General features: G+C 51.7%; 4 protein-coding genes and 1 non-coding gene across 6 annotated transcripts; 2 read left to right on the top strand and 3 right to left on the bottom strand.

Annotated features, from left to right (window-relative positions):
• Positions 1-357: 357 nt before the first annotated feature.
• Positions 358-44,442, bottom strand: KCNC1 (potassium voltage-gated channel subfamily C member 1). Of its 2 annotated transcripts, none has more exons than XM_058544696.1 (4): positions 43,873-44,442; positions 9,706-10,639; positions 2,447-2,656; positions 358-422 (listed from the first exon to the last, which is right to left on the bottom strand). In XM_058544696.1, exons 1-4 carry the CDS (start codon positions 44,440-44,442, stop codon positions 358-360), a joined length of 1,779 nt encoding a protein of 592 aa, XP_058400679.1. The 2 variants fall into 2 exon arrangements, with proteins under 2 accessions (XP_058400679.1, XP_058400680.1); XM_058544697.1 differs by having other exon boundaries at positions 2,447-2,635.
• A 13,469-nt stretch (positions 44,443-57,911) lies between these two features.
• Positions 57,912-59,622, bottom strand: MYOD1 (myogenic differentiation 1). Its single transcript, XM_058544695.1, has 3 exons — positions 58,993-59,622; positions 58,430-58,508; positions 57,912-58,162 (listed from the first exon to the last, which is right to left on the bottom strand). The coding sequence occupies exons 1-3, from the start codon at positions 59,620-59,622 to the stop codon at positions 57,912-57,914; spliced, it is 960 nt and encodes a 319-aa protein (XP_058400678.1).
• A 67,238-nt stretch (positions 59,623-126,860) lies between these two features.
• On the bottom strand, positions 126,861-220,035 carry OTOG (otogelin). The gene is made up of 56 exons (XM_058546078.1): positions 219,887-220,035; positions 219,383-219,443; positions 219,159-219,219; positions 215,598-215,673; positions 214,087-214,179; positions 213,749-213,903; positions 211,353-211,471; positions 210,016-210,221; positions 209,059-209,189; positions 208,707-208,813; positions 208,182-208,291; positions 207,649-207,777; positions 206,680-206,788; positions 206,350-206,396; positions 205,690-205,835; positions 200,119-200,251; positions 198,968-199,145; positions 197,155-197,279; positions 196,082-196,294; positions 194,574-194,766; positions 193,625-193,699; positions 193,303-193,346; positions 191,407-191,560; positions 183,617-183,724; positions 177,321-177,459; positions 175,509-175,643; positions 175,063-175,209; positions 174,638-174,757; positions 172,615-172,731; positions 171,778-171,934; positions 168,984-169,010; positions 166,278-166,445; positions 161,850-162,128; positions 159,504-159,621; positions 158,695-158,774; positions 156,420-158,215; positions 155,284-155,452; positions 154,811-154,956; positions 154,141-154,230; positions 144,438-144,621; positions 141,992-142,212; positions 141,633-141,771; positions 140,039-140,233; positions 139,615-139,827; positions 138,900-139,004; positions 138,590-138,697; positions 138,067-138,168; positions 136,397-136,495; positions 135,278-135,318; positions 133,646-133,721; positions 133,343-133,521; positions 132,462-132,566; positions 132,147-132,266; positions 130,871-130,916; positions 128,538-128,617; positions 126,861-128,397 (listed from the first exon to the last, which is right to left on the bottom strand). The coding sequence occupies exons 1-56, from the start codon at positions 219,996-219,998 to the stop codon at positions 128,197-128,199; spliced, it is 8,787 nt and encodes a 2,928-aa protein (XP_058402061.1). The 5' UTR covers positions 219,999-220,035; the 3' UTR covers positions 126,861-128,196.
• On the top strand, positions 150,424-150,539 carry LOC131409201 (small nucleolar RNA SNORD89). Its single transcript, XR_009220880.1, has one exon. It is a non-coding gene; the product is annotated as a small nucleolar RNA SNORD89 (small nucleolar RNA).
• A 2,751-nt stretch (positions 220,036-222,786) lies between the features above and the next one.
• USH1C (USH1 protein network component harmonin) lies at positions 222,787-270,767 on the top strand. The gene is made up of 26 exons (XM_058546077.1): positions 222,787-222,862; positions 232,405-232,472; positions 233,827-233,970; positions 234,106-234,244; positions 237,979-238,087; positions 238,211-238,235; positions 238,428-238,485; positions 238,796-238,890; positions 240,267-240,351; positions 241,313-241,372; positions 241,532-241,588; positions 241,906-242,048; positions 243,112-243,177; positions 243,554-243,678; positions 246,880-246,953; positions 251,900-252,052; positions 253,391-253,507; positions 254,048-254,530; positions 258,584-258,703; positions 259,805-259,855; positions 262,506-262,547; positions 263,114-263,167; positions 263,502-263,601; positions 266,414-266,520; positions 267,860-267,915; positions 270,306-270,767. Exons 1-26 carry the CDS (start codon positions 222,827-222,829, stop codon positions 270,316-270,318), a joined length of 2,580 nt encoding a protein of 859 aa, XP_058402060.1. The 5' UTR covers positions 222,787-222,826; the 3' UTR covers positions 270,319-270,767.
• The last annotated feature ends 14,425 nt before the right edge of the window (positions 270,768-285,192 follow it).

The raw sequence follows: 285,192 nt of genomic DNA, 5'->3' as shown, positions 1-285,192 counted from the left end.
ACTTTTTCCTTTTCGTTGTTGTTGTTTAGGGTAATCATACAGTTGCAGGGGGTTGGTGGGTTCGGTTGGCTGGGTTTTCTGTTTAACTTCATGCAAGTCATGCTAAGGAACCCCTCCACCCCCCCTCCCCGAATAAAATAAAATTTTAAAAAATGAAAAGAAGGAAAAGAAATCCTCTATGGTCGGTTACCATTTGGCCGTAGGAAAAGCTACGTCCGTCCTAGCACAATGCCTGGGCCACTCGGACTCGTCCGGCAAACCTGCATGGCGTGAATTTACTCTGTCCGAGGGTGAGGAGGGGCTGCAGGTCCACCCAGATGCTTAATAGCCACCAGTGTCCTGGGCCAAGCCGCCTGGTCAAGTCACTCTCACAGCCTCTGTCGGCATATACTTAGCAATGACAGGGCTTTCTTTGCAAAGATCTGTATGTAAAGAATACAATTAACACTTGAGCTTCTCTTCTCGGCTTTCCCATCCCGCTGGTACTTAGTTTTTAAGGAAGGAGGAGGAAAGACAGAACAGCCGCATGCAGAGGCAGGCAGATTCTTCTCCAGCTGGCTTGGTTTCCCATGCAGTGAGCCAGCCCAGCACGCCTCTTTCTCCCTCCTGGGGGGACGGTGGAGTCCCTAACTCTTGTCCTACTCTGCACATGGCTTATGGCCTGGAATTCTCCCGAGAAACGCAAGTCCTCAGCGGCTGTCATGACTCCATGAGAGCAGGGCTGGGTGGATGTGGGTGGGGGCACTTCACCCTTGGCGCCTCCCAAAGACAATGGCACCCACGGCTCTGTGGGATTGGGGCGTGGGTACCACCTGTGGACAGGGGTCGCTGCTGGACTCCCTGGCCGCTACGGGCTTCTTCTGTCCCACACTCCCTGGGCTTCTGGGAGCACGGTAAAGAGACTCCCCTGTCTGCTCTTTTAGGCCACACAGCTGGATCCAACATTCAAGATGGAGACAGGCGGCCCATGAGACCTTACTAGGCAGAGCACAGCCGTTGGGAACCGTCTACCTGCTTTCTCCCTCACTCCCCTGGGCTGCCCCTGCTCCTGGCATTCTAGAACCTCCACCTGGGAAAAAGCCAGTTGCAAAGAGGAGCATCAGTCCTATCCATGGAAGGTGCCAAGGATGGGGCCTGCCAACAGGCCAGCAGCCCTCCACCACGCAGCACCATGCGGGTATGCCATGCTGGGGTCCAAGGGACCTCCAGGCAGGGCACGAAGCAGGGACGAGCCTGGACCAGCTGGGCACACCAAGCACCAGTGACCAGAAGGACTTCCGCCATCCCAGTGTAGGCTGCCTCTCCTCTTCTGGGTTTGCCCTTTATTTTGAATTCTGTGTTTTCTCCTTGTGTATTGTCAAACCACTTCAAATACTGGAGCAGCTGTGAATGGCCACAGGCTACACCACTGTTGCTCTAAAAAACCAACTACCGCTCTGGCCCAACCTGCTCGCCCTGGCCAGCATGCATCCCGTGTGAGCCTGTGCAGTGCTCCAGACATGCACAAGCTGTCCAGCCAGTCCGCTGTGCTGAGGATAGCTTTCTCTACCTTCGGGGCCCGGGCCCATGCCTGGAGCCTTGAGCTCAGGCGCTCTGGCCCCACCCCAAGCCTCTCTGCAGCCCATGCTCAAGCTCTAGTAGAAGCCTTTTCCCCAGGAGTCAGCCTAAGATAAGGGTCTGATACAAGGAGACCTGGAACAGAGGCCACCATGGGCCTCAGGCTTCACCCACCACAAGGGGGCGCTGACCACACCCGGGGCTGTGGCTAATGGGTGCTAGGGAGGGAAGGGGCTGCAGAGCCCTGCGTAACCACCTTCTCTTGGCAAGTTCTTTATCTGCCGCTAGCAATATTCTGACTGGCACACACCTTACCTCTGCAAGGACACTGGCCTCACCCCCAAGCCCTGAAGCCACCTCTCTCTTCACGCCTCCCCTCCCACTGGTCTGTGGATTCTCTTTAAAGGATGCTTTTTCCACAACATGGATCTTGGGTGGCTAAGCCCAGAGGGTCCTGGCCAGGCAAGGCCCACCCTGTTGCCCTCCTCAACCAAGGGTCAGGGGAGATCACTTTGCCTTCTGGGTCTGACCTGCCATGTGCCAGAGCAGCCTGGAGGAGTCGAGGCTCCTCCCGCATCCCTGGATACCCCTCTGCCTTAGGGTTGCAGCCTGTAGTCAGCCAGCCTGTCCCCAAGCCCCTTCCTACCCTTAGCTCGATACCCACCCACAGCTGCCTGGACCTCAGGTCCTCTCTGCCAGCCCAACATCCCACTTGGGAGAAAGGGACTCAGACCTCCAGGGGTCGACCCTGGGGGTTCCTTCTGCTCCTTGCCCCCTCCTCAGTGTGCCTGCCTGCCCCTCAGCGCCCCTCGCCCGCCGCCCCACCCACCCATCTGCAGGAGCGCGAGGCAGCCCAGCTGATGCAGGGTGCCCAGCCTCCTCTACATACCCTTTCTCATTCCTCCACCAGGTGGGCACGCGTACTCCCCGGTTGATAAGAGGAAGCAGGGTCCGTATCTCTCGCGGGTGCCCGAGCGCGTAAAGGGCAGGCCCTCATCGGGAGTGAGGGCCTGGTCTATGTGGGGGCAGTCTTCGTTCGCCAGCGCGGCCTTCGCCACCTCCCCATTCAGTTTGGAATCTTCAAACATATAAGCAGAAGCTATTGAGACACTCAAAACTGTTTAGTCGGGGGGACGGGCCAGAGGTGGGGCATTGACAAAGGGCAGCCCGCCGCTGAGGACGGAAAGGCGAGCGGGCCATGGAGGGAGGCAGGAGGCTGGGGGTCTCCGGCTCATTCAGGCAGCCTGCGGGCTGCCCGCAGCACTGGGAAGGAGGGGCTCCTGGGTTTGCTCAAAGTTTGCAAAAAGATGAGTTGGTGATGGACCCAGCAAGCATGGTGCTGGGGGCCAGGCCCAGGGCCCAAGGCGGGGCCGATGAGACAGGATGGTGTGGATGTGGTCATGGGTAGAGGGCCAGACACAGAGCTCAGGGAGAAGACAGACAGACACTCAGAAACACTCCCGTCCAGAGAGGCGGCCTTTCCAGACCCCTCTGCTGCTGACCTGAGCCTGGCTGCCTCCCATCCACATCCAGCTGGTTGCCGAGGCTTCCCTAGCCCCATCCAGATCCCGTCAATCAATGCTTCTCCATCCCCCATTTGGATCCCATCTGGTCACTGGCTTTATGCTGTTCCCCCCCTACACTCTATCTGATCACTCATCTCCCCACCATGGACGCAATCTGGTCACTCTATATGTTCCATCCTCTGTGCAGACTAGGCCTGGTCACACAGTCGCCTCTGTCCCCATATAGACTCAACCTGGTCATTCTGTATGCCCTGCCCCCCATGCAGACTAGGCCTGGTTACGCAGTCGCCTCTGTCCCCATATAGACTCAACCTGATCATTCTGTATGCCCTGCCCCCCATGCAGACTAGGCCTGGTCACACAGTCGCCTCTGTCCCCATATAGACTCAGTCTGGTTGCTCTGTATGCCCTGCCCCCCATGCAGACTAGGCCTGGTCACACAGTCTCCTCTGTCCCCTAGCCCCAATTTGACCACGCAGTCTGCTCCATCCCCCACGCAGACGTAAGCTAGTCAGTCCACTCTGATCCCCACACAGACCAAGCCAGTGTCTTCCACCCCTCTCTGCCCCAAGCAGGCCTGGTCAGCGGGCACAGGTACAACAGGGATGTATGCATGAGGCAGTGACAGTGGGCCATGATTGGGGAGGGGGCTCCCATTCCTCTGTCTCCTCTCAGCAGTGTCCCCGGCAAAGCAGAGCAAATGGATGTGTAAAGACAATAGCAGCTGATGGACTCAGGTGGGAAGACGAGTCTTGGCCTCTGTGGTAGCCTGAGAGGGAAGCTGGGAGGAGATGTGGGGCACATTTCGGGGGGGGAGGCAAAGTATGGCCAGAGCAGGGAGCTCTCCCCCTCCCAAGTCCAGCAGCAGTGCCATGGAAGCCTCTGGAGCTGGCAGAGGTAGCTCTGTCTGGCCTCTGCCCTCCCCCCATCACTCTTGGAGACTGAGCCTGCCCCACGCTCTCTGCCCTCAAAGCAGAATCTTCCTGGCCAGGGTGGAGCCAACTTAGTCCCCACAGCGGGCAGCATGGCTTCCTCGAAGACTTCGTCTAGAGCGAGAGCCTCCAGGGAAGACGGACACCAACATGGGCAGGAGCACAGGAGGGGGGGGAGTGGTTCTGTGAAGGACTACAGAGGGGAGAAAAGCTGGAGACCATCCCCGCCCGATGCGACCCTCTTCGGTGACCCTATTCACATCATATAGCTACACGCACAGGTGATCCTTCTCTGCGTGCACACTCAGCGTGCCCGCGGGCGGGATCACGGCCCGTGTACACATCGTGTCACTACAAAGAGGCAGTCAGTCAAAAGAGAAATGGACCAATCAGGTTTATTCGTAAAGCAAATCCAAAAAAAAATCCCATCATAATTTTGGAACTTAAAAAAAATCTGTCGTACAAGATGGCAAAGCATTTCACGTACAGTGCGTTTCTTGACAAATCCCAGGGGCTTCACTCCCTGATTTACTCTGAACCAGAAAAGCCAGTTACCAAGGTAACTCGGACACCACAGGACTGGGGCTGGGGCCTCTCTGGGGCCTGGGGGGCTGCCTAGCACTTGGGGCGTGTCTGTGGGCACACACATGTGCGCACAGACAAGCCTGGTCCTGCCTCCTGCTCTGGCTGGCCCTGTCTTCCCTCCCAAGGGTCTCTGGGCTGCGGGAGGAGGGCGGCTGGGGGTAGGGGAGGGAAGTATAAGAGAAGAGGACGGGGATGAGGGTGTGGAAGTCGGGACCCATGCTACCCTGCACAAACGTTCCTCAAGGGGAAGACAGCCAGTCCTACCAGGCAGCGTCTCCATTTGGGACGGGGACCAGGACTTGCTGTCTCTCTGTTGGCCATCGTCTGTTAGTGGAGGTGTCTACAGCCTGCAGTTCTTGCCCAGGGGAGGGTCAAAGGTAGCTGGTGGAGCCCTCCTCTGGCTCTGCCCCCCAGTGCCCTGCCCCTGTAGCAGCCAGCTCCCACAACCTTTAAAGGGCCCAAAGTTGGGGCTGGTTTTCCCTGCAGGGGCCAGGGGCAGGGGGCAGCCACCAGGGATCTCTGAGTGGATGTGAGCCGGGCACCACCCCTGCTGCCTGTGGCTTCTCTCAACCATGACCTTTGAGGAGGGGCTGTGACTGGGTGGGAGTGGCTAGGTCTCGCTCTGTGAAGGAGCCAGACTCCCTGGGCTGTTGGTTTATCTGCGGTTTGGGGTGCTCTCAGAAACTGGGAGCATTCTCTCTCTCCAGCTCCGAGGGGTGCCTAGAAGAGAGAGAAAACCTGGGGAACCCGTGAAAAAGGCCAGAGGTGCCAGCTCACCTAAGACTCCCCACCCCCTCCTGCCCCCCATCTTTGGCATGAGATGGCCGCCAGGAGCCTCAGCTCCTGCCTGCTCGCCAGAAGGCTGGGAGCCCACCCTCCCCTGGTCCAGGGCCCCTCGGACCAACTAGACCCGCGGGCCTGTGATGATGAAATGGCAGCATGGGCAGCGTCTCACAGAGATGGTTTCCAGGCTTTGAAATGGGCTGAGATAGATGAGCGTCCGCGAGAGGGTCATTTTTTTTTAAACTTTAGAGCAAGGAGAACCCGGTGTCTGGGCCCGCAGCCAGCACGGCCGGCTTTTCTGCCCGGTCTCCAGGCCCCGCCGATGTACTTACTGTTCACACCGGCAGTGGGCGCCAGGGCGCACGCAGGGCTGGGGCGGGGAGGGGGTGCTGGGCATTTAGCCCTGAGGGGTCTGCCCCACTGGGGGCTCAGGGAAAAAGTCCCAGGCTAACTGGGGACAGTCTGTGAGAGACACAGCAGAGGACAGTGACGAGAACCGGCACGAGTCATGCGACAAAACGAGGAGAGAGAGAGACATGATTAGTGGAGAGAGAGAGAGAGAAGGTGAACAACACAGACTGAACACCAGCCTGGCCCTCAGAGTCCCATCACTTCTCTGGTGCTTCCCCCTTAGCCCACCGGGGCCACACGGACCCCACTCAGGGCCCCAGCTGCCCACCCTGGCCCTGCCCACACCCTGCCTGGTCACCTCAGCCCCAATCCCGTCACCCTCCCTGCCCCACGGGCCAGCAGCACTCCTGGCCCCGCCTGCGGCCCAGCAGGGGAAAGGCGGAAGAGTGCCAGGACAGGGGCACTTTGGACTCAGCTGTTTGGGGGAGAACCCACCTCACAAATATGTCCCCGACGCTGCAGTGGCAGCTCCCCGAGGGCCCAGGCAGGGTCTTCTCTGGGACCTCACTGCCACCCTACATGCCCACAGGCAGGAAGGGGGTCTGGCCACCACCCCTCCCCCATGCCAGCCCCCTGCTCACCTATGGTGGGACCCCAGCAGCCCTGGACACGGCACCACAGAGGACCGACCCACATCACAGGAGCAGAGATGGACAAGACACACGTGAATGGACATGGCAGGATAGAGGGAGCACTCTGAGCTGTCCAGAGCAGGTGGCCTGGGCCCCCGACTGCGGATGGAGGAGGGAGCCCCTTTCTGGGACAGGAGCAGCTTCTCCTGGGCCATGAGCCCCAGGCAGTACCTGACCAAGCGAGGTGCCCTCCTGGCATCCTCCCTATGATGCCCTACAACCCCCCACCCAGGACAAATCCGCCACACACTGAGGCCATGCCAGCCATGATACAGAGGAGGAGACCAGATCATCCCTCACAGACACACAGACCTGAGGCTTCAGGAGAGACCAGGGGATGGAGGAAGGGGACGGTGGCTGCTGGCATGACTCGGAGGCCTTGCTGGAGTCCCAGGGTATGGCCCTGGGTGTGGGGGGGTGCCCTCAGAGCCCAGCATGCTGCACTTGGCCCCAACCCAGGTTCTACAAGTAGAACTGGAGAACCCCAGGTTTCCTTGAGGCCACTTGACTGCCCTTGGGGGTGGAGTGAGGCTGGAAATGCCGCAGGGGCTGCATCTCACCTCTCTCAGTTCCTGTAGGGTCTGGTCTCCACTCACATTTGCCTTCCTCACCTGTGGCCTTCCCCCCAGCTCACTCACAAACTCACCCTCAACACCATGCCCATCTAGGAACATAGCTGCAAACAGAAAAAGAGGCGAATGGAAAGGGACTCAGGGATGCAGAGATGGAGGGACACCTCCTAAGGACCACAGCCCCTCTTGGATAGATAATCTAGGTCTCATACACCAGCTTTCAGAGGGAGGAATGTTCTAGTGAGGGCTGAGGCTCAGAGGGGGTCTCGGAGCCAAGGTAGGCAGGTCTGGACATCAGGACAGCACCACTAGGGGAAGTGAGTACTTGGGAAAGGGAGTCAGGATTGAGCATGGGGATCAGGGAGACAGGTAGGAGGGTCCTGGCGTCAGGTTCCAGAAGGCAATCCTGGAAGGGCCTCAAATATCTCCTCAGCCATAGACACTGCTCAAGCCAGAGCTCTCTGGGTCCCTGAGACCTGGGGCCAGCACAAGGAGGCTCCAGGAGCAGGGCTGCCATGGCTGTGGGGCCCACGGGATCCAGCAGAGTGCATGGGCTTACAGGTGCTGCAGCATGGGGAAAGGGCTGTGTCCCTGGGACGAGCTGGTATGCATGTCAGAACACACATGTCTGCACTCTGTGTGTGTGTGCGTATGTGTGCATGTGTGTGCGTGTGCACCCTCAGCACATGGAGGATACTGGCATTGTCTAGAAGTAGAGGGGAATCTGCCCGACTGGAGTGAACTGGGGATCCTTGACAGGCTGGCCTAGGACACCCACACTTGGGCACCAGCCCTGAAAGACCCAGTGTGGGGAAGATGTGACAGAAGGGTCAAGTAGAGCCATGATGACGCCATTCAGCAGAGCTCTTCCTGCGGAGCCCAGAGTGGAGCTGGGGGCTAGGCCAGCCCAGACCCTCTCCCAGAGCCTCAGGAACTTGCCGTGCCATGGTGTGGCTCTTGAGGTCAAACAGCTAGCTAATCCAAAGCAGAGAGGTGGGGCAGAGCTTTCCAGTGGCCCAGGCCTGACTCACTGAGTGGGAGCCATGCCCTAGCCGGGGAGCCTGGCCTCACCTCAGGCCCCCTGTTCTAGCCTCTGAGACCCCTGCCCATCCCCTGGCCCAGCCCAGAACACTAACCATGTTCCTCTCAGGTGCCTACAGAAATCCCAGGAAGCGAGGAAGGGGAGGGGGCCTGGTGAGGGGCTGGAAAGCCCCTATGGGCAGAGAAGTGGGCCTTGGGGGTACTGCCCTGGGCAGCAGAGCTGTGGGATAAAGCCAGATCAGGAGCAGGATGGGGGTGGTGGGCCAGAGAGCACGTCGGCAGGGAAGAAAGAATCAATATTCCACTGGGGGAGGCCACCCAAACCAGGAGGAAACTTGCTCATCTAGGGCTGCGCTAGCCTACAGCCCCCCGGCCAGACATGGGCACGGGGATGTCCTTCGTAGACTAAGTGCTACCTATCACTCACTCAGCCTCCCTCACCCCGGCACTCAGCTCAGCGTTGTCATTCTCCTCTGGGTCATTCATTCTCTTGAAATCCCTGTGTCCACAGAATAAGTCGATGGTATTCCATGGGTAGAGGTAGACGATGGGCTTTATATCTTCGGACCAGAGCCCCGTGATCAACTTTATGTGCTATATGCAGGTTCTCATAAAACTGAGATAGTCCCATAATGAACCACTAGCCATGGAATATTAGAATATATCCCACGGTGACTAGTATTGTTTCATGGCCCCCTCCCCGCTCCCCGACGCCCACCGAATTCACGGGAAAGTGGTTGCACACTGGTTGGGATGTCACGTATTGCTGCCGCAGTCCCTACCGCCGGAAATGGGGAGAACCTTTGGTGGGAGGTGGCTGCTGGTCTGTAGCGCTTTCGTCTACGCTGCCCGGGGTGGTGGCCCCCTCCAGTCCTTGGCTCACCAGCCGCTTCCATCAGAAGACCACCAGAAACTCCCACTCGACCATCAACCCAAACAGACAACGTGAAAGCTAGAGTCACTCCAACAGGTTCCTAAAGATAAACGCTAAACTCTAGAGTGGTGGTAGAAGATGAGTTGGTTCGGCATGCTATGGGGTAAGTAAGCTTGTTACGGAGGGCTAGGGGCGTCTCCTAGGAAGCCCCAGAGCTAGGCAGCCGGAATCAGAGCAGGAGTTCTACTCAGCTATGAGACAGGCTCTGTTGGGGGTGAGAATCCTTGCTACTGCCTTTGCAGGGACCCTCCTGCCAGATCCCATGCACCATTTGTGCGGTCTGCACAGCCTGAAGGGAGCCGTGTAAAAACCAAATCAGAAGCTCTCTGGCATTTCCAGACCACACCCACCCCCACCCTGCCCCGACACTGGGTCAGTGGCCTGAGTCGGAGACTCAAGCTTGACTCCTGCCCACCGAGCAGCAGCCCCCAGGCTCCTGCTAAGAGAGTCCTTAGCAACCTCGCGGACCGAGTCATCTCTTCAGAACCTCACAAGACCAGCACGTCAACCTCCTTACCCAGGGCCGCCAATGAGGTTCCTCTAGCAGGCTCTCGCCTTGTGAATTTGGCTGCCCAGCATCTCCCTGGGCCCTCAGGCTCCACACCTCGCGACTGAGTGCGGGGTCCAGGGTCGCCCATGGAACTAAGGAAGCAGTCTGACTGAATCTGGAATCATCACTACAGGGGGTGGAGGTGAATGGTCAGATCGACATGCCTCTAAGAGGTTTCCTACCTGCTCTGTTAATTTCTAAAATTTCTTCCTGGGCCAGCGGGCATGTGTCACTCTGAGTACTGTGATGTGGAGAGTTTACGACAGATTTACAATAATTGGGAGATCCCAGCTGCGGTGGCCGTGGAATATGCTTCTTTTTTTTCTTTGGTAGTTTCTGCTTAGCCATGGCTAAGGAGTAATACATCCCGAAATTGTTCACGATGACGGGCACGGGCATGGCGATGGTCAGCACGCCTGCCAGCGCACACAGTGCTCCCACCAACATGCCGGACCACGTCTGCGGGTACATGTCTCCGTAGCCTAGTGTTGTCATGGTGACCACGGCCCACCAGAAGCCAATGGGGATGTTCTTAAAGTGGGTGTGCTCACTGGCACTGGGGTCATTGGGCTGTGCCCCTATCCTCTCGGCATAGTAGATCATAGTGGCAAAGATCAGGACACCCAGAGCCAGGAAGATGATAAGCAGTAAGAACTCATTGGTGCTGGCGCGGAGAGTGTGGCCCAGGACCCGCAGGCCCACAAAATGGCGGGTCAGCTTGAAGATGCGCAGGATACGCACAAAGCGGACGACGCGCAGGAAGCCCAGGACGTCCTTGGCAGCCTTGGAGGACAGGCCACTTAAACCCACCTCCAGGTAGAAGGGAAGGATGGCCACAAAGTCAATGATGTTGAGCGAGTTCTTGATGAACTCTACCTTGTTGGGGCAGAAGACGACGCGCATGAGGAACTCGAAGGTGAACCAGACCACACAGACGCCCTCAATGTAGGTGAGGAAGGCCTCCGTCTCCGCTTCCCGGTAGTAACGCACTTGCGTGCCATTCCGAACGTTCTCGATCTCCGTCTTGTTCACGATGGGGTTGAAGCGCTCGTGGGTCTCCAGGCAGAAGGTGGTGATGGAGACCAGGATGAAGAAGAGGGAGGCAAAGGCCACATACTGTGGGGGAGAAACACACAGTGTCAGAGGGGAGGCCCTCCCACCCAGAGCAGAGAAATCTGGGGTGCCTTTGTGCTGGGTCCAGGCAGAGGCCAGGCCAGGGGAAGACACCTGCACAATGTGCCCTCCAACATGGGCCAAGCCGACATGCCACTTTTCCCTCCACAGGGCACGGAGTGAGGAGGCTTGGGAATGAAGGGGTTGTGGCAGAGATTGCTTTGTTTTCACAGATGCCTTTTCTTTCCTCCTGGACGTGCAGCTAGACTACATTTCCCAGACTTCCTTGGGCTGGGGTGGAGTCATGGGACTGAGTTCAGGCCAGTGGATGTGCACAGAAGGAGTGTGCACTAATGCCAGGTCTGGCTCATAGGACCTTCCCACTCAATCTCCCTGCTCTCTTTCTTCCTTTGACTGCCAGTCAAATGCTGAAGCCCTCGGGACCCTCCTGCCAGATCCCATGCGGCAGAGCTACAGAAGGAAGGAGGCTGGGTCCCTGAAAAGAAAGACGTCTATCAAATGCCCTCATTGAACTATCACCTGAGCGAAAACAAACTTCTGTTGTGTTAAGCCACTGTGACTTGGGGGTGATTTATTAAAGCATGTAGCCTACTCTAAGAAAAGTGACCTGGCCTGCTGGGGCTGAAGTTGGCAAAGAAATGGGAATGGGCAGCTGTAGTGGAATCAGGCCCCTCAAAGGCCTCGTCTTCCATCCTTCTTCCTTCCTACTCCAGTCTATTTGCTCTCTTTCTCACGGATCTGTGCCTCACTCATGGGGTCTCTTTCGAGCCTATCTAGGATGGAGTATCTGCTCCAGGTACATGATATTTTTTACCCCCTCTCCCTATCCTCCTAGGAACTCACACCACCAACCTGAAGTGAGTTCCCCATCCTTGGAGGTATTCAAATAGAGGCCAAATGGTTATTTGTCAGAGATACTGTGTTGAGGGTTCAAGCATTAGGAGGAGAATTTGACCAGGGGCTCCTCAAAGTCACCATAAACCATAGGGTCTGCTTCTCTCATGCTCCTGCCTGCTAGCCCCAGGGGAGGGGTGTGAGTGGGAAGGAGGAAGAAACTGCTGAGGGGCTGGAGCTTTCCAAACACAAGCGGGTACCTGCTCCTCTCAGACCCCACCAGTGAGAAGGAAATGGCCAGGATAACCCAGCCTGTCCAGACTATATGCTCTGGCCCCGAGCCACTGCAGAAAGGTTCAGGAGACCCTTTGGCTTGGTTTAGTGGCCCCATCTGAGGACCTCCTGGGCTTCTCTAGCCCCCAGCAGACACTGGTACCCGAGGAAAAAGAATTGAGCAGCTGTCTGAGTTTCAAACCCTCCTGCTCAGACTAAATTCCAGGCAAGGGCTCTTCTTCCAGCCTCCAGTTGGGTCTCCCTGGAACTCTGACATACCGTAGCCTCCCCTGGCACTGCCCTGGGCAGATGGAATCCTGGTCAGTCAGCTGTCCTCCAGGGGCCTAGCTGGTTATTCCTGCCTGCATGTTCTCACTGCTCCCCTCCCCTCTGGGCCCCTCTTCTCCCAGCCTGGCCACGACAGACCATGGCCAGAGCAGGGCCACCTCCCTGGAGGTAGCCCTGGGCAACAGTCTGGAATGGGTGGCACCTTTGGTCTACAGAGCTGCCCCCATAGATAGCTTCAAGGAGAGCCATGGTCTCACCCTGTATTTGCAGTGGGAGGCAGCCATGCTGCTTCTAGCAATTTCTTTAGTTTGCATCCCCTGGTGAGGGGATGGGCAGCATTGGAAGTCCCAGAACAGCCCTGTCTGGGTTGATCATGGCCATGGGAACTGGTACCCATTCTGGCAGAGTTCTAGAAACCAAGAACTATGTGGACCTTTCAAGCCACGTTCTGGGTTGGGGGAAGGGAAGAGGAGAGGGGGAAGGGACAAAGTCAGCACTTCAGAATTACAGCGTAAGAGCAGCCTTTAGGGATTATCTGGTGTAAGACACTACATGCTACAGATGGGAAGCCTGAGGCCCAGAAACAGGAAGAGATGGCCCAAGCCAATCATGATGGTAGCTAATTGTCCTGTAGGTTTTAGAGCATGGTGCAATTTTCAAAAATTTTATCCTAGACTACTATCAAGTGTGATCCCTATGCATCCTTCCTTCCATCCACCTGTGCCTCCTTTCTTTTACCCATCCATCATCCATCATCCATCCTTCCTTCCTCTCTTTCTCCCTCCCATCCATCCACTCATCCTTCCTTCCTTCTTTTTTTTTTTTATAATTTTATTTATTTATTCATTTTCCCCCCAAAGCCCCAGTAGATAGTTGTATGTCATAGCTGCACATCCTTCTAGTTGCTGCACGTGGGACACGGCCTCAGCATGGCAGGACAAGCAGTGCGTCGGTGCGCGCCAGGGATCCAAACCCGGGCCGCCAGCAGCAGAGCGCGCGCACTTAACCGCTAAGCCACGGGGCCGGCCCCATCCTTCCTTCCTTCTATCCTCTCTCCCTCCCTCCCTCTCATCCACACACGCATTAATCCTTCTTCCCTCCCTCTCTCCCTTCCTTCCTTTCTTTGTTCCTTCCTCCTTTCCCTCCCTCTCTCTCTTCCATACATCATGCATTCATTCATTCTTCCCTTCCCTCCTCTCTTCTTTTTTCCTTCCCTCGTTCTTTCCTCCCTTCCCCCCCCCTTCCACCCACCCATCCATCCACCCATTCATGCATCCGACCGTTCATCCATTTGTCCTTTCTTCCTTCCGTTCCTCACCAGGCGCCAGGTTATGCCCAGCACAGAGTAGAATAAGGCCTCAGCCCAGCCCTCAGGGAGACAAGAACAGAGACGAGTACAATGCAGTAGACTGAAAAGGTAAGTAAGCCCCGTCAGCCCTATGAAGTGGGTGAGGTTTGGACACGGTGGGGACAGGGTAAGGACTTCAGCCAGGTCTTCCAACTCTAGAAACAGTTCTTTAAGGGTCCAGATAGTGCTGACCTGGGTCACTAAGAGGTAGACCCGGAAAGCAAAGTGGCGGCAACTAAGAGAGGCTACCCCTTCTGACCCACGTTTCTGTAGCTCTTTCCATCACCAGAGCTGCCAAAGCTCTTGGAGCTAAAACACATCCTTGTCCACTGGGCATTTGGCCCTGGATTCCCCCTGGAGGGCCCTCTCTTGGAGCTTGGCATTCACAGCCCAGACTCCCGAAGGGCAGGTCATGCCCCCAGCCACCCCCCTGCCCTGGCCTTTGTGAGATAGGAAGACCAAGAGGCAGGGCCCTCAGCACCCCTGGGCTCCCGAACCTGGCCAGGGGTGGAAGGCAAGAAGCACCTCCTCTCCTCGCCGCCCCATCAGCCACAGCGTCCCCTCCTAAACGGTCCCACATCTGTCCTCCTCTGTCGCCTCTGCTCACGTGTGACTCTCTCTCAACAGGGTCACTGCCATCAAAGCCAGGTTTTAGGCTTCAGTCCAGCCTCCAACAGCTACCAAAGGGAGCAACCCACTGGAAACCCGGCTCTGCCCAGGCCCCCGGACCACGCTGCCCACTGAGAAAAGCCCTAACTCCTCAGCCTGGCACACGAGGCTCTCTGTGCCCCGGCCTCACTGGCTTCCCTAGAAGCACCCAACGTTCTTGCCACATGCAACTGTCTGCCATTTCTGACCCCCACTTCCATGTCTCCCCCATCTCCATGTCTTTACACCTGCTGTTCCTTCCACCAGAAAGTGTTCCTGCTGATCTCTGTCTGGAAAAACCCACCCATCCTGCAACAGCCACTAAGCAGCCCTTCTCCTGAGACACCTTTTCCAGGTGAGGCTCTTGGCAGCTGAGGCCCCTAGGAAGCAGCAGATGAAGGGACCCCCACACACAAGGAGTCTGTAAATTCACACCCAGGGAGGCAGCAAGCTTCTAGCTGTCTCCTACTCTGGCTCATTAGTGCTCAGGGGAGGCTCATGGGAACAGGCCCGACAGGGCACTGATGTCCCAGGAGACTTCTGACTCCCAAGTGCCCCCACGGGCCCTCAGAGCTCTCATCCCATTTGCTCTTTTCACAGGACAGGTCCTGTTGGGAAAACTGAGGCCCCAAAAGAGGTCAGGTCTTATAAAATTAGGGTAGAAAAAAATCCTTGGTTCTCAGTGATCAATGGACATCCTGTCTAGATTCTTTCCTCTCTGGGCCCCTGTGCCCAAGGAGTGGGGGTGGAGTGCAGGCAGCAGCAGTCAGGCCTAGAGCCAGACACCAGGATTCTCCTCCAGGAGAGCCAGAAGAGGACAAAGCCAGGCCTTCTGCCCTGCCTAGGCTCCCTGGGTGCCTTCCTTCCTGGCCTTTGCTGCTGGCAGGCCTGGTCCTTTGTCACAGGCAGAGTCCCAGCAACATCTGGGTCCAAGTGGGCCATCAGGAGGGCAGTGGAGGAAGGTGCCCCTGGCTTGCTTGGACAGCCACATTCTCCTGAGCCTGGAGACAAGCAGGTCAGCCATGGCGCCCAGCCAAAGCGAGAGCTCAGACCCAGCTGAGTCCCCAGCTCCCTTCTGTGCATCCTTGGGGTAGCCGAGCACAGAAAGGAGAGAGGAGGAAGCTTCCAAAGTTGAGGACCTACTCTGCACCTTTAATCCTCATACTGACCCGGTAAGACGGGTGGTGGTGCCCCATTGTGCCAAAAAGGAAACCCAGGTACAGAGAGGTTCAGGGACGAAACCAAGGGTTTAAGGCTAGTGATGAAGCTGAAACTTGGACTTGGACCCAAACATAGCTAGCTCCAGAACCCAAGCTCTCTCTACCATCAGACCTGCCTAAGCTCTCGGGGCTAAAAACCCCACCCTGCGCATGGGGTAGCTGGCCCTGATCGTGTCTGTGGCTCCATCTTGTAGTTGGCACCCACAGCCCAGACTCTCTGAGGGCAGGCTATGCCATCTCCAGAGAGGGAGAGCGCAGGGTGCCCGGGTCCACAGGCTGGAGCACAGCCACGCCTGGATCATACTTGGGCCTCGTTGCTGGGACTTACCAGCAGCTGGGGCAACAGCAGCCCCAGGAGCAGGGGTGCTGCCCCCTCCTTGCTCGGGGAATCAAAGGACTGCAGCCTTGGGTGGCCTAGCCAGCATCCCCACCGGCCACCTCCACCCCCACCTGGCCCACCTTCTCACAAATCCAGAAAGGGCACGCTGAGAGGTGACCTCACCTTGCTCAAGGAGCTCAGCCAGAGGCAGGGGGTAAGTGCACGGGGAAGGGAAGTTCCTGGGATCTGCTGTCCCTGGCAGGAAGGGAACCTCAGCCTGGCAGGCCCAGGGCAGCAAGCCTTGGGGGCCGCCTCTACAGCAACCCTGGGCTGTCACCCCCAGGGCTGTAGGGGCTGCAGACAAGAGCAGGGGGCTGTGCCTCAGATGAGCTGTCTGCCTCCCAATCCCCAGTCACCCAGAGGACACAGAACAGTCACCCACAGACCACAGACACACACAACTACCCAGGGATACACCTCACCCATTACCTAAGCACATACACTGTGCACGTGGCCACACAAACCACCACAGCATGGTGTCCCCAACACACACACACAGAGAATACAGGGCCCCATGGAGCATCTTGCAACATGTCACCACACACCAGACATAAACACCAGGGTGCTGCGCAGCCAGCGCACATCCCCACACGGCACTGGCACATACACACTCAGAGCACACGGATGGTGCAGCAGTGGTCACCACACAGCGTCCCCACTACACAGCACAGACCCCAGCACTGCTGCCCAGCTGGCCCCTCCTCTGCCCGCCTCGCCCCCGCCGGGTGTGACAGACTCAGTGTCTGTCTCTCCTACAGGACAGCAGCTCCAGCCCGCCTCGCCCCCGCCTCCTCAGCCCGCCTCCCTGCTCAGACAGTGCCAGTGTCTGGATTCCTCATCCCTAGGGCCTGCCTGCCATCCATGGGTTTCCTGATTTCCTGCCACCCGCCAGACCGTGCCTCCCTTCCGCAGCACCCCCTGTAGCAGCTGTCCCCCAAACCCAGGATCCAGGCCAGCTGTGAGACCAGTCCCTCCTGGGCTGCTAGGCTGAGGAAGGGCACCAAGGGAGCTTGGCCCAGCAGCCCAGGAGCAGTTATCACCCAGCCTGGCCACCTCAGTGGCCACCTCACTGTCTGTGAAATTTCAAGACAACACAGGCAAGATCGCCTGATAATGCAGCATAAACCCAAGCTGGTAGTTTCTGGCTTTTTTTCCCCCAGAACCAAATCACAAACTGTGAGAGACCCACCAATTGTGCTCTAGAAAATGGTAGCCATGGCAACAGAGCAAGGCATCCCATTTCTATGGTAACCAGGGTGGTGAGGCTGTTGGCTGTAAAGTCAGACAAACCTACTAACGATCTGTTGACTTAGGAAGATATTTTATAAATCACCAAGTTATTTTTATCATAACCCCACCCCTGAAACCATAAATCAGGAAGGCAATTTACTATCTATTAAAATGACCAATATGTGCTATGACTTTCATTTATAAATTATTTATGACACAGTCATCTGTAGAAAATTGTGCTTGCCTTTCGGAACCGTTCAGCAGTTGGCCGTGCAGATCTGTGTTCTTGCAGTTTGGCGTTCCAGGAACAAGGTGATGGTTGTGGCGTAGTGCGGGGACTGACATTCTGGTCTGGCTGCTTACTCGCTGTGTGACCTTGGCAAACCACCTCCCCTCTCTGGGCCTCACTGTCATCATCAGTACAGTGAGGGTTGGACTTGGTCCCTTCTGAGGATTGTGAGACCAAGCGAGGTTGCAGGTAGTGGGGCTACTTAGGGGAGCCCTGGCTGGTGTCCAGGCCCTGGGCCCCCTGAGGCTTCAGGTCAGTTTTTCTGCCTAATTAAATTTGCCCAGCGGGGGTGTGCAGCGTTTGAGTTCATCCATGTGGAGTCAGTGATGCAAAGCAGGCAGGATGGCCAATTGGCCTAAATAAATTGTCAGTCAAGTTGAGTTTGGAAACTGAATTAGACTCGTCTGGACTCCCTTGGACTGGGCATGCCCATAGCGCTGGGCCGGCTGCGGGCTTCAAGGGTGGAGATGGGGGCTGGGGCCTCTTTGGGGTCCAGTCCCTTTTTTGATCCATCAGTAAATGCCTCCACCATCAACCCCGAGAGGCCTGGCTGGGTCCCGAGCACTCTGTCGGGGCTCCTGGGTCCCGGCCCCCATTCCTTCTCGTTGATTCTCCCCTCCTGGCGCCAGCCCACGGAGCGGCAGGCGGGAGGAGCTCCCCATGGTGCTGCATGGAGGGGTGAGCAAAAGTGTGTGCAAGTGTGCTGAGAACAGGGCCGTATGGGCGCCTGTCTGGGAAAGTCTGTGTGCTGGGGAGAGTGTGGGGGGAGGGGAGATGGTGTGTAAATGTGGAGGAGGTGTGTACACAGCGAAGGTGTGTCACCTATTTATGGGACCTGACTCCAGGCATGTGTACAATGCTTCTGTAAGTGGTCACTGTGTGGGGGTTATGCAGTTCATGCAGAGGGCAGAAGTGTGTGTGTGTGCGTGTGTGTGTGTGTGTGATATGTATGAGGGTGTGTGGTGTCTGTGTGATATGTATGGGGTGTGATGTGTGTGTGTATAAGGACATGCATGGGGTGTGATTGTGTGTGTATAAGGACATGCATGGGGTGTGATTGTGTGTGTGTATAAGGACACGTGTGGGGTGTTATGTGTGTGTATAAGGACACACATGGGGTGTGATTGTGTGTGTGTATGGACACGCGTGGGGTGTGATATGTGTGTGCATAAGGACATGCATGGGGTGTGTTGTGTGTGTGTATAAGAACACGTGTGGGGTGTGATATGTGTGTGTATAAGGACACACGTGGGGTGTGATTGTGTGTGTGTATAAGGACACACGTGGGGTGTGATTGTGTGTGTGTATATGGACACGCGCGGGGTGTGATCATGTGTGTGTATAAGGACACGCGTGGGGTGTGATCGTGTGCGTGTATAAGGACACGCGTGGGGTGTGATGTGTGTGTGTATAAGGAAACACGTGGGGTGTGATGTGTGTGTGTATATGGAAACGCGTGGGGTGTGACTGTGTGTGTATAAGGAGACGCGGGGGGTGTGACTGTGTGTATAAGGACACGCGTGGGGTGTGATTGTGTGTGTGTATAAGGACACGCGTGGGGTGTGATTGTGTGTGTGTATAAGGACACATGTGGGGTGTGATATGTGTGTGTAAAAGGACATGTGTGGGGTGTGATTGTGTGTGTATATAAGGACATGTGTGGGGTGTGATGTGCATGTATAAGGACACACATGGAGTGTTATTGTGTGTGTGTATAAGGACACACATGGGGTGTGATTGTGTGTGTATAAGGACACACATGGGATGTGATTGTGTGTGTGTGTATATATAAGGACATGCATGGGTTGTGATGTGTGTGTATAAGGACACACATGGGGTGTGATGTGTGTGTATAAGGACACACATGGGGTGTGATGTGTGTGTGTATAAGGACACACATGGATGTCATTGTGTGTGTGTACAAGGACATGTGTGGGGTGTGATTGTGTGAATTGTGTGTCTGCATGTATGAGCCATCTCCTGGGGGAATCAGGGTCTGGCTGGGCACTCTTGACACGTGTTCTCTGAGCTGAGACCCAGCCCAGGGCCTGACCCTTTTCCATGCCAGAGGTGGTCACTCACACGCTAGCCGGGGATGGGGGGTTGCCCCTTTCCCTGGGACTGTCCATGACTGAGAGAAAGGGGATAGACAGGATGGGGCGGGGAAGAGGCCACTGAGCCAGCCTGGGGGAAGGCAGGGCTGTGCCCAGCTCAGAAGCCCCTCGTCCCACTGCACTGACCCTCTCAGTCCCAGGATCCAGCCTGGGCAGTGGGGAACGAGGGCCAGAAAAGGCAGTGCCCAGGCCTCAGGGACCCCAGCCTCCCAGAGAGACAACACCCACTGCGCGCAGTTCATTCACGACCCTAGACTCAGGTCATAGCCTTTCAGGGCCGCCCCACAGCCGGGCTGGCAAATTTTGAGGTGGTACAGGTTCCCATGTTGCTTTCACTCCAAGATGCACACTTTTTCACATTTTGGAAATGAAAATATGTCATAAAACGTACACACCTTTAAAATAGCATTTCTTCCCATATCCCCAACACGCTGTTACTTAACTCACGGCCTGTTTCAAATCGATAGTACCTTGGACTTGTGAAAACATGGTCATTAGAAACCCAGAACACCAGGACAGAGGAGGGCCTCTGAGGTTTTTGGTCCAAAAGTCACCTTTGTGGCAGGAAAGGAGAAATGGAGGCACAAGAGGGAAGGGACCACAGTACTCTAGCATGGGGGGCTCCAGCACGGGGCTTCCATCATTGCAGCGTCTAAGATTTTGCCTAAAACACCCTCCCAGACCTCTCTGCTGTCCTTCTAGATCCCCGGTCAAAAGCAGCCGAGTCCCTCTTGTCAAAGGAGGCAGCAGCTGCAGCAGAAATGGCAGGACCTTGAAGTCAGACCAACCTGAGTTTGGGGCGTGGCTCGGGTGGTGACCTTGGACAAGTTCAAGGCCCTTTCGGAGGCTTAATTCCTGGATAGGGAGGGGGCAGGACCACAGTCCTGTCTCCCGGGGGCTGTGATGATGAAATGAAATAACACACAGGAAGTAAGAAGCAGGGGTTCAAACATATCACTCCACACAACCCCCCCACCTCTGACCCTCGGTGGGCCCTCCCACCCTGCTCCTCTCCCATCACAATGGAGCACCTAGGACTAGAGCATCTCAGACGTAGAAAAGCCTAGAATCTTAGTCATGGGACAGGAACCACTGGGCTGGGAGGCACCCGGGAGACTGAGACGGACCTGCCCCCACATCACACAGCAGCCCCATTGCCCCCTGGCCCCACTCAGCCATGTGGTGTGCATGAGGCTGAGTCCACGCTCCCACGCACACCTGGCTGAGCAGCACAGTGACCAGCCTGCCCAGCGAGGGCCAGCGCTGGTCCTGGAGGACAAGGGGAGGGCTGTTCCCTGAGGGACGGCCCCTGAGGGATCCAGCGGGACAGGGTCAGAGGAGAAGTGTCTGGATTTAGCAACAAGGAGAACTTGGGGGGGCAAACGCAGACCCCCTTGAAGGTGGAAGGGAAAGTGGGGAGTAAGAAGGCCTCCCTGGAGGGGTCTGATAGGGAACAGAGTAGGCAGAGGCTTGCGTCATGGGGAGGATGGCAGTGGAGCGTGCTGCAGGACAGCGACTGAGTGGAGATAGAAATGCAGGGTCCTCAGCCCTGCACCCAGAGACTGGGGTTCAGCAGTTGTGGGCGGGACCAGAAATTTACCTTTAATTTGTGCCCTCTGATGCCACCAGCCCCGTCCTGGCATTTGGGATTCATGAGGCCTGACGAGACCCCAGTGCCAGGCATAATAAACCTCATCAGCCTGAGACCACGTTAGGGGCTGGGAAGCAGGCAGCATGGCCCAAGGAGAAAAGTCCTGGGCTTGGCTTCAGAGACCCAAGTTCAAATCTGAGCTCTGCCACTGGCTATATGACTGCAGGCAAGTAACCTCCTGTAGACTCAGTCCCATCATTCTTAAAGTGGTGACAATAATAATAATGAGAAAGTCCAGGAAGGAAGATGCTGTTGAGGGGCCTGGAGGAAAAGGCCAGGCGTCTCGGGCTGCCCCAGATCTAGGAGGGAGTTCTGGGGCAGGGAGAAACCCCAAGACTGCCAGTTCCTGTGCACACTGGGATTCCAGGAACTGGGCCAAGGCTTCTTTCCACAAAAATCCAAACACAGCATTTAAAATTTTTTTTTCCCCGAATTATAAGGGTGGGGGGAGGTGCAAGGAGCAGTAGCAACAGCTAAAGGGAGAGATGTGTTCAATTTTAGGGTTTTCCCCCTAATTTTTCTGCTCCTGCTACCACTCACCTGCTAACAACAGACCAGGAGCGAATGATGGCCTCGTGACAGCCAGTGGCCTGGCCCTCAGAGCCTGTCCCCGTGCCACGGCCCAAGACCCAGTACCGCGGCCCCCAGCCAGTGAGGGCCACACTCCTCAGGGGGACGGTGACTTCACACGCCCACTTCCACAGGGTTTTCCACGTGAGCCCCTGCCTGGGGCTGGGAGGAGAGGAGGCTCAGTGGCAAAGGACACCCAAGGTCACACGATGAGCGGGGTTTGAGCCAGGGCTCCCGGCATCCCGGCCTAACACTGGTGATGAGGCGGAGGACTCACACTGGCGGCTTCCTGGTATTGAGCAGACTGTGCTTCCTGTTGTCCCTGTGTCGTCTGCCCAAGCCTCACGCCAGCCCAGGGAGGTCGGTTCTGTTGTCGCCACTGCTCCTCAGAGCTTCCCAGGGGCAGGGGCAGGGGCAGTCCTACCCTGCTCCGACACCCTGCACTCCAGGCCTCCCAGAGGTCCCTCTAAGCAGCCAGGCAGGACGTGCACAGCGCCAGTCGGCCAGGCTGCGCCCCATGAGCCTGACCTAGCTGCTGCAGCTTGGTTTCAACCTTAGTCAGCCACAGGGAGGTCCAGCTGTGCTGTCCCAGAGTGCCCCTACAGTCCCACAGGCCAGGAAGGCTGGGTGTCAGGGCCCAGAGGGTCCCATCAGGAGCCAACATCCCACCCACTCCTGTGACCTGAGAGTCCCACCTGGAGACCGGAAAGTAAACACCCTCTCCCATTAGCATCTTAAACTCGGAGAAATACCAGTATTCCACAAGGGAAATTCCTCTTCTAGTTCAGGTCTTAGAACTGTGTCTGATTGTGTGTCTCCTGGGCACTTGTCTACTTTTCTGTTAGTAAATGATGAGTCATGGAACCCTTCAGACTTCCTCTTTTGCTCTGCCTGCCAGGGAGCTCAGCTAAATTTGGTGCTTAAGTCTGGGCTAATGTTTTTCCTGGGTTTGAGGTATCACTATTTTTTCCCTTCATTATACTGCCCTCATTTTTTTCTTTTCTTCTTTATTTCTAAGGATTCTGTTGTAGGTGTGTCTCAAGTGCCTCAGACCTTTTTGTGCCACAAACTAGAATAAGAAGTTCATGACTGAGACTCCCACATCAGGAAGGGAGTAGGAAGGCACCACATATAGGATACACAGCCCTCCCCCAGGGGCAGCTCAGTGATCCCCTCTGCAGGAACCCTGAGGCAGAGGTCTCTGTTGGTGATGGGCAGCAATGGGGAGCTCCTGAAGCCACTCATTTTGTCTTTGGACAGCTCTACAGACAGGCATTTATGTCTCGTCTAAGTCAACCTCCCTGCCCCTTTCTCTCAGCGATCCCAGGTCTGCCCTCTGGGGTGACCGGAACACACCCACTCCTCTTCTTCCCTGTGCCAGCCCCGCCCACACCTGCGGATGGGCTTCAGGACCCACCTGAGCGGCCCTCCCGCAGGCCAGGCTTCCCCTGGCTTCCGTCCACGCTTCCGTTCTCCAGCCAGCCCCGTGGCCTGTGTCAGAGCCTGATGTTGTGAAGCACTCAGTGTGCGTGGCTACACGGATCGCACACTTGACCCTTTTCAGTCCTCACCACCACCTCTGTGGCGGGAGTATTCATCTTTGCTGAGCCTCACTGTCCTCTGCTATAAAGTAATAACGACTGCCGTTACAAACAGGATCCCATTTATCTTTAAAAACCTCTGAGCGAGGCATCATCACGTCCATTTTGCAGATAAGAAAATTGAGGTTCAGAGTGGTTAAGACATGCACAAAACCCCAAAACCCACATAGCTGAGAAGTGATAGGCAGAATTTGAAACCAGGTCTCTCTGACTCTAAACCCACTATGCGCCAGGGCTTCCCTTTATAAATCTCTTTCACATCCATCCAGGTAGCCCTGGGAGGAAGACATTCGTCTTCCCCTTATGATGACATTGGGCACAGCTGTCTACAGTTTACAACACATCTTCACATTTTGAATCCCATATGAACAACACACACACACACACACACTCACACTCACACATACATACACATCAACAGTTGGGCCATTAGCAGGACAGTCTTGACTGCCCCCATTTGGCAGATGAGAAAATTGAGGCTCCAAGCTCCATGGTGTGTCCACTAGGAAACCACTGGGAAAATTCCCCCCACGTGCCCACTTGTGTTTTTGCATCGAGTCAGGGTCCTGACTCCCAATAGGGTATGCACGTGTACGTACACACACAGTTGTCCCTCAGTATCCACGGGGGATTTGTTCCAGGATGCCCCACAGATACCAAAATCTGCAGATGCTCAAGTCCTTTATATAAAAAGGCATAATATTTGCATATAACACACATCCTCCAGTATACTTTAAATCATCTCTAGATCACTTATAATACCTAATACAATGTAAATGCTGTATAAATAGTTGTTACACTATATCGTTTAGGGAAAAATAATAAGGGAAAAAAGTCTGTACATGGTCAGTACAGGCGCAACCATCATAAGCTTTTCCACCTGCAGTTGGTTGAATCCGCGGACACAGAACCTGCAGATATGCAGGGCCGACTGTATGCAGTATGGACGTGTGCATCGGAGGGAGGGGAATAAAAAGATGGGACAGCTCAGGGAGGGCGGTGGACACAGCCCAGGCGGGACCACAGTGGACTGCCCACCTGCTCTCCCTCAAACAAATGTTTACCCTTTCTCCCAGGCCTGTGCAGGGCACCAAGGACAGAGTGAGCAAATCAGCCACAGCTCCTGGCAGGCGAGACTGACATTTATCAAATAACCATACAAGTAAACATGTACCTGTATGAGGTGACGAGGGGAACGCACAGGCATTTGAGGGGCCTTTAACAACAAGTCTTGGGGTCAGAGTGGCTCCCAGGAGGAAGTGACAAGTGTGCAGAGGTTGGAAGGATGGTAAGAATCAACTAGAGAAACAGAGGGTGCAAGGAAGAGCATTCTAGGCAGAAAGAACAGGAACAGTGCCCAGTGCACATGTTCCTTGACCAGCAGCAGCTGAGACAGCTGATCACTCCCTCCTTTTGGTCACCCTTCCCAGGGCCCCACAGTCTTGATTTTCCTCCTGCCTCCCTGGCTGCTCCTTCTCAATGTCCTTTACTAACATCTTCTCCCCAGCCTCTAACTATCAAGGAGCCCTGGGGCACAGTCCTTGGTCCTCTTCTCCATCTACACTCATTCCCGCAGTGATTCACCCAGTTTCAAGGCTTATGTACATCACCCATTCAAATACCATTAATAGCACATTCCCAAATGTTTATCTGCTGTCCAGCCCTTTGAACTCAGGTCTTCAGCATCCAGCTCCTTAGCATCTCTAGGTGGAGGTCTAATAGCTCTCTCCAACTCAACACATCACTGAACTCCTGGACCGCCCCCACCGCCTGCAGCCTTCTCCATCTCATTGGATAGCAGCTCCATCCTTCCAGGACATTCTTGCCAAAAACCTCGGAGTCATCCTTGACACCTCTCTTTCAGTCACGCCTCACATTTAATCTGTAAGGAAATCCTGTTGGCTCAGCTTGAAATAAATCTAGACTCTGACCACTTCCCACCACCACTGCTACCACCGCTGTTCCACCATCATCATTTCCCCCGGGATTATGGTAAGAGCCTCTTAGCTGCTCTCCTAGATGCAACATTCCTGCGCTCGAGGACTATTTTCAACACAGCAGCCAGATGATCCTTTTAAAATGTAAATCTGATTGTGTCATTTCTCTGCTCAAAACCCTGTACTGGCTCCCCACTTCTCCCAGAGGAAAAGCCACGGGCCTCACCATGCCCTGCAGGCCCCCACGTGATCTGGGCCTCCATTACCCCTCCGAGCTCCCGCTACCACTATCCCCTTCGCTTGTTCCAGCCACACCCGCCTCCTCAAACATGTTCCTTAAACATGCCAGACACGCCTGCCTTAGGGCCCTCGCACTGGCTGCTCCCTCTGTTCAGAATGGCCTTCTCCAAGGATCCTCATGATACCATCTCATGAGGCCTACGCCCACCACCCTGCTTAAAATCTCAACCAGCATCCCCTACTCATCTGAATTTCCTTCTCTACTCCCCTCACGTCCCAGGATGTACCATCTTCAAACACACAAACTTTTCCCAGCTTAACTGAGGTATAATTGACATACAATAATATTCACCCAATCTAAGTGCCCTGTTGGATGAGTGTTGGCACTTCACACTCTCTAATTCACTTAGTTCCCATATTTGTTGTTTCTCTCTCTTCCCTCTTAGAATGTAAGGTCCATGAGGCAGCTGGATCTGGGGACCAGGGCTGGCCTTGCCATCAGGCCCCGCCACACACCCCACACTAGCAGGTGAAGAGGGGCCCTGCCTCGGGAACCAGGAGCACAGCTAAGCAAGAGCACAGCTTCCCGACTGTGGGAAGGTCGTGAATACACGTCCTGTGTCTACTAGCCTCAATCCTTCCATCTCCACAGTGGGCAGAACAAAGTCGGCTCCCTTCAGCCTCCTTAGGAAGTGAACCGCCCCTCGGGTGCCCGCCTCCCCTCGTCTCCACAGGCAGTGTACACAATCACTGATTTCAGACTTGTGTTTACACTGGCACTGGCCACACTTACAGCGGATCTACACCTACACGGGTAAAAGAATCATCGCTGTCCACGAATCTGTGACTGAAGCGGCCACGGATGCAGTCACTAGTCATTCAGCTACGTTCTCAGCTGCTTAACCTCTACAGAGACTGGTTGTTATACTGGCAATGCGCACAGTGATTGAGAGCACATCCATGTCTACACTGGCAATGGGGACCCTCCTTGACAGCAGACTCACATGTACACCCACAGCAGGCACAAACACGTTCACCTCCTGACAATGGGCACAGTCAGTAAATAAAGACCTGAACCCCCACCAGCCACGAACATGAATGACTGAGCCGAGCGGGCACAAGGGCACGGAGGTTCCTTCTCAGAGGGGCTGACCTCCTCCCCTCCCAGCAGGTGGCCAGCAGAAGGCGCTGCTCCTTGTGGAGTTCGACAGCCCAAGTCCTGCCTCAGGGGCAGACCTGGCTCCGGAATGTGGAATTCAAAACCTTCATGCAGGCCCTGGCATGCGGAATCTCAAATCTGGGCGTCAGAACTGGAATCTGGGACACATGGCGAGGAGCTGAGACCATGTCTATTCCCAGCGTCTTGAGATCACTCAAGGTGAGGAGAGACTCGGGCTGTGACTCCCAGTGCCACCCGCCCCCTCGCCACCCCACGCCAGGCCTGGCCCAGCCAGCCTGGGCTCAAAAAAGCACCAGGAAATGTCACTTTCTTTTTGAGGAGGTGTGATGGGAGGAGACGGCCCAGGCTATTCAGCTGCCGGCCTCCTCAAAGGTCGGAACGGTGGCAATGCCTTCAAATCCTGAGCCTTATTTCCTACCCAGGCTGGACAGAATTCCAGTCCCTTCCCCGGCAGATGGAGCCCTGCCTAGTGCCAGCCCAGAGGCCCCCACCTGCCGACAGCCCAGCCCAGGCTCTGGTGCTGCATGACTCCTGTGTCTGCCCAAGCCAGGACCAGGGCTGTGGCCTCAGTGGGCTCAGGGGCTCGGGGGCTGTGGCTGGACCAGGCACCACCCACTGTGCCAGGCTGGCTCAAGGTGACAACTCTGGGCCTCGGCCACTGACTGCTGACCATTTGGCTTGGGAAGATGCTCCCTGCTTGCGCTGTGCGGCCATTTCCCCACCTGCAAAATGAGGGGTGGCCCAGATACACTCGAGCTCCCACCCTCTCTCCAGGATCCCTGTGTTACCCACAAGAACATCCAGATCCTACCAGAGACACAGCCTGGACGAGAGACAAGTGAGGATGGATTCCTCCCAAGAGAAGAAAGCCCCAAGGACACCGGCCGTCCACTGACGCAGCGTCCATTCCTTTGTTCGTTCATTCAATCATCAGTATTTACTGAGTGCCTGTTACACACCAGGCACCACTTCTCGCAACCACCTCTGAAACAACAGCTTTAAATAAAGCTCCCAGCACAGAGCTAGGCACACAGTAGGTCTTCAGTAGTGAGGATAGACACCGACTGTGTACTGACACTTGTCCTGAGCCGGACCTGTCCCAAGCACTCTTACATGCCCCATCTCATCCACCCCTGCACCAACTCTGAGGTCCTCACTGCAGTTACCATCCCCATTCTACAAAGAAGGGAACTGAAGCTCGAGAGTTATGTTGCCCATGATCATACACCTGGGAGGTGATGGCGTTAGAATTCGAAACCCAGCTCTGCCTGACTCCAGAGCACATGCTCTCAACCACTCTCCTAGCCCCTCAACAAACATTTATTGAATGAATGCCTGAATGAATGAATGAATGAAACTTTGTGTTGGTGCAGGTATGGGTCCATGAGTGCATCGCTATGCACGAGTGTGGGAGCGTGTGTGTGTAGATGTGGTGTGTTTGCACGTGGAGCTTTCTTATGGAAGACTTTCCCTGTTGTCTTGGTCCTGTGTGTGCTGGAGCTATACTTAGCTGCAGCCGCGACTGTAATGAGCGGTTAGCAGTGCACCAGGCACTCCCACTGGGACCTGGTTTCCCATGGAGATTGCCGGGGCCAGTGAGTGTGTGGGGGGTGCAGCCTGGTGCTGGGGAACGCTAGAGCAGGGCTTCGGGAGGGAGCCTGGAGCTCACAGCATTGTGCCTTGTGCAAATGGAGACCCTTAGCTCCAGCAGGAAGAATTGCTCCAGCCTAGCAGCATCTAAGTCTCCAGGCCTGCCAAGCTCAACTACTGGCCACCTATGTCCTTGGTCCCTTCACTGGCCCTTGTTAGGCAATTAGAACGAAAGCCTTGGAGCTCATGTCTAGAGCCTGGGAATTGATGGCAAAAAGCAATGGGAAGATGGTGGATCTCAGTATACCTGAGCCAGGATCATCCAGGGCCTCAGGAGGGCCCACTCCTCGGCAGCAGTGTGCTGCCTCCTTGAGCACGCCCTCCAGGGCTAGGTGACGGGCTCGCTCACCAAAGCTGGGGACCTGAGAAGGAAGAGTGGCCTCCTCACCCCAGAACAGACTCAAACCACTGGTATGCTCATTGCGGCCTCGAGTTCAGAGGCCCATCCCCTACTCACTGTCTGCCCTCCAGTGGCCTCAGGGAGTCTGGAAAACCCCAGGCTCTGAGGCCCCCCTGTCACGTGGCTCTGTCTGCAACTTCTTTCCAGCCTGTCCTGGGTCTGCTCCATCAGAGCCTCTCACTTCTGAGAGTGGGCCAGGCCCCCAGGCCAGTCTCTGCCCCAGCTGCCAGCTCCCTCACTCCACAAACCATCAATACCTGGCATCTGGCAAACCTGCTTTCTCCACACGTGGGCTGGATGGCTCCCCCCTGCCTTCCACCCAGAAGCCCTCAGCCTCCACGTCCCATCCTCTAGATGTTTTCATTTAATGAGAGGTGGGACTTCCTCTCCTGCCTTGAAGCCAAGCAACTAGAAATTTATCCAGAGATCCTCATATCCATTCATTCATTCACCCATCCACCGAGCTACCCACCCAGCTGGGTATCCATCATACATCCTTCCTTCCATCCGTTCATCCATATGCATCCACGTACCCATCTTTCTATCCATTCTTTCATCTACTGTCCATCACCCATCTGTCCATCCAACCACTTCATTCTTTACCAGAGAACCACAGCATAATAGTGCAGGAGGTACACTGGCACTACTCTAGTGTCTTCTTAATTCCCCCAAGAAGACCCGGCAGCTGAGCCTTCTTCCACCACTTGCTAACTGGATGGTCTTCCACAAGTAAACCCATCTCTCTGGGCCATTTTTTCCTTCATCAATAAAATGGGGACAATATCTAATCCTTCTACCTCACAGGGCTGTTGTGAGGTACGTTGCTTTAGCAAAGATTTATGGATGCGATATTATGTAACAGGCACGATCATTCCTTAAGCCGGTCCTTGTCCTCTGAGAGGCTGCCGCTGAGTCAGGGAGACGTGTAACCTCAATAAGGCAGCTGGACCAGGGCAGGAAGAGTTCTCTGGGAGAATAGCTCTTCAGGAGGGGGATTAGGAAAGGCTCCAGACAGGAGGGGCCATCAAAGCGGGCCTTGAAGGATGGATCGTTCCAGATTGCAGAGGTGGAAGAAAGGGCATTCTTGGCAGAGGGAACAGAATAAGCAAAGGCAGGAGGCAGGGGAGCTAGAGGATGTTAGGCACAGTTGATGTGCCTGGAGGCCAAGGCTGAGCGATCTGGAGAGATGGGACAGGGGATTCCCAAGGGAAGCACATCGGGTTTGGGAAGGGCCATGGGCATGGAGAGACTCAACAAGCGGCTACAAACCACAGCGGTTCCTCACTCTGAGGCTTTTATTCAGATCCTGAGACTGCCAGACAGGAAAAAATATCCTCTTGGTGACAGCCAAGCTTCGGGAGACACGACTCCTGTCGCCTAGAAGGGAAGCCAGCCCTGGCATTTCTGACCTTTGTGTGGCTAAATATATTATTGGTGACAGCGGTTCATGCCCCTGAGGCTGTGGGGCCACCAGAAGAGGCTTCCACAGCCTGCCTTCCTGTCTCTGTGGCTCAGCAAGGGCCTCATTATACCAGCTCCCCTGGGAATCTGAACCCAGGACCAGGTTTGATGGTGCCTCAGGCAGCCAGATCCCACCCTTGGTAAGCAACCCGCTGTGTGCCAGGCACCATGCTGGGGATTTCCCCTCCGAGACTCATCCCCTTTCACACAGGAGGAAGTGGGCTCAGCCAGACACCAGCTGCCCGAGCCCACACAGAGACAGGGGAGGCCAAACCCAGGCCCGGCCAGGTCCAAGCCCTGTGCTCTTGCCTCCACCCTGTCCCCTCCTCGCACTCCCTTGAGATTGTGGTCTCTTGCACATGGGCCTGCTCTGAACCCCATTTTCTCCCTCACAAATTATCTTCCTGCCTCTGGGGGATTCTCCAGCATCCCTGAGAGGTAGACGACGCCATCATGCACACTTTATAGATGAGGAAACTGAGGGCCATGCTCCAGGGGTGCGGGCTGGTCAGGGCCAAGTGAGGAGCAACCACAGCAACACGAGGAGGAGCAGGTGACAGCCACGTGGGCTTCCGAGAGCCCAGCCCTCAGCCCAGGGCTCTGGCTGGCTCCAGGTGGCCCAGCGGGTGACCGTGTTCCTCACGGCTGCTCAGAGAGCCCCTGAGGTTGAGCATAAAACATTCATCTCTAAGCGATGAGACGCTGGCCCTGGAGGGAGGTTGTGGTCTGAAGTATGTACACAGTCCTGCCCCGGGGACAAGGCCCAAAGGAGTCCCAGCTGCCCGCTCAACCACCTGCATGGGCAGAGAAGGTCACCAGGGAGCCACCGAGCCTCTCCAGTTACAGCAACTCCCTTTGTAGACATTAGGTTCATATTCCCAGAGCCCCTGGGTGGGTGAGGCCAGTGTCTGCAGAGCATCCTAGAAAGATGCCTCATGTGCCAAATGGGGAGAGCGATACTAATGCATAACTGGAACACCTGTGCTGCGCCCTGCACCGTGCTGAAGGGCTTTCCACAGCTTATCTCCTTGTGTTCTCACAGCAGCCCCCTGAAGTGGGGACTCTTGTTATCCCTCTACAGCTGAGCTGGGTGGGCTCCAGAGGCCACACAGCTGGTCATCAGCAGAGCCAGGTTTGGACCTAGGCAGTCTGACTCTGTCTGGCCCATAACCAGTGCACTAACCATTGTCTCTCAGCACACCTGGAGTAAGGGCCAGCTGAGCGACCAGTGAGGGCTATATGGATGGAGGACCTTCGTCTGGAAGGGCCCCTCGCCTCTGGCTCCCTCACCAGCTTCTCTCCAGCCCCATATCCCCTCAGAGAATAGCTCACCCCCCGGCCTGGTGGCAGCCCGGTGTGGCCCCACTGTTCCCCCTTCAGGGAAGGGACAGAGGTCCCCCATTATGGTGAGGCAGGAGCCCCTCCCTGAGGCCCAGTCTCCTGGAGGTCCAGACTGTGCAGCCCCTGGGGCCATGGGCAGGGAGTGACGGCAGTGCAGACGTGAGCACAGCGGGCACTGGGCTGGCACACCATGGAGCCCATGGGGCATGACCTCACTGCCAGGAGCCTGTTGGGGCTGAGGGGAGCTCTGCTCTGCTCCTTCTGACCTAACACTGTGCCCTACTCTCTGAGCCCAGCCTGGACACTGGCCTCTCGCTGTGCCTTGAACCCCAAGCACAGGCCTGCTCAGGGCTTTTGCATGTCCCAGTCCCTCTGTCCTTCAGATGTCACATGTCCCCTTCCTTCACCTCCTTCAAGTCTTTGCTGAAACATCCCTTGCTCAGGAAGGCCCTCCCTGCCACACTAGCTAAAATCGCCCCCTTGAGCACTTCTGGGCCCTTCCTTGCATTATACATCTCCACGGCACTGCTCACCGTCGGGCACACTAGATAGTCCGTGTATCCATTTGTTTCTTTTTATTCGCCCTGCACTAGAATGTAAGCTTCTTGAGGGCAGGGATTTTGACCATTCTGTCCTTTGCTCTGTTCCCAGCATCTAGAGCAGTGCCTGCCACCTAGTAAGTACATGCTCAATAAATATTTGCTGCATGAACAAGTGAGTGAGTGCTGCCAGCAGCCCCGGCAGGGGGACCACACAGACTGTCCTTCCTTCGGTGTAGAGTATGGTGCAGGAGAGAAGTCCCCTCCTGCCCTGGGGATGGGAGGGAAAGAGGTGAGGTGGGCACATCCTGGCCAGTGGGCCAGGGCCCGCGGGCAGGAGCCAGAGGCAGGGTGAAGCAGGAGCAGGGCTGCCAGGCCAGCAGGGGAAGGGTCTGGGTCAGGCCGGGATGGAAGGCGCATCTGAGGCCCTGCAGAGGCTCGAGCAAGCTTCCTTTGGCTGCCACAGCCCAGGCCAAAGCTGCATCTGAGCCTGGGCCCAGTGAGGCTGGCTCCTGGGGCCCCCTGAGCTCAGCTGTCTGGGGCTGTCCCAGCTAATATTAGCTCGTCCCCACCCAGCCTGGCGTCAGCCTCGTGGGGCAGCCCAGCCCCAGAGTGGGCACCGCCCACTAGCACCCACAGGAACCCCAGGCCCTAGTCCCCGGACTCCAGCGGCTCCTGGGGTCAGCTTGGCCCCTGCTGCCACTGCTCCCTGTGCCCGAGCACCCCCTGTAGAGAGGAGACGTTTCAGCGCCCTGAGCTGTGATGCACGGTCCCCACCCACAGGCCCCAGCACACTGGCACACTTGTCAGCATCTCAGGTCTCCGTTCTTGGCCCCCGACAAGAGCCTGATGTCAACGGCCCTCCCTCCCTTTCCACCTGCAGGCGGAAGTTCCACTATCCATCTCGCTCAGGCCCCACTACACCTGGGGGGTGAGGCAGAGCAAGGACGAGCAGACCGTCACAAGAGATGAGGAGACTGAGGCCCAGAGGGGCTGTGACCTGCCCACGACACACCCCAGGTTTGTGGCAAAACCAAGACAGAATCCAGGCCTGCCTCCTAAAGTCTGGCTCCTGGGAGACAAACTCTGGAAGGAGGGGCCCCCAGGGCTGAGGTAGGCGAGGTGACCCCCAGAGAGGTTCTTGAGGGCAGAGTCAGTTGCTGAAAGAAGGCAGCAGACGGGGAACAGGTGAGGGTTTGGATCTTCCAGAGCTGAGTGCTGGTAAGAGGACAATAATGGAGTCCACGATAATTGAGCACTTACTACGTTCTGGGCTCTGGGCTAAGTGCTGAACACATTCAATCTTCCCGACTTCCCTGTGAGTCAGGTGCTATTAATACCCCTCTTAAGGCTTAGACAGGTTAGGGAACTCATCCAAGATCACACAGCAGGGAAGTGGTGGGGCTGGGATTCGAACACAGGCCTCCTGGCTCAAGAGGCCATGCTCTTTGGAGAGAACGAGGCTCCAGGTCATATTGCCAAGGTTGGGTAGCTACGAAGTGGGGGCTGGCCTCGAAGCAGGCCAGCCCCTATTTCTACTGAATACATGATGAGGCTCGAAGCAGGGGGATTTGGGACAAAAAGCATCCTAGGCCGTCAAGGGGAAGAGTCCATGTTGAAAGCCAGTAACTAATGCCTAGAACTTCCCACAAACACAGCTGAGAGAGGAGAGGGGACAATGGGAGGCAAGAGGGAAGGGAAGGAGGGGGACAGGAAGGAGATGGGAGGGGACAAAGAACTGGCTGGCCTTCAGGAGAAATAGTTCCAAGAGAAGTCAGACTTGGGTGTTAGGCTGGACCAAGTGGACCTGGGAACTCAGGGTCCCTACGTCACTATCCTAAGAACTTGTGCATCCTGGTTTTGGAAAATAGTTTCCTAGCCTCTGAGCTCTGGCTGTGGGGAGTGGCTGGGGTGATGCAGAGTGAAGAAGGAGTATGGAGAGGTGGAGGGGCCAGGATGTAAAGAGCCTCATCTGGCCCTGGGCGGGGACAGCGGCAGGTGGAACTCTGCCCTGACCGGGATTTGCCCTCTGTCCCCTGACCAGGGCACTCCAGCCCTCCCAGCACTGCCTCAGCCTCTGCCTCTCCATCACCACTCCAGGCTTGAGGGACGGAGGGACTGTGTTCCCAGGTGAGGCAAGGAAGGAGGGCGTCAGCCAGTAACAGCCTCAAAGGTGTGGTGCCAACGTCTGACCTGGATCTTGAACTCTGGCCTCCTTCTCCATTCTCTCAGTAAATATTTACTTAGCACCCACTGTGTGCCAGGCCCTGTCGTAGGTTCCAAGAGTAGAACAATGGGTAAAGGACAACAGATTGGTGGTTACCAGAGGGGAAGGGGGTGGAGGGAGGCAGAAGGGGTAAAGGGGCACATACGTAGGGTGACAGACAAAAAACTAGACTATTGGGGGTGAACAAGATGCAGTCTACTCAGAAACTGGAATTTAATAACGCGCATCTGAAATATATGTTATAGACCAATATGACCTCAATAAAATAATTTTTAAAAAAAGGCAAAAATCCCTGCCCTGGTGGAGCTTATATTCTAGTGGGGGAAGCAGACAACAAACCGGGTAAGTAAGTAAAATATAATTAGAGGGAGTTACATGCCAAGGAGAAAACAAGAAAGCACAGACGGGGAAGGGAATGCAAGGGTGCATCTGAGCGACTGGCTTCTGAGTCCAGACCTGAGGAGTGAGGGGGTGAGGACGTGAGGGCAGGCGCTCCAGGCGGAACGGATGGGGAGCACAGGGCCCGAGGCAGGAGCACTAGAGTGTGCTGGTGCTGGCGGGAAACCAGAGGCCAGAACGGGTGAGGAGGAGAGCGCAGGGAGCAGTGGGAGAGGGTGGGTGTGGGGAGCTCCTGAGGGGCCTCATGACCCTTGGAAGGACTGGGCTTCTGCCCTGAGTGGGACCAGAAGTCAGAGTGAGCAGAGCATGGTGGTGGCGCCATCTGACTAGCATTTGACTGTGTGGAGGGCGCCGGCGAGGGCAGAAGCAGGGAGGACGGTTGGCAGTGATCCAGGGGAGAGAAGATGGTGGCTTCAACCAGGGAGGGGGCAGTGGCGGTGAGGTGACGCTGTCGGGTGCTGGGTATGTTTCCAACATGGAGACAAGAGGATTTGCTGATGCGTGAGAGAAGGCGAGGAATCAAGGAAGATGCCAAGGTTTTGGGTCTGAGCAACTGGACGGATTGCCATTTACCGAGCTGGGGTCTCACCCCCAGGCCCGTCACCCTGATGCCAACACCTTGGGCACAAAGGAAGATCAGAATCACCGGTGAAGCCCTGCCAACCTGCACCGACTCCCCCAGGCCTCTCTGCGTCCTGAGGCTTCCGCTCCACTGGGAACCGTCGCCTGCCTCAGCCCGTCTCAGCATCAAATGTGCATATGATTCACCTGGGGATCTGGTTAAACGGCAGATCCTGAATCAGTAGGTCGAGGTGGGGCCTGAAACTCTTCATTTCTAACAATGCTCAGGTGATGTTGATGCTGGTGGTCAGAGGGCCACCCTGAGCAGTAGGAGCCCCCATGTCGCAGACTCCATTGCAGATCCTCCCTTGCTGAGCATTAGCGTCACCCGAGAACGGAGTAAACGTCACAGCTGCCCCCCAGATCCAGGAATCGAATTCTCGAGGGACAGAGCCCAGGAGGCTGACCTTTTTGAAGCGTCCCAGGTAGGGGATGATGAGAGTCACCATGAATGGGTGTCCTCCAGCAACCACCCCTGCAACCCCCACAGCAACCACTGCATATACCCCAACCCCGGCCCTAGCCCCATCCGGCACAGCAGCAGCTCATGCATGCCTCTCCACAGCACCCCTCCACCATCCAAGTTAGCCCCCCACCCTGCTCCAGCCCCTGCAGCCTGGCAGAGCATCTCCTCTCTGAGTGTACCTTCCTGCAACTCCTGAGGACAGATAGCCAAAAGAAGGGCCTGGAGAAGAGGGCAACCCACTGGGTCTGAGCAAGCACACCCTAAAGGGGTGGCACCCACAGGTCTGTGCCTGCGAAAGGGCTGGGTGAGTCTACCAGGCCACTGACAGCTCACAGGGGCCCAGCACCAGCGGCGATCCCAGGCAGGGCATGATCACTATGTCCTGAATGAAGGAATGAGAGTGGTTGAGGGAGCCTGACTGAATGCAGAAGGAAGCTCTTCAGACCCCCTCCCTAGGCTCCTGCCTGCTTGGTGCCAGGACTCTTGTCAGGAGGACCCACACATGTCCTGGAGAGGAACTGGGCCGAGGGTGCACAAGGAGAGAGAGGGAGGGCTTGACTCCACTCCTGTGGCACCTCTGGGAGGCTGAAGCCCAGAATTCCTAGCCTCCTGGAAAGTTAGAGCTGGGAAGGGCCTGGTGGTCATGTAGAACAACCTCTGTATTTTACAGCTGGAGAAACTGCAGCCTGACGTGGCCATGGAAGCTGCCCAAGGGAGCCAGGCTGGTTTATTGGCCTGGCTGCAGATCTTGCTCTGGCACAGTCGCCTGATGCCCACAACTGGGGTCTTGTCTGTGGCCTCATCTCTCCACGCACCTGAAGTGGTCTCTAATACCGAGGCCTGCCTGTCCCCAGCCACAGGCCTCCAGAGCTGACCCACTGACCTCCAGCTCGAATCATGCAAGCCTGGTGACTCCGTGCCCATCTCAGACCCCTCACTCCCAAAGGAGGAGGTCAGCAAGGGCAGGAGCGGCCAGGCTAAGCGTTAGGGATCTTGAGGGATGCGTTTTCACGTTCAGCAAAAACCAGAAAGGACACCGAGAGAGGGGAATAGAGAAGTGAAAACCTGGAGGCTGGAATGAGGGCTGAAGACGAGGAGGTCGGGAAGAGCCTGGCAGAAGGGAGCAGCAGGAGAGTGGCCCAGTTCCAGAGCAGAAGGCCTCGAAGGCCGAGCAGAGGAGGAGCCAGCATTCCCACCATGCATCGCCTCATGCAAGATAACTGCTGATCCTCCCCAAGCCCTCTGCCATCTCCCTGCAGGCCATATGGAGCCCCAGGGCCCGCGTGGATAGGGGAGGCAGTTGAGGCATCTGAAAATCCTCTTCCTGGGGGCTGCCAGAGCACTCCTAACCCCGCCAGGCTGGACCCTCAGCCGCCACTGTCCCGGGGCCAGAATTCGCTGAGCAGGATTCCCAGACAGGATGTTGGAAAGAGTGTTTGGTGGTGGAGGGAGGGAAGCAGATGGAAACCCAAGCCTGGGCCATGGCAAGCCACTGACCCCACCGTCCCTGGGACAGCAACAGGAGGCAGCAGGGGTGATGGACTCAGCTCCAGAGTCAGGCAGGCCCAGGTCTGGACGCTGGCTCCACCACGCGTGAGCTGGGTGACCTGGGATAAGTTACGTAACCTCTTTGCGGCTCAGCAGCCTCACTGGTGACATTGGCCTGATGACAACAACACAGTTCCACGGGGTTTTTGTGAGAATTCAATGAGAATATGTAAATCAAGCTCTTAAGACCGTCTGACACATAGTGAGTGCTTTAGTAACCAGTAGCCATTAGTGTTGTGATTCAGAAAGGAAGGGCGTTCCGGAAAATCCTGCTTAGGGGCTGAAAGAACAGGACTTGGGCCAAGTCTGGGTTGACTGCCCCGCTGTGCTGGGCCCTGGGCGGGAGCAGGGAAGGGAGGTGAGGTAGCAGGTAACTGCTTATTCTCCCCGCCCAGGGGAGGAAATATCGAGATAAGAGAAGACCCTGCCCCGGTGGGATCTGGTGTCCTTTTAAAACTGAGAGCCAAAAGCAATGCAAATGGCTAGGCCAGCTGGCCGGGAGGCTTGGGGTGTGAGTTTGGGTCTCGCTGATTCCCTGTGTGGTCTCGGGCAAGTGTCTTCCCCTCTCTGAGCCTGTTTCTCCTCCACCAGATGAAGGTAGTGGCTGGAGGTGGCCTGGGAGCGCCCATCTGCTCCAGCAGTCCCGTATGTAGAAGGTGGTCCCTCCCACCCAAGTGGTTCCCCCAAATAAGGACTGGGCAGCCAACAGTCCCTGGAGCCTCTCAGGCCCCCCTTTCCCTCTGAGCCTGTGCCCAGGGAAGGGAAGCTCAGGCCAGCGGGGTGGCCATGCTGGCCTGGGGGCTGACAGGAGGCAGCTGCTTAAGGCCCTGATCTTTCGGTCCAGAGCGAATCCACTGGTCATGGGACCGCTCAGAATAGCTGGAGCACTATATTCAGCTGTCGTGGGAGGCCCCGAGATCCCCGGCCCAGGCAGCAGGCCTGGAACGAGCCCCCCCCTCCCCACCTCTGAGACAACCGCCTCCCTCTGGAAGGCTCAAGTCAACCTCCTCCAAAGCTCCTGGCAGATGCCAGACCGCCTGCCCAGTCAGGGAGCACACACTGCTGTCCCCAGAGCGCCAGACTCCAAACATGCCCAAGGCGTCGTAAGGTGGATGGGGGCTCCAGGCCACTAAGCTGGGAGTTAGAGAGACCCAGGTTTCTGAACCAGCCCCACAAGAAACCTGCTCACACGTGACCTTGGGTAGAGCACTCCACTCTGGGCCTCCACTTCCTCATCCATCATAATAATAGCTCCAGTTAGACTGAGTATGTAAGAAGCTGAGAGTCTGGAGGAGGAAACGAACCTGAATCAAGCCGGGCTGCTAATGAACACTTCATTACAAACCAGATGGCTTCTCTGAAGGGAAGGACCCTGGTTCTGAACCCTGACCCCACTTATGGGGGCTAGGAAGGCATCACCAAGGAGCCAACGGTTTGAGGCGGGGTATGAAGGATGAAGAGGGAGGAACCAGGAGGAAAGAATACTCCAGAGGGGACAGCATATGCAAAGGCCCTGAGGCAGGGGGACCTGGCTCATGCAAGAAACTGAAATGAGGCCGGGATGGCTAGAGCTCAGTGAATGAGGCGGAGAGCCAAGCTGGGGGAGACTGGAGAGGCAGGCAGGCCTAAGGGGCCGTGTACGGGCTGGGGAGGCACTGAAGTGTTTTTAAGCAGGCAGGGAGGTGAGCTGACAGACTTGTGAGTTGAAAAGACCTCTGTGGTTGCCAGGTGGAGAGTGAACTGGAGGGGCCAGGGGCTGGAGGTGGGAGAGGAGTCAGGAAGCTGTTGGAAAGGTGGGCCTGAGGGAAACAATGGCGGCTTGAACCAGGATGGTGGACCTGGAGATGGAAGGCAAAGGATGGAGTCTAGAGAGAGTCACGAAGTAAAATGATAATACAACCAGTAGGTGTAACAGCAGCAGCCAACATTTATTGAGCACTTACTGCATGCCAGGCCCTGTGACTCGGGGCCCTCCACATATTACCCCAGTTATCTCTCCATCAACCCCCGGGGGCAGGGTCTATCATTATGCCCATTTTAAAGGTGAAGAGGCTGAGAGACTGACTAGGAGACGCTTGGTTTGTGATGTTCACTACTGGGAGGAGAGCTGCGGCGGGAGGGGGTGGAGGTGCCCTTCAAAGACACGAGGACCCCTGTAAAAGCACCTGGGGAAGGAGAAGAGCATCGAATGGGGGGACACTGTGGTGGGGAGCACTCGGGGTGGCTGGAGGGGAGCACAGCCAGCCCCTTCTCCACTGCTCATGGATCTCCTCACCCTACCACGACTCAACGTGGGGCCCTGACCTGGGGGAGTGGCCTCTGAGGGGAGGGGTGAGCTGCTGGGAAGTCCCGGACAGCAGCTGTGTCCCCAGCCCCTCCGCAGGCCAGGTCAAGACGCCAAAAGCCCTGTGTCGGCTGGGACCCAAGGGAGGACAGAAGTTTCTGCTGGGCTCTTCGTCCCTGCCTCCAGGTGAATCTGCTTCCCGGGCAGCTGAGGAGGAGTCGGACTGGGTCAGGTCCCAAAGAGGAAGGGACAGGCAGAGGAACAGAGACCTGGCGTCAGAGCAGAGGTGGGCAGCGGGTGGATGGAGGAGGTGCTTCCAAAGCTGGGGGGCCATTGGCACTTCCTCATCATTTGGAAGGTCAAGTGACTCTAGGGGACAGATGTCATCACACACACAGACACACACACAGGGGACACTCTCTGGCCTACAGCCCAGGGACCACCACTGGCCCTGATCTGACACGGAACAATGTTCCTGATGACAACATGCTAATCAGACCTGCGCTGGCCCCCAAGGAAGAGACGAGGGCCTCTTTCAAGCCGGGACTGCCCCGGCTGCCCCAACCCTCCCTGCTGCTTCCACACCTCCACGGCTTTGCAGGCTAGCACGGCCGTCCCCTCCATCTGCCCGGCTAATTCCTACTTGCCCTTCCAAGCTTGCCCCAGCATTGCCTCCCTGGGGGCAGTTCTCACTCTCATGGCCCCAGGAAGCCCCTCCACAGCTCTCACCACAGAGTGTCATTGTCATCCTTTGCCTGTGTGCGTCTGGGGAACCAGCCCTCACTCCCAGAATACAAGCCAGGCTCAGCATGTCCCAGCTTACCTCCCCACCCCTCACCCCCTCAGACTGGGTGCCCAGGAAAGCCTAGGAGAGAGGGGCCATGGAACCAGCTGCTGCAGCCAGCATCGTCACCCCTGAAGAGCTCAGCTGGGACCTCCCGCCACAGCCAAGTAGCCTTTATCTTCCAGAGCCAACACTGAGGCCCAGGGTGGGGTGGCCTCACTACCTGGCCCATGTACCAACAACTGGACTGGGCTAGAGCAGTGTTTCTATCGAGGATGGGAAATGAGGAGCAAAGCCACCCGCTAAGGCAGCTCAGGAGTCCCAGGAGATGGAGGCAGCAGGCAGGAAGCTGGTCTGGAGCTTCACCTTCCTCAAGGTGCACTCACACCCAGGCAACCCAGGGTCTCTCTCACACGCAAGCACACACAGCAACACAGACACACACAGGCTCTCACGCAGTCTCTGTCTTACCCACAGCCTCACATACACACAGTCCATGTCACACATAGGGCCCCCACCCCACCTACAGCCTCACACACAGATGGTCTCACGCACACAGCCTTACACACACACACACACACACAGCCTCACATGCAGAGCTTCACATATACAGTTTCACACTTGCCACACACAGCAATACACCCACAGCAACACACTCACCTCAAGTCTCTCACACATCCCAAGAATCTCTCTCTCACACACAGCATCTCTCTTACACATACAGTCTCTCTCTCTTTCTTATATACGCACTTTCGCCCACGCAGTCTCATTCTCACACACAAAGTCCATCTCTCAAAACACACAATCTGTCTCTCTCACGTTCACACAGAATTTCTCTGATACAGAGACTCACAGAATCTCTCTTACACAGTCTTACCACACACACACACACCCCCCATACCCAGAGTCTCACTCACACATATTTTTATTCTCATACAGTCTTTTTCACACACATGAAGAGTCTCTTACACCCACAGAGAATCTCTCTTACACAGATTCTCTCTCTCATACACACAGCTTTTCCTTCACACATATATACAATGTCACACGCATACAGGATTCTGGGCTAGAATCGAGAATAAAAACTTAAATCCCAACCCACCAATGTGAGGAGGCTTGGGGCCTGTGTGGGGGAGGGGTAAACAAAGGTGACAGCAGCAGCGGCAGAGCAAAGATGGAGGGGGGCGGGCGGGCGGCCGGCTGGTCTCTGCGCAGATGAGCCGCAGAGAGGCAACGCAATGCAGCTAGGCCAGCCGGCCGTGCAGCAGGAAGCCCGGGTTCTAATCCAGGCTCTGCCCTCAGTTCATGTGTGCCCTTGGGCAGGCCCTTCCCCTGTGGGCCTCAGGGTCCTCACTGTCACCCCAGGGAGTTGGAACGACTCTGTGGGGCTACTGGGAAAAGAAGGTGGCATGGATAGGCTGGGGGGGCACCTTCTAACCCACCTTCATCTCTCCCCCACTGCCCAGCTTTTCCCTCAGTTTGCTCTTCAGTGGACACTGGAGAGAATCAGGACTTCTCCGTAAGGTTTTGTACACCAACGAGACCCCAAATCACGCTAGCCAGCCCATTTGTCTGCATTAGGTGAAGGCCACCCTGAGGCCTAGGAACGTCCAGTGGGAGGAGATGGACGGGGAGGAGCTGGAACATGCCCCAAGCGGCCTCTGCCTATCCTGAGACTCAGGGACGGGGGTCAGAGCCCTAAAGCTGAGCCCAAGGGGTGGGGTGGAGGGACACAGCCTCTTGGTAGGGAGCCAGAAGGCTGAGAGAACAATGAGGAAGTTGGACCTATTCCTTGTTTCCGGGGCCAAGGGAGGGTGATGGTGGTGGTAAGATGCTGTCCAAGGTCAAATGCAGACCGAATGGGCAGCTGCTCTAACACAGGCCTTTGCCCAGCACGCCCCGCCATGTGCTGGTTCCACCTCCCAGTCCCCCTCCTCCAGCCCCTCCCCACAGCTCAGCCACAGCCTCCAGTTACATAATCCCCTGGCTATGCTGGTCTCTGTCAGGAGAGGGGAGGGGAGGAGAGACCTCTGAGGGTCCCAGTCCACTCCTGGGAATGGCAGGGAGCTGGTGGCCAGTTCAGGGGAGGACGGGGTCCCAGGAGACCTGGCTTCTAGTCCTGCTTGGCTTCTAGCTCCCTGGGTGACCTTGGGCAGGGTCCTCAGTGGCAAAACAAGGGGCTTGGCTCTCTCCCTATTAGCTCCCCCTGCCCCATACATACATTCTCTGTCCTAGAATTTAAAGTATAAGGCTCTGGCCTGCTACCCTCTCCCTCAAATGCTCAGACATGTTGTGCTTTATCTCAGTAACAAATCTACCAGGCCTGTGCCTAACACAGTCTTTCTCTGCCCGTGGGCACCTCAGTGCTCCCCATGTGCCCTTCTCCCACTGATCCTCGGCAGCTGGGCGGACACTCCTGTCTGTCCCCTGCCCCATCCCCACCCTGGGCTCCAGTGGGCAGGAGGGATGGGATGTGGAGCAGTAAATGGAGGCCAGGAGAGGCAACGGTTTGCCTGGGAGGGGGTTGGGGAGGATGGCTTACGGCGGGTGAGGGGCTCTGCTTTAATTCCCAACTCTGACCCTTCTCCTCATGCCTTAGGCTCCATTCAGGCCTCTGAGGACAGAGCCAGAGAAGGCAAGGTGGAGTCTCTTCCAGGATAAGTGGTTGCTACCAGTGTCTCCCTTCTGGGCTCAGTTGAGCAGCAAAGACCCTTAGAATTCACAGACCTTCTCTCTCATTTTACAGAGCAGGATGCTGACCTAGAGAGTCCATCTGAGGGGCCAAGGTCAGCAGCAGGGTGCCCTTTCTCCCCTGCAACCAGCTGCTGTCACTAAAGGGGAGTGGCCAAGGAGGACACGCCCACCTCACACACACCTCCTTGCAGTCTGCCCCATTAGGGCACCCTCTGTCCCTGACAGGTCCCACAGGAAGCACAGCCATAAGCCCAGTGGGCCCCTCCAACAGCCTCCTCTTCTAACGAGGAAGAAGGACAGGCTCTGTTCTCAGAAGCAGGTCTCAGAGGATCACATCCCCTCCCCACAGCTCACCGCCACACCACCTGTCAAACTATTAATTAGCCATAAACATGCCCCCTTGACCATCTCCTCAGAATGGCCTAGGGCTGCTCCCTGAGGAGGGGAGGGCTGTCTCAAGCAGCAGACCAGGCCTCAGGCCCTCTTCTGTGGGCCCTGGCTGGCTCCAGAGGCCCCTTACCTGGGAGGGAGGAGGGGTTCCCAGCTCCTTTCTCCACACCAAAATTTACAGGGCAGCTCACACCTTCACAGCGTACATCTACAAAGACACAGATATGCATGCACAGGCACTTCTGCACACTCAAACATACACTCATACTCATTCATTCCAGCTACATACTTTACCCACCCAAATACACACCACCACATTTACATATGCACACACAATCTACTCATACACACAAACATACCCATTCATGCTCACTCATACACATTAAATTCGGAAATACAGACACAGACCTACATACGTACATGAGTAGTCACCCTTGAAAAGAGTCACCCTGTTTCTTGCACACGTACACGTATGTACACACATGCGCACACACACCCCTTTCAGTTCTGACTCCCTAGGCGCCAGTTCTCGGATCCACCCCTGCCCGAGGGAGGCAGAGGACGGCTGCCGCCCCGCCCCGCTCTCCTGATGGGTCAGCTGTCACTTACCCGCGCGTAGCGGGATGAGTAGGGGTCCTCGAAGAGCGCCCAGATGCGCGGCTGCCAGCGGCGCCAGAAGCCGCCGGGCCGGCCGTCCGGGGAGTCGCTGAGCGCCAGGCGCTTGGTCATCTCCAGCTCGTCCTCGCCGTCGCCTGAGTCGCCGGGGCCGTCGGCGTCCGCGTCGTCGGCGCTGTTGTCCAGGGGCGCGCCTCCGAAGCTGTCGAGCGCCTCCTCGGCGTCGCGGTGCTGGCGGTACGTCATCCAGCAGCAGGGCTCCACGTCGGTCTCGTCGATGCCCCAGAAGGCCAGCTCCTCCTCGTAGAGTGGCCCGCACACGTCGGCCGGGCAGTGCAGCTTGCCCGTACGGTAGTAGTTCAGGATGTGCGCGAAGACCCCCGGGTGGCGGTCGAAAAAGAACTCGTCAGCGCGAGGGTCATAGTCGAAGTGGCTGTGGGCGTCGGGCTCCGCCAGCCAGGCGAGCCGCGTGCCGGGCAGCGTGCGCAGCGTCGAGCGGTACGTCTGGTGGCGCGTGCCGCCCACGTTGATCACGATGCGCTCGCTCTCGTCCCCTTGGCCCATCGCGGCGCCCCCTTAGGCATGGCGCGGCCCAGCGACACCCATGGGAGCAGCCGCCAGGGGGAGTCGGCGCCGGGGAGGGGGGGCGCGCGGCCTCCTCCCCCCTCCCCCCAGCCGTCGGGGGTACAGAGGACCGCGGCTCTGGCCACTCCAAGAGCGACCCAAGCCCCTCTGGGCGCTTTCTGTCGGGTGCTGGTCCAGGGGAGTGTGCGCAGGATCCCAAGGGTCTCTAGGCACCAGATGTGGGAGGGAGCTGGTCCGGCTGCGGAGGAGGCAGAGGAGGAAAGGAGGGAGGGAGACAGGGAGGGAAGAAAGGAGGGAGGGGGGCGGCGCTCAGCGGCGAGCCCCGGGAGGAGGGAAAAGAGGGTGGGGGGGCCGGGCTCCCGTCCCCATCTCAGCGGGAAAATGGAGAAATCGACACAAAGCTTTTGGGGGGAAGGTCAGCTGCTCCCGGGGCCGGACAGATAGACCAGCCCCCGGAAGGAGGAGGGGAGGACAGGGGGCCGGGAAATGCGCGCTCTGCTGTGCGGTGGTCGCCGCAGCGCGCTCTCGGCGCGGGGGAGATGGATGCCCGCTGCTTTCCTCCCTGCGTGGCCGGGCTGCAGCTCGGGGCGCAGGGCGGGCTCTGGCCCCCTCCCTCTCTCCTTGCCTGGCTGCCTGCTCCCCCCGGCGGCGGGCGCGCCTGCCCGCCCGCCCGCCCTCCTCGCTCCTTCTCCCCGCCTCTCGGAGGAGATGGCGGGCCCCCTGGGCAGGGGCACCCGGGGCGCTGCTCGGTGCGGCGGCCGCAGAGTGCCGCGCTCGGTGCGCTCCGGCTCGAGCTGGGGCTCCGCTGGGCTGCGCTCCGACTCGGGCTCCGGCTCCGGCGGCGGTGCTGAAGGGACAGCTCCCGGACTGTGGCTGAGCCGCGCGGGGCCGCGCAGGGGTTCTCTGGGCTGGGTTTGGTCTGCGGCGCTGGCGGGCACTGGCTCCGATGCCTCTGCGCCGCGCGCTCCGCGCCTCGCTTCGGGCAGGCAGTTGGCGCTGCCGGCCGAGGCGAGGGGGCTACGGTGGTGGGGCCCGGGAGGCGGGGGGTGGCGGGTCCGGGCGCGGCGAGGCGAGGCCGGCGAGGCCGGGAAGGCGAGGCCGGGAAGGCGAGGCGCGGAGCAGCCGCCGCCGCCGCGACGCTGCTGCCGCCCAGGCTGCTGCTCGGCTCGCTTGCTCGCTGGCTAGCTCGCGCGGTCCGCGTCCAGCCCGCCGCTCTCCGGACACGGGCACACGGCGCGCGCAGCCGCACTCGCCCCCGGAGGGAGGCGCCGCGCTGGGTCCTAAAAAGCCCTGATTCCGCGCCCCCCTCCCAGCCCCGCGCGGAGCCGGCCTCCCTCCACCCCGGCGCTGGGGGCGCCTGTCCGGCAGGGCGCCTGCTGCTCCCGGGGGACCAGCCGACGCTCCGCGCTCGGGGATTGCTGTTTGATTGGCGGGGGCTCCAGGAGACGTCTAGGCCCGCGCCCCCGGGTCAGACTAAGGTGAAGGCATCGGCATCTGCCCCTGTGCTTCCAAACTAGAGACTGTTTGATCCCCTAATGAAACGAGATGTCCCCGATCGCTATCAGCGGTATCTCAAACCGAGCCAGAATTGGCCGCTCCAAGCAACTCGTTAATAGCGACCGTCTTCACGGAACCTGGAGCCCTCATGATCCTTTCATAGATCCCTCTTGCATGGACTCTAAAATAATAGCCCCCTCCGCCCCCCAACACACACACGCCAAACACGCCACACACACGCTGTCCTCTAAGCCCTCTACTAACAACCCAGTAATTCTGGACCCCTCTGAGCCTTTGCTGACCCTGGGCCCTTCATAACTCCAGGCTGACCCTAGTCCCCCATGAGTGCCACGTTCTCTGCGTATTGAGCCCAGGTCACTGCTCCTCCCACACTAGCCCTGGATCCCTAGGTGGGGATTCCTTATGAAAAGGGCATTCTGCCTTTAGAGGTCAGAAGGAGCAGCTGCTCCCAGCAGTCCTGAGCGTTGACAATCCCCCTCTCCCTGCAGGGCTTCAGGGGCCCTGGGTGGGAAGCTGGTGCTGTGTCTGGGAGCTGGATGGCAGCAGGGCCTGCTGTGATTCCTACAGCTTCACAGTTGATCCTGGGGGTGGGAGTTGCAGTTTGGGCCTCCAAGCCTTCCTGGCCCATGTTTGCTGCCAGGGCCTCAGTCTACTCAATTGAGCAATCACTCCTTTACTCCTTACTTGTTCTGTGCTCTGTCCCAGGCACAGGGGCACAAGAGACCCTGCCCTTGGGGGGCTCTCAGGCTGTTGGGGAAGTGGGCAGGTAGGCCTGGGCAGGGCTGAGGAGGTCAGGCCCAGCTCCAGGGGTGGCTGCGCTGGGAAAGAGGCTTATTGATTGCAGCCCAGCCCAATCGAAACAAGGCTGCCTGGGCAAAGGGCGATTTAATTAAGAAGACATGAGTCTCTCATTTACCTGTCGGCACTTGCTAACTGTGCTGACAGCTGTCCCTCAACACTGACCCACAGACACCGTTATGGGCCTGGGGACAAAGCTGTGCCGCAGACATCTGTCTCCTCACCTGGCCTGGGGAATCCTTGCCCAGCCCCAGGGAAATCTGTGGGTCGTGGGGGAAAGGTTTGAAGGAGTGGAGAGCTTTGGAGAGGAGCAAGGGCAGAGAGAGAGATGAGGGATGGGAAAAGGACAAGGCGAGTGACAGAGAGAGCAGAGCTCTGGCAAAACCAGGTGCAGAGAGGGGCAGAGGCAAAGACAGGGCTGGAGTCGGGGGCCTGGACGGCACCTCCATCCTCCAGAGATCTAAGTAGAAGCTATTTCCCATTCAACCTCAGAGTAATGCAGAGATGACAGTGCTTTTGCGTCCCTCTCACCCTGACGAGTGTGAGCCCCAGGCCCTAACCATGAGGAGGCCTGACCTGGGACAGCTCAGCTCAGCCCAGATTCAGATTCCCCAGGACACAGGCTCTCAGAAAGCTCTGCCCCAATCCAAGGAGGTGATAAAACAGAGAAATGGAGACCCCAGAAGGAAGAGAAAAAGATGGACACAGAGAGATGAAGACACACACACCCAGCTGGGAGAAATCAAGATGGGGAGAGACAAGAAAGAGGTCTCTCTAAACTTTCTCTTCCTTCCAGCCAGACGTCCATCCCCTCTCCCCCAGGAAGCCTTCTGTGATTCCACCAGCCACAGGGGCCCAGGGCTCCACCCCTTCCCTCTCCTGCAGGACCACATGGGATCAGAGTACAGCTCCCCAACCCTCACTATAGCTCATCTCGTTCCCAAAAATGGACAATCACCTCCTATAGGGCTGCTTCTTGTTTGCTTCCCTCCACAGTGCCCGGAACCCAGGAGCTCCTCATGAAGGGCTAGAGGAGTTGAGAAAGGCAGGAGGGGGCCTGGGATCCTAGATCCCAGTGTCAGAGGCCATGGGAATCTGGAGGCCTTAACAGAGGCTGAGTCAGGGGGAGGGAGTTACCTAGGGTCTCTCAGGGAGTCAGTGCAGAGCCCACTCAGGCCACTACCCCATGGTGAGTCATGTGGGGAGCTGAAGTGTGCCTCAGGTGGTGGGGAGAGGCGGGGGTAGGTGGAGAGACTGAGAGACAAACGGCTTCTAGTAGAGGGAAGGTTGAGTGACTAGGAGCTCCTGTCAGGCCGGGCCCTGGAGGGTGTGCTAGAAAGAGAGGCGGGCCAGCGCTGGAGGGAGGGGGAATGTGAAAGCGTGTCCATTGCACCCTAAAATCCCCTATGAGGTGAGCAGAGAAGGCTCAGAGAAAGGAGCTCCCAGGAGCCTCCCAGGTGGGAGGGGGCAGCTGCCCTGAGGGGCCCTGCACTGTCCCACTTCGGGATTCTCACCTTGATCCTGATGGCACTCCCAGCTCAGGCCCCAAAGAATGCCCCCCTTCTCTATCCTAAGCTCAGACACAAAATTTCCTTCTCTCACTTCCTTTTCACACTGTAAGAAGGCTGGCATTTGCAGAAAGCCCAGAAAAACCAAGAGGGCAACACAGAAAGAAAGAAAAAAAGCCCCAGAGAAATGGGTGTGGGGGCAGGGATTGCTGCCAGAGCCTCAGCTTCCCACACACAGCCACTACGCAAGACCCTCAGCCCAGCCCAGACCCTCGCCCCTTTCCACTGAGCAGTCCCCCTTATTCACAGCCATTTGTCCCCTCCCTTGCAGAGGAAGGCTTGTGGTCCCGTGCCAGGGGGTGATTGGGCTCAGTGGCTAGTGGGAGGGGTGGGCAATGAACTACTGGTGGGGTGTTGATCAGCGGCCAAGAGCATAGACTCTAGGACCGGGCTGTCTGGGTTCTAATCCCGGATCCACCATTGACCAGCTATGACCTGGGGCAAGTTACTCGACTTCTCTATGCCTCAGCTTCTTTATTGCTGGATATGAATAATAACAAGCCCTATAACCTTAACTCCTCAGCTCTGGGATTTCTTTTGTTCAGGCTAGAGGGGAGCAGGTGGTGGGCTTCAGTAAGCTCCGTGGTGGGAATGGCTGGAGGATGAGCTGGGACTGGGAGTGGACTCGAAAAAGGGGAAGGGAGTCCTGAGCCAAGCTGGGCCTATGTTCTCACACCTGGCCCTTGCAGGCCTTAGATCTGGTCCTGCTAGGTTCTGGAACTGGCCCAAGTCCAGCCCCCAGGCCTTTGTCCGGCTTGGCACTGTCCTGTATGCTGCTCTCCCAGGTCCAGAGCCTTAGCATTCCTGGTGGCTTGGGATGCCATCTTGTGGCCACATCAGGAAACTAACCTGAGCTGGACACAGAGTAGGCTTCAGGGTAATGGTAAGCAGTGGGACCTACAGGTGTCTCCTCCCCAGACCAGAACTCCTCCCTCCAGTGGACAGAGGAAAGTGAAACCAAAGGTGTCATAGTGGGAAATTGGTGACCGTGGCCGTCGGGTCTGTAGCTTGAGCACTGACCCTGGTGCCTAACCTGGGAATGGGGTGGTTAGGTACCTTCCTGCAACGCCTGGGTGAGTGGGTCCCAGAGCTCTTAGGCCAGGGCAAATCTAGAAAGGGGCCAAGGTAAAGAATACTCTGGCGAAGTGCTAGACCGGGGTTTCTCATTCTCTGCACCCTTGACATTTTGGATCAGATGATCTTTTGTTGAGGGGGCTGTGCTGTGTATTGTAGGATGTTTAGCAGCATCCCTGGCCTCCACCCTCTAGATGTCAGTAGAACCCCTTCCCCAGTCGTGACAATCAAAAAGATCTACAGACTGCCAAATGTCCCTTGGGGGGTAACATTTCCTCCAGTTGAGAGAACCACTGATCTAGACAGATTTGGTTACCAATCTCATTTTGTGGCTTTTTAGCTGTGTAAACTAGTCACTTTCCCTCTCTAGGCTTCTGTTTCCTCATCTGCTTAAAGGGAATAACATTTTGTCAGGATTAAATGAGATAGAGCCTCTTTCCTTGCCCCCTCCCCTTGGACTGCCCACCTCCTCCAAACCCTCAGTGACCAGCCTTCACCCCACGTCTCCCTCATGGGCTCCTGCCACTGCTCAGCAACGCCTGTCCCTCAGGGTGTCAGTGTGGCCCAGGGGGCAGAGCGTCAGCCCTTCCTAGGCTTGGCTTCGGGGAAGATGAGGCCTCAATGGCTGTGGGAGTGAGAGGGGAGGGTGGGAACTGATGATGGCTGTGGTGAAGGGTGCATGTGGATGGTCAGGGGTGCCTGTGTGTAGGGAGGACAGGTGGGCATGGGCGCTTCTGCAAGAGTGCTCCCACCAGGACTGGGCAGGGGCCGCTGCGTTGTCCTCCCAGAAGCAGCTGGAGACGTGAGGCTATCCCAAGGGTCTTCCTCCCTCTGCGACTCCTTTGATAGGAGCCTTGGGGGTTCTCTTGTGTGTGCTCCTCGGGGGGGGGACCTGTGTGTGAGGCAGTCTGCAGGGGATCCTGGGTGGCAGTGCACAGGGGCAGGTCCAGGTTTTGCAAGGCCTGAAGTTTAGGGGGTCACTCTTTAAAAAAATTAAAAGTTGGGTACAAAAGTGAATATTTGTTTAGACTTAGAGAAGAAATCAGGGATAGATATAAATTTTTAAAGGTTGACAAATACTACAAAATAAATCCAGAAAAAGGTAGCTTAATATTTTTATTAACTGCCTGACACACCTACATAATACTTTTAAATAAGTTATATTTACTTGGAAGCATTCATAATGCCAGCAAAGACCAGTTGCAACTTTTTTTTGCAATTACAGGATGATGTTCAGTTAACAAAACCACATTTATTTTATTAAAGCTGCATCAAAGTTGACTAAAAATGAAAAAATCATCTTCCTCCCATATAACTATTTTTTTCTGTGTACCAACAAGACTCTGATTTAAATTTCCATGCCAATTGGCAGCTCCTATATCGTATGAGGCAAGGTTTGTGCTCCTGAAAATACCATAGGATAGGGCTACTTAAAGATACATTCATGAAATGCACAGGATCCAGAACAGCCAAAACAATCTTGAGGAAGAACGAGGTTGGGGGATTCACACTTCCTTATCTCAAAACTTACTACAAAGCTACAGTAATCAAGACTGTGTGGTACTTCCATAGGGATAGACACACGGATCAATAGAATAGAACTGAGAGTCCAGAAATAAGCCCATACATTTATAGTCAACTGATTTTTGACAATGGTGCCAAGACAATTCTATGGGGAGGGGGGAAGAATAGTTCTTTCAACAAATAGTGCTGGGACAACTGGATATCCACAGGCTAAAGAATGAAGTTGGACCCCTTCTTCCCACCATATAGAAAAAGCAACTAAAAGTGGATCAAATATCTAAATGTAGGAACTAACAGTATAGAACTCTCACTTGGATTAGGTCATGATTTCTTAGATATGATGCCCAAAACACAAACAACAAAAGAACAATAGATAAATTGGACTCCATAAAAATAAAGAAAAAGCTTTTGTGCTGTGAAGGACACTGTCAAGAAAGTGAAAAGATAACCCATAGAATGAGAGAAAATATTTGCAAATCATATATCTGATAAGGGTCTAGTATCTAGAATATATAAAGAACTCTCATAACTCAACAATAAAAAGACAACCTAATTTTAAAATGGAAAAGGATTTGAATAGACATTTCTCCAAAGAAAATATACAAATGGCCAACTAGCACACGAAAAGATGCTCAACATCACTAGTGATTAGGGAAATGCAAATCAAAACCACAATGAGATACCACTTCACACCCACTAGGATGTCTAGAATAAAAAGACAAACAATAACAGTGTTGTCGCAGATGTGGAGAAATTGGAGCCCTCACACGTTGCTGATGGGGATGTAAAATGGTGCGGCTGCTTTGGTAAACACTTTGGCAGTTCTTCAAAAATTTAAACATAGAGTTATGATATACCCAGCAATTTCACTTTTAGGTATATACCTAAGAGAATTAAAAGCATATGTTTACACAAAAACTCGTACATAAATAATAGTAACATTATTCATAATAGCTAAAAAATGGAAGCAACCCAAATATCTATCAACTGATGAATGGATAAACAAAATGTGATGTATCCATACAGTGGAATATTATTCAGCTATAAAAAGGAATGAAGTACTGATACAGGCTACAACATGGATGAACCTTAAAAACATTATGCTAAGTGAAAGAAGCCACAAAAGGCCACAAAATGTGTGATTCTATTCATACGAAGTGTCCAGAATAAGCAAATCCACAGAGATAGAAAATAGATTAGTGGTTGCCAGGGGCTGGGGGGAGGAGGAGAGTGGGGAGCGACTGTCAATGGGTATGGGTTTCTTTGGGGAGGAATGAAAATGTTCTGGAATTAGATAGTGGTGATTGTTGCTGAATATAGTGTTGTTGAATACGGTACAAACCACTGAACTGGACACTTTAAAAGGGTGAATTTTATGGTATATGAATTATATCTCAATAAAAATTTGGGAAAAGTGGAAGGATCAGTAAACCAGGAGGTTATAGTTAATTTGCTTATGCTGAGAAAAATCTTAGTTTATCGTGGGTCTGGTTCCCTTATCTGTAAAAGATCTATTTCATTATTTTTTTGTTTCTCTGAAATGCTTTAAGTGAATTACTAAAGAATTCAGAACGGAGACATACCTTGTAAATTCACTAATTCATTACCCAGAGAGAAAGCCCGAGTCAGATGGGGTAAGGCACATGCCCGAGGTCTCGGAGCTGGTCAGTGGCACCACAGGCCTAGGTCCCGGGGATGAGGTAGCCATGGACATCATCCGGGGCTCACTTCCCCCTGCCACCGGGCGAGTTCTACGTGAGTTAAAACCTGCTGATAAATGTTGTCTGAAAAAAAATAGTACACTATGCAAAAATGACCCTGTACGGTATAAAAACGAATATTACACAGCCTCACATTTTAATTTTTTCCCTTTAATTGTAGTGAGCTGTGTGCAGAGGATTTAAGTGTTTTATAGATGAGAAAAAACTGAGCTAGAACCGACTAGTTCTTCATCATTAGCACCAGCATCATTTTTGCCTTTATCTTCCTCCTCATCTCCTCATCCTTTCCTCCTTCCTCCTCTTAGCCTTTTTTCTTGCCTTTTCCCACCTTGCCCACTCCTTTCCACCTGCATCAGGGGGCATATTCTTTAATTGTCCCTTCATGTGACAATGGTTTTATATCATTTTCTATACAGACAATTGAGAGAGAATTCAGATAATTCAGTCTTTCCTTGAACATGGTTGACCAAAACTTGTTCTGTGTCATTGATAATTTAGGAAGCTTCTTTCAGGCTTGCCACTCTAGTGGAAATGTCATGTGCAATTTCAGGATTGGTGTCAAATTTGGGGAAAACTCCACCAAGTTTCTTTCATCTGTGGACTGTACGAGTTCAAGGTATTTTGAGTTTTCTTGTGTGGTGATTAATTTTAAATGTTTTTAAATTGACAATGTTCATTAAAAAGTTTGTTGATGTTGAGAACTTGTTATAGTGACATATAAATTTTATTCTATAATTCATAATTAGTTGATGTCAGTATTTTGTGTTAGATCAACAAACGCTTAATCTTTTCCCAATGTTTTCATATAAATCACCCTTCTTCATTGATTGGATTACAAACAATGCAAGAGTCTTCAATAACTCCATTCAAAAGTTATCTCTTGCTTTTAATAAATTCCTTTTTGGTATCATCTAAATATATTTTGGGGGTACTATTGTCTTCTCAATGTCATAATCATTTAAATTTATTTCATCGTTCATCATTATTGCTTCTGTTTTATATTCCATTTATTTAAAATATGTTCTCCGAAAGCCAGACAAAATGTATGTCTTTAGGTAGGACCCCAACATGCCCATAAATGCCACTCAACACAATGGGGACGTCAGAATAGAAAGAGACAATCACCACAACCAATTAGTTAAAATAATTTACTGTGGCAAATTAAAAAAGAGACGAGATGATGTGAACATATTTCCAGGGCTTCTTCCAGGGCCTTAGAAGGGACTCACGCAACGGAGAGGACCTGAGGTTTAAACGTCATTGGTTTCACGGTGCATCTGCTGGTATGCTCTGGGTACACGTGTGCTGTTGTACGGACACACAAGTGTGGAGACACACACATATGTCTCTATGGAGAGCATGGCTTGGTGTTTCCTCAGATCCAGCCTGGGCGAAAATGGTCCCAAGAGCAAGGGACATTTCATCTACACTGCAAATGGAGTTGGGCTCAGCCAGATGTCCCCCCGCCACCACCACCTCTCCACCAGGGGACTGAGGCGAGGAACAGGCCAGGAGGCAGCCTCAAATCCCATCATCCATGAGGTGATCCAGTGTCCAGCTGCTCCCCTCCCTCCTGACTTTCCTTACCTCCTCTCTCCTTACTCCCTCTGTAGAGGCTACAGGGCAAGACAGCTGAGAGTGTGGTCTCTGGAGCCTCTCTGCCTGGGTTCAAATCCTGGCTCATGACCTGAGTGGGTCCAATGAGAATTCTTCCCTGGGAATTTTCTAACTGGAGTTTAATGGTGAGGTCTAAGGTGATCCCTGAGTTGCTGGAGAAAACCAATATGGAGTAGGAGAGAGTGAGGCCAAGTAGAGGCAAGAAGGGGAGCGCGTGGGAGAGTAATACGGGCTCCAGTCCCAGCTCTCGAGGCCCCTGGACGCTGTGGTGCTTGTAGCGCTACTTCCATCTGGGAACTGCCCCGTGTCCTTCCAACACACCCTGGGGGGGTTTAAGCTAGTTTGAATTGAGTTTCTGTCACTTGTAACCGGAAGTGTCCTGGACTAAATCTGTCCCCATACCTACTTCTTTCCCTGAGTCTCCATCTCTGCAATGGCACCACCCATCTGAAGCAAACCAGAGCCTGAAGTCATCCTTGGCTCTTCCTTTTCTCTCACTTCCTTAGGGCTTCCATACACAGGCTCTGTGAACAGCTACGCAGGTTGTTCACTGAACAAGTGCAGCTGGCTAAGGAGGTGAGTGAGGGCTGAAGTGCAGCCTTCTCTCTGCTTGCCTAGCCATGAACCCTGTTGCAGAGCAGTGTCCTTGGGAAAGAAGGGACACCTTTTTCTAATTGCATCTTAGCTCCCTATAGGCTCCTGGGGCCTTCTGCATATATGGGGCTGGTTCCCTCTGTGCAGAAACTGCCTCCTCCTCTCTTCACCGGTTACCTTCTCAAACCCCAACCTCGTTTCTCATTGCAGCCTTTACTTTTCCTACAGCATTTCTCCCCATTTGTCACACTGCATTTAGTCCCTTGGTTCTTTGTCTAATGGCTGTCTGCCCAGCGGATTTTAAGCTGTGTGAGGGTAGGCACTGTGCCTCCAGGTTCTCCGCTGTCCTGTCGACACCTACACTTTATCTGGCACAACTGTCTCCACTCTTGTGCTTTCTCTCCCTTCCCCAGTCACAGTCCCCGTTCAGGCCGTGTCCTCTGAGCAACCCCAGTGGCCTCCTGACAAGTCTTCCTGTCTCAGGTCTTGTTCCTTGCTATCCATTCTGCCAGCCCAAACTGGCCTTTCTAAAATACAGGTTTATGTGGATCCTTCCCCTGGTTCGATTCCTCGATGGCTCCCTACTGCCCTCAGGTTAAAGACCAGGTCCACTGTGGCCTTGCCGCTGCCTCTCCCCATCTCACCTCCGGCCCCTCCCTGTGAGCATTTTTGGTTCCATGAAGCCGCAGTTTGCTTTCTGTCACCTCTGGTCTTTGCACTTGCTGATTCCCCAGCTTGGAGCACCCGTCTTTCCTGACCAACTCCTTCAAGGTTCTAATTAGGGGTTACCGGCTTGTCTATACCTTCTGTTCCTACTGTGCTCCTCTGCCACACACACCCCTATTATAGCACGTAAGTCATTGTGATGTAATCAGCTGCTGAAAGATCCAATCCCCCCCTAAGTCTGAGTGCCTGCCAGGGTCAGGAACTGTGTCCACCGGTCTCTCTTGTCACCCAGCATAGGACATGGCATCTGCTGAATGAATGAACTCATGAATGAGCCCCAAGGGGTCTCAAAGGAGTGTAAAGAACCCCAAGGCGCATCTGGGGAAGCCGCCAGAGAAAAAGCTGAGGATCATTAGTACCAAAGCAGCCCTGGGCAGCTCCTCAGGGGCCCTGTGTTGGGGAGAGCAGAGGCTCTCCTCAGAGCAGACAGCAGATCCTCAGCTACGTAATGGGGCCCTCCCTTCTGGCATCGTGTCTTACCTATATTCCCCAGGGCCCCTCCACTTGGTGAGCAGAACCCTTGAAAGTGGGCCTGTAAGGTTTTCAGGAAAAACGTATCTGTAAGGGTGGGATGTAGGACGTACGTGTATGTGTGTTGGGGGGCGGGGGTTGGGGCAGTACGTGAGTGGGGAGAAACTTTTATCTGGCCATCTTTCCAGGGGTGCCCTCCCAGAGGTGTCTCTGTGTGTGTGTCTCTCCCTTGTGGGTGTGCGTGGGTCTGTGGGCATTGCGGGTGTGTTGTCTTCTCTTCTCAAGACACAGTTCAAATGGCACCTCTTCCAGGAAGCCCTCCCCAGCACCCGGCTAAATCAGTGGCCCCTCCTCTGCTCTCAGAGTGTTCATAGCTTGATGACAGCACTTATGCCACCTGTGAGGATGGAGGTTTGCACGTGCCCCCTCCTTGAAGGCTCTGGGCTCCTGTCCTCTGAGATCCGACAGTGCCAGGATGCTCCATGTGCCGGGTTACTGGCTGAGTAGAGGTGTCTGTGCCTCTCTGGTCTTCTATGCTGTCCCCTTGTGATTCCACCTATCACTAGGAGCCTGTAAGTACCATACAGCTTACCATGCCCCCTCCAGTCATTTCCTTCCCTCATAACGCTGTGAGCACCTTATCACATCCTCTGTCCCCATGAGGATTCTGAGTGGCACCCGGGGCCACGACTTTCCAGTGATCCTTCTGGACACCACACCTAGGTTCACTCTGTGTGCACGGAACGCGTGATTCTCAACCTTGCACCACTTCAGAATCACCTGGGGAGCTTCTGAAAACTACCAATACCTGGCCCAGGGGATCTGGGGCAGATACGTTAAATCGGAATCTCGGGGCGGGGTGGGGGGTGGGCAAGCATGGATCTTTTTTAAACTACTCAGATCATTCTAAGACGCATCCTCACCTGAGAACCACCGACCCGTGCGTGATATATACGTCACGGTCAGAGGAAGCTCCCCACTTGTTGGAGACATGTGCACCCTCCCTTCCGGTGGCCCCAGGCTTCCTGCTTGCAATCCCTCTGCCGCCTACAGGGGTCGCTGCGGTACAGCTGGCCCAGTTAGCCCATTTTCCTCCGGGTCAAAAATCCTGCCCCCATCCCCAGGGAGAGCCGGAGCCGCCGCGGTATAAATTAGCGTCTTTATTTCCAACACCTGACAGCGTCCGCGGCTCGCCCGCCTGCCGTATAAACATACAAAGTCCCTGTTGCACCGCACACCATGCCTCAGAGATAAATACAGCCCTAGGGGCTCCTGCTCTGGCAAAGCAACTCTTATTTACAGAAATAGATTACAAAAGTATTACAAAAAGTGGTCCTGAACCGGGGAGGGGGTGGGAGCGGTAACCGTTACACTAGTTACACTGGGGACGGGAACGCACCCCGCAGACGTGGGGAAGAGCGCACAGCTCCTGGGCTCCGGACCGGAGAGGCCACGCCCCCGCAAGCGACCTGGGCGTCCGGGGGCGGGGCTTAGGTCCGCGGGCGTCCCACTCCCCGTCGGGGAGGAGGCCAGGAAGAGGAAGGGCCTAGCCCCTCGAGGATCAGCTCTGGCCCACGAAGGAACACCGACTGGCCATCGCAGCGGGTCTCAGGGAAAGGTGCTGCGTGGGAAAAGAGGACTGTGTCCTTGCTCTGGGGTGCGGGAGGCGGAAAGACGCATCAGTTCTCCTGCCTCTCCTACCTCGGGAGGGGTCGCTTTTAAAGCGCGGTTGGGGAGGGGTGGCATTTAAGCTCAATCTTCTGGGCATGAGGGACCCTAGGGGCACCATCCCTCGGGCGGGTGGGCAGCAGCGCCCTCCGACGCGGCTGCCCACCCCTCAGAGCACCTGGTAGATCGGGTTGGGGTTCGCGCCCGCGGGGCACAGCGGGGCGGCGTCGGGGGAAGGGGTGGGGGCGCCGCGCTCGCCCTCGCTCGGGGCGGCCGCCTCTTGCGGGCCGGGAGACGACTCCGGCGGCGCATCGGCCAGCAGAAGCGCGGGCGCGGCGGGGCTCTCGGTGGAGATGCGCTCCACGATGCTGGACAGGCAGTCGAGGCTGGACACCGCAGCACTCTTCCCGGGCCTGGGTTCTGCACGGGGAGGGTAGGTTAGTATGCAGAGGTTGAGCCGCCAAGTCTCCCACCACTGGGCTCAGTGCTTTGGGGCAGACGGGAAACTGAGGGCCTGCCAGAGTCCAGGACGATCCAGCAAGAGTGCTGGGCAAAAAGAGAGGGAGCCCCACGCTTAGTTTTTCATTCAGTATACCATCGCCCAGGGTTGGGGGGCGGGGGGGTCCTAGACAGAGGGAAGCCAGGACAGCTCAAATGGGAACGTGGGAAGGAAGAGCGAATACGCACCGCTGTGCGCCTCGCTGTAGTAGGTGCCGTCGTAGCAGTTCCGCCGCCGCGCACCGCTCGGGGGGCCGCTGTAGTCCATCTGCAAAAGGCAAGGGCGACCAGTCAGGCCCGCGAGACCGCGTGGGGCGGAGCATCACTCCCTGAGGCCGCCCCCTCCCCAGCTCCCCAAATCTCAGCCACGAGTTCCGGCCCAGATCTGTCCTGGTTGGGTGGTAGGGATGGGCAGGAGCTGTCTGCAGCATGCCAGGCCAGAGGGCGGACAGTTACCTAGGAGCACAAATCTGTATTTTGGAAATAAGGGATAAAGGGAGAAAAAGCAGATCTTCATGTCGGCGCAGCAGTGTTCTAATAGCGCCCCCAACCGAGTGGATCGCACCTGTCCCATGCGCCCCCAAAGCACTAGGCCATTCCAGCGACAGTAGCCCAGGATATGGGGGTCCACTCCTGGGAAGTTTCCCCGCCCAACCCTCCCCCGGAGGGCCAGCTCCCTGCCCTCGGAAACGCGTCCCAGATATCCCGAGAGCTGCCCTCACTTCTCCTCTAGCCCGGGGTCCTGCCCTTACCATGCCGTCGGAGCAGTTGGAGCGCGGGCTGGACGCGTCCGAGTCGCCGCTGTAGTGCTCGCCGCCGCGGCCTGGGGGCAGTGGGCCAGGCGCGTAGAAGGCGGCGGCGGCGCCAGGGGGCGCGGCGTCCTGGTCGCGCAGCAGCGCCTGCAGGCCCTCGATATAGCGGATAGCGTTGCGCAGGATCTCCACCTTGGGCAGCCGCTGGTTCGGGTTGCTAGACGTGCAGCGCTTGAGCGTCTCGAAGGCTTCGTTGACTTTGCTCAGGCGGCGCCGCTCGCGCATGGTGGCCGCCTTGCGGCGGTCGGCGTTAGTGGTCTTGCGCTTGCACGCCTTGCAAGCCCACAATAGACAGCGGCCCGCTTGGTGGTGCCCGCTGGGCGCGCGCACATGTTCATCCTCCCGCCCGCCCGGGGCCGGGTGCACGGTCGCAGGAAAGTGCGAGTGTTCCTCGGGCTTCAGGAGCGCGCCCACGTGCACGAGGCGCGGGTCCAGGTCCTCGAAGAAACGCAGGTCCGGGGAGTCGAAACATGGGTCATCGTAGAAGTCGTCCGCTGTGGCAAAGTTGCAGAGAGAGCCATCGGGGCCAGTCAGGTCTACGTCGCGGAGCGGCGGCGACAGCAGCTCCATATCCCGGCGGGGGGCGGCGCAACAACCTGGCTTTGCCCAACCGCAGCGGCAGGGGTTGCCCGAAACTTTCTGGCTCTCTGGAGTCCCGGCCGTGCGATGGCAAAGTACTGGGGGTCTGAATGTAGACCCAGCTGTCCTCCACCCTGCCCTGTCCCGTCTGGCCTGACGGGAGGTGAGGAAAGCGGTGGCAGCGCCCCGGGGCTTCCCCACCCCTATCTTCTCACCAGGCGCCCGGGGCTATTTATCCCGTAGTAGCCTAAGGGCCCCCAGAGCCAGAGCGGGCGGCTGGGGGCGGGGGCGCCCGAGGCCAATAGGAACAGAGCGGGGAGGGGCTTGGGATCCCCAGGGTGGCCGCAGGGGCAAGAGACTAGCCAGCCCCCTACCCCTCGACACCCGAGCGTGCGCGCTCCAGCCCCTCCCTAGGCAGGGAGGGAGGCAGAAGCTGGCAGCCCAACGCGGCTGCACTTGGCTCCCGGGCACACTCTTTCCAAACCTCTCCAGCACCAAACTCTTCCTGTGTCCTCGGGAAACGCTGGCCGCGCGCGCTCACTTCCAAGCCGACTTTGGGCTCCCCTCTGTCCTCTGATTTGTGAGGGACCCAAGAACAGGGTAGGAGTAGAAATCAGATGGGAAGAGATTTGGAGAGAGACACATGGCAGTGGGGCGGAGACACACTCAGAGCTGAGATAGTGAGATGGTGAGAGATATACCCAAGAGACTGAGAGACATTCAGAGGGCAGAAAGCTCTCTGAGAGGCAGAAAAAGAGAAACGCGCAACGAGAGACTCCAAGAGTGCTAGTGGGTGAACCGGAGACAAACTGGACGTGGTGACCGTGTCACTGGGCCAATTCTTGCCTCAGGGGTCGCTCAGAGGGCCGCGGGCCCAGCCCATCTGGACACTTAGAAACCCGGCCGCGTCTATACAGAAGGCAAGGATCTCTGCTAGGAGCTTCGCGCCAGTCTCTCCAAACTCAGGTCCTGCCCCGGCCTGGAGGGAGGCAAGCGGACTCTCAACCTGCGCCTTTCCGCAGCCAGGCGTCCAGTGCGGGTCCAGGCCAAGATGTCGCTTCAGCTGGGAAGAAAACTCCGTCTACTCGGGCTTGCCTCCGCCTGTAGCACAATGCTGCACCAAGGCAGTTCACTGCTCAAAGGCAGCGAACGCCCAGGCTGGGCTTGAGAACTCCACTTCAGAGCCGAGTCTTTGAGAGTGGAGTTTGCAGACTAATGACCCAAGTTCGCGTCCAGACCCCACAGTTTCCTGTATGATTTTGTGTAAGTCACACCGCCTTCCCGAGCCTCAGTTTCCCCACTTTCTAAATTTGAGGATAATAATAGCGATCTCTTGGAGTGATTGTGGTGGTCGTAAAGAGACCAAAGATGTGGAAGCTCTCAGTTTGAGGTGCAAGGCTATACTAGCAAGAGGGCTTGCTCCTGTCTGTGAGGCCGGCTGGATGGTGTGCTCCCTTTGGGCCTCCCAGCTGTTGGCTGGGGCACTGGGCCCCGACAGGGGCCCTTGTAAGTCTCAGGGCTCAGCTCCTGTGGAGGCCTCAGCTGCATTTCTCCCCAGCAGGCCCACTGGGGAGACTGGGAATCGAAGGAGGAGGCAACCACCTCATGGGATCTCTGGCTGTTTCACAAGCCCTGGGGTACCCCCACCCCCATAGGGCCTCTCAGCCTCTTCTGGAATCTGCAGTCCACACCTTCCTCTCCGAACTCTGGCTAGAAATCTCCCTTGGACCATACACCCCTACCTGGGTCTCTCCTCCTGGAGCCCAGAGACATAAACAAGAATGACCTTTGTGCCTTTCCCACTAACTTCTGGAAGCTGTCCTGGCTGGCCATCTGGGCTCTGGGAAGCCCTCCCTTCCCACTGGACCTGGTGGGCTCTTTTGGAGCCCTGCCGTCTTCTCTGCCACTTGTAGTAGTGCTGAAGGTCCCCCTTCATGAAGTAACTTCACACCATAACACCACCTTCATTTATTCATTCAACAGATATCATGGAGCATCCAGTATGTGTCAGGTACTGGTCTAGGTGTTGGGGACACAGCAATGAATGAAATCAAGCCCCTGCTCTCATGGTGCTTACATTGTAGGTCAGGGTGACAGACAATAAATGAGTAAGCAAGGAAGTATATGATGTTATAGGAGGTTATAAGTTTTATGAAGAAAAAGTAAAGCATGGGAACAAAAGTGATGAAGATTTTTTCATTGTATGGAGTGATCAGAAAAGGACTCTCTGGGCTGACTACATCTGAACAGAGACCTGAGTGAAGGGAGGGCAGAGGCAGATATCTGGGGCCAGATAGAGGGAAGAGCATGTGCCAAGGTCCTGGGGCAGGATTGTGTGGCAGATTTAAAGTACAGCAAGGGGTTTGGTATGTCTGGAGCAGGGTGAGCAAGCAGGAGAGTGGTGGAGATGGGGTCAGAAAGGGAGCAAAGGAATTCTATTCTGAGATGGAAAGCCACTGGAGGGCTTGAGCAGAAGAGAAGAATGTCACCATCTGACTTACATTTTAACAGGAGCATGCTGGTTACTGGAGAGCAAGGGCAGAAGCAGGGAGACCAATTAGGCGGCTACTGCAATAATGCAAGTGAGTGGTGATAGTGGCTTAGATCTGGTGGCGGTGGAGATGGTGAAAAGTGGTTGAATTCCAGATATATTTTGAAAATGGAGCCAGCAAGACTTATTCATGATTGGATGTGGGCAGGGAGACAAGAGGGGAGTTAAGGATGACTCCTGGAAGGGTGGAGCTGGGGAAGAGCAGGTTTGCGGGTGGCAGATCGAGAGTCCAGGTTGGGGCAAAATTTGAGATGCATATTCAACATCGCAGTGGAGAGGTCAAGTAGGCAGAGGATTTGTTACGCTGGAATTCCAGAGGGGAGGTCTGGGCCTGAGGAAGACCAGTCCACTCGACCTCTAAGACGTCTCTCAAGTCTCTCCATCCCCAGTGTCACCATCCTGGACTGCACCGCCACACTGCTGGCCCGAAGACCACAGTAGCCTCCTGGCTGCTCCCCTCACATCCGCTCTTGCCCCAGGAGAATCCACTCACTACACAGCAACCTGAGTAATCCCTTAAAAACATCAATGGGATTATACCCTCTTCTGCTTCAGACTCCCTAACGGTTTCTCATCACGTTTAGAATAAAATCTCATCTTTTTACCCTGGCCTGTAAGGCCCTACATGAGCTGGCCTCAGCCCACCTCTGCAATGTAATCTGGAACCACTGTCCCCTTTCATCTCTCCATTCCAGCCTGACCTCCTCTCCTGACTTCCAGCGCTCTGAGGACCGTCCTGCTTCGGAGCCTTGCACTAGCACTCTCCGCCGGGCTCTCCCCACCATTGGCTGCTTTTCACGTATCAGGTCTCAGCTCAAATGTTGTCTCCTCGGGACGCCTCTGCCATCCTCTCTAAGGTAGCTGGGTCGCATCACCCTGCTCATTTCCTTCTTCGCACAGCTGCTCTTTAATTATCTTCTTTATTAGTTCATTCATTGATTGACATGGCCCCGTGAAGGCAGGGAGGTTTTTTTCACCACGGCATTTCCAGAAACCATCACAGCGGCTGTTACATAGTAGGGACTTGATAAATGTTGAGTGATCGAATGAGTGGCCTCATGCTCTTTGAATCTCTATGCATATATTTGAACTTCTTGAAATATGTCATTAATGAGGATGGTTGTATTTCTTCTACACTGGACAGTTGCATACGTGATTAGACACACATGCTGGGTCACACTTGCTCTTCTCAGGCAAGACTCAGGCCTATCTGCCTGGGGCATGCACCTTCACGTTGAGCAATTACACCTGGCCTGCTGTAATGTCGTAATAGTATACTGCAGAGCGATTTGGTGCTTATTAGAAGCTATGAGTCTTTTCACTTGACTTATACTCACAATGAGGAATGCGAGTAACTGATGTGTTAGTGATTTAGATTGAAACAAATACGTCTTCCTATTGTTCAAGCCTCAGCAGAATGCCTGGCACCTAGTAGACACTCAATAAATATTTGTTGGATGAATGAATGAATGAATCAAACTCTTTAATTAAAGAGTACCCTGAGATTTCCAGGTCAGCTCTGTAAGCCACTTTTCCTTGCAAATCCAGGTTCTTCTCCAACCTGAGCAAGCAAAGGGGACACAGAAATAAATTGGATGCCAAGACTTAAATGATTACAACTTTGCTTTTTGTGTTTGCGTTCATAAAAACCACCTCAGGGCTGTCGTCATGGTGCCTTTACAACAAGTAAATGTTGTATGTTCGATCTTACCAAACACATTTAATATTTTATCACTGTGGCTTAGAAATCTAAATGGCTTTGACAGTTTTAAACTCGACTGGTAGCTTCATCTTCTGTGGTAATTGAGAAGCACTGTTTTGAAATGCACACACGTTCTAGTGATACAAAGCCGCTTCCACATGAGACTTCCAAGTGGGGTTTTGTTTGCTACAAGCCTCCTGCTGCTTGAAGAGTTTGGCAATCACTGGACCTGGAGACCTTTAGAGACCTCTCTGGGCCTGGGACCCTGCCTGCCGGGGCCACCCTCCTGGTGGTGCCACCACATCTTTGGGAGAGGTTTGCCGACACCACCTTCCCATCCCTGCAGCAGAACGAGCAGGGGGAAGTGTGTCTGCCCTGGGACCCGGTGCCTTTCAGTCCTAGTGCTGGGTTGGGGGCGAGGAGGGAAAAGGACGTCAGGTCTGGAAGCTGAAAAGAGTCCAGACTCTTACATTGCAGAGTCCAGTCAAAGGTGCCCCTCGGGGACACGGGTGCTCACTTGTTCTGGGAGAGGCCGAGGGCAATGGGCTGAGGGGCAATGCAGGGGGTGCCCCAGCACCTCTCCCCGCAACTGAAGGCTGAGGAGACTGCAGGGCTCTGTGGTCTGGGCCAGGTGCACACCTCACCGGTCCTTGGTCTCCAGTCTTCACAGTGAGGACCTCCTTTGGCAGCAGGTGGGGAGGGGGCTCCCTTCCCCCTCCACCCTTTCCAGCCCTCCCTCCTCAGCCCCTGGCCTGCCTGCCTGGGGCTATAAATGGAGAGCTGGCCTCTGGGCAGGAATGCAGGCCTGGCTGGGCCCCACAGTGTTGCACCCTCAGGGAGCGGTGGCCCCAGGGCTCCTGCAGCCTTTATATACATATATAGCCTCTGGAAACCCAATCCAGCCTGCACCTGCCCCAGTCCTCAAGCACCCTGCCCCTGCCTGGGCTGGACCTGTGGCTTCTCCCCCGGCTGGCACAGGCTGCATATCTGGTGGGGGGTGGGGAGTGCCACAGGGCCAGAGGGTGAAAACATGAGCAAGCCAGGTGGGGCTGGGCCAGCCCCAGGTCCCCTCTCCATCCCAGTCTTTCTCTTCCTATCTCTGGGTCCACCCTGAGCACTTCTCCCCTGTCCCCTGCCAAGCTTGCTCCCTGGGAAAGCCTGAAACTGCCGGCCACCTGGGTATGGATCCTGCCCTGGGTCCAGGCTGTGTTGGTCGAGAGGGTATAGATGTGGTCCCAGATTCAGGGTCAGGGTCCCAGAGATTCTCCACAGACACCACCTCCTACACTGGGGTACTCCCTGGCCTCACATGCAAGCAGGGCTTGGGAGGCCAGCGGATGAACTGGGAGTTGGAGAAAGGGGTCCACACGGAGGGGAAGCGAACAAGGAAACGACAAATGGCACATATACCCCCCGACAACTGTGTGCAGGGTGTGGCTGTGTGGGGTGGCGTGTGCACTGTGGGGGCGTATGCCCACTGTCACTCGTCCACCCTATGACTCGTTCACTCATTCAGCAAATATTTATGCGGCTCCTGTTCTGTGTCTGGTGCTGGGAATGCAGCAGGGAAGAAAGCAGACAGAGTTCCCTGCCCTCGTGGGGCTGATGTTCTCGGAGGCAAGGCCCACGATGAGCAGTAAACACACTAATAAGTGAATTATGGAGCACGTTAGAAGGGGAGGCATGCTGCAGAAAAATATCAAAAGCAGAGCAGGGTGAGCGGGACTGGGGCGCAGCGCAGGCCTGGTCGCAGAATTAAACAGAGCGGTCAGGTTGACACGGTGACATTTGAGCAAAGAGGTCAGAGAGGTTTGGGAGTGAGCCACGTACCCGTTGGGGGAGGAACGTTCCAGGCAGAGAGAGAAGATTATTACTGAGCACTTTCTGTGGGACAGTTGCCAGGAGCAGAGGATTTTGTGGGGGACAAGACAGGCATGGCTGCTGCTGTTCTAGGACCCTGTGGCCTGAATGTCTGGTGCCAGGTGGGCTGGGTGAGGCGAGGAGTGGCATGAGTTTGAGGATGGTTGGATGGGTGACTTGTGACCACTGGTGAGGTGAGGATGAGATGCTTCACACACACAGAAACACGTGTACAGTGTGTTGTGTGCTCAGGAGGGGGTGGAGGGCAGGGGATGTGCCTGATGTGAGCCTGGCATTGTGGGAGGGGAAGCCCCCGCGGCCTGCGCAGCTTTTCACCCTGCCCGGCCCCACGGGCCATGTGCACCTCCGTCCCTGCCCCCCTCACTCTCCATGTACACCTCTCACCTCCAGGTTCTTCCCCAGGGGCTGAGGGGGCTGGCGAGGGAAATTCGCAGGAGCCCAGACTGTTTGACAGAGGCACGGAAAGCTGAGGCCCAGTTTAAGAATCACCTGATGCCTGGCTTCTGGAAAGACCTGAGGAGTTCATTCATCCGGTCTCTCTCCTTCAAGCTTATTCTTTACATAATTATAAACTTTCTCTGCCTCAGAGGTGAGTGCAGGGGTCTCTCAGGGCACAGATTCCTGGGGTCTGACATACAAACTCACTGTGGTTAACTAAACAGCACAAATAAGGTGACAATAGTTAATGACTAGAAGTGTTGGGCCGGCCCCGTGGCTTAGCGGTTAAGCGCATGCGCTCCGCTACTGGCGGCCCGGGTTTGGATCCCGGGCGCGCACCGAGGCACCGCTTCTCCGGCCATGCTGAGGCCGCGTCCCACATACAGCAACTAGAAGGATGTGCAACTATGACATACAACTATCTACTGGAGCTTTGGGGGGGAGAATAAAAGGAGGAGGATTGGCAATAGATGTTAGCTCAGAGCCGGTCTTCCTCAGCAAAAAGGAGAGGATTAGCATGGATGTTAGCTCAGGGCTGATCTTCCTCAAAAAAAAAAAAAAAAGAAAGAAAAGAAGTGTTAAGGCTGGCAGGGTTCATGAAGGCGCTAATTATTCTTGTAGCCTAAGGGCATTAGGCTCTTGGCATGAGGAGAGCTGTTCAAGGAGAGTTCACCACCTCCACTGAACACACACTACAAGAATTTTTTTTAAATGTGAATTTAACTTGCAGTGTGAGGAATTTAAGTCAGATATAAGAAATAATATTGCCAAAGTACGGTATCTCCTCAAAGAGCGCTTTGTCCTTAAGCTAAGATGGCATGGATGCAGGAGGAAGGAGAAGGAGAAGGCCTCACCAAGTCACTTTCTACTTTATGCACATAGGATTTGTAAAAAGCCAGAGGATGTCCCTGTCTCCTCTGCTATGACACTCCACAGGAGGTTGTGCCAAGGGTCCAGCGTCTGGGCCTCGGATAGAGCTGACAGCATTTCCTGGGAAAGACTGTTTGCCCTTCTCCCCGTACCTCCATGTCTCTTTGTGACATGTCATAGGCATGTGTACCTCATAAACTGTGGACACCTCTCACACCGTGTACACCTCAGACTCCATGTATACCTCATATCCCATGTACACATCACACTCCATGTACACCTCACACAATGTACACCTCACACAATATACACCTCACACTCTATGAACACCTCACGTTCCATGTACACCTCATACTCCATGTATACCTCACACTTCGTGTATACCTCACATCCCATGTACACCTCATACTCCATGTACACCTCACACAATGTACACCTCACACAGTGTACACCTCTCACTCTGTGAATACCTCACACTCCATGTGTACCTCATATTCCATGAACACCTCACACTTCATGTATACCTCATATTCCATGTACACCTCACACTCTGTGTACACCTCACACTCTGTGTACACCTCACATTCTGTTTATACCTCCCACACCATGCACACCTCACACCATGTACACCTCACACTCCGTGTATACCTCATATCCCATGTACACATCACACTCCATGTACACTTCACACAATGTACACCTCACACTCTGTGAATACCTCACACTCCTGTACATACATGGAGTATGTACACCTCACACTTCATGTATACCTCATATTCCATGTACACCTCACACTCTGTGTACACCTCACACTCTGTGTACACTTCACATTCTGTTTACACCTCCCATACCATGCACACCTCACACGTGAGTATACCTCACATACAGGACACATCTTCCATACTGTGTACCTCTGTCACACCATGTCCACCTCACACACACTACTCATCATATACAGTGTACTCCTCATATTCCATGTATACGTCACACGTGTATATACCTCACAAGCTGTGTACACCTCCCCTACAGAACACAACTCATACCCCAAGTCCACACCCACCTGTGTCCCACACTGCTCACATTCTCTGTCAGGTATATCCACATTTGCTCCCAGTGTGAACGCTTGCCTGGCCCTATGGGCCTGGATGTCCTCCATTCCATCTGGAAGGAAGACACTAAAGGGGCATATTGGCCCTGGCATCCATGTCTTCTTTGCAGTCTTGGATTTGAACTTTTTAAGCGGAATCTTCCTGCCTAGAGAGGGTCAGGCCTCCCTGTAAGGGCTGAGGGTAGAGCTGGGGATGGGGGCCTGGCGCTGGGGATGACGCATGTGGCAGGATCCAGTGGGCAGCTGTGGGGGCCTGGGGAGGGGCCTCGGCTCCCCACTCCTCTCCTGTTGCCTCCTTTCTGCCTAATCGGCCCACCTGCCAGCCTGGGGGGCTCCAAGGAGCTGGGATTAAGGCACACACAGCCGTTGGGCTCCAGGGACAGACACCAGTTGCTGCCCCCAGCAGCTGCCCCAGCCACACGCCTCTGAGGGGAGGTGGGGTGCCTTGAGGAGGCCTGATTCTCTCCCCCAAACCTGCCCATCCTTGACCACTGGCACCCAGGACAGGAGTTTCCTGGCAGAGAAACGTGGGGCAAGGGCCTCATTACTGGTACCCAGGTTGTCCAGGGTAACTGTCATCTGCCTCTGCCCTATATCCTGTCCTGCCACTACCATAAAGCCCTCCTGGATGGCGGCTTCCCCCCTGGTTTGGGGAAGTGATTCATGGTCCACGTGCCCCAACAGGCCTACCTTCCCTCAGTTCCTCAAATGTTTCTTAAGCACTCACTCTGTTCCCAGGCTTCAAGCTAGGCACTGTGGCAGGATCTAACCATGATTCAGGCAGGGCCCCTGGCCTCCAGGAGCTCCACCTAGTGGGGAGAGGCAGACCCATGAATGAATCATCAAAACACCCTATGGGAGCACCCAGAGTGGGCAGCGAGCTCTCCTGTGGATACTCGAGGAGACTTCCCCAAGGAGGACGTATGGTATCCTTCTTTTTGGGTATTGAAGGATAGGTAGGAGTGCCCACTGGGAGAACTGGAGGGAAAGGCATTCCAGGCTTAGGGAACAGCATAAGTGAAGGCCAGAAGGCATGTCAACATGCCGTAGGATGTTCCCGTGCAGCTGACTCTGTATCCGGCCTTCCTTTGGTCATTTGGGACCTGCTTCCAGAGGGGTAAATGGCTCTGTCTGAGGTGAAGCCCACCAGTTTTCCAGACAAGGTAACAGGTTAAGTCAAGGGTCGAGGGTGGTGTGAGGAGGGATTGCGGGAGGAGGATGGCACCCTTGTACAGTGGAGAGAACCTGGACCGAGCCCCAGGACTGGAGTTTTCTCTGAGCTGGCTGTGTGCTGCTGTGGGGTCCTCTCCGAGCCCCTCCACACTCCTTTTGGGGTCTCACTTTCCCCACATGTAAGATGGAGGCCTTGGACTCCTGGCCTCACTCACACTCAAGAAGGGTCTGGCCAGGGTCCCTGCGTCTCCCTGGCCTCCCAGCTCCCTCTTGGGTCTCCCTTCTCAGCATGCAGGGCAGAGGCCTGTCCTTTGACCCGTCCCCCTGGCCCAGCACAGGGCCAGGGGTGGGTGAAGCATCAGCCTGCGTGAGGCTGGGGCTCAGCATGAGAAGCAGAAGCCTGTTCCTCAGGCTGGAGAGGCAGTTAACGTGAAGGTCCCCACCCCAAGCAGCCCTGGGGGGCCATGAATGTCATAGTCTTTGGCTTCTCCTGAAGATGCAGCATGACCTCTCTCAGAACTTGGCCTTGGAGAACGTGGTGCTGATCTTGCCTGACACAGAGACTGGGTCACTGGAGCCTGGGGCTGTGTTCCCACTGGCCTTAGGGGTCAGATAGACCTGGACTCAAATGCCGGCTCTGCCCTTTACTCACCTTGGGTAAGTCACTTCTCCTCTCTGAGTCTCACTTGTCCCAGCTGTAAAAGGTGACTAGTCCTAGCACCTATCTCGAAGGACGGTGAGGGTTCATACGCCGAGGCACGTGGCGTGCTTGTGTGGAGCCTGTCTCGTGGTGCACGGTAGAAGCCTGGGGTCCTGCCTTGCTTGCTCTCCCTTTGGATAGATGCTAGGAGCAAGCAGTGGACGGGATGGGGCTGAGGCAGTGGGGGAGCCCAGCCTGTCTATTCTGGGCTCTGGACTTCTTGGAACTGGGGCCATGGTGGGGTGTGGGGGGGTGGAAGTGTGGGTAACCATGCAGCCTGTGAAGTATTGTCTGCAGCAGCGGGCGGCACCGCCTCCACTGTGCGCACGGGCAGCCTGCCAGTCGCCCCCAAACAAAGCTTGGCCCAGGGGGAGCAGAGCGGGCTGATGACAGATGCAGAGAGGCTGGTGCAGGCAGGGCCTGGGGGTGGGGGCTGGGAGAGGCTGGAGGAGGCAGCTCTGTGGAAGGCACCCACAGAGAGGGCTGAGGCCCAGCAGAGTCCACATCTCAGTGGCCAGTATCCCCTCCCCGCCCCAAGCCCAGTGGCAACATTTATCTCTGTTGTACAGTGTAGGAATCTGAGGCCCAGAGTTCTAAGCAACTTGCCCAGGACTCACATACGCTTAGCTATGGAGGCTCTGGGATGGGAATGCTGGTCTCTGCGCTCTACCTACCCGTCCAACTCTAGGAAGCCCAGATCTCGGAAACAGGGGAATGGACTTGATGGCTTCTTGAGGCCCCTTTATGCCCAGGATTCTCTGAATGAGTAAGGATGAACTTGCCCCACCTCATGCCCTTGAAGCAAGGACAACCCACCTGTGGTAGACCAAGGCAAACGCAGGGTCCCTGGGGGCTGGCACTGATTTGGTTTGTTTGTGGTCAAGAAGTGGCCACCTCTGCCCTGACATATATGACATCTGACACCTCGGTCTCAGGGGTCTTGAGTCTCACTGTCCTTCCTTAGCTACTTTGGGATGGGGGCTCAGAGTGGGCTTGTCCAGGAACTAGGCGGGGGCAGGGGAGTGGGGAGAACATGGGGAGAAAGACATCTGGCCTGGGGCCTTGCTGGGTGCATCAAATCTGCCCCTGTCCATTTAGCCCCTCCCCTGCCTCCTCTTCCTTTCCCAGGCAAGCCTCCTTTTCCACTCTGAATTATGAAGAATTTCAAACACAGAAATAGACACAATAGCATACTGAGCCCCGTTACCAGCTCCGACAACCATTAACCCGTGTCCAAACCTGACCTGACCTTTTAATGCCCCACCCACTTCCTCTCCTCCTGTTATTTTGAAACAGGTTTCAGACATTATATCATTTCACTTGTATGTATTTGATTATGTATCTCTATGCGATAAGAACCTTTTTTGACATAAGTACAATCCCATTAGAGTATTTAAGAAATTAACAGTAATTCTTTATACCAGCAAATATGCAATCAGTAATCGAACTTCCAATTATCTCATAAATAGTTTGGTTTGTTTGAATCAGGATCCGAATAGGACCTACACATTGTGATTGGTTAATCTGTCTTTTAAGTCTCTTTAAAGTTCTTCCTCTATATCTTGTTTCCTTTGCAATTTATTTTTTGAAAAAAACTAGGTTGTTTGTCCTACAGAGTTTCTTATGGTCTGGAGATTTCCAGTTGCATCTCTATGATGTGGGGGTTTTTTCACTTTTTTTTTTTACGTACTGATATAATTTTTAGCTGGAAATATGGCCACTTGGCAGAAGACTATATTTTCCAGATTCCCTTGCAGCGAGCTGTAGCCATGTGAGTGAGTTCTAGCCAATGGGGTGTGAGTGGAAGTGACCTGCATGCAGCTTCTTGGTTATGGCTTCTCTTCTTCTTCCCTCCTCCCCATTGGTTGGAATATGAGTGAATGGCAGGAGCTGGAGTAGCCATCTGTGGTAGACAGAATAAGGCTGCCAACATGCCCGGTCCTAATCCCTGGAACCTGTGGATATGTTACCTTACCTGGCATAGAGGACCTTGCAGATGGGATTCATTTAAGGATCTTGATGGGGAGATTATCCTGGATTATTTAGGTGAGCCCAATACGATCATAAGAGTCCTTAAAGGAAAAGAGGGAGGTAGGAGAGTCAGAGAAGAAAATGTGATTACAGAAGCAGAGGTCAGAGTGATTTGGCCATGAGCCAAGGAATGCAGGTAGCTTCTAGAAGATGAAAAAGGCAAGGAAGGAATTCCCTTCTAGAGCCTTCAGAAGGAACGCTGGTCTGCCAACACCTTGATCTTAGCCCTGTAAGACCCATTTCAGACTTCTGACCACCACGATTGTAAGATGATAAACATGTGTTATTTTAAACCACTAAGTTTATGGTAATTTGTTTCAGTAGCGATAAGAAACTAATATACCATCTTAGATCATGTGATGGAAGTTGCTTGTTGAAGACTGTAGAGCAACAAGATGGAAAGAACCTGGGTCCCCAGGATTGTTAAGCTGCCATACAAGTCTTTGACCACCTCCCTGGAATTTTATGTATAACAGAATAAACTGCATTTTTAGTTGTCTCTGTTGTTACAGCAGCCTAACCTGTATCCTAATCAATATGCATACCTACTATGTATCTGGCAATGACAGGGGCAATAATGCACGTGGTAAGGTGATGGCTGAGATGTGCCCAGGGGATTATGTGACCATAAACAAAGGAGGGAAGACATACTTGTTGGTCAGAGCTGACTGCTGCTAGATGAGCGGGGATTGTTCTCTTCATTTTGCAGACAGAGCTAAGAGATTGGTGATTCTCCCTCAGGCAAACAGATGGCTTGCCCCTCAGACGGAAGTGGAGGTTCTGGGGTAACCGTTAGGGAAGATGAGAAGTAAGAGTCACACGAAGGGAAGCAGTGTAAGTGATGTGGTTAAGCCGTGGGCTCTGAGTGTCACGCTGCCTAGCTTGTCCTCCCTCTGCCACTCACTTGAGACCTTGGCAAGTTCCTTAATCTCTCTGATCCTCAGTTTCCACATCTGAAAAGTGGAGATGTTAATTTACATTTGTCAAAGTGCTGCATATGAAGTAAGAGAACGCCTGAAAATTAGATCCAAAGCACCGAATTGGGAACACAGTAGGTAGTCAATAAACAGTAGGTACTGCCCAAAACTCAATGGGTAGGCCCACCTATTGAGTGTCAGAGAGGTCCAGAACCCCTCAATCTTCTGTTCATTGCCAATATTTAAGCCTGGTCTCTCACACACAGACTTTCAGAATAGTTATAGCTGCCATTTAATAGGCCCTGCCCAAGTCAGGGAGGAAGAAGTGAAAGGGGCTGCCCTGCCCTCCCCCTCCCTCCAGCTCCCTCTCTTTTGTCCTACATGAGGATGGAGACTTAACTTGACCGAATGGGGAGCAACCATCAGCAAATGTGTGGGATCCAGGTACGATTCTGTTAAAACTATTTCCCAAGGGCAGCTCTCTGATTGCTCTCACCTCCAGGGGCTCTCGAGAGGGGTCAGAGTGGAGCTGCAGTTTCATCACCTGCTGCGAACAGTTTCCATTTGCTTAGCTCACTCATGCATTCTTTCAACAGACTGTGAGGTTTTGCTCTGTGCCCAGCTCTGGAAGGTGGAAAATTGAACAAGCCTTGGTCTTTTCCTTTAAGTCTCTAAAGTTCGATGGAGGAGGGCAGATGGGAAAACATTTTCTGATCCCAGAAGGCAGACGAGATTAGTGCTAACGAGGGGGGGCAATGACAATCATTGCACTAAACAAGAAAGACTAGTGGGAGGTCATCAGGAAACAACTTTTCTGTGGGGAGGGGTCTCCCACAATCCCTTTAAACCTGCTCTTTAGCATGATAGCTATTTTCCTGATCCTGGATGAAAACTTGGGCAAACTCATGACTTCTCTGGTCTCTTTAAGGCAATAAAAAGTCCTACTGCTATTTTAGATTACAATACTATGAAAGAATCTAAGATGTTCCCCAAGATTCCATCCTCCCGCTGCCGTACACACATTCTTAATAATCCCCAGGACTGTGAATTTGATGATTTTACTCTGATGAATAGGTCATGTTGTCACAGTTGACTTTAGGACTGGGAGATTATTTGGGTGGTCCTGACCTAATCACATGAGCCCTTTAAAAGTAGAGTGTTTTCCCCAGCTTGTCGCAAAGGAGGAAGTCAAGGATTCAAAGCACAAGAAGGATTTGACATGCTGTTGTTGGCTTGAAGATGGGGTTGGCCGTGTAGAAAGGACCTGAGAGAGACTTCTAGGAGCTGAAAGTGACATCCAGCCAACAGCCAGCAAGGAAATTTGGCCCTAAGTCATAAAATAAAATCATAAAGAACTGGGTTCTGCCAACAACTTGAGGAAGCTTGGATGTGGATTTTCCCCCAGAGCCTCCAGATGAGAACTCAGACTGCTGACGCCTTAACTTCAGCCTCCTGAGACCCTGAGCAGAGAACCCAGCCAGGCCGTGCCAGACTTCTGACCTGTAGAACTAATGTAGAGCTAATGAATCGGTGTTGCTTTAAGCTGGCAAGTTTGTGGTAATTATGTTACGTGGCAATAGAAAACTAATACAAATACAATCTCAATTGAGAGATTACAATGTCCAGTCTCATGTAGTGATCAAAACTCGGGGAAGTGACTTAAGTGGAAGCTTTTCTCCTCTGCCCTCCAGCATGATTCTGCTGAGGGTAGGAAATCTGCAGTCAATGAGACTTGCTACTCAGGAGGGAGAGGAGACGAGAGGGCCAGGAATGTTCTTATTTGACTGGTATTGTGTCGGTATTCTAGTAGCAGCGCTCTCCAGGCTTGAAAGGCATCTTAAAGCTTACTCCTTCCAGCCTGCGTGCTTTCACAAGTTCTTCGGAGACCCTTCCTGCCCTCATTGCTGGGGACCTCTCACCTGCAACTCTCTTCCACTGATCTCTTGCAGCTCTCAGTCTACCCCCGGGTTTCTTCTGCTGAGGCCCCACTGCTCTCCAGATGGCCTCTAGGGCAAGATCTAAGGCACCCCATACTGGCTCTTTCTTACGTGGCCCACATATAGTCCACAGAAAGTACTCACGAATCCTTGCCCAGACGTTTCTGGGACTGCAGCCTTCTACTCTGCAGCTCCAGGCCATTTGAGCCATCTTCTCCTTCTTTAGGCTTTGTATTCATGACTCAGATGTCAGCCTACTATGTCACCCAAACTGCAGGGGAGACATGTTAACATCCCCATGTGGTCTCTATAAAGCCCCTCTCTCTTGTCTGGAAGTAAAGGGGGAAGCAGACCCCACTCCACCCCCGTGGGGGAATCTTCACGGCCCAAATAGCTCTCCCCAAAGAAAATCCTCCCTCAAACCGTCAATGCCCTAAGATAATTGGTTCTCAGCCATCTAGTTAGAAATGCTTACATCTTAGTTGGGGACCTCACTTTGGAATGTGCCTCAGCAAGAACTTCCACAGTATCTTCAAAGCAAGCAACTCATAGTAGAGACACAGGGAAAGGACTAACAAATACCTTGGCTGGAGTGGGGAGGAGGAAAGTGGGGAAGGTCTCACAGAGATAGACTTTGAGTTAAACATAGATGAACAGAGAGGGAAGGAAGAGCATGCTAAGCTGAGGGACCAGAATAAGAAAAAGCAGAGAGCTCTAAAAGGGCATTGTTTTGTAGGGACACTCCCTACAAAACACTCCCTACATTCTTCCTACAGAAGAATGGAAAGTCCATGTTTTCTAGCAGAAGACCTAAGTTTGAATCCCAGACCTGCCACTTACGGCCATGTGTTTTTGGACAGACTACTTAACCACTTCACACTTCAGTTTCCTCATCTAAAAACTAGTGTACCAAAACTTGGAAGCTACCAAGATGTCCACCAGTAGGTGAATGGATAAACTGAGATATATCCAGACAACGGAACATTATTCAGCACTAAAAAAGAAATGAGCTATGCAGCCATGAAAAGACATGGAGGAAACTTAGGTGCATATTACTAAGTGAAAGAAGCCAATCTGGAAAGGCCACATACTATATGATTCCAATTATATGACATTCTGGAAAAGGCAAAACTATGGAGACAGTAAAAAGATTCGTGGTTACCAGGGTTTATGGAGGGGTGGGAGGGACGAATAGGCAGAGCACAGAGGACTTTTTAGGGAAGTGAAATCATTCTATATGATACTATAATGGTGGATACATGTCATTATATATCTGTCCAAACCTGTAGAACACTTAACACCACAAGTGAACCCTAAGTTAAACTATGGGCTTTGAGTGATTATGATTGTTAATGTAGGTTCATTGACTGTAACGAATGTACCATCCAGTGCGGAGTGTTGACAGTGAGGAAGGTTGTATGTGTATTGGGACAGGGGGTATATGGGAAATTTCCGTACTTTCTGCTCAATTTTGCTGTGAACCTAAAACTGCTCTAAAAAATAAAGTCTATTTTTTTTTTAAAAAAAGGTGTGTATCTGTTATCTATTACCATGATAATGCTATGTAACCATCCACCCCAAAACTCAGAGGCTTCAAACAATCAGCATTTATTTAGTTCATGGGTCTGCAGGTTGCCTATTGAGATTGGGCTGTTCTCCTGGGCTCCGCTGGGCTCCCCCACATGTTGTGGCCGACTGGCTCTGGGTTGCTCCAGGCTGGTCTTGCTCGGGTGATGGGGGCAGCTCAGCTCTTCTCCCATGGTCCAGCAGGCTAGCCTGGCCGTGTCTTCACGGTGACGGCCATGGTGCAATGGGCAAGCAGAAGCACACGGTGCTTTTTCACACCTCTGCTTGAGTTAGGTGTGTTGTCCCTCAGGCCACAACAAGGTCAAGACTGAACTCAGCGCTGAGGGAGGGAGAAACACGCCTCTTGACGTGAGGAGCTGCAAAGTTACGTGGCAAAGGTCGTGACTACAAGGAGGAGTAAAGAATTAGGTCCGTTCTTGTAATCAGTCTGCCACGTGGGATAATAGTATACCTACCCCACGGGGCTGTTGCAAAGATTAGATGTGGTCGAATATATAGCTGTTTAATATAGGCCTGGCCTATGACAGGAACTTATAAAGTGGTTAGTTCCTTGTCACCACAGGGCTCTTAGGCTGTTTCTGGAACTTTGGGGATAGAGTAGATGATATTGAGAATTGCTGGGTACCACATTAGCAAAGGTTAACACGTGATTTATGCTTCGCTCAGTGGAGCTACCAGGAGGACTCTCCACCACGTCTCGGCTGTGGCTGAATCTCAGGTTTGGTCCTCAGCCATAACAAGCAGAAGGCCACTGGCTGGCAGACACTCACCCATCATGTGCAGAGTTACATTCATCTGAATAGATTCCTATCAAATGAGAGGGGTCCCTGAAAGCCTTCAAACCCTTAGCTCCCCTCCTACTACACAGACACAATTCCCTGACAAGGAAAAATGGGTTCTCCTGCCTTTCGAGCAATAATGATGTGGATGATAACAATAATATTAACAGCTCCCACCTACTAAGTAAGCAAAACAGAATCTCATCTGATTCTCACGTTAACTCACCACGGTTAGTACTATTGTTCTTCCCACTTTACTATGAAGGAACTGAGGCTCAGAGAAGCCATTCAGCTAGCAAGTGGCAGAGTTAGGACTTGAACCCAGGTCTCTCCAGCTCCAAAGCCAAGACTCCTAACTACTTCACTTTTTCTCCCTTAAAGGTCTTGTGTTTATTCTGCTCATCTCAAGTCGGAGGCCACTTGAATTTGTGTTACTTTTTGCTAGCCCACTTCAGCCATTCTCCATGTGCTTCACTCTGACAAGGAATGGCAGACCCGCAGTGAGGGGTCGTGGTTGAAGGGAATTTCTCCAGGTCTGTACAGGCGAGGGACCCCCAATTGCAGGGCTGTCCTCTCCCCTATTCCAGAGTTACACTTGAAACCTCACCCTTCCGTTGAAGGCCAATGCCTGCTGGTCATTCCTGGGGACAGCCTGAAGTCTTGGCCAAAGCCAAGGCCCTGGAACTGGCCTTCCTCCCAGGGCCCTGACCTCTTATGGCTTGTATCTAGGGGTCAGTGAGGAGGAGGACTCTAGGAGGGAAGACAAGGCCCCAAACCTCAGGCCTGTGTTGGAGAAACCTGAGAAGGCCCCGGAACAGCTGACTCTGGGCGCCACGTTTTGGAGGCGGCTGCCCCCTCCCCCACACTGGCGGTGCTGTGAGTCACGGGTTTTAAGCTGAGCACTCTGGGAGATTAACCAGCTTTGTGACCAGCTGCTGGAGGAGGATACTTGGCCGAAAGAAGCAGGATAAAGTTACCCTCTCAGAAGTTTATAGGAAGGCCCATAAATGCCCCCAACTGCTGTGGGGCCCATGATCCGGGGCGCTCCTGGATGTTCCCCCTGCCAGGGGCCATCAATGGCTGTACTCCACCCTCTGCTCCTCACTCAGCCAGCAGGTTCTGCTGATCTGGCGTCCGGGGGAATGCCCACCACTTGGGGGCCAGTGGTTCCAAGAGGGGTCTTGAGCAATAGGCCTTCCTTCCCCCGATGACACGCATTAGGAGTAGAGCCTGGCCTGCAGTCAGTGGGAAGGGCCTGGCTCCCGCCTGGCTCAGGCCCAGGGCAGAGGATGATGGGAACTGCCTGGAGCAGGATGGTGGGCCGCTGCCGCACAGGCTGTCCCAGGCAGGGTGAAATGGACAGGAAGGCCTCTGCCCCAGGACTCCAGAGTGCATCGTGTTGAGGGGCTGAGAGGGAAGTGGGGAGTCAGGAGGCCTGGGTTCTAGGCCGGCTCTGCCACTGACACTGTGGTCTTAGTGTCCTCATCCACCGAAAGGAGCTCTTGTGTAGGCCAGTCACTTTCAAACGGTGTTCTGTGGAGCCCTGGGCCATTCAGAAGCGCTACAGGGACTCCATGACTGGTGGATTGGAGTTTCAGCCTAGTGGGATTCTCCAACTATCACACATAACCCCCTCCCCCATTTCACATATTTGTATTCATCAAAATAACCTCATTTTTTTTCACTAATTGACTTCCATTCAGTCAACAAGTATTCATTGAGAGACTACTACACGCCAGACCCTGTTGTAGCTGGTGGATAACAGTGGTGTTCTTTATAAGAAATAAGAGTTACACATTTGAACTAATTAAATTAATTTTATAACAACAAAATGGCACCTCTTTCTGCTTTCTATATCAATTTCACATAAAAACTTAACTGAAGACAGGATTCTGCTCCTAGAGAAGTTTGGCTTGGGATGGTCTCCCCAATGCCTTTCTGTCCACCTGACTCCATTCCCAAAGTCCAAAGCTGCCAGTTCCTCGGGGGAAGCCCCAGGAAGGGGCAAAGTGGAGGTGCCTTGTCCCCAGGGTAGCCGTTGGCGTGGGGGTCCCTCCATGTGATGGAGGGGACGCAGTCTGAGTGAGGCTCTGTGTGTCTTCTCTACGTGGGCAGGAGGAGGTGGTGGGTGCAGCCTCTGCCTCTGGATCCAAAGACGGGCTGTCCAGGAGAGCCCAAGCTAGCCCTGGCCCCCCTTCAACCTACCCACAGCCCCACTGGTGCCACTACTGACGCCAGCATCTGCCCTGTGCAGGTGCTTCATACAGCTCCTTAATCTTGGAAGTTTGGTATTTTTAGCCACATTTTACAGATGAGGAGATGGAAGGACCAACTATAGGCCAGGCCCATGCTAAGTGATGGGCATACAGCAGAGAGTGGGACAGGGCCCATTCCAGGCTAGTGGGAGATAATAATAGATAACAAGAGTAATATCTAACACCTTATGTACTACCTACTACATGACAGGAATTTTCCTAAATTAACTTAGTCTCCTCACACCACCATATTATTATCCTTCCCATTTTATAGATGAGGAGAGGGAGACAAAAAGATTAGTGTTCCAAGGTCATAGGGCAAGTAAGATTGAGCTAGGACCGGAAGCCCCGCACTTGCCATGCTGTCTAACAGCCAAGGTACCATCACTCCACCAGCTTCCTCAACGCCTTCACTGGGGCAATCCCGAGGACGGGACAGTCCTTGCTGGTCCACAGCTCCCACTCAATGTGGGAGGCAGATGTACAACAGAGTCACCCCCCAGGGGGAGGAAAGTAGCTCCTGGGATCAGCAGTGGGGGACAGGAGCAGGGAGAGGTCGGGGTGTGAATCCAGGCTCTGCCTCTGACCCACAAGGTGACCTTGAACAAAGCACACAGCCTCTCTGAATCTCAACTGCCTCATCAGAAGGAGGGGGACAACCACACCAGCCTTTCAGGATTGATGTAGGATGAAGCAGATAATGCACGCACAGTGTCAAACACTGTGTAAGGCCCACAATAAGCGTGCAGGGAATGGGAGCTGTTATTATTAACAGTAGTCAGGAGAAGGAGGAAGAGGAGGATTTTAGAACGTGTCTCTCTGAGTCCTGTTCTGGGCCAGAGGCTGGCCCGCTGCACCCAGCCCTTCCCTCCAGCCCCAAGTCTGTCCAGGCACCTGCTGTGGGTCCTGGCATCCCCAGACAGGGAGAGAGAAGGGCCAGGGTCAGGCCAAGAGGGCGGGTGAGGACAGCTCAGCCCAGCTCCTCACTGCTGGGGAGCCTGGTGGGGGGCAGGGCTGCTGCTAGCAGCTTGGCACCTCCCTGGAAGCAGAGAGGACACGTGTGTATGTGGAGGAGGGAGCCAGACCCTCCACCTCTCAGAAATGAAGCCCCAGCAGGCTTTCTCTAGGCGTCGGTGGCAGGAGCAGAGTCCATGGCTCTGCCTGCCCAGTGCCTCAGCTCAGTGAGCATTCTGTGCCATTTACCATCTGTCTGGACCTGCCTCTGTTTTCGGGGAGCTCCTGTCTCCAGGAGATGCAGACAACATTGGAGTAGCCCAAGCCAGGTGTGACCCAAGGTTCTGCAAGGAGAGGGAAGAGCGAGGTGGGGGTGCCACAGGGAAGGCTTCTCGGTGGAGATGGTTCCTGTCCTCTAGGAAAGGGAGAGGCCTCCTTCCATGCAGAAGGAACAGCAGGTGCAAAGGCCCAGAGGCTTATTTATGGCATTAGATAAGAAGAACTCCCAATCCTAACACAAGCTTTGTCCAGATCCAATTATATTGGTAGAAAATGGGCATGTTAAAGTATGTCTGGGGGGACCTGAGTTAGGCCCAGGTTGGGGATGGGCTTGAGGGGGCAGGCCTGAGTTTAGGGGGGAAGGAACACAAAGATCAGAACTGAGAACTCCCCTCTGACGGTCTCCATTCAGCACCAGAGATTTGGCGCCCTGCAGGGTATTTGCTGAGACACTGCTGCTGGAAAGCAGACAGCTTGGGGGGGGGCTTGTACCTCAAGGGCTATATCTGCAGAGGGAACTTGGGCAGCAGGCCCCAAGGAAGGTGGGAGTTCTTCCTGATACCCCCAAAACACACACTCAGAGCAGGGAGGTGTCCCACAGTGTCTTGTCCAGAGACGCTCAGTCTCACAGCATGGGCCAGGGTCCTGGACAGTGAGCGTCAACACTGTACGATAATAGGCACTGTCGCATGAGAGAGGCAGCCCCAGTCAGACCCCCAGGGACTCAGACCCAGAGCAGCACCATCACAAGGTGACAACTGGGCACAGTGGCACACAATCAAGTGCCCCCAGTTGGTCCTCAACGCCCCGCCACAGGGCTGGACACTTCCGGCCGCTGCCCTCCCCAGCCTCACTCCAGGGCCCCTCTCAGTCCGCGCAGCCGGTGGCCGTCAGCCGCCGCAGCCGCCGGGCCCCCGGTGGCACACGTGCGCACGCCGCCCATGGCTGCGCACACACCCGCGCACACGCCGGCCGGCGGGCTAACGAGCCCACAGCCCTTCTCGGCGGGAGGGAGCCAGTTGTCGGGCGGGGCCGCGCGGTCACACAGCATTAGCCCTGCGGCCGCCCCGCCAGGTGCGGCCACTGCCCCTAATCCCTGGCCCTGGCCCGCTAAGCCGGGCCTGAGCGACGCCACAGCTGGGGGCGGCCGGCCACGCGCCGCCCATCCCTGCAGCCCCAGCCCACCGCCCTCCCGGCCACGCGCCCCCCGCGGGCCCCTCCCCACACTCCACCCCGCTCCCACCTCCCAGCCCCTCCACCACCCGCTGACCCTGTGCGCCCACCCCCACCTATTCCTGAGCTGCCACTGCCCCGCCCCCAGGTCCTCCCGCTATTGGCCCATCAGGCTGGCTGGAGCCGCACCCCCATCGCCGTCTCTCCACCGCAGGACCTGCAGTGCCCGGCCCTGCCCAGAGCCACCCACCTGCCAGCTCCATGCCCACCCCCTCCTGGCTCAGGACCTGGGCTCCCACCTCCTCACTCTCCACCCTCTCATTTACCTGCTCTGCCCCTGTCAGCTGGCCAGACGGCAGCCCCCTAGCTGCCGGGATTTGCGATGTTCTTGGTGGTCCCCTCTTCCCCCACCACGTATATTTACAGCTTCCACCTGCTCCTGTTATTCCCCGGGCAGAACTCACCTCCGCACAGGGCAGCCAAACTTCAGTTCTAATCCTCTGACTCCTGCTAGACACCCCGGACGGATCCCAGGATCTTTGGGGGGATCCCGGGCCTCTTTGAACTTCAGTTTTACTTGTCTGAAAAATAAGGAGGTGTGATTTAGATGACCTCTGAGGACTCTTTTGCCCTGTCCTATCCCACAACATTAGCAAGGTCATGTACTTCCAGTCTTCTGAATGCTGAGGACGATGAGCGTGGGAAGGCACCCACTGGCCCCATGTCCCCACCCCATCTCATCCCGTCACTTAGTTCTCAGGGTTTGAGCTGGCCAAGACAGCTTTCAGCCTCTGGTGCGGGGTGGGTAAGAGACACAGGGAGGACAGGGTGCTTAGGTCTGAGCCAGGGCTTGGGGCTGGCTATGGGGGTCTCTGCCACCCTCGGATGCCCCCTGGAAGGGTGTGCCTCTGGGACCGGCCTCCTGGGGGTCCTGGCCTCAGGCACTGCCAGCATTGGTGCTGATGGACAGCTCTGGCAGGTGGGAGCTGGCTGGTCACCCCCGACAACCCTGCCCACCTGTCACCCTCCTGCTCGGGTGACCGGCTGCCTGACCCACTGACCAACTTCCTGCTGCTTCCCAGCACCCTGGGCACTGGGTGATGGGGCTGCAGTGCCCTCCCCCTTTCCAGCTTTTCCCAGCAACTTACTGGCTCAGAGCACACGCACATAAATAGCATGCATATGCAGATTCACGCTGCACACACAGACATGGGCACTAACACAGGGCTGCAGGCATGCACGCCCCACATGGGAGCCTGCGTCATACTCAGGCAAGCTGAGCCAGGTTCTTCTCAGGTGGGAGAATATGGGCATTGCCTTCTCTGTGGCAATGGGGCCACGTGGTAAAGGTGAAGGCCCTAAGTCTGGGCCACCTGATGCCAGTCCTGACTCTGTGAGATGCTAACTGTGTGACCTTATCAACCTCCCTGCACCTCAGGTTCCTCATCTGTTAAATGGAGCTGATTGTAATAAGCATCTCTTCACAGGAAGGTTTTGAGAACCAAATGAAACAAGCCATGGAAGGTACTTGGAATGGTTGCTAATACAATGTAAGTCCACAGTACATGTTAACTATTAATATTATTATCCAGTGGGGGCTGAGGGGTTCCTGGGCACATTCTAGTTGATAATGTTCCTCTAATCAGTAATTTCTGGCCATAACTGTTCAAATGGTTATAAATCATCCTAATAGTATTTTTACTCCACTTTCCACATTACTAGAGGCTGTCAATTGCCAGATGAAATCAGGATGTGCCGTTTTCACAGAGTCACTTGGATCCTGGCTGTGACTGCTCATTCTTCGCTATTTAAACACCGAGAAAGCACTCGAGGCTAGGCCTGAGTTGTTTAGTGAAGCCTGGGCTGGGGCTTGGAGCTCACACATCGTCTCTTCGGATTCTGTTCTAAACCTTCTCCCCAGATCAGGATCCCTAGTCTATGTGTCTCAGGATCTACTTCCTTTTTTCTGGAAATGAGGGCAGTGTCTACCCCTCCAACAACATGACCCCTGCCACGCCCCGGATCTCCCAAAAGCACTTCCACAATCTCACTTCACATGCTCTTGGGTCCTCAGAGTGGGATTTCTTGGGGCCTAAAGAGAAGGCGCTTAGCAGAGCTTTGAGCTCTAGAATAATCTTCTTCAGCATCTCCTCCTCCGGTTTGCTCCAACCTGACCTAATTCTGCCCTTGGAAACATTTGAGAAATGAACGAATGAGGCTCATTCCCCCTGTGGAGGCAATAGATGCGAAAGCGGGGAGTTCTCTTGCTTCTCTGCCCACCTCAGCCCCAACAGGAAGCTTTTGTTCTGCTTCTTGCCCTAAACAAAACTGGAGAAATCCTGTTTTCTGCCCTGAGCATTTTCTCAGGTCTCACTCTCCCCAGGTCCTCTCCCTTCCTGCCTCCCTTCTCTTAAGTTGTCTCTTTGGCTCATCCTCAGGTGGGTGACCTGCCTCTGTTTTTTGGGTATGTTCTTTATTATAACTATTAAAAGTATTATCACCTCTCTTATAAACCTTCCTGCATTAGTCATCTATTGTTGCATATCATCTTACCCCAAAACGTAGCAATTTAAAACAACAAACTTTTATTTTCTGGCTATTTCTGTGGGTTGGGAACCCAGGAGCAGCTTAGCTGTGACTCTTGCTCAGGGTCTCTCATAGGCTGACATCAAGGTACTGGCTGGGGCTGCAGTAATCTCGCTGCATGACTAGGGGAGGATCCATGTCCAGGTCACTCATGTGGCTGTTGGCAGGCCTTGGGTCCTTGCTGGCTGTTGGCTGGAGACAACGATTCCTTGCCATGTGGGCTTTTCCATGGGGCAGCCCACAACATGGCAGCTGGCTTCTCTCAGAGCAAGTGACCCGACAGAGAGCAAGAGAGAGAATGGCACCCAAAACAGAGCCACATCTTTTTATAACCTAACCTGGAAGTGACACCCCATTACTTGTGCTGATAGTCACACTCAGAGGGAGAGCATTGCATTATACCAGGAGGTGGGGATCATTGGGAGCCATTTTAGAGGCCACCTACCAGATTTCCCATCTGGCTTCTCCCTGTATTGTCCCACCCAGCACAGTGCCCTCAGGAGCTATTTGTTGAAAGAACGAGTAAGATCATCAGAAGACACTGGACAGAGGTCCTATTATTCTATATTGTTCTCCTTGGATACTACCCTTCCCCTCCATCACCTCCCACACTTTTCCTCTTCATGAGGATCATTTGCAATGAAATTTTTTTTTAAATGTTACCTTTGAATAACACATCTGTTCATGGGAGCCTGTCATCTTCTCTCCCCCTTTTTGAAATTTGCCTTCCAAAAATGGGGACATGCTTGGCATTTATCTCATGCAGATAACCTCTGTAGTTATCACAAGTGCTGAGATGACTTGGTTACTTTCTTTCAAGGTTCCTATCACCTCTTCATCTAACAGATCAGGACTAGTTTCAAAGACACCATTCCCTATGTCACAACCTCCTGTGTCCTCCTACCAGTTGTACCTACCTCTCACGGTGATTAGCTCCCAAAACTTGCCTGTGTGTGTCTGGTTCTGTCTTCTGACCTGAACAGACACCTATCACAGAGCAAACCCTCAGTGAGTATTCATTGAGCACACATTATGTGCTGGGGCTGGGCTAGCGACCAGGGAGACAAGAGGGTAACTCACAGAACTCCCAGCATCTGAATGCAACAGGTGCTCAGGAAATGCTTGCTCCTTCTGGGAGACCAAATTGTCTTTATGTCCACCCAAAATAATATCAGGTGCTGTAGTGGTAGAATTTCTAGAAATGGCTCCCAAGACGCCACGCCTTAATCCCTGGACCCTGTGACTGTGATGAGACACCACTCCCCTGCTTGGCTTATGTTATAGGTACAGTTGACCTTAGAAAAGGGCTATAACTGAGGGGGTCTAATCTAATCGCATGAGTCATTAACAGCAGAGAACTCTCTCACGCTGGTGGCAGAAGGGGAAGTCAGAGAGATTTGAAGCATAAGAAGGACTCAGTGCACTGATTTGATTTGATTTGCTAGTTTGAAGATAGAGAGGGCTGTATGAGAAGGAATGTAGGTGGCCTTAAGGCGCCGAGAGACCACCAGCAAGAAACGGGGACCTCCACCCTAAAATCACAAGTACTGGACTCTGCCAACGAATTGAAGGAGTTTGGAAGCAGATTCTTGGAATATGTTTCATGCCACCTTCCTACTGACACCTTGATTTCAGTCTTGTGAGCCCTTGAGATTAGAACCCACACAAGCCCATCCAGACTTCTGACCTCCAGGACTGTGAACTAATTAATGTTTTTTTTTTTAAGTGTACTATTCAATGGTTTTTAGTACATTCACAAAGTTGTGCAACCATCATCACTATCTAATTCCAGAGTATTTTAATCACTTCCCCCAAACAAAGCCCATACTCACTAAGTAGGCATTCCCCATTCCTCACTTCCTCCAGCCCCTGGCAAACACTAACCCATTTTCTGTATATGTGGATTTGCCTATTCTGGACATTTCATATAAATGGGGTCGTACAATATGTAGCCTTTTGTGTTTGGTTCTTTTCACTTAGCATGATATTTCTAAGGTTCATCCAAATTGTAGCATATATCAGTACTTCAACCCTTTTTATGGCCGATTAATATTCTGTTCTATAGGTATAGCACTTTATATTTATCCGTTCATCAGTTGATGGACATTTGGGTTGTTTCTTTTTGGCTATTGAATAAAGCTGCTATGAACATTCATGAACAGGTTTTTGCATGGACTTACGTTTTCAATTCTCTTGGGTATATACCTAGGAGTAGATATATAATGGGTCATATAAGATATATGGGTCATATAATAATTCTATGTTTAACTTTTTGAGGAACTACCGAACTATTTCCTAAAGTCACTGCACCTGTTTACACTCCCACCAGCAATGCATGAGGGTTCCAATTTCACCACATGCCTGCAAACAATTGTTATATTTGTCTATTTTTATTAAAACCATCCTAGTGGGTATGAAGTGGTACCTCATTGTGGTTTCAATTTGCATTTCCCTAATGACAATTGATGTTGAATTGGTATAGTTTTAAGCTACTAAGTGTGGGGTAATTTGTTACACAGCAATAGAAATGCTTTCTCACACCCAGGTGGCAAAAATGGAAATGGTGCAAAAGTTGATAACAAAATACACCCTTTGAGTTGAGTGGCAAAGGCAATAAATGGCATTCTCATAAGGTGGGCCTGGACTGTCATGGGTGGGAGGACAGACGTCTTGTTAAGGGATGGTACTAAATCAAGAACCAGGATAGTTACCCGCATATGAAGGCATGAAATGGCAGCAGACATGGAATGAACCCAAAGAATATTGGAGGTAAGCTGCTTCCAGTTTTTGCCTCTTTCTATTGGATCAGTCATAAGTATGGCTGTATTAAATGCACCTCAAAGTTTGCAACATATCTGACTTTTAGCCACAAGTCCCTTGTAATAGGACATCCAGATGGATGGAGACCTCATCACTGCTTAAATGGCTCTCTAGGGAAGCCCTGGGACATGTTTCAATATGCCAACCTCCATTTCTGTCATTTAGCCAGAGAGCTTTGGGGGACATTCCTCTCCCCTTTCCCACCTTGATTCATTCATTCATTCATTCATTCATGGGCCAAGTACTGTTCTAGGCACTTGGGATACAGCAGTGAAAAAAATACAGATCTTGTGGGGCTTACCTTTTAGCTGCGAGAGATGGTCAACAAGCATAAAGATAATGAATAAGTGAATTATATACTGTAAGTGTTTTAGTGTAACATAAAAAAAGGAAAAAGTAGATTGGGGTAAGGGAGATCAGGATGGTGAAAGAGAGAGACTTCAATTGCAGTTAAAAGACGATCCGGGAAGACCTTGTTGAAAAGGTGAGATTTGAGCAACGACTTGAAGGTGGGTGAGGCGTGAGGAAGAATATTCCAAGCACAGGGAAAAGTCACAACAAAGGTTCTAAGGCAGAAGCATGTCTGTCAGGGTTGAGAAACAGCAAGGAGGTCGGTGCACCTGGAGCAGAGAAGGAGGAAGAGGAGCATGAGCTGAGGGCCAAGTGTTGATGGAACTAGATCACATAGAGCCTTGTAGGTGTTGCCAGGACTTCGGCTTTTAGTTTGAGTGAAATGGAGGATCCTTGATGAGTTTTGAGCAGAAGAGTTATGAGCCCCAACTTGCATTTTTAAAAGGATGTCTCTAGCAGCTGTGCCGAGAATGGATGGGGTGGGGAGATAGGGCAGGGGAGGGTAGAAGCAAGAGGACTTGGACAAAGGCTTCTGCAGTAATCTAGGCAAAAAAACCATCATAGCCTGGCTCACAGTGGTAACGGTGGAGGAGTAAGAAGTAGTCAGCTTTTGGATATAGTATTTGAAAGTAGAGCCAATAGGATTTCATGACAGATTGGATGTGAGAGTGGAGAAGGGAGACAAGGAGAAGATTCAAATAGTGTGGAGGTGTTTGCCTGAGCAACGTGAATGCTGGAGTTGCCATAAGCTGAGATGGGAAATGTCATTTGGAGAGAGAGTTTGTGGGAGGAGATCAGGGGTTCAGTTTTGGATAGGTTAGGTTTGAGAGGTCTATTGGACATCCAAGTGATGACATCAAGCAGGCTGACAGATACAAGAAACCCGGGCTGAAGATAGAAATTTGATAGTCGTCAGCATATAAATGGTATACAAATCAACACTGAAGCACAAACACTGATGTGTTTGACATGTAGGATTGTTTGCCCTTCCCACTGAGCAGAGCCGTCTTCTCTGTGAAACATTTCCATCCTGTTTCTGAGGGATGAGTCTCATTCCACTAGGTCTCTGGGAAGCCTAAAAGGTGGCATTGACTTTGCTGACTTAAAATCTCAAGCTTATGGGGTTTATCACCCTACTCTGGTCTCTGCATTGGAAGCCACTGCATTATTCACCAGCCCCTTCTCCCAGGTGGCATCTCTGAAAAGCTGGGCAGGATCCCTACATTGCTCTTCTTTCTGGGTCATTCCAGCAGATGCCATACCAGTTCTATCTGGCCATCTTGTTCCCTCTTCCTCCATTTTTAGTTTGTTGGTAGATTGGTGTCAGATCAAGAAGCTCTTGGTGTGGTCTTCAATACATTATATGCATAGGGAGTCTTAGATGGTGTTAAGTCAGAGAGCAACAGAGTTTTAAGATCAGTCCTGTAGATTATGGTCTCAGAGGCAGTAGGCAAGAACTGCTGCCAAAGATGCTGCTTCCACCAGAGCCCCTCAACACAGGGATTTGGGATGGGTCCTGTAGTGAGGTGTCCCTACTCTTGTCAGCTATTCCCTGTCCACTCTATGGATGGATACACAACGGTCAGGAGTGGGTGTGGCATGTGAAGGAAATGGGATGAGGGAGTCAGGGCATGACTAGGGAGCTGAGGTCTAGGATCCATGCCCTGCATCACTCTGGTGTATGGTTTTGGGGTCTCACACAGTGTGACAGGGAAGGTGATTGAGCTAGAACACCCCTAGGAGCCCCGCCTGGTTCCTCTCTATAAGCCCCCTGCCCTTTCCCTCCTCTGGGTTCTCGCTTCCCTCTTCCCTCAGGCCTGGTTCTCCCTGCCTCCTCCTCCCTCACCCCAGGCAGAAAGGGGGCCAATTCAGGGCCCTATGACTCAGGCACAGGGTGGGGGAGGATGTTTTGGATGCCGCTCTGCTGACGCTGGTGCCCTCTGTTCTTACATCCTCCTTAATTTACTGCCTGAGGAGGGGGCCAGGGCTCTGGAGAGGGGATTAGATGGTCCACATTGATCTGAGGCAACAGCTGCTGGGCCGGCGGCCGAGGAGTGAGGAGTGAGCAGGAGGCGGGGGAGGCTCATGCCTCCACCAGGGCCGGAAGGGAACTAGGCGGGCATCCGGATGGAGCCCCTAGGTGAGTTGACTCTGGAGGAAGCTGCCCTTGGTCTGAGGGGTAGGGCTGCAAGGTTTTTCTGACCAATAAGTCAAATCCAGGAGTCATACAAGAAGGTCAAAGGGGTCATTTGGTCAACCATCTTGCCAGCTTTCTGGAGAAAATTAGGAAGTATTTTCTTTCGCTTCATGCGATGCAAGGAAGGTAAGATTGTAAGATTGGCTCTGGAGCCTGGGGCCTAAAGGGCCATCTTATCAAGCCCTAAAGTGCCATACAATTGTGAGAGAGGCTCTCTCAAGTCAAGGCTGCCCGGCTTGGTTTCGAGCAATCCCTTCCGTCATTACAGCACTCTCTTACTTCATTACAGCACTCTCTTCTCTCACTCACCCTCCAGGTACTTGGTCTGCACAAGGCAGAAGGCAGCGTTCCCATTTGACAGATGGGGAAACTGAGACGCATAGAAGTTCAGTGCCTTGTCTCAGGTCACACTTGGGGTCAGTGGTGTGGCTGTGATTAGAGCCCAGTGTTCCTAAGTAAATTACTCTGCCTCTTGAATACCAGGGCACACACGCTGACATTTAGCTCTGGAGACTGGCCTCTCTCCTTCCTTCTAGTCCATCATTCCAGATGACAGCCTTGTCTAATGGAAAGTGGCCCAGGCATGGGAGCCATAAACCTGGACTTTTTGAATCAGTTAATGTCTCCTTTTGGGAACTTGGTTTTCCCGTCTTTGTAAGGGACAATATCTTGAATAGCACTATGACTATCCTTAAAAGCCTAACAGAGTATTGCCTTAGTCAGTCAAAGGACAGGAAAGGCTTTTGGAATGATTAAAAAAGTTGGAGTGAAGATTTGGAGTCAAAATGTCTGGAATCAAATATAACCTCTGCCAGTTACTGTTATTTCTAGTAAGTTTTTTCCCCTCTTTGACTTCAATTCCGTCATCTTCTGTAGATAAGGGATAATAACACCTATCACAAATAGCTGTGATGAGGATTAAAAGAGACAATGCATTCTAAAAGCCAAGAATTGTTCTTGGTGCATAGTAAATGCTAAATAAATTATAGGACGAGCAGTAGCAGTAGCAGGTGGCAGGTGTTGCTTCTTGCTTGCTGACACATGTGGCCAAGAGATCCTGGGCTAGTGGACAGCGTAGGGCATGGTCCTCACCCCTGGCTGACCAATCAGGATCACTACATTAGAGACTGATGTTTAACAAGGTTCCTAGGTGACCTTGAGGATCACCCGAGGTTGGTAATCACCATCTTAGGGGACCTGCTTTGATGGTCAGATAATTGACATATCAGTTGTTTGTAGGTAAACAGGTGCTCAGCCGTGTAATAGTTTAAACACTTTCCCTGATAGGCAGTTTCACTACTAATTAACTCCTAATGAGCCCTTCCTTCGCTGGGTCATGAGCAGGAATTCCCCTTCGAGGGTTCCCAATTAACGAGGTTTACCCAGCTTGGGGGCCCCGGGGAAGCAGGCAGGACTAATTATGCTCTAGGCCCCCAACCCCCTGGCCAAATCCTCTCCCTGTGCTTCATCAATCTTCTCCTGGCCTCCAGCTGGCTTGCATTAGCTCTGGTTTTCCAGCCCCCATGGCTACGGCTGTAGCTGAGAGGTTGAGCCAGTCCAGGCTGGATGGATCTGTCACCCGATCCTGGGTCTGTGCTGCAGCCAGTCCTGGAATCTGGGGCAATGTGATCCTGCCCTGCGGGAACTCCTAGCCAGGCCAGGCACGCCATGGCGGGGCTCAGAAAATCTCAGCTATCCAGGGTTCTCTGCCTAAGCCCCCAAGGATCACATCTACTGATTCTCAGAGCACTTCCTGTCTAAGCCCCTCATCTTAAAGAACAGGAACTAGGGCCCAGAGAGGTGAGGTACCTGCCCAAAGCCACACAGCCTGTTCACGGCAGAGCCTGCACCAGAACTCTGATCCCTCTACTCCTAGCCCTGGTGCTTTCCCTGGCTCCTCCTGGAGAAGTTCTCCTGCAGACCTGTCATCTAGGTGATGGGGTTTGATATGGGGGCTGCTGTCCAACCCCAGATCCCAAGGCAGAGGAGATCATGGGAAAGAAGTTTCTGAGCTAAAGCACATGGTCTTTTTAACCCAGATTAAAGAAGTCAAATTTCAGCTCATTTGAAGTTGGAAATTTGAGGAACACCAGGAATGAAAATATGAGAATAATTGAAATAAAGGCAATAAGTAAGTTTTTAAATGTCTTTTATAAACATAGCACCACTTTTTAGCACAATTGAGGAGCACAGATGGCTGGACTTAACACATAAGGACACTCACCTCTGGAATCTGAGTTTGTTTATTACGATGTGCAACCAAAGGTATGGAAGACCAGATTATGAAACAGAAAAAGTCAGAGAGGAAAGTTTACATTTTTTCTTCAGTTGTTGAGAGAAAGGTCAGGATAGTTCTCCAAAGATGTATTTTTCCACATCATTCCGTTTTTTTAACGCCTGGATTTTACATGTCTCATTCAGACCTGCTCTCTTTGTGCCTCCTAAATGGTTTGAGCCAGATCTCCAGGACAAGAAGTGGTTCTGTTAAGGTGCTGAGGATGAGGACAGCAGAGGCCGTATGGCTGTCTGGTCCTGGCCTTCTACACATCAAGATGATGGGCAGGGGCCGGCCCCGTGGCTTAGCGGTTAAGTGCACGCGCTCCGCTACTGGCGGCCCGGGTTCGGATCCCGGGCGCGCACCGATGCACCGCTTCTCCGGCCACGCTGAGGCCGGGTCCCACATACGACAACTAGAAGGCTGTGCAACTATGACATACAACTATCTGCTGGGGCTTTGGGGAAAAAAATGGAGGAAGATTGGCAACAGATGTTAGCTCAGAGCCAGTCTTCCTCAGCAAAAAAAGAGGAGGATTGGCATGGATGTTAGCTCAGGGCTGATCTTCCTCACAAAAAAAAAAAAAAGATGATGGGCAGCTCTTGTCTAGAGAAAGGGAAATAGCCACCTTCCCTCAGAGACAGCCTGGAGCTCAGACATGGCTCCTGGCATGAGAGTTTGCGGGTGTGCAAAATGGGCCAGCCCTTTAGTAAGAGCTGCCGTATGTTGAGACAGGGCTGATTGTGTCCCAAGGGCTTTGCATACAACTTTCTTATAAGCTAAGTATTTTTATCCCTATTATACATTGGAGGAAACTGAGGCTTAGAGCAGTCAAGTGGCCTGCTTAAGGTTATTAACTTTCTAAGTGGCAGAGCCAGGATTTGAACCCAAATTTGTAGGATTCAGAAGTCAGTACGTTTTTCTCCAATGCCTTTTGGGTAGAAGTCTGGAATACTACAACTTCAGTTTGGGTGAGGTAAACTGGTTCTCATTTCTTGCTCCTTTTGAGATTATTTCCCTGTTGCTCTCTATCAGACTTCATGAAATTGTTCAGGAAGGTTGCGGTCAGTGTGTATAGCCTGTGGTGTTGGCACCACAAGCCCCTGGCTCACCTCTGGTTTCAGACACAGCTGTGGTGGACAGTTCTAGGCAAGTTCAGACTCTCTCAATGTCCTACCTTAAGCAGGAGCCACAGTCTTCCTGAATTCTGATTTGAGGTTTCTTCAGATCCGTAGGCTGAATCAAATGCTGCCTGGAGGCATGGGGAGTTACCTACTGCAGGAACAATTTTCAGTCAGTGAGGTGATACTTCTGGGAGGCATTCTGTAGACTTCTCAGAGGTTCCAGCAGAGTCGAGCCCCCTATGCCTACAGGTGCGCCCTCAAGGAAACGCCCTCACCTTGGCTTTTCCCATTTCCCCGGTTTCCTCTTCCTGCTCCACACTTCTGCTTCCTGGGGTCGTCTTCTGAGCAGACCACTCCACCAAATCCTTGCCTCTGGCTCTGCTTTCAGGGTGACCCAAACCAAGACTGTGTGCCTGCGCCTGAAAGGCTGTGTGAATTGGGGGCAGCACCGCTGGTGTGTGAGGGGGGACACTTGGTGGCAGAGTAGGAAAGAACTTCAAATAGAAAGGTAAACTCTGAGGGACGCAGCCTCCAGGACCTCCTTCCCTGGAGACTCTCCACATATGAAATTCCCAGAGCTCTTGGAGTTTCTGACTGAAAGGAAGGCATCACATGGTTTACAGGGGCCGGCAGAGACATGTGGTCTCTTGACATTTGTGGCAATGGGTGGGGTCATCACTCAAGGGAGTGTTTCAGGATGGGCTGTCCCTGTTTCTAGTTAGGCATGTCCCTCAGCCCTTGGCGGTGGCTTTCCCAGGCTGTCATCAGGGGGGATGTCTCAGGCAGTGACTCTTGGCCACAGTTTCACGAGCCAGTTGCACTGGTCAGGGTCTGGATCTTGCATGGGTTGGGTGGGGGGTTGCCTTACCTGCTGATATCTTTGGAGCTGATATCCAGCCACATCCCAAGCCTCTGTATAAAAGCAAAGGAGGAATTTAACCAGCTGGAAAAATCAAGTTAAATGCTTACAGAGAAACAGTAAGGCCTGACACTGCCGCCTCATTTTCAGGAGATGAGTCACTAATTGACCTCATGGCTAATCTATGAGCAAAGGCATGCTGGCAGCTACTGCTGGCCCAAGCACGGCCTCAGACCTGTTTCCTGGAACCCTGGCGCCAGGCAGAGCCCAAAGCAGCCTTTCACCATTAAGAAGTCAGATTACCTTCCCAATGCGCAAATTCCTGACTCAGAGACGCAGGCCTAGCTGTGACTCCTTGATTGGTCAGTTTCACTGAATAATCCCCTTTTTGCAGTTACTGATTGGTCAGTCCCATCACCCACTTTTCATGATATGCAGCTGTCATTGGTCTAGTTCACAACATGCTCTCCAAAGATCTTGTTCTCTGATTGGTAAGTCCCACCATCCAGTTAGCTGAAACCAATCTCTGCTTGGTCGGCTCTCACACACCTTCCATCCAGTTTCTATTTAATGTCTAATTCCTACCATGACCATCTGAACTTACGCTACTTTCATAGGCCTACCTTCTGCTTCACGCATGTTCCCTGTCCCCTAGGCTGAGGAACAAATGTTTGGAGTTGGAGGAGATCTGGATTTGAATCCCAGCCCAGCCACTTATTACCTTTATAACTGTAGACAAATTACTTAACTTTTGTCTGCCCCAATTTTAATTTAAGTGAAGAGCACTAGAGTTAGATGCGTTCATTTCACAGCTTTTATTGTTTGCTGGCTGTGATTTCAAATGCGTTTGAACTTCTCTGAGCCTCACTTTCCTTAGCTATAAAGTAGGGCTATTAGTAGTGAGAATTAAATGAGATAATGAATGTAAAGTATTTGTACATAATCAGCTCTCAATAAATGTTAGCCTTTTCTATTGTGTGTTTAGAGGGAAGGGAACTTGCAGAACAATGAAGACCCAGCCCTGCCCTTGAGCAGCTAAAGATTCAGTCTGAAGATCAGCCGGTGTGCAGACCCGGGTGATGGTCAGTGATCTTATGGAGGCTGTTCTTATCTTCCTGGGTGACGACGACCCCAGTATCTAATCTGGAGGTGCAGGCAGAGGCTTCAGCTGTGAGCCAGAGGCCCAGGAGGGACAGGAGGACGTAGAAGAACATTGTATTAAGACCAGTGGCTCAGAGAGACCCATGTTAGTCAGAGGTGGCAAGAGTATTTGCTGTGGCTGATAAATATGCTAAAGCATTTAAAAATGAACATAAAAGCATTAGCAAAGAAAGAAAATCACACTTACATAGGATTCAGATATGGGATCTAGGATCTGGATTCAAACACATGACTATAGGATGATGATGTACAGCAATTATGACAAGAGAGGAGATAAGAGCGAAGGCATATTATGGTGCATCTTTGCACTAGTCCATTAATAGAATTTTCTGCCAGTTGCCCAATAACACTTAATAACCACCCTCCTAGTCTTTAATTGGTTAAGTAGTTACAAGAGCAAAATACATTGTACTGATAAAAATAAAAACATCAGTGGATTAAATAAAAGGGCACAAAAATTGCTGTATTGGTCCAATTCAGCTTTTGGAATTCAGACTTCATTTTGTTAAAGAACGTTTCACCTAAATTTATTACTCTAAAATTTTAGGATTAGGCTATACTATGCCTGGATTATTTTCCTATGCAAAAATAATATACATATATCTGGTCAGTATATTGGGAGGCCCTATGAAAACTGGTCATTGCCTGCCCTTTGCCAGAAGAATCTGGAAGTTTGTGTGAGCATCGGCAAGGATAAACTGCTGTCAGTAGTTGCTGGCCCTTTAAGACTTGGCTTCTTTTTACCTGAAAGTATATAGAAATCTTTGTCAGAATCATAGTCAGGGATCATATATATATTTTAATACCTCCTGATGTATTTTTCTATTCTAAGTGGTTTGGGTTTGTGCCCTACAGCATTTCCACCATCAGCCTTTGGGCTGTGGGGCTGGAGTGGGAAAGGAGGAGGAGATGATGTAAGAGAAGTCCCCCATCAGATAGGAAGGGGAAGCAGAGAGCTCTTCAGTTGCTAGGAAAAGATTAGGGTGCTACCTTAGCTCAGGGATACAGGGGAGAGGGAAGATGATAGACACCCCAGTAGAAACAAAACCCCCCAAAAGGTTCGGGAAAATGCTGCAAGTCTTCATGGCATTGTTGCATTTTCTCCCAGCCACAACCCCCCACACCTGCCCTGCCCCATGCTTCAAGATGTGTCTAGACTGGTACCTGAAGTAGTTTTCATGTTCTATGGAAGAGATCCAGAAGCATCTGCATGACTATGGCAGACAGAGAAGATGGCTGAGAACTGAGAATTGGCAGGCCTGCCCAAAAGTTGCCACGGCATGGAGGTACAAGGACCCTCTCATCATGTGGAGACACGGGGACTCTTATAACAGGAGGCTGCAGGTAGGCAGCCCAAAGCTTGGCGTCCAGGTGGGAGTTGAACCTGAGTCTCAGAGCGTCAGCAGCTTCAGCAGGAGCCCGATAGCAGGATGAGAGAGCTGTCTCCCAGAAAGCAATCGCCAAGCGATTTGCATTTGCTGAGAGCACAGATTGCAAGATATCCAGCCAGAGATTCTTCAACGACAGATGAAGGAGGACAGAGGCTCATGTCCAGAGACCAGGTGGGTTGAGCTCTCCCTTCCCCAGGTGAGCAGAAGCCATATGGCTCAGACCAGGGTCCCTCTTTCTCCTGGTGATCCGGTAGCACTCGGGGAGCAGTGGGTGGGGAGCACCTTGAAGGACTGAGTAGCTACCACGGAGAGAATTTATGCAGCAGCTATTTTAACTAGAAGAATTGAAGTACAATTTCCCCCCCCCATTTGCATTTTGTCTGGAGACTGAAACAAGATAAAAAATATTTAGAGAACAATAAGGAAAAGTATATTTTCTTGCATATCTTAATTGTCATGCATAGATTGTGATCCACTGAGCAACGTATACAGTGACCAGTGGCATTGTCTTGAAGGCTATGCAAAAACCAACTGTTTTAAATCACATTTCCCATGTTGTAAAACTCTCTTGGTTGAAAGGCCAATATTTTAAACATTTTGTGTCATCTGCTCCAGAGCATATGACGGTTCTCTGATCTGCAGATTCTTTAGGGCGAGGGATTATAATTCATCATTTTTCATCCTGTAATTGATACACTAACTGCCTATTGAGACCCAATATTTCAGAGGCGAAGTACAGCTATTGGCTTTCTTTGCATGTCTTACTCCAAACCCATTAAAAATGGGTGAGGGGCCGGCCCCATGGCTTAGCGGTTAAGTGCGCGCGCTCCGCTGCTGGCGGCCCGGGTTCGGATCCCGGGCGCGCACCGACGCACCGCTTCTCCCGCCATGCTGAGGCCGTGTCCCACGTACAGCAACTAGAAGGATATGCAGCTATGACATACATCTATCTACTGGGGCTTTGGAGGGAAAAAATAAATAAATAAAAAAAATCTTAAAAAAAAAAAATGGGTGAAAAATTCAGTGTGGCAGACACACCAAAGGTGTAAAAGGACTTCTCAAGTGACCCTTCAGATTATTATCAATGCCACTTTATATAAAATCATTAAATGCTAAACTGGCAAAAAATTAAGACTGAATTTACTGGTGTGGTTACTATGAAATATTACAATTTAAGTGCCTGCTTTTCTGTAGCATCTTCTGCAGTTTGAACAATTCCTATTACTTTTGTCTTTGGCAGAATGTTCTTTCTCCAAATTAAAAATAATTCAAGACCCTTTAAGGAACTGTGGGAGGCAGCACCGTCTGTGAGTGGAGCACAGCTTATCAAAAAGGCTCAAATAGCTGGACCCCCTCCCTCCGAGGCATTGCAAGATCAGAGTACACCCTTTGTAATTTGTGTCAATTCTTCATAGCAACAGAATATTCTTGTTACATTGTCAACTTTTGTTTTACATTTTCAGGGCTTTTTTTTCATGAAGTGTATTTTTGTTTTAACTAATAAATCAAGAAAATTATTGGTTATTAGTAAAGTTATGTGCCTAATAATTACAATAAGCCTTTTTTTATGGTGCTTGGTGCTAGGTGGAGGCATATTAGGCTTCACACTGGGGTAATTTTTCCTGTTAGAAGGTCTTGTAATTCCCCCCAAATCTGCCTAGAACTCCCACTCTGCAGTCCGATGGGCTAAGTCACCTCCTTTGTGAAATGTGCGCACCTGGGCGGTGGGGACAACACAAGATAGAACCCGACAGGAGAGTAAGACAGGAGACAGGCAGGGACTTAGAGAAACGCTCATACGGAGCCCTCAGAGTGTGCTGGGCAGAGGGCCAAGCTCTTATGAGCATATCATTGCTTTAAAAAAAAAAAAAAACAACTTTCTATTGAAGTATAATATACATAGAGAAAAATGCACATAAGTGTACAACTTGATGAATTTTCATAAAATGAACACACCTGTGTAGTTAGCCCCCAGACTGAGAAACAGACCACCCCAGAAGCCTCCTGGTGTCCTCTCCCAGTCACTTCTGACTCTCCCAAGGATAACTACTTTCCTGACCTCCAGGGCCGTAGATTAATTTTGTCTGTTTTTTTTAACTTTTTATTTTTAAATAATCTTAGACTCATTAGAAGTTACAAAAGTAGTACAGAGAGTTCCTGCGTACCCTTTACCCAGCTTCTCCCAATGATATATTACAGAACCACAGTGCATTATCAAAACCAGGAAATTGACGTTGGCACAATAATAGTAACTTAGCTACAGGTCTTATTCAGTTCGCACCAGTTTTTTTTGTTTTGTTTTGTTTTATTTTGTGAGGAAGATCAGCCCTGAGCTAACATCCAATGCCAATCCTCCTCTTTTTGCTGAGGAAGACTGGCCCTGGGCTAACATCGTGCCCATCTTCTTCTACTTTATATGGGACTCTGCCACAGCATGGCTTGATGAGCGGTGTGTCGGTGTGCGCCCGGGATCTGAACCCACGAACCCCAGGCCGCCGAAGCGAAGCACGCGCACTTAACCGCCGCACCACCAGGCCAGCCCCTCACCAGTTTTTACACGCACTTATTTTTTGTTGTTGTCATATAATTCTATGAAATTTTATCACATACATAGATTCATGTAATCACCACCTCAATCAGGATACAGAAATGTTTCATCACCACAAAGAGTTTTGCCTGGTTTTAAACTTTAAATGGTACCATACAGTATACTTTTATTTCTGGCTTCTTTAATTCAATGTTATATTTGCAAGATGTATGCTTGTTGCTGTGTGTAGGTGTAATTTGTTTATTCCATTGTTGTATTCTGCATATCCCACAACTTATTTTTCTGCTCTAGTGCTGGTGGACTTTTGGTAGTTTCTATTTTTGCCTGTTATGAATGGGGCTGTTATGAACAGCATATCTTTGGGTGAATATATGTAAGCATTTCTGTTGAGTGTACACTGAGCAGTGGGAATGCTGGGTCTTGGGGTGTACATATGTTTTTCTTTGATACATACTGCCAATCAATTTCCCAAAGTGATTCTACCACTTTACATTCCTGTTAGCAGTTCACAGAGTCCTGGTTTCCACATTCTTACCAAATCTTGGGATTTCCTTTTTCCTTTTAGGAAAAATGGTATTCATGTGGTATTGTGTGTTGTGTTTAATTTGCATTTCCCTGATGACTAGTGAAGTTGAGCACCATTTCATACGTTTCTTGGCCACTTGGATGTCATTTTTTTGAGAAGTGCCTGTTCAAGTCCAAGTTTTTTTGCCCTTTATTTTATTGCGTTTTTTTTTTCCCCTTCTTGATTTGTAAGCATTTGGATATGAGTGCTTTGTTGGGTATATGCCTTGCAATACCTCCTCTCACTCCGTGTTGCCTTTGTTTCTTAAGACTAGATTTTTTTAGGGCAGTTTTAGGTTCACAGCAAAACTGAGTGGAAAGTACAGAGAGTTTATATATACCCCTGCCCCTACACACTCACAGCATCCTCACTATCAACATCCTGTATCAGAGTGGTACATTTGTTACAACTGATGAACCCACATTGACACATCCAAAGTCCATAGTTTGCTTTAGGGTTCACTCTTGGTGTTGTACATTCTACGGGTTTGGACAAATGTATAATGACATGTATCCACCATTATTGTTTCGTACAGAATACATTCATTGCCCTAAAAATCCTCTGTGCTCTACCTATTCATTCCTTCCTTCCCCATAACCCTAGGCAACCACTAATCTTTTTTATCTCCCTAATTTTGCCTTTTCCAGAATGTCGTACAGTATGTGACATTTTCAGATTGGCTTCTTTCACTTAGTGATGCACATTTAAGTCCCTTCCATGTCTTTTCATGGCTTGATAGCTCATCTCTTTTTAGCACTGAATAATATTCCATTGTCTGGATGTACCACAGTGTGTTTATTCATTCACCTATTGAAGGACATCTTGGTTCCTTCCAAGTTTTGGCAAATGAACAAAGCTGCTAAAACATCCATGTGCAGTTTTTTGGTGTGGACATAAGTTTTCAACTCATTTGGATAAATACCAAGAAGTGTGATTCTGGATTGTATGGTAAGAATATGATTAGTTTCATAAGAAACTGCCAAACTGTCTTCCAAAGTGGCGGTACCATTTTGCATTTCCACCAGCAACGAGTGAGAGTTCCTGTCACTCCACATCCGCACCATCATTTGGTGTTGTCAGTATTTTGGATTTTGGGCACTCTAATAAGCGTGTAGAGATATCTCTTTGTTGTTTTAATTTGCAACTCCCTAATAACACATGATGTTGAGCATCTTTTTATATGCTTATTTGCCATCTATTTATCTTCTTTGGTGAGGTGTCTGTTCAGATCCTTTGCCTATTTTTATATTGAATTGTTCATTTTCTTATTGTTGAGTTTTAAGAGTTCTTTGTATATTTTGGGAACAGTTCTTTATCAGATATGTCTTTTGCTAATATTTTCTCCCAGTCTATGACTTGTCTTCTCATTCTCTTATTGTGCTGGTTTTTCACTCTAAATGGCATCTTTTGATGAACAGCCATTCTTAATCTTAATATGGTCTAATTTATCATAAAAATTTCCCTTTTTGGTTAGTGCTTTTTATGTTCTATTTAAGAAACTTTTGCCTATCCCAAGTCACAAAAATATTCTATGTTTTACTCTAACAGTTTTAAGGTTTTACCTCTCACATTTAGATTTGTGATCCAAATGGAACTGATTTTTGCGTATGGTGTGAGGTGGGGGTCAACATTGTTTTTTTTTTTCTCTGTGGATATCCAGTTGACTCAACACCATTTATTGAAAATATCATCATTTCCCCATTGCACTGCAGAGGCAGCTTTGTTATAAATCGAGTGTCCGTATATATGTGGGTTTGTTCACATATATCTATTTTATTCTTCACAACAACTATTGGTAAGAGGTGGGAGCTCTGGATTCAGGACTGCTGCCTTCCAGAGCTGCCCTACAGATACCTGGCCTGAGACTGGATGGAAGTTGGGAAACTTCTGTCGTTGGAGTTAATTCTGTGGGCTTTGTAGTCTGGCAGATCTGCATTTGAGGCTTTGTTATATGACTTTGAACAAGTTGGTTGAGCCTGTTTCCATATGTGTAAAATGAGGATAAGAACACCATTGTGACATGGTACTTGAGAGGCTTAGACAATTAAATGTATATTATTATGGTGGTTGTTATTACAATCTATTATCTTAAGAATGATGAGGAGGAGGACAGGGTGATTCCACTGATCCTTTAAGTGCCCTAGTCCCCCTCTCCCTTCCCCACTATTTCTATCTCCCTCAGAAAGCCCCTAAGCTAATGTCCTTGTGAGGACAGGGGAATGGAGAAGGTTTTGAAGGTCTGGCTCTTTGCGGGAGTCAGTTGCTTCCTCTCCTCAAAGCTTCTGCTTTCCCCAGAGCCTTGGCTCTTTCCTGAGACCACCTGTAGCCTCCCCTCTGGGGAACCTGTTAAGTGCATGCATTTCCCAAGCAGGCACGGGATGCAAGGGCAAGAGCGAGGCTGGCAGTCAGGAAACCCTGGTTCCTAGGCTTGGCTCCACAGTTCTTCCACTTGGACAGTCTTAGACAAGCTGCTCCCCTCCCTGAGCCTTAGATTCTCACCTGTGGTGGGGTGGGATCATTCCATCCTGTCCCCAAGTCTCCTTGGCGCTCATATTCTGTAACTCTTAATGAGCTGTGACCTCAGTGACCTCTGGTGTGTAGATTCCCAGAGGAGCTGCAGAGGAAGCTTACCTCACCCTCAGCACCTGTCATTTCCTAGAAGAACCAGGTAGTCTGATCACTGTTCTTTCTTATTTGTCCCAAGGAAAGAATTGAAAATACAGAAGTAGCTTTATTCCCAAAGATGGTCACCACAGTGTTGCTTATACCAGTGAAAACACCCAGTTTGGAAATAATTGTTTTGCCTTGTGTTCCATCTGGGGGCAGCCAGACTGGTCCTCAGGATCCTAGATTTGGCACAGAGAAATCTAATGTTGACTTGGTTTCAAGAAAGCAGCCACAATACTTGATATAGAATCATTTAGTCATTCATAAAATATTTTTTGATCACCCATTATGCCCTGGGCTAAGGAATGGCTATATGAAGATGACTCAGACACTATTTCAGCCCTCAAAGAGTTCGCAGTTTAGCCAGCAAAGCAGAAATCCAAGAAGAGAAGTAAAAGCCAATGTAAGTGCTACATTATGGGGCTTGTGAAAGGTGCCATGGGAGCCCAGAGAAGAAAGAGAGTCATTTTTCTTGGGGGAATAAGGGGAGGCTTCCTGGAGAAGGTGACATCTGGGTTACCCACATAAGAACCTGGGAAGTAACTCCAGGCAGTGAAAGCAAAGGCATAAAGGGGGCAGTACACCTGTGTGACTGGATTGTAGGGTGCATGGGAGTGGCATAAGGGGCAACATGCAGGAGAGGTAGGACACTAGTCAGGACAGTAGACTGGGATCAAATCTGAAGGGCCTTGAATGCCCAAGTAAGCAGTGTCAGCTGCATCCCATGAGTGGAGCAGGTGGGGAGGGGGTGGGGGAAGCAATAGGGTAGGAATGATGAGCAGGTGATGCTTTTGAAAGATAGATTGGAGAAGGGCAAGAATGGAGGCAGGATGATCAGATGGGAGCTGCTAACAATTTTCCAGGAGATAGAGGAAGAGAGAGACATGGAGGCCTGAGGTCATTGAGGACGGAGAGAAACAGAGTCCCAGTGCTATTAGGTGGTAGACTCAACAGGCCCTGAGGGCTGAGAGGATGTGGGAGGTATGATGAGTCTCAGGGTTTCTGACTCTGGCAACTACATAGATGGTGGTATCCTTTCCTGAGACGGGAAACCCAAGAGGAGAAGTTGAGGGGAAGATAAGAACTGTGGTCTGGGCTGTTTTGAGTTTTGGGCGTCTAGGAGGAGCTGTCAGGAGGCAGAGGGGTGGATAAATCAGGGGCTCAGAGAGAGACTGAGGCTGGTGAAGTTGCTTTGGGCCTCATCAGCCTAGAGTTGGTGTTTTAAAGACTTTGGAGTGGAAGATGTGTCAAGGAGAGGGTATTGAGCAAAGGAAACTAAGGACAGCACTGAGAGGAGCCCCCACTAAGGAAGGGAAAGAAAGGTGATGGGAAAGCAAAAGAAGAAAAGCCAGTGAAGGAGGCAGACAAGGGACAGTCAGAGGAGACCAGGAGAGCTCCTCTGGAAGAAGAGAGAGGTTTGAGAAGGGAGGAGCTGCCAGTTGGCCTTAAGATGCTGAGAGGTCTTGGGGTCGGCCCCGTGGCTTAGCGGTTAAGTGCGCGCACTCCGCTGCTGGCGGCCGGGGTTCGGATCCCAGGCGCGCACCGACGCACCGCTTCTCCGGCCATGCTGAGGCCGCGTCCCACATACAGCAACTAGAAGGATGTGCAGCTATGACACACAACTATCTACTGGGGCTTTGGGGGGAAAAAAAGATGCTGAGAGGTCTAGACAGTTGAGGACTGAGATGTGACGTGTCCGTTAAATTTAGCAATGTAGTGGTCAGAACAGGATAGTTTCCACGGGTGGAGAGAGTGGAATCCAGACCACAAGGAGTTGAGGAGTGAGAAGGCAGTGAGGAAGCAGAGGACAGCGAATGGAGGCAGCTTCTTTGAGGAGCTGGGCTGGAAAGAGGAGGAAAGAGATGGGGCAGTGACTGGGCATGCGGGGAGGTTGAGGGACGGTTTGAAGCTGTGATGGGGGTCACAACCCTCTTTCCACCACCTTCCAGCTAGTGAACAAGGTCAGAGTCTGCTTTGGGACCTTTCTCCTCCAGGCCAATCTTCCCATGGAAGAAAGGGCCTGAGTCAAATGTCTGTCCTCTCCCCCTTTCTGTGTGTGTGTGTGTGTGTGTGTGTGTGGGCATGCACGTGCCCGTGTTTACAAGCAGCTGCAGTTAGGAGCCATTAGGTTAGAGCTCTGGTTCCCCACCTGATCTGGAGACAGCCCTAGAGCAGCCCCAATTTCCTTGAGGGTGCAGGCCTGCATCTTTTTCTCCAAGATGAGGATGAGAAGTGGGAGGCAGGCTGTGGACCCTCAGGATCTGTCAGCGGCCTCTGCAAGTCTGCCCACCATCTGGGCCCTCTCAGACGAGCGGGGCTTTTCCTACATTAATCTCTGATGAGCTTGGCCCAGCTTTCATTTCAAAAGGCTCCACTTCTTTCCTCTCTTCCACCCGGCCCCTTCCTTACACCCCCACCCCAAAACAGGACTAAAAATTATGCCTTCTCTCTCCTTAGTTTCCCAACCCAGCTGGGGCTGAGGAAACTTTGAAATTGGAGCAAGGCTCAGGATGGGGAGGGAGGGGCTGCCGACGTAGCTGGTAGGGAGGGACCGGAGGAGGAAGTGGCTAGCAGAGCTCCCAAGTGGGCAGGAGAGAACAGGGATCTCTTGGGTGACCAGCTCTGGCCCCTCGGGATCTCCAATCCTTTTCTACCTATCTTCCGCCAAGTGTCTATCCATTACCCCAGTCTTTCCTCTCCTGTCCCACATCCCTGGAAACCATTTCCTGGTGTTTCTATTCCTCCCCTGGGTGTCTCTATAGCCCGGAGACAACTCTCCTGGCCTGTCAGGGAATGAGTCCTGGCAAAGGCCGCTCTATTGTCAGCTGAAATCAGGGGCTTCCAGGGACTTTGGGAACTGTGTTTTCTGTCTTTCTCCCTCCACATTTGTTGTACAGTGCAGGAGACCAGCACTGAATGGTTGTGTGCCAAATGCAAAATCGGGTATCAGGCTAAGCAGGAGAGATAGAGTTTAATGTATCTCAGAGTCCAGGGATCCTGGAATGTCAGAGCTAGGAGAAACCTTGAGATATATAGTCCAGCCCAATTGTGGTACGTAGAGGAATGCTGGGGCCCAGACAGAGGAGAGTCCACACAGGGCCAGGATGAGAACCTGGCAGTGAGGCTCTCACTTATGGGTCTGCCACATGTGGGGTCCAGAAACAGGCATAAAAGATGCTTTACTGGTCATAAGTCAATGGCTGAGTTGCATTCATAGTCAGGGTGGGGGCCAGGGTTGTCCCAAAGGCATTTCGTGACAGATCTGGGCTCCACAGATTGGAGATGAGAGATGGGTGGTGGGAGAGAAAGTCAAGGACCAGTTTGTAAAAGGGGTATGAGGGGAGGATATGTGGCTAAGGATGAAAGGCAAGGTTACTGGGAGCCCATTCTTTTTTTTTTTTTGTCTTGTTTTCTTAGTTTATTAATGTTGATATAAGTTGTGTTAAGCATGTAAATATTTTTAAAAATTCTAAACAGCTTAGCAGCATCAGATGCTTAATTTTTGTGGGATACATTTAAATATCTAAGTTCTTGATTTTTGAAACATTACTTACTTTAATATTTTTAGAGCAAAATGACAAAATGCCTAAAACCAACTACCTAAATTAACAATGAAAATTAGTATTAATTCACATATACTTTTCCACTTCGAAACATAATTCATCTATTGATCACCCTAGTATTAATTTACAATAGTTCATTTGGTATTTCTCAGATTTTTTTATCCTTGTATTGTTTCTATGTTTCCTCCATTATGAATAAATTTCTTTGCACGGTTAACTATTTGTCCTCTATTGAATTATTTCCCTTGAACATATTCCTGAAAGGAAGACTGCCAGAATAAGAGGTCTGAATGGTTATATGAGTTTTCTGGGGACTGCTTTGATGCCCAATTCCAGGAGGCACCATTCCCAAGGATGAAATAAGGATGGTCGGGAGCCCATTCTTATTAGATTCTTGCCTGTGTGAGTCTATCTCTTTCTGTTTGCATGAAGTAGGGATTCATTCATTAATGAAAGACTGATTACCTGGGTACAGGATGGATTTGGCTACATGTAACAGAAAACCCAGCTCAAACTGGATCAAACATAAGAGCATTTATTAACTTACCTAACAAGAAGTTTAGAGATAAAGTGGGCTTCAGGACTGGTTGATTCAGCAGCTCAATCATGTCGTCAAGAATTCAGGTTCTTTCTGTTTCTTAGCTTTGCCTTACTCCATGTCATAAGCTGGTTGCCTCCTAGTTGTAAGATAGCTGCAAGCAGAAAAGGGAGATTTTTCTCCTTTATTCAGTTTAATGGGAAAGAGGAAAATAATCTCTCCCCAACCAAGAAATGTAAGTCTTTTCCTTGAGTTTAATTGGGCAACTTTGGGTCACATGTCCATCCCCGGACCAATAGCAGTGACCAAGAACATGCATAAATATAGCATAAATAATCCTATATAATACATTAAAATAGATTTTTTTAAAAAACCTCTCAAGTTTTCTTGGAAATAAAAACCTGATTGGTGGGGGAAAAATAATAGAAGCCCTGATGGATATACTGAAGACAGAGTCAGTGACCTAAAAAATAGTGCCAAGGAATTCTCTGAAAATACAGTGCAATAAGACAAAGAGGTGAAAAGTGTAAGATATAAGTTTAAATACAGGAAGACTCAAGACTTCTGCTTATGTGCAGGATGTAGAGAGCTGGAAAGAGCATTGCTCATTGTTCCCACAATAACAAAAAGAAAAAGCTGGGTAAGCTAAAAATCACAACATTTGTTGAACTCATCTGTAGTGCCGGCTTCCAAGATGACCTCAGTGATCCCTACTTCCTGGTATTTACACCCTTGTGTAATTCTCTCCCGTCTTGTACCAGGGTCAGTCTGCATAAGCCATGGAATACAGCAGAAGTGACGATATGCCACTACCAAGTTTAGGTTATAAAACAATGTGATTTTCTGTCTTGGGTTTGGCTCCCTCCCTCTCTCTCTCTCTCTCTCTCTCTCATCACTTGCTCTGGGGGAAGCAAGCTGCCATGTTGGAAAGGTCCATATAGCAAGGAACTGGAGGCTCTCACCAACAGCCAGCAACAAACTGAGGCCTGCTGACAACTGTAGGCATGAGCTTGGAAAAGTTCTTCAGCCCTATTCAAGTCTTGAGATGTCTATAGTCCTGGCTGACAGCTTGCCTGAAGCCTCATAGAGACCCGGAACCAGAACCACCCCATTGAGCCACTCCTATATTCCTGATATGTGGAAACTGTGAGATAATAACCGTGTATTGCTTTAAACCGCTACGTTTGGGGGATAATTTGTTACATAGCAGTAGATAACTAATAACCCATCAGAGAGTGGAGGTTTCAGGGTAACCAAGTGGTCTGAAATCTAAGGAAAGACAGGGTCCTCCAAGCAGAGACAGGATGTAGGCATTCCCTTCCCTATGGCAGAGTATGAGAAGAAGAGATCTAGGTGCCCTAGAAAGAGATAAAAAGAAAGAGATAAATTTTTATTTATTATTTTTGATACATAAAATGATTTTATTTTATTTTTTATTGAGGTATAATTGACATATAATGTTACATCAGTTTCAGGCGTACAACATAATGATTCAATGTTTCTATATATTGAGAAATGATCACCACAGTAAGTCTAGTTAACATCTGTCACCGTACATAGTTACAATTTTTTTTGTGATGAGAACTTTTAGGAGCTACTCTCCTGGCCACTTTCTAATATGCAGTATGGTATTATTAACTATAGTCACCATGCTGTACATTTCATCCCCATGACTTATTTTATAACTGGAAGTTTGTACCTTTTGACCCCCTTCACTCATTTCCCCCACACCCTACCCCTGGCAACCACCAATCTGTTCTCTGTATCTATGAGCTTGTTTTTTGTTTGTTTGGTTGGTTTTTAGATTCCACATATAAGTGATATCATGCGGTATTTGTCCTTCTCTGTCTGACTTATTTCACAAGATAAATTTTTTTTCTTTTTTTTTTTAAAACAAACTGCTAAAGGCTAAATGTGGGTTAGTATGAGAGTATACAAATTCTGGGAGCTGCTAAAAAGGATGGTTTGGGCCGACCCCGTGGCTTAGCGGTTAAGTGCGCATGCTCTGCTACTGGCGGCCCAGGTTCAAATCGCGGGCGTTCACCGACGCACCACTTCTCCAGCCATGCTGAGGCCAAGTCCCACATACACCAACTAGAAGGATGTGCAACTATGACACACAACTATCTACTAGGGCTTTGGGGGAAAACAAGGAGGAGGATTGGCAATAGATGTTAGCTCAGAGCCAGTCTTCCTCAGCAAAAAAAGAGGAGGATTAGCATGGATGTTAGCTCAGGGCTGAACTTCCTCACAAAAAAAAAAAAAAAGGGTGGTTCATAGTCACTTGCAGGCTCTTCTCCATCAACCTTCACTGGTTGCTCAGGACAAAGACTAGTGACAATGCAGGAGAATGGAGAAGCAGATCAGCCTGCACCCTGATCTTGGACATCCCAACCTCCAGGGCTAAAAGAAAATAAATTTCTGTTATTTAAGCCATGCAGTCTATTGTATTTTCATTATGGTAGCCCTAGCTGACACGGTACTTGTTTTAAATTGTAGTTTCAAATCCTTTGTTGGTGAGATGTTGACCTTGTATCCTACAACCTTGCTAAACTCACTTGTTAGTTCTATCACTTCTTTGTTGATTCTTTGGGATTTTCTACAGAGACAATTACGTCATCTGTGAGTAGAGACAGTTTTGTTTTTTCCTTTCCAATCCACGCATCTTTTATTTCCTTTTCCTATCTATTACTGAGAGGGGAGTTTTGATGTCTCCAATTATAATGTTGGATTTGTCTATTTTTTTTAGTTCTATTTTTCCATTTCATCTAAGTTGTTAAATTTATGAACATTAAGTTGTTCACAATAATATTTTATTATCCTTTAGTATCCATAGGCTCTGTATTGATGTCCCTTTATTAATTTCTTTTTTTTTTTTTTTTGTGAGGAGATCAGCCCTGTGCTAACATCTGCCAATCCTCCTCTTTTTTTGTTTTTTGCTGAGGAAGACTGGCCCTGGGCTAACATCCGTGCCCATCTTCCTCCGCTTTACATGGGACACCGCCACAGCATGGTTTGCCAAGCAGTGTGTCGGTGCGTGCCTGGGATCCGAACCGGCGAACCCCAGGGCACCGCAGCAGAGCAAGCGCACTTAACCACTTGTGCCACCGGGCCGGCCCCCCCTTTTTCAATTTCTGATATTGATAATTTATTCCTCTCTCTTTTGTTCTGGATTAATTAGGCTAGAGGTATATCAATTTTATCAAGCTTCTCAAAAAATAAGATTTTGGTTTTATTGATTTTTCTGTATTACTTTTTCTCCTTCGTTTTTCATTTTATTGGTTCCAACTTTAATTATTATTTTTCCATTCTCATGTTTACTTTGGATTTAATTTTCTTTCTTTTTCTAGTTTCTTAGAATGGGAGATGAGATTGTTGATTTGAGACATTTCTTCTTTTTTTTTTTTTTTTGGTGAGGAACATTGGCCGTCAGCTAACATCTGTTGCCAATCTTCCTCTTTTTGCTTGAGGAAGATGGTCCCTGAGCTAACATCCATGCCAATCTTCCCCTACTCTGCATATGGGATGCTGCCACAGCATGGCTTGATGAGTGGTGCACTGGTCCACACGTGGGATCAGAACCCACAAACCCCTGGCCGCCGAAGCAGAGCATGTGAACTTAACCACTACGCCACCAGGCCAGCCCCAAGACATTTCTTCTTTTCTCATACAGGCAATTAGTATTACAATTTTCCCTCTAAATAGCGCTTTAGGTGTACCCCACAAATTTTGATATGTTGTGTCTTAACTTCCAATCACTTCTAATTTTAAAAATTTTTTCTTTGACCCATGGATCATTTAGAGGTGTTGTTTTATTTCTGAATATTTGGAGATTTTCCAAAAAATCTTTTTGTTAATGATTTCTAACTCAATTCCATTGTGGTAAGAGAAAATACTTTTCATGATAATATTCTTTTAAATTTATTGAGACTTAGTTTATGGCTCAGAATATGATCTATCTTTGCAAATATTCTATGTCCACTTGAAAGGGATGAGTATTCTGCTCTTGTGGGGTCAAGTGTTCTATGAATGCAAGTTAGATCCAGTTAGTTGATAGTGCTATTCAAGTCTATAGCCTTGCTGATTTTCTGTCTACTTATTCTGTGAATTATTGGTAGAAGGGTGTCGAAATCTTCAATGATAATTATATATATATATGTTTTGCTTCACGTATTTTGAAGCTCTGTTATTAGGTACATGCAAATTATTGATTGTTATTTTTTTTGATGAATTGACTCTCTCATCATTAGACGTTCTTTGTTTTTTCGTGTGTGTGTGTGAGGAAGATCAGCCCTGAGCTAACATCTGCCAATCCTCCTCTTTTTGCTGAGGAAGACTGGCCCTGGGCTAACATCCGTGCCCATCTTCCTCTACTTTATATGGGACGTCACCACAGCATGGCTTGACAAGCAGTGCATTGGTGCGCGCCCGGGATCCAAACCTGTGAACTCTGGGCTGCTGCGGCGGAGGGCGTGCACTTAACCGATGCGCCACCGGGCTGGCCCCATTAGATGTTCTTTTTAAAAATTACTGATAATATTCCTTGCCCTGAAATCTCCTCTGTCTGATATTAATATATCCATTCTAGCTCTCTTATGATTAATGTTTGCATGAAGTTTCTTTTTCTATTCTTTCATTTTTAACTTAAATGTGTCTTTATATTTAAAATGTGTTTCTTGTAGGTGGAATAATAATTGGGCCGTTTTTTTAAAAAGTCTCTTCAATCTCTTTTTATTGGATTGTTTAGACCATTTATTTTTAATATAATATAATAATTTAATATAATAATATAATAACTGGGTTTTATTCTATCATCTGGTTATTTATTTTGTATTTGTTACATTACCCTGCCTTTTTTCCTTTATTTTTTTGTTTCCTGCCCTTTTTTGGATTAGTCATTTTTTTATTCCATTTTATCTCCACCATTGGTATATTAGCTATAACTTTTGTTTTGGTGATTGAAAAATGGTTTAAAATAAGCATCTTTAATTTATCTTTATCACATCACATTCTACCTTCAAATAATGTTACACCATTGTATGTGTAATGGACAACAACAGTATATCATGCAACCTTACAACAGTTTACCTACATTCTATCCTCTGTGTTGTTGTTATCATACATTTTACTTCTATCTATGTAGTTTACCATATAAAATATTGTCAGTTTTTGTTTTAGACAGTAAGTTTTTAAAAAAAATCTTCATTCACTGGGTTATAATTTACGTAATATAAAACTTGCCCATTGTAAGTTTCAATGAATTTTAGTATTTTTATACAGTTCTGTAACCATCACTACAGTCAATTTTAGAATAATTTCATTACTTTAAAAGTTCCCTCCTGTCCATTTATAATCAACCCCACTCCCATCCCAATCACTCATCTGATTTCTGTCTCTATATTTTTGCTTTTGTAGAAATTTCATATAAATTGAATCATACAACATGTAGTCTTTTTTATTCGGCATTTCACATTTTGCACAATGTTTTTGAGGTTCATCCATGTTGTTGTACATATTAATAGTTTGTTTCTTTTTTTGTTCTTGAGTAGCTGTCCATTGTATGCACATACCATATTTAGTTTATTAATTCACCTGTTGATGGACATTTGTGTTGTTTCCAGTTTGGGGCTATTATGCATAAAGCTGCTGTGAACTTTTGCATACACATCTTTAGGGGACACAGATTTTCATTTTTTTGTGTGTATCTACCTAGAGGTAAAATTTCTGGATCCTATGGAAATGTGTGTTTGACTTCTTGAATAACTCACGCACTGACTTCTAAAGTGACTGTACTATTTTACATTCTTTTCAGCAATGTATGAGGGTTCCATTTATCCACATTCTCACTAAAACTTAATGGATCAGTCTCTTAGTATGTAGACATTCTAGAGGGTGTGTAGTATTATTTCATTGTGGTTTTAATTTGGATTTTCCTAATAACCAATGATATTGGGGATCTTTTCATATGCTTATTTGCCATCATATGTGTTATTTGGTGAAATGTCAGGTCAAATTTTGCTCATGTTCTTATTGGTTTTTTGGACTTCTTGTGATTGTGTGGGTGTATTTCTGGACTCTCTTTTGTAGTCCATTGATCTATATGTATATCCTTAGGCCCATACCACATCATCTTAATTACTGTAGCTTTACAGTAAATTTTGAATAAAGGTAGTATAAGTTCTCCAGCTTTGTTCTTTTCCAGATCGTCTTGGCTATTCTAGGTCCTTTACATTTCCATATACATTTTAGGATCAGCTTGTCACTTTCTACAAAACAAGCTTGCTGGGGTTTTGATGAGGATTTCATTGAATCTATAGATCAATGTGGGGAAAATTGCCATATTAGCAATGTTGAGTCTTCCAATCCATGAAGAAGGCATAGCTCTCTATCGATTCACATCTTCCTTAAATTCTCTCATCAATGTTTTGTAATTTTCAGCATATAGGCCTTGCATGTTTGTTAAATGTATTCCAGACTATTTTATTCTTTTTTTTACTAGTGTGATTAGCATTGTTTTATCATTGCATTTTTTGTTTGTTGCTATTATCTAGAAATATAATTGATTTTTGCATATTAAGTTTGTATTGCATTACCTTGCTTAGTAGTACTGGTAACTTTTTTGTAGTTTCTTTAGGGTTTTTTACATAGATGATCATGTAATTTGTGAATAAAGGTAGTTTTACTTTTGCCTTTCCACTCTGTATGCCTTTAATTTCTTTTTCTTTCCTCATTGCATGGTGAGAACCTCCAATATACTGTTTAATAAAAGCCGTGAGGCCAGAAATCCTACTAAGTTTACAATCTTAGTGGAAAAACATTCTCTCTTTGGTCATTGTATGATATTAGTTGTAAATTTTTTGTGGATGCCTTTATCTGGTTGAGGGAAGTTTTCTTCTATTCCTACTTTTTTGAGAGTTTTTTTTTTTTATCATGAAATGGTGTTGGATTTTGTCAAATGCTTTTTCTGTGCCTATTGAGATGATCATGTGGAACTTGTTGTTCCTTTTATTAATATGGTGTATTACATTACTTGGTTTTTGAATGTTAAACCAACCTTGCATCCCTGGGATAAATCCCACTTGGTCATAGTGTACAATCCTTTCATGTTGCTGGATTTTGTTTGCTAATATTTTGTTAATGAGGGATGTTCCTGAAGGATATTAGAATGTTGTTCTGTTTCTTGTCGTGTCTTTGTCTGGCTTTGGTATCAGGGTGATAACAGCTTTGTAAAATAAGTTGGGAATTGTATCCTCCTTCTCTCTTTTCTGAAAGAGTTTATGTAGGATTTGTGTTGTTTATTCCTTGAATGTTGGATGGAACTCACCAGTGAAGGCATCTGGATTTAGGGTTTTCTTTGTGGGATGAATTTTAATTATCAACCCAGTTTCTTTACTTGATATATATCTTTACATATTTTTTATTCCTTCTTAAGTCAGTTTTGCAATTTATGTCTTTCTCAGAATTTGTTCACTTCACTTAACTTGTCTAATTTTTTGTCATGCATTTATTCATAATACTCTCTTATAATTTTGTAGGATCTGTTGTGATGTTCCCTCCTCCATTCATTCCTGATTTTGGTAATTTATGTCTTCTCTTTTCTATTCTTGGTCAGTCTGATGAAAAGTTTATCAATTTTGTTGATCTCTTCAAAGAATTAATTTCTAGTTTCATCTATTTTTGCTATTGTTTTTCTTTTTTCTATTTCATTGGCTTCTTCTCTGATTTTTATTATTAATGTCCTTTTGCTTACTTAGAGTTTGATTCAGTCATTTTATGGCCCCCTGAGGTGAAAACTTAGACTATTGATTCTAAATCTTTCTTCCTCTGAAATATGTATTTAAAACTGTACGTTTCCCTCTAAGGACTACTTTAGCTGCATCTCATAATTTTTGATATGTTTTGTTTTCATTTTCATTCATTTCAAGATATTTTAACTTTCACTTGAGCTTTTTCCTTATTTTACTTAGAAGTATGTTGTTTAATTTCCACATATTTGCAGATTTCCCAGATTTCTTTCTTTGGTTGATTTCTGACTTGATTCCATGGTGATTGGGGATCATATTTTGTATGATTACATTCCTTTTAAATTTACTGAGACTCGTTTAATAATATAACATATAGTCTATCCTGGGGAATGGCCTATTTGCACTTGAAAAGTGTTTATTTTGTTGTTGTTGGGTAGAGTGATCTATACATGTCATTTAGGCCAAGTTGGTTGACAGTGTTGTTCAAGTGCTCTGTATCATTGCTGATTTTCTGTCTAGTTTTTCTATCAATTTCTGAGAGAAAAATATTAATATTTTCAACTATAATTGTTGAATTGTCTATTTCTCCTTTCAATTATGTCAAGTTTTGCCTCATTTACTTTGGAGATCTGTTGTAAAATGCTTTTACTTATATAATTATTTTACCTTCTTGATGTATTCAGTATTTTGTCATTATTAAACATTCTTCTTTGTCTTGAAGAATATTTATTTTCTTAAAGTCTATTTTGTTTGATGTTAATATAGCGTTTCCAACTCTCTCGTGGTTACTGCTGAGTTGAATATACAAATTTCCGTTCTTTTCTTTCAAATTATTTGCTTCTTTGAATCTAGAATCTGTGTCTTGCAGTTAACATGTAGTTAGCTCTTGCTTTTCTTATCTAGTCTGACAATCATCGCCTATACATGTATACATATCAGCTTTATTGAGATATAATTCACATATCACACAATTCACTCCTTTAAAGTATACTAATCAATGTTTTTTTATTATTTTCACAGAGTTGTGCAACCATCACCACTATCAGTTGTAGAGCAGTTTCAGCACCCCAAAAGAACCTACACATTAGCAGTTACTCTTCATTCCCCTCCACACACCCCCAACCCTAAGCAACCGCAAATCTGCTTTCTCTTCTTATAGACTTGCGTATTATGGACAACTCAATATAAATGGAATCATACAATACATGGTCTCTTGTGACTGACTTCTTTCACTTGAAGTAATATTTTCAAAGTGTCTCCATGTTGCAGCATTTCTCAGTACTGCATTCCTTTTTATGGCTGAATAATATTCCATTGTGTGGAATTATATTTATCCATTCATCAGATGATGGACATTTAAGTTATTTCCACTTTTTCACTACTATGAATAATGCTGCTACGAGCACTGGTGTATGTTTTTTGTGTAACATATGTTTTCAGTTCTCTTAGTTTTTTTTTGTGAGGAGATCAGCCCTGTGCTAACATCTGCCAATCCTCCTCTTTTTTGCTGAGGAAGACTGGCCCTGGGCTAACATCCGTGCCCATCTTCCTCCACTTTATATGGGATGCCGCCACAGCATGGCTTGCCAAGCAGTGCGTCGGTGTGCACCTGGGACGCGAACCGTCGAACCCCGGGCTGCCGCAGCGGAGCGTGCACACTTAATCACTTGCACCACCGGGCCGGCCCCTCAGTTCTCTTAGTTTTATACCTAGGAGTGGAATTGCTGGGTCATATGGAAACTCTATCATTAACATTTTGAGAAATTATTAGGCTGTTTTCCAAAGTAGCCACATCATTTTACATTCCCACCAGCAATGTGTCAGGGTTTTAATTTGTCCACATCCTCTCCAACACTTATTATCTGACTTTTTGATTATAGCCATTCTAGTGGATGGAAAGTGGTATCTCATTGTGCATTTTATTTGCATTTCCCTGATGGCTAATGATGTTGATCATGTTTCCATATGATTATTGGACATTTGTACATCTTCTTTGGAGAAATGTCTATTCAAATCTTTTGCCCATTTGAAAAACTGGGTTATTTGGGTTTTGTTGTTGTTGTTTATGGTTGATTTGTAAAATTCCTTTATATATTATGGTTACAAGTCCCTTATCAGACATAATATTTGCAAGTATTTTCTCCCATCTGTGAGGGTTTTTTTAAATTTTTTTTTTCCTTTTTGGTGTTGTCCTTTGAAACATAAAAGTTTTAATTTTGATGAAGTTCAAAGTATCTTTTTTTCTTTTGTCAATTGAGCTTTAGGTGTCACATCTAAGAAGCCTTTAGTTAACCCAAGGTCATGGAAATTTATTCCGATAGTTTCTTCTAAGAGTTTTATTTTTTTACCTCTTACATTTAGGTCTATAATCCATTTGGAGTTAATTTTTCTGTATGGTGTAAGGATCGGGTCCAACTTCATTCTTTTGCACATGGATATCCACTTGTTCTAGCACCGTTTATTGAAAAGACTATTCTTTCTCCATTGAATTGTCTTGGAACCCTTGTCAAAAATTAATTGACCATAAATGTATGGGTTTATTTCTGGGCTTTCAATTCTCTTCTGTTGGTCTATATGTTATCCTTATGTCAGTACCATGATTGCAAATTTGAGTGTACTTATCAGCCCACATACAGGTTGATAGGTAGAGTATGGAGCCTTGTGGATTTTGAGATGTTTAAGTCCTATTTATTGACTGGCCATGAAGCTAAGCTACTCTAAGTACGTCATATAAGTGGAATCATACTGTATTTGTCCTTTTGTGACTGGCTTATTTTACTTAGCATAACATCCTCAATGTTTACCCATGTGGTAGCATGTATTAGAATTTTCTTCATTTTTAAGGCTGAATGATATTCCATTGTATATATATACATTGAATATTTATCCATTCATCCATCAATGGACACTTGGGTTGCTTCTGCATTTTGGTTATTGTGAATAATGCTGCTATAAACATGGGTGTACAAACATCTGTTTGTGTCCCTGCTTTCAAGTTGTTTGAGTATATATGCAGAAGTGGAATTTTTTGGATCATATGGTAATTCTATGTTTAATGTTTTGAGAAACCATGATACTGTTTTCCATAGTGGCTGTACCATTTTACATGCCTACCAGCAGTGCACAACGGTTCAGGTTTCTCTACATCCTAGACAACACTTGTTACTTTGTTTTTAGTAGTAGCCATCCTAAAGGGTGTGAAGTGGTGTCTTGTGCTTTTCATTTGCGTTTCCTTGATGAGTGGTGATGCTGAGCATCTTGTCATGTGCTTGTTGGCCATTTGTGTATCTTCTTTGGAGAAATGTCTGTTCAAGTCCTTTGCCCTTCTAAAAATCATTTTGTTTGTTTCTTTGTTGTTGAGTTGTAGAAGTTTTCTATATATTTTGGATTCAGCCATTCTTTCTTAAGATACTTTTTTCTTTCCCTTCTTCTCTCCTTCTGGGCCTTATGTTACATGGCTTTTAGATCTCTTCATATTATTTTACAGGTCACTGAAGCTCTATTTCTTTTTTCAGCCTTTTTTTCCACTCTGTAATTTATTTTAGATAGTTTCTCTTATTATGTCTTCAAGTTCACTGATCTTTTCTTCTGAAGTCTCTATTCTGTTGTTAATCCCATTTTCATTTAAAATTTTGTGTTTTCATCTCTAGAAGTTCCATTTTCTTTTTTTTATATCCTCCATTTCTTTATTCATTATGTTCATATTTTTCTCTACACATTCTTGAGCACTCATTTTTAATAGCTATTTTAAAGTCCTTGTCTGCAGATATCATCTTTGTCATTTCTATGTCTATTTCTATTGACTGATTTTTCTACTTGTTATGAGTCACATTTTCCAGCTTCTTTGCATGTCTAGTAAGTTTTTATTGAATTCTGGACATTATTATTATGTTGTTGTTGAGAGCCTGGATTTTTTTTCTTTTAAAAAATGTTTAAACTTTGTTATGTTTTATAGTAGTTAGTTGTGTATCAGCATGGTCCATTTGAGACTTGTTTCAAAGCTTAATTAGGGCAGATTTAGGATAGGATTTATCTAGGGCTGGTTTAGTCCTATTGCTAAGGGGTTGCCCTTTCTGGAGGCTCAATTAAGTTCAATGGATGTTCAATGAGGTCTCTCCACTCTGACTGGTAAGAACTTGAATGTCTCCTAGCCCTGTGTAAGTTCCAGGAATTGCTTAATTTACAATTACCCAATAGTTCTTCATTCAGCCATATGGCTTTCTACCCTATACATATGCACCTTAGTATTCAGCAACAGACTTATCTATGCAGATTTCTAGAGCGCTTTCTCTACATAGCTCCCTCTACTCTGGTACTCTGCCACACAAATTCCAGTTGCCTCAGACTCCTGAATTTGATTTCTTTCTCTTCATCTCAGTGAGACCACCATGCTCTGCTGGCCCTTCCCCTCTCTGTGCCTTGTTCGAGAAAATGCCTCCAGGCAGAAAGTTGAAGCTTTCTAGTGAGACTCATTTCATGTCTTTCCCTTTTCTTGTGGATCCCAGTCCTGAACTGCCTGTTGTCCAATGTCTGAAAACACATATTTCATGTATTTGTCCAATTTTCTGGTTGTTTATAACTGCAGGGTAGGTCTGCAGTTGCAGGGTACTCTGTTGAGAGTACATGTATGTTTTTAATTTCTAAAAACTCTTTTTTGTTTTCCTTATTGTGCTTTTACACATAGCCTCTTATTTTATAAATACTTCAATATCCTAATGAATCACCCTGGGAATGTTAATTAAAATATTATTCACGTCCTTCCTGTTTCTTGAATTGATGGTATTTCATTGAGGGAAATTTCCCTTGCCTTCTCAACTTGGACACCATTTTACGGTTGTCTATCATTTTCAAATAGCCAATGAGTTTTAATTGACTGATAATATTTATAATAAACGTCTAGATTAGTCAGAATTGATACTGTGTGAGGTTCCTCAGCAGCTAGGTGGTGTCTGGAGGAGACATACCATAACCCTTCACTCATTGGGTGATGCTGCTTCCTCTGGTAGTGGGATCACAAGGATGTTTCCCACATATGATCTCCCCTAATTTTCACAGAATTCTCTCAACCACTGTAATAGTCTTTCTAATTTTATAGCTGAGGAAATTGAAGTTCAGAGAGGTTCAGTAACTTGCCAAGTTCACAGAACTAATGAGTGAAGCAACCAGCATTCAAACCCCAGTAGTCTGTCCAACCCATACACTGTGCTGCCTCTCATTTGCTTTATAGCTTCCAGGAATTTCATATATCCAGCCTATTAATGGAATGGTTTCATGTTTTTCATTACAAGTACAGATATTTTCTAGTTTTAACATTTTCTTTGTCATTTCCTATGACTTTTTTGAGTATTTTGAGAGCATTCATGACATTAGTTTCTTTATCTTGAAACTATGGCCTACAATATTTTTTCCATGTTATAAATTATTAAGTTAAATTCTTCTTTAAGTTAAAGTCCTCAGTAGAACTACAGAGACAAAGGAATGGATATTTTTGAAGGACTTCATATATACTTTGTAAAATAAATTTTTCATAAATTTTACCAAGGGGTTCCTATCAAGCAGTGCATAGGAATGCCAGCTACTCCATGGAGGTAGATTTTAATTGGTGTCTTTGGAAGACCCAAAGTTTCTAAGATGTCTAATGGTGGAATTTGAAGCATAGTGACATATGGACAGAGGAGATATTTTTGGGAGCAGTCCCTTCCCTGTACCTCCCAAATCCCTTACAGACCCCCTTTCTCCTCAGGCGGCCCCTCCTGCACATGCTAGGGGCAGGGCCTGTGGTGGGGGCACCTCTGCCAGGATCCCGCTGATCTATGTTCTTGCCTGACACTCAGCAGCTGTCGTGGAGGCGTGGGCTGCAGGCGCTGTTCCCCATGGGCCGTGTGCAGGCTGCAGGCCGGGGATCCTTTCCCGCCTAATCCAAGGGGCACTGGCGGTGGGGAGGGAGACAGCTGGGTGTAACTGATCTGCAAAGGAATGGAATGGTGCAGGCCTCCCAGTGCTGGGCTGGGCCGTCTGCAGTCTGCCCTCCCCAGCTGCTGAGCCTTAACCCTTCCCTCTCTTACTTCTCTCCTCCATCCTGGGAGTTGATGTCCCCCAGCTCAGCCAAAGTCCCAAGAACATCCTCAGCTGGGTTTCACCTTGCAGAGGATCCGGCCTTGTGATAGTTATTGTTGGGGAGGCTAGGACAGGAGCAAGAGGCTCAGGTCATATCTGGTGAGCTTCCAGTCTTAGAAGGAGACAGAGCTCTTGGAAGGCCCAGTGGGTGACTCAGACAGTAGATGCTGGGAGGTCAGAGCAGGGAGCCCGGGACTGGGTTGGAGCTCAGGGAAGACTCTCTGGAGGAGGCAATGGGAGGAGCAAGGGTTTGGAGTCTAGTGCTGCCTCTGCAGTTGCTCACTTTGCAGAGAGACCTTGGGTTAGTCACCCTCTCTCTCGAGGATCAGTTTCCTGCTCCTGAAAATGTGGAGTTTGAAGAAGATGACCTTTAAGGTTCTGCCCATAGTTGTAACATAGCTCCATTCATTAGATGCCTACCACAGGCTGGGGGCTTTATCTATAAACATTCTCACTATCACTTTGCCAGATTCTCATTCCCATTTTAGCGACAAAGAAACTGAGATTTAGAGAGGATAAATCACACAGCTGTTCAGAGACAGAGCCTGACCCCATAATCCAGGCTCTTCCACTGCACCCTGCTCCCTCTTCAGCTCCAACAATCTATAGACAGTGATTTAGTTCAGGTAGAACACAGGCAGGATGCACAGCTGGCTGGGGCACAGCAGAAGCAAAGACTTAGTGGTGAGCCCCAGAGCTTCTGGACGAAGGGTGGGCTAGGGCTGGGTCAGGCTCTTTGCTCCTGCTTTTCTCCTGCCCTGGGCACAGCTGGGCTGGGAGCTCCAGGCTCAGCCAGGCAGCCTCACACTTGGCCACAGCCTCTGCAGTTGTCCAGCCCGTTCCCGTCCATGATCTCACTTGACCCTCATGCCAACCCTAGGATGCAGAACTGTCGCCCCTCCTCACAATAGGGGACTGAGGCTTGAAATTTGCCAAATTCCTATAACTGGCAACTGGCCAAAGAGAGACTAGATCCCTCTTTCCACTGTCCCCTCTGGCTTCCTGGAGGAAGGGGCCTGGAATACTCACTACCAGGCACCCAGCAATCCTCTTTGTGCTCTTTCTGGTTGAGAAGGAAAGCATGAGTGTGGGCTCTGGAGTTATACAAGCATGGACTTGAGTCCTGACCCCTCCACTGTCCAGCTATTCACTTAACCTCAGTCACTTAACCTCTCTGAGCCTTAGCATCCTCATCTGTTATGAATGAAATGTGGGTGAATAACGAATGAATGCTGGAGCCAGGCCTGCATCCCCCTTCCCCGCGCAGAGCATAGACACAGGCTGGCATGTGATGCCCCAGAGGAGCAGAACCTAGGGCCGTGGGGGGTTAGTGGCCAAAGAGAAGGATCCCGTGGGCTGGGGTTTTACAGTGAGGTAGGACTCAAGTCTAGGAATCTGCAGGCTAGGCAGGAGAGGGAGAGGGAGGAAAAGGGCATTCCAGGAGAGGCTAAGGTGCAGAGGCAGGGATGGACACGGTGTGGGAGGAGCAGGGACAGGTTTGGGTTCAGCTGGCTGGGAAGACCCTGGCGCAGAGAGAGGTGGGGGCTGAGTAGGAAGCCTAGAGAATGGCTCAGATGGAGAAGGAGCTCCCCAAGGGGCGCAGGGGGTGGACCAGTTACCCACCATGATGCCCACGTATCTCCCCCGAGTCCCAGGGCTGCCAGGACTGCTGGGCAAAGGGCTGGGAGTGGGGCGCAGCTCCAGCTCGGGAGAGACAGCTGTGCAGGCCTCCTGCCTGCTGCAGAGGATTAACTGGCACCACCACAGTATGTTGGGGGGCACCTGGCTCCCCGGCTCTGCCCACCCCATACCCTTTAAGCTCTTGCTGCCCAGGCTCCTCACTTTCATGTTTAAAGTCATGTTCATATTCATTTTTCTGTGCCCTGTGTTACACACTGGGGACACAGAGATGAATAAAGATTCAGGGTAAGGTCTACCCAGCCAGAGGTGCCTTTATCATGACTGTCCCTTCTCCTGCCAGTCACGGGTTCTCTGAGACCCTTGATCTCTCTCCCAGCAAAACACTTCTTCTCTCTCCACTGGCTTCCTCCAGGACGTACAGTCAAGTCACCGCTTTCCACAAATAAACTTTCCTTGACCTCATGCCCTCTCTCTCTTCTATCCTTCTCAGCCAAACTCCTCAGAGTTGTCCATACTACCTCCACTCCCTCATTGAGAAGACACTGTCCACCAGACCCATCTCCTCTTCTTCCTGGGCACATGGCTGGACTACATTTCCCAGATCACCTTGCAGTTAGGTGTGGCCATGTACAGGAGTTTGGGCCAGTGGGGTACGACTGGGAGAGAGCAAGCCACTTTCAATCCTGCTCCCCCAAACCTCCAGTGCACGCTCCTTGCACTCCTTCCCAGGTTGGCTTGAAGCAGATGAGCAGGGTGCCTTTGGAAGGCTTGTGCTGAAGATGGTAGACCCCCAATACAGAGGAGCCAGGGTCTCTGAATTATTTTGGATGCAAGGTTCCGCCTACTCAGGAACATCTGTTTTGGTTTCTTCTTTTTCTTTTTATAGGAGGGAGAAATAAACTTCTATCATGTTTGAGCCACAGAAAAGATCTGACTTGCTGTGCATGAAAAAAAAAAATGAGGAATTTGGTCCCCCTTCTCCTCCATTTCTCCATGTGGGACACCCAGAAAGCTGGGAAGAGGGGGCCTGGAACCCTGAAAAGAGGGTAGGAAGGGGGAAGCGCTCTGCTTCTGCTTGGGGAGAGAGATTTCCTGGGGCAGAATGTGGCCAACGAACTTACACAAGTAGTGTTTGACCTTCAACTTGAAGTTGTTTGGTTTGGTGCCGTGATTGCCATCTGCCTTCCCCAAACCACCATGACAAGTATGTGAGGCTGCAAGGCCTATGTGGTCAGAGCCTTGGGGAGATGTCAAAGGCAGGGCCACACGTGGGTGAACAGGCACTGGGGACCTCGGCTGGTGCAGAAGAAGGCAGGGGCTGACACAGCTGATGAGAGTGGCGAGGAAAGGGTTAAGCGTCTGTGTGTAGGATTGGCTCTCCGCTCAGTGAGGGCAGTAAAATCAGCATGTCGCCTCCAATTTGCTCCGGCCTGACCTTGAGCGTGAATCATTCTATCACAATGTCCTTATTGATTTCCACAGGAAGAGGATTAAGCCTAGAAAATCGGGGTGGGAACCTGAGCCTGAAGCACGGAAAATGGGATGGTTCTGGGGCTCAAAACCCCTCGTGTTTGCAAATACGTCACAGGAGGCTGCAGGCTGGGCAGGCGCCCAGCTCCACTACCAGCTCTAGGAGTGGCTGGGTCCTGGACTTCTGCTTGCTTACCTGCCTGGGGTGCGGCCCCTGGGGTTCTCGCAAGCGTTTTCAGGTGCAGAGAGTGGGGAGGAAACAGGGACAGGGAGATGCTCCAGATACCCCTTGAGCCTGAGTCTGTTCTGGGGCCATCACTTCATCCTCCCGTACACAGCAACAGCCCTTGGGACCCTAAGAACCAAACAGGATGTTCCAGGACTAGCGCTGCCATTGAACCAGCTGGCCCAAGCAGCCAGGAAGCGCCCTCCTCAGTCCAAAAACCCTTCAAGGGAATGAGAAGGATATAGGGGTGTGTGTGCATGTGTGTCCCTGCATAGGTGCCTAAAGGAGGTGGCTCACTCTGTGGGAGATGACCTACAGTTTCCTTTCTTCATTGGACATATCCTGGAGAGCCTGCCACGTCAGCGTACAAAAGGGCTGTGTAATGCTGTGTGGTGGGGCTGTGCCAGGCTATCTAATCATTCCCTATTGAGAGGCATTGAAAGTTGTTCCCAATTTTTTTTAAACTGAAGACAGTGCTGCAGCAAACATCCTGGCACACGCCTCTTTGTAGGAATTCTTTCTTTAGATGCCGTATTAGTTTCCTCCTGCTGCTGTAACAAATTAACACAAACTTAGTGGCTTAAAACAACACAAATTTATTCCCTTACAGTTCTGGAGGTCAGAATTCTTAAATCAGTTTCACTGGGTTAAAATCAAGGTGTTAGCAGGCCTGTGTTCCTTCTGGAGGCTCTAGGGGAGCATCCAATCCTTGCCTTTTCCGGCTTCTAGAGGCTGCCTGTATTCCTTGGCCAGTGGCCTCTTCCTCCAACTTCAAAGTACATCACTCTAACCTCAGCTTCTGTCACCACATCTCTCGCTGACTCTGATCCTCCTGCCTTCCTCTAAAAGGACCCTTGTGATTACATTGGGCCCACCTGGATGATCCAGGCTCATTTCCCCACCTCAAGATCCTTAATCACATCTGCAAAGTCCCTTTTACCATGTAAGGTAATGTATTCAGAGGTTCCTGATACTAATATGTGGGCATATTTGCAGGGCCATTGTTCAGCCTCCCACAGCTGCCTAGAAATAGGACGGCTCAGTCAAAGGGTATAAGTATTTTTAATGTAAATCAACATTTCCAAATTGTATCAATGAACACTCACATCAGCACTCCTAGTACCGGCTTTTTGAGGGCAATTGGGCAACGTTGACTAAGGTTTCTGTGTCTTCCCCGCAGTGCAGAGCAGGGTATCATGCACCAACCATGATGCTGGTTGCTGATGCGCTTCTTGTTAATCTTTCACTAAAGCATCTAAGCCAAAAAGAGTTGGTTTCCTAGGAGGCAGCTGGAGGAACAGGACTGCAAGTTTTGGCCAAAAGGTTGGGGTGGGAGGTTGGCTTCCAGGAGGAACAGGCAGGAGCGGGTGCCTGGGTGGGAGTGAAGGTGAGGTGGGAAATGAAAAGCCAGGAACACTGCAACTCCAGTGATGGAGTGTGATCATCAGAAGCTATGGCCACCTGTGAGTACATGGTAGGGGTGGGGCAGGTGGCCTGGGCACTGCTGCCAACTGGAGCCAAGGAGGGCCAAGTCAGCAAAGCTGGGCCACCAGTGACAGATAGGATATGAAGAAGGGGCATCCGAAAGCCTGAGGCCACCCTTCCAAACTGAAGCTGCAGAAAGACATCTAGGCAAGGCTGGCTGGCTTGACCTGGTGCTCTCTGCCTGTTTACACAACAGCTAACTAGGATGGCCCTGTTCAAAAGCTGCCAGCGTGTACATGAATGTAAAAGATGGGCACAGTCGTGAGGTGAGGGATGAACAGCCAGGAACACTGGGATTCCAGCAATGACTAAAGAACCACCTGTGTCTTAATCTAAACATATTGTTGTATAATAGAATCAATATTTTAAATCAGTTCTCTTAAAAGGTGTGTTTAAAGTCATGTTCTGTTGAGCTCAGAGTTTGAAACTCTCTCTGAAAGCTACTGATATGTGACTTAGGGAGTGTGTTGTGCTGAGAAAATGACTGATTACAAGACTTTGATCATTATCAGTGATGGAGAGGTGTGGAAGCCCTGTCCCACTATATCTCTGGCTAAAATGATGGCAAATTAAGAAGTATGAATTTAAGGCTATAAATGTCCCTCTAAGTATTGCTTTAGCTGCATCTCACAAGTTTAATGTGTCATAATTTTATAATTATGCAAATCAAAATATTGTCTAATTTCCACTCTGATTTCTTCTTTGATCCATTGCTTATTTAGAAGTGTGCTTCTTAAGAGGCTATAAAGCTCTCTTTTCATTAGGAAAAGTCTCAGGATTCATGTTAGCATTCAGATATACGATGAGAGGAGACACTTACTTGTGAAGCAAAAACCAAGCATTCCAAGTGTTAGCTTCAAAGGGGATGCTCCACCCTTCCAGGCAGGGTGGAGCTCTTGCACCCTAAGCACGGACTCAGGCCCTAGGACTTTCCCCCTCTTATTGGTGGGTGCTTCCTCAGACCTCTCCTCTCCTACTCCTTCCCACATGGGACAACCCAGGAAAGCATTCTCCCACTTGTCCCTTAGATGGGCTGATGGTCCTTTAAAGCTAAAAGGTCACTAAGAACCCAATCCCTGGACTCTCCCTAAACCTAGAACAGTCAACAGTGGCTGCAAAAACTTACTGAGCTCTATGAGAGAACCACAGAGAAATAAACACAGAAACATTGAGAGGCCAACGTGAAACCTACACCCAAGACCTGTCCCATCCACATCCTGTGTGAGAGGCATCTATCTGACCCTGGCCCCACAGAGCTGGGACCACTCCTCAGGACCCTCACCTGGGTGCCAGCCCCCCACGTCCCAATGTCCTCTTCCTTCTTCCCACCCCTTCCCCTAGAAGCTGGTCTCCTATAAGTTCAGTTCCAACCAGCAGACACCCACTGAGGGCCTGCTCTGAGTGGGACACAGTGCTGGGCACAGGTGGGGCAGGAGAAGGTGGGGTGACCCCCAGGGCCATAAAACAGGGTCTTCCCTTCACAGCTGAAATTACTTCAGATTCAAAGCAAAGCTGATACCCTCAGAGATGCTCAGAGGCCTGATGTCTTCCCGTGGTTTATTGGATATATAAACAGAATACAGATATAGGAACAAAGAGGCTGCAGGAACAGCTGGGGACCATCCTGGCACGGGCCCCGAATCCCAACCCTAGGGGCACTAGGGCAGCCACACATCTCCAGACATGTAGGGTGTAGGGCAGTGCTGGGGCCTGAACAACCTCATGTTCATGCCCTTTGGACCCAACAGCACAAAGTGGCATGGTGGTGGGAGGAGGAGGTGTGCTGCAGAGTAGGGTGTGGAGGGAGCCCTAGCCTTGGCTTCAGGAAGGACACTCTGGTTCAGAGACAGACTCTGACAAGTTTGCAGAGATACAATGCACACGCACAGGGCCTGCATTTTCCAGTGACAGATGCTCTCCTGCTAAACAGTCCCATGAAGCAGAGAGCCAGGGATTGGCTGAGCCACGAAACTTACACTCAGGCCCCTCCAGAGACCAACGCTGCTGTCTCCTTGGAGAAAAGGCACATCACAAAGCCAGGAACTGCCCCTGCAGGCTGAAGGTACCATTAAACAACCTAGGGGTGGGCTGTCCACCAACACTGAGATGAATTGTGCTAGACCCTCGCTGAGAAAGTCATTCCTTCCCACCACCGCCTCACAAGAGCCAGCCTACCCAGCAGGAAGGGGAGTGGGGGTGGGGGTGGGTATGGAGCAGCCATGAGCCTGCTCTTCTAAATCCCTTCCTGAATGACAACGTCAGTAACAGAATACCAGGGCATCCCTCTTGTGGCTACAGGGGACTTGAGGGTCACCAAGCCCATTCCCCAGTCTCTGGGCCTGACCTCACAGACATCGGTGAGAGGATCTGGGCCTGGAAACCTACCATCTTTGCTTCTGGGAAGTTCTCCTGGGTGGCTATACGCAGGCCTGCGTGTTGCAATTAAAGCCCGCTTTCCTTTTACTGTGTCTGTGGCTCTCCCGTGGTCAAAGGAGGCAAAAAAGAGAATGGGCCACCACATCCTGGCCCTGCACTTGGGCCCAGCTCTGGTCCCGGCTTCTCAGGAAAGCTCTCACCCCTCCCCCAAAGCACGGCAGCAAGAGTCACAGACGCGCAGGGGCCGCTGCCCCTCATCTAGGGGCCATTCCGGACCTTGAGCCAGGGACGGAGTTGAGCTCCCCCAGCCCTCAGCTGTGGTACTTTCCCAGGTGTGGAGGAGGGGGAGCCCAGAGAGGGAGCCAGGACGGGCAGGTGCGGCCTGTTCTGGTCACTCTCTGTGCCTCTGCCTGCCGTTCCCTGCTCAGCACGGACAGCTCTCCACACCTTTAGTGCCTCCCCCGCCCCCTACTGAGTCTGCTGGACACAGAAAGAGGTGGTCCAGCCAGCCCCAGCCGCCAGGCCTCAGGACCACTGGCAGGCACAGTCGGTGGGCTCCTGCACCGTGTAGGGCACCCAGGTGGCATTGGTGGCACAGAAGAGCTGCACGGAGCGCCGCTGCAGGCCCACCTCGCGGCAGCACTTGCAGAAGCGAGCGTACGCGTTGATGTTGTAGTTGCAGATGCTGGCGGACGGGCACCTCCCATCGCAGGACACCAGGTTCACCTGGAGACGGGCAGGCCCGTGAGGCAGCTGTATAGCTCCCACCCCCAAAGTCCCCTCTTTGCTCATCCTTGGCTGCCCCCTCGACCCCACTGTGTGGGTGCTGCCCCCCCGCCCCCCCCCGCAACGTGGGTGCCACGCACGGGGGTGTTGCTCCTGCATTCATTCTTGCGGATGGTCATGCGGATGGTCACCTTCTTGCAGGAGCGCCCATCCTCTTTACCTGGGGGGACAGAGCGGGTGAGGCAGCTGCAGCTGAGAGGCACTCCGGGAGCAGGACAGGCCTGACTGGGGCAGTGAGTGCCTGCTGGAGAAGCCTCTACCGGCGTTGGCGCCCCTGCGCTAGAGCCCCTCCCCATCAGGGGGAAAGCCTGCGACTCAGCACCCTGAAGGAGGAGGAAGAGGAGGCTGGGAAGGCAGGGGAGACAGAGGAGAAGGCCTGGTTGGCCTGGGGGGCTCTGGGCCAGGGAAGAGGAGGATTTGGACAAGGCAGGCTGCCTCCTACCCCAGCCCCAGAACCTGGACGTGTCCTCCCCTCTCTGAGCTTTAGCTTTCCTACTCTGAGAGGGGTTCTAGCGTTCAGATTCTGCAATTTCGGGAATGAATGGAAACCCCAGTCCCTGGCACGATGCTTGCACACAGCAAGTTCCTTCCGTTTCCTTATCTATCAAACAGGGCTGGGAGGTGCCCACCTCGCACAACTGTTACAGGGATGGAAACTGACGAGCCTGCAGTTTCCTCAGCCTGGACCACGCCTCCCACAGACAACAATCCTGTGCTCGTCCACGCCCGCACCTGCTCAAATATCTCTTCACCGATGCCTTTCCTGATCTCCTTCTTGAAATCACAACATCCTCCCTCCACCCAGTCCTCCCTCCCTGACCCCTCCTTTGCCTTGTTTCTCTCCAGGGCATGGTCACCAGTCAGAGGCACACTTATGATCATGCTGGTGAAACATAAGCTTGAGGGCTTTCTTTTGCATGGGCTCTTTCCACAATTTCTCGTGAGTTCTGTTCTCATTCTAAATAAATCATCACTTTCACACCTCAATATGGATTTGTAAGTTTGTCTTCTTTTTCTTAATGAGGCCCCCCCAAGTTTCAGTCTCCATAGATGCATCCATCCTAGTACATGTTTTACTGTGTCTCCCACTGCAATGTCAGCTCCACGTGGCCTCGTTTATGTGTCCACTGTGCCTAGAACAGGGCCTGGCATGTCGGTGCTCCATAAATATCTGATGCATGCACTCGCTCTGTGAGCCCAGGGTGCCCGCCGGAAATGGGGTGGAATCCTTTCTTTTGGCCTCTGGGCCTCACCACAGTGGATTTCCTGCCACATGGGCTGGAGGACTCCTGGCCAGAACTAAGTTCACTTTGTCCTCCCTCTCCGCTCCCAGGAGGCAGGAGAACCGAGGGTTGTCCTGGCCATGGCCCTCCAGGTCCTGGACTGAGACTGGCGGAGTGACCAGCGGGAGCAAAGCAGTGGCGGCACTGGGCGTTGGTGGGCGCCAGGTGAGCGGGCACGGCTGAAGCATTCCCATGCAAGCCCCGGGGGACGCGGCTCACCACCCACATGCACTGTCGGCCGGATGGCCTTCGCCAGAGGCAGTGGGGGTAGCACCCTCCCCTCCCCTGCCCCCAGAGCGCAGGGCCACCAAGCAGAAGGGACATTGTTGGAAATAGCCATGCGCTGCCTGCCTCGGCCCCGTGGCCTTCGAGAGGAGTACCTGGGCGACAGTGGACACTAACCCGAGGAGGAGAGGCGGGGCTAATGGGGACCACAGGAAACAGGGTCCCTGGGGAACCTGGGGAGAGGGACATGGGTCGCAGGTCATAGGGGAGTACACAGGACATTCAGGGGACACGAGCTGTGGGTCAGAGATCAGCCAAAGAGGCACTGAGCCCAGCTTCCTTGGAGCATGTGATGGGACATAAAAGGGTCCCAAATCCTACCGCCCTCCCAGGAAGGGTCTGAGGGCCCTGGGGGAGGGGAGGCGTGTGGGCAAACGTCCTAAGGCTGTTGGGATGTGCGTGCATATGTGGTTGGGGGCTGCAGGTTCCAGGGGCCTCGTGTGAGGACAGATGCACAGAGCTCTCCCTCAGGCTCGGTCAGGGACCCCATGGGCCTGAATCCCACCCAGGAGGCACCTCCAAGACAGGGTTCCTGACCACAGGGAGAATTCACGTGAGGGGCATCTGGGCTGGGGGTCTCGGCAGGGGCGGGAGGAGGCAGAGTGGCTGCTGAGTCACTGACCTCCTGGACCCAGGGTCCCCTGCCTCCAACAAGAAGCAGAGGCCTCGTGTTGGGACAGGGACATAAGCACTGGGGGCGGGGGGTGTTATTCCTTCATCTACTCACCCCTGAAAGGCCACTACCAGAGGTGCCAGTCCAGGAACCTGGCCCTCTCAGCCCGACCACAACACCCTGTCCTCCCACCAGAGCCCCTCACCCCTGTGCCCACACCATGCTCACTCACATGTCCTGCAGCATCCTTCCAAGGAAGGTACCACCGAGCCCCCGACCTAGAGGGAGAACAGGGGAGGTGGGTGGAGACCCCGCCCCAGCCAAGAGCCACAATCCCAGCAAGAGGCAAAGAGTCCAAGAGTCTTGACTCTTCCTCCTGTGATGCCCCAGGGCGGGAGCTCCAGGCCCTGCTGGCCATCAGGCCCCGGCCAGAGGGAGAAGGGGCCCCCGGGCTGGCCATGGGAGAGACCCAGGAGCTAACCTCACTGGTTGGGACACTGGCACTAAGGCTGCCCGCGGCCCCCAGTGTGGCTGGAGCCTGGGTTACCATGGTGTGGGGCCCCATCTTTCCAGTGGCAACTCCCCTCATGCCCCACCCCCACCGCCCCTGTTAGTGCTCCCCACACAGAGAGTCAGGGAGGGCAGGGGTACAGGGGCTGACCCACTTGGTCAGCGGCCTGGGCTCTATCTCAGCCTAGATAAGCTGCTCCTTTCCTCTGGGCTTAGTTTTCCCATCTCTAAAATGGGGGCTATGATCCCTGCTAGCCCTCCTCCTCTATTGTGACATGGATAAAACAACGCATGTGACAGTTCATTGTAAATCTGTGTGTGTGTGTGTGTGTATGTGTGTGTGTGTGTGTGTCTCAGTATATATGTATGGTTGATTGAGCATATACACGTGTGTGTACATGTGTGATTTTGCATGTAGGTGTGTGTATGGGTGTCTGTGTGCATGTTTTCTAGGTACGATAAGAAATCTTTAAATGTCTAATATTAATCTCAGGAGCTTTAACAATTCAACAACAACTCCAAATCCTCCAGGAAATCCTTTCCATTGAGGTGTGCCCACAGTGACAGCTGTCCCTGCCAGTGCTGTTCCCGCCACAGGACTGAACTGTGCGTCTGTGTGGTGCATGTGTGCAAGAGTGCCTTGGTATGTGGTGGTGCGTGGTGTGCGCACTGGCGTGCGGAGGTGTTAAGGGCCCTGTGGGATATGTGGTGTGCGCGAGTAGCCGACTGCCTGTGTTGGTGTGTGAGTGAGTGTGCCTAGAACACGCGACAGTGGATGTGTGCGTGCACCTGCGTGTGGCTGTGTGATGTGTGAGGATGTGGGTGTGATGTGGTCAGAGCAAAATGCATGAAGAGAGGTGGAGCTGGGGTGGCAGAGCAGGTGTGGGCTCCAGGGAACCCCCCCACACACACCCCTGCACATAGGACCTCCCCCCCTCACCGTACCCCGCCATGGGTAAGACCTCAGGTCATGCCGAGGGAAGGGGGCTGGCACTGACCTTGGCACACTCAGTCTCGTTGAGCGGTGGGCAGCTGATGGGTGAGCGGACCAGCACAGCCCCTAGGGGAGTGCTGCTGCAGTGGTGGCGGGTGCAGTGCGAGACCCACGACACTCCAGGCTGGAGGGCACAGAGGTGGGCAGTGGGGACTTGTGGCCAGATGGATGGCCTGAGTGAACTGACAGGGCACAGCTCTGAAGAGAGGTGCGGACCAGGACCTGGCACTGCCCAGGACTCTGTCTGTGACCCTGGGCTCTGGTCCTAGGTGTCCCCTACTGGGACCCTTCCCGGGTAGGCAGTTAAGGGGCTACATACCAAGAACAGGGAGGTGGTGCCGTTGGGGAAAGTGAAGAGGCAGGACACGTTCCTGCAGGAGCCGCAGCAGGCCGCCAGGTCCCGCGGGTGCTCGTACTCTTGGTTCTGCAGGGCGAGGCAGGGCGAGAGGGGCCTCAGCAGTGCTCACCTTCCTGCCCCTGCCTCTCCCGCTGTCTGCTTGTCTCCGAGCCCAGAGCGCCAAGAGGGGCCCCTGCAGATGTGCGGGAAGGGGACTCCCAGCCTCCTGTCTCAGGCAGAAAGGTCGTCCTTACATCTGCCCTGAGCCTCCTCTACTACAGTTCCCAGGCCCAGCCCCAGCGGACAAAGCATTTCCACCCTTTTCAGAGACAGCACTGCTCGTAATTAAGGGTACCAGTTCTCGTTCCAGGTAAACCTCAATTTGAGTCCCAGTTCCTGTGGGACTTTTGACAAATGACTGGACCTCCCTAAACCTCAGTTCTCTCATGTGAAAAATGGGAATAATTATAACCACTTTTATTCAACTAACATGTATTTAGCCCTTACTAGGAACCAGCCCTTACTAGGAACTGTCCTGGGTACCAGGCATGTATAAGTGCTCGACAAAGGGTAGTAACACAAACACACAAACCAAAAGCACAGGGAAGATGCCAGGCACAAGTGAACGTGTGTCTCTCTGTCAGTCCCCACTCTCGCCAGGCCTCTACTCTGCTATTCCCTCTCCCAACCCAGCCCCATTCTCAGCACTTTCCACAGAGTTCTCTGTGGTCCGCCCTGATGCCCATGCTTCACACTTGTCTAGAGAGCTTGGGGCAAGCTCCAAGGGCCCTCTGACTCCTGGAGCACCTGGGTCTCCCAGGCCAGCCCTCCTGACCAGCCCGCCCCCACTTCACTGTCCCTACCGCCTCGCAGTGGACGTCACACAGCATGGAGGTGGCGTTGATCTGGTAGAAGCCGGTAAGAGGGTCGAGCATGTCGGTGCAGCGGGAGGTGTGGCACACGCCATCTGCTGAGAGCTCCACCACCGTCTGGCCTGGCTGCATCACCCCCAGCTCTCGGCTCAGACACACGGGGGCCTTCACTGGAGGGGCGTGCAGGGCAGCAACAGTCACCGAGAGCCCGGCCCCCACACCGCCCCAGCCTGGCTGGCCCCCCGTGGCTCACCACCCCCCACGCTACCCCACGGCCTTCCCTTCCCCACTCACCGCACTCGTATTTGGCGCAGCCACACACGTTCTCCATGCTGTGCATGAACTCCTCGTCCAGCTGGGACTTCTCCCACTGGGTGGGGCAGAGGTGGTCAGCACCCCGGGGTGCAGACGCCCAACCCACCCCGGGAGCAGTCTGCTACCTGGGCCCCTCTGTCAGTCGCCTTCTTGTAGCGTGCAGGGAGGGGCTGGCAGGCCTGAGGGCCCCTGGGACCCTGTTAGCTCAGTCAACCTCCTGCTGAGGGAGCAATGTTGTGTGGCTCCCGAGCCTCCCTCTGAGGAGCACTCCCAGTGTCCTCTCCCGGGGCCTCAGGCCTCTCCTGTCATCCTGAGCACCCACTGGCCACATCAACAAGGGACCGTTGCACAGCTTGTACTATTTCCCTTCCTCCTTCACCAGTTGAAGGGAGAAGAGGATGGGATGGGGGACAAAATGAGAGGAAATGTGTGCTGGGGTGGGGGGAATACGTATAATCCAGAAAATTATGTAAAAAATGTAACTTTAAACGTAACTTTACATTTCTTAAAGTATTTCACTTCCCCCAGTGGCTGTGCAGCCTGGTGATTAAGGGCATGGTCTCTGGGTCAGATTTCCTGGGCTCCAATCCTGGCTCTGTGATTTACTAGCTACATGACTTTAACTTTAGTTTCCTTGTTTGTGTAATTGAGATGGTTACAGAATTAACCTCATTGAGTTGTCATGAGAATTAATAGGATAATATACATAAAGGCATAGGAAAGTTCCTGGCATGTAGTTAGCTCTCAATAAACATTAGCTACTGTCATGAGTATCATCATCACCATCATCATCATCTTCACCATCTCCATCATCATTACAGAATCACCATCATCATCATCCTCACCATCCCCACCATCACCACCATCATCATTACAAGATCACCACCATCATCATCCTCACCATCCCCACCGTCACCACCATCATCATTACAGGATCACCATCATCATCATCCTCACCATCACCACCATCATCATTACAGGATCACCATCATCATCATCCTCACCATCACCACCATCACTACCATCATCATTACAGGATCACCACCATCATCATCCTCACCATCCCAACCATCATCATTACATGATCACCACCATCATCATCCTCACCATCCCCACCATCACTACCATCATCATTACAGGATCACCACCATCATCATCCTCACCATCACCACCATCATCACCATCGTCATTACAGGATCACCATCAACATCATCCTCACCATCCCCACCATCACCACTATCATCATTACATGATCACCATCATCATCATCCCCACCATCTCCACCATCATCATCATCATCATTACATGATCATCATCATCATCACAGGATCACCATCATCATCATCTTCACCATCCCCACCATCACCACCACCATCATCGTCATCACCAGCATCTTCATCATCATCGTAGACTTAATCCTCACCACAACTATGAGGCATGATCATGCCCACTGTGCCCAGAGAGCAGACCTTGGGACAAGAACGCTGACTTGCAATCGAAGGCTCTTTGCATAGATTAAAAGGATAGGGTCTCCAGGGGAAGAGGTGGATAGAGAGGAGAGGAAAGTGGGAGGCAAACCAGGGACGGTGGGAAGGGGCATGGTCTCCATACCAGGTGGCACCGAGGCACCAGGATTGTGTCGCAGTCACACTCTGAAAAACAGGGAGGCCAAGACACACTTCACCAGAGCTGTCCAGGCGGAAGTCCCCCTGGGCCTCCCAGACCCCTCACTGCAGGAACAGCCCCTCCTCCAGCCTCCCTCCATTTTGCATAGGGGTTGCAGCTCCCCTGGTTGGTCAGGTGGGGCGGTGATGGGTCCTAACACCAAGCTCCACTCTGGGTGTGGGGTGAGGATAAACTGGCAGATGGACCAATCACATGTTCCCTTTAATCATCTGGACTTCCTCCCTCTCTGGGCTCTGGAGCCCATACTAGAACAGATGTGGCGCCTCTCCAGGAAGGAACATGGCAAAGGAGTGAGGGAATTCTGACCATCTGCATTTCTCAAATATATGTTCTAGCAAGCTCAGCTTTACTACTCTGAGCCTTTGCCTGTAAGCAGGTCCAGCTCTAAGCTGTGAGGCACCACGAGCAAACAGGACACACCAGCTCTAGCTCCAGGGTGAGGAGACCTCAAGGTCAGAGTGGCTGAGAAACACCCTTCTGGGTCACTCACTCCTGCAGCAAACAGTTTCAAGTGCCTACTCTCTGCTCTGTGCTCTGGGGACAAGGCAATGGGTGAGACAGACCAGAATCTCTGTCCTTGGGAGGTGTACATTCTAGGCCTGGAAAAGGACAAGCAAAAGATCCAGATGCAAAATAGAGTTTCTCAACTCTTTTTTAAGTAGCGTTTTTACATGAAGTTCACTGGTGGTGGTTATTGATCACTGGCACTCCCACCTGCTTCCTAAGGGGATTTGAGGTGGATTTTAACAAGAATTATGTTTACTATCAGGCAGTTGCAATAAAGACTTTTTAAGATGAAAAACCTTTCTGGAACAAAGAACTGGCTTTTTTTCCTTTTTTCATCCTGGGGAGAAAAAAATGTAGGGATGCTTGCCACTCAGAGATGGGGGCAGAGGGAGGAAGGTGATTCAGGTGGCTTCCCTCTGATGACTCTGCAGGGACAGAATCTGAGCCAAGTTGACAGTGGTGGGGCTGGGTTCCCCCCTCCTCATGGTGACCTGGGTCTCCGCCTTTGGGGAGGGGCGTCCCTGCCCAGGGACTTACCACAGGACTTGTAGGGGCAGCAGCGGTCTGGGCTCCACACCTCCACCAGGGCAGTGCCCAGGCCACACTGCACTTGGGGGCAGCGGAAGCTCTCACACTCTGCGTGGGAGGGGAGGAGGGGACACCTTAGTCACAGACGCCTTGGAGCATGAATCCTCAGAAATGCAACATTGACTAAGGAGGGGGCACCTCCAGCTCCTCCTTAGGTCCCTGCAATGTCCTCAGACACTCTCCTGAGGAGAAGTCTGTGCTCCTGAAGTCTCCCATAGAACTAGGCTGACAGGGAAGGTTTCCCTCTAGAGGAGAGCACAAGCCTTCCCACCCTGTGGGAACCACCCCTTTGTAGCCCACCCCGAGCCTGGGGCCTCAGCCAATGCTACACTCTCGGGCCCACACTTCCCTTCCTACTAGTCTCCAGGCAGTCCCCTCTCGCTTTAGGATTCTCTAGCCTTCACAACAGCCCCTCATGGCGCATACTATTATCACCATTTTACAAATGAGGGCCCTTGGCTCAGAGGGTTAGTAACTTGCCCCAGGCCACACGGCTGGAAATGGTAGAACTGGGACTCAAACGATGACTGACTGACTATGCCTGTCCTCGGTCCATGTCACCAGACGACCTCCCGAGAAATACAGAGAGGCACGTGAACAAGAGAGGGAGTCTGAGGAGGAGCGTGAAGACAGAAGCAGAAAGAGGAGAGAGAGGAGGCAGGACGTTGACCCTCTGCTCAGATCAGCTTTGTAAACCCTGTGACAAGTGGCCTCTGAGACCCCAGGTGGAGCTGATTTGTCAGTTGGCCTCATCTTTTGGGGAACTCTCCATGGGAGCCTACATTGTTTCAAAGTGGGTTCTTGACATTGACCCAGTCAGGGTGGCCCTTGGGGTGTCCTGGCAGGGGCCCCTCACCTACACTGCTCTGTGCAACTCAGGTCCACCTCACGTTTTTCCTATAGTCAGTGTGCAAAGCAATTTTTGTAAATTAAGTTAAATTTAACCTTTTTGTTAACTTTGACCCATTAAGTTTGCTTCGAGTCCATAATGCTGGCTGTATTATGCTTAATAGGTACTACTACGGTTCTGTGTACACAGTACACACTACGTTAAGGTACTATGTACACCGTACATAGTATGTACATCGTATATACAGGTACTACGTCCTGTAAAAATATCAGGAAGGGCCCAGTCTTATTGATCATCACAAAGTAAAGAGCCTCAGAGGCTTCAGCATGAGGGTCTCCTGGGATGCAGCCTCCAGGAGCATGTTCTGTGGGAACAGTGGTGAAACGGACTCTGAAGCGGGGGCCTTGGGTCAGACAGAGAAGGAGGACTGAGGATCAGTGCTGGGAGGATTGGAGTGGCCTAACCATGTGTCCCTCCCCCTAGCCCCTGGAGACCTCCATGGAGGGGACCTCTTCATGAAGCCTCAGAGCCATGCATGTCACAGCCTGGAACCCCACCATCCAGCTCGCACGGCCTGTCCAGCTTCCCTGGGTGGGGCCTCCTCCTCACGGCCGCTCCACGCTTGGAGCTCGCCTTCTGGGGGCTCCCTGTTGCTTCCTGTTCCACTCTCATCCGTCCTGGGCCAGGACTTTGTGAAGAGGCCCCGTGACACAGAAAATGGCCCCTGGAGCCCCTTCCAGACGTGGCCGCGCGTCCAGCCAGGACTCACCACACTGGTAGAGGGGGCAGCAGAGCTCGGTGGTGTTCCTGTCCACGGTGAGCACCTCCCCTTCCTGGCATTCGGGGATCGGGTCAGGACAGTCGCCACAGGCTGAGGGGGAGAGGGCCATGGCTGTCATAGGCAGTCCCCCTCAAGGGGGGCTTGCTACAGAGCAGATTGCTGGGAGGGGGCACCCAGCTGTGACATCAGCTAGACTAACAGCAGTGCGTCCTGGTCTCCTGTGACCTGTCCTGGAGTCAGAATCTGGAAGTTCTCCCACATGTCCACCTAAAGTCTTACACTGAACAAGCACCAGCTTCCTCATGCTCCGTAATCTACGGGGGGAAAGTGGAGATCAGTTTCCTCTTCCTCCTACCCTTCTTTCTGGACAGGGATCTCACCCCTCTTCCTGTGACCACCCTTCCCGAAGACCCCCCCCCTTTCCTCCCAGCCACCCAAGGAAGCAGTGGTGAGGAAGAGGGTGGCTGTGACCCAGCTGTGCATGTTAACATCTGATGGCATGTCCACCCACCGCAGAAGTGGGAGGTGCAACACGAATCCCCCAGGCGGCCCGCAATCAGGGTCTGGTCCTGGCGGCAGCTGGGGACCTGCTCCGCCTCGCACAGGGCTGGGTCACACTCTGGGGAAAAGACAGAACTTAGGCTGGGAGCAGACCCTGCCTGGTCATGCCTGGGCCCCCATCCCGGCTCAGCCCTAATCTCCAGCCAGAACCCAGTCCCCAGAGCTGTCCCCGCTCCCTCACCCCAGCTGCCTCACCCCAGCTGCAGGGCTCCCTGCCCCCGGGCGGTAGGTGTACCCCTCTCCCACCCCGGACCTCTTACCACAGCTGTAGCTGGGGCAGCAGGAGTCCTCCTGGAAGTGGGTGAGGAGCCGGTGGCCTGGGTGGCAGGTGGGGGCAAGGCCCTCACACAGAGTCTGGTTACACACTGGCCCAGGACAACAGTGCCTGTCACCTGGAGGCCAGGACTACCCCCAGCCTCCAGCACTGCCCAGCCCCTGGACACCCGTCCCCGTTGCTTCCCCCAGTCCCCAGGACCCATGTTTCTGGAAGGGGTCTCTGATGGTCACACAGAGGGTCCAGGACTGGGACAGAAGAACAAAAAGAGTTAACATTCATTGAGATGGGCCATGTGCCAGTTGCTGTTCTAGATCAGTATTAACTTCTATAATTCTCACAACAACCCAGAAGGTGGGTAGTATTATCAGCCTCGTGTTACAGGAGAATCGACTAAGGCACAGAGGATGTGAAAAGATCTGCCGAGGTCATGAGGCTGCTGGGTGGTGGAGGAGGAGTCCACAAGGCCACCTGGCTCCAGAGCCTGTGACTTTAAGCCCCACCCCTCACTGACTCAGAAGGCTCAGCTCCTGCCTCCCAGGAGGGGTTTGCCACACCCCCCAAAGCACCCTCCAAAGCACCCCCCACAAGACACTTTGGTTTGCCAAGGCCTTGTCTTAGCCATCAAGGTCAGTAGGTAGAGCTGGAGCCTTCTAACTGTCTTGCAGGTGAGGTCCAGGGAAGCGAAGGGTGGGACTCACCGCAAACAGTCCCCAGGCAGCAGGGATCCTCGGTGGGCAGGAGCAAGGCCACCTCCCCGAAGCGTGGGCAGCTCTCAGGGCGGGGCCCCGGGCACTCCAGGTCCACCGGGACGATGGTATCCGGAGCTTGGCACAGGTGCTGGCAGCATCCACTGAGGGAGCTGTTCCAGGCCTCCCCCAGGGCCCGCGGTACCCCCGTGCTGTCGGTGCAGGCTGCAGCAGGGGGCATGGCAAGGTGCAGGGGACTGAGAAGCGTGGGTGGACCCAGACTGTCCCAGGTGAGACCCTCACTGGGACACTGACCACCCCCAAAGCAGACTGGAGGGATGCCGATGGGCCTCAGCCATGGGCAGCAGGAAGGTGAAGGAGACCCTAGGGTAAAGCCAGCTTTGGAGGGCCCCACCTGGGGAGGGGAGGAACCTACCGCATTTCTCCTCAGGGATGCAGAGCGCTGAGTGGCGCCGGTGCAAGATGGTGCCCTCAGAGCAGACACAGCCCTCGCCCAGCACCTGGCACTGCTCCGGGTCCAGTGGGCCCAGCAGCCCATCCTGGCAAGTCTCGGGGGCCTCACAGGCGGCCACACATGCCTGGTACATGGAGTCACTGGAGCACAGGAAGGCTGCAGGGGCACAGCGGCACCAGGCCTATCTCAGACCCCAGGCAGGGTGAGGAGGGGGCTCAGAGCATCAGCCGTGCCTCAGCGGACAGTGCAAAGGGGTTTGCTGTCATTGCCTCCTTCCTCTAGGTCAGGAGTCAGGAAAGCACAGCCCACAGCCCAAATATGACCTGCTGCCTGTTTTCGTAAATAAAGATTTATTAAAACACATCCACACCCATTCATTTACCTATTGTATCTGGCTGCTTTTGCACTACAAGGGCAGAGCTGAGTAGTGGTGACAGACACCATAGGGCCGGAAAAGCCTCAGATATTTACTCTCTGGCCCTTTATAGAAAATGTTTGCCAACCTCTTGCTCTAGATCAGTGTTTTCAAACTTGACTGTAAAAACTAGACTTTACGTTGTGGTTCAATACACATATGCATGTAGAACGGTGGTCCTCAAACCTGATTGCAAAGGAGTCACTTGGGAGGTTTTGAAAAACCATTGCCGGGACCCCACCGCAGACCAAGGGAATCAGAATCTCTGACTGTGGGGCCGGAGATTTAACACATCCTGAGGTGCCCTGGGTGATTTCAAAGGGTCACTGGGATTGAGAATCACTGATACATTGAAACAAAAAACTTTTTCACGAAATAATACTTAATCTTCCTAGGTGCAGTACACACTAGTATTTTCTTTTCTATTCTATTGCATTTTTTAATGCTAGTGCTGACCCCCAAAACTGATTTCATACCCACTGAACTGGGATCCACAGTTTGAAAAACACTAGTCTAGATGGTTTTCTCTTTTCATCCTTTATCAGTCATAATATAGGTGTGGTCTTCCCTGGGGCTATTTCCAGAATCTCTGGATGTGTTCACATTTATAAATCAAACTGCTGTAGGCAGTCCACCCCTGCCAACCCCACTAATACAAACCTACTGGGGGTGGGACAAGGTGGATCTCACTTCCTTCCTCGAGGAAGGAGGGGAGAGACCAAAAGAAGAGAAAGATGACCAAAAATGGAGAGAAAGGAACTCATATTTACCGGACAGTAACCATTGATGGGCGTGTGTGAGGCCCTCTGTACACATCATTTCCTGTCACCCTCAAAACAGCCCTAGAGGGAGCTAGTATTACTGTTCCCATTCTACAGATGAGGCAAGGAGACTTGGAGAAATTAAATAACAAATAAGTAAGATTTATTTGACATAATTAATACAAATTATAATTAAAATAAATTTATTAATTTATTAATAAAATATTTATAAATTTATTAATTAATATGAATGAATGCATAACTAAACCTGGGACAGCCTAGACTTGGACTCAGGTCTGTGAGCCTTTTCCGACTCTGACAGGGGGTGGGAGCAACAGAAATAGAGGAGGAGACCCTCCCCGCCCCCCTCCCAACTCACGGCAGTAGTCGGAGCGCCGCCACTCGATGCACACGTGGAACTTGTGGCACATGGCCACGTACACGGTCAGAGCCACGCAGGGCTGCTGCACGTACTTGGTGTCCCGGACCCACAGTTCACAGAAGGACTCTGGGGGGACCTGGGCACACGCAGAGGCAGTGGTTCGTACCCTGATGGCCCACATCCAGGGCCCAGCTCCTCCTAGCCCCGCCCCGAGGAACAACCAGCCTCTGCAGGCTCCCCGTCTGGGGAGCTCACCCAGATCTCCGCCTCCCTGCCCTGGCCACAGGCCCCTCCACAGGCAGGCGCTACCACTCCCGGCCTGGGGGTCCCCTGTGGCAGACCCAGGCGGCACATACGAAGCGGTGGCAGGCGCTGAACGTGCGGTTAGACACCATGCGCAGGCAGGGCGAGCAGTCGGCCGTGGTGCAGCTGTCTGGGCGGAAGCGCGTCTGGCCCACTGAGGTCATGGAGCTGGGCACCTGCCAGCTATCCAGGAAGGGAGCAGGGTCCTCGGCTCCCCCCACCACAGAGCCATCCTTCAGGGTGAGGTCATTGGCTGCATCCCCATCACAGATACCTGAAAGGGCAGAAGTATCCCAATAGCCACAATCACCACCACTCACAGGTGTCACTGTCACTCGGCATATTCCTCACGACAATTCTTTCAGGCTGGTATTACTATCATCCCCATTTTACAGATGAGGAAAATGAGGCACAGAGAAGCTAAGAAACCTGCTGAGTAAGAAAATGTCTCCGTTCTTAGGACATACACACCAAAGTATTTAGGGATAAAGGGGCACAATGTCTTGAACTTACTTACAAATGGTCCAGAAAAAATGCATATATATATATATATATATATATATATATATATTGCATATGCATATAAAAGTGCGTATATATAAATAGAGAAAGAGAGACACAATTGGGGCAAAATGTGAACAATCAGTAAATCTGGGTAAAAAGTATACGGGAGTTCCTTATACTATTTTTGCAACTTCTAAGTTTGACATTATATCAAAACAGAAAGTTAACCCAGAAAACCTGCTTTAGCAGACACTGCTAGCTAGTTATCACAACTGTTTCCTTTTCCTCCTGGTCAGTCACCCAGGCTCCCTGTGGTTAGGTGAGACCATGTGACTGAGTCCCAGCCAATGGCACGTGAGTGAAGGTGATGGGCACCACTTCCAGGCCTGGTCCATAACAACTCCCCAACTCTTTTCCCTTCTATGGAGTTGGAAGCTGAAAATGGCAGAGCCACAAGACGGAAGGAATTTGGGTCTCTGAATCATCACTCCCCATTTGGGAATAAACTGCTGTTGGTATTAAGGCACTGAGCTGGGGGCAGGGCTGAAGTTTATCTGTCACAGCTTCTAACATGACTTAACTTCCAGCTTCATCTCTCACACACACACACTTCCCTGCACTTGGCTGAAAGCTTTCTCAGAAGTCCTTCCTTCAAGGGCCCCACAGAGGGACCTGTCCGTGACCTTCCCAATTCTGTGTAACAGATTTTGGTTTGCAGGTCTGTCTTTCACAGAAGCTTTCAGCTCTCTGAGTGCGAGGACTCACCTCCTTTAGACCTCCCTCTCTCGGTATCCCCCACGTTGCCTAGCAGGGTGCCCAGGGAACCAAGTGTTAGTTTGGATAAAATAGAGATGTAAATGAGCTGACTTTGCTCTGACACACCCAGCCACCAGTTTTGTGAATATAAAGCATGATTTAATACAAAACCCTCAGATTTTATCAACGATCCCAATGGTCACATTTTGGGTCTTGGCAGGGAGTCACCGAAGGCTGTCACAAAGGTATCCTAGGGAGGAGGTGGCCCACCAGGTTACTGCTGACCACAGCACTCTTCAGCAGGTGTACACAGCAGAAGGAAGAAATGCCGAGAAATGGATGGTGGAGGTGGTGGTGGTGGTGGTGATGTGTGTGTGTGTGTCTGTAAGGAGAGCTGTTTGTGTCAGTGAGAATGGAAGTTTCATAACACAGGGATTTTGTCTCTTTTGCCCTAGTGAGTGGTATGTGGTAAATGTGTGTTGCACAAATGAAAGAGTGAGCATGGAGCAGTCTTATACGTGCTGGTCCATGAGTAGGGGGCATTCTGAATACAGCGGTACAGGTGTGAATGAACAAAATGGGTGCAGATTTATGAATGGAGGGCATGCCAGTGTGTGTGTGTGTGTAAGTACTCCCGTGTCACCCATCATCATCATCATGGCAGTCTGTGATGGAGTGCCCGTGGGAGCCCACATCCTTCTGCTCCTGCAAAGGACTCCTGTGCCCTTTTTTCTTATCAAAATACATCCATTCCCTTAGGTTATGCTCTCACAATCATGTTGTGTTCTGAAGAGCATTAGTTCTATGTGTTGTGGCAGCTCTGCTGTGTGAACTTAGGCAAGCCACTTAACCTCTCTGAGCCACCTTTCTTCTTTATTTCAATGGCCAACTCTCAGGGCTGTTGCGTGGATGACCTGGAATAAGTGAGATCAGAGTGTGGAAGTGCTTTGTGAAGTGCCCAGGCATTTGCAGATGGGAAGGATTATCTGGTATTAGGGAGCTATCAGGGGAGCTGACAGACAATCTCGGCTGAAGTGACATCAGGCTGAAGCCAGAGCCCTGCGCCATCTCCCTGCTGGCAGCTTCAGCCCCAGAACACAAGACATTAGGTCCCTCTGCCCTGGCAGCTCCGCTGGTCCTACCTCTGGCCTGGCGCTCTGTCTCAGCTTTCCCTGGTCCAGGCAGACCTGTGTCTGGGGGCAGAGATGGACCCCTCCCCCCAGCTGGGTCCCACCTCACCACACAGGCCACGGCCCCGGGCCTCGCTGGCTTTGCTGGCCTCCAGGATCATGAGTCCTGAGCTGTGGAGCCACTGGATCTGGAGGTGTGACGGCGTCCGGACCACGTACATGTGGCCAGTGTCCTCAATTCTGAACCCGTGTCTGCTCACGGGGGGCCAGACGGGCTGCGAGTCCACGATCACCTTGTGGGGGGAGGAGGTGTTCAATGTGAGCACAGCTCTTCTGTCTGTCCGTCCGTCCGTCAAATCCATCCATTTATGCAACAGACATTTATTAAGCACCCGCTATGTGCCAGGCTCTGTTTCAGGCACATGCAGCCAAGACACAGTCCAAGGCGGCATGGAGGAATTCTGAGAACATTTTTATGAGCACAAAACAATGAAACAAGAAATGCAACAGCTGGAGGCAGGCTGCATCTCTTTGCCCAAATAAACCCCAATCCTGAGCCCTCCTCATCATGCTCTTCTTTCCTGATTCTGCTCAGATCATTTCTTCTGGGAGGTTTTCCCAAAATCCTCAGCCTCTGGGTTGGGCACCCCTTCTCTGGGGTCTCCCCATCTCTGTGTTGACCATTGAGACAGAATCCATCTGTTCCCTCATCAAGGCCCCCAGTGGGCTGTGAGCTTCTTGAGAGCAGAAACTATGTCTGATTCACCTCTGAATCTACAGCATCCGCCTTTGGGCCTGACATAAATTGAGGGTTCAATCAATATGTTAAATATGCAGCATACCTCAATTCTCTCAAACACTTTAAATTCAAAGCTACAACCTCTGCTGCATATTGACAGGGTTAAATTTAGATGTATTACGGATTATTAGTTTTACTCTTTAGAAATGGGAGATGAAAAGATTAGGATGTTAAAATATTTGTAATGACTTTACACCTCTCCCAAGAATAACTGTTTTATTAATCACTAGGTAAATTATCCAGCATGTGAACTACTGTGTTGAAGTAGAGGGTGCCCCAGCCCAGCAGTCAGAAAACTTTGACCTTGGGGAAGTCCTGGGCTCTCTCATGGCTTGAGCCTTCCTAGTTCTACAGACAGGGGCTTGGGCTCCACGATCCTGGGGCGCTGTCCCAGTTCTGGGAGTGAACACTCATATCTGAAGCCCAGAGGTCACAGGACTCCAGGTCCAAGTAGGGACAAAGGACAAAAGTTTCAAAACTAAGGACTTGGGCTTTAGCTTCCAGACCAAGATGGAGTGATACAGACTGGATTTACCCTCTTGCCTTAAACAACTAAAAAACCTGACAAAATAGATGGAACAACAGTTTTCAGACATTGGACAGTTGGCAGCGCAGGAGAGTGACTCCTGAGAAGGGGAAACAAATGAGACGGGCCTTATGATTGCCAAGGTTATTGCTTAGAGAAAGGGTCCAGGCCGCAGTGCAGGAAGGAGGAACCCAGGCAGAGCCCAATGGTCTCCCCGAGTTTATGAGACAAGAGTTGGGAGTTCATAGAGGCCAAAAGAGCTAGTGTTTTTACAGGGCAGAATATCGAAAAGAAGAGAGCTGGGGACAGGAGAGAGAGAGAGATCAGAAGCTCTGCAGAGTCCCCCTTGGACCCTGTCCTGACCCTGTCCTGAATACCAATCAGTGTATGCAGATGAGAAAACTACCTGAGGCCAGGGAAAGAACCAGCTGAAAGGAGCAGACAGAACAATCCTCAGTGCTCACCCCAGGCTGGGAACATTTAGAGCTACCACCAGCTGGTGTGGAAAAATCTCATAATTCATAGGGAATAAGGTGAGGATGAAGAAGGCTATTGCTTCAGTAGTGAGGAATCACTACTTAGAATAAAAAATAAAATCACACTTAGCAAAAAGGCTACGCTGGCTCCACCCAACAGGTTTACAATCAAGCCTGAAAAGGATCAAACTGTTTCCAAGCAGTATAACTGTTAGGAAGCTCAAGAATATTTCTAAAAAGAAAAGGAACATCCAGCATCCAATAAGACAAAACTCACAATGTCTGGAATCCAATAAAAAATTGCCAGGCATGCAAAGAAGCAAGAAAATACAACCCAAAATGAGGTGGAAAATCAATCAGACTTGGCACATATGACAGAATTAGTAGACAAGGACATAAACAACAATTACTAAAACTATATTCTATATGTTCAAGAAAGTAGAGGAAAACATAAGAACATTAAAGTGAGATGTGGAAGATATAAAAAGACCAAAATCAAAATTCTAGAGATGAAAAATGCAATTAATGTCTGAGATGAAATATACACTGGATGATATTAACAGACAATTAGACACTGTAGATGAAAATAGTAATAAACTTAAATACAGAGCAATAGATACTATCCAAAATTAAACACGGAAAGAAAAAAAGACTGGAAAAAAATGATGAACAGAGCATAAGTGATCTGTGGAACAACTTCAAGTGGCCTAATATACATAGAATTGGAGTCCCCATAAGAGAACTGAATTACCATACATATCATAACCAAATTACTTAAAGACAGTGATAGCAGGAAAATTGTAAAAGCAGCCAGAGGAAAAAAAGACACATTATGCACAGAGAAACAAAGATAAGAATGACAGAGATTTCTTATCAGAAATAAGCAAGGCAAAAGACAGTGGGACTTTATAGCAGCACCATTCACAAACACAGCCAAAAGGTGGAAACAACCCAAATGTCCATCAGTAGGTGAATGGATAAACAAATTGTGGTGTGTACATACAATGGAATATTATTCAGCAATAAAAATGAATGAAGTACTAATAGATGCTACAATGTGGATGAACCTCAAAAACATGATGCTAAGTGAAAGAAACCGGACACAAAACATCCCAGATTGTACGACCCCATTTATACGAAATATCCAGAATAAGCAAATCTATAGACAGAATGCATATTGGTGGTTTACAGGGGCTGAGGGGATAGGTGAATAGGGAGCATCGCCCTAACCTTTAACAAGGTGTCCTTTTAGGGTGATGAAAATGCTTTAGAATTAGAGAGGGGTGGTGGTTGTACAACATTGTGAATGTACTAAATGCCACTGAACTGTTAACTTTAAAATGGTTAATTTTATGTTATGTCAATTTCACTTCAATTAAAAAATAAAAGATAGTGGAGAAAAATCTTTAAGGTACTGAAAGACAAACTAAAATTAATCTGGAATTCCAAACCCAGTGAAAATATCTTTAAAAAAATGAAAGCAAGATCAACACTTTTTCAGACATACAAAAGCTGAAAGAATTTATCACAAGCAGACCTACACTATAAGAATGTTAAAGGAAGTCCTCAGGCAGAAGAAAAATGATACCAGGTGGAAATCCTGACCTACTCAAAGGAATAAAGAGCACCAGAAATAGTAAATATGTGGATAATATAAATGTTTCTTATTTTTAAAATTGCATTAGAAGATAATTGATTGTTTAAGGAAAAAATAATCACAATGCACCATGGGGTTTATATCAAACGAAGAAGTAAAATGTGTGACAACAGCAGCACAAAGACAGGGAGGACGTGGAAGGATACTGTTACATTCTTATGCTATATGTAACGAGTATAATATTACTTGAGCCAGACTGACAAGTTAAAAATATACACTAAAAACTCTAAGGCCACCACTGAAAGAGAAAAATAAGAATGTATAGATAATAATCCATTATAGGAGATGAAGTGGAATCATTAAAAATAATCCAAAAGAAGGCAGAAAAAGAGGAAAGGGAGGGGAATGAAGAACAGAGGGGACAAATAGAAGACAAATAGCAACATCATGGCATATACAAACCTAATTATATTGATGACAAGTTAAATGTAAATGGTCTAAACATCCCCAATTAAAAGGCAGAGATTGGCAGACTGGATAACAGAAAAAGAAGACCCAACTATTTGCTCCCTACAAAAATCCCACTTTAAGTAAAAAGACACAAATAAGCTAAAAGAAAAAGGATAGAAAAAGATATATCTCAGATATAGATATTAGATATGCATGCTAACACTAACCAAAAGAAAACTGGAGAAGCTATTATAGACAAGTCAGATAAAACAGAATTCAAAATAAAGGCTTTTACCTGGATAAAAAGGACATTTCATACTTATAAAGGACTTAATTCATCAGGAGGACATAACAATCCTAAACATTATGCACCTAATAACAGGTTTTCAAAATATGTGAATAAAAAACTGATAAAACTCCAAGGAGAAATAGACAAATCAACAATTATAGTCAGAAATCTCAACATCGTCTCTCTCAATAAGTGATAGAACAAGTAGACAGAAAACGAATAAGGATTTAGAAGGCCTGAACAACACTATCAGCCAGCTTGACCTAACCGATATGCATAGAACACTCCACTAACAACAGAATACACATTTAGCAAGACAGAATATATTCTGGTACATAAAACAAGTCTCACTAAATTTAAAAGGATTCAAGTTAGACAAAGCATGTCCTCTGAACACAATGGAACTAAATTAGAAATCAATAATAGAATCATATCTGGAAAATCATCAAATATTTGGGGACAAGAGAAAACACTTATAAACAACCCTTGGGTCAAATAAAAATCAAAAGGGAAATTTAAAAGTATTTTGAAGTTAATGAAAATAAAAACACAACATATCAAAATTTGTAAGATGTAGCTAAATCAGTATTCCAAAGGGAAAATTGTAGCACTAAATGCTTATATTAGAAAAAGAAGAAAGCTCTCAAATCAGTGACCTAGGCCACCACCTTAATAAATTAGAAAAAGAAGAGTAAATTAAACCCAAAGTAAGCAAGAGAAAGAAAATAATAAAGAGCACAAATCAATGAAATAGAAAATGAAAGAACAATAGAGAAAACCAATAAAATCATTCTTCGAGAAAAACAATAAATTTGATAAACCTTTAGCCAGGCTGGGCAGGGAAAAAAGAAAAGACACAAATTACTAATATCAGGAATGAGATAGGATACTTAAATACAGATCCTACAGACATTAAAAGGTAGCAAGAGTATATGATGAACAACTTAATGCCTATAAATTTGACAACTTGGATGAAATGGACAAATTTTGTGAAAGATGCAAATTATCCAAGCTTACCAAAGAAGAAATAAGTAACCAGAATAGCCCTATGTCCTTTAAAGAAATTGAATATGTATTTAAAAACCTCCCCAGAAGAAAATTCCAGGCCCAGATGGCTTCACTGTTGAATTCTACCAAATACGTAAGGAAGAAATATTAATATTACCAAGTCTACACCAACTCTTCTAGAAAACTAAAGAGGGGAAAATACTTTCCATTTCACTATATGATGCCAGCATTACTCTGACACCAAAACTAAAGTAACACGTTACAAGAAAAGAAAATTTAAACTAATACACCTCATGAAGATCCAACAATGTATAACAAGAGTAACATATCCCAACCAAGTGTAGTTAATTCCAGGAATGCAAGATTGGTTCAACATTTGAAAATCAAAGTAATTCATCATATTAATAGTCTAAAGAAGACCAGTGGAATATTATTCAGTGCTAAAAAGAAAAGAGCTACCAAGCCATGAAAAGATATGAAGGAACTTTAAATGCATATTACTAAGTGAAAGAAGTCAATCTGAAAAGGCTACATACTATATAGTTCCAACTATGTGACATTTTGGAAAAGGCAAAACTAAGGAGACGATAAAAAGATCAGTGGTTGTGGGGGTGGGTGGTGAACAGACAGAGTACAAAGGATTTTTAGAGCAGTGCAAATACTCTGTATGATATTACAATGATGAATATGTTATTATACATTTGTCCAAACCCATAGAATGTACAACACCCAGAGTGAACCCTAAGGTAAACTATGGACTTTGGGTGATTATGATGTTTTAATATAGATTCATCATTGGTAACAAATGCACCATTCTGGTGAGTGATGCTGGTAATGGGGGAGGCTACGCATGTATGGGGCAGGAGGGATATGGGAAATCTCTGTATCTTCCTCTCAATTTTGTTGTGAATTTTAAACTGTTCCAAAAAAAATAAGTCTTACAAAAATAGTCTGAGGAATGATGACAATAAAAAGCTGAATTGCTGTGTCTCCATCAGCAGTTGGCTCTCTTTGTGGGTGCCCCATGACAAAATCTCCTGATGCAAACCACTGGTCTGACCTCAGTAGCATCAAATTGAAGCTTTGTACCTTGGGGAAGCTTTCCAAACAGGAATGGCTAAGAAAGGCATTCTCACAGAGAGCTCAGATATTTCTAAGAAAAAATAATAAGTGAAACTTGGACAACATTGGGGCTTAAACAAGCAGTAAACACCTCTCTGTGTAGTTTATGATATACTTGCTGAATCAAGAACTGCCAGAATCATAAAAAACATCAAAAAAAAATAATAACAGACCTTCAAGAATGGGTGATTTGAAGTTATTAAAGCTAGAAATTGAAACTAGGAAATCCAGAGAGTTCAAGATTTTTTTTAACATGACAGTTAAATTGAACTTGTCTGATTACTCTTAAAAGTTGATTGCACAGTTATTGAATCCCAGGATTATAGTTTCTTTTACTTTAGGTAAACTATCTTCTACTTTTAAACATGTTTATTGAAGACCCTGTTGCTGGTGTTGTAAATGTAAATCTTGACTCAATTTTTTTTATATATACATAAAATGTTCTCTAAATAAAACAACTATTCTTTGTAAGCTACTTATTTAAAATAAATTTGAAAATCTTTCATTTTTCAAGTAAACACCAATATTGTGATCTTGAAAAGAAAGTCTAAAGAAGAAAAACAATACGATTATCTCAACAGATGCATGAAAAAGCGTTTGACAAAAATTCAGCATCTGCTCGTGGTAATAAAAACTCTCGGCAAACTACAATGAGAAAGAGATTTTCTTAACCTGATAAAGGACATCTATAAAAAGCCTACAACTAACTTCATGCTTTATAGTGAAAGACTGAATGCCTTCTCCCTAAGATCAGATACAGGACAAGGATGTTGGCTCTCAATCCCTCTTATTCAACATCATACTAGAGAACAGCTAGCGGAACAGGCAAGAAAAATAAATAAAAACCATACACAATGGAAAGGAGGAAATAAAACTGTCTCTATTTGGAGAAGACATAATTGTCTATGTAGAAAACAATGAAGAATCCACAAGAACTAATAAGTGAGTTTAGCAAGGTTGCAAGATACAAGGTCAATACGCAAAAGTCATGTGTACACACAACCGTCTAAACAAAAACTCAATGGCAAACACGTTTTTAAAAATGCAACAGTCAATCGTATTTGCACATATTAGCATTGAGCAATTGGAATATAAAATAAAAACAACAGAATAATTTATAATAGCAGCAAAAATATTAAATATTTAGGGATAAATCGAACAAAATATGCGCAGGATTCTTACACTGAAAACTAAAAAACACCAGTAAAAAAATCAAAGACTTAAATAAATAGAGAGATGTACCATGTTCATGAATTGGAAAACTCATTGATGTACAGATTGTAATTCTCCCCCCAAATAATTATATATTTAAAGTAATTCCAAACAAAATTCCAGAAGGATGTTTTATAGAAATCAACAAGCTGATTCTAAATTTATATGGAAAGATAAAGGAATTAAAATAGCCAACACAACTTTGAAAAAGAAGAAAGTTGGAAGACTCATACTACCTAATTTTAATAAAAATTTAATAAAAAGCAACAGTTATCAAGGTAGTGTGACATTGGTTAAAGGACAGATACATAGATTAATGGAACAATATTAAAAGTCCAGAAATAAACCCGAACATTAACGGTCAACTGATTTTTGACAAAAGTGCAACGACAAATTCCATGGAGACAGGATAGTCTTTTCCACAAACGGTGCTGGAACAATTGAGTATCCACAGGCAAAAAAAATGAATCTGACGCATACCTCACACCATTTATAAAAATTAACTTAAAATGCAATATACACCTTCAAGTAATACCTAAAACTATAAAACTTCTAGAAGAAAACTTAAGAGAAAATCTTTGTGACCTTGGGTTAGGCAAAGGTTAGTTAGATACAACACCAAAATCGTGATCTATAAAAGAAAAAATTGATAAATTGGACTCCATCAAAATTAATAACTTCTGCCCTTTGAAAGACACTTCTAGATTAACAAAAAAACAGGCCACAGGCCAGGAGATAATACTTATGTCTAATAAAGGACTTGTATCCAAACTATACAAAGAATTCTCAAAACTTAATAAAATAGACAACATAATCTTTAAAATGTGCAAAAGATTTGAGCAGACACTTCACTGCAGAAGATATACCATGGAAAATAAACTCTTTATCAGCAATTAGGGAAATGCAAATTAAAACCACAATGAGATCCTATTACACACTGGTTAGAATGACTGGAGAAAAAAAAAAAAAAACTGATGCTACAAAATGCTGGCAAAGATGTGAAACAACTGCAACTCTCATGCGTTGCTGGTATGAATGCTAAATGCCCACTTTGCAAAACAATTTGGCAAATTATTGTAAAATTAAACACATCCTTACCATGGAACCCAGCAATCTACTCCTGGTGACTTTATCCATCCAAAACCTTTACGTAAATGTTTATAACAGCTTTATTGTTTTCACCAAAAACTGGAAACAACCCAAAGGTCTTTCAAGTGGTGAATGGATAAACAAATGGTGGTACATCCGTACAATGGAATACTATCCAACAATAAAAAAGAACAAACTACTGATACGTGCAGTAGCATGAATGAATCTCTCTATATACTCTGATTCCATTTATATGGTATTCTGGAAATGGGAAAACTATAGGGACAAAAGACAGTGGTTGTCAGGAGGTGGGATGAGGGTTTGACAACAAAATGGCACAGAGCAATGTTTGGGGGTGATGCAACTGTTCTATATCATGATCGTGGTGGTGGTTACATGACTGTGGTTTTTTGTTAAAATTTGTAGAATTGTGCACAAACGGGTAAATTTTACTGTATGTAAATTATATCTTAATTTTTAAAAATGGAAAAATAAAAATAAGTAAGGGATGTAACCCAAGGAGGTTTTTTTTTTTTTTTTTTGGCTTAAGCCTCCATCTCCTGGAAAACCCACTGCCCTGAGCCCTATTCCTGAGAGCCCCACAGGACAGGGTGGCCCTGTGTTTGGTGTTCAAGGGCGGATTCCAACAGGAGGGCTGCAGGCCTTGGCTCAGGAATGGGTGAGGAGAGGCATGACTTTGGGACCTAGGGAGCAGACAAGCCAGCTTCTCTCACCCCCCGGTCAGCAGGAGCAAAGGCAGACCCCCAGGGAGGGTATCCGACATGGGGTGGGCTGGGGTTGGACACCCGGCCTCCTTGACAGAGGTGGGTTTCATGTGAAGCTAATGAAGCTTAACTTGAGGACTCCTCACTTACCCAGTCCTCTTTGTGCAAGGCGCCCTAGGAATGTGTTCACATGGCCACATATTTTTGTAAAAACTGCAGAAGCTAGATATTTTAACCACAATCATGTAAGGCCACTGTCTCTTGCCATTCTAACTTCCTCTCCAACACAATATTCCTCCTGGTACACTTTCTCACTTGACATTAGAGTGGACACAAGTTTTCTAATTAAAATCACTTCTAAATATACCTAATCTTGCATTATTTTTCTTTAAGAGGGTCCCCTCCCCATCCCTGCCCCCAATAGTGAATAGGCCTCAAAGGCCCCCGCTAGATGCCCTGCCCCTCCGCTGACCGCTGCCCTGCCTGGGGGGGGGGGGGTCTGCTCTTTGATGCACTCACCTTCCTGTTGAACCGGTCAATGGTGACCTGACGGGTCAGGTGAGTCACACTGAGCATCACCAGACAGAACGGGGGCCAGTTCAGGTGCCCCTGAAGAGAAAGCACAGCCCTCATCAACCCAGAGCCCAGTCCTGCCTCCTCATCCTGGAGAGCAAGTTTGAGCACTCTCTTCCTGCCCCCGTCCCTGCCCCCCTCCCCCAACGATATGTCAGGGGCACCCATGGGGACTATGCAGATGGTGCAGAATCCCACAGAACATTCCTGGCTCTGCCTAACCTCATGCAAGCCCAAGCCCCCCCCAAAAAAAGAGGTGCCTCCTTCCACTAGCTCATGGGGGCATCCTAGTGGCGATCCCTGCAGCTGGCACCCTTGACCATGGGCTGCATCCCTGGAGCGGCACTCCAGCTCCTCTGCACTACCATGCTGGCCACATGGGTCTAGGCAGCTGGGACAAGCTGGGATGGCGCACGTCCCAGGAAGAGCCAGGAGGTGGTGGATTTCACTCGCCCTTTGCCCATGTGCCCAATCCAGGAGACCGCTGGGGGACGGAGGGAGCTTTCACATCTGTCCTCGCCTCTGACTCCTCAAAACCTAACTCACTGCTCAATGTCCCCTTCAAGCCTAGTCAAATCTCCAAGTCCAAGCAGGACGGGAAGCAAGGGGCTGTCACCAGGTTGGCGCTTTTGCAGTCGAGGACGTGGACAGTGACCATTTCGTCTGGGCTCTGGCTGAGGATGTAGATGGCCTCCTTGAACAGGGCTACGTGGCTCCCATCGAAGGTCACGAAGCTCAGATCAGGGAAGATTGAGCATCGGCCTGGGGGGATGGGGCAGGGACGAGAACAAACAGATGACGCCAGGGCCAAGGCCACCGGGAACAGGAGGCAGGGGTCTGGGCCTTTTCCTGGGTGATTCAGAGGCCCTGGGGGCTGGAAGGATGCTCAGAGCAGGTGTCACATGGAGACCAGAGGTCGCAGGGTAGGAAATCTGCCAGGTCATGGGTCACACTAGGAGGTCCCATGGGGAGGCACATTCAAGTCAAGGTTACCCCGAGACCAGGGAGCAGCCAAGTCAGGGGCAGAGGTCACGCTGGGGTGGGGGTAGGAGGGGGGCTCAGGAGGCTCTGGCGGACCCCAGGACTCACAGGCACACTCCCAGAGGGGGCAGCAGCGGTCGCCTCCCACCCTCACAGCGAGGCCCAGGACACCACAGCGAGGAGGTGCAATGCCCTGGGGACAGTGCTCGGACTGGTTCACACGGATCAGCTGGCCCTCCAGGCAGATGTGGTGGACGCAGTCCTGCTCGGCAATTGGCTGGAGCACAGGGTGGAAGGACAGCCTGAGTGACCGCCCTAGGCACCACAGCCACTCACTCCCCTACCTCACTCCCCCCAGAGCTGCGAGGGCACGAGATCCTTTCCGATGCAGGCTCTCACAGGGCAGGGGACCCTGAGGTAAAACTATAACGGAATGGTCCCTCACGTTCCACCCACCCAACACGCCATCGGGGCCTGGGGCTGGGCTGAGCACGAGATTGGGGGTCCGTTCCTCTCCAGAGGAACCTGGAGAATTTCTCAGGCACCAGGGGCTTGGGGCCGGGGTGAGAAGAGTCACTAAACCCCCATCTTGCAGGGGACTAACTCCCGGAGACCTCTGCATATCTGCCTGGCCTGTGCAGAGAGCTCCCGGCACATAGACGTGTAGACACACTAGCTCGTGCTCATAGAAACCCAAGCACACCCATATGTGTATGCACACATGAGCATGCACACACACACAACACTCTCTCTTTCTATTTCTCAAAAAAAGCACAGACATACACTCTTGACACCATGTATCACACACACAGATATGTGAGCACTCACACCGAGTCTCACAAATGTGGGCACAAACGTGTGTACACACAGACCCATGCAGGTATACAGAAACAAACATGCACACACTGGCACACCCGTGTTGTCACACCACACCATCCAATTAGCCCCTGAGGCCCAGATGGAACACAGTGTGACCCTGCTGTGGCATCCGGGGCCCAGAGGAACCTGGAGAATTTCTCAGGCACCAGGGGCTTGGGGCCGGATGCCCCTTCTCACCTGGGGTGAGAAGAGTCACTAAACCCCCAGCTTGCAGGCTGGCAGCAGGTTAAGAAGAAGTTGCAGCAGGCCTAGCCCCCCTCACCTAGGAATGTGAGACCATGGTGGTATCTAAGCCAGTGGCACGAGGGGAGGGAGGGCATGGAGGGTCCACAGACAGGCGGCCAGAACCCTGACAAGTCACTCACGATACAGACAGCAGATGTATTGGCCTCAGTGGTGGTTGCCAAGGCCTCGCCTGAGCCCTCTGCGATGCTCTGGGCTGGTGCCGAGCGCCCAGACGGCTTGGTGGTGGCCTCTCCCACAGGCTCTGCTGGGGGCCGAGGTCCTGCAGAGGTTCCGTGGGCCTCAGCCAGCTGAGGGAGCAGAACCAGCAAGCTCTCTCGGGAGGCGGTCCTGGCCGAGACATGGCTCAGGGGATAGGATGTGGGCACCAGTGGCACTGTGCCGGCCCAGGGCCCCTCAGCCTCAGTTGCCAAGGTAGCAAGAGTGTGGGCCACAGCAGGCATGAGCTCCATGGGCCCCGCCTGGGCAGAGCTGTATATCGAGGTGGGCAGAGACACCTGCTTGGACAGGATGGCCATCTTCTCCGTGGTGCTCTTTCGTGGGGCAACAGCTACTGTGGAGGCCACCCCCTCAGCCACGGCCACAACTCCAGAGGCTGCCCCTGTGCTTCCCAGAAGCAGGCCTGGAGCTGTGCCTGTGGCCTGAGGGACTGTGTGACTGGGCAGGTGCACCTGGGCCACGACGGCCGGGGTGAGAGGCAGTGCCGGGCTGAGTGTCCGAGCAGGGGGAGTCGTGGCCATGGCAAGAGATGTGGCCTGTTGCTGGAATGGAGGGCTGCTGACGGAGCCTTTGGGGCCGGGCGTGGCCACTGGGGCAGACGTGCCCACCTTGGCCAGGGGCAGGCTGGTGTCGGGGGGCAGGCCAGAGAGGAGCTGGGGCGGCCGAGTTGACTCCAGAGACATGAGGGGTGTGGCCCCCAGCCCGTGAGCCACTGTGGACAGGCTGGTGGCAGCCGGAGTCCCTGGGGGCAGAGCTGGAGGCCGGGTGGCTGTGGTGGTATGCCGGGCGGGGCGGGGCGGGGCAGTGGGGAATGTGCTTGGAAGTGGGGATGCCGGCAGGCCAGTGGGCTGGCCGGGCCCAGGTTGGACCTTCTCTGTGGATGGCACCACCTCCACTTTCTGTGTCACCAGGGGACTGACAGAAACCTGTTCTGTTGTTCTAGCTTTGGCTGGGGGGCTGCTGGGACTGGAAAAGCTCTGGACCTGTATGGGCTGGGGGATCCCTGTCCCATTCATGACCTTCGTTATTGCAGGTGTCAGCCAAGCCTCATGGGATCTTGAGGAAGTGGGGGGCCTGGAGGTCACTCCAGGGGAAGCCTCAGGCCTGGAGGGGGGACTTGCAGGCAACTGCAGGCTCGGGAGGGGCTGGAGGGGTGTCGTCTTAACAGGCAAGGAGCCAGGGCCTGGTACTGTCACAGCTTTGGTCGTGAGTGGGACGTGAGGTGCAGGAGGCGACCGGGAGGAGACTGTGATGTTGGGGCTCCCTGCAAAGGTCACAGCTACCCTGGTCATCTCCATGGCACCCGACCCCATGCCAGGTGTGAGTGTCTGCCTCGAAAGGGGGAGGGATGAGGACTCTGGAGCATAGTGAGTGGCCAGGTAGCTGGCAGTCACTCTCTTGCTGGCCGGGGCCTCTGTGGGATGGGCAGGGAGGTTAGACGTGGTGACCCCCAGTGGCTGCTGGAGAGTCGCCTGGGTGGGGCCTGGAGACAGCTTTGGCCCCTCAGTGGCTGCCATGGGTGGGTTCAGGGCCGTGGTGAGTGGGGCAGCTGGGGTGAGCGCTGGCCTGTGGTGGGGCACCTCGGGAGTTTCCTGTGGAAAGTGCAGCTCCTCATCAACGGGGGTAGGCAGCTCTCGACTGGGAGGCAGGGTCTCATTGCCAAGGGCCTCCATGGGAACCAAGACCGCCGGCTCCACACCTGGGCAGATGAGACAAGAGGCTCAGAGGCTGTAGGTCGTCGCTGGGCCGGGCGGTGATGCGGTTCCTGGACTGGCACTCTAGGTGAGGGAGCGAAAGCAGCTTCCGACGTTCAGTCAGGCTGCCTGACCAACCCAGGGGCCTCCGTCATGTGGCGTCAGGTGACTCAGAGAAGTCAGCGGGTCTGGACTCTGCCCTATACCTCAAACCCTGAGGCCAGAGCCAAGAGACCCCAGGTCTAAGTCTGGCTGTACCACGTTCTCACCAGGAGACCCCAAGCCAGTCCCTCCCCACCTGGGCTTCATTTTTTCTGTGAAATGGGGAGACTGGACAGGATGAGGTCTCTGCCTGCTCTACAGCATTGCCCCTATGCTGACCCCGCTTCTCCAGAGACCTGGGGGCTCTGGGCATGACTGGTCCATGAGACCCTGGGGATTCACACGAAACCCAAGGGAGGGATGAGAAATCCAGGCCACTCACAGTCCTCCAAGTAGACGCATCTCCGCGTGACTTCATCCAGGACCTTGGGGGCGGGGCACGCAGGAACACAACCTTCCACCCTGAGACAGAGCAGGGAGAGGTGAGCGGTCTGCAGGATGGGGGCGGGGAGGTCACCTCTTCTCACCTGAATTGAGCACAGACCTCATCCTTTCTTATGACATGTGTGTGTGTGTGTGTGTGTGTATCAGGTACACACTCACATGAACCTCCATGGAGACACTGTGTGCAAGAGCTCACAGACCCAAATATACATGCAGCACACTCCACCCCTCAGGCCGAGAGGGAAACATGAACAAGGTCTGGTTATGCACACACCTGTGCACACACCCGCACATGCTCACTTGTGTCTCCATTTGGGCACATTCTCACATACCTCCTCCACACCTACAGGACTCAAAAATATTCACACAGATATGTATACGTCCACACAGACTGCCAAAACATCAGCGTATACACCCGCACGCACACACACAGCTGCACCAACACCCAACATACACGTGTACACAGCTGTGTACAGCACATGCACGCTTGTCCATCCACACAAACACACACAGGGCTCAGCCACATGCACATCATGCAGAGATTCATACACGCCCATAAATGGCAGGTTCACCCTGGGACACACATCCTCATACACACAGCACATGAAACATGCACGCACAAGTATATGTGAGTACACACTCCTCAGTACACGCTCATGCCTATACCCACAGACTACATACAAGCCCATTCACACTCGTGTATGCCCACACCCAGTGGTGCACACACTTGTCTCCATGTTGCCTCACCTGGGCATGTCTTGGCAGCTGGCTGCCCGTGGGTCCTGGCAGGTTTGGAAGCAGGGGCTGGCACAGGCATCGTAACGCCATTCACAGGTGGGGTAGGCAGCCCCCGAGGGCCTGGCATCTGGAAAGGCAACCCGCCCCAGAGTCCCAAGACTGAGTGGGACTGGGCACCAGCTCAGGGTCAGGTGCCAGAGCACGGAGGGAATCCAGCCCAGCCCCTGCCCGCCCAGCCCCATGGGAGAGACAAACAGACTCATGCAGGAAAAGCAAAGACAAAGAAAACAAAAACCAACCTAAGAGGAAACTATTCCTGAGAGTTGGGGTCAGTGCCTGGGGGATCCTTGGGATGGGGTTCTGGGAATTTGGTGAAGGGGCTGAGGACTGGGGGGCTATGGAGTGGGCAGTTGGAGTTGGGCTGTGAGGGGTGGCCAAGGAGGAGGCTGGGACCCCTGATCTCTACATCAGGATGCCCTGTCACCCTGCCCCTCTGGGCTCTTGGTGGCCAGGCTTGCCCTGCACAGGACACAGTCTCCTCCTCCTTGTGCTGCCTCTGGCCAGGCCACTGCAGACCTCCGTGGAGGCAAGAGGCTTTCCCATGAGGTCAAGTGCTGGGGGAATCCCTTCCCCTCTCAGCCCAAGGCCCTGTGACAGGGGAGAGAGCTGCTCTTTGCCCAGCCCTGCCCTCTCTGTCCCCAGAGGGCCTCCCTGGAGTAGCCTCTTCGTAAGCCAGTCTCGGGACCTGGCGGGTGCAGTGTGTCTGAGCACTGCCCTTGTTGCCCCTCGTAGCTGAGGTTAATAATAACAACAACAACAAAAACAGCCAACTCTTAAATGGCACCAGGCACCACACTCAAAATTTCACAAGGATTTACTCACTAATCCTCACAATAATCCCATGAAGTAGCACTATTATTATCCCCATTTTATAGATGGAGAAACTGAGGCACAGAAGATGCTGGGCAAGTTAAACTCTCCCAGAGAGATTTCCTCAAGAAAGGCCCTGTGGCCAGTGCCTTGACAAATCAGGGCTCCTCAGGGAAAGTCTGTAGCCTATGGAGGGCTTCAATGCAGACAAGACCCCAGACCACCATGACACACTCCGCGGATGTCTGAAACCATGGCCTGAGCAGGGAGGTGCAGGCAGGCCCTGAGCAGGCTGGAGGGAGCGGCCCTTTCCTGACTTCCTAATCCCCACACTGCTGCTGACTGTGGAGAAGCCTGCTTCTCCAAGATCCCTGAGACCAGAACCGGGAACTTACATATGGGGAGCATCCGCCACGAGCCAGGCCTGGAGCAAAGCCCGTGAGAGACGGTCAATCCTCACAATCACCTTCTGTGGTAAATATGCCCATTGTACAGGTGAGGAAACAGAGTCAGGAGATGGGGTTCTCCTCCAAGTGCCCATAACCAGGATCAGGATTCAAACCCAAAGCTGTCTGGCTTCAAACCTGGGCTCGTTCCACTCTGCCCTGCTGTCTTCCAGAAAGGGACACAAGTCCTGCCATCAGACAGTGAGGAATCTGTCCTGGGTGGGGTTCACTGGCGGACTCAATAGATGATGCTGAATGTAAGAATGAGCTGGCCCCGCCCTGGTGTGTGTGTGTGTGTGTGTGTGTGTGTGTGTGTGTGTGCGTGTGTGCAGCAGGGGTCATAAATGAAAAGGCCGGCTGGAGACACACATACTCATGTGTACATGTAAATGGATCCACTCATACAGCACGAGGTATCCTCACAGACACGAACATACATGTGCACATGCAGGACAGAAAGGCCGACCTGGAGTGGTAAAGAAACTGCGATCACTTCCTCCAGGTTTAGGCAGAGAACAAATATTTGGGGGCAGACCCCCCTGGCAGGGGGATGGCAAAGCCCTGGAGCCCATTGGTCTCAGCTGGAAGGGGTATGGAGCTGCCCCATCACTGCCCAGGGCCCTGGGCCTCCCACGGGGGACAGGGAGGCTGCTGGCTCCTCAGCCTGGTGCCCCAGAGGGCAGTCTTTGAGCTCGTGGGGCAGGCAAGTGCCCCAACCTGAGCCAGCGGGCTAGACAAGCTGCAGCCACCATCACTTCTCGCCTCACTTCCACAAAGGCCACCCTATTTTTAGACTGTGTAATTGGCCTGTGGGAGTAAGCAGGACCCAGGAAGCTAGCTGGGCCCCAAGCCACACTGCCCACAGCTCCCTAGGTCACCACCATGGAGGTCGGGCCACTTCCCAGCTCAGGGATGATACCCATGTGGCCTCCCTGTGCCAGGAGAGTGAGGATCCTGTCTCTTGGGGGCAACTGGAAGGGTGAGGTGGGAGAGGGCAGTTGAGCAAGGGGCCGTGGGTGATGGTGAGTTGGACACCTACCCAGAAGGCGGAAGAGGGTGCCTTGGCGGAACGCCTCCGTGTGCTCGTACAGCCGCAGGGCCAGTGTGGGGCCCGACACGTAAAGGAAGGACCCGGGCTCCGCCAGGGACTCCAGGGCCACCAGGCCCGCCCGCCACGTCCCCCGGTGCAGCAAGAAGGAGGCACGGTGGTGGAAGGCATCACTGCCCTGCCACTTGGCCAGCGCCAGAGACCCATTGGCTGTGACGTGGAGGAAGAAGTTGTGTCTGTCCGCTGCCTCCAGGGATACCACATCTGGGTCTGCAGAGAGCCGCGTGGGTAAGGTCAGCGCAAGAGGGGTCCCGATGGGGGTCAGACGCCCAGGCACGCGTCTGCACTCTCAGTGACTCAGGGCAGCAACACACCCTGTGCATTAGCCGGGCCCTGCGCCTCGGTGCCTGCCCCGCCTCCCCTCGGCCCACCTACTGGGGCCTGCTGGCTGCCCCACTGCCACACCACCACTTCCTGAGGGGAGTGGAAGGTTGGAGAAGCTGCCGACTGACAAGCCTCCAGGAGGAGTCGGACTATGTCCCTCCCTCCCTCTCTCCCCTTCCTTCCCTCCCTCTCTCCCTCCTTCCTTTCCTCCCCCTCCCTCCTGCAAACAGTGCTGAGGACACTCCGTGTACCAGGTGCTATTCTATATGCCGGGGACACAGCAGTGAACAGGATGGACAGAAACGGCCACCCTGGAGGAGCTATGTTCTATTGGACGCACTGGATGAGCCGGGCTTTGGTGATCTGCCAGGTTTCAGTTTTCTGGGTCCTGCTCCTCTCAGAATCCCAGAGGGTCCGAGCTGGTGGACCTAGCGGACATTGAGTCCAACCCACAGAGGGGAAAACAGTGTCCCAGAGAGGGGAAGGGGCTTGCCCATAGGCCCAGAGCCAGTCTCCACTGTCCTCTCTCCCATCTCCACAAGGCCCATTTCTAGAGAGTGGGGCTTGCTGTGGAGTGGCCGGTCCCCAAATCCACAAGCAGGTGCCCAGGATGGTCCTGAGTCTGGAGACTCCACCTGCCACAGCTGGCTGTGTGGTGGGCAAGTGAGTTCATGCCTCTAGGCCACGAGGGATAAACTGTGAAAGGCCTAGCGTGGGGCCTGGTGCGTGTTCCCTCCCTCTTAGGGGCCCCTGTGTCCCGGGAGGGACTGTGGAGAGTCCCTGCTACACCTCCGGGCAGCTGTGAGGAGATGCGAGGCAGCTAAAGGAAGAACTCATCAGTAATGTCAGTGACGACAACCGCGTTTTGTCAGCGACCTACCATGTGCCGGGCACAAGGCCCAGCAAGCCCCCACCAGCGGGTTTATTAAATTCCAGGAGAGCCCTGTGAGGTGGCGAATTCACTCATTCAGCAGCTCATGCTGACTGAGGGCCCGCTGTGCGCCAGGCACCATTCTAGGCACTGGGGATGTAATAGGGACAAAACGACAGGAATCCGGCCCTCGTGGCGCTTACGTGCAAGTGGGGGGAAAATAAAGGTAAGGAACAAGTCAATTCTACAACAGGTGAGAAGAGGATGCTATGTCACCCCATTTTACAGATGAGAGAAGTGAGGCCTAGCATCACCCTGATGGTGGAGGCAGGACTGGAGCCCAGGATCTTGACCACTGCACAGTCAGCCCCAGGAATGGGATCCAGGAGCCAGCAGCAGAGGATTAGCGTGCAGAGTCCCAGCCCCAGCCCTGCTCACACTCACTGTGTGGCCTCAGGCAAGTCTTCTCCCCTCTCTGGGCCTCAGTTTCCTCCTCTGTGAAGACTGGGGTTGGCCTAGATCAAGGTTCTCAACCATTTGCCCTCAAGTCCTCCTAACTGGTGAGAGGCTAAGACCACAGCCTTGAGGTACAAAGTCTTGTGTCCTTCCTTAAACATTCAAGTGACTTTTTCCTTCCATTTTCTAAACTGTACGTCTTTTGTAGTCTCTCTGTTTGGGAGACAACATGGCATAGCAGTTCAAATAAAGGACTGGAGCCAAAAGGCTGGCTGCTATCACTAACAAGCAATGCACCCTTGGGTAAATTACCTGCCCTCTCTGGGCCTCAGTTCTTGCATCTTTAAATTGAGAAAATAACAGCATCTACCTCCTAAGATTGTTGTGAGGATTAACTGAGTCATTATATATGAAGCACTTAGAACAGTGCCTGGCACATGGTAAGTTTACAGAAGAGTGAGCTATTGTTATTATTAAATAAGTAACCTCCCCCAAAATCTTCAAGTAAAATCGATACCCCAGGGAGATGTGCCAGGCTGTGGCTTGTGTCCCTTCAGTACACCCTATGGGACATCAATACCCACGAGAGTGAGAGGCTTAGACCTAAATGACTGCCGAATCCTCTCTGTGACATTTTCTTCTCCATTTCTTCCCATCACAATCTTTCCTATCCTTCAAGGCCCAATTCAAGGGACACCTCCATGCATCCACCCCAGACCTCCCCTGGAAGGCACTTTCTCTTCTGATGTCCAGTACCCTGGGCACAGTACAAGGGAAGGAGCACAGGACGGGGTGGGGTGGGAGCCTGGTTCCTCACTGGGCTCTGCCCCTAGCTGCCCATGAGACCCAGGCCTGACTGAGATGGAGGCTGGACTTCACAGCCTCTGGAGATGCTGTCCACAGTGACGCTCTGCAAGGCCAGGCTACTCTGGGCTTCTGCATAACATGCCCATAAAACCTCTGGAAAATCAACACCCTCTCTCGGCTAGATCTTATCTACTGGACTAAAATATTGAATGGAGAAAAGAAAATCCCCACTAAGCAGATGGCCTATTGCATCTGGAAGGTTGTAAGACATTCTTCTTCAAGCAGGACCACACAGATCTGGGGATCAGGAACATCTCGGAAGGCAGTGTTCTCCTTTGGGGTGCTGGGGTGCTTCTGGCCCTCCTGTGGCCCAGCCCCTGGCTCCTCACTCCCAGGTTTTCTGGTTCAGTGGTGTGATTCCTCCTGGCACCTTCTACTGTGACCCAGCTCACACCACCTTGAACATCACCCATAGCTGGGGATGCTGGCTGTGCCGGGGCTGGACAGGACCCAGGGTCCCTCTCCTCCATAAAGCCTTCCATGGCTCCCCACTGCCCTCGGGATAAAGACCCAACTCCTGAGCTTGGCTCACAAGCCCCTTCCTGGCTCCTTTCCATCCCTCAGGAGAATATCACTTATTCTAAGAAGCCTCTCCTGACTCCCCGAGACTGAGTTAGGGGCTCCTCCCAAGTGTTCCCAGAGGTGTTGTAACTGCCTTTGACCATGTCTGTCTCCTGGATGGGACCACAGACTTCTGGGGAGCAGGGATGCTGTCTCTTACATCCCTAGTTCCCCAGTGCCCAGTTCTGTGTCTGGCATGGGAATGGGGCTCAATGAAAGGGAGGGAGGCAAGGAGAGAAACAGGAGGAGAGAGGGAGAGAGAAAGAGAGAGTGAAATCCTCATCACTAGATAAGTTGCAGACTGTGAGAATCTGAGAACTTGAATTCTTAGATTGGGATAAACTCTCTGAGCAGTGTCTTGGTTCAAGGTTCCAGCTGATGCTGGGACTGGCTACATGGACCATCCTACATGGACAATTGGCTACCTGGGCTAGATGAGACCAGCAGGATTGGGGAGAGAAACCCTGATCACAGTGACCACACACACTGGGATACACGCCATGGCCACAGAAGAGAAGGCTTCCTAGCACTGGGGGCCTGAGTCCTTGGCTGGCCCAGGGCCCAACACAGACACCACCTGGGGGTCACCCCCACCAGGCAAGGCTCTGCCACCCCTCAAGCACTACTGAACCCTGAGGTTAGAGGACGGTGCCCACTAACGCAAAGCTCTTCAGTCTGAGACCCGGAAGGCTGGGGCTGGTCCCCAGTGTGCTCCAGTCCGTGTAACCACCAGCCCAGAGTTCAGGACCACAACCTGAGCAAACCAAGAGCCCACTCCTCTCTTCACAGGAGAAGGCTCCGCCTGAGTCAGCACACCAGCGAGCTCCCCTCTGGCATGTACAGTCCATCCAGTCTCAGAAATAAAGGGGAGAGGAGAGGAGGAGGAAGAGGAGGAAGAGGGGAGGAGGAGGAGGAGGAAGAGGGGAGGAGGAAGAGGAGGAAGAGAAGGAGGAAGGAGGAAAAGGAGACAGAGAGGGAGAGGGAGAGGAAGTAGCTGTTCCCACCCGGCTTTTCTGGAACACACCTATTGTGTAAAGCACAGTACAAAGGTACATCTGGACCTTGGCCTCTCCACTGTTTTCAAGAGGAAGATAGAAGGTGTCCCTTTGAAGAGGCTAAGAGGCTGACCCAGAACCCTGTCTCAACTGGGCAAGGGGCACCTGTTGGAGCCCCACGTTTCTCCAGCCCCCGCAGACGGCTTAGAGCCTCAGCAACCTCTCCTCCTCAGGCCCCTGCCTCCCTCCACCACGGGCTGGAGCGGGGCCGGAGGTGGGCCTTACCGTGGGCCTTGGCCTTGTACAGCGCAGCCGTCAGCAGGAAGTTCACAGTGTCCCCCGGTGCCACGTCCTCTGCGCTCAATAGGACTACAGCACCGCCAGCCGCCTTCATGGCCACCAGGGCACCACCAGCCGCCAAGCTGGCCAGCTGGTAGGGGCCCTTACCTAGCGCTGGAGAGAAAGGGCTCAGTAGTCAGCCCTGCCTCCCTGGGCCTTTGCCCACCTCCCACCCCTACCTGCCCATCCTTACCAGAGGTGGGGAAGAGATAGGGTACCAAGGAGGTGCTCTCGGTCACTTGCCTCACCCCAAGCCCCAGGGACCTTGATTTCCATGAGAAGGAAGAGACAGGGACCCAAGGCTGTCAGCCCCTGATGGGAACTACCTCTGCATAGCACCTGAATCATTTCACAGGGAGCCTGGGAAGAGGCCACCCACAGGGGGCATCTGGGCTCCCCAAGTGTCTCTCCATGGGCCTGTCCCACTCTCTGAGACTCTACCATTCCAGGCACTGCTCTATCAGGGTGGCCTCTGGGAGAAGACGTCAGACCTAGTCTCTGCCCCCTGAGGCCTGAGGGATGAAGGCTGGGAAGGCTTGGGCTCCACATTAGCATTTCCTTATTTCAAACACGCGTCACTTTGCGGCCTTTGGATTCCTGCAGTTGTTGGTATGACTGCAGCGGGGTTTCCTAGATGATTGCAACAGCCTTGTAACTGATGTCCCTGCCCCTGGTGTGCCCTGCCCTCCAGTGCCTCCTCCTCCCGGGGCCCTGAGTCACCTTTCCAGCCACACTCCTGGCTGGGACAGGGCTCCTGTCCTGTCAATGGCTCCCCATTGCCCTCAGGATAGACTCCAAGAGCCCAGCTTGAATTCACAGGCCCTTCACGCCCCAAGCCCTGCCTACCTCCCACCTCCCCACACCTCGCCCCTGGTGCACTGAACTTCTCTAGTTCTTCCTTGAAAGAGCCGCGCTGCATCCTACCTCATGTCCCCACTCGTGTTGTCCCACCCACTCAGAGCAGTCCTCCCCGTTGTGTGCCTGGCAAATGCCTACTCAGTCTCTGGGGCCCCACTCAAATGTCACCTCCTTGGTGAAGCTCTGCCTGCACCCTCTCCCGCCACACACAAATGTCATCCCTCCTCCTCTGCACTCCACCAGCCCTTGGAGCACAGCACACACTGATCCCAGCTGTCATGATGAGGATCTCGATCGGGGGTCCACATGCATCTCCCCTACTAGACGGCAGACAGGCAGTGCTGTGCCGGTAAATGGTTAACCACCAACTCTCAAAAAACAAACAAAATCCCAATTTGTAGTGTTCGCTGATTTTCATGGTGTACATACTCCCACCAGTGGCCAATTTCAAACCACCAACCGAATGTGGAGTTGGGACCACACAATTGGTTCTAGAGTGCTGGCGCGGCTGGCTCCAGTGCACCACTGTGACATCTCACTGACCACTGGTTTCCTGCCCCCAGCAGGGGCCTGGACCAGAGAAAATGTTGGTAGAAGAACAGAGCAAGGAACGGATGGGTGGGTGGGTGGGTGGGCGGAGGATGCTAGAAACAGCTTGTCCTTTGCCAGTTACTGCCACCTAAAATGCCACAGAAGGGAGAAAACTGCTCCGAGCTGTTTTGCTGAAATGTCTTGCCTGATGTCAGGCAGACCTCGCCCGTCCCAGGGATGCAGTTCTCCCAACACAGATTCAGTCCTTTAGGGCTCAAAGGTTTGGGCCATCAGGGGCTCCTAGGGACTGCAGTCACTGTGAACCAGCATGCTATACTCTGGTTCAGCCCTCATCTCGCAGACCCCCTAACTGGTGTCCTTGTCTCTAGTCTGTCCCCCTCCATTTCACCTGCCATAGTCTGCCAGGGGAACGTTCCTCAAACTGTAATCTGATAATGCAGGTAACTGAGGACAAGGCCTTGGGCCTCTACTCTCACAGGCCTGCTCCTGGCAGGACGGTGCCTGAACGGGGGACTTGAAGTCCAAGGTGACTGGCACCAGGGACCTGATGGCTGTCTAACTCTGCTAAGGTCTGACCTTGGCCCATGTGGACAAAGATCAGTGCTGAAAACTACTCCTGGGCAGCCCTCCCCCACTGCCTAAGACCCCAGTGATTAAACTGACTAATTGGCTCTAACATTGGACATTAACCCCCCTGGGGTCCTTAGTCATGACCTGTGTTTTCACTCTAGTTAATGCAAGGGTGGGAGCACATCTTGGTGTCCCGCGACCTTGGCTACATTTGAAGATGACCTGACAGGCTGAGCCAGGCCATAGGCTTTGCCCAGCCATCCTCAGGGAGAGCAGTTTGCACTTGCCTCTGCCAACTCAGAACTTCGGTAACCCCAAGACAGCATTCTGTGGGCCTGATGAGCTAAACTGTGAAGGCCGGAGGGTGGGGCATTGCAGCAAACGGGGTTTTTACATCCTGGTGAAGCTGCGCTGGCTGAGCACAACATCCGGGAAGCTGGCCTGGCCTGCAGTCCCGACAGAGGCTGCAGGAGCTGCTGGGTACAGAGTTCCGGGGCATCCCTGGCCCCTGCACTGTCAGGGCTCTCTCTGCATGATGGAGTCCCTCCCTGCCCCATGTCCCGGCTCTTCCAGGGCCAACAGGGCCTCAGGACGGCTGACGCTGCTGTGGCACCAGGTCAGGGCTGGCAATGCCCTGGCCCCTGTGGCTCCACTTGGGGAGGACGGGCTTACCTTTGTTAAAGAAGTCACAGTCATATGCTGAAAGAGAGAGAACAGAGACTTCTTGAGAATCCTGAGACAGCTGGACAGAACCAAGGCCCCTAGCATCCCAGCTCTCCCTCCTTCCCCAAGGGCCAGACCTGGCCTGCCTCCCAAACTCCAAGATTCAGGCATGGTCATTGGATTCAGATGTCTTAAGGTGTAGGAAATACAACGGTTCCTCTCTGTGCCCCCAGCACAAAGTTCAAAGCCTGGCCCAGAATAGGTGCTTAGCATGTATCAAATGAATAAACGAATGAATAAATGAATGAATGAATGTTGGACAGAAGGGTGCGTTGTGTGTGGCCCCAAAGGGCAAGACTAGAATCAAGGACCAGAAGCTCCAACCAGAAATGTTGCGGAGGGTCCTGGAGGAATGCAAGCACGAGATACAAGTCAGTCTTTCGGGAGCCTTGGGTGGGAAGGGACCAGGGGCCTCCAGGATCCAAGGCTTTTTCAGGCCCCCAGGGCAATCTCCATGAGGCTTGGACAAACTCCCCCAAGCGTGTGCTCAGCTCGCCCTCTAGTGGCCCAGCCCAGCACCACAGCCTCTTCCTCTGGTGCGTCAGCCACGGATTCCTCAGTCCATCAGGGTAAACTGGGGACCTGGCAGGGGGCACCTAAAGCCAGGAGCAAGGCCATGAGGAGCCAGTTGGGTACACTTGGGATAAAGGCTGAGGAGGGGCCTCCCTTACTGGTAGGCATGGTCTTAAGAGAACCACCAACTCCACCCCTCACCCCAAACCCCATGATCAACACCATTCCTTTGCATCTGGCATTGCCCTCTGGAAAGAGCTCTAGGAGTCAGAGATTGACCCACCATGTGGCTATGGCCAAGGACCTGCTTCTCCTCACTGTGAACTAGAAAAGTAGAAGATCTCTGAGTCTCTAGTTTCAAGGGTGCACTAGGTCAACAGGAGGCGGCCCCGAAGAGTTGCCAAGAGCCAGCTCTCTAAGTCAGACCTGGGTTTAAATCCCATCTCTCTCACTCATCAGCTGTGCTTACCTGGACGAGTTACTCAACCTCCCTGAAATTGAGTGCCCTCCTCTATAAGATGGGACCACCACACATATCTGCCCCACAGACCTGCAAGGTCTGGACCAGGGTAAGGCAAGTGCTCGCCTAGGGTGCAAAATTCAAGGGGGCATCAAAAATCCCAGTAATCAAGATATATAATATTTTAATGCAATGTTTTTAAAATTTCAAAATTAATTCAAAATATCCATGATGAACAAAATATCAAAGTTTAAAAATAAAGACAGGATCAGTGACAGTGCCTTGCTGAGCCACACCGGAGCCTGAGGCAAAAGCAAAAATCAATGATATTGATCCTGTCATCACTTAAAACTCTGATATTTTATTCATCAAAGACATTTCTGCATTAGTTTTGATTTTTTAAAAAAATATTGCCTTAAATGTGATTTCTCTTGATTACTGAGTTTTTTGGTGCCCCCTTAAATCTTGAGCCTCAGTGAGCACCACCCTTGCCTGACCCTAGTCCCTGAATATTAAATGAGTTAACACACAGAAGGCATGGAGCTGGTCGCACAGCGGATCCTCAGTGAGCGTGTGCTTCCTTCTTCCCGGGGGATTTTTATCAGAGAAGCAGAGGGAGAAGCAGACTGCTTGAGGACCCAGGGCAACTGTGGGGGAAGGGTCTCAGAGAAAAACAGGCAGAGAAAAGGAGCCCGAAGGCAGATTCTGCTCCATCTTCTTCCTGAGGTCGTCCTGGCTGAAGCCCCCAGAGCTGAGGACACGCCAGCGCCCACGTCCCCAAGAAAAACGACAGCATCCTCAGCAGTAGTGAGAGCACTGGGCTAACAGCTTTACCTGCACGGTCTCACTTAAACCCCACAGCACCTGCCAGGTCGGTACAGTCCTCCTAACCCTCCATTATGACTCAGAGTGTAAGGGACGTGCCCCAGGTCACCCAGCCTGGTCACCCAGACAGTCTGGCCCCAGAGCCTCAGTAACAACCACGGCACCCCAAAGTGAGGTGTGCTTGCACCAGGAAGATCCATTGGTGTGCAGGGACAAATAATAATCAATTAATTAATAATTTTCTGTATATTTTATTCCATCTTTAAATATTTACTTTTGTATCTGTTTTGTGATATACATTTACACTACCAATAGTACATATAGGTACGTGTATTTATGTATGCATATATATGTGTGCTCAAAATATTTTTAATTCATAGGAGTGTGCAACCAAAAGCATTTGCAGACCACCATTGCTCTAAATAAACTGATATCTTGTGCTGCCTCTGATGGGGCCTGCGTGTCTCAGCCGACAGGGGGCTTTCACATTCACTGCTCCATTTGATCCTCACAATAAACCTGGTTGGGCAGGTCTATTCCTATTTTTCAGATGAGAAAATTGAGCCCAGAGAGGCTGGGTGACCTGTTTGAGGTCACCCAGCTTACAAATGGCAGCCCTAGGTCTGGAACCCAGGGCTCCCAACTCCTCCAGCAAAGTGGTTAAGAGCACAGGTTTGCAGCCAGGTATCTGGAGAGGAACTCTGACTCCATCACTGATCTGTGTGACCGTGAGTATGTTACTTAGTCTCTCTCTCTCTCACCTGTTTCTCCAACTGTACAACAGGAATGAGTAGTTGTAAGAATTCAATGAATGATACACACAAAGCAGTTGGCGCCTGGTACACAGCAAGGACTCAGTAAGTGCTAGCCAGAGTGATGGCACCCACAGGCCTGCCCACAGAGGGGGCTCCGCTACCCCCTTGGGTGACTGGTCTGGACACTCACGGCAGAGGCGCGGGGTCCGCCAGTCGACGGCCACCCCGTGCTGGCAGCACTGGTGGGCATAGGCGGACACGCTGGCACAGAAGCACTCACAGTCGCCACCCCGGCTGCAACCACATGTGTCCGTCAGGCAGTTCGAGTAAAACCAAGTGACATCAACCTGGAGGAGGTCAGAAGTTGGAGGTCAGAGGACAGATCCTGGATGTCAGCCCGGCAGCTTCTCGGCTGATGCCACTCAGCCTCAGGGAGCGACATAAACACGAAGGGACCACAGGACGGGGCGAGCTACCATGTGGGGTGAGGACAGAAGGGCGGCCAGCTCAGAGGAAAGCAATGACTCCATGGCCCAGGCAGACCCCACCTGGAGAACTAAGCTCTCTCCTTCCTTGAGCCTGGGCTATTGGATCCAGTGGCTGAGGGTGGGGCTGAGAAACAGACACGGCGTATGAACCGCCAGCCAGGGCCAGCGACAGCCAAGTCTGACAGCAGGCCCTGAATGCCCACCCTCCCCTGTCTCCACTGAGGGCAGAACAGGCAGTGAGCCGATGCTGCAGCATGAGGGGTTTGGGCTCACTATTCAGAAGAACTTCCTGATTGGGAGGAAGAGCCAGAGTGAGACAGGCTTGCAAAGGGCACAGAAGCTCTGCTTGTCTGGCTGTCTGTCCCTGGTCATCTGGGACAGGGCAGACTCAACTGAGTAGGCTGGAGGCAGGGCAATAGCAGAGGTGGGTCTCCCCTCTAGACCTCAGATATCTCTCCAAAGGTGTGGGGGGTCTGAGGGCAGAAGGGGTCCAGGGAGTGGGAAGGAGGCACAGGAGCACCAGGGCGGGGTCCACTCACCACAGGGTGGCAGGTCTCGAACACCTCACTGAGCAGGACGCTGCACTCCTTTTTGGCAAACGGTTCTCGGAGAGGATTCAGGACACACGTGTCCCGGGGGTCGAGGGTGTCTGGGCACTGAGGGGCAGAGTCAGGGCTGTGACCTCCCTACCCCCCAGATGCCTGTTCCCTGATGTGGCGAACAGACTCTTAGAGTGGCCCCCTTGATCTCCACCTCCTGCTGTTCAGGCCCTTGTAGAATCCCCTCCCCTGAGTGTGGGAGGGACCTAGGACTTGTTTCAAACCAACAGAAGATGGCAAAGGTGATGGGACAGACATGGTTATGTGTATGTTACTACATGACTGTGTTACATAAGACTGTTGAGCCCATCCCGCTGGAGTCTCTCCCTTGCTGGCTGTGAGGAGGCAAGCAGCCATGTTGGGGAACCTCACATGGCAGGAATGGTGGGTGGTCTCTAGGAGCTGAGGGTGGTCTCTGGAAACAACTAGAAAACAAAATTGAGGCTCTCGGCTCTACGGTTGCAAGGAACTGAACGCTGCCAACAACCATGCGAGCGGGTGGGGTGGCAGATCCTTTCCCAGTCGAACCTCCAGATGAGAGCCCAGCCCTGGCTGACAGCTTGCCTGCAGCCTGTGATACCCTAAGAGAGAACCAAGCCAAGCCGTGCCCTGACTCCTGACACACAGAAACTGTGAGATAATACATGCATGTAGTTGAATGCTGCTAAGTCTGTAGTAATATTGTTACACAGCCATAGATAACTAGCACAGATTTCCCCGAGGTCCACCAACCTCCTCCTATAGGCCTGCATTTTCACTGGAGCCCCCAGGGTATGCCCATGGGGATTACTGAGAGAGAAATAGCAGTGAGGAGTGAGAGGAGGCGAGCAATAGATGTCAGCCACCCACTCAGCTTCTCTAAAATGGGGATGGCTTAGAGCACACCTTTCTGAGGCTGCAAGAACAGCCTTGTCCCACTCACCTCAGGATTACACTGAGCTCCAGGCCATGACTAACTGCGCCCCCAACCCAAGTCTACATAGGTCCACCTCCGTCTGCTCCCCAACAGAGAATCAGGGATCTAAGATCACTCAGTCCAGGAAAGGGAAATATGTAACACTCGTATCACCACTCTCCACTGCTGCACTCATGGCAGACAGAAATAATCAATCACAGTTCTCCTTCCAGCTAAGCCTGACACAAGTCTTAGATATTTCTCAACACGGCTTCCCAGGCAGCCTCTTCTGACCAATCAGAGTTGTCACATGAGGTGAAATCTAATAGCCATCCTTCTCCTGACACAGCCCCTTCACTTCACAGAGGACCACAGAGAAGATGGGACTTACTCAAGGTCACCCAGCAAGTCACTGGATGATCCAAGGCAAGAACCCAAGCCTCCTGCTCTCAGTTCAGTGCTGTTTCCCCCCATTGCTCACAGCTTGGCAGCCTCAGTCAGACATCTCCCAAACCTCAAGGACATCCCCCTCTCATTTCTGCCTCTGCTAACGCTGTCCTCCCTCTCAGAGGCCTTCCCTCTGATACAGTCATCCTTCCAAATGTGGCCTATCCTTTAAGTACCACACTAGTCCCTCCTCCTTCAGGAAGCCTTCTCTGACTGCCTCAACCCACATCAGTCTCTCTTGGTTTTTCCTCTGCACTAGACTTAGTGCCGGGCACTGAGGGCACAGAGATGGGTAAGATGGTCATGCTCACAAGCCTGACCTTCCCTACTGGGTGCTCATCTCTCCTAGGACAGAGACTTTGTCTCCTTCCCAACCCTCACCCTTCCACCAGGGCTTGGTCCAGGGCAGGTGTGCAGCCTGATTTGTGAGACCGGACCATGCATGTCCTCAGGCCACAGGACAGAGTCTAGGGCTGGGGTGTGCCGGGTCAGAGGTGAGAGAGTAGCTGCAGGGGCAGCTTCCCACCAATGTCCCTCTTCCCTGACCCGGCGCCAGGTTCTCCTAGTGCTGGCCAGGGCCCAGTTGGGTGAGGGACATGAGCCGGCTTGGGGAGGCTTTACCTCGACTGCAGCCCAACTGCTGCCGAACTCCTGCGGGTTAGTTAACTCGAGGTTCTCTGGGGTCCTCATCTCATTGATGGTTTTTAAGTCAAAGTTCCCACAGAGTCCCGCCAGCTGGCCCTGAAAGAAGAGAGGACACCACGGTCAGTTACAGGCACACCAGGGGTGACCCACGGGCAGAGGGGTCACCACGAGCCCGGGAGTCTGTCTTGGACCCAGAAGTGACTACCAGAGCCACAGTGTGACGAGAGATAGGAGAAGGGTCAGAGGAGAAGGGGCACAGGGCATTTGGGGGAGGATGGGACAGCAGGCATGATGCTCCTGGCTCCCTGGTGAGGGTACAGCTTGCCCAAGGACACCCAGTGCCTTGGCTCAGCCCCAGGCAGGAGCAGAGGGCCCTGAAAAGTCACTCGTCACGTGACTACCTGCCACTGTGGCCCAGCCTGGATGTGCACCGTGGTCCTCTGGTCCCATAAGAGGGTGACATGCTCCCGGGGGAAATGCACCAGTGTGAAAAGCCCTGCTCGCCACGTGTGGACCTCCTGCTTCTCGTCCAGAAAGCTCTCGGGACTCTAGGGGAACAGAGATGCTCATTCCTGAGACCCGAATGCCCCCCAACACCCGGGTCAGCTGGGCCTGGCTACTAGTCACTGCCCTCCCTGGGACCTCGCCAGCTCCTCTGTCTCCCTCACGCCCTGACATTGGCCTCTGTGTTCCTGACCCTGGCCAAGCCATTCAATCTGGGCTGCTCACGCAATGGCACTTCAAGAGAAAGTGCTGTGGCAAGGAAACCAGTCCATAGCCCTCTTCTGCCCCAGACCCTGTGAACCTGCAAACTGTCTACACAACCTCCCCCGGCACCAGGCCTTACGGGATTTCCTGAGTCGTCATCAAAGATAATGAGTGAATTCCCAACAGTGATGGAAATAAGCTTCCTGCAGATGATGCCCGAGCTGTAGCAGTTCACATTTTCTACAATCACAGAGAAGCTGAAGGCTGATGTGCTCTGAGGAGAAAATAAGCTAGTTCAAGAAACCAGGGAGAGAAGAGATTCTGCTGAGAGACACAGAGGTAGAGGGACATGGACTCTGAAGTGGTTTTCAATCCACTTCTGCTTCTTATTAGCTGTGTGACTTTGGGCAACTTTGTTCAGTTCTCCGAAGTTCAGTTTCATTTTGGGGTGCCTGGTGCAGTGTTTAGCATGCAGTGACATTCCAAAAAGATCCTATGAATGATTGAATGAATATATAATAGGGATGACTGGTGTTGGCGGGGGTGTGGGGCAGGGGGTACTGCCTTACACACACCGATGATGGTAGTATAAGCCTTTCTGGAGGGCAATCCGTAGTCATTGAACACATTCTAAATGTATGTAACTTTCTCAGCAATTCCACTTCTAGAGTCTAGAGACACATCCACACAAGAATTCATTGAGCATTTAAATATAGGCAGCAACCTAAATGTCCATCCATGGCAGGCAATAAAACAAACTAGAGCACATACTTTCTACAGAATTCTATAAAAAGAAGAAAGAAAAAGTGTGGACGGACTATATGAGATAATGTCCAAAGTATACTACTAAGTAAAATGCAAACTATTAAGTAAAAAAGCAAACTGCAGAATCCTATTCATATAAATTAAATAAGGTATATATGTGTATGTGTCTGTCTGTCTGTCTGTCTCATGGAAAATGATCTTGCGGAATTCACACCTGACTGTTATGAGTAGTGGCTATTCAGCTGGGACTGGGAACAGAAGAGATGTGAAGAGGAAAGTTTGTTTTTAATATAGGTTTCTATATTGTTTTAAATGTTAGAGAAGAGCATGCATTACCTTTGAAATTCAAAAGATAAAATAAAATGGGGTCAATAATCTTTGTCTTGTGGAGTTACTGACATTATGTGAAAGACCCAGTACAGTGCCTGTCCCATAGATAGGACCCATGCCATAAAAGGTTTTTCATTATTATTATTATTATTATTATTACTGTTACTCTTAGTATTATATAATGAGATGGACAGGCCCTTAGCAAAACCAAGGTCCCCTGGGTGTGTCTCTGGCACTCTCCCACCTGCCCTGTTGGTACCCTTTGCTCCTTCTGGAAGGGATCCTGCCTCTACTGTGCCACCCCTACATCACCATTCCTTCTCCTCTGGGTGAGCTGACAGCTTCAACACGTGACTCCTTAAGCACATCAACTTTCCAGTCAGATTTCTTGGTTCAAACCTGACCCCAGTTCTGCCACTGAGTGGCTTCCCTAAGCCTGAGTTGTCACATGTATAACATGGGGTCAGTAAACTCTACCTTGCAGGTTGTTGTGAGAATTCAGTGAAGTAATGCACAAAAATGGCTCAGTAGACCACCAGGCATATAATGAAGGCTGCAAAAGCATTTGCTCTTACTGTTACAGACAGAAAACCACTGGACCAGATGGGACAGGGTTATAATGGTGAGTGGACAGGCAGTAGGGTATTTAATGACTGGTGGGCTCTGTCCAGCCCTGATCTTGCTCCTCAGCACTTCTTTCCATCTCCAGAGAGCCACACCCAGGGTTTAGATCTCTCCACCCACCCAATTAGGCATCAGACTGGAGTCCAGAGCATCAACACGCCCGCCAGGTCCTCAGCCTCAGCTGCTCTGGGTCCCCACGGTGCCCACCGGGCAGACACCTCCAGGAGCTCACCTTGACCAGGTGTACTTTGCATGCCCCCACGAAGTCAAACGGGAGCCCGTCAAAGGTGCGGTAATGCCGGTCGCCGTAGGCTGTGCAGGTGGCTGCGCAGGGGTGGAGAGCGCACTGGAAGGAGCCGTGCTGGCACACGCTGAAACACACGCGCCCAGACCAGCTCGCAGGGCACACCCTCCACCCCACCTTGACTGTCCACCACAGAGCTATTGCCTATCGGGCACCCACTGTGTGCCCCTGGGCCAGAGGTCAGCAAACATCATCAACCTCCAACAGAAGCTGGAGAGCAGGATTGTGGGTCCCCATTCTGTGTGGGAGATACGGGCTCGGAGAGGTTAAGGATCACACGGCTGATAAATAATAGAGCTGAGACTGAATGCAGATCTGTGTGACTCCAAAGTCCACACGCTCTTTACCACTCCAACCGTTTATTCAGTCATTCATTCATTCAACAAATATTAAGCACCTACCATATCCCAGGTATCATTCCAGGAGTTTGAGACACATCAGTGAACAAAACAGCAAAAAGCTATGCCTTTGTGAAACTTATATTCTAGAGGGAGAAGATGCATGCTAAACAATAAAAAATAATAAGTAAGCATGAATAAGTAACATAGTGTGTTAGAAGGTGATGAGTGCTATGAGGGGAAAGGAGGAGGATAAAGAGGATTGGGAATGTGTGTGGGGTGGGTTGCAATTTTAAGTAGGGTGGTCAGAGGGATGTGAGCAGAGACTTAACAGAGGTGAAAAAATTAACATCATTAAAATATGGACATCTAGAAGAAGAGCATTCCGGGCAGAGGGTACAGCCTTTGCAAAGGCCCTGGGGAACACTCAGGAAGACAACATGGCTAGAACGGAGAGTGTAGGAGGAGCAGAGGAGGAATTCACAGAGGTAACAGAGGGCCAGATCCCATAGGTCCAAGAAGGCCATTACAAGGATAGTAGCTTTGCTGAGAGAAGGAGTGTTTGGAGGACTTGATGATGGGGATGACATGATCTGATTTATGTTCCACTCTGGCTGCCATGCTGAGTCTAAGCTGACAGAGGCCGAGGATGGAAGCAGGAAGACCAGTCGGAAGACTATTCCACAAATCAGGGGAGAGATGATGGTGGCTCAGAACAGGCTAACAGCAGTGGAAGGAATGAGAAGTATCAGATTCTGGATCTACTTTGGAGGCAGAACCCAAAGGATTTGCAGACAGCATGGATGTAGCTAGTAAGAAAGAGGACTCAAGGATGACTCCAGCTTTTTGGCCTGAACAACTGGAAGAATGAAGTCTTCATCAACCCAGATGGGCAAGGCTGAGTGAGAAGCAGTATGAGGAGAAAGATCAGGTGTTCAGTCTTGGACATGTTGAGCTTGAGACATCCATTAGACATACACATGGTGACGTCAAGTGGGCAGTTGGATGTGTGAGTCTGGAGTTCAGGAGTGAGACGTGGACTGCAGGTAGAAGTTTGGGATTCATCTTCATATGGATGGGCCTTATCAGACACTGGGTGAGTTCACCAAGGGACTGGGTATAAATACAGAAGAGCAGAGGTCCCTTGGGGCACTCCAACATTAAGAATTTGGAGAAGAAGAAGAACCAGCAAAGGAAGTTGAGACGGAGCAGCAAGAGAGGAAGGAGGAAGACCAAGAGAGTGAGGAGTCCCAGAGCTACGTGAAAAAATGTATGAAGGGAGAGGGGATAATAACAAGGGATCAGCAGGGCCAAATGCTGCCAACAGGTGTAGGAAGATGGGGACCAAGAAATGGACGTTGGATAGAGCAACATGGACATCACAGGCGATCTTGATAGGAACAGTTTTGGAAGAATGGTTGGAAAAGAGCCTGACTAGAGTGGGCTTAGGGAGAATGGGAGAAGAAGAATTAGAAACAGCAGGTATAGACGACTTTTTTGAGAAGTTCTACAATAAAAGGGGAACACAGAAATGGAGCCATTGCTGGGGGTTGGAAATTTTTCAAATTACTTTTTATGCTGATGGGGATGATCTAGTGAAGAATGAAAAACTGATTACATGGGAGAGAAAGGGGAGGACTGCTTAGTGGTGCCCCTGAATGGGTGAGAGGGGTGGGATCTAGAGCACAGGTGAAGGAACCAGCTTTAGATTGGAGCACAGACACTCAGTTCATCTCCGGTATAGGTGAAAGGCAGAACAAGGGGTACTGAGTCTGCAAAATTCTCTTCTGATGGCTTCAATTTTCTCAGTGCAACAGGAAGCAAGATCATCAGCTGAGAGTGAGGAGATGGGAGTTGGTATGGGGGCTTTGAAAAGGGAGGAGAAAGTGTGACCCAGTCACGTAGGGGGATGAAAGAGAGAACCAGACCAGGGAAATACAGCGTGAGGGCTGGTCAGCCTGAAGGCCCTTTGTGAGGTGCAGAGTCATGAATTTAAAGTGAGACCAGGCTGCCTGGTTATGTGCTCCTCCAGCCACACTCAGCTGCATGGAGGCAGGTGCAAAAGGTGGATGTCATGAGGGGGTGACTTTGCCAAACAAATAGGGCCAAGCAGGAGAGGGGCAAGAGAACTCAGGGCGTATTCAAGGAAGCGATCACAGTGCTGGACTGTGGGCCTAGCACAAAGGAAAGGGAAGATGTCAAGGGGGTGAGAGGCAGTGGAGAGTTGGTAGGGTCCATGGATTAGAAAGCTGGCTGGGGGTGAAGGATTGAGGGTGTCAGGGCACCAGAGGGAGTGGAGAAAGACAGAAGGTGAGGGGAGATGCATGAAATTGGGATATGGGCTGGTTGAGATACTGGGAATGAGACAATCTAGGGGATGACCACTCACACCACTAGCATGGAGATAAGATCACTGGAAGAGAGAAGATGAAGAAATTACGATGTTGGAATAATGGAAGCATCTCTAAATGGATACTGAAGTCTCCAATAACTCGGGCAGGAGTAGGGTTGGACAGAGTGGACAGTGAGTTCGAGCTGAAATCTTCAGGAGTAAAGGGAATGACCTGGGGCTCCACGTATGACAGCAACAATGAGAGGCAGGCTCTCTCCAATCACACACGATATACACACATTCACCGACTCCTCATCTCTCTAAGCCTGCGTACACATCCAGTCACACGCCCGCCTACGTGACTTATGACAACCCGGCTGTGTATGCAGTGCTGTAGATGCTCCCACCACAGCTGACTTCATGCTACCAACACGACAACACTGAACACAGAGCTGGGAAGAGATGGCAGCAAGGCCCCATCCTGGGAAACAGATCCCATCCAGCACTCAAGCCCCATCAGCCCAGACATCCCTCCAGCACCCACCTCCCCAGTGGAGAGCAGTCAGAATCTGAGACACAGTGACATGTCCTTCAAGAGGGAATGTTGAGAAGGTTTGTATTAGGAAGGCAGAATGTTAAAAACTGAGTTAAAAAGTAAAACCTTGCCCACATATCTCTCAGTCCCTTAAGGGAGAAAAGACCCACTCTACGGCCAGTTGGCCTCTCCTATGAAGACAGAGCCTCTTTATGTCAAGGTTCTAAATCCTAAAATAACCCCAGCCTTTTGGTCCTGACTCCTGGTTCCCCCCCGCCACCAAACACCCCCCACCATTTCTGAGCACAGTGTGCTCACAGAAGAGGATTCAGCATAGCACAGCTGTCCTCCTGCCTGAGGCTAGGAGTGCTGGTGCAGCGGCTGGCAACCCCTGACATGACAAAGTGAGTCAATCCTCGAGCCTAAGCCCCCTGGGCGAATCCAGGCTGGCGGGTCCCAATCTCTCACCACGTGCACTTGAGACCCATGGTCAGCTCTGGCCCACTACACTCACAAAATCCCACAAACACTGGAGAACACAGCCTGCACAGAGCTCTGCGGCCTGGGACTTCTGGGGTCAGACAGGCAGAGCTCTGACCTTATAAATACCCTCTGATGTATCTGGGGAAACCAGCCTTGGAGTGGATGGGCTTGACTGTGACTCTGCTGCTGACATGGAAAGAAGCGCCATGGCCAACCTCTCAGCCAGAGAAACAGGACAGTTCCAACCCCAGTATGGGACAGGGACTGGGGACCATCCTCTAGCTAATTGGATGGGTCTCCAAGATGGAACCTTCCCCAGCTTCTCTGCTGGGCCCCTGGGCCCCAGTGCCAGGGGCTTCCAGCCCACATCAGGCCACCTCTGACTGGTCTCAACGTTGGAACAGTGACCAAGTTTGCTCCCCACCATCAAGACACCGGTTTATCATTACTCATCCCTCCTCCAGAATTCTCTCCATCTCCCATTGCCCCTGACCCTGAGGCCAAATAAGGCTGCCTCCCACACTCCACACCACCATCTCCACAAAGAACCGAATGTCCCTGAGATGAGGAAATCTCACCCAGAGCTAAGGGGAAGGACCCAAGCATCTTCTCAGAGCGCAGTGTGGCTATGACAGTAGCAGGACAACGGAGGACCTGCTCATCCCCTAGCCACACCTGGGACTCCTCAATCCAGCCAGCTGGAGCACAGGTGCCTGTGCACACTCACAGGTGCACACACTCACTAAGGTGCGAGGAATCCCTAAGTTTAGGAGACCTTCCTCGGCCTATAACGATGTAAGAGTTCCGGAGAGATGAGCGCTGGGAAGGGCTCGTACAGAACACACTCATCTCCAAAACACCAGACCAGGAGCCAGTACCCCAAGCTACTTTACACAGGATCTTGTGCTCAGCCTGACCCCTCTGGACAGCCACTGGAATATGATGTGGGCCCAGGATAGGAAGTGGGTTCCAATGGGTGGGGGACTCCACTGGAATGAGCTGGGAAGACCTCTCTGAGGGGTCCTGTTCCTGTCTCCTTTTCCTCCTCATCTTAGCCCCACTATTCTAGCTGATGTGCTCTGGTCACTATTCAGAGAGTTGCCCTGAGATGTCCCCTGGGTCCTGCAGACATGTCCAGGGCTGCAGGGGCACTGGGACTCCCAGCGCCCTGGAAAGCCCAGGCTGGGCCCTCTGCAGGGGAGCAAGGGCCCAGGGGGAAGGTCAGGGAGGCTCATGTGCCCTTCACAGATGCTCCCTGTGCCAGGAACCTCTGAGGGAATCTGGCAAAGGAGGCGGCAGGGGAGCTGCCCAGCCTGGGACACACGGTTGAGATGCCTCATTGGTTGTTGGGGTAGTTGTAAGGCCTTTGGAGGGTCATCGGGGGAATCTCAAGATTTAGGTGATTTACTAGGTGGGGAAGACTCTCAGCTGTCCCAGAGGACAGGTGGAGAGTGGGAAAATAAGTTGCTTAAAAAAGAATCACCACAGACACCTCTAGAAACCAAGCCTTTGGAAGGCGAGTTAATGTGAGCTGGGCCCAGCAGCAGAAGCCCGTTTAGCAGGCTGAGTCTCGATCCACTTCTAGGCCCTACAGAACTGGCCCCAAGTCTGTTTCCATAGAATCCAATCCAGGTGCACACAGTCTCACATGTATATTTACATTAATATACATACAGTGTGCAAATATAGTCACATACACACTCTCTTACTTTCATATATAGGCATGTCTATATTCATAGGAAAACACAAACGCACATTTATACATACTGTCATGCATAGCTTAGTGACTGGGATATGTTTTAAGAAATGCGTCATCGGGTGATTTCGTCATTGTGCGAACATCATAAAGTGTACTTTCACAAACCTAGATGGTATAGCCTACTGCAGACCTAGAATCTGTGGTACTAATCTTATGGGACCACCATCATATATGCAGTCCGTTGTTGACCGAAACACTATTATGCAGCATATGATTGTACATGCTCACTCACATGTAAATACAAATATGGATACCCAATGCATGCACACATTCACACACTTTGCACATACATGTCCCTACATACTCAACGAATGCATATGCACACAAATATATATGAACACACCTGTGTACATACACAAATTCATAACTGTATGTACTCACTAAGATATTCAGGTTTGTAAATGGCCACCTATTCATCTACATGCATGTGCAGGTGCATTCACATATGCAGTCTACGCATTTTCAATTTGTGCCCACACTTACATGTTCATATAAATATGCAAATACATCGTCATGGTTACAAATGTGCATGTACACATACTCATATACATGTCTGAACAAATTCACATTCACGTAAATACTCACAAAAAACACGCCCCAAAATTCTTTCTATGCATACACTTGTATATGTAGACAAGCCCCTACATAACGCACAAACACAGAACATGAATATGAACATGGTGGAAGGGGGAATGCTAGACTGTGCTTATGATCCTGCCTCCCATATCCATCCTCACCCCCAGCAAACAGCAGAGCCTGGATGAGGCTCTCACTTACCAGGTATGGCAGGGAGACATGACCTGGTCCCCAGGGAAATACTCCTTCCCCTTCCAGGTGCATGGGCACTCCTCTGGCAGGAAACATGCATCCCCGTGTCTGAGTAGGCTGTAGGGACACAGCAAGGGGGTGGTCAGGACAGCACCTTTCCCATATTTGCCATCCGTGGAGGGGCCTGCATCCACGGACGCAGGATACCCTAGCCTTTACCCTAGAAGAGATTGACCATGTACCAACTACCATCCTGCTGCTGCCCAATGGAGTTCAGAGGTACCTTGGTAACTGTAAACAGAGACAGACTTGGCCCAGCTCAGAAGTCTCTGCCACCCCTCAGGAAGCAAGGCTCAGCTCTACCAGACACATCCCCAGTGACCAGGTTGGACGCCAGCTGCCCCTGAGGCACGTGCTGCATACTAATGAACAGATCATGGACATGGCATTGACCCTCCTACCCAGGCTGCCCACAGAGAAATCAGCAGACTTGCACAGAAAGAAACGTTAAAGGGAGATTTTCAGGAAGATGGAAACTTGGATCCACGTGAAGGAATGAAGAGCTCCCAAAATGGAAAATATGTTGGTAGATATAAAAAATATATATTTCTTAACTTCTTTAAGAGATAACTGAGCATTTAGAGCAAGATTAACGTAAGTGAATTGTGGGGTTTATAAAATATGTAGAAGTAAAATGTATGACAATAATGGTACAGAGGACAAGAAGGGAGTAAATGAAATAAAGTGGTAAAATATTATTTCATGGTAGACTGTGATAAATGAAAGATACATGCCATAATCTCTAGAAAAACCACAAAAGATAAAAATACCAAGATATATAGTTAAAATGAAATAAAGGAAACAAAATATAATACTAAAAAATAACCCAAAAGAAGGAAGAAAAGAAGAAAAAACAAATAGGATAAACAGATAACAAATAACGAGATAGTAATATTAAATCCAACCCAATTACACTAAATGCAAATGCGTAAACCCTCCAATTTTCAAAGGGGGAAACCGTAACATCAGCTAAAAAAGCAAGACCCAACTATATTCTTTTTACAAAAGACACAATTGAAATATAAAGGCACAGATAAGTTAAAAGTAAAATGATGGGAAAAGATACCAGGCAAACACCAGTCATAAGAAAAATGGAGTGGCTATGTTAACACCAGGCAGAGCAGACTTCAAGGCAAGTAGCAGTAACAGCAATAAAGAGGGAGATTTCATAATAAGAGTCAATTTATCAAGAGAGCATAACAATCCTAAATGCACCAAATAACAAAACTTCAAAAAACACAAGCAAAAGCTCACAGAGCTAAAAGGAAAAAGAGACAAACCCACGATTATAGTTGGAGATTTCAACATGCTTCTCCATTACTGATAGAACAAATAGGCAAAAAAGTCATCGAAGATGTAAAAGATATGAATGACTCTACCACTGCTCTCAACCTAATTGACAATTAAATAACACTGTACCTAATAACAGCAGAATGCACATTATTTTCAAGCACACATAGGAAGTTCACCAAGACAACTATATTCTGGACCATACACTCAATAAATTTCAAAGGCTTTAAATCATACAAAGTATATTGTCTAATCGCAATGAAATTAAATTAGAAATCAGGAACAAACAGATATAAGGAAAATCTCCAAATATTTCAAAATTTAGTAACATTTCTAAATAACCCACAGGTCAAAGGAAATTAGAAAATATTACAATAAGAATAATGGAAACACATCCTACCAAAATTTGTAGAGTGCAGCTAAAGCAGTGCTTACAGGGAAATTTATAGTGTTAACATGCTTATATTAGAAAATAATAAAAGAATACAATCAAAGATCCAAACTAGAAATATAAGAGCAAATTAAATCCAAAGAAGGAAACAATAAAGACCAGAAATCAGTGAAATAGAAAACAGAGAAACAATAGAGAAAATCAACAAAATCAGAAGTTGGTTCCTTGAAAAGATCAATAAAATTGACAAACCCCTGGCTAGACCAAATAGTAAAAAAGGAGAAAACACTCAAATTACCAATATCAGGAACAAAGAGGAGACATCACTGCAGATTGTACAGATATTAAAAGGAAAATAAGAGAATATTATGTACAATATTAAGAAAATAAATTTGACAATTTAGATGAGATGGACAACAAAAACATCAAATATCTATCAATAAATTCAATGACAAAGGGGCAAAACCTTTATGTGAAGACTATGAAACACCACTGAGAGAAATTAAAGGATACCTGGTCAATGGAGCAATAACACCATATCGTAGATTGGAGGACTCATTATGTGAAGATGTCAGTTCTCCCCAAACTGATTTATAGATTGAACACAATCCCAATCAAAATTCCATAGGCCTTTTTGTAGAAATTGACAAGCTGATCCCAAATTTACATGGAAATGCAAAGAAGTGCCAAAAATCTTTGAAAAAGAACAAAGTTGGAGCACTACTCTTTCTGATTCAAGACGTGTAAAGCTTCAGAAATCAAGACAGTGTGATATTGGCCTAAAGATATAGATCAATGGAACAGAATAGACAGTCCTCAAATAGATCCACATTTACACAGTCAATTGGTTTTTTACAAAGGTGTCAAAGTAATTCAATAAAGAAAGGAAAGTATTTTATTAAAATGGGACTAGAATTACTGGATATTGATCAGAAAAAAATAAAGTGTATATTTTACAACATATACAAAATATAATAATTTTGGAGAGACTACAGACTCAATTATAAAAGCTAAAATTGTAAAGCTCCTAGAGGAAATATCTCCACAGGAGAATGTCTTTGCATCCTTGGAGCTGGAAAACCCTAGTCATAAAGAAAAAAAAAATGATAAACTAGACATCATCAAAATTTAAAACTTCTGCTCATCAGAAATTTTTAGACATATTAAAACACATTAAGCAAATAGGCAAACCACAGACTGGGAGAAAATATTTACTGTACATATATTTGACAAAAAACTTGCATCCAGAATATATAACGAACTTCTACAATTCAATAAAAAAAAAATCAACCAAATAAAAAATGGGAAAAATACTTGAACAGACACTTCACAAAGGATGATATATAGACGGCCAAAAAGCAAATGCCAAAAAGCAAATGAAAAAGTACTCATCGTTAGTCATTAGGGAAATATAAATTAAAACCATAATGAGATATGACTACGTTCTCATTAAAATAACAAAAATGAAAACACTGAGTGTTAGTGAGGATGTGGAGCAGTCAGAACTCTCATGCAGTGAGAGTGTGAAACTGTACAAATGCTTTGGGAAATAGTTTGGCAGTTTCTTAACATAATCTACCTTGGGACCCACCCAAGAGAAAAACATAATAGCCTTATTCAAAATAGTCCCAAACAGGAAACAACCCAAATATCCATCAACACTTAATGGATAAATGAACTATTGTATATACAGACAATGGAATATTACTGAACAATAAAAAGAAACAAACTACTGGAAAATGTCACAATGTGGGTCAACCTCAAAAACATATGCTAAGGAAAAGAAGGCAGACATCAAAGGGCAGATACTGTATGACTGTATTTTCACGAATTTCCAGAACAGGCAGAGAACGTCTATGCCGAAATTAAGAACTACAGGGGAGGGGGTGGGGCAGAAACAGCCTGGGAAAAGACACAGGGCATGAGAGAGGTTTTTTTGGGGTGCTAGAAGCGTTCTATATCTTGATGGGGGTATCGGTTACAAGAGGGTATAAATTTGTCAAAGCTTAGCAAACGGTATACTTAGAATCTGTGCGTTTTACTGTATATAAATTATGCCTCACTTTTAAAAAATTAAAAAAGGAAAAACAAAAAAAACCAGTGAGGCACCAGAAGCTGATTGGAAATTCCATATTTAAGGAGGGCCCAAATTTTATTGGGGAACCCCCAAAATACCAATTTCTATAGTTTTTTTTCTCCTGGCCCAGCCAATTTTCAAGAGAAGAATCCTCTTTCGTCTCTGGCCTGGGAGGCAAAGGCTTCAATGTCACCATCCTGGGAACCAACATGGGGAAGAGGGCGGGTCCCGTAGGCTGTCACTTCATCTCCCTGTTTTCATTCTGCATCTCATCCCTCCTGGTGCCCCAAGATCAAAGTCTCTGATTCTGTTTCCCTAGAAACTCTTACCACCTTTCTCCCGCAGAATGGGGCTAGGGCAGTTGAGTGACCCCAGGGAGCTGGGAGGGAATCTGGGGGATTAACTGCTCCTATACAAACCTGCAACTCATCCTCCTGTCTCCCTCCCACCACCTCATCTTCTGAGATGCCTGGAGCCTCCTGTTCCTGAAGCTGTCAACACAACGTAGGTTGTTTCTCCTTGACCTTCTCCTCTGCAAGCATCAGCTGTCACCTTCTGCTCAGCAAGGTCAGTCTCTACACATCCATCCTCGTTTCTTCTTCAAAAACTATTGACCCATCTCATGCCACTGTCACCCCCACTCCTGCTCTTTGTCCCTTGGGATTTATGCTTTTTTTAACTCCATTACCAACATTTCATTGCAGTTGTGGGAGGAAGCAGACAAAAAAAAGCATGTGCTTAATCCACTATGTTTTCCCTGAAGCCACGTAACCTTTCTAAACCTTTGTTTTTTCATGCGTAAAACGGGGATAATGACACCTTCCTCTCAAGGGCATTATGAGAATTTAATTATAGACCTGGGCACACTGCCCAGTGCCTAGCAGATGCACAATAAATATTGGTTTCTTGTCCCTCCTTTCCCCATAATTGCACCAGATATCAGTGATGGGCTGGCTCACTACCTTTCACCTTCAACCCCAGGCCCTGTCTCTCACCCCTTCCTGAGGGGTTGTCCCTGCTGCCCACCATCCACTGCTCCCTCCTGGCCCTTTGCAGGCCTGCCTGCATCCCTGAGCACCTGCTGTGTGCCCCCCACAGAGAGAAGCATGCAGAGAGGAGCTTTGGTCTCTGTCCTCAAGGTGCCCTCAACCTGTGGAGCACCCTCTTCTTACCTGTTAAGGGACCCTGTCATTCCACGGCCCCGTCAAGGGGCATTTGCAAATGCATAGGATCCAAATGAAGGAGGACAATGCTGTCTACTCACATAGAGAGCTTACTCTGTGCCATTTTACAGATGAGCAAACTGAGACTCAGGGAAATTAACTAAGTCACCCAGGAAGTGGTGGAATCAGGATTCAAGCATGACTCCAGAGTCTGTGCTCAAAGTACTGTGCTACACTTCCTACTGGCCCCAGGGCCCTTGGCTCAGCACCCAGATGCAAAGAAATTTGGAATGGCACAGAATGCCCCAGACCCCTGCAGTGACCCAGGGTCCTTTGGAGCAGTACACAGCACCCAGAGATTTCTAGAAACACTATGGAGAGGGGCATGGGGCCCAGGGGCCCAGAGGTCCCGGGCAGCGTTGTTAGGACAGCGCCTGGGCATCATTGGGAGCCCTATCCCAGCTCCCAAGAGGACGTTCCAGGATGGTAGGAAACTCCTGCCTCTCCTTTACAAGTTTACTGTAACAATTTCCCTTTGACAAGCCCCTGTGGAACGTGTGTAAGCTCCTCACAGGGCATTTGACACAGCACACGAGCCACCAGGGCAGATACCCCAGGAGGTGATAAGGGCTCAACAGTAAGAAGGGGAAGGAACAGTCTTTACAGAGCACTTACTACACAGTGCTCGGCTCCCTGCAGCCATGGTCTCAGTTAAATCTCACTGGAACCCTACACAGTGGGTGTTACTACCCTTAATTCACAGATGAGCTCAGAAAAATTAAGTGACTTGTCTGACATCACATAGCTAGTGACAAACACTAAGGTGACTGGGCTAGGGGCCTGACCTCCCTCATCCCACCAGCTCTTGGATGGTGGATGCTCTTGGCACAGTGCCAGGGCCTGGACTGAACTTTGAAAGGCCTGGAACATAGGAGGAAGATTCAGGAACTGCCCATTCGGACTGGTCCTGCAAACAGCCAGCAGGGCCTGACAGAAAAAACTGATGCCCAGTGGCCTTGTCACTTGTCAAAGGTCACCCAGCCCGTTCGAGCCTTTGGAGCCTGGGGACTGAAAAAGGAATCCCCTCCAGCTTCGAGATCTTCTGAGTTGAACTAACCCCTAATGTCTGGCAGTGCTTTAGAATCTTGCTCCTCAAAGTGTGGTCCCCAGACCAACAGCATCAGCATCTCCCAGGAGCTTGTTAGCAGCGCAGAGTCTCAGGTGGATGTTTGTGCGCACATTAACATTTGAGGAGTACAGTCTTAGAGACTTAGACACTTAGATACCAAACCACTTTCCTGAGAGGGATCTCGCTGGATCCTCCGCAGCCCCTCTGGGAGGGTGCCATCAGCCCTCATTTTATAAATGAGGACACGCTCAGAGGGGGCACACAGAGTCACTGGGACAACCCAGCCCAGCTCTCCCAGCTGACTCCACCTCTCCCAGTTCCACCTTGCCTCTGTGGCCTTGCCATCATGCTTGGCAGTGAGGGGCCCTCAGTTCCTGACTCCAGAGGCCCTGGCCCTCCCTGTCCTCAGGCCGAGAGGCAGGCTTATGCACACAAAGATGGTGCCACAAGAGGCCTTCAATGCAAGACACTCCTCACAAGCTCCTCTGGGGCCCGAGTGGCAGCAGGCGGTGTCTGTACCCTGCCAGTTGGGCGAAGGATCCTGTGCAAGTTCTCAAGACCTCACAGGAGTCTCCTGTGGATACCCTTGCCTAGGAAGAGCCAGGCTCATTACCCACATCATGACCTCTGTGCAGGGGACCAGACCCTGGGCCTCACGGAGCCAGACGCTCTGGCCAGAGGGCAGGGTTGGGAGCGAGCAGAGTTGGGCTTGATTAATGGCTCCTTGGGCAGACCGCTTCCCTCCACCTTGCCCCTGGCCTCATTTTCTTCATCTGCAAAATGGGAATAATGATCCTCCCCTCCTTTCTCCCAGGGATGCTTTGAGATTGAAGGAGATAATAATATTAACGTGTTTTATAAATAGTAAAGATCTATGCCCTCCTCTTCCCACTCTAGAAGCCCTGACCCTCATCTCACTTCTCTTGGCTGCCAGGCTTATGCCAGGATTCCCAGCTGACCACTGGTCTCTGCACAGGCTGAGGGTCACAGCCCAGTGCTGCCAAGTCATGGGAAGAGGTGCCCACTATATTCTCAGCCCAGACCTGAAGCAAGACTGCATCAGGAATGAGAAGTGGCAGAGCAGGGCACCGGGCCCCTGCCGCCACCTTGGCATACAGAGCACCCACGAGGCACCCCACCAAACTCAGCTTACGCAGATCTCACAGCTTCAATGGTGGTGCCAGGCACGCGGGAGGGAGACTACTTCTGCTGGCTGAGGCCTTTCTTTTTCGAGTATTACAGGGGCACCAGCCTTTCACCTGGTCAGAATTTTGCACATTGAGAGCTGAAACATGGTCTTCAACCCGTTAGACCTCTAGATTACGCCAGACACCCTACTCAGTGCTTCCACTTCAGCATCTCGTTTAATCCTCACAACAACCCGTTGAAGTGGTAAGTATTATGATTATTATTATTCCCATTTTACAGATGAAAAACTGAGCCAGGCCCCTTCCCTGTCCAAGGTCACAAGTTGGTAAGGCAGAGCCAGGTGGAATCCTCTCCAGGTTGGCTCCCCACGCCCCTGCTCTTGCTCAGATTTCTCGCTGGCCACTGCGTTGTCACCGGCGAGCCCTGGGCTAGTGCCTCCCTGCAAGGCTGTGTGAGGTTTCCCTGCCCCTCACTCCACCTGGTGGTCCCTGGTTCTGCCAGCCTTCAGGAGTGGGAGACTGTGGCGACATGGATACATACCCTTGGGGACAGGCACATCCTGAGAGGCAAGGGCCACGGGCTGGCACGCTCAGGTTCAGCAGCTGCTGCTCACATGTCCTCTCTCTGCTCAGCTCGGGGTCAGTGTGCTGGTCACTGCAGTTCACGAAGACCTGGCCCGCTGGGCAAGCAGCAGCTGGAAGAGGAAGGGATGGGTGCTGGAAAGAGCCGGGACACTCAGCAAGATGCTTGGAACACCCGGGCCTGGGGGCAGGCTCCTGGGCAGCAGGGGCGGCCAGGACAACCTGGGGACCCAGCATCTGGGGGAGGCAGGGAGAGATGCGGCCCTGATGCTGTCTCATGCCCAGCTGCTCCTGAGGCATTCCTTGGGTTCCCAGATGCACATCACAGTGGGCAGGAGGGATGTGTGCTGTCACACAGCAGGACCACCACCACCACTACCAGTACCTATTACTGAACATGTCCTGTCCACCACGTACTGTTCCTGGCACTGCACATGCATTTGCTTATTCAATCCTGCAACAACTCTGTGACGGATTACTATCCCCCATTTTCCCACACAGTGGAGAGAAGCCACTTCTGCTTTCAAAAGGCACAACAAAGTGAGAGGAAGTGCCCCAGAGGGACCAAGAGAGGACCTAGAAAGTATAGCCATGAGTGTGGCAGGGTGGCCCGAAGACTTAACAACAGGGAAGTCAATTTCCCATCACCTACACAGTAGTCCCCCACTATCCACGGGGGGTATGTTCCAAGACCCCCAGTGGATGCCTGAAACCACCAATAATACCAAACCCTACAGTAGTCCACCCCATCAACGGTTTTGCTTCCCTCATCCGTGGTTTTGCCGTCCAGGGGTAACGAAACCGCAGATAAGAGGGGACAACTGTATTTCTACGAGCTAAACCCTTTCTTTCTCTCTCTCACTCTCTGGCTCTCTCTCTTTCTCAGAGCCTTCAGTCAAGTCGGCAGTGCACACTCACACTTGTATGAGTGAGGTTTTTTCAGGGAAATCAATACAAGGAGCTGAGTTCCATGCCCAGCTGGGGACAGAGCAGAGAGAAAGGAATAGCCACAGGGGATGGAATGCAAGTCTCAAGGAGGCAGAAATCTGAAGCCAGAAGCTACAAAGAGAAAACCACCTTCAGGAATATACATGAATCATAGGGAGAACGTAGGAATCTCAGTTATATACACAAGAGGAAATGAAGGCTCAGAGAGAGAGGTAAAGTGAGTTACCCAGGGCTGCAGAGCTAGTGAGTGCTGGGCAGGATTCGAACCCAGGGTTGCGTGACTCCAGAGGCCCTGCTCTTTGTCACCTGCCATATGATTATCCTCTGATCCCCTCTGTGCCAATACCCGTCCTTACTGGCCTCCTCCGCCCCAGGAGGACCTTCCTGAAGTCTCCAGCCCTCTGCTCCACCTCCTCCAAGCCCCTCACAGGCTGACCCACCACCATGCCGCCCCACTCTCATCTCTATTGCCTGGGAGAGTCCCAAAGGCCCAGCCTGTTCTCCCTATCTCCATGACCCCCCTGTCCAGCACTGGGCCGGGCAGAGAGTCAGCCTCAGTAGACACGTGACGGCTCAGACCAAGGAAATCCAGGACTCAGGGGAGGCCAACCGACTGTCCAGACACCCTAGCTGGTTGCCCCAGCGGGAGACAGTCTCGGCCTCTCCTCAAGAAGCAGGAGGGACAGCCGTGAAGGTGGGGCTGAGGCTGGGGCGGGATTTCCGGATGCCACCATCCAAGCTGGAGCCTTCCCCAAGAAAGCAAGGAATACAGAAGGCTCAGTGTGAGGCAAGGTGTGGGGTGGGCTCTCCCGTCCTGATCCGTCCTTGAGCTCCCCCCCTCCTCTCCATATCCCCACTACCATCGGGGAGGCCCCAGAAGAACCCCTGCTCTTCCAGCCACCCTTACCTGGGGCTCTGCCATCACAGCTCAGGACTCCACCTCTGCAGTGGCTGCAGAGAGAGAGAGACAGAGAGGCAGTGGGGTTAGCGGAGCCAGTCACTGCAGAGCCCAGACATGGAACCCCAGTTACTGCAGGACCCGGAGACCCCGAGTCCCTGCACTCAGATCGCTGCAGGGGTCGGACAAATACCCCCACTTCCGTCCCTGGGCCCCACACAGAGCGAGAGGTGGCTGTCGCTTCATGGAAAGATCTGCTCTGCTGTATTTTCTTCAGTCAACAACTTCCACTTAGAGAGAGGACAACAAAGTTGCTACCTAGGGAGCTCACCAGTGGCCCAGGGACGGGATATCGCTATCTCCAGGGGGATAGTCCACTCCTTGGAAGTGACAGGAGCACTGGTTCCTATAAAACCCGGGAACAGAGAAAGGTGAGCCGACTCAGGAGCTGGGGCGGGGACTGCCAAAGACAGGGACCCCCTCAGCCAGTCAGGGGCATAAGGACACAGAGAGAAGTAATGGAGTCTATTGTGACATGTGACACTTCTCCAGGGAGGGAGGAAGCCAGCCTGGCACCGGGGACAGAGGTTGGGGCTGGGTCCCAGATTTGAGGGCCATCCACCCTGGCTGGACAAGGACACACCTACAGCCTGGCCTCAGGGCTGTCCCGTCCCCTCTGCCTGGAGCACTCTTCCCTCACTTCCCTCAGGTCTCTGCTCAGATGTCACCTCATGGGAAAGGCCTTCCTTCCATGCTCACCTCACGTGACATAACAGTAACAGCCCTACATCTCCCGGCTCCCAGGGCTCCCTGTTCTCGCTCTGCTCTAGTTGGCTTTATAGCTCTTGTCGCCACCAGACCCCTCTGTCTGTTTATTGCTTATTATCTGTCTCTCCACCTAGAATGTGAGCTCCGTGAGGACAGGATTCTGTTTTGTTTGTTGCTGAATTCCCAGGGCCTAGATGTGTCTGGAACACAGTGGGAGGTCAATAAATATTTATGGCAGAAGAGGAGAGATGAGGCGAGAGACCATCTTGGCTCTCTGGGGTTGTTCTGTCTTGTGGGAAAGCCGGCTGCAGTGGCCTGAAGAGCCAGAACTGAGGAAAGAGGCCTGGGAGTGGGGTCCAGAGGAGGGAGCGTGCCCACCCACCAAGGTCTGCCCGGCGATCGTGAGCTGAATTAGGGACATGAGAGGCCCAGGCAGGGTCCCCAGTCTCAGAGGCCCTGGAGACCCCTAGCCTCCTCCCCCCCTGACACGGGGGTCAAGCCCGCCCACTTACCTGGGGACACAGAGGTTAGCCTGGGTATCCAGATAAGTGTCGGGTGGGCAGCCACAGCCCTCCACACACTCATCCCCACTGAGGTCACGGCCACCATCAACCCCACAGGCCTCAGGGCTGGCCAGGTCCTGGCAGGTTTGTCCACACAGGGCCACACAGGGGCTATACTCCTTGGTAGCCTCACAGGACAGTGCTGTAGTGGGAAATGGAACTATGCTTTGTCTCCCTCGTCCCCACAACCATGTGGGGTGGGGTCATCATCCTGATAAGGAGAAGTGAGAACCAGAGAGCTCAAAACACCTGCCCAAGGTCACACAGCAGGTTAAGGTAAGAGTTGGGCTTTGAACCCAGGTCTGACTCTAGTGTCCCACTGTCCCCACTAAACCAGAATGGCAGAGTGGCAGGGGTGGGCCCCACCTCCCAAGTTCAGCCTAGCCCCTGCCATCAGTGTTTTTTTACTCTGCAGGGCATTCCTCTTATGTAGTGATATTGGGGGAGGGGCGGAGGTCACTGCCCCCTGACAGCCCTACACCCACCCCATCACTCACACATAGACACTCGCACATGCATAGGTGTGTATTACACACACACCTCTGCCCCTCTCACTTCCACGGCTATGACACACATGGGCTGTGAAGATCAACTGTACCCCATCTAGCAGCCTCTCGGGCCTTCTGTCCAGACTCAGGGCTGCCCCTTTCTCATCTGGCCACCCCCACCGACTCCCCTGGGGTCTCCCACACCCTGTGAGAGCCAGCAGATCCCGAGACTGTCAAGCTCAGCTGTGCTCACTCAGGCTGCGCATCAAAGCCACCTAGGAGCTTTCAAAGACGCTGATGCCCGGCCCCCACGGCCAGATATGCTGTTTTCATTGATACTGGACGTGACCCAGATATGGACGTTTTTTAAAAGTCCCCATGGTGAGTCTAATGTGCAGCCAGGGTTAAGAACCACTGGGCCTGTCCAATCACCTCTGGAGAAACTTCGACTCAGAGAGGGGCATGGCCTTGCCAGGGACACACACCATTTATCTAACAAACACTTGCTAAAAGCTTCCTGAGAGTGGGGCCCTGTGCTTGGGCTGGGGGTACAGAGACAACTAAGATGTGGGGAGGGGTGTGGCCCAGGGTGGGGGTGGGGATCCTCAGAAAGCTCACTGGCTGCAGCGAGAAGAGGCTGTAGGGAAGCCCATTAGGTAGCTCTGACTAGGGGGGTGGCCATGGAGATGGCGAGAAGCCGGTGAATCTGGGGGTAGCAGGACTCGGAGATGGACTGAAGGAGAGGGTAAGAGAGAAGCAGTCGTGTCACATGTCCCAGGTGTCAGGCCTGGGTGACGGGGATGGCGGCCCTCGGCAGAGGTGGAGAGCACCGGAGGAGAAGCAGTTGGGGGTGCGAGGCTGGAGGAGACTGGGCAGTCCCAGGGGAGAGCTGAGGGGTAGGCGGACTCTCAGGTCTGGAGCTTGGGCCCCTCCTGCAGCCCTGGCCTGGGCGCAGAGCCGGGCGCTCACCGCAGGCGGGCAGGCGGGTGCGGAAGTCCACGGGGAGCCCGTGGCGCCGGCACAGGCGGGCGTAGTGGGCCAGCGTGGCGCACAGGCAGGGCTGCCCGCAGCGGCAGGCGTCCCGGCGGCACTGCTCGAAGTAGGGCACCGGGCTCAGGTAGGCGGCGCAGGGCGCGAACAGCTCCCCCGTGAGCACGCTGCAGGACTGCACCGCATAGGAGGCTGGAGGCAGGAAGGACAGGGGCGGGGGGCACGGGTCTGGTTTGCTGGTGGCCCCGGCCGCAGCGTCTTCCTGCCTTCCCAGAGCTCAGGGGATTGTGCACATGGAGTGTGTACATGCATTCATGCAATGCATTCCACCTCGTGCCAGCACGAATCCATATTCACGGAAGGAGACACAAGAGTGAACAAAGAGACAGAAATCCCTGTCCGCACAGAGCTTACATTCTGGTCAGAGGAGACCATCACCAAACAATTCATACAGTAAATGAGAAGGTGAAGACTCTAAGGAGAGAGAGAAGGCTACGAAGGAGGACAGGGAGTGCGAGGTGGGGCAGGAGGAGCAACTGTGATTTTAAAACAGGTGGTTAGGAAGGCCTCAGTGGATAGACGATGTTTGAGCAAAAACTTGAAAGAGGTAAGGGAATGAAGCATGTTTTTACAAGGGAACAGCATTCTAGGCAGAGGGAACAGCAAGTGGAAAGCCTGGAGAGGAGAGCAGACCTGGCTGTGCAGGAGGAACAGCAAGGAGGCCAGTGGGGCTGGAGCATGGTGGGGGGCAGAGGAGCAGGAGGTGAGCTAACAGGGAGGGCAAAGCGGGAGGGCCTGGTGGGGCCGCTGTGAGGACTTGGACTGGGGAGCCAGTACAAATGTGTGTGAAAGATGTGACACTGGTAGAACGTGAGGCCTCCCGTCTGCCTAGCCCTCCCCAGAAAGGAACTCCAGTCCCCTCCCTGCAGCTCCCCCTTTTCTGATCACTCCCACCCAATCTGACCAGCAACCTCACGCCCAGAGTTCCCATCCCATCTCTCTCAAACCAGTCCCACCAACCCCACCCCCCGTCCTCCTTCCCCCCGCCTCACCGGCTTGCAGGTGTACACCACAGGGGTCCAGTGGGGAGCCAGAGACCAGCGGGGAGCAGGCAGACAGTGTTTTCCAAGAATTACCAAAGAGCTGTGGGGTGCTCTCTGGCACACCCACCGGGGACCTGCAGCCATAGCACAGCCACCTTCACACACCTGCCCGTGTGGAGCCAGGTGAACATACAGCACACACCCAGGTGCTCATGTATACACACACAGAGCCCAAAAATGAACACATACCTCAGAGGCACACACGTACATGTAACACCCAAACATGTAACACATATAGGCCTGTATACACCACTTGCACACACCCTCAACATACACACACAGAGCACAAATATATGCCAGACGTGCAGACAACCAAGGAGGTCTACACAGTCACCTTCAAACACATATAATTACAGATGTGCACATATGCACACACATCACATTTAATAGGCCTCAAAGGGGCACAAAATGGGCTTGGGGCCACACGCTGCCCCACCTTCCCCACCCACCCCCAGCTCTTCACGTCAGAAAGAGAGAAACAGGGACACCATGAACCTAACTTCACTGGGTTAAGACGTCCTCCTCCCTTCTCCACAGGCAGTCCCTGAACACTCTTTTGCCCTCCCTTTCTCAACAGGTAGGAAGTAGTCACAGAGGGGCGGTAAAGGCAGGAAAGGGGAGAAGCATGTTTCTGAGACATCGCCAGTCTCCAAGAGTCACCAAACCCAGGCGTAGATGGTGGAATGGTGAGATCACAGCATCCACAGGGGGTGGGTTCTGCCTGGCACCCACCACGCCCACATTACTGCTCCAGAGCAGTGAGAGCAGTCAGTTACACAGGGCACCATTTCCCCCCAGAGGTCACATTTAGGAGGGTGGCAAGCAGCCCATAAACTAAACCAAGGTCTGCCCCCACCATTCTGGCCAGCTGCCCTGACACCAGCCCCACCAGGCAAGACAGAGTAGAATGCTACATTTTCAAATGTACATGCACTGAAAAGCTCTCAGCGTTTTCTCATTCTTGTCTTTCTGAACAAATCTGAATTCTCATTTCTGGCTGAAGAAAGCCTCTTGTGTTTCCTTCTGCATCATCTAATTTTTGTAACTTGAAGGACTGGCCAGAACCTGCGGCCTTCAAGATCAACCCTTTGTTCTCCTTTCTGGAAGGTCAGACTCCTGTCCCCTCCCAAGTTCCTAAACTGTGTCCATGCCCAGGTAGCCATTCTCTCAACCCTCTGTCAGTCCATGGGGAACAGCCTTCCCCTGAATATCCGGAGGGTCACAGGGTGCAAAACTCAGGCACCAGGCAGGAAAGCTACATGGGTTGGCCTGGCCCAGTGGGACAGAAAGCAGGATTTGGGGCATCATTGCTCATTGGCGGCTTACACTCATCCAAAGGTGTTCACAGTCGATTAAAACAAGCAGCACCATGAGCCAGACCAGACCCAGCTTGAGGCCCCCAGTTTAAGACCCCACTCTCAAGGTGTGGTCCACAGACCTCATATACTAGAACCCCAGTGGTGCTTATTAAAAATTAGACTCTTGGGGCCCAGCCTAAATCAGATTCTTGAGGGGTAGGACCCAGGAATCAGCATTTTAACAAGCTCCCCAGCTGTCTTCTGCACAGAGAAGACTGTGAACAATGCCTTAAAGAAACATACTTAAACTTAAAAGTAGAGGAATAAATAATCAATGGTGCATGTCGGGCACAGCAAGAGCCCATGGGAGTTTGGGAATGATCCTTTTAGGCAGTGCCTCTGGATACTCGACCCTAAGGTGCCCACCTCCCCCCTCCTTGCCGTTCTGGGGCAGGGGCACGTACAGGAAGTCGTCCTGCGTGTTGCCGTTGAAGGTGCCACAGAGGCCCACGGTGTCCTCCACCCACCGCTGGTCCACCTGCAGGTAGAGCCGCAGTCCTTCCCGGTCGTAGAGCACCCGCACACCTACGTTGGTCCTCACCCGCAGGAACACTGAGGACAGCCTCCGGATCTCAAAGGCGTCTGGGCACAGAACCGGGACAGGGGGTGGAGGAAGTTCGGCCAATAGGCACCCCACCCGCCGATTCCGCCTGCGTGCCCCCCTCCTACCTCCATACCCACCCAGACCCATCTTCACACACGGTGAAGCCCTGCCAGGGGGTCGGTTTGGGGATCCATGAGGAAATCCTGTTCAATGATGATATCAGGACCCAGGGATAATGAAATGAATGTATAATGAAATGAATATATAATGAGTATAAATGAAATCAGAACCCAGGCAGCCCCGGCTGAGATTTTTTTTTTTTTTTAGCATCAGGTGCCAATTAAAGCTTTGCTTCCCTAAGGAACTATGTTTCTTTCTCCAGCAAAGGAGAATTCTGCAACTGGCATTCTTTTCACAACGGCCATCAAGAAGCTCACAATATGATTTACATTCAATTGTAGCAATTTTAAATTTTAGATTCAATTGTAGCGAATTTTACACCTTTTGCAATTGTAGCGAATTTTACACCTTTTGCGGCTTGCATTCCTTTGGCCTCTATATACCCCTTGCATCCCCCTTCCTCTCAATCTTGAGCCCATGTTCTTTTTTTTCTTTTTATTTTTCTCTGGTGCTATTTTATTTCTTAATGGTTTTGCCATTTTTGTTAGATGTGCTTCCTACAATCTACCACAAATCCCTTGTGGAATCAGACAGAATAATAAGTAATTAATAAATAGTGAGAGTAGGGATGGAAAACAGCTCCATTCATATCCTAACGTTAGGAGACGCCATCATACTGCTATGAAGCCTATTGTCATGTGGGGGTGGGGACAAAGACCATTTTACAAGTCCGGAGGCCATGTTCCTAGGACCAAGGTGCCCGCTGGCCTGATTCACCTAGTACTGCAATGTGAGCTCTTGCCGATGTGGCTGTTCCTCTGGCTAGAGGAACCTGGAGGAAGAGGCCTGGGCAGCCAGCTCCCAGCTAGCTGTCATCCACCAAAGCCTTACCGTCTGTGTAGGGTGGGGTGACCTTGTACTGGTCAAACAGAAGGACATCCCCTGCTTGGGTCAGGGTCACCTGCCTCCGAGGGTCCTGATGCAGAATCACTGACACTGACTGGACACAAACTCCATCCTGGTTCTGGAGAGAGAGAGAGGAAGGCCAATAGGGCGGAGTTAGTCTGTCTGTCCTGCTGGTCCCGACAGAGCCCTCCAGGAACAGGGAGTCTAGTGCCGTTTGAGGCCAGGGGCAGGCTCCTCACAGTGACAGAACCCCGAAGGACATTAGGGGTCCTCTAACCAAATGCCCTTGTCTGAGGAATGGGAAGGCAGAGGCTCAGACCGGAGAAGTTTAGTGGCAGAGCTGGCATAATGCAAATAAAAATGAGAGTCAAGTCTCAGGCTGTCTATGATGCAGAGCAGAGATGGACCCTGGATGGCAGGGGCTAGCCTCGGAAACACTGGCCTCCCCACTTGACTGCAATCCAGGACTTTAATTTCATCCATTTATGGGTGTTTATACAGCTCTTTCCATGTGTTGCATCCTGCAGAGTATCACGCTCCACTCAGAGGCAGGCAGGAAATGAGCTAATATTCTCTGGGCCTCAGGTTCTCATCTCTGAAATGGGTGGTACACAGTGGGCCCATTGAAACCTCCCTTCCACAGGAAGACATCCATACAATCATACAGTGATGACATGACAGATATATAGTCCCTGCCCTATGTAGAACATGTATTGGAGAATATGGAGAATATGTATTCATGTGGGACACAGACATTAAATAAGTAATTTCAAAGTTGGTTATTTAATTATTATTGTGATCAGCACTGCAAACAGGTATAAGGTGCTAGGAAAGCATATAGCGAAGGAGCCAGACTTAGTCTACAGAGGTAGGAAAGACCATCCTAGGGAAAGATAATAATAATGTCAAAATAATCATAACAATTATAAAACTCAATAATACTACAATTTATAATAATAACAGCTAACTCTAGTAGAGTTACTATGTTCAGGCACTGTTCTAATCTTTTTATATATACTTACTCACTTAATCCTCACAGCAATTCTATTCAATAAGTACTACTAACAACCCCATTGTGCAGATCAGAGGCATGGGGAAAAAGGGACATTTGAGCTGAGATCTGAAGGGTGCATAGAAGCTGGCTGGGCCAAGGGAGAAGGGGAGAAGGGAGACATCCAGGCAGAGGGACAAGCTTGTACAAAAATTTCTGACACGGGAAGGCACTGAATGCATTCAAGGACATCAAAGAAGACCAGAGGGGCCAGAGCCCACTGGGCAAAGTGGTTTAAGATAAAGTTCAAGAGGTAGTTAGGGGGCAGCTTAGGCAGAGCTTTGTAATATTTTTGGACTTTATCCTAAGTCCAAAGACAGCTAGAGAAAATGTAACAGGAATGGGATACAATCAGGCAGTGAAATGAAATGACCAGGGCTTGAAACTTTTCAGAAAGACATTGTGCAACAAGCTACGACCTTCCTCCCAAGTTCCTGCCCAAGGGGACAGAAAATCCCTGAAACAGCTCAAAATCATTTTGTCTAAAACACCATCTTCTTTGTCAAGCTCACTCATCCTCTGGTCCCCTCTGGACATGTCACTGGTGCAGGAAGAAAGCCTGCACCCTTCAGTCCAAGTCTTGGGTTCAAGTTCCGATGTCACTGAAAGCTATGAGACCCTAAAGAACTCACTTAACTTTTCCAAACCTCAGTTCTCTCCTCTACAAAACAGAGATATAACAATACTTGGTTGGTCCCATCTGGTTTGATGCAGATAAGAATATGAGCATGAAATACTTTAGAGGTTGCATTTGTCAAAGCCCACAGAACTTCACAGCATAAAGAATGAACCCTAATGTATGTAATTTTAAAAAAATCTTGTAGGATGTCAGGGGATCCCAGTGTGGAATGTAGACTGTGACAAAAGAATCTAACTGTATTACAAATATATGAAACAACCTCACTGAAAGGGGTGCAGGGAAAGGTGTTCACCTAAGCAACTTTGGAAATAAGTGGAGTTAAACTGTGCATAACCACTGTACTCTAGTTGATAAAGTTATTTCCCATGGAGATATGGGTTAATAATTCTGATACTCCTATACACATATACTGGAATTGAACAATTAGATAAATGGATGGCAGAGGGTGGAAGCCAGACTTCTCACTGTTTGAATGAGTGTTTATAGAGAAGCAAGGAGAGGAGGCTAGAATGACCCACGTGGTAATGGATTAGAGATGGAACATGAACTCGTGTTTAACACATACAGATACAGAGGGATACTCATAGAAATATTTATGTGTATATACATTGGTTATATAAGGATATACATGGTTTACACATATATTTCCTTTGCCAGTTGAGAGGGCCTAAAGAAGTGATACCCAGGTAGCAATGAGGACAACTAGTGCTCCAGATCTTGGTTTCTAATTCTATTCTCCAATAAAAGGAACCAAGAGAGCCTGGTGATATTTTTGCAGAAATGGCTGATTCTAGGAATGGGACAGGAAATACGCAAGATGAGCCTGGTGCATCTTGTAGGGCCACAAAGTGAAAAAGTACACACACACACACACATGATGGGGGTATGTCAGAGGGACACAGGAGCCAATTAAAGACTGCCCAATGGCCAAGCTGGAACAATTCGAGTAACAAAATAAATAAAGAAGTATTGGATTATTACTCAAGTATAAAATAAATATCCATAAGTCCGTGCTGATATAAATAAATGACTGAAAAAATACATGAGGGAGAAAAGACAAATCTATGCAGAAAAATTTCAAACAATTTATGTAGATTCTCTGCCTTCGAGGAGAAGGAGCATAACTCCCCACTCTTTAAGTGTGGGCTGAAGATAGTGACTACCTTTCAAAGAGAATAGTCTGGAAGGGGGAAAAAGGAGTAATTTTACAGTGGAGAAACCTGACAAACACCACCTCAGCCAGATGACCAAGGTCAACATCAACATCAACAGTAGTAAACTGTGTTGCTTGTATGTACCCTTGATAAGATACAATGAAAATGTCACTTTACCTCTGATAGTCCTCCCAAAAAACCATAACCCTACTCTAACTATGAGGAAAACATCATACACATTCCAACAGAGGGGCATTCTACAAAATACCTGACCAGTACTCTTTAAAACTTTTAAGGTCATCGTAAATAAAGTCTGAGGAACTGTAACAGCCAAGAAGAGCCTAAGGAGACACGATGACCCAATGTAATGTGGAGTCCTGGCAGAGAAAAATGACCTTAGGTTAAAAAACTAAGAAAATCTGAATAAAGTATGGACTTTAGTCAATGATAATGTATCAATATTGGTTTACTATTTGAAACAAATGTACCATACTCATGTATGATGTTAATAACAGGGGCAACTGGGTGTGGGGTATACGGGAACTCTATGTACTACCTTTGCATTTTTCTGTAAAATCTAAAGCTGTTCTAAAAAATAAAGGCTACTTAAGAAAACTTTGAAGGCTGTAAACACTACACTGATTCTGGGGTGGGTGTCTTAAGAGGCTGTGACAGGCATTCCGGACAACATCCAACCTTGGGTCCGGCTCAGCTCCGCCCCCTGCTGGCTGTGGGTGTCAGGAACGCCCTAAGCTCTGTGGACCTGTCTCGTCATATCTAAAATGGGGAGAATAATGACGACTACTATGTGAAGGTATTTTGAACCTTAAACTAGATGTTGTATGCAAAAGCGATTAGTCAAAGTTCAAAGCACTGTGAAATATTTTATCATCATCATCCTCTCTGTTAATGTCCCCACCCACCCCATTCTGTTCACCCAGGATTAAAGGCACAGCTTGATCTTTGTCTCTTCCTCTTGTCTCCTACACACTCCCCATTTTCCCAGCAACAGTCCTTCTTCATCTGCCTTAATGCATTCTAGAACATTCCAACCTCACTGCTTTTCTCATATGATCTAATCCTCCTGGATTGCCCTTCCTCCCTATCCTCAAACACACATATCTTATTTCTATGTATCTTTTTAGGCCTACTTTTTAGGTCATTCAGCTCAAATGCTACCTCTGCCATGAGGCTTTCCCTGAGCCCTTCTTCTGACCTGTAGGAATATTTCTTCCACCACAGATCTCCCCACTTACGGCACTGATCATGTTGTATCCCATACTGAAGCAACCGACCTGAGGACATGACTGACCTCCCCTATCAGGCTGTGAGCTCCTGGAGGCTAGGACCGGGGTCTGATTCATCTGCATAACCCTCACCGTGCCCCCCACAGGGCTGGCACAAAGCCGTCCGTCCATCGGTTCATCAGCGTGGATGAAGTCACAAGGAGGAGACCTGGCTCACGGTAAGAAGAATGTGCTATCGAGAGGCGCTGTCCAGCAGTGTGCAGGTTGCCTTAGGCCGAGGCTGGGCGGCTGCCATCAGGAACAGAGCAGGCTGAGTAAGGGACCCCCGAGGTCCCACAGCCCTCAGGCATTCTAAGACTGAGAACACCGTGAGTGGGAAGGAGCCTAGCAGGGCTGTCTGTCTGCTTTGCCTTTTCTTTTGCCACCCTCAGGATGTGATGGGAGTGACCCGACTTTGAGGCCACGTATCCTCCTGACTCAGAGAGCAGCCAAGGGCAGGGCCAGGCCATTCTCTGGCAGAGAGGGGGGAGGGGGTCATTCAGGCCTAAAGAGGAAGAAAGCCCAGCCCCCCATCTCGTCCATGCTCAGCCCGGGTCCCCAGGGCCAGGGAGGGGCACCTCCAGGTGATGTCAGCTCCCACTGAGGGACCTCAGCACTGGCAGCTGGAGAAGGCCAGTAGGGAGGTGGGATGGGGGATGGCGGCTCTGGCTATGGGGGTGAAACCCTGCTCTGTTGTGCAGGGAGGAGCTTGAGTGCAGCCCAGACCAGGGCTCATGAGGCAGCTCAGCATGGTCAGCTCAGAGACAATGCAGTCACCATTGAGAGACAAACAAACCCACATCTACACCAGACTCGCAAGGTGGTCATTTTCTCAGTTATGTTGACAAGTGGCTGACACAGCTCAGGGGTCACCTCCTCCAGGAAGCCTTTCCTGATCCACTCCTTCCTCCCACCTGACACCCGGGGAAAATAACAAGGAAAAGTTCCTCTATGGAGATCCACCAGTACTCTCCACATTGTCACAGCTCCTATAACATACTGGGTTATGGGGTCATTTTTCTGCCTCACCCACTAAACTATAAGGCCGAGGAGGGCATAGCCAGGGCTAATTCATCTCCAAGACCCAACACACCTTCTGGCACAAATAGATGTTCAGTGTTTGCTGAATGAATGAATACAGAGATGTTGAAGGCACAGTCCAAGGAAGCAGAGAAGATTAAGTTGAATTAGACCTATTTTAGAGATTTTTTTAAACACTGAGGCCCAGGAAAGGGAAGTGACTCTCAGCAGATGTTCTAGGGCCAGAACCTGGTCTTCTGCCCCCTGGCTCTGCCCAGAAAGAATAGACAGAGAGGTGAGTGGGCTGTGGAAAGACCTGGGGCCCCGCCCTAAGTCCCCTAGCCTCTCTAGGGGCAGAGGGCACGGGGAGCTGGCTAGATTGGGACTGGGGTCCCCAGTCCTTACCAGGCCACATGGGGCGTTCTGCAGTGTCACCGTGAAGGTGCCTGAGGAGCGGCTCTTGGCCAGGATGTACTGACACGTGGCAGGGAAGGTGTACCGGCGGCCGTCAAAGGTCGTGAAGTGGATGTCGCCGGTCACTGAACACTCAGCTGAGGGGCAGAGAAAGGCAGCTGACCCATGGGAGCTGCCCCCGGGGACTGCCTCCACCCTGCGGGCTCCGAGCACGAGGAGCAGACAGCACCCTGTCCTCAGGAATCAGGACAGTGTTGGGAGCCCTGCTTCCCTTTGGGACTCCTGGTCACTGGGGAGACGCAGCCCTGCCCCCACAGGCCTGTCGGAAGGGAGACGCGGCCCTGCGCTGGCATCTCCCTCTGACAGGAGACCAGGTTCTGAGCTTGGAGGCCAGTCTTGCTCCAAGCCCCCTAAGCTCAGGAAGACCCTTAGAAATACAAGATCCCATGAAAAACCCTCCCTGACAGGGGGTGGAGCAATCCCTTAATCAGGCCACGTGGCTCTGAGGAAACAAAGTGGGGCAGGCCAAGCCAAGGGAACTGAGTGACCACTCCCTGTCCCCCCAGCAGGCCTGGCCCCGCAGAACACTCCTGCCATGAGGGGCCGTGAGACTAGAGGAAGTGGGGGAGTGTAGGTGGGGGCCAGACGTACCTGGGCAGAGAGATGTGCTGCACACCCACTTGCCTGCAGTGCAGGTGCTGAAACACAGAGACCGAGGGGGCAGGGGCTCGCCCTCCAGGCCTGGAATGGACGCTGGAGGACCACAGGGGCCACAGAGCTCCTGCCCTGCCCTCAGTCTTCCCATCTCTAAATGCGTGGTGGAGATTCCCCTCCGGATTGGATCTAGTGAGATCTCCTGCGACTCAGAGATGCTGAGTGAGTGTCCCCATGTTGTCAGGGCTCCCAGACCCCAGATGGGCAGCCCTGGTGGAAAGCCCTGGAACTCACTGCCTCTCCCCACCCCCAGCAGTGGACACGGACCAGGCATTGCAGTCTTCTTTCACCACAGAGCCAGTCGGGTACAGGGTCCCGTGGAACTCACAGGGACACTCAGCTGGTGCCACGCAGCCCCCGTCCTCAAAGATCAGCCCTAGGGTGACAGCAAAGGCCCACTTAACACACCCCTGCTCCTGTTCACAAACCTTTCACGGCTTCCCAGGGCCTGTGATAAAGCTCTTTCCCCCTCATCCGAGCTCTTTCACCACTGAGCCCACTCTCAAACTTTCTCTTGTATAAACCCTTGGCTCAGGCCAGATCTGAATCCCCTCTGAGCAAGTAATCTCACCTCCAGACCTCTGCTCAGAGAACCACCCACCTCAAACAACCCGCATACTGACTGGCTTCTCCCCGCCACCTCTCAAAAGCCTGTCACTGCATCAAGAACCAGCTTAGCTACCACCTCCTCCAGGAAGCATCCCCTGACAATCCCCCTCCCCCACTGAATTCCTACATCTCTTCTTGTCTGGGCCCCTGAGCTGGTCCTCACCACACTGTGTCTTACACCGGGGTCTTGTGTGTAAGTGTCTTATCACTGCCACCAGATTCTGATCCCTAAAGTCAATGACTACATCTTTATATTTTTCATCCCAGCTCCCCTCCTAACCAAGTGAGCCACACGCTACAGATGGGCTGCAAATTTATACACCATGAAAAACAGTCTGAATGTAAACAAATGCATGTATGATAAATGAGTGAATGAATGACTTGTCCTCATCTACACACCTTAAAAAGCTCAGTCCTGATGAAATTAAATACCTCATGAACCTCTCAAGAGACACAGTTCCACCCCCACCCTCACCTCCCTTAAGCCATTCATTCATTTATTCCCTTATTAGTCGTTTGCTCCTCCCTTCATTCATTCCACAAACAGGCATCCTCTGAGCCCTCGCTGCACGCGCATCTGTGCCAGGCCGGGAAGATGCCGCCAGGGACCCCCCACCCCTGGCGTACCGTCGGGGCAGTAGCAGCCGTCCACACAGGCGATCTCGCTGTCCACACAGGACGCCCGGGGCTGGCAGGAGGCGGGGCAGCAGGCAATGCACTCGTTGTAGATAAAGGCCTTCTCCTTGCAGTGCACGGCTGGGGAGGAAGGGAGCAGCACGGCCTGTCAGCTCCTGACTGGCCCCAGCTCTGCCAGGACCAACGTAGCCCCTTCCCCAGGCCCTGGGGTTGGGGTGGGAGGGCTTTGATTTTTCTGACCCTCTAGTTCCAGTGGGAACCCTGGGTGACCAGGAAATTGGCGAGAGCCCGGGAGGCTCTGAGAACGGCCCCCATCTCACTCTGGGGCCCTAGGCCACGCCCTCCCGCTCTGAGCCTCTGTTTTCCCATCTGTCACACGAGGACAGGACCTCAGGGCTTAAAGCTCTGACAACCGTGGTTCTGAGCAGGACAGGATGTTGAGCTGAGGCCTGAGAATACCACCCACGGCCCAGGACAGAGCTTGTCTGCACCCGTCGCTGCCCACCACACAGGGCTGCACCTACCGCACTGCCAGAGCTGGGTCCTCCAGCCCTGCAGGGGCCGCCCCGCCTGGGCACACGCCCGGGCGTACTCTGCCAGCGCCCGGCACCAGGTGGCTTCATCGCCTACTGACCTGTGCAGGGAGACCGAGGGTCACGCTGGAGCAAGGCCCAATCTGCCACCAGGCCTCCAGCACCCTCCAGAGACTGCCAGGGCTCAGGGCACCCCTCCTCCCCACACAGCTGGGAAAGGGGACCAGGGAAGGCATCGAGGTACACAGAACCGTAACTGGAGGTAAGAAACCTGGGTTCTAGTCCCAGCATGGCCACTGACTTGTGTGACCCTGAGGGGGTCAGGCCCCATTTCTGGACCTCGGTGAACAGGGAAGCCCTGTCCCACCCATGCAGAAAAGAACTTTAGAGCTTCGGGAAGCACATCCACCTGCCTGGGACTATCAGGCTCAGTGGCCCACGTGCTGAGCCCCCACCCCAATACTGGGAGAGGTCTCCCCACAACCCAATGCCAACCCCCTCCGGCTGCCCACTCACTGGCAGAGATCGCTGGTACAGCTGGCCGTGAAGGGCAGAGGGCTGACGTAGGTGTGACAGGCATCAAAGGGCGGCCGCAGCAGCGCCTCACACTGGTCGTACACCCCCTGGGGCAAGGGCCAGGAGCCAGAGCCGGGGGCTGGCAGGGCCATGCTCAGCTCTCTGACTTCGCCAGCCCCACATGGAACCCCAACTTGGGCCCGAGGGAGAGAAAGAGGAGAGTGGAGAGGACAGGGAAGGGGCCATGGGCACAGACAACCCTGCATCCCTGCAGCCAGGGGAAACCAACCTAAGCCAGGCACTCAGGTGGGGGCTCAGGAGCCGGGGTGGGGGCTCTCCCCAGGATCCAGACCTGCATGGTTCCCGGGCTCTGCTGCAGGCACGGTGGGCGAGGCGGGGAGGAGGTTGTGGGCCCTGGAGGCTGGTTGGGGGCCTGCGCCTCCCAGCTGTGCACAAACTCAGCCACATCGTCCGTCAGCTTCCCTGTCAGGGAGAACCAGCATGACCACGGGTGGAGGGGCGGGGTGGGGGGCACAGAAGGCTCCGGGGAGGGCAGGCAGAGCCACAGAGATGCCAAGAGGTGGGAAAGGAGTTGAAGAATCTGGCCTCCTGAGCTCCCATCCCAATCTGCATTTCCCAATGGAGCCACTCTCCTGAAAAAGCTGATTGGTGATAAAAGTCAAGAATGCTCAGAACCTGCAGTAGCTCCCTACTGCTCCAGACCCAGGGAAGGCAACACCCTGCAATCAGAGAACTAGTATGTGAGCCTGGACGAGTTCCTGCACTGTTCTGAGCCTCAGTTTCCCCATATGAGAAATGGGGCCAATAATCCTCCCATGAAATTATTGCTATAAAGACTATACGAGATGATGCATGAAATGTGTTCGCTATGTTGTGGGTGCTCAAAGAGTCACCATGGTTTGGCCCTGCACCCTTCACTTTTACTTCTTACCACTCCTCCATAGGGACCTTCAGTGCAACTGGGCCCTTTCTCTTCCTGGCTCTCTCTGGCCCTCTGCTCCCTGTTCCCCACCCCTCACACACACCCACACACCTCGCAGGATCAATCCCACCTAGCAAAGTGCCCATTAGATCTTCACACACCCTACAGAGAATTCTCATCGTGACTATTTTACAGATGAGGAAACTGAGGTTGAGTGGTTAAGAATGTGCCTAAGGCCACACACTTGATAGGAAGGGGCCCTGGCCTCCCACTGGGTCTTTAGTACCATGACCTCAGGGTCCTGCCCCGTGAGCTGTCCCCCACCCCCACCAAAACCCCTCAGAGGCCACCTGCCCTGCACCTCACCATAGCTGGTCACCAGGTCATCCTGGGGGTCGGCATTGTTGTTCCCACACAGCCCATGGGTCCAGCCCAGGAACTCCGGGCTCATCTTGACGTAGACAGCCGAGGCACCATCCCAGGCCAGCGTGAAGGCCGACTGATGCCGCACGAGGATGTAGCCAGCAAGCCGCTGCAGACGCACGCTCCCCATCACATGCGGCAGCTGGACCCTGCAGGGCACAGCCCAGAGCCTCACGGTGTCCACACCACCTCAACCAGCCCAGTCCCTTCACCAAAGGACCTACTGTCCCCTCCTGCAGGTCCCATCATGTACACGGCACCTGCCTCATCCACGCGGTCACTGGTACCACGGGATCCGTGGTCCCCACCCTTCCTCCCCCTGACTTTTCAGGGGCCTGGAAGTCCACCATTAGAGAGGGATTCCTTTGTCTACAGAGCTTTAAAATTGCTTCTTAAAACTGCAATTTCCCTGGCAGGGATAAATCTTAGAGTGACTGAATTTGCCAGCTCCCTTCTCCTAGACAGAAGAGATGGTATAAGCAGACACTTACTTTATTTTTTGTGTAGGGGAAGAAAAAAGCTGAGAGAGAAGGAGAACTGGGGGCAAAAGAAGATACGCAGGGCTACGGCAATCTTGACACTCTCCCAGTTTTTCTGGTACGCTGTCTCCTTGCCAATCTGGAATTTGGCAACTTGCAGGAAGACCACCCCCACCCCCACCCCCACCACCAAGGTGCAACATAAAGTGACAGTGGACAACCAGGGAAGGGAAGGACAGTGAAGAAGAGATGCAAGAAAGATTTCAGAGAGGACCACAGTCTGGGGCCATTTAGTGTGGGAGCAAAGAGTTCCCATTCCTCAAGTGTCCTCCAGGCGTCCCTGATGTCCCAGCAAGATAAGCGACATTCAAAATGACCCTATGTCGTCAGAAAAGGTGAAAGTGTGCTCAGCATCTGCTTCAAGGGGGGCTTGAACTGTGTATGATCCGTTCAGATTTCCTTCAAATTGTGGACGAAAAAAAATTAAGCATGCTTATAGTGGAAATATCTCAGTTATCTGAAAACCTCTGTTATTTGCCTGAACACCCATTGTCTGGAAAAGCACAGGGCCTGACAGTTCCAGAAAATCCCCAGGGACTCATCTTTCCACAAACCCAGAGGACTAGAAACCCAGCTGGCCTGCCAGTATGTTCCTGCCCTAATGGTGGAACCTCTGCTGTTCCCCCCCAGAGAGCACTTTCCTTTAGGCTTGAGAAGGGCGGGGGCTCGCCCATCCCCCCCCCACCAGCTGCCCCAGCGCCAGCGAGTAGGAGCGCTCAGGGCAGAAGGTGTCCTAGTTACCTCACGCCTCCGCGGGTGACCTCCTTGGCCAGACGGATCTCCTGCTCACCCGCCAAGAAGAGGCTGACAGACCTGGAGCAGGCGTACGGGGAGGTGCCGCACTGCGGGTCGTTGTGCACCTGATTGGGGGGTTCAGAGGCCAGTGGGCAGGGTCCTGCCACACACCTGGCCCTGAGCTCCGGTTCTGTGCCTAGGGGCACCCTGTTAAGCTTCAGCTAATGCTGATTGCCTGCCCCCTGCGCGCCAAGCACCCTTCCTCTGTGATCTCTCCCAGTCCCCACCACACCACAGGGAGGTCAGAGCTGTGATTATCTGCATTTCAGAGAGGAGGCAACAGGTGCTCAGAGAGGTGACATGACGAAGGTCACATACATAGCCAGGGTGTTAACCCAGCTCTGATGGCTCAAATTCAGGGCTCTTTCCAGTACATTGCGCTCTCTCTTTATTTCTGGATGTTTTGTTTCTCTCTCCCAGGTTATCCCATCAGATTGAAAGCCAAGATACACACTCACACCATCGCACACTCGTGCAGAATGAACACACACACACCCCTCATACATACTCACAGGGCATACTCAAAGCACACACCATAAACACACACTCCTACCACGACCCTAGAGGCACAGTCCAGCCCTTCCCTGCACACACAGGCGCACACGCCACTCCTGTGCTGCCCTCACACACATCTCCTCTGCGCCCTGCTCCGACAGAACCCATACCTCCAAGGCCACAGGACCCAGGGGGGTGGGGGGAGGCTCTCAGAGCTTAGGAAAAAGGTCTGCAAATGTGTCTCTTCCAAGCGTGGAAACTCTTCCCAGGAGTGAACCCTCCATTAGATTACTGATAAATGTGGCTAAGCAGACTGGGGCCACTTCAACTAGAAGTGGGACCTGTGAAAGCCACCTCATAGTCTAAGTATTTTTCAAACTTTTTTGACCATAATCCATAGCAAGAAATATAAATATACACATATATAAATAAAACAAAAGTTTTACAAAATAATATTTACCCCCATTAATGTGTAATGCATTCTAATAATATTTTCTATTCTCTCTGTTTTTTCTTTCCCTTTTTTTTTTTTGGATGCTGGTTGTGACCAAATAAGTTGATTTCATAATCCACAAATGCGTGGCACCCCATTAGTCTAAGTAATTGTGGCACATCCATCATGAAATGACAGTCATGAAAAACTCTGATGTGTGGTACACCAAGGTGGAGAGGGCAGAATTGGTCAGAGTCCCCAGTCCATCCAGAGCATGGCCCCAGGGCCCAGGGCAGCCTCTTAGCAGGTCTATGCCTGAGACAGAAGGGGCATGCCCAGCTGGCAGAGGGGTGACACTGAGCACTAGGATCTCCCCAAACTCCCAACCCCTAGGCCCTAACTCAGTACTGACCGAGGAGCCCTTCAGCAGAGCTGGCTCCCCAAATCGACTTTTCTCCAGGAGGAGGGGTACTGACCTGTGCCTGACGGTGACTCCCCACTCAACACACGGGGTAAGCGTGTAAATCAGGTCTGCCTGACAGTGAGTCACACGTGTTCAGATACAAGCAAACTTATACTGAGCACTAATCTAGGTACCGGGAACACAAATGATAAGACCTGGTCCCTGGCCTGAAAAGCTTACATCTGGTAGAGGAGACCCTCCTAGAAACAGACCTGTTTCTAGAAATGCAACGACGGCATAACGATGTGGAACTTTGGTTACACAGAGACGAGCCCCCAGCAAGCTCAGGAGTTCAGGGCACCCAGGAAGCCTTCTTAGAGGAGGTTACCCTAAACCGAGTCATCCAGGACTTCTACCATTTCCTCTGAGGCACAATGCTCTTTCTTATCTCAGGTCTTTAGCATCCAAATTCCCTTTATCTAGAATGTTCTCACATCCATCCCCCACCCCTGCGACCCTTCACTTGGCTAACTCTAGCTCATTCTTCAGAGCCCAACTTAAAGGTCACTTCCTTCTGGAAGTCTTCTCTGATCATCATCCTTCCCAATAAGCAAAGTTGGGCTTCCATCACACGCTCTTCTAGCAGTTGGCATTTCTCCCCTGTAGCGCTCAGTTGTACTTGAAATGATTCATTTGATTTAATGTCTATTTTCCCCATTAGACTATAAGTTCTGTGACAGAGACAGACAGCACATCTGTGTTGTTGTTCACAAGGCCACCACCAAGCCTTGTGCCAAGAACAGTACAGGCACGCACTTAATAAATACTGGATGAATGAGTGACTGAATGAATGGCCAGGGGCAACCAGGAGTGAGTGGGTGAGAGAGAACTGTGGAGCCCCCAGCTCCTTCCGGGGGCAGACTCTCCAACTGTGACAAGCAGAGCCCAGGCCAGCTCAGCCTCCAGGGCCTAGTGGAGCCTTCCTGGACAGCAGGGCAGGGGCGACCTCACCTGGACTGAGAAGGTCTGCCCCTCGGGTTCATGGCGCCCCACCAGTGTGTAGCTGCCCTTCCCGGAGAGGTAGTAGTAGAGGCCATCAAATGTCTCCACGTGGTGCTGTCCCCATGCCCGGCAGATGCTGTCCCGCTCAGGGCCAGTGTTGTACACTGAGCCAGGGAAAAGAGAACTTCTCTGTGTAGCTGCAGTGGGCACCAAGTCAGAGGCTAAAAGGTTCTGGCCCTGGCAGGGCCACCCCCACCCCTCCCGAGCCCAGGACCCCCAGGCCTCAGACGCACAGCCTTCCCTGCACCCATGGCCCCTCCCAGGGGTGGGATGGAGCCCAGACCCACCCATCTGGCAGCGCGGCCCAGTGGCATTGAAGCGTCTGCAGTCACAGAAGGCCGGGTGCACACACTCACCCCCGTTGAAGCAGGAGAACAAGTCTGCAAGGGAGACACAGAAGGCACCTCCCCATCGAGCCGACATTAGCAGAACCCAGTGACACAGCACCTCCCTCATGCGGGGTCACCAGGCCCCAGCCCTCTCAGAGCTCATGGAACTCAGATCCCCATCACAGGTAGCCCCAACATTCCACAGGAGCTAGCCTTAAGGGTGCCTCAGACCACTGCCTGGCCCTCTCCCTGGCAAGTAGGTGGGGTGGGGTCTTAGAGTACCTGCCTTCACCATACACCAAGTGGCCCCCAGGCCAGCCCACCTGGGCCTTCAGCTCCCTAAGCCAGAAGTTCCTGGCCGCCAGACAAGGTAGGCAGAACTGAGCATATGGAGCAAGTGCGGTGAGCAAGGAGACTGTTCGAGATCTTCAAGTACTGCTCTCCTCGCTGTTCCATAAGCTCAGGGGAAGAGGCCAAGGCATAAACCCGGAGAGCGGGGAGAGGCCTCGTATTTGGAGCACAGTAGAGAGAAAGGCCACAGAGGATGAGAATGCAATGCACAGCAGAGTGTGGTGAGGAAAGGAGCATGATGTGAGAGGAGGGGCCACGGACACAGGACAGGTGAAGGGAGAGGCCACGGACACAGGACAGGTGAGGGGAGAGGCCCCGGACACAGGGCAGGTGAGGGGAGAGGCCCCGGACACAGGGCAGGTGAGGAGAGAGGCCACGGACACAGGAAAGGTGAGGGGAGAGGCCACGGACACAGGACACAGGTGAGGGGAGAGGCCCCGGACACAGGGCAGGTGAGGGGAGAGGCCCCGGACACAGGGCAGGTGAGGAGAGAGGCCACGGACACAGGAAAGGTGAGGGGAGAGGCCACAGACACAGGACACAGGTGAGGGGAGAGGCCACGGACAGAGGACAGGTGAGGGGAGAGGCCACAGACTGAGGACAGGTGAGGGGAGAGGCCACAGACACAGGACAGGGTGAGGAGAGAGGCCATGGACACGGACACAGGACAGGTGAGGGGAGAGGCCATGGACACAGGACAGAGTGAGCCGAGAGACCACGGACACAGGACAGGTGAGGGGAAAGGCCACAGACACAGGACAAGATGAAGGGCAATGCCACAGAACGTAAAAAGAGGCCACAGAAACAGGGTGAAGTGGAGGAGGAAAACAACCACTAAGCAAGGAAGCCCAATCTCACTGGAGTCAGAGACTGTGAGCGGGGAAAGCCACAGGGCCGTGGTCATAAGACAGGACACTGGAGAGGAAGCTCTCCTCAGCCAGCAAGGAGAAAGCAGAACGGAGTTAGAGGCCGAGCTGGGGAAGGTGGAAGGAGACCTCATGCAGAGAGAAGAGGTCACAAGAGGCCCTGAGGGAAGACCAGCCTGCCCTCACAGGCCTCTCTGTGGGCCAGGACTCTCCCCCGCACAGCCCACAGGCCACAAGGAGGGGGCCACTTACAAGATGGTGCACATTTGGCCCGATGGAGCCGCCTTTCCCAGGAAGACATGGCCAAGGGGTCCAGGGCTTCAGCCCCCTTTTAAAGACAGAAGGAAGAGAACTCGATCAAAGGCTGGCCTCAGGGAGGGCACCTTCCTAGAGGTCTAGCCGTTCCTGTCCATCACCTAGAGGCAGGGAGGTCCCCTACCCCTCGGTGCCCCAGCATCTCCACCTCCCCAGGCCCACTTCTGAGAGGTCCGGAAGAGGTATGGATTTTCAGGCCTGCCCTAGGCCCAGAGGAGTGGAGGCTGGTTTTTACCCTCAAAAGTGGCATCTCGGTTGCTTGAACACACCCCTCCCCTCCGTGCTCCAATATCCCCCAGTGCCCCTGCCTCCTTCCCTCCCTAGTAAACCTCTGTGTCCTCCACAGCCCAACACAAAACCCCCTTGTCTAGAGAACAAACATGGTTCCTCCTTACCACAGAAACCACGTGGGGCAGAGCTAAGAAACAAAGGCAGCCCCTCACCCCAGGGCAGGGGAACATCTCACCCCGCCCCCCACCCCAACCTTCCTTTTGGGCTCTTCCAACAACAGCAAAAACATTGCCTCAAAGGTCACTACCTACAGTCCTCAGAACTCAGCTCCAAGTCAGGGCGCTCCCTGTCACCACAAATCAGAGGAGGACACAAGCAAGGCGTAGCTCAGAAATCCTATTTTCAGACCAGAAATCCCAACACTTGGTGTCTCGAGATATAACCATCTGAAATTAGGACTGTACTGAACATCACAAGTGTTCAGTCACCACACGGCTAAGTGACTTGGACATCTGACCTCTTGGAACTCCTACCTAATGTCACCTGGACTAGGACTCGGAGCACAGCAGTCTCTCCCTCTCAGCCTCAGCCTCCTCATTCGTACAACTTCCCAGAACTCTGTGCCCGGTCTTGGCCAGGTGCAGTGAACAGGACAAAGTCCCCGCCCTCACGGAGCTCCTGCTCTTGTTCCCAGGGCCACCAAGGCACAAACTACGCTGTGGGTGTCTGTCTCACGTGTCTTCCTCCCTCCTTGCCATCTCTGCATCCCCAGACTGAATCCCCAGCCTCCAGCGAAGGACTTGGAACATAGAAAGTATCCAGAACTCTTGGTCCCTGAAGCCCTAACCCAGTCTTTGCCCCACCTTGCATGCCGAGTCTCTCCACCTCATCCCCGGGCACTTGTCCCCTCCCTCTCACTGTCCTGCTGACCCCCTGCAAGGTCACTGGCCCCTCCTTGGCCCGATTTCAGCATTCCCATCCCACTATGGCCCCAGTTCCTGGGTCTTCCCCGGCTCTCCTTACCCTGCAGACCCAGAACAAGCCCCAGGAGTCAGGCTTCCACCCTGGGGGTAAGCCGTCTCAGGGGGCCTCAGACACCACAGGAAACGGGAGACAGCAGCCGGGAAAACGGTCACCACCATCATCCCACAGGCCCTGAAGAGCCCGATTACACTGGGTCTTTGGGTCTCTCCACTCCTTGTCTCCACCTCAGAAGTGGCCTCTGAGGCTGGTATTGCGAGGTCAAGCCAGCCTGTGCCACAGGGTGGAGGCCATTTTCTGGAGAAAATATTAAATCCTGCCCAAATGCTTAGCTTCAGTATAGATCAGGAGTTCTTCATCATTTTTTTGCCATAAACCCCTCTGACAGTCTAGTGAAGCCTGTGAGCCCCTTCTCAGAATAATATTTATAGATACAGGAAATAAAACGTAAGATGACAAAGGACATTGATTATATCGCAATACAGTTATGAAAATATTTTGTAAAAATGTGTGACTTAGTAATATTAGTGTTTCTTTATCAACATATTAAATAACAAGACCTAGCAGCAGATCCTATCACTGCAAGAATTCTGAAGCAGTGAGCATAAATGAGGGCTGGGGACGTCAACACCTGTAAGGTGATATGACAATATCTGTGATTTCTATTGGTGACAGTTCCCAACACTGATCATACTCTTGTGGTTTGTAGCCTATAATAATAATTGAAGAGAATACTACATTTCAGTTAGATTAAGATTCCTGTAAATAACAATGCATTTTTTTCCCCATCCAGGTCTGTGGACCCTGGGTCTACACCATCAATTGTCTGGAGAATGGCTGAGCTCTGTAGGAGTGAAGCAGCATTGAAATGAAGGTCAGTGGGCCGCTGGTCTGGGACCCCTCCCTTACCCTTGAGGGTATTCTAGGCAGAAGCCCTCAAAGGGTCCCCAGGTTCACTTTCTAGCTAATGGCCTCATTCCCCCCAACTCCATCACCTTAAAGAAGGGCCATTCCCAACCCTTATTTGTTCTAAGGAGTAATGTGAGAAACGCGCTGGGGTTGCCTGGTCCAGATGCTTCCCCAAGGAAAAGGGGAGGCCTACCCTGGAATCCAGCGAGGAAGGAAGCCTGCCAGGGGAATGAGGTGCTTGGGTAAGGATCATTTCCCCCACCAAAATGCAAGGCTTCCCGGAGTCCTGTGGGGGCATTCACGGTGTGGGGGGACAGGCCAGCTCCACCTGCTTCCTGCGGGTCCCTCCAGTCATCCACCTACCTCGATTTCCCCATGTATAAAAAGAACGACGTTATCTTTCAACTCAAACTGTACCTGACTGTGATTCTAAAATTTACGGCCCAGAAAAGTAGGCCAGTGAGAAATTAAAAACCCAGAAAATCCACACATTACAGAATCGGAGTGCCCCCTCCTACTTTGGGGTCTTCATATCTATTTCCAAAGGACAGGTACTTGGGACACACTGTTTTCTATCATAAATGATGCTCCCCAACCTGCTGGCACAAGGAGCTACCTAGAGCTGACCCTTAGGGCCAGGGTGCATGAGTTGAGGTTCAAGATGCTCTGGGGGGCCTGGCTGCAGTGGGCTGGATTTGTGAGATGTCTGTGGTTGTAGAAAGGAGACAAATGCACGCCAGGATTAGAAAGAGAACCTGAGTTACCTGATCCATGGACCAAAGAAGTTTGGCAAAGAGGGAAAGCAAACCACCACGTCTTCTGAGAGCACAGAGGACCCCAGGAGGGTGGGCAATGGGGAATGGGCAAAACTCAGAGGATAGTAGTTGGGGCTCTGCTTCTCAGCCAACTCTTCCTGGCAAACCCCACCAGGTGGCCCAGTTTTTGTCTCTCCTCTCAGGGCAGCATTGCTGGGGCTCTCCTCAGGGTATGGAGAGGGGCCTCTGACAGGTTTAGGGCCATCACAGGCCAGGCAGAGAAAACAGAACTCCACTCCCCTAAACCCTCACCTTCCTACTTTCACCCTGGGGAGGAGAGAGCTCAGCTGTCTCCTGACAGTAACTTCAGGAGTACTGTGCCCTCCTCCCCTAAAAAAAAAAAATTGAGCTGGCTGCAGGGCCCCAGGAGATTAGGACAGTGGGAATGGAGGTGTCTTATGAATTTGCATACTTCAGACACGTACTAGGAACCTTGTTCATTCCCTTATGAATAACTGCAGAGACAGCCTTCCTGCAACCTCCAGAGCTCCCCGCCAGCCTCAGACCAAGACAGAAATAAGCCCCCGCCCACTGAGGCCCCCTTCCCTGGGCCCCCCCTTACCTGGCCTCCCATCACTGTTGTAGCATCCCCTAGGGCAAGTATCGCCTCCCGATGGCTGTGGCTAGATGAGAAACAAGCCTGGCATGGGCGAGGGGCTAGGAATGGGCCATGCCTCCCCACCACCCCAGGCCCATTCACTCTCCATGCTAACCCCTGGGGTCACACACACCAGGAATAAAGCTGGGAGCGGTGGGTGGGGCAGCCACAAGCTCCCACCTACTCACCTGGGATCCTGGGCTGGCTCAGGCTGCAGCTCTGCACTGCCCTGGGTTGTGGGTGCTGCTGCTGGGGAGGGGATTCTTCTTCACTCAAGCTATGGCTCCCTTTGTTGGGCCTTCCACACCCACCCCCCACCTGCTAGGAAGCCTCTCCCACACCCCCTGGCGTCGACCCCATTCTGTCTCCCACAGCCTTCTCAAATCCTTTCCCCCCTCCCTGGCGACTCTTCTCCAACAAGGGTCTCCCTCATTCCTCCCACTCTCCGAGGCCCAGTGCTCTCTAGTTCCCCACATTGGGTCTCTTCCACCCTGCCTAGCTTGAGACCCATTGCCCTAGCCGTCACCAGCCTCTCTTCCCTTCTGCATTCCCTCTCTCCTACCCTCTCCCTCGCTGTCCCTCCTTCCCTCCCTCAAACCTTCTCTCTTTCCTTCCTCTCTCCAACCTGCCCAGGCCCTTTCCCCTAAACGTTCCCCCATCCCCTAGCCTCTCCTAGTCCACACCCCTCTCACCGAGCGACTGCACCCGCAGAGACTGCCCTGCCGGCTCACCCCGGGCCAGCCAGACGCAAGCGAGCAGCAGGCAGAGCACGGGCGCGGGGGTGCGCGGGGCTGGGGCCCCCATGGGGGCGAGGGGACTGGGAAGCCTGAGTGCGGGCCGGGATCCGGAGTGCCTCTCCAGGCGAAGTCAGGGTCACACCTCCACTCTGTGGCCTCGTTCCTCTCGCTCTCTGGCCCCAGGGTTCCTTCGGCTCCTCCTCCCAGGCGCTTGGCTCCTCCCCTAGCTAGAGAGACAGGACTGCCCAGCTTATTACCATAATTTAGGCGCCAGAAGTTGGCCCAACCTGTGCCCTTCTTGGCCTGTGGCTCCTCCTCCCCAGAGGAGGCTGGATTCAGATCACTCAGCCCTAAGTCCTCCGGGGGAGCAAGGAGGCAGCGTGTGCAGCCTCCAACATCCCTGACTCCTCAGAGATCCCTGGCTCAGGAACCTGGGTCCTGGAAGCCTGTTACATGGGAGACCAAGATGCTGGTATGAGTGGTCCTCCGCTCTCCTTTTGCAGAGGTCCTGGGATGTGGCACTCAGTGGTCAGTAGCAGAACCAGGGCTCAGGCCTGCAGAATCCTAGCCTGCAGTTCCACCACTCCCCACTACAGCCTCCTGGGTCCCCAAAAGCCCACCCTACCCCCAGTTGTGAGCACATCTAGGGATGGATCATGACTTAGTCCTCTGTATGTCCAGTACTAGCTCAGGCCCCACTCAGGAAATGTTGACTGAATGACAGAAGTGCTTCATACTCCACATTATTGCTCCCATCAAAGCCAGACTTCGAAAAAACAACTCTAATTTTGTGAACAAGGTACACTCCTTGTCCAGGAGGAACTTTAAAATGGTGGAAATGTGGGCCTGAGAGCCTTGGAAACCTTTGCATCATTTGCTTGGCAACTAAGTGGTGGAACACCAACTACAAGCCAGGCCTTGCAGATGATGATGATGGTGGTGGTGGTGGTGGTGGTGGTGATGGCCCCAGTAGACCCCTGAGGAGGGGTATAGATTTGGGATGCATTCATTGATTCATCCGTTCAACAAATGTGTTGAGCATCTATTCCTCACCACACATTATTCTGGGAATAGAGTGGTAAATAATGCACACATAGCTATTCCCACACAGGGTATTTGAAGCCACAGGCATAGATGGGAAGGTGAAGAGGAGAGAGCCAAGGATGGAGCCTTCAAGAACACTGGTGAAGGAATGGGTGAAGGCAGGGTGGTCTCAGAGGAAGCTAGAAAAGGAACATTCGTAGGAGAGGAGAACCAGGCCTCAGTGCTGTCCTCAAAACCAAGAGGGGAGCATTCTAAGAAGAGAGTCTGTGGGGGAAGGACTCGAGTGCCAGTGGCCAACATTCCCCTTGTAAGGGCATTGCCACTCAGCCTGGATTCTAAATATGAAATAAGTAGCCATATGACATATTATGAAATGTAGAGATCAACAAAGTAAGTTGGAGGGCAGTACATTTTATGTGTCTTTCCTGGACCTTTGAAAATCCCACAAGTCTTTCCCTTTTATTTCTGACTTAACTAGTCAATACTAAGGCAAGAACATGGATAATATTTTAAGGTTCTTCTCCAGGAGGGATTTACATCTTAAACTAGACAATAATTTAGCCCAAATAAAAATAGTCTACTGCACAACTTCAGCTTTCGGGGGTGGGATGCAAAGGAGGGGGTCTTTAGGCGCCCCTGAAGTTACACTGACTTGGGCTGCTGTTCATCTCCTGTCCCATGCCCCATGGTGCAAACAGGTCAAGCCCCCAGCCTGGGTTAAATCCAGGCACAAGCTCCATATTTAAAGGTCCCCACTCTCCCCATTCACACCTGTTTTATCACCCCTCTCCTGGGCCCCCTCTTTCCTCTCAGTCTGTCCCAGACTTGCTTCATTGTCTGCACCCCAGCACTAGACTGAGGAGCTGAGCAAACTTTGGTTGAATTGAATCAAATGAACCAGATGGGATCTGGGCCCTGGGTAAAGGTCAGCAGTAAATCAGTATGTCACTGCCAGGCCCTTCCATGCTTGGGGGGGGAGGGGAGTGTGTGTGTTTGGAGGGAGGTGGGAGGGGAGGTTTGTTGAGGAAGGGCACTCCTACCCGCTGGTTCAAGCCTCTGTGGGCCACAGGAAGACCCAGCTCCAAGGAATTCACAGGTCAAACGTTTCTTCCTAGTGGGAAAAGCCCATGGAAGAGGCCATTTTGGAATGTACGCTGAAGGTGAGATGCGTGGCCAGGGGTGACAGACAGCCTCAGGAGGGCGAATGGGCTTCTATTTGTGTATCCAGAGAAAATTGACTAGATTAGCCTACCCCTTACCTACCCACCGATGTGTGAGCCTCAGGACCTCTGTATTCCAGCCCCCACAAAAAAGTCCCAAACGTCCTCCCCAAGCCTCCCGAGATCCTCTCCCTCAGCCGCGTGTGTTTGGGGGCCATTCCAAGAGGTGAGCCAGCCTCGAGTCCAACCATCGCCACCGCCACCACGTACACACACTCCAGCCCGTTTGCTCCCGGGGCGTCAGCGCGAGGCAAGGAGGTTCGGGACAGGCGTCTCCGGCCTCCCGGGGGCCCCGCCCAGGCCCCGCCTCCCGCTCCCGGGCACCGCCCCCGCCCCACCGCTCCCAAGCACCGCCCCCGCCCGCCCAGGCACCGCCCCACCGCTCCCAAGCACCGCCCCCGCCCGCCCAGGCACCGCCCCCCCGCTCCCAAGCACCGCCCCCGCCCGCCCAGGCACCGCCCCCCGCTCCCGGGCACCGCCCCCGCCCGCCCAGGCACCGCCCCCCGCTCCCGGGCACCGCCCCCGCCGCTCCCAGGCCCGGCTGGTCGTGGTCGCGGCTCCTGCCGACTCCGGGCAGCCGGGCACCCGAAGGAACGAGCTGCGCAGCGACGCGGCGCGATCTGGCCCAGCCATGGACCGGAAGGTGGCCCGAGAATTCCGGCACAAGGTCAGAGCTGCGCCCCAAGTGCCCGGGACGCCTCCCTTTTCCATCCGGGCCTAAGGGCTCTGGGTGGTCTGGGACACCGTCCCTCCTCCCCCCTCCACCCCTCCCGCCGCCCGCAGGGTCGTTTGGTTTCCAGCAGGGATCCCCAGTAAAATGAGGGAGGAGCGCTGGGACTCCAGGTGTAGGAACCGCTAAACCGATCTCCTGAAAGCGTTCTTTCTCCTTCTGCGCTCCAGGGGCTGGGACTTCTCTGGGGTTGGAATTCCTTCCAGCCCTGGCCTAAGACAGGACGTTTCTCTGAGATGCCCCATAGTGGGCAACTCCCACAGCTCCTAGTGCCACCAGCTCAAATGGGGCATGTGGAGAGGGTCCCGGGCAGTGTCTGAGAGGTGAGGACTCCTAGCAAGGGGGACGGGATGGCTGTCCCTTGACCTCAAAACACCAGTTAGAAGCACTTCAGGGAGCCCCTCCCTGCTCAAGGGCATTTCTTAGGGCCCAAGAAGCAGCTGAGGAACTGGTGCTGGCCGGGGGACAGTGGGAGGGAGGGAGGAGGTACAGAGAGTCAGCCAGACCCTTCAGGCAGAACCACATTTCCCCTAGTGTGGCCCACTGAGGGGCCTCATTGGTGGTCCAGGATCCTCAGAGACCACCACTGAAAGCTGCTGGATTTCACCCAGGGCATTTCCTGAACTGTTTCCAGAGCGTGCAAGAGCCACTGAGGCCCTGAGGCCAGAGAGGAGACCCAGCGGACATCCCCACCAGGCCTTAGGATGCCTCAGAGCCCAAGGGTGAAGCCAGGGGTGTCTGGAGCTACCCACAGGCCCTGCGTGAGGGACAGGCGACTGTGTGCCCTGAGGCCCTCCCGGAGCCTGGAGGGGCAGTGTCTTTAGACCAAGCCAAAACTCTTCCCAGGCCTGAGGGGCAGAGCTCAGGCAGGCAAGGTCAGGGTGCTTACCCCCTCTCTCCCCACAGAGAGGCCCAGGGGAGCCCCAGGAGCTAGCCAGTGTTGGGGCCACAGGGTCTGAGGGCCAGGGGCCAGTGGTCAATCATTCACTTAATAAACATGTTTTGAGCACCCATTCTGTGCCAGACCCAGCCTCTGCTCTCCAATTGCTGGTTGTGGGGGTGGGAAGCAGACCCTCCACTAATAATTACCCATGGCTGGGTGCTGAGTGTTGGGATCAAGGTCTGGCGGGGGCACAAAGGGGGCAGCTCATACTGGTAGAAATCTCCTAAAAATGAGGCCTTGGGCATCCCAGGGGTGAGAGAGAGCTGGAAGTTCAGCAGCAGTTTGAGGGCTGGCGAATAGCAAGGAGAGCGTGGGACAGTGCTCACCAGCGCATCCTGTTGCAAAGGGCGGTGAGGGGAGAAATTTCAGCCGCTGAGGACATTTGGTAAGTGTAGATTTCAGGCAACTCACTTTGAAGGAGCACAGCCTCCCGTCCCCCACCCCAAGACTCAGGCTTGAATTTCAGCTTCCGGCCCCTGGGCTGAAAGTAATATCACGTCCTCTTTTGCCTTCTCTTCATGGGGTACTGCAACTACACTTTGCCTCTTTTGAGGGAATTTCCTCTGGGGTCCCCAGTGTCTGACTGGGTCCCTGCATTAGCCCCTGTTCCTCTTTGCCAGGCCCTGCAGGCTCCAAAGCGCCTCAGGCCTGTGTGTGTTTCCACTGCCCTGCTCTTCCTCATCACAAGAGTCATTACCTATTAATGCCCCTGTGTGTGCAGGCGGGGCAGGTGTCATGCTGGGCAAGGCCTGGGCTGGACTTTGTGCCCTGCTGCTTCGGAGACAGCAGCAGCCTTCCCTCCCAGGTTGGAGATCATGTAGGAACTGGGGAGAGAGGATGAAGCAGCAGAGGATAGAGATAGGGACACTCAGACATACTGGGTGAAATTTATAGCTTGCTGTTGATTGCTTTCTAAATGTCCCTTCCTTAGTGTTTCAGAGCAAATTTACCCCTTGGGGATGGCTTATAATCTAAACCCTTAGTTGTTGGAGGTAGCATTAAAGGTAGTGTATTGTCGTGGAAAATGCTGTGTGACCTTGAGCAAGTTATTGACCTCTCTGCGCCTCACTTCTCTAATTTGTTACATGAGGATAACAATAATATTTACCTAGTAAAGTTATTGTGAGTGGTCGTTGAGATCTACATGTGTGTATGGAGCTTAAATAGACCCTGGCACTTAGTGAGTCCTCAACGGATGTCCACTGTTGTGTCTGTTATCTGAAGTTAGGCAGAACTGGGGTCAAATCTCAGCCCTGTCACTCACTGCCAGTGAGACCTTGGGCAAGCCACTTAGTCTCTCTGAGCTCTAGTTTCCTAGCTGGGAGATGAGGTTTGTAGTGCTTAGCTTACAGGACACTTAGGATTAAATAGGAATTCAGGTACTGGCGGCTCTGGGCCTAGAGTAACCATTTGGTCAGTGGCCGCACTGTTCCCAGCCAGTGCCTGCAGAGCATCCTGTTGGATGAGCCAACAGGCTCCAGGCCTATTCCTCTGGGCTTGTGTGGTTTCCCCAAGGACATCAGCAGCACTTGCATGCCCTTCTGGGTCACAGCCTTGGGTCAGGGTGCCAAGGCGAGGGGAGGGGGCATCTTCCCCAGAGAACTAGCTTTTCTAAAGCTCACTGCACCTGCATGATGCAGGAACTTGGTTACTTATTTGCTCAGAGTCTTTATTGCCTGTTCAGCAATCATGCATTTATGGGTATCTGTAGTGTGTCTTGCCCAAGGACAGGCACCTGAGGGGCGGATAAATAAGAGGGTCAGAAAGAGCCCCTGCCTTCTAGGGATTTGCTGACCATTCATTCATGCATGTATGCATGCAATAAATATTGACTGAGCTCCTAATATATGCCAGACAGTACTCTAACCACTGAGTAACAAAACAAAGTCCCTGCCCTTTAGAGAGAGCACATTCTAGTGGGGAAGACAGACGGTTAACAAGTGAACCAATGAAAGTATCATATAATGCAGCCCCAGCCAGAGGTGGGGGCTTGGACTAGGGTGAAGAGTGGTCCAACCCAGGACGCATGTTAAAGGGAGACCTGGCGGGCTTTGCCAGTGGGTTGGCTGTGGACGCAGGGAGAGAGGCATCAAGGGTGAGTCTTCATTTTGGGAGGAGGAGCAGCTTGGTGGGGACAGAGCAGGAGGTGGTGGAAACCAAGAGTCCCATTTTGGTTGTTTTAAATTTGAGATGCCCTTTGGGCCTTTAAGTAGAGAGGTGACTGAGAAGGCCGGAAGCTGCAGACTGGGGGAGGTCTGTGCTGGGCATCAGCCTCAGTGAGTCCTTGGGGAATAAATGGTAGTTCATACCCCGAGACTGATGAGGTCACTTGGGAGACAGTACAGGTGGAGAGAAGACCCAGGACAGAGCCCGGGCACCCCGACCTTTAGAGGGGAAGGAACAGCAGGTGAGCAGGAGAAGGAGGGCATGATGGGCTGTGCCAAGCGCTAGATCAAATGCTCCCAACTAGTTGGCAAGACACGACTCCTCTTGAAAAGATGAAGAATAATAAACAAGAGCCAGATAAACCCAGTCCTGTCCGGGACGCAAGCTGTGCAGACCTGGGAGGAAACGTGGCGGGAACTGTTCCTCCCACAGCTTGTGTGGAGGACCCACTCGCTGCCAGCTGCTGGGACTATAGAATTTGTTTTCATTTACCCTTACTTAGTTTTATTTAGCAAACACTTAGAACTTACTATTTGCCAGGCAGTGTTCTAAGCATTTAACAGTTATTAACTCATGAATAATAAAAAACAATTATTAATCTCTCATGGAAGGATGAAATCCTATGAAATAGGTATTTTTGTCCCTATTTTACAGATGAGGAAACTGAGGCACTGACAGGTGCAGATCCAGATGGGGAAGGGGCTTGTTGGCCTCGCCCTCCACACATACCCCGGCCTGTGTCTGGGCCACACACAGATTAGTGAGGAGACAGGGGAGTAAAGAGAGAGGACACACGGCTCAGCGAGTCCCGGGCAGGAGTGGGACAAAATGGTGTCCCGTGCACAAAGAATGACGGGACAGGCTTTGTTGGGGAGCCCAAGGAAAGGCTTGACCAAGGACAGCTGATGTTTGAGGCGTCTTAAAGGTGGAGGAAGAGCCCACAGGGAGGAACTGCCGCCGGCACCACCACTAACAGCTAACATTTCCCACCAGCCAGGGTCCCGGCAGGAGGCAGGTGGCTCATCCAGATGGGAAACACAGAGAGTTTTATGAAGGGCAGGGACTGGGGCTGACAAGGCGTGGTGACAGCCTGGGAGCAAGCAGCAGGAAGCCAGGTGCTCCTGAAGGGGCAAGGGAAGAGAGGGTCCGCAGGACACCCGAGAGCAACAGCTCAGAGGGAGGCCCAGACCTGCCACACGGGGCTCCAGCAGGAGGGAGCAAGGAATCAGAACCCCATCCCCTTTCTCCTCAGGCCCTATCACCACGCCTGGGTGAACACAGCAGGGAGCAGAGGCCAGGGAGCCCGGGCCAAGCTTCCTGGGATACAGGGCAGGCTGCAGAAGGCTGGGGAGGGCGTCTGAAGGCACAAAGGAAGAGACCCAGCACAAGTTTTGGAGCCCTGATCACTGTCCTAAGTACTTTACATGTATTTACTCATTTAATCCCCACAACAGCCGAGGAGAGTGGAACAACATGCATTATTTAATTATTCTTGCTCTCTTTCTCCCTCTTTGGCTGGGTGCACACATGGAGTTGAATTTGCATGAGCTGAATGTTGTGTGCTTCCCCTGTGAAGCTGTCCCGAAGGGCCATTCCATATGGAAGAATGCCAGGAGACGAGGCTGGAGAGGGGCCGAGGCCAAACCCAGAATTTGCCTCCGGTGCCCCAGACAAGGGGCCTGAACCTTACCCCACCCCCATACAGGCCGATAGCACAGAGCCAGCTGAGCATCAGCCAGAGAACACTGATGCTGGGTGGAGGGGACCAGACACAAAGTGGGCTGGGATGGGGGGAGTGATGTGATAAAGAGACTCCCCCCAACAGTTATTTGTAGATGGTGGGCTTCTTTAGGTGTCTGAGCCCATATCAAGAGGGATCCAAGACAAGGAAAAGCTTTCTAAATCTAGTTGGAGAAAGAAGTTGGTGTCTTGCACACAGGAGCTGCTCAATAAATGTGTATTAGACAAATGCATACAGAAAGTTCTGTCTGGTAAGTGGATACCATGTGGTAGTTTGAAAAAAAGCTGGGGTTTTGGAGCCAGCAGGTGTAGGTTGGAGTCTCAGCTCTGCCACTTCTCTGAGCCTCTATTTCCTCATCCGTCAAATGGGGATGATAATGCCCATCCACCTCAGAGGGTCGTTGGGAGGTGAAAGGTGATATGTGTAAAGTTCCTCTGACGGTAGACGGTCAGTAAGCAGAGTCTGGCGCAAATACAGGAGCCGGGCAAGAAGGGCCTCAGCCCGGGAGGCGGATGAGGAAACTCTGGGCTGGGCATGGTCGGAAAGGACTCTAGAAGAGGGGGCTTGGGCTCCCCTTAAATGACGGCAGGGATCAGGAGGTAGAAGGAAGGGCAGTCCATCGTGCATGCGTCTGGGACCCACTCTTCTCTGATGAGCTGGAAGTGAGCTAAGAGGAGACAGATCCAGGAGGCTGCAGCAGGTGTGTGCTGAGGAGCCATGGGGAGGTGGTGACCCAGGACCGGGCCAAGAGGGTGGAAGGAAGGCTCTAGACTAGAGCAACTGGAGTTCATGCATCATTCAGCAGACACCGCTGAGCACTGTGTGCCCGTGTGCCCGGCGCGGTGCTGTGGAAGACCCGCTGTACGCACGTGCTTTACAGGTACCTGAGCACAAGGCACTGGGAGAATGGTACAGAGTGCCCTAGACTGGGGGCTCCCAAAGCTGATCCTTGGACTGGTGCCAAGCAGACCTTCTTGAGGAGTTTGCTTGAACTCAAATTCCAGGAGGAGGAAGTGTAAGTTTTTTAACTATTTAAAAAGTGAAATTTGAATTACTCTGGTGATGTTACTGCACATTCAGGCTTCCAGAGAAACTTCGGTCTTTCTCAGTTGTCTTTCTTGGCGCCTTTTGAAGCCCAGAGAGTGAGATATGAGTGTTTCCACTCGGGTGTGGTCAAAGAACAAAGCAGTGCTGTCATCGCTGAGTCTCTTTGGAGACATTTCCAGGGGGGGAATGTTCAGGGTCGAGACATGACCTCCATTTTGGTTTATCACTTAGATTCGTTTTTAAAGGGCATTCCACATAAACCAGGTGTTTTCCCAGCTGTTATGGTATATGGATAATTTTTTAAATGGGCCAGTTGGAGTTATGAGGAAGATGGGACATTTGGAGTGAGGATGGGGAGGTTCCTATGTGTGAGGGGGAAGGTCTGCTCAGCTGTAGCCTGAGTCCGCTTAGGAAATGGTGGAGATGACCCTGGAGAAGCGGGTAAGGGCAGAACTGGAGACCAGGATTTGAGGAAACTAACTGGTGAGAGTGGGTGGACTTCACGCTAAAGAGCTGAACTGTGCTTCTGCCTCAGAAGGAGACCAGGAGGATGTGATTTCTGGGTAGGGATGTCTGGATTCAGTGGTCAGCATTGGAGGGCTGCCTACAACGACCGGGAGCCGGGGACCCCAGGAATGGGCTCTTTTCCACAAAGACCATTTCCAGGTGGTCTGTGCTTGGCCCAGGAAGGTGGAAAAATGGAATCCTAGACTCTACCATTTGAAATTGGCTTAGTTTTCTACTCCCACACCCACCCACCCCATGGTAAACACTGTCTACCGAGGACACTGCATCACTTTTTACACCGAATGATGCAGCGAGAGGGGTGGGAGAGAACTTCAGTCCTAAGGCCTTGACCAATGAGAGATTCCCTCTCCCATCCTTTTCCTCGTGTCACCAGCCATGGCTGGAATTAGGCTAGAGGTCCTTTGGTTAGGGTGTCCTCACTCCAACCAAAGCAGATGGGATTGTATGCTCCCCTTGGAGAGCAGAACATCAAAGAGTCATTCGATACAGACATGCTCATTATGGACCAAGCCAAAAGGGTTTTCTTAACAGTGCAGAGGAGAGAGATGGGGATTCGAGATAAGGAAGATCGTCTTGAGAGCAAAGGGTTTGAAATTTCCGCCTAAGGAGGCCCTGGAGCGTTTCCCTGAAAGGCTTGGGTCACACGCTAAGTGGTGCATCAGCAGGAGCGTGGCCTTTGGAATCAGATAGACCAAGGTTCAAATCTTAGCTCTGTTCTTATTTGCTGTAGGATCTTGGGTGAGTTGACTTAACCTCTCTGATCTTCGGTTTCCTCATCTGCAAAACAGTGTGAGAGTATCGGCCTCCAAAGGCTTTTGAGATCAGTGGAAGAAAGCCCATGAGCAGCTCATGAGGCCATCCCAGGGGGATTCACAGGGACTCTGCAGACGTGTATTTCCCTTCCCCTGCTGTTCCTATGATTTCCTCCTCCCAGCTGATTTGTGTGGGCACACCAGGAGCCAGGAGGATGGACAAATTCACTCCATACTTACTTATTGACCACTTATGATGTGTTAGGCACAAGGTATTTAGAGCAAAACAGACTTCATCCTTCCCCTTATGGGGTTTTCTGTCCAATGAAGGAGACAAAATAATTCACAAAAAAGCAAGCCTTTAATTACAAATTGTGATTGTAGTAATCAAGGAGTTGGAACATCTCTGGGGGGATGGGAATGGGTTCTGTTTGGGTAGGTGAGCAGGGAAGACCTCTCTGGGAAGGAGGCCAGCCATGCAAGGAAATGGGGAGGCAATCCAGGCAGAGGGAACAGCATATGCCAAGGCCCTGAGGCTGGAGCGAGTGTGGTCTGTGGAGGCACTGTTAGGGAGCCCGTGTAGCCAGGAAGAGTGGCAGTAGGTGATGTTGGGCTTTGATAAGTCAAAGTGAGGAATTTGGATTTGGGTTTTGTTTTAAGTACAATGAGAAACTATTAAGCAAGCAAGTGACATGATCCAATTTATAAAGATATTTCTGGCCCCTGATCCTAGAGGAGTTCAGAATTTTCTCTGCTCAGACTCCTCCACCATAGCCAAATGTGGGCAGCCCAGGCCTGTCTCAGGGAGGTCCCCCACTTCTCCTATAGGCCCAGACAGAGTGCTGCTCATGGAGATGAGCTTTCAGAGGTGCCCACATATGTGCTATGTGCAGGATCCTGCGCTGCCACCCTAAGATTTGGTACCACCCACTCAAGCAGGTGCTTCTGTCCCCCATCTTCTAGCTGGCTGGGAGCCCCTTCCTGGAAGAGAGGGGCAGTGACATAGGAGAAAGCAAGAGTGCCCTTCTTGGAGCAGGTGGGGTGAACTTCTGCAGCAGCTGAAGCCCAGCTGTGAGTCAGTAGAGGGCAGGCCTTCTCGGTTATTCTCATCTTCAATGAGATGCTCAGCCTGATTTTAGAGGGAAGGGGGGTACTGCCAGGTGGAGAGCAGAAATCTGCCTTCTGTATCCCCTGTTCAGGCCAGAAATCCCAGCATGTCTCCTCTGTGTTGGGAAGACAGACTGCCCCCAGCCTCCCAGCACCCTGAGATACCCACAGAAAGAGGCAAGGCTGCTCCGGCCCTCCTCTGAGGACCAGTCAGGTGGGAGCTTGCAGCTTCCAGCAGCAGCCTCTCACTGTGGGGACCCGAGGCCCTGGACCATGCTGTTGGGCCTGAAGGCTGGAGGAGGGAGGGACCCAGTGATCCCTCGAGCCTCCACCTTGCCCTCTTGCTCAGTCTTGGGCTGAAGAGAGAGCCAAGGATAAAGTGCATAGAGATTCACACTGAGCCTTCCCAGGCAGTGGAATCTGGGGCTCCTGGCCCACCAGCTCCCCTGGGGTTGGGGTGCTAATGAAACAGTTCCTGACCCCGACCTTGGAGTCCTGGCCATTGACGTCAGCAAAGTTGAAATAATGCAACCTGACTCTCCCCCTGTCGGGGGTGGGGGTGGGGCGGGACACATGCAGGGACCTGGAGAGGGGAAGGAGTGGCCAGAAGTCAACCAGCTTAGGCCAGGACAGGACAGGGCAGAGTTGCCCCTGGCATTGGTGACACAGAAGACCTGGGTGGTAGGGTGCTTCCGTGGGTGGGATGTGCTATCTGAGCAAGTGGCCCAAATCCTTCCTGAAAGCAGTTCTCCGGCACTACAGCCACCATCAGGTATGACAGTGGACTCCTTCCAGACCGGGGAGCCAGCACTGGCCTTGCCACCCTGGACACGAGTGACATAGCCAGGGGGTGAGCGGCAGCACTGCTGCTGTCGGGGTGCATCGCTGTCACGTGGGGATTCACATATGTGCATGTGTGTGTGTCCCTGTGTGCACACATGTCACCCCACCTGGGGACAAGGCTCAGCCTGCCACATCTGGATGTGCAGAGGCACTCCTGTGGCTATGCTGGGGTGGTCTGCAGGGGTCTGATGTATTGGGGTCAGAGGACCAGCCTAGCCTGGCTTCCCTCCTCTCACCACAACCCCAGCCCTGAGGAGAGGCTAAGGAGGTCCCCAGCGGTAGCCTCTCTGTCCCTGGGGTCTGCTGTGGGGGTGCGGGCCTGGAACTGTAATTCTGCCCTTGGGTTTTCCAGGTGGATTTTCTGATTGAAAATGACGCAGAGAAAGACTATCTCTATGACGTGCTACGGATGTACCACCAGTAAGTGTGTTGGGTCCAGCTCCTGTGGACCACCCTGGGTACCTCTGTCTTCAGGGAGCCCTGGGATGGTTGTTCTGAGACAGGAGGACCTCCTCTCCCATCCTGGGGATCTCAGAGCAGATGCTCAGTGCTCCTAGAAATCAAATGGACACACCATTCAGTTGTCTCAGCAAATATTTACACAAACACTCTATGCATGGCTCTGTCCTAAGGGCACATGTGTGAACAAGACAGGCTGGTTGCTGCCCTTAGGTTGCTCATAGTCTAGTGGGGGAGGCTGTCAAGGATCCAGATGAGTTCAACAGTGTGATTGCTGCGATAGGACAGGAAATGCCAGCTGGCCCCAGTGCCAGCGTCAGATGTCTCCTGTCACCCGCCTGCTTTTTGATTCATTCAGTGTATGTTTATAAGCTCCTGCCACTTGCTGGACACCATGCAAAGTCTGGAAATTAATAAGATCTGCTTTCGTCCTCAGTAACTCAGGGTCTAGTAGGGGAAGACGGACAGACACTACAAACACGTATTATGATATAAGTTACGATAAAATAACTGCTAAGGAGAAGGAAGAGCAGGATGTGAAGAAAGGAGTTGTCACTTCTAACTGTGGGGGGAAGGACCAACAAGGCTGGAGCTAGGTTTTGAAGGATAAGGATTTTGATATGTGGAAGTATCAGAGAAGGACATTCCAGGCTGAGGGATCAACATTGGCAAAGGTGCAGGTATGAGTGGGAAGTGATAAGTAATCTGGGGGAACAGAACTCGGGGCACACCAAGACCATATACAGCCATGAGCCCAGAGCAGTTCCATGGAGACAGGTCATGGAGGCCCTGAGCCTGCCAAGGAGAATGGTTCGTGTCCTCTGGCCGTAGGGAGCCATCAAAGGGTTTTGAGAAGGGAGTGACTTACATTTAGAAAAGATGAGAGTGAGCAAGTCGGCAGGCAGCTGGAGCAGTGCAGGCCAGAGACGCTGAGGGTCTGAACGGGTGGGGAGGAGGCCTGTGAGACACATCGTGAGGGGAGAATTTACGGAGAATTTACTGCCAATCAGAGGTGGGAGATGAGGGTATGAAAGGGGTCACTACTGCTTCACACAGAAGTTCCCTGTCTGGAAAGATCCTGGGCTTCAGAACTAGCCAGAGCTGAGTTTGAATCCTGGTGTGGTTTCATCTGCAAAATGGGTTAACAATCCCTACCTCACCAGTTTCCTTGTGATACCTACATGAGAGAACTAAGTCTTCCCAGGTACCTGGGCTTTTCAGGAGATTTCTCAATTCCAGGGCTTCCACTGAGAATCCTTGGGTCTCAGAGGTCATGGTCATGCCTGAGGCTCCAGGTGTCCCCATGTCTCCGCAGGACCATGGACGTGGTCGTGCTTGTGGGAGACCTGAAGCTGGTCATCAATGAGCCCAGCCGCCTGCCCCTGTTTGATGCCATCAGGCCTCTGATCCCACTGAAGCACCAGGTGGAATACGACCAACTGACACCCAGGCGCTCCAGGTGTGAGGGAGCCTCCAGGCTAGAAGCAGGGGGAGGGAGAGGTCACCCTGGGGTGGACAGGGTCACTCACTAGTGCGTGGGGCAGCACTGGCAGTCAGGGCAGGGCTGGGCCGTCACCAGCCTCTCCTGTGGCAGGAAGCTGAAGGAGGTGCGCCTGGACCGTCTGCACCCGGAAGGCCTCGGCCTCAGCGTGCGTGGCGGCCTTGAGTTCGGCTGTGGGCTCTTCATCTCCCTCCTCATCAAAGGGGGTCAGGCAGACAGCGTCGGGCTCCAGGTGAGCAAGCGGAGTCTGGGGGGGTGGGGGGCCAGGGCCTCCCTCGCTCGCTAGGCTGTGTGGCATAACATGGTCACCTCACCTTTCTGAGCCTTTGAGAGGAAGAGGCTGGCGCATCCTGACAGATGTTCCTCAGGCCCATAGAAGTCAGGCTGCAGGCAATTACCTGTGTTCTTGAGTCGAGCTGGAAACCTGGCTCCAGCGGCTGCTACTGCTGCGCTTCCCCCCAGCCCCCCACTTCCCGAAGGAGGAGAATGGTAATGTCCTGGCCCCTGAAGCTTGGGACACCTGGCCTTTTACTGGAAGGGAGAAGGAAATCCCAGTGTCGTGCGGTGCTGCAGAGCAGACCCTGGAGCCGGCTGTCCTGGCTGCGCTGTTCATTAGCTGTGTGACTTTGGTGAAATGACTTAACCCCATGCCTCAGTTTCTCATCTGTGAGATGAGGATGAGGATAATACGGCCTACCTTGTCAGGTTGTTATGAGGAATAATGAATTCATATTATACTTGTGACAGTGCCTGGCACATCAGTGCTGTGTGTTTGTTAAGTAAGCAGAGAGGCAGATTCGATAAACACCTGTAACGTGCCGGGTAACATGCTCACAACCAGCTCTCATTATATGCCTTGGCTGTGTCACCCCCATTTTACAGAGATGCTAGAGGCTCAGAGATGTGACTAGAGTCACAGCCAGTCAGTGGCAGAGCCACGATTTGAACCCAGGGCTCCTGACTGCCAAGCCCCGGGATCTCTCTTCAGTACCCTAGATGCCTCTCCCTTGGGGTCCCCACACCTCACTGTCTGAGCAGAGATGGGCAAACCGCCAGGTCTCACTCCTGCCAGAGCCCAGGGCTGTGTTTTTGTATCTCCAGATAAAAGAGGGCCTCCCATCCCTCCCACCCTTCCCACCCCCTCCCAGAGCTTCCAGCACGTTCCTTATCAACATCCCAATCTGGCTGCCAAGCCAGGGGCTTCAGGGGGCTCGAGGGCTAATGGTACAAGACACCGTGGAGTGGGAGGTGGAAACTGGGAGCTGACAGACATTGCTTTGTTCTAAATCCCTGTCTCACGGCTCGCCGGTGGTGTCTGAAATTTCAGCCACCTCATTATTCCTCTCCTGTGCGGCACATTTTCCAGCCCAGAAACGCAGCCAGAGAAAAAACATAATGAGCTCCTCTCCGGGCGTCAGCTGAGGCCCTCTTTTTCCAGGGTGAGCTCTCCTCTGAGGACAGGCGTTTCTCAACCATGCCTCCGTGGCTGGGGGCCTCAGGGCGTTTTAATGAAACTTAGAATTTTCCCTTCCCACCTGTTTCTCAGGCTTATGAAGTATCCACCCTTTCTCAGGCTGACAGGCTCATCTCTCCTTTGTGCCACTGTCCCTCAGATCGTCGTTTCACTGTGGGCCTTGCACAAAGGGCCTTTTGCAGGTCCCCACCCAGGAGCGAGAGGGAGAGGAAAGCTGATCCCGCCACCTGAGCCGGGGGCTGTGTGGGAATCATTCTGACTGGGTCCCGGGCAGGTGCCCTGTAGGAACAGGACAGGGAACTTCACTCAGAGGAGCTCGGGGAAAACGTCTGCATCTATTCACCTGTCTGGGGTCATGTTTCTGGGGAGATCTCATGCTGAGGGTGGCTGGGAGAAGATTCTGGAAGGCAGGGGAGGGGCATGTTCACTCACAGCCTGGCTGGACTGATGGCCCTGCTGATATGACCTGTGAGGCTGGGCCCCAGGTGGGGAGCTTGGACCCACCAATAGGACCCAGGCCTGGGACTCTAGCTCTCTGCTCTTGTCCCCCTACTGGAGATATTTTGATGTTTTTTCAAGTGTATCATGTCTGCATCTACTTCTTCTGCCCTGCACAGGGTGGCCTTGCTATATAGTCCAGAGCTAGAGAAAGATTCTGTGTGCCTTGGTTGTCCCAGCTGTAAAATGGACAGAGTAATCCATGCCTTTCCTATGGGACTTCCTGTCCTGCTCGGACAGGTGGCAAGGATCCAGAGAGGGCAGGACGCAGGGAGCTGCAGCCAGGCTTGGCCAGATGCCCAAGAGACAACGCTTGTTATCTAACTCCGAATCCCAGCAACACTGTGGACTAGCTGGGTGACCCTGAGCAAGGGTTACCTCTCTGACCCTCAGTTTCCTCATATGATTCACAGAAACACAGAGTTGTTGTAAAAAGTGGGTGCAAGGAGCTACTCCAGCTGTTCTCCTTACATGAGAGGTACCCAGAAAGTTCTTTAGCGAGCCCCTCACTGTGGCACCTTTTTGAGCCCCTTGCCACTCCTGTCAGGCCCCTGAGAAGACTGGGGTCTGTGTCCAGGCGTGGAAGGGAAGTGTTCAGGTAGCAGTAGCAAGAAGGTGACTCTGTGAGGGTGTTGCAGAGGTAGGAGTTGGCCTAGAGGACCCCTCAGAAGCTGTGTGCCCGCCCAGCCCCCAGACCCCACAGGGAGCGCAGCTGCGTCCCCCACACATACCAACAGGTCTCCAGAGGGTCAGCACGTGCAGTGTGAGTTAAGCCTGCAGCTGACCCGCGCTGGCCTCAGGGTAGAGACGGGCATCCAGGATCCAGTCCCTAGTTTGCAGCTAATGGCTGTGTGACCTTGGAGAAAGCATCACCTCCCTGGGCCTCAGTTTCACCTGATGTCTGAGGGTCCTTCCGGCCCTTCAGTTACTAAATGAGGAACTTCAGGACTGACCCCCAGGGCCGAGGTGTTAGGAGGAGCCCACGGCAGTGTCCAGCGGGGGCAAGCTCACCACGATCTGTCCCCAGGGCTGGCCCTGCAGGCCCCGGGGCCCCCATCTCTCCCAGTCTAATGAGGCCTAAGTCTGAGAAGAGGGATCTGAGCAGAATATTTAGGGCTCAGGCGTAACGATAACAATAGCAACCACTTATTGGTTCTTTACGGTGTGCCGGGCACTGGCTGGCTTCACACGTACACGCTCACTTAATTCTCACAGCAACCACAGTATTCCCCCATTTTACAGATCAGGGGAACTGAGGGTCAAAAAGTTCGAGAGACTTGCCCAAGGTCACGCAGCTAGTAAGAATAAAAGCAGGGGTTTGAACCCAGGACATCTGATGCCAAAGCCTTGTGTTCATTCCCTGTTCTTTGCTTACTCCCAGAACGGGAGCTCAGAGGTCAGGGCCATGGCAGAGTGAAAATGTCCACTGAGTGTCCACAGAGGGGAAAAAAGGGGATGTGTGTGTGTCAATGACGTGAGCTCGAGTCAGGAGCCGTGGACGTTCCCCGCCCCGACTCGGCTATGGCGTTGCGGTGATTAACAGACAGGAGAGTCTGCTCCTTGGGTGGGGTGGGACAAAGGCCAGGGAAGAGCTGCGGGAATCTGGGTGAAGGGTTGCCCTTTGCATGGATTCCAGAACCTGATGGTGCCCCAATGGGGTGAAAGGGACACCGGAGTGAGGGTGCTGAGTCCTGAGTTCTACTCCCAGCTCTGCTACCCACTCTCTGTGCCCCTCACCCCCCGCCTCAGTTCCCTCATCTGTAAAATGGGACAGAAAGACTGCTTGGCAGTGCCACCTGCCCTGGGGTCCATCAGGCTGACGGAGGTGGGTTGGTTGTGACAGGCACTAGGACACATATCAAGGTTTCTCCTGAGGGAGGGCATGGCTATCATCCCCTTTCCTGGAGAGCAGGCCCAGAGCATCTGGTGATGAGCCTGCCCAGCTGCGTGATGCTCCCTCAGCCTGGTGCTCATTCCCTCTGTCTGTGGCCAAGGTCGGGGACGAGATCGTCCGGATCAACGGGTATTCCATCTCCTCCTGCACCCACGAGGAGGTCATCAACCTCATCCGCACCAAGAAGACTGTGTCCATCAAAGTGAGACGTGAGTGAGGCCGAAGAGCAGAGGGTGCCAACGGTGGGGTGGGGAGGGCAGCGGGGCACCCAGCTCCTGCGGGAGGAAGGAGGGCAGAGGAGACGTCCTAACCCCTGTGCCTTTCTCCCACAGACATCGGCCTGATCCCCGTGAAGAGGTGAGCAGGACCCTCCTCTGTAGACAGACTCTTCCCTGCGGGCTCAGCACTGAGGTCTGACTTCCCCCAGGCCAGCACTGCCCCGGGGCCAGCAGTCACTAGATGCTCCAGAGGTGGCAGATCTGGATTTGGGGCCTGGTCCCTCAAACACCTCTCCCTAATGACCTCCCTTGTACTTTCCCCTCCCATCAGCTCTCCCGACGAGCCCCTCAAGTGGCAGTATGTGGATCAGTTTGTGTCGGAATCCGGGGTAAGGGTTGGCACCACCTGCGATGGGGTCTGGATGGGGTGGTCTCCAAGAAGGGGCAGCTGCTCCTGAAGGGAGGGCTTGCTCTAGGATGTGCCCTCAGGGCTGCACACAGGCCCCCAGCACATCCAGAATGCCCCTGTGGGCAGTGGGCCCTCAGGTGGGTGCAGCTGGTGCAGACACACCGCCAGGCACAGAACGACAATCAGGCTCACATGGGGACAGCAGTGCTCGTCCTGAAGGCCTTATGAGCTCAAGAGGCCACTTGCACACATGTGGACACCCAGTGACCCTTATCCTGTCCCTCCTCCAGGGCGGGTGGAGCAGCCTGGGCTCCCCTGGCAGTCGGGACAACAAGGAGAAGAAGGTCTTCATCAGCCTGGTGGGCTCGCGGGGCCTTGGCTGCAGGTGGGTGGCAGGTGTGCCCTGGGCTCACTCGTGGCCAGTGGACCCCAGCGGGCCCCTAGCACCTCTCCTCTTTCTCACTGCTGCTTCCGAGGAGACTTTTGTCCACTAGTGATGACACTTCTTGGTGCCTGCTTTCCCTCTGAGCTTCACAACAGCCCAGTAGGGCCAGAGGGACAGCTCTAACAGGCCCATGCTACAGGTGAGGAAACTTAGGCCCAAAGACAGAGTCGTGTTCCTTTGGTGGGGCCTTGAATCACTGCAAAAGGAGCCTTTCCAGCTGGTCATCTCTGTCACAGTTCTCTTGTCACTTATCACCTTGTGGGACTTCTTTAAGAGGCAGCCAGGGAATTGCAAACAGGCATCAGTCCATATGGGCCTTCTTGTTAAGTACGTAGGTACTACAGTCATAGATCTAGGCTCCAGCTACTGCTCTGCCACCTGTGAGCTCTAGAACCTTGAACTGGTTACTTAACCACTCTGAGCCTCAGTTTCTCCGTCTGTAATTTGAGAGTGATAATACCCACATCACAGGTTTATCATGAGGAGGAAGGAGATGACAGAAGTAAAGTACCAAGCTTAGTGCCTAGCAGGTAGTAAGCAGCTGGTAAATATTAGCTATTATTATTTAAGTTATTCTTATTATTTCCATTCATCCACATTTATTCAACACTTTTCAGCCAAGTGTAAGTGATAAAAAGTCCCTCTTTTCTAGATTACAGCCCAATATAGAAGCCAACCACATAAATAGTTACAGTATAGAGTGACAAGGATGCTAATGGAGCTACATTCTGAGTCAGGGATGGCAAATAGGTTTCCTATCCTGTGCTGTCTCTATTCAATTAGTCATGGCTGCCTGGAGTAGGAAAAGAACGCTAAAGAGTTTGAAAAGAACTCTAAAGTTTTATCTAGACTTGGTGGGAAAGAGTGCTGTGATCAATTAGTGATGTCTGCAACAGATTTGGAAGGGGAGAATAACAGTACAAGTGCCATCCTTGCTCTAGGTATTTTAGGAGCCCCAAGAAGGGAGCAACTAGAATAAGGAGTTTGGTTAAAACCTTGTAGAGGAGATAGCATTTGAATCTTAAGGAATGAATAGGAAAGCACTGGAAAGAGAGAAGAAACAGCATATGTGATATATTGGGTGAGGAATCAGGTGGGAGAGATTACAAGTAGTTTTCTGTGGCTAATGCCACAGGGCAATGAGGCTGGACAGGTAGACAGCAGAGGGCGGGCCTTGGGTACTTAGCTCACAGGTCACTTGTATGCTGAGTGGCCAGAGCTCCGCACACACAGGCAAAGGGTGCAGGACACTGAGAATGAGCGAGCACTGCAGGGGGTGAGCGCAGCCTCACCTGCATTTCCTGTCTCTCCCACAGCATTTCCAGCGGCCCCGTCCAGAAACCTGGCATCTTCATCAGCCAGGTGAAGCCCGGCTCCCTGTCTGCTGAGGTGGGGTTGGAGGTGAGTGACCCTGGGCCAGCCCCACTGGGGCCCCAATGGGGTTCAGGGTCAGCGTGCGATCGCACGTGATGGAGGCCCCTCCCACACAGTCTGCTCTCAGTGGCTGATGCTTCCCACTCAACCCCCAAGGGAAGGCTGCACAGAGGGGGTAACATTTGACCCTTTCTACAGTCCTCAGCTCTGACAGCCTTTAGTCCTGAGCTTGGGAATGTAATAACAATAGTCAAAGAGTTGACATTCATGGAGTGTTTACTGGATGGGACATTGTTCTCAGCCCTTTAAAATTTACAAGAACTCTGAGAATTAGCTCCTATCATTATCCTCATTATACAGATGAGAAAACTGAGACCCAGAGAAAATATATGATTTTTCCAAGACCATGCACCCAGTATGGTAAGGCTGGGATTCAAACCTAGATGATCTGGTGCCAGAGCCGGAACTGTTAACCTCTACTTTAGACAAGTTACTTCCTGTTTATGTGCTTCAGTTTCCTCTCCTGTAAAATGGGGATAATAGCCTTCCTTCTAGGGTCATGTGTGGATTAAATGAATTAATACATAGGCTTAGAACTGTGCCTGGCACATAGTAAGGGATCAATGAATCTAGCTATTTTATCAATTATTATTATGACTCAACATAGCCTCTGCTACATGAAAAGCCCAAAGGCTCCTATGTCTACAAACTGAATTTTTAAAGCAAATGTCATAAATTCAGCCAAAGAAATGAACTTCTAATGGTGTAATACTAACAGCTGATGAAAGAGATATGGGGTGGAGGGGCATTTGGGGTCCTCCCAGGGCCCCATCAGAGCTTTCCAACCACTCTGCTCCTTGGGAAGAGTTGAGGTCCAGCCACTTGAAGACCCAACGTCTGACCCTAGACTCCAGGGGAAGCCCTTCCTGTAGATGAGTGAGTGTACAAATAGTGCAAACACACTGATTTGTCTCCATTTCTCCTCCAGATAGGGGATCAGATTGTCGAAGTCAATGGCATCGACTTCTCCAGCCTGGACCACAAGGAGGTGAGATGAGGGGCCTGCATCAGCCGGCCATGGTCATCTCTGCCCTCCATTTCTCACGCCCCTCCATCTGCCATGGTGTCTGAGACCTTCTGTGCTCTCTAGGGGCCTTGACTGCTCTGGTCTGTCAGGCCTCAGCCAGCTGTCCACCTGTCCCCACAGGCCGTGAACATCCTGAAGAGTAGCTGCAGCCTGACCATCTCCATCGTAGCTGGAGCTGTAAGTCCAGAATGAGCTGGTGGGGGCCCCATGACCCCTGACCTCCAGCCCCAGCTGCTCAGAGCCCTGATCTCTGCCACATACTCCTTGGCCCCTTGGGAAGGGCCAGGGGTCTCCTTTCCTGAAGCTCTGACAGAGCAGAGGGAGAGGATCTCTACCCAGCCGGGAGAAGTTTGGTCAGAGACAGCAGGAACCACAGTGCCTGACACTGGGGGCCACAGCAATAAGACAGCCCACATCTCGGCCGCCAGGGCTGTGGCAGTGGATGCCCGGGTTCCCTAGCGGACTGAGCAGAGGCCCTCTTTTCTCCCCACGAGGGCCGGGAGCTGTTCATGACAGACCGGGAGCGGCTGGCAGAGGTGCGACAGCGCGAGCTGCAACGGCAGGAGCTTCTGATGCAGAAGCGGCTGGCGATGGAGTCCAACAAGATCCTCCAGGAGCAGCAGGAGATGGAGCGCCAGTGAGTGTGGCCAGCCAGGATGCCCCTCCTCACCCCCCCAGGCCACCATGCGACCCCACCCACTTGGCTTCCTGCCCACTGTGTCCTGGGCCAACTTCATCCTCTCCCTCTGAGGCCTGTCCTTAGACCAGATGGGTTCATTGGTGGTTGGTCTATCCATCCCCTACCTCTAGACCACTGGGCATCTCCCTCTTTACCGAGAAGAGCCCTCAATTTCCAAGACCCAAGAATATGGAAAATGAGGATGCTACTAGCAGAAGGTAACATTTGTTGAGTACCAGCCATGTGGCTGGCGTTGTATTAGGGCCTTGTCTATGTTATTTAATTTCATTCCCACAATAGCCCTGGGAGGTAGATGGTATTAACCCATTTTACAGGTGAGGAGACTGAGACTCAGAGAGGTTAAGCCACTTGTGTACAAAGTGCACATGGCCAAGCTGGGATTCACACCCGTCTATGGTGATACGACCAACCCCCGACTCCCCAGACTAGTTGAGATGATGGACTGAGAAAATAAATGAGGGAAACAATTCCTAAATCAAAAACTACTATCAAAATCCAAATCCAGGTATGTTGTAGGAGCATAATAAGAATTTGGAAAAGGAAGGTAAACAGGATCTTCCCATCTCCCCATCACAGAATTGGCCTGGAGAAGCACCCTGGGTGGTACCTCTGCCCGTTGCCCTGGCTTTGGTTAGCAGCCCTGGCTACCTGGGGTCTGGGGCCCTCCTCCTGGAGGACCTTACTCAGGCCAGGCCCTGCCCATGGTCAGTCACTTTATCTAAGGGTTTGGAGGTGGACCCGTAGAATGTGGCCCACCTAGACCTGCCTCCTAGCTCTGGCAGCACAAAATCTCTGCTCAGCAATGCCAGCCAAAACCACAGAGTATGCAGCCCAGGCTTTGTCAGACCCACATCCTCAGCATCCCCCTCTGGTCCATGCGTCCTTGGGAGGGACCCTGGAAGAAATACTTAAAACTTTTGTCAAAGCAGGAATTAGCCACAAGGGAGAGTTAACTTCTCTTGCTTAGACTCCAACATACCAACTTACATTTGTGTTTCAGAAGGAGAAAGGAAATTGCCCAGAAGGCAGCAGAGGAAAATGAGAGATACCGGAAGGAGATGGAACAGTGAGTGCCCTGGTTCCACATGTCTACACACACGTGTCTGTGTGTGGACGTGAGGGTGCTCTCGGGAGTGTGGCAGCCAGAGGCCATCTCCAGGCCCAGTCTAACTGGCCCTTTGGTCCCCTGGTGGATCCTCCCTTGTTTACAGCCGTTCCTTAATCCTAGTAAAGCCCATCACATTAGGGTCACTAGAACAGAGTCTTATAATTGCAGGGTGGGGTTCACACTCTATTTAGAAGACAAGTGCCAGGGACTTTGTTTTCTCCACCACGGCTAGAACCATGTGGCCTCTCCCAGGCTGGCTGGGGTTCCCCCATAGGCAGAAGCTGGGCCCGAGAAGGTTCTGACTCCAGTCACATGCGTGGGGGTCTTATTTCAGGATCGCAGAGGAGGAAGAGAAGTTTAAGAAGCAGTGGGAAGAAGACTGGGGCTCTAAGGAACAGCTGCTCTCGCCTAAAACCATCACCGCCGAGGTGCACCCAGTGCCCCTTCGCAAGCCCAAGTGTACGTATCACGTGCAAGGGGAGGGCTTCCTTCTGGGGCCAGGGACTGGGGGTCCAGACGGAGACGCTGGTCTCCCTTCACTCACCACCACCTCCCCAGGTGGATAGCCCGTGGCTGTCTGGGCTGCGTTTCCTTCATGGAGGGGCAGCCATGTGCCAGGGGCTGTCTGCCAGGGCCTTGAGGTGGGATCTGTGTACCCTCCTTGTCCTGGGGGTCTGCTGCCAGGCTCTCCCCGACTACACAGACTCAGACAGACCCCTCCCCTGCCCTTGGGCTGCTGAAGAAGGAATGGAGAGCTGTGTCAAAGTGAACTGCTCATGGGATTATCATCTGGGCCTTGGGGTGAGATCTGTCTGCCCTTCTTGTCCTGGGGGCCTCATGACACAGGCAGGCAGACCCCTCCCCCGCCCTTGGGCTGCTGAAGAAGGAGTGGAGAGCTGTGTCAAAAGTGAACTGCTCGTGGGATTATCATCTTAGTTGTTGGGTGTCAGGTCCTCTTCCCGCCTGGTTCTTAACTGGGGCTGGGGTGAAACAGCAGCAAGAAAGAGGGGACGGGGCTCGTGTTAGAGAGGACTCTGGTGGTCCAGGGTTGATGGGCGACTGTGAGAGGAGCTTACCTGAAGTGCCCCACCACCTGCATCCCTGTACGTGGACCCTGTGTGGTCCTACCCTTCCACGGATGGAGTCGGGACTGTGAAACCCCTCCTAGGCACCAAACTGCGGCCTTCCTGGGGCCTCAGCTCCCTCTGCCCTCCCATCTCCTTTCTTCATCTGTCCTGCAGTCTCACCTCCAGTTTCAGTCCAGACCTCAACCAACTGCTCCCCTGCCCACCTGCTCTCAACCCTAACTCCCAGGGTGTCTCTTCAAGGGGCAGCTCACACCACCAGAGCAAAGTGGGGGGCTCAATCTCAGTGCTTCTTCACTGGGCCTGTGGTGGGGAGCCAGGAGCCAGGCAGCTTGGGGACCGTGGCAATCACACATCCAGGATGCCTGGTGGGGCCTTTACTCTCACTTGACAACTGTTTTGATTTGTGCCTGACATGGGGCAGGTTCTACTCCAGCTTATTGTGCTCAGCTGACCTGGGAACCTCTGGATACGGGGTGAATCTGCACCCAAGAACCAAGGTTCCCCATTCCTGCTGTGTGGCAACCATTTGGGATGCTGTGATGGGGTCTGGACAGCTCTGGCCCCAACTTTGAATCATACCCGAGCCCTAGAGGGACATCAACTTGGATCAACGAAGAGGTGCAGGGCATCTGGATGGTTCCATTTCCCCCCACCCCAGTGCAGGGCAAACAGCTCCCAGCACATTCTTTCCTGGCAGCAGGGCACAGTATCACCTCAGGGTCCTCTCTGAAGGACAAAGCATGCTCTCATCAGCCTCCCCCGTGACATTCGGTATTAGTTGAGGATATGGTCAGAGCTAAATTCCCGGTGAATAATCTGTGTTTTAGACAGGGAGCTAATTTGCTCTTATGAGTGCAGTAGGAGCTTTAGAAGGAGAGAAATCGATTTTAATTGCTTTTCATGAAAGTAATCCTAGTCAATGTAGTACCTTCCTAGAAGCTGGGTCTTGGCTTTAGAACAAACACACCCTCTCAGGAACTATAGAAAACAAAAACCCTTTCTCTAGCTAGCTATTTATTTAGTCAAGCTTTTTGAATAAAAGGAGTAAGAAATTTCCCTTTGCTCGAGATATAAATGTTTTCTAAGGGAATACCATGAAGCGTGAGATTGATGACCGGAGTCTGCCGGCCTGAGCTGGGGCACTGCCGCCTCCATCCATCTCCATACGCACCAGCGATTTAATTCCAGTTTGGAGATAAGTCAGGACATACAGGAAGGCCTCTGAGCCAGCTGAACTCCTGCCTTTCTCCCCATTCCTGGGAGGCTGGGATGGTCATGGCCGTGTTGGGTCTGCAGGACCAGGCTGCAGCCAGCCCCTCCCTGACCACTCCTCAGCTCTGGGGTCATACCTGACTCAGGTATCTGTGCCTGTGAAGAGTGGACCCTGCATTTTTTGAACAGACAGGAAAGAATGTGGAGTATCTCTTGCCTGGAAAATGAAGCCACTCATCCTAACGATGTGGGTGGGACTGACTGCTCCCCTCACCACCACCTGTCCCGGGGGCTCTGCCTGCCTACCATGGCCGACCCAGCAGAACCCCAACATCCAACCCAGCCCTCAAGTCCATGACACACTGTGACAGAGGCCCCCAGAAGAACTTTCCTTAGCTAAAGCAATGCGGAGAGGGTATTAAAGACCCCAGAGCTGGAAGGAGTCTTGAGAGATGAAAAGGTTTAAGCAAGAGATTTCCAGCCTTCTCTCCCCATCAAGGACCCTGTCAGTTAGCCTCCATCCCCAATAGACCCCATGGTTTGGAAGTTGAATTTTTTTCCTACCAAAGTATTAAGTAATCATTTGTGTTCCCTTTGTTTTATTAAGTAGACATTCTTATTAGCAAGATAGTGTCAGTGCTCCACTGTTGAATAAACATAAATTGAACCAAAAGCAAAGGAACTTAACTTGCAGCCTTTTTAAAGGTTAATGGACAAGTTCTTCTAATTAATATTTTGAATTATTAATAACCAGCTCACAGCAGACTCATACAGGTCCCAGGGAGTCCAGAGTCCAGGTTGGAAACCACTGGAATGGGTGGTTTGCTATTCTCCATGTTGCGTCAAAATTCACGTCTTGCTAACCACATGTGCCCCTTTTACCCTTTGGAATCTCCTCACCTCCTTAAGATCCCCAACCCACCTGCACAGCTCTGACATCCCCGGGACCCAGGGCTCCAAAGGTGGTAAGAAGAAGCCAGGAGGATCTGCTCTCCCATTGTAAGCCCTTGGCACCAAACGTGTACAATACTCAGATATTCCCATCCCCTGTACCACACTCCCAAGTTTCAACCGAATGCCCTGCAAAATGGCTGTCACTCTGCGGTCAGATCAGAGGCCCCTGTTGTTAGCCCATTTTACAGACAGAGAAACTAAAGCTACCAAGGTTGAAAGCACTGCATGCACCATCCCAGAGCAACAAACGTTTGCTCTGGGCTCCTGAGCGCTGTTCCTGCCCTGACCTCACAGCTGCCATAGAGGAAGCTGGTCACAGGTCCCCAGGCTCCTCGGAAACGCCTCTGGCCTCTTGGTCCCCCGAGTCTCTCTTGGTTCACCAGCTTCCTCCTCTTTTCCTGGGTAGATGATCAGGGAGTGGAGCCCGAGCTTGAGCCAGCAGACGACCCGGATGGAGGCACGGAGGAGCGGGGAGAGCAGGTTTGCAGCCCCCGCTTCACTCCCTGGCCTTGCTGCTCTGCTTGCCCTGCCTGCCTCCTCCTGCTAGCCCTGCAGACACCCAACTCCAAGGGGTCAGCATGTGGTGGGGACCACTGGAGTCTATGAAGCTCCTCCAAGCCCCGGCTTGGTCCAAGCACTGCCCACACAACCTTGAGGACAGGACTGACATGTCAGCTGGCGCACACTAGTACAGCTGAACTACTGGTTCAAACATTTAAGTCCTGCCCCTGCCTAAGTCCTTGCTCTGCTGCTCTGGCCTCTCCCCCAGGACTCCCTAGATCTCCCCAAGATCCAGCAACTAAGGGGCTAGTGCTTGGTTCAAGATCTTGTTCCAGAACTCAGGCTGGTCAAGGGTGGGTAATCATTTAAGCCATCACCGCTGGCCCGGGGAGCTTCAGGTTTGCAGTATTACCCCGTTGTGCTGTTGCCTGGGGAAGACAGGGGGCTGGTGCCCTGGTTGTCTGGCCTGGATGGGGGTATGCTTTTCTGGAGGCAGATCTCCTGCCCACTGCTGCCTGAGCCGTCCTTCCCAGAGCTGCCCCCGGCCAGTGCCTTCTCTTTCGACATTGAAAGCAGAGGACTTGGCCTGTACCAGGAGACAAGACAGTTTGTTCCATCTGACAGCAGCTCTAGGCAGACACCCAGGCTCCCTTTTGTCTCGGGCCATTTCTTGGATGGAGGAAGCCAATGTCAGTCAGGAGAGGCCTTGTTCTCTTTCAATGGGGCTTTGTGTTTGGAGAGCTATGGCCGTGATTTGGAAAAGCTCATCCTTCCACAAGGGGCTTTCTCTGATTTTCTGGCACTGACTTCTGAAGCCAGTGTCCTGGGAGAGGCAGTTGACAGTGGCCCAGGGCCTGGGCATCGGGGCCTTTCTCAGGAGGTCTTGGGCCTGCTTTCCACCCCAGGTGAGGCCAGGTAAGTGGAGAGTCGGACAGAGGGGGCAGTTCTGCTGCTGGATCTGCCAGTGCTGCTCGTCGTCCCACAAAGCCATGCGTTCCTTGGGAACCCCACTCCTGGCTGCTGCCTGTGGACACTCTGGGCTGAGCTGTGCTGTGTCTCATGGCTTTGTTCTCTGTGTTCTTACAGCCTTTGGGTGGTTTTATCGTTACGATGGCAAATTCCCAACCATCCGGAAGGTAGGACAGGACTGGGTGCCATGCTGGTTTGCTGCTGAGTTTGCTGTGGGTTTGGGCCTTTTCCAAACTTTGTTTCTTTTCCTGTCAAGTCTCCACAGTGTGACCCGGCCTGTTCACTTGGAGGGCTAACCCCCCATGCACCTCTCTGTCAGGCTGATGTCAGAAGGCAGGGCGCTGTCACGGAGGTATTGTGGGGAAAGTATTCACGGGATGAGACCTGCCCCAGTACCATCAGGCACCATCTGGGTCAGCGCCAGCCCCAGTGGACACAGGGCAGGGCAGGGCAGGGCCGAGGCAGGAAGCTTCTGCTTCTTCCTCTGTTAAGTAGAATCAGAGGCCAAGACCGGAAGGTCAGACAGAGTGAAGTATCAGGTTGGGTGTACACAGTGCAGGTTGTGAGACCGACTGTGGCAGACACCGACTGGCTGCTGAGGGAGGATTTGCTGCCTCGGGTTGGGACAAAGATCTACACCATCCGTGACTCTCTCCTAGAAATGTCTCTGCGTGTGCCCAGGATAATGCATTTTTCTTGCCTCTGGGGCCCTGAATTTTCTCTCTAAATCTTATTATTGTATCTCCAGGCCCCATAAAACTCTCTCGTCCTTTTTCTTTCTAAATCACTTTGGCATTTGATTATGAAAACGCTGCTGTTACTGTCTGCAGACCGGACATTGGAGATGACTTGGTATTTGCGAATCAGGCGTCAGTGTAAATCTGGGTGAACTAATTTAGGTGTCATCACTCAACCAGCTCTGTCTGGCGGGATATTGGTCCCCCAGAAACGAAAGCGCTGGCAGCTGGGTGACCTTGATGATACGGAACTTCTCCTTGCCTGTAAAATGGGAATATCTGATGTGCTGGAAACATCTACCCCCTTCCTCCAACCTGACACTGTTAAGATAATAGGCGGCAATGTTATTCCTGACAGAGGTGAAGGTCTTTACCTAGGAGCACAGATCATGACTCGTATGACATGGAATAAACTTAGGACAGAGCACCTCAGGGGCCTGCTTTGCGCCCCACTGTGGTCTCAGAAAGGCCTTGGCCTCATAGACCGTGCTTTTCATTTTGCAGTCTGCCTCTATGGCTTAGGATGTCTCCTGGGGTTAGATTTCTAATTCTTCTCTCTATACAGTCTCTCCTAGAACTCAACTAGAGGGGACAAAACATACACACACACACACACACACACACAGGATTTTACTTGAAAAAAAATAATAAAAGGAGACAGACAGGTAAACTGGTTTCCAGGCACTAATAACCAAGTAAATGTAAAAGAATTAGCATCTCCTCCACACACACCTCCCTTCAGAAATCATGTCACTTGAAAATTGCTGTTGGTAAAGAGGCCTGTTTTCCCCTGTTCATTAGTTCTGTCATTCCACATATAGCTGGTATTACAGTTTTCATTTCATTTCCAACTGAGAGGAAAATTGCTTCTAGGTAGAAACAAGACCACGTCCACCTCATCTACCTCTCCTCTCAGTCAGGACCAGAAGAAGTATTTGCCATAAATTTAACTGACATCTGAAGGACAACAGAATCACGTCCCTCCTGCTGGCTCTGAAAATCCATTGTCTTTTTCCCCAGAACCATGCGAGATGCTTTGTCTCCCAGCAACTGGAGCACTGAGTCCCCAGGTGGTACAAGTGGCTCTCTAAGGCCCTGATCATCAATGCACGGAATTCCCCTTATTTGAAAAAATAACTCAATGTCTTCTATTCCTAACCTGGCAGTGAGTCCCTCTGGATCTCAAGGCCCCCAGGCCAGTGGCCCCACAAAGTCTGTGCCAGGGCCTGAAGGATTCAGGTTCTGATGCAGCCCTTTCACCAGGACTGCTTGAGACAATCAAGCAGACCAGCCCTGCTTAGGAGCCCTCCTCTGGCGGGGGAGGCAGATCCACACCCAGCTATGTAACCCGTATGGAGGAGGCTAGGCCACGGTCAGCAGGCAATGCGATGAAGATTGCAGTGGGAGGAAGCAGTCCCATCTGCGTGCTCCAGCCAGGAACCCTAGCTCTCAAATCTTACCTCTCGTGGGCTTTTTAAAACCAGCAGAACGGCCTTTCCTATCATGGTGGTCCCTGTGGGAGGCCATGCCCTTACTCTAGCAGGCTGCCATTAGGCAGAATGTGTCTGGCTCCTCTTGGGGAATTGCTGTCTAAATCTACAACATAATGGGAAGGATTCATCTATCAACTGAGCCAAGAGTCTAGTGAACAGGGCACGCGGAGGGAGCAGGCAGGACTCAGAAGCAATGAGAACCATTTTCTCATGTGGTTCAGAGACTGCTGTGGGGTGGGTCCCTGTCCCCCAGATGGGAGACCATCTCAAAAGCACATTACCTGTGTACAGAGGTGGGGCTGTCTTTAGGAGAGGAGGCAGGATGACTCAGGCATAGGTCCAAAATAACCCCCCATGTCTCCAGCTGTGGACGAAGTTGTGCGTCCGTTGCGGGGAAGTTCCATTGCTCACTCCTGGCCTTGGATGCTGGGATGATTCAGGAATTCTGAGAGCAGGCCCCAGGAAGCTTGTAGAGGGTGGGGGTGAGCTCAGTGAACATGCGGGTTCCCTCCTTCACCCAGAATTCCCCAGAGTGTTGACTCTCTGCTGTCCCCTCTCCCGAGTGCTCTGTGCTCCATACTGTGTGTGACGGGGGCTAACCTCCCTCCTGCCGTTCTCCCGTTTCCCCCAGCTCGTCAGGGCACAGTAGATAATTTGTGGGACCCAGAAGACTCAGGTTCAAAACCTGGCACCACCACTTGCTAGGTTTTGACACCAGGCAAGGGACTTCACCTCTCTGTGCCTGGGCTCCTTCATCGAGAGAAAGGACGATATCTACATGTGAGATAATGTCAATCCCTCAGTACATAGGCAGTCCACAGATGTTCATTCTCTTCCTTTCTTTCTCCTTGGCTTCCCTGCAACCCCATGGGAGAAGCAGCCAGGAAAGCAGGCTTTGCAGGTGCAAGTCCAACAGGAAAAATAAGGAGTCTGTTTGCCCTGTATCTCCCTCCCAAATCCTCTCAAACACTGACAGCCGGTAAAAAGCAGTCAGGCTGTTCTCTCCCCCTACCCCCATCTCCCAGTCCTATAGTTTCTGGCTAATCCTCAGTTCAGCGGCCTCGTCCAGAGGGAACAGTGGGTTTGGATTCTCCAGGATGAAATGGTCTGGAGCTTAAACATTGGGGCCAAATCTGATGTCCCTGGCTCTGGGCTCCCAGGTCTGAGGCTGGTGCCCACCTCTCTAGTCAGGACAGAGGATCTGTGCATGGGGCTTGCCAGCTCTCCCCGATTTTCTGTAGAATCTCCCAGGATGCATCAGTGGTGTCTGAACATGAGACACCTTTCTCTCCAGATGATAGAGAAGGCATGTGCCCAGATATTAGGAAATAAATACAATGCGTTTTATTTATACAGCACTTTGAAGTTCACAAAGCTTTCTCATAGATATTATTTCATTGGCTCTGGATGGCAAGGCTATGGGGTGGTTTTTTCCCTCATTTTGGAGATGAGGTGAATCAAGCCCAGAGAGGCTAAGGAACTTAGCCAAGGTCACCCAGCTAGTTAGTGAACTCTCCCACTCCGCAATGGGTGGCAGCGGCCTGCCTGTCCTGAACCTGAGGTCCGATGCCCAGGGTGGAGGGCCAGGGCTGGGGGAGGGTTTCCAACCAACCATGGGCTGGTTGCCTGCTGTTGTCTGAGGACTGAATGCCCTGTTTGCCGTGCTGTGCCAGTGTGAACACTCCCGTGTAGCCCTTGTCATGTAAACAATGCCACATCTGCTCAGAAAGGAAAAGATAAGAAGAAAGCCAAGTATGACAGCCTGCAGGAGTTGAGAAAGAATAAGAAGGAACTGGAGTTTGAACAAAAGCTTTACAAAGAGAAAGAAGAAATGCTGGAAAAGGAAAAGCAACTGAAGATCAACCGGCTGGCCCAGGAGGTGCGTGTCCTGCTCACAGGCCAGGCGAAGGTCCCTGGGGTGCGATTCAGTTGTTCCCCACCGTGCTACCAGGGAACCAGCTGGAGTTGTTCTCCGCAAATGGAGTCCAAGGATGGAGTGAGCCCTGCCCTCCTCCTGGAGAGGGAGACCATCCCACCCGCGCTGGGTCTTCTGAGACTAGCTTCCCGCTTAGGTGTATGTTTCGGATTGAGACCAGCCTCCTTGCTGAGGTATTGTCTGAGGCTTGCCCCTCTGCCCACATTGGAGAACTCAGATTAGCCCTCCACACACCTGGCAAGAGGTTTGAGTCTGTCCTCTCTGCCCCCACCCCACCAGAGTATGAGTCCAAGGCTAGGCCTCTCCACCTGAGATGTGGCTGTTAGGCCTATCTCCCTACTCAAGGTGTGAGTCTGAGGCTAACCCCTCTGCCTAGACTGTAGATGTGCAGTTAGCCTTCCCCCCACCTGTCATGAGGTCTGAGTCAGTTTGGCCCGCTACCCAGGTTATGAGTCAAAGACTAGGTTTCCCCAACCTGTCTCAGCTCTGAGGGTATGGGTCTGAGGCTAGCCCCTTTGTGCAGGTGGAGTGTCTGAGGCTATCCCCCAGTTAATCAGGCTGAGTCTGAGGCTGCTCCCATCAACATGGGGTATGTCTGAGTCTAGACCTCAACCCGGGAATATATCTAAGGCTGTCCCCTTGCAGACATGCCAAAAGCAGTCTTCCTGCACGAGTAATTCCTATTTCCTAGGTGAGACGGGTGACCTTAACTCCCTAGCTGTTGAAGATATTATTGGTTCTGCTTCTCTTTAATGCTTTCATGAATCAGAATGCCAACTGATTAGATTACAAAAAGTCCTGGAAAATGTGAAGTGCGTTAGGTCTGGCATTAGGAACAAATTAGCTACAAAATTAAAAATAAAATCAAATTGCTCTTCTGAGGACAAGGCAGCCTGGAGGGGGCCAAAAAAAAAGAGTAAAGTTAAACTCTTGGAATGTGCCGGGAGCCTACAAAAGAACCATTCTTGGAGAATCTTAAGAGCCTCAGCATTGGTGGGAATCCTGGGGGCCAGCTAATCCCACGTAATGCATGAGCCCTTTCTCTAATTTTGCCTGCAAGTGCCCATAATAACCGGACACCTCGACACCCTCTCCCCCTAGTTTCCTCATCCTCTGGGGCCAGGGGGAACAAGCTGGGTCTTTTTCGAGAAAGCTGACACACCCGACAGTGCTCTGGGGTTTTTAAGAAGTGCTTCTGTGCTGCTGGTCCAAGTGTGCCGCCCACGTGTGACGCGAGTGTCCCCTCTGTCCTCCCCTTGTTGCGCCGGCCCTGGGTCCCAGGTGTCCGAGACAGAGCGGGAAGACCTTGAGGAGTCGGAAAAGATTCAGTATTGGGTGGAGAGGCTCTGTCAGACGCGCCTCGAGCAGATTTCCTCTGCCGATAATGAGATTTCAGAGGTAACAGGGCCCTTCTCTCCACATAGAGCCCCCTGCAGCCTTGAGAACCACCCACCCTGGGGGCAGCGGTAGGCGAGATGGCCATGGGAAGCTTCACTGTCCAGGGCCCACCCTCACCAGCCCACTCCTCCTTCCTCTCTTGAGCAGGGGGACGTATCTGTGGATCTGGGCTTGTCTCCAGAGTGACCAACAGGTCTCAGCTCGTCTGAGATGGTCCCAGTGAGGCCTGTTGTCCTCATGTAATTACCGAGTGCCCCTTTCGCTGTCAAGTGTGGTCTAGTTTAGATGATAAATTGTGTGGTCACCGTATCACCCACATCTGGCGGAACTCGGGACCCTCCTGCATTTGGGCACTCCCTACCGGCTGTCTGGTGTGGGCTCAGCTGGGCACCCAGGGGACAGAGAAATGACAGCCCTGTGGTTCTGGTTTGAGGGCGGTGGGTCTCCAGCAGCAAGAGACACAGGAGGAGCATTATACTCGATGTATTGTGAAGTGGAGCCCTAGTCGGACAATTACAGAACTTCCTTGTAACCCCCCAGATGACCACAGGGCCCCCGCCTCCCCCGCCTTCTGTGTCTCCCCTGGCCCCACCCCTGAGACGCTTCGCAGGCGGGCTGCACCTGCACACCACTGACCTGGATGACATCCCCTTGGACATGTTCTATTATCCCCCCAAGACTCCCTCTGCCTTGCCTGTGATGCCCCACCCTCCACCCTCCAACCCACCCCCCAAGGTCCCAGCACCCCCTGTCCTTCCCTCTTCAGGCCGTGTGAGCGCCTCGTCCTCGCCCTGGGTGCAGCGCACTCCACCCCCTATCCCCATCCCTCCCCCTCCATCTATTCCCACCCAAGACCTCACTCCTACCCGCCCACTGCCCTCGGCCCTGGAAGAGGCACTGGGCAGCCACCCCTTCCGCACTGGGGATACAGGCAATCCAACAGAGGACTGGGAGCCCAAGAACCACAGTGGGAAGCCCACCAGCTCCCCCATCCCTGGACGGAGCTTCCCACTCCCGGCAAAGGTACTACCCCTGTGCTGAATGCTGTGCTGGGAAGTGGGACGAGTGGGCAGGGCTGCTGTTTCCCGTGTCCTCCTCTGCTCCTGTGAGTGGAGGTGGGAGGAAACATCACCCCACCCCACTTTCTAGGAATGAGCTCCGCAGCCGGCGTGTTGTGGTCATCCAGCATGGGTGTGGTTTTTGCTGATTTTGAAGTGCTGTATTGTATGGTGAATTGCCTGTGATAACTTGGGATGAGCAACGGTGTGTCAATGTTCGTTGCTCTCTCTTTACTCCTCTTGGCTAGTATGGGCTGGTAACATTCAATGTAGTACTTGCAAGGCTATGTTAATGAATAGCCAGAGCTCTCTGTTACAGCCAGTCATTTCTCGATAAAGCCTTGACGATGAGAAATAAACCCCTGGTTTAACAGGGGGGAAGGGAGGGGGGCAGTGGAGCAGTATTAGCCTCCGTAAATGAGGTGGTAACACTGTCCAATGCGGTATTAGGACATGGCTGCGCCATTTTCTACAGCACTAGCCAACTACCTTGGCTTGAAGTATTGTCGGGGGAAGAGGGAGAATCTCCCTCTGCCCTTTCCCTTAAGGTTCTTCTGGCTGGCCAAATAATCAACAAGACAGGTTAGCAGGAGAAAATAATATCAAGTTTAATAACATGTATATATGGGAGAAAGCAGGGACACTGCGTTTTTCAACACAATAGTAGAAATTTTCGTCTTAAATATCATTTTCAGCCAATGACAAAGGAGGATTTTGGGGGTGGGGGGAGTCAGTTATAGGAGATTACCACTAAAGCACAGTAAACAAGAGTAAGGTTTATTATGTAGCTCAAGGCCTCACCTTCTACATTGACAAGTCACTAGAAATGAGCTCATCTCCCTCTCTTCTCCAAACAGAGAGGGAGATACCTTTACAAATGGAGATTTTCCTTATAAATGTAAATGATTGTCTGGCAACTCTTCGCAGGGTCATTCAGAGAATGTGGCCAGAGAGACAGAACTTCTGATAAGAGGGGCTTGTTGGTGCCTTTCTTATTGTAACATTTACCCTACGTTATCTTTACAGCCATCATGATAGATCTGTTCTAGGAAGGAGCTACCATGTCAAATTTTTTAGGCAGTTAGTGGGGGAGGTCAAACGTCCTCAGAGAAAACAACCAAGGTAAAGAGATAGATTTCAGGGTGGCCAAATCCCCATCTCCCACAGTATGAACCCAGAAATTTCTGGCCAACTTCCAGCTACAGGAAAGATGAAGATGGAGAGTTCCTAGAAACCTCCAAATTTACTTTTAAAAGACTAGGGATCTTTGTCTTGGATGTCAGGAGGCAGAACAGTGATCTTTCCCCAAAAGACATATTTCTTATTAATTGTTCTTAATCCGAAGACTATTTTGGAAGAGGCAATCCCCAAGGAAGACGTGGAGCTTTGGTCTCACTGATGGAAAAACAGAATATTCCTCTGCATCAGTAGCTGTCTACTCAGTAGACACCAGTAGCTTGAGTCAGAGCTAAAGCAGCTCATGTCGCTGATGGGGGGCGCGGGGCGCAGTCAGTACCTGATCAGTGGTTTTTATGAACCTTCCTTGCATGGATTTGAGTTCCTGCGTGAAGAGTAGAGTAAGCATCTCAGAGCATTCAAGAGCGCTCAGGGGAACGAAGGTGGGAGTGAAGGAAGTGCCGGATGCCACCAAGGCTGCAGCTTCTGGCGGGGGACTCTCAGAGGGACTTGCTCTGGACCTCCGGTGGAGTCTTGAGCCCTGCAGCCGACAGAAGGAAGTCTGTCTGTCCCAGGGATGTCTTGCCTCAGAGCCCAGCCAGGAGCAGGTTCGCAGGGGGCTCACTTAGCCTGATGAAGAGGACCACATCCTTCTTGTGAGTGGTCCCCACCAAGATGGGTGGCAGCTTTTCCTCGACAAATCCCATTCAGCAATTATTGATTGAGCGCCTGCTTTGCACCTCTCTGTGTGAGGGGGGCGGGGAGCAGTGCTGAAGAGTCACACAGAAGGTTGGCACACCTGTGCTTTCTAGGACTTTGCCGTCGGAAGGATGAGCAGCTGAGCAGGCAGGATTCAGCTATGAAATTGGCACTGGCCAGGTGCTGTGGGAGGGATTCATACTAGTGGGAGGTGAAGGAGCCTCTGTAGAGTAAAGGGCTTATGAGCGGAGCCTTGAGAGATGGCGATATGGAGGATGGGAGGGAGGGCATTGCAAGTGCAGGGAACATAAAGATGGCAAGGAGGAACCTCCTGGGTGTGAATCCTGGCTCGGCCACTGGCTGGATGACTTAGGGTCTGCATTACTTCATCTGTCTGAGCCTGGGTATCCTCGTCCATAAAATGGAATGCTAATGGTACCTACCTATTATGAGGATCAAGTGAGTTAATACATGAACTCATTCTAAATGAATACTTAGGAGAGGGGCGGGCACGTAGTCGGTGCTCAGTAGACATTAACTATGATCAGTGACATATGAGGGTACAAGAAAATTTGGGTGAAACTACCAACATGAGATTGGAGGTAAACTCTGCAAACTTTTGAGTCAGGGTCAAGATTCAAAACAGGGTCCAGCTTTCTCGGATTTCTCCAGGAATCACAAAGTTCCCACTCTTAGTTCCCCTTCAGAGAACAGGGAACGTTAAAAGCTCCCCCAACACGAGGAGCCTCTGAAGAACTGACCATCACTGCTTAAGTGACATCAAAGCCAGGGTCGTCCCTGACACGAAGGCGGGGGGGGCTGCCATTTGGTTAGCTGCGTCCTGCCCACTTCCGCACCTGGCCCTGGCACCACCTGCCCAACCCTGCCTCCTCCCTGATGCTCCGGGCAGGTGGTCATCAGGGCTGCAGCAGGAAGTGTGGTGATCACACACCTGCAGCCAGCCCCATCCCAGCAGGCCTCAGATGGTAGAAACAAACACCTGTGTCACCCTGGCACGTGTGCCTGCCACACCACCGCCTTCCTGAGGAAGGTTTTCAGGGCCATATCTACCCCCAGGCGCTGTCCCATGTGCCCACCATATTACTGAGTCATTCGTTTATTCATGCAACATGTTTCATGAGCACCTACTATATGCCAGACTATGCTGGGCCTGGAGAGCCACCACAAAATAGGCAGCGCAGTCCTGGCCCGAGACAGTCTTGGGGGAAGACAGACAACTAAGCAAGAAACTACCACACTTCTGGGGGCATGCTCTGAGGCCACACACTGTGGTTCCGGGGAACCACAGGTACTGTGATGAGGGGTGGTGATGCAGAAGAAAGTTCGAGGAATGCTTCCTGAAGGCAGCGATAGCCAAGCTAAGACCTGGGCAGGTAAAGCAGGAGGAGGGACGAGCATGTGCAAAAACCCTGAGGCAAGGAAGCCTGGCATTTGGGAGGCTAACATTAAGCAGTGTGAGGAAAGTGAGGAGTGAGGAATGAGGCTGCAAAGGAAGGTAGAGAAGCTCATGAAGGACCTTGAGGATCAAGCCAAGGAGCTCAGGAGTCAGTGGGGACCTATCAGGGGTTGGGGGCAGGGTTGTGACCTGATCCAGTTTGTCTTGCCCGAGATGATGAGGTGGATTAGAACAGAGCAAACAGGTTACATCAGCTCTTCTGGATGCTGCTCTCACTGGTCCTCACCCCCGGCCTCCAGAGACTCTGTGCCCACCCACCAGGAACAGCATATGCTTCGCGTGTAGTCCAGGACTGGAACTGTGGCCAGAAGAGAGAGCCCTTAGGGAGAGAGGAGGCTGGATGGCACCTGAGGCCACCGGGAGAGAGCATTGAAAGTGTATCCTCTGAGTGACAGTGGCTGCTGGCGCCCCACAACTAGGCTCTGGCTCAATCCCTGGTTCCTTAGAGCCACCCAGTAGTTTGTGTGGCCTCAGAGCATACTGTGGCCAGTGGACTTCTCGTCTCTCTGCTGAAGATCACACCCCTAGCCCCTAGGGCAGGGCCAGCAGACCAGGCTGGCTCAGCACGTGCGTGGTGTGCATTTGCATGTATATTGAAGTGCCATGGTTGGCCCAGGCCACCCCTGCCATGACCTCACATGGGTTTCTCTTAAACTAACTCTGTAGACATTTTGCCCAAGCCCACAGCCTCCACGACGCCCTGGCGTGTCCACCATCTCCAAACCTGTCATGGTCCACCAGGAGTCCAATTTCATCTACAGGCCAGCCGTGAAATCCGAGGTCCTGGTAAGCCCCTCGGGTCCACTCCAGGGCCTCTCTAGAGGAGCAGACAAGGGCTGTCTCCCCTGGGTTCTGCTGGAGACAGAGAGAGGTGGGATACAAACTCACATCAGGTGCCATCTCCTAACCTTCTCACTGGCCAAGAGGTGAATCCACATGGGTGTAAGCGGGTGTTGACACAACCAGTGAAACTGTTCCTCACCTGACCAACAGGCTGGAGCGCCGTCTAAAAGGATTGATAATAACATCCCAGACTAATTACGAGCCTACCTACGTGTGTTGGGCTCTGCACGCTCTCATTTAATCCTCCCAACAATCCGGGAGAGGGTTCCTGTTGTTCTCCGTGTTTGACACTTGAGGAAACTGAGGCTTACAAGATTAAGTCGGTTGCCTGAGGCAGCGCCAGGACTTACTCCTTACTCCAGCGTCTTTCTGACTCCAGAGCCCAAGCTCTTACCTCCGTTGCCGTCTTACCAGAACCTACAGTGACTCCAGTTGCCTGGCCTCCGCCCCTAAGGCCTGTTGTGTCGTGGGCCACCTCAGATGAGGAGCTGGCCAAAGCAGACCCGCTCCCTTTCTCCACCTCACTTCTCACTGCTCGCTGGGACTGGGAGTGTGAGGGGTGGTCCTGGGGGGTGGGGAGTGTCTGCCCACCCCCAGTCACCTTCAGCTGAGAGAGCTGGGACTCATATGTGTCCCCCTCCAGGGGTGCAGACCCTCCCACAGTAGGAGGAGTCATGCCAGAATTTTTATTCGTCTTTCAAGGAAACCCTATCCAAATGTCAGGACAGCACGGCTCAGATACTTATTTTGAGCTTTCGCTGTCCTGTCAGCTCCCCCAAGAGCCAAGTTCATGCTCCTGTGACGGCCTGCTGATGCATCCGCCTTGCGTTCTCTGGCTGATGACAGGGTGGTGTCTGCTTGACTGGAACTGGGTAGCTGCTGTGTCTGGGGACGTCGAGCAGGCCCCTCACATAAGTCAGGCTGTGTCTGTTTTGGGGGGATGTTGCCAGGGCAGCCCTGGCTGGCAGGCTCAGGCTCTGGCACCAGGGGGCAGACGAGACCTATCAATGATGTCCAGTGTGGAACTATTTTTTTTTCTGGCAGCCGCAGGAGATGTTGAAGAGGATGGTGGTTTATCAGACAGCGTTCAGACAAGTAAAATGATATCCATCGTGTGTCTGTGATCCTCCCCGCCACCCCTGTCCCTTCCCCTCTGACTTCTCTCTCTGGGAGTGCCCGTTGGCTCTGAGGTGGCCCCCTGCGCCATCTGCCAGGAGCCTCAGGCCAACACTGTGTCCCCTAGTGCCCGCAACCAGGAGTTGAGGAGGGTGTCATATCAGGTGGGGACCTGGGCTTGTTAGACCCCGTGCCCCAGCTGAGAAAGCAGCAGGATCTCAGGGCCTCAGTTCTTTTGCTGCTGTTTGTTCATAGAAGAGCAGGCAGAAGGAACCCTCAGAGGGTCACAGAGGCCAAGCTGGGTGCTTGCTCCAGCACTAGGACAGAAGAAGGGGCTGCCTGAGGTGTTTCCCTGCCCCTTCCCCTGGCTTGTCCCCTCAAGGCAGAAGACAGCTTCACCAAACCCCACCTGACACTGAACCAGCATCAGAGAGGAAGTGGCGACCCAGGTCCTCCATCTGCCTGGGGTGCTCCTGTGCACAGGGCTGCAGAAGTCCTTGCTGGTCCATGAGTGGTATCAGGCAGGCAGCCACTTCCTCGCCCCTCCTGGGGCTTATGTCCTAGAGCCAGGCATGGGATTGGCTGTCTCACCACTGACGAAAGAGACCCCAAAATGGAGATCTTGCTCCAGCCCTTGCAGCCAACCTCCCAACCACGGGCTGATTCGACCACAGGCAGGGAGCAAAGAGGAGGTGCCAGCTGTACAGTGAGACATGACTGGGCAGTGACAGGTGACAGCTAACACTTAGAAGGTGTGCTGTGCCAAGCACTGTTTCTAAATACTTTATGTATATTAACTAATTTACTCTTTACAACAACCCTAGGAGGTAAGTGCTGTTATCATCCCCATTTTGTAGATGAGAAACCGAAGCAAAGAGATTAGGAAACGTGCCCGTGATGGCACAGCTAGTGTGAGACCCCAGGTTTGAATGCAGGAGGTCGGGCTCTAGAGTCAGGCTCCTAAATGCTATGCTTTTCTGCCTCTCAAAGCACCGTGATTATGAAATAGACATTTAGGGGCCTTGTTGTTTAGGACAAAACAGGTCTCAAAGGAGAGAGGCGGGAAGATGAGGTGTCCAAGGGAGATAAACCCTCGCTCCACTGGCCACTGACTGGGTGACCTGGGCATGAATGTCACCTCTCTGGGCCTCAGTTTCTCCATCCATCGGATGAAGGGTTGGACTCCCTCTACAAGGGCTGACCAGCTGTAGTAGCCTACAAGTCTCTGATCTAAATTCACACAAGACACAAATTGCCATCTGGCCAGTCGCTGAGAGCGGATTCTCAAGGGGAGGGAGACGGGGAGACCCATAGCCAGCATTGCCTGGTTTCCAGAAGAAACAGCCAGGGTTAGGCAGGGCCCTCTCAGTGAAAGAGAATTGACCCCCAGTCCTGCCTGATAGTCCTCTTGCCCATGGATTTGCTGCATCACTGCCTCTGTCTGCTGCCCTGACACCCACAGACTGACCTGGGGGTGGCCTCAGAGCTGGGCCAGGCTCTTTGGGGTGGAGCCTGAGTGATGAAGGCCAGTGAGGGAGGGCAGGCAGCTGCCCAGGGACCCCTCTGCTGATATTTGGCCCTCATCTTGTGCCCAGAGCTTGGTTACTGAAGCTGAGCATAGAGGGGGCTGTGGCCTCCCCATGATGTTGACCTAGGGGACACTTGGTGTGGCCTAGGGAACTGTGTGCCGGGGGGTGGTGCCACTCAGTCCAGCAAGGTCTGTGTGGGCCCCTGCCACAGGGCCTCTCGTTCGCTCCCACCTTCATGTGAGGACTATCCGAGGCTTTGCTGCCCTCGGGCTTGGCGTGCCTTGTCCCTCAGTCTGTGGCCCCGGGGCTCCCGCTCTCTGCATGTGACTCCTGGGAAGGCGGTGTGTTCTGGCTCCGCCCCCTTCTCGCCACCTTGTTTCTGTATCTTGGGGAGGTTGTTCCCACAGTCCCCACCAAGCCAGGTCCCCTAAGCTGGGTGTCCTCCTGCTTCCTCCCCTGGCTGAGGTTCTAGGGAGGCCTCTTGCCTTCTAGATAAGCATCACATTAACAGTGCCAGGCACCGGGCAAGCACAGACCGCCCCCCTTTTCCTCTTTGTGCCTGATGTCCCTTTGTCCGCCCCCCCCCCTTCATTTTGTGGCTGGTTTCCCCAGGGAGAGCAGCCTCTTGAACAGTCCTGGTGCTTCTTTGGGGTCAGAGTACTGGGTGGAAAAAAGCTGGGCTGCACTCCCAGAGCCTGGACCCGGCCTCGTGTGGGCACTTGGAGGAGCTGAGGGTGGACCTAAGAGACCTGGGGCTGTGGGCAGAGGAGACCTGCAGCAAGGCCAGCACTACCTGCCCAGGCCACCTAGATGTCTGCGGGTGCCCCTGCCAGCCAGATGCCCACCCCGCTGGAACAGCGCGGGGGCCAGGGCCAGGGTCCTACACACGCTTCCATAGCTTCCTGCTTCTCCCCGGGCAGGGGTGCTCTGGCTCTTGGGGCTGCCAGCCTCCTCCCTGTGTCCCCAGTGCAGGCCACACCTGCCCCCCTCCCCCCGCCTCTGACCCATTCACCATCATCTTCCTCTGCCCTAAGCTTGTTTCCTGAGTCACCCTCAGGGGCCTCTGCTCTGTCGCCCTAAAACCCTCCCTCTGCTCCCAGGATTTCCGGAAATATGAGGAAAGCTTCGACCCCTACTCCATGGTGAGAGAGAACTCCTCCCCCAGGGGGTATCCCAGGAATGGTCCAGGAGATTATAGCGTGTTTGGTGGTGCATTCTGGGCCCTGGGGGTCCCGGGGATAAGGGGGGCATGGGAGGAGCCCCAAGGAGGCCCCAACTGCCCTTTCCTGGGAAGGCTTATTTCAAACTACATTCCAGTGTGAACTGTACGGCTGGAGTGTGTGTGTGTGTGTGTGTGTGTGTGTGTGTGTGTGTGGTTCATTACAACAGTTACACTCACTGAGCAGTAACTAGGTGCCAGGCACCATGCTGTGTGTTTACAGGGCATGCTCTCACCCAGTCTCACAATATTCCCCGGAAGAATGGATCTGGGATCTGTGTGGCCACCTCTGCATGTGTGTCCATGTGTCCCCCATGGGGCTTGGGACCCCCGGTTGAAGACGGTTGGGGGTGGGGCTAGGAAGGATCCCCTTGTCCATGTATTCTGTGAGGCCCAATGTCCCATGGGTGCCTGGCTTCCCCTCCCACCCCCGCCGCCACCCTTATCCTTCAGGTGGACTCACAGTTCCCCACTGTCTTTTTCCTCCAGTTCACCCCCGAGCAGATCATAGGGAAGGATGTCCGGCTCCTTCGCATCAAGAAGGTACCTGGATACATGGAGGTGGGGTGGGCCACCCCCCCCTCTGCCCTGCCCCCTCCTATCTTGGCCCCTGCATCTCCTGCTCTCAAGATGACTCCTGGGTGACCCCTCAGATCCCGACTATGCTCTTCTGTCCCTGACAATGCCCCTCCTGTGGTGGGACCGCACACCCAGGCCCCGCTTCGCGTCCATGCCTCATTTTCTCCCTTGCAGCACTGCCATTGGCCCCATGCTTTCTCCTGCCCTCTCTGTGGCCCTGTCACAAGGCTCTTGGCTGCTCAAGTGCCCACAGGTTGCTGTCTGCTTGGCTCCTTAAGGCCTGTTTTCCTCTAACCAGGAAGGATCCTTAGACCTGGCCCTGGAAGGTGGTGTGGACTCCCCGATCGGGAAGGTGGTCGTCTCGGCTGTTTACGAGGGGGGAGCTGCTGAGCAGCACGGTGAGTGGCGACGGTGTGATGGTTATACGGGGCCCTCCAGGAAAGCCACCAGCTGCCCGCTTGGAGTGAGTCAAGAGTTGCTCAGGAATGACCCCCACCTGGCTCTGTCCATCCATCCACTCAGTCCCACACGTTGCCCATGGGCATACAGTGGTGCCAAGACCTGTGGGTACTCAGCCAACTAGATGCCACCAGGTCGCCCCATCCTGTGGTGAAAATATGCTCAGAATTGCCTAGTACTGACGACAACAGTGCGGTCTGCTAAGGGCTGACAGAGGACTCGGGGGGTGAAGGGAAGCTGTGGGAACCCGGAGGGGCCCCTAACCCACCAAGGGAAAGGGGCCTGCCGGGAAGGCTCCCTAGAAGGGTGATGCCTCAGCTGGGCCTTAAAAGATCGGTCGGTGTTAGCCTCATGAAGGTGGGAAAGAGCTTTCCAGGAAGAGGGGACAGCACGTGTAAAGGCAGGGGACAAACCATCAAAACCTTACCCATCCTTCTAGCAAGGATAAGAGCCAGTGTCTGTCAGGAACGAACGATGTGCCGGATGCTGTTCTAAGTACCTGGCACATCATCTTGTGTCTGAGTAGTTGGTGTGTATTAACTCATTTAATCCTTACAACGACCCCAAAAGCGGGTCCTGTTGTTATTCTCATTTTACAGCTTAGGAAACTGAGGCACAGGGAGGTTAAATTTCTTGTTCAAGGACGCACAGCCAGCAGGCAGTGGAGGCGGGACTTGAACCCAGGCAGTTGGGTCATTGTGCTTTACGGCCCAGCACGAGTGCCCCTCTGCCTCGCCCCCTCCCAGAGGGGCGGCCCCCCCCCCACCCTGGGTCTCTCTGCGGCATGATCTTCTTGCTTTGCTTTGATCCTCTTATCAAGAGAAACGCGCTCTGCTGAGGAGCGAAGTCTCGCCAACCGCAGGCACAGACTCTTGCCTCAGACTATCCACCCACTGCCCTGGCAGACAGTGTCTGAAACGCCACCGTTAGTGGTTTCTTCTTCCAGGTCCGGGAGGCTTTTCAGTACTCCTGAGCCTTTTGTGAAGGAGTAGGTATCCTCGAAGGAGGAGCCCAAGGCCCTCCTCCTCCCCTTTCCAGGCCAGAGCAGGGAATGCCATGATCGGACCCCTTCTGGGCAGGGCTAGGCCGGAGTCAGGCTCTCCCACAAGCCCGAGGTGGTAGAATGGAGGTGGGTGAGGGCCTGAGGCAGGAGGTGGAGTGATGAGGATGTCACTGGGTCACCAGCAGCCAGGCTTCTGTGGGTTACTACGGCAAGTCCAGCTCTGCCACCCACGGCCTCGGGGACCTCAGGCCCCTCACTGTCACACTCTGAGCCTTCATTTCAGCTGTAGGAGGGGGGCCTCCTCAGCTCGGCAGCTGCATGGCCCACGCTGCCCACCCGGCCCACACCCTCCTCCTCTGTCCTATTTCTGTGCCATTTGAGGCAAGGTCGCTGCTTGGCCCAGGGAGGCCACCTGTCTGCGTGTCTAGCAGGGAACGAGGACCAGGATGGATGGCCAACTTTCCTGGGCCCTCCCCCTCCAAGCCCCAGCCCAACCACAGCCTTACTGCCCCTGGGGCTCCATCTTGGGTTTGTGCAAAATGAAAACGTGAAAGTCACCTCTGCCCAGGCCCGCTGTCCAGAGGGAACTGCTGTCTACAGTTTGCTCCCGCACTGCTTTGGACACACAAGCAGCTGGTGGGAGTTTCCCAGGAGCACGTGTGTTTTATGCTAACACAGCTGCCATCTTCAGTAACACACACCACATTCCTATGGGCCTTCATGCCCGCAAGGCTTCTGGGTGATCTCTTTCAACATAACCCAGAGTGTTCTGTAGACATCAGGACTGGCGGAAATTCCTCAAGAAAAAGCTTCTGAGGTTGAAGATATGTGGGAAACCATGCACAATCTGTCTGCTTCTTAGAAAGCCACATCCATATTAGCGTATTCAAGGTTCTGACAAGTCCTGCGGTGAGTAAGTGTTTAGCTTATAACTCAGCTTTTCCCAAATTTATCAGATCACAGGTCATCTCATCCAGGAACACCTTCAACATCATTCATTTATTCAAGAAATATCCATTGAATTCCTGTTTTGTGCTAGGTATTACGTCAAGTGCTGGGGATGTAGAGGTGAACCCAAAAGAGAATCCCTGCCCTCACAAGGCTGACAGGCTGGTGGGAGAGGCCATCAGTCAACAAAGAGATAGATGAGGACAAATTGTGAAAAATGCTCTGCAGGAAAAGACCAGGATGCTGTGAGAGAATAAGAGGAAAGACCTACTTTAGAGTGAGTAGGGGTCAGAAAAGACCTGTCTGAGGAGGAGACATGTCATCTCAGACCTAGAAGAAGAGAAGAAAGAGAGCGGGGACAAGTGTTCCAGGTGGAACAGCACGTGAAGGCTCTGAGGCAGGAAAGAGCTCAGCGGGCTCAGGGACCTGAGGCAGACCAGCAGGGCTGGAGCGCAGAGAGGGACGGCACGCAGAACTAGCTCCTGTTTCTGACAACTCCACTGGAAATGCTAGTTTGTCTCCCTCTGCAATAGCAGAGGCCCTACGAAAGCTGGGGTGGCTGGGGTGGGATTCATCACTGGTGTCCTGATTCTACTGAGCTGCGGCGAGCGGGGGTGGATGGGGTGGGAAGGAAGTGCCCTCTGAGTAACCTGGTGGATCGTTTCCCCTGCGCTTTCTGAGCCCATGTGAGCTTTTAGAATCCAGGAGTCAGGCTCCTTCTGGGGCCCTACAGTGACCCTCTTTGCCAAGCCCTGTGTCACATACAGCCCAGGTGGTCAATCAGCCTCGTCTTCCTGCAGGTGGCGTTGTGAAAGGGGACGAGGTCCTGGCGATCAACGGCAAGATTGTGACTGACTACACCCTGGCCGAGGCTGAGGCCGCGCTGCAGAAGGCCTGGAATCAGGGAGTAAGGGCAGTCCCCTCCCTGCCTCCCTTCTTTGCCTGCCTCAAACTCTGGCCCCTGCAGCCAGGGTGCAGCTGCCCAGGGCCAGGGTCTAGGGTCCAGGCAACTCTTGGATGACACCCACATACCCCATTCAGACAGTGGTCTCAGTCTGACAAGATGGGGTTCAGAAAAATAAATGGCGGTTCCTGATCTTGAATCCAAAAAGCAAGTGGCACAAATACAGACTTCAGAAGACCAGGCGTGGCAACCCACCCAAGAAAAGAAGACTCAAGGTCTTCTCTGAGTGCACTCTGAACAGGAATCAAGAGAGGGCTTGGGGTCACTTGAAAGCATTAATAGAAGTAGAGGGTCCAGAATGGAGGAGGGTCTGGTGGTAGTCTTCTCTGTGCTCAGTAGACACTCACTTAGGTCAAGGCCACCACATAAGGTCGCCCAGGCTGTGCACTGCACAGTCCGAGGAGGTGCCCTCCTACAGACTACAGTGTGAATGGTGCCCGCTGATGTGCAATGCACAATCTGTGCAACTGTATGCAGGCAGCCGAGCCTGAGGTATTAAGTTCAGTGCCGAGGAAGCTGACCAGATGGGCCTGGGACCCACATGAAGGGATATGGAGAAGAGAAGACTCACGGGTAACATAATGACTTTGATTATCTGAAGGGCTGCATTAGGCTAGAGTGGGCAGAAGTGTTCTCTGTGATTCTTGAGGGCAGAAGTGGATTGGATGGCCGGAGGTCCTGGGAAGAGATTTCAGTTCAGTATTGGGAGCTATTGCATGGTAGAGAGGTCCAGTGATAGTTCATGTACTTTTTAGTGGATACACCCAAGGATGGACAATGATGAACAAGCCAAGATGGCAGTGATGCCATTGAGGGTATTCAAGTGTTAGGATCAAAAAGCTAAGCCTCAAGTCCCCCAGTTGGCTGTGCATCAGAATGACCTAGGGAGCTTGTTAAAAACACTGTTTCCCAGGACCTACCCAACATTTCCAGGGGCCAAGTCCATGAGTCTAGAGTTTTAAGAAATTCCCCAAGTGATTCTGAGGTTGCTGCCTGGCCCTGGTCCACAGATCAGCATTTGGGAACTTAGTGTCATTCGAGGGCCTGGGAACCTGGGCCTCTATGGTCCTGAAGCCCCAGAAACTGGAAGCTTCCCCAGACCATGGGACTCCACAGTGAGGCCCATCCCCACCAGGCGGACCTCCAGCTCCACCTGAGCCTGCCTCCCCATGGGAAAAAGGCCCCAACCGGCTGATCCTGGGCTGTGGTGCCCAGGAATGGGAATGGAGTGTCAGGGGCGACTCCTGAGTGTGCCCCAGAGTCACACAGCTTCTCCCCACAGGACTGGATCGACCTTGTGGTTGCTGTCTGTCCCCCCAAGGAGTACGACGATGAGCTGTAAGTGTGTACGGGCGCCTGGCCTGCTACCTCCTCTTCCTCCTCCTCCTGAATCTTGGCCCCCTTCTCCCAGCCCACCCCCAGTCTTCATCCAGCCTGAAGGAATGGCCCAAGCACACAGCGTCTAGTAGTAATCGCTCTTAGAAAGCTCCCAGGCTAGAGAAAGCCTAGAACTAAGTCACTGTCCTCAAGGTTGTCAGAGCTGCCAAGACTGTCTTGTCCAAATTCTTTCCATATGGAAAACCGAGGCCCAGAGAGGTTCAAGGTCTCAGACCAAGTAAATGATGAAGTTGGGACAAAGCCTCCAGATTCAATTCCCCACTGAGAACCCCTGCACCATCATCAGCAGCTGGTTTAAAGGTTTCTGTCTTTTACTCTCTGGAAGGCCTTCCTGATCATGTAACTGCAATTCCCTCTTGCTGCAACTCCAAGAGGCCAGGACCACGGGCTTTGGCCCATCCTGCAGGCTCTCCAGGGAGCCCTGGCCTGATCTCCATCTTTCTCTGTGATTCCCTGTGTCTGTCTCTCTTTGTATCTGTTTCACCCCTGTCTCTGTATCTGTGTGGATTTCTCTCTCTGTCCCTCCTTCCCCTCTCCCCCTCTCCTCTTCCTTCCTGTCAATCTCTCTCTCCCATCTGCCCTTCTCCCCTTCATCCTCCTTCTCTCATCCCTCTCCCCCTTCTCTCCTACCCTCTCCTTTTCTTGCTTCTCTCTGTCCCTGGCTCTGAGTCCCCGCTTCTCCATCTTTGTCACTCTGCATCCATTTTTCTCTCTTTCTCTGTCTCTCTCTCTCTCTCTGCCTCTGTGGCATCTGGCCTCCATCCTCACCTTATCATAACCTCCCTACCTTCCCCCCAACCCCACTGCCCACACACTCACTCCTCACCCTCTGCTTGCCTGTCATGGCTGCACTCGTTTGCTCCCCTGCCCAGCAGAGGCTGAGTTCTGTGCATGTCTTGGAGAAACTGAGGTCTTGTAGTAACTAATTCTGGACCTCAGGGCCTGGGCAGGACCCGAGGCGGGAGCCAAGTGAAGGGAGAGGTTGGGTGGAGCTCTGCCTGGGAGTAACCGAGCCCTGTTTTGTGTTTCCTGCTCTGCTCTGTGTATGTAGCTCTTCTCTTCCCTCCTCTGCAGCCGAAAGCCCCCAGCCGGTCGGAAAGCTCCTTGAAGACCGTGCTGCCGTGCATGGACGCGGGCTCCTCCTGTAGCTGGCTCCTGGCAGCCCCCACGGTGAATAGGCAGGCGGGCTGCAGGGGCCCGTCTGTCCATGCTGCGTGTAGTGGCCGTCTGCTGCCCACGCGTCGGCAGGTTCTTTGGACCAGTGTCTGGAGGGGTGCACGAGGCACCGTTCCTAAAGTGCCACCCAGGCCTGCTGTTGGCCACACTGAATTCTGTCTGACTCAAAGGCCCTCCCACTTGGGGGAGCCGAGCAGAGCTCAGTTTGTAGCAAGCTTGGGCCCTGGGTGTCCTGACTCACGACAGCCCTTGGCACATGCCACGGGTCCCACGCAGCACCCAAATGAGCAGGATGGAGCAGTGGGCACCCGTTCTCTGCCGGGCACACACAGTGCCTCAAACCGGGCATGATGGGCTGGGACAGCCCAGAGGAAGCACAGCCTGGATTTCCCCGTCCCTGGGAGCACCACCCTCTGGAAGCCCCTACCCCACGGGGCCCCTGTGCGTGGGCAGAGCCAGGGCAAGTAAGAGACGATTAGTCTGGTCCAAAGAACCAGGGTTGGCCTATGAGAGTTGCTTACGTCCTGTTGTGACCTGTCATGGCCTGAGCCCTGCTCAGACCAATCTGTCTTCCATGCCTTCTCTTTCCTTTGGCTCCGGCCTCTATCTATGGGACACTGTGGAGCCCAGCTTTGGGATGTGTTTCCCACCCCATGAAAGGGCTGTGCCTATGGACAGAGCTGGCAGGTGGCCATGAAACTGGTGTTTGGTGTGGCCTAAAACCCACAGCTGGCAGCATCTGGGGCAGACCCAAGCCTGGACTTGTTGACTTTTCTGTTACAAGTTTCTCAAGTTACATTAGGGCCTCATGTTCCCAAGACAGTTGGCCTGCTCTGCCATGGCTTCTGGGATGGCCTCAGTGGCTCTGTGTTTCCCATCACTTGTCATCTGCTCTTTGCAAGGGACCCCAGCTCCTCTGCCTTCTGGTCCCCTCCTGCCTCATCCCAGGCGTGCCTTCTGCTTTCTCCCTAGCCTCCTGTGTGCCGTGGCTACGGCTGCTGTGTTGCTGCTTGGGGCCTGCACCAAGAGGGGCCTTCAGAGGTTGGCAGGCCTTGTGCTGCCAGCAGGGTGCTCCCTGCTGTCAGGCCCTGCCCTGGGCTGAATGTGCACCCACAAGGCCTGCACCCGCCTGGTCTCTTTCCTCTTCCCCACAGGACCTTCTTCTGAAGTCCAGAAGGAGAAACCAAATTCACACCTAGACGCCAGTGAGCTCTGGACCCACCCTCCTGGACACAAAGCCTGGAACCAGCCTTGAGAGACACTATCCTGCAGGCACCTGGAAACCCACAGCCAGCACCCAGGGGTTTCAGACTCCCTCTGGCCCTGCAGTAGGGCTGCGTAAGGAACACCTCAGGCCACTCTTCTGAAGGCCAAGATAGAGGAGGGAGCAGCCAGCCATTATGAAGAGGCCTTCTGGGACCCAGACTCGCACATCTTTTCTCTGGCCCTGTGAATTTGGTCTCTCCCGGCCCCAGGAGCCTCCTCCCTTAAACTCTAATAGGACCTGGCTCTTGGATCTCTCTCTCCATCCCTGTCCTCTCTCCTGCTGTCATTGTTGCTAAGATTGCTGCCACATCCTTATGCTGAACTCATTAATCAAATAAACAGATTTCTTTTCCAACTTACAGGAGTGAGTGTGGATTTGGGCGACAGATTCAAGGCTGTCAAATAGAAAATCATAAGGTTTTGGCTCCCATTCAAGAGTGAGAAACAGAAGCCAGTGCTGGGATCTGGGTCCGACATGATGGATATGATCAAATGGCCAGGGGCTGGCTTGGAGTAGGGTCTGGGCAGCGGGAGACGGGCTAGGCTGGGGTCCAGTGTCTTCTCAGCAGAAGGAGGGCAGGAAATGAAGCCCGTGGGGCAGAAACTTTGCTCAATTCAGGAAAGCGCAGCTGACGGTAGGAGCCCCAGAGTGTCACCTCAAGGTGTGGGGTGCCCCAGCTTCTCTGAGGGACAGCATGGCCTCAGCGGCTCCTCCTGAGGTCACCTAGACAAGATGTGAGGGAGGGAGGTGCAGGGGCTCCACTCCATCCGTGAAATTACATCCAGCAGAACCTCATGGAAGGAGGCAAGGGCTTGAGGCAGAAGGATGTAGATCCAAGGGGCTGGCAGGTGGTAAGTCGAGGCCCTCCTGGTTAAAGGGCCTAAGGACGCTCTCAGGCTAGCTCGGGAAAGAGATGGGGTCATGTCACTGTAAATATCTCAGGGAAATCCAAGACAAGAAGACATGGTGTCCCCAGGCCTCCTGAGAATTGGAAGTGGAAGGTGGTTCCGGTTTAAAGTGTCTCAGAGGAGCACCTCTCTCCAGTCAGGCCTCCTGTCTGCCACCAGCTTCCCCTGCATCCTCAGAGCTTAGCTTGAACACGGCCATCACGATCTTCTGCCACTCTAGGTGACCTTTCAGTTGTAGCTCCACCACCACCACCTGGCTGAGTCTCCATTTCCCAATTCCAAATTCCTGAGGGAGAATCTGATTGGACCAACTCACCTGAGTGTGGCCCTTGGGTCAGGGACCAATCCCAGGTCCAATCAGCTGTGGCTGGGGCTGGGGTCATATCCCACCCAACATGGCTGCTGAGGCAGCAGCGACTGTGGGCAGTGAGTCATGATCAATGGGAGGGGCAAAGAGAGAGAGAGAAACTGATGGACTTGCTGATCTCAGTGGAGACAAAGCCACAATGACCTTCTAATAGCTGGCTCCCAGAGACAGCGGCCAGGCTGAGGAATTCTCTGTGTTTTCTTATGTAGCTCCTAACCTGGCTCTGGAGACAATCCCAAAACGAAGGTAAAAGGAGGGGTACATATTTGCTGACTCCTTCCGTGTGCCAGGCCTGGGCCGGACCCTGGTGTTTGCCATCTCAAACTGCAATGCCTGGGATTGGTGCGGGGCCCCCAAGGAGCCTGGTGCTAACAGCCAACACCTAGGTAGCACGGACTGTATGCCAGGGCCTGTTCTGAGCACTAAGCTCTTCTCCTCGTCAGCAGCCCCACGAGGTGGGTACTGCTATGATCACCAACCCCATTTTATTAAGAGACGATTGAGGCACAAAGAGGCTAAGTGACTCTGTCACACAGTGAGGAGGGAGTGGAGCTGGCATTCAAAACCCAGGCACTCTGGCTCCAGAGACCATACCGTTCTCCACTCTGTGCCGTATGGGGCAGAGCAACCCTCACTGGACTGTCTCAAGTTCTAGACTGCTGGCAGAACAATTCTCCCCACAGTTGAAGAACAACTAATGTTCAGGGATGGTTACCTCCTCTTGTGACCTACAAATACTGCTGCTGAGGCCTTTGAGTTGCTGATGCCTGGAATCTCATCATTTGAGATTCATCTCCAGCTATTCTTAGTTATTGGCACCTCAGAGTGAATGAGTTTCTCAGTGCTTTTCAGGACTTGATGAGTGAGACCATAAAAAGGACTTGGAGCCCCTGGTTAGAGGAGAGGGGCATGGAAGGTGTGTCACTACGCAGAGTGGAATGAGGGGAGGCGGGGGACACGGGTGACATAAGTCCTGAGCCAGAAGGTCACTGAGGGCTGGCAGGGTGTGTGAGCTACAATGGGCTCCTTTTTTATGAGGCCTGGACTCCCTCTTCACTGTCATCAGGAAATCAATTCCCATGTATTGGAAAGTTGTCCCATGTTGCACCCAAAGTACACAGCTCTCCCCAACAGACACTGGCATTAACCAGGTAAGAAGTGGAAAATTTGTATAGAGGTGGGGGCCTAAGGCAGTTCCTGACCTCCCGTGGGGGCCGTGAGGGACACTGCTGAGCCAGAGTCCAGAGGGGGGACTGGGCCAGGCACGGGCGTCCATTTCAGTGACCCAGACCAAGTATTCGGGACTAAGACCCATCCAGGCCAAGGACTGCCCATGTGCCACCCACCCCCTCCCCCAGGTATGGCAGACGCCACTTCAACCCCGCGCTCTCTGACCCGCCAACCAGGCAGCCACTAACAGCTGATCACACCTGGCCCACGAGATGAACACTATTGCCACCTTTGAATCTAACCCTCATCACTGGATTCAGGAAATGAAGCAAAGGAGGGGTGACATGTCCAGGGTCCCCTAAGGTAGTGGCAGAGCTGCCGTTCTACTGCACTACATAGTGGAAACAAAACTTAGAAAGGCTGGGAATTCAAGGATGCTCTTTGACTCCGAATTTTAGCATTTTCTCTGACTCATGGAAGTTCCTCCCACAGCTGGTCCCGGGGTCTGCTGAGTAGCTCGGAGCCTCTCACCTCTGCATCTGGAAGCCGGAGGGAAATGGCTGAGTTTACAGCCTCTGTGCTTCCAAGACACCCACTGTGGGCCTGTGCGGGGCTGGGAAGCTGATGTTCACCTGATACCAGCCTAATTCCCAAGCCTGAGATTTGGAGAAGGATCTGTTTCCAGAGCTGAAAGCCCTTTTCTCCTCGTGTCCCTGCAGTGACCCGTCCCGGCTTCCTGGGGCCCAGGCTGGCCATGCGTCTGTGAGAACTGGAGGGGCAGGCACAGCCCCCTGGGAAAGGCAGGTGGGGCTGGCACAGGGAGAGGGCAGAGGGCAGAGGGCCTCCTGGGGCCTGGGGTGCACAGCCCACCCATTGGCCATGGTAGTCGTAAGACTGCTGCTAATCACTGGGTGTTTACTGTGTGGCAAGCACCGTGCTGAGCTGAGCCCTAAAGATGTAGTGACTCACCTATCATCACAGCAAACCCTAAGAGGTAGAGATGGTATCTTCACTGAGGAAACAGACGTACCCAGACTTAAGTAACATGCCTGCGGTTAAATAGACAGTGAGCCCCAGAGCCGGGATGGAGACCGGGCGGGGGGCTCCAGGAGTCCACATCATTACCCACTGTGCTATCCTGCTTCAAGCAGATGAGAGAGAAATGACACTTAGCATAGGATGTCAGAGCACCGGGAAAAACTCCAGCCATAAGATAATTCCTCTCTGCGCCATTGTGTCCTTCACACTACGGAGTGAACCAACCACAGCCTGAATCGGATCGTATTCATGTTTAAGCTCTGCTTAAAACTCTTCAATGGCTCCCTTGCTGTCCTCAGGACAAAGTCCAAACTCCCCAGCCTGGCATTCGAAGTCCCACATTACCTGGCCCCCGACAACCTCTCCAGCCTGGTCTCTTGCCAGTCGCTTCTTTCACATCAGCCACACTGAACTCTTCGGTCTCCTGGGCATGCCATTCTCCGTCACTTCTCTGTGTCTTTGCACACATTCACTCTACCCTGTCCTTCTCATGTCCACATGAATTTCTATGCATCCTTCAAGGCCCTGGTCAATTTTAAAAGGGGAACACTGCGCCTGGCATGGAATGATGGCTCAGTCAGTATGAGCTCTTGCTCCCTCCTGAGATGGACCCTTTGGGTTGTAAGTGACAGAAACCCAACTAAAGACGACCACTGAAGTGAAAAATCCTGGAGTATCTGATGTCAGGTCTGGCTGGATCCAGGAGTTAATGACATCAGGAATCTGTTCTGGTCATCTGTAACTGTTAGGGGTCGCCAGAGAAGCAGAGAAAGAGAGAGAGATTTATTTTAAGGAATTGTAAGTCCAAAATCTGTAGGGCAGGCTGGCAGGCTGGAGGCCCAGGGAAGAGTCGGTGTTGTGTACAGAAGACATCTGGAGGCAGAATTTCCTCTTCCTCAGGGAACATCAGTCTTTTTTCTATTAAGGCCTTTCGTTGATTGGAGGAGGCCCACCCACATTATGGAGGATAATCTTCTTTATTCCAAGTCTACTAAGTTAAATGTTAATTTCGTCTAAAAAATACCTTCACAGCAACATTCAGACGTGTTTGACCAAATATCTGGGTACAGTGGCCTAGCCAAGTTGACACATAAAATTACCCATCACACCAGCTCTTGACTCTACCCTCCTCTGGGTGGCTGTATTCTCAGATAGGCTCTTCCCATCTGATGCCAAGATGGCCTCAAGTATTCCAAATGAACTCTACCAGGTAGTGCAACCCCAGTGGATAAAGCACACCTCTGTCCTAAAGTTCCAGCTAAATCCTGAGGATTTACTCTGATTAGCTTGGAGGTAAGTCCTTCCCTGACTGGCCAGGCCTGGGTCCCACATCCTCTCATGTAGCCCCCCTAGCACCCCATGGACTGAGTGAAGGGAAAGGCGAGTTCCAAAAGGAAGATCGGGGTGCCATTATAGAAGAAGGAAGGGACCTGGGCAGGCACAAAGCAGTGTCCACTAAGGACCTCTGTCCCCAAATCTCCCCCTCTCCTTTCCTTCTGTTCTGCTCTTTTCGTCTCCCTGTGACCTCCTCTAGGAGGAACCTGGGGCTCAGGAGGCCAAGGGCTAACTCCCTAGGCGTATGGAACACTCTCCAACTCCCAGCTGCCACGGCTTGCTGCTCGGCCACCAGCTGGAGACAAGAAATAGGGAAATGAGTGGTCTGCTCTGACCACAGACCTCTCAGGGCTGAGATACAGGGGTTCCAACACTTACTCCCCAAACATTCTGAGAAGTGAACACTGAAATCTGACCTTGGCCACGTTACTTAATCTCTATCTCCGCTTCTTCAACTATAAAAGGGATATAAATAGTACCCACTTCGTAAATTATGAGAATCAAAAGGAATATAGATGAAGTGCTTAGACACAGTTCTTGGATCTCAAATTAATGTTAACTTTTTATAAATCTGGGACAGATGCTGTAGGAAGAGCAGCTTGGGGCTCATTTCACCTCTCAGGATGGAGCTTCCCAAAGCCAGGTTCTGAAGCAAAGAGTGTTCCTTGTCCTGCCTCTGTGTCCCCACACTTATGACTAATGAACCTGGGGGCGCTGTCTCCCCTCCCCGCAGGTTAGGTGCAGAAAGTCCTCCATGCACCTTCCAGTCCTAGGGAAGCAGCACTAGCTCCCCCGACAGGCCCCCAGCTGAGTGCATGTGCGTGTGTGCGTGTGTATGTATGTGTGTGCATGTGCCTGTGTGTGCACGTGCATGCGCACACATGTGTACAGGCAGGGTTTTCAATATTCATCTTTATTAATTTTATCCTGAGTGTACACACGAGGTATTTGAGAACAGAGACAGATTTCTTATCAATTACCTCACAGTAAATGATAAGTGTGTCTGCCCCCTGCCTCCTCTCCCCTGCCATTGCCCCAGACCTTACTCCTGGGATGATGCAATGAAAACCAGATGGAAAAATCTCCTACATGAGTGGTGGACACTCCACGGGCAAGGGATGGAAAACAATGGATTTTCTCCATTTATACACAGGAGAGAGACAGCCATCCTTCTCCCCTCCAGAAAGAGGAAAAAAAAAAAAAACTTTGCTTCTTTAAGAAGGCATGGAAAGAATCATGGATTCTCACCCTAAACTTCTGGAATGTGCACATGTAGGGGGATAGTGCTCTGGTCCTCTGGGACCTTAGGGGCTTAACCTAGAGACCTGGTCCTGGCTATAACCCTTCTGCCCTCTGGGGAAGATAAGAGAAGTTTTATTATCCTTTTTTTTAAATTGTGGTAAAATACACATAACGTAAAATTTGCCATCTTAATCATTTTAAGTGCACAGTTCAGTGATATGCAGTACATTCACATTACTGTGCAACCATCACCACCATCCATCTCCAGAACTCTTTTCATCTTGCAGAACTGAAACTCTGTACCCATTAAACAATAACTCCTCATTCCCCTGTGCCTTCAGCCCCTGGCAACTAGCATTCTACTTTCTGTGTCTATGAATTTGACTACTGTAGGTACCGCATATAAGTGGAATCATACAGTATTTGTCTTTTTGTGACTGGCTTATTTCACTTAGCATAATGTCCTCAAGGTTCATCCATGTTGTAGCATGTGTCAGGATTTCCTTCTTTCTTAAGGCTGAATGATATTCCACATTTTGCTTATCCATTCATCTGTCGATGAACACTTGAGTTGCTTCCACCTTTGGCTATTATGAATAATGCTGCTACGAACATGGGTGTACAAATATCTCCTCGAGACTCTGCTTTCAATTATTTTGGGGCATATAAGTGGAGTTTCAGGATATGTTTTATTATCCTTTTGGATCAGAGCAATTATCTAGACAAATGGCTACAGATCTAATTTTCGTGGTACATGAAGGGCAAAATGCATCTAGGGAAAGTGAAAGCAAAAATTCCCTATCTTTATATCTTATACATTTGCAAGTCTCAGGAGGCTAGGGCTGTTTACAGGAGGACTGAGAAATCCAAGCAAGTTTTATTTCCCCACAGTCCACGTGCTGGTCACAGGTGGACAGACAAATTATGTTCTCAGCAAGCATCACAGGCAAGCAACAAAGGCAGCCGCCTCAGAGGAAGCAGAGTTTCTGCCTGAGTGCTGCACAGCTGGCCACTCTGGCCGCAGACTTTCATCGGTCAAGGGCAACCCTGAGACCAATGAGTCAGTTCAGACTCTACTGTTCAGGCCCCATCACTCACTGGACAGGTACCAGGGAGCAAAATTCTGCCTGATGCGGCTCCAAACCCTCAGCCCACTCCAAAAAACACCCACCCGCCAGCCACCCCAGGCCTACAGCTCCTAACTCAGGGTCCACAGATGGATTTAGGGAGGGTTTATGAATCCCAGCTTTTGAATCTCCTTTTGGAGAAGTGGTCCAAAGCTTTTATCAGATTTTCAAAAGCATCTCTGACCCAAAAGAGGTTAAATCCACTCTCATAAAAGGGTGACAATTAAAACAAAACACAAAAACCTTAATAGTGAGGTGTCAGGAACTTCCAAAAGATGAAACAGTGAGCTCCTCAGAGCAGGCCCTGTACTCACCACTGTATCTCCAGCACTTAGTAAGGCACCTAGCACATAGCCTGATCTCAATAAAGACGTGCCAACAAATGAATGAAGACTGTCAAAAACAAGGAAAATGCACCTCAATGATATAACTTAAGTCAATGGGGAAGTTGAATCCAATTTATAGACGTCAGCTTGTCACTTAGCTGAGCAAGCATAAAGCTGTTATGTCCATGGGTAAACATTGTCACTGACTGATTCATTAGTTCATTCGTCCACTCATTCATTCATTTAACAACTATTTACTGAGGTTGAGCACCTACTCTGTGTCAGAACCAGACCTGCAGAAGACTCGGGCTCAGCCGGGAAGCAGCTCCTTGCAGGCGGGTCGGGACAGCTTCCCTGAGGAAGTGACATTTGAGCCCAGGGCCGAGAGCTGAGAAGCAGGTGGTCAGCGGGTGAGGGAGCCTGTCTGTAGCTTCCACGGCCCCGTGCTGGGCACACATCACGGGTGCTTCCTCGACGTGGCTTGTCAATGAACAGCGGCCGTCTGCAGGGGCGGAATCTATGCGGGGTGCTCTCTCGCTGGGAATTCCAGAGCACTAGCCATCCGGCCCCCCACTATTTTCCATGACTCCTCCCAGTGCGCCTCATCCCAGCAGGACTCTTGGTTCACGCTCTGTGTCTGGAAAGTCTTCTTCCAGCTTCCCCACCCTGACACACACCAAGATCCCTCCCCAGGCGGCCCGTATTCCCCCTTCTTCACCAGTACAGGCTGGGCCATCCCCCAAAGCCACCTTTTCCCCTAAAGCTTCCAGCAGGCTACCTCTCCACGCCTAGTCACCATTTTTTTTTTTTTAATAAATGTATGTGTATCTTGTTTTCTCAACCAGACTGCAAGCCCCTGAGGGCAGGGACAATCTGTTACTATTCTTTGTCAGGAGACAGTGTGGTAGAGAGCAACTCAAACTTTGCGTGCATCAGAATCACCTGAAGGACTCGTTAAACTAGATTTCTGAACTCTTTCCCCAGAGTTTCAGATTTAGTAGGTCTGGGATGGGCCAGGGAATTTGCATTTCTAACAAATTCCCAGGTGATGCTGCCGGTCCAGGGACCACACTTCGAGAACCACTGGTATGGGAAACACACAGGTTCCAGACTCAGCTGAAACTGGGTTTCAGTCTAGGCTACACATCTCGCTGGCTGTGTGAGCTAGGGCAAGTCCCTTAGCCTCTCTGGGCCTCAGATTCCTAAGGACACAATAATACTCACTTTGCAGGGTTACAGAGGAACCCAGCTGGCACACAGTAGATACTCATTAAATGCCTGTTAATTGATTGGCTAATTGGCTCAGCTACAGATCTGAGCACTCAGTGGCTGAGCCAGGTTCTCTCTCCCAATTACAGGAGCAAGCAACACCTCAATGCCCTCCTCCTCCACCCTCTCCCGCCCGGGGACTGGGCCAGCAGAGGAATCTGATTTGATTTCTCCAGCTCCAATGGAAAAGGCGATGCTTCTCTCCAAACCACTGGGCTCACTCTTCTTAACAAAACTCCATGCTCTGTTCTTTGCCCAAGCCCCAGAGCACCCACATCATTAAATTGTTATCTTCTCAAGAGCACACTGCTATCAAAAAAGCTCCAAATTGAATACATTCACCAATTTGAATTTTTAATGTACTCATTTGAGGTAAAAATAGATTTTGACTCTACATGGGGTATGAGGGAAGTAGTCCATCAACGTTTCCTTCGAGAAGGTAAATGTTAGGTTGTGGCTGTGAGTCTCTGTCACCCTCACCCCCAGCCCTCCCTCCCTCCCTCCCTCCTTTTCAGGTCTCTGCTAATCTGAGTGGAGAGGTCTTTCATTGCCCAAGCAGCAGAGAGAAGGGTCTTCCGCCCTCCCCCCTCATAGAATCAGTCGCAGGCAGGCCCACACTTACCTCCATTTACACACTGAGTTTTCACTAGCACACAGGGAACTCAGCTACATACGTTACCTACAGGCACACATTCAGGCAGCCAAGGTTAAATAAGGACCGTGGGCTTGCCCTGCAGACACCACCTCCAGACACGTTCCCCCACTCCCCACCTCACACCTCCTTCCAACTGGAGAGCTCCCACTCCCCTTCTTGCCTTTCTTGTTTACCCCACCCCTGCCCCAGCCCAGCCCTGTTTCTCAGCAGGATGCTCCAAGTAGGAACCAGGCTCTGCTACCTACTTTGCTGAGGGACCTTGGGCAAGTGAGTTTTCCTCTTTGCCTTATTCTGTAACGACGATTACAACACCTGCCTTAAAGAGAGATGATGATCAAGCCAGACAAGCAATAAAGAGCTTGGCACTTTGTTCTTGCCCACCTAAGTTTTAGGTAGGAACTCAATCAATTATTAAAAATCAGTAAGTGTTACAGCATTATTTACAATAGCCAAGACATGGAAACAACCTAAGTGTTCACAGATGGATGAATGGATAAAGAATATGTGGTGTGTGTGTGTGTGTGTGTGTGTGTATATATATATATATATATATATATATATGCAATGGAATATTATTCAGCCATAAAAAGAAGGAAATCCTGCCATTTGTGATAACATAAATAGACCTTGAGGGCATTAGGCTAGGTGAAATAAATCACAAAGAGAAAGAAAATACTGTATGATCTCACATATGTAAAATCTAAAAAAGCCAAACTCATAGAAACAGAGAACAGATTGATGGTTCCCAGAGGCAGCGGGTGGGAAGTGGGGGAAATTGGTGAAGGTCAAAATGTACAAACTTCAGTTATAAGATAAATAAGTCCTGGGGATGTAACGTACATCATGGTGACTACAGTTAATAACACTGTATTGCATATTTGACAGTTGCTAAGAAAGTAAATCTTAAGTTAACAAAAGAAAAACAATTGTAGCTATGTGAGGTGATGGATGTTAACTGAATTTATTGTGGTAATCATTTCACTATATATACATATATATCAAATCATTATGTTATACATATCAAACTTATACAATGTTATATGTCAATTGTATCTCAGTAAAACTGGGGAAAAATCAATAAGTCTTGGGATTTGGGGAAAGAAACCCTCAGCTGATCTGAAAATGGAAAAGCTTGATCTGAGGTCTGCTGTGCACCAGGCTTTCTCACACACATGATCCGTGAGGAAGAGACGATTCTTCTTCTTTTACACTTGGGGCTCAGGGAGGTTGACTTGCCCAAGGTCACACAGCTGGTCAAGGGTAGAGCCGGGACCTGAACTTCCCCAGCACAGAGTTTGGGTCCAGGCAGCCTCTGCTCAGGGGACAGGCGCTGAGGTCCCTCTGTGGCAGGAGGTGGGGAAGTGAAGAGAAGGCAGATTATTCAGCAGCACTCCACTTCACCTGGCCTCAGGCACAGCTCCAGCAGGGCCATCCCGGCCCAGACTGCTGAAGCCATGCTGTGCCAGAGAGAGGCCACCTGTCAGGGGACAGGCTGTGCCAGAGACAGGTGTTCTCTGTGGCTGAGCCCAGATGGAGATTCTGCTGCAGTGTGGCCTCGGGTTGGGAGAGGGGCAGGCCAGCTCACCTGGGGACCCCTGTGCAGTTCACATGCGCTCATTTCCCTCTATCAGTAATAGGATTGTCTCCAAAGCAAATCACTGCGGGGTCGTTTGTGTGCCTGCCTCACGCACAGGGTGAAGCCCAGTCAGCAGAGCCCCTCACGCTCAAGCCCTCCCATCTGGCCCCCTGACTGAAGCCAGTGCCTGATGCCGTGACGGGGTGTTTCCTTTGGTTCCTAAGACAGAGAAAAGGCAAAATGCACAGATGTGCAGGTTTCCCCAAAGGTCTGTTCTTTGGGGCCTGTGCTCCCTCCTCAGCAGACAAAGTCTCAGAGGCAGAGAAATCCTCAGACCCCTGGCATCCCTTTGGGAAGTGATTAACAGCGCAGGCTTTGAAGCCAAGCCTGACTGGGTTTGAATCCTTTCTCTACCAATTCCCAGCTGTGTGATCCTGGGAAAAGGGCTTAACTCCTCTGAGCCTCCATTTTCTCTGGTAATGGTAACTACCAGGCAGCTCCTCTGAGATTTAAAACAGGTAAAGTGTGTGGCATGTACTGAACACTCAACAAATGTTAGTGAACCAAAAGGGAGAAAATCTTATTCTCTCTCCCCTCCCCCATTCACCTATCCAGGAAGAGAGCAGTTTTGAGGATGGTCAGCAGCTCAGGAAGGGAAACAGGCAGGGTTGAGAAACCCTGGGTGGGCAGGCAAGCAGAAGGCAAATGCTGAATTGCTCTGGAGAACAAGTGACATGTTTTTAAGAAAAGGCTGTGTGGAAGAGAGGAAGAGGAGACATAAATTAACACACAAAGGAGAAGACCCTTGGGGATAGAGAAATGGGGGAATTTTACTAAGTTTCTGCTGTGAGTATGCAAATCATGTCTTCCCACATCCCCATGAAGAGTTCAGTAAAGCCTCCACTTTTAATAGACGGCACTGGGGAGGTGGATCTTTCGGGGGATGCAATGAGAGGCTGAGTTTGACCTCAAGTGGCCTCAAGGGTGTAGAGCAACCAGGCCAGGCATGGAGATGCCCTTCTGGGTCATGTTGCTGTAGAAGAGGGTGTAGTGAGGGTGATCTTGGACCAAAACTTAGGTGGGCAAGAACAAGAACTTTATTTAATTTCCACTTCAAGCCCCCATCCCACCAGGCTGGCAGAAAACATTAACACTGGGCTTTCTCGGAGTTCCTTCTCCACCTCCCCAGTCACGTGGTGCCGAGAGACCGGGAGGGTCCATCTTGTTTCTGCATGATTCACCCATGCGGGTATGGCTGAGGGGCCCCTGCTTCTGTCAGTCTGGTGGCCCTGCTCTGGACTAAGGGAACCTTTCTTCAAAACAGTCCATGTGTGGATTTTCCGGCACAATCTACACACAGCAGGCAGGCAGGGAGGCTGGGCACAGGTTCCTGCTCTCAAGAACTTCCTTTCCTCTTCCTTCTTCCTGACAGTAGGGCAGGATGGAGCTGAAAGGGGAAATGACTTCTCTCCCAGGTTCCAGCCATGACATTTTGTCTATTACTCAATCCTCTCTCTCAGTGATTTTACAGTCTTCTAAGTCCCCCTGGGGACGCAGGCTTTGATATGCCAGTGTGTGCTTTCCACAGTGTGGACAGCAGCTGTGGCCACAGCTTCACAGCCATCTGCTTAAAGGCGGTCTGGGGTGGGGGGTGGGTGGTGAATGACACAGACACCTTTCTAAGTCAGTACAGATGGCCCTACTCTATTCTCTGTACTTGTTACACCGTATTCCATAGTACGGATAACACCATGATTTTTCTTTGTTTTTAACCAACTCACTATTGATCGGGGTTATTGAAAGGGTTAATTTCTTGAAATATCACCCCACTCTGTCACCATTATTATCCTGATGACTCCCTATGCCATGGTCACTGACACACCTGGTCAGCCAGATAGAGACAAGGCACTAAAAGCCTGAACAACATCTGAGCTGGAAGGGACTTTTTTGAAGCTTTGTGTCAACACTTTCCCCACACAAAGGAGAGAAGGGGACCTGCCTGAGGCCACACCCACCCAGTGGGCCAGCGAGTGTGAGAATCCAGGTCCCTTAAATCCATCCCAGGTTTTCCATTCTGCCAGGAGGACAACCGAGAATTCTCAAAATGAATAGCTTTGTGGGGAGCAAGCTCCTGGTGCCGTTCTTCATCTTCTGCGCCCTCCAACAGAAGCGAAAGGCATCGCTGGAGGTGGGAAAGCCTGAGACCCAGCGACTCCCCACAGAGACCTGTGTAGCTCCGTTTCTGCTTCTGTTGTCGAAATAAATGGTTTCATGCAGCACAGGCTGCTCCACATCTATGCCGTGAACGTCTTTCCGGGTCAGAATATAGAACCCTTCTTTATTTGCTGCACTTGCCTCACAGTATTCCACAGTATGGATAATACCATGTTTTTTGTTTGTTGGTTTTGTTTTAACCAGCCCTCTATTGATGGACATTTGGGTTGTTTACAAGATTATAATCCATGCTACAGCAGAAGTCCTTTCCTGCCTCTTTGTGCACCTGACTCTACACTTTTCAAAATAACTCTGACACCACATGGCAGACAGTGTGATGGGTGTCCTCACTATAAAGCTAGGTGTGGAGGAGGGTCACACAGTAGGTTTAGTACTAGAGAAGGCAAATGCACCCCCCCGCCCCCGAGGCACAGACGTAACCTCTCTTAGTCCCAGTTGATGCTCCCTTAATAGTCCTTTATGCTTGGGTCCAGCTGGGGTTGGACCAGGCTTTTTGTTTATTTCAAATGGCCCAGAAGAGACGGGTGGGTGGGTTGTGCCAGGCACTGTGTGCTGAGTCCCTTGGAAGGAAAGACCACTAGATAACCTTCATTGATTGAGGGGATCCCCTGTGTAGGCCCCCAGGGGATGAAGCAGGCTGGACCAGCTTCCTGGCTTACAAAGCACATTTGCACCCGTGATCTCATTTTAATCCTCTGGGGTCTGTATTATTATCTTCTCCGTTTAGAAATGAGGAAATTGAAGCACAGAATGGTGACTCGTCCAGCATCACACAACTAACAGTGGTGAATCCAGGACTGCGGACTTGCCCTTTAAAAATACATACACTATTACTACTAAAAGGAAAAATAGCATTGCTGAAAGGGTGAAAACTGACATTGTAACTACAAAAACAAAATGGCAACATTGCAGAAAGTTTCAAAACCATAAAAAAACAAAATAAAAAAAAATCTTGTTAGGTGACCGTGGGCACACCATCTCATCTCTCTGAACCTCAGCTGTCTCATTTTTACAGAAAGAGAATGATGATAACAATACTAATAAGCACAGCAAAGGTAGCTAATATACACTGCGCACCACTCTAACTCAACAGCCATTTCCACCACCCTAACTCAACAGCCATTTCCGGGTGTGAGCATCCCCCTGGGGCTCGCATTCAAAGACACATATTTAATAGAGCTGTAATCATGGGAAACACAATTTTGTTTCCTGCCTTTCCAACTGACATTATCTCACAAGCTTTTCCTACTTGCTACATGGACTCAGCGGTCACCTTTTCTGTGGCTGCATTCACCCAGGTTAATTAACTCCTGCCACTGGTGCTGGACATTTCCTGCCACCAAATTTTCACTATTTTGGCTGAAACTGCATGAAACATCTTTCAGCTTCAGAGAGATTCCCAAAAGTCAGAGACTGTCTAAGGCCTTCAGACCCTGAGCTCCTGCCCTCCCCAGGCTGTTCACCCAGCCCCCTGCCCTCTGCCCTGGTACCTGGGTCTGTCCTGGCCTCTCGCAGGGCCTGAGGCA

This window comes from Diceros bicornis, chromosome 7 (assembly GCF_020826845.1).
Source record: "Diceros bicornis minor isolate mBicDic1 chromosome 7, mDicBic1.mat.cur, whole genome shotgun sequence".
Lineage (NCBI taxonomy): Eukaryota > Metazoa > Chordata > Mammalia > Perissodactyla > Rhinocerotidae > Diceros > Diceros bicornis.
Note: the sequence above shows the minus strand (reverse complement) of the source record. Positions and strands in the feature narration are given on the sequence as shown.

Coding starts and splice junctions, on each gene's coding strand:
- KCNC1 (XM_058544696.1), bottom strand. CDS start 44,442: ATGGGCCAAGGGGACGAGAGCGAGCGCATCGTGATCAACGTGGGCGGC. Junction 10,640..43,872: donor ACTCATCCCGCTACGCGCGG/GTAAGTGACAGC, acceptor TCTCCCCCACAG/TATGTGGCCTTTGCCTCCCT. Junction 423..2,446: donor TGGTGGAGGAATGAGAAAGG/GTATGTAGAGGA, acceptor CTTTACATACAG/ATCTTTGCAAAGAAAGCCCT.
- MYOD1 (XM_058544695.1), bottom strand. CDS start 59,622: ATGGAGCTGCTGTCGCCGCCGCTCCGCGACGTAGACCTGACTGGCCCC. Junction 58,509..58,992: donor CCAACTGCTCCGACGGCATG/GTAAGGGCAGGA, acceptor TGCCTTTTGCAG/ATGGACTACAGCGGCCCCCC. Junction 58,163..58,429: donor CTACAGCGAGGCGCACAGCG/GTGCGTATTCGC, acceptor CTCCCCGTGCAG/AACCCAGGCCCGGGAAGAGT.
- OTOG (XM_058546078.1), bottom strand. CDS start 219,998: ATGGGGGCCCCAGCCCCGCGCACCCCCGCGCCCGTGCTCTGCCTGCTG. Junction 159,622..161,849: donor CACCCTCTTCCGCCTTCTGG/GTAGGTGTCCAA, acceptor TTGCCTTTCCAG/ATGCCAGGCCCTCGGGGGCT. Junction 158,775..159,503: donor AGCTGCCAAGACATGCCCAG/GTGAGGCAACAT, acceptor GCTCTGTCTCAG/GGTGGAAGGTTGTGTTCCTG.
- USH1C (XM_058546077.1), top strand. CDS start 222,827: ATGGACCGGAAGGTGGCCCGAGAATTCCGGCACAAG. Junction 233,971..234,105: donor CTGACACCCAGGCGCTCCAG/GTGTGAGGGAGC, acceptor CTCCTGTGGCAG/GAAGCTGAAGGAGGTGCGCC. Junction 266,521..267,859: donor AGAAGGCCTGGAATCAGGGA/GTAAGGGCAGTC, acceptor TTCTCCCCACAG/GACTGGATCGACCTTGTGGT.